Here is a 288,358-nt window from a genome sequence, read left to right as displayed (position 1 = left end):
CATCTTTCCTGATGGTCCTAACAGTTAAAAAAGTGTTAAAAGACAGATATAAGAATGTTTTAAAGGAAGGATATATGCACTTCTCTCACAGCGAAATACCATCGTTTTTCCCCAGTGTTGACAGTCAGTCAGTTTTTTCAATCCCCCAGCATTTCAAGAACAGCATGAGGTGTGTAAAGGCAAGAAAAAACAATATAGAGTGAAAAGTACTGATTAACTTGCAGTGGTTCATTGCATCTGAATGTGGCTACCCACTGTGCTGTCTCTAAAAATCTTAAATCATCTTTCCCTCCCAGAAGCACCAGAACAACTTGATCTGCCAAAGTAATAGAACAAATTCCTTTAATTCAAAGTAAAAAGGTTAAAAAGTTTCTTATGGTTAGATGATCTTGACATATGGGGGTTTTAATGTAAAATGTAATTTAGGAGTCTAGCTCTACATTACTAAATAGTGACAACTATTATTTTCCTTTTAAGAAAAGACAGACACCACTTCAAAAGTATCTCCACAGGTTTACACAAATATAACGATTTCTACCTCCTCCTCCTTTTTAGCACTGATTCTGGCCTTCCTAGCAAAATGGTGGCTGCCTAGTCATTTAACTTCCCTCCATGCACCTTTTTGGTTTCCCTATGCACTTGCTGACCAAATGCTACACACTCAGCGCAGTACTGTGCATAGCTGTGCTATGACAGGGTGCTATGACACATTTCTTACTGCCTGACTTCCTTTCATCAGTCAGGAGAAGCCACTTCCACTGTGTTAACATATGTCAGACGACGGTACCACGCGATCATGGTGCACTTGTGTGGCAGAAGGCTCAAGGCCACAACCATGTAAACTGCTCATTAGGACACGCAATTCACCTGCTTTACCCAAGTCTCCAGGTTCAGCAGCTATTCTCTAGCAGCTGGTTGAGGAGCATGGTCTAGAAATTAAGAACCGGGCATGCTGTTACAGCTTAGCTAACTCCCCTTGCATCCCAGTGACACAGAAGCTACTACAGTCCAGGGCCTTGAAGCATCCCCAGAAAGCCGCAACACTAAAATAAATCACACAGGAGTACCTGTGCTAGAAATAATGCTAATAAACTTGGCCTTAGGTTTTTACTTTTCTCCATCTTCTTCCCCGTAAAGGAAGACATGGAGCCATCTCAACATCTGAGCTCTAAGACACGGCGGATTCGTTCAGCGTGACAGCACTCACCTACCACTGCAGGAAACTAGTTTGGGATCATTCACCTAAGATAAGGAAAACCCATCAAAACCCTGATTTTGGGGACATTATCAATAGGTACACAGTCATCATATACTCACCTATTACCTATTACTCTTGTAACTTCAATGTCCAGTTCTGAAGCTCTTCCTAACACGTCAAGTATCACCTCTTGCAGCACACACAGTCTCAGTGATTTTGATAGCTGTGCTCACACTATAACCCTGCCTTAGCAAAGGTCTGGAAATCAGGCACTAAAATAACACAGCACCAATTAAGCCCGAATGCTAAAGTATAAAAGGATTTTCTGAGGTTAGCTGTCATTAGCTATATCAGGGGGAGAAATGACAAACAGTTTTCTTGGGAATATGACATTAAAGCATAAAAATATTAAATTAAACATTGTTGTGCTTTGGTAAATGTCAACAACTACCTCAGTGGGAGTGGCAGGTCTCTGGCAGAGAGATTCACTATAAAAGAACAGATTTCAAAAGGAATCTGTTTTATTCTTTAAAAGGAACTGTCAACACAAATCACAGAGAATGACAGACAGAAATGAGATCAGGAACAGTCTTTAAGAAACCTGTCATCCTAGGAAATCAATAGGAAATCATTAACTAACAAATGATAGCATCTGCTACCCTGGAGTTTGGTGTTATAATACAGCCTTCCTTCCTGGCATTGTTAGAAACCAATAAAGACACTGAGCACTTTGGAGGGCAGTTCACAGAGCACAACCTTCTATACAAACAATCGCAAAACTAAGTGGTGGCTCAAAAAAATTATACACAGTTATAACTTACAACTTTATAATTACAATACACAACTTATAATTTTAAGTTCTAGCATTACCATTAAATGCTATCAGAGTACCAGTGCAGTCTGTCTGGGTCCTGTTTTGTGTCACATCGCATACAGATAATAATGCATATATGTACACCTCAGGTACCTGGTGTTGACAATGCACATTATCCAATTCAGACACCTAAGGAAGGTACTGTAAAACAAAGTTATACGCTAAAAGTGTCTTACAGCTTTCTGTTTAGTTCTCATAGCACGTTACTTTGTGACTATGATTAAAACAATTCAAAACTGTAAGCGCAAATTCTGAATCTCTATAGAATTTATTCCATTAGTTTGAATTAGAGCTCAAAGCTAATCTGTTTAAATTACTGAAGCCTCACTAGAGTATTAGCTTTCTGGACCTTGTTATCATCTTTTTTAGAATGTAAATCTACAGTGACATCCATAAATCTATAAAATTTACTAAGCTTGACTCTAACAACCTCCATCTACATAATGAATTTCTGGCTCATCGTTTTTGCCCAGAGTCTGAGTCTACCTTTCTGCAATAGTCAGCGAAACCAGCTTGTACAAACCTATTATTAGTTGAAAGAAAAACCAATTACAAAGGCTGCTTAACCAAAAATAAATTCTTAAGAGGTCTATCTTAATGGTGCAATTATTTTCCATATAATAGCACCTATAAGCTAGGCATTTTGGGCTCATACATTTTTATAAGACAGTGCTGTATTCTGATCAAATACACACCAGAACCAGCACAACGGAGAGAAAGTTGGAGTGAGAAAATTAGCGAGTTTATGACTCAAAACAGATATATCTTCTCTTCTTCATTAAAATTGCCAGTTTCTTCATACACAGACATCTGCACCAAAATGCAGTAAAACCAGCTAGAAAATGAACCAAAAGGAGAGAGACTCGCGTGGGTGCATCTGAAAGTTAAATGTTACTGCAATACCAGCATCAATTGGTTGTTTCGATCACCAATAGTTTATTTTCATACCACAGATTCCAGGCTACTTGGGCACTGATCCTGAATTGGGTGTTTAGTTTTCAGCTAGCAGATCTTTCCAATCCGCCAGCAGAACATGGTAACACCCTCAGCATCAGCTTTCACCTACCAGCTAATAGATACCAGCACATAGACCTGACAATGCCAGGCGTTTGCAAGCACTACCTAGCCCACTGCATTTAAAATTAATTGCCATGTGCCTTCAGAAATGGCATAGCTGAATGCAAGGAAGCTTCCCTATACAGTAACAGGGAGCAGCTTGCGGCCCTCTCCCCTGGCAGACCTGTAGGGACCATGTCCAAGAGGAGAAAAGTGCATTAATGCAGGTCCCTTACTTCCAACCCATGCAGCTGTCGGCAAAACAGGCATCCAAACGCCACCTTACACACGTGCAGGCAGAAAATTTTATTCAGCATAGAGGTAACCTTAGATATAGCCATAAATACAGTTACTTTTTATTTCTCTAGGTTATCTGCTCTAGTAGCAAGCACTAAGAATGAGCTGTGACGATGAGACGAAAAGAGCCATTCCCTAGCAATAGTTTGCTGTATTACAAAACCCACAGCCTATACACAGGACCTCTTAAGAGGAATGTCACTATAAATGCAAGATATCTAAATGGCATTGTAATTCCTAATTTGGCAGACATATGGTTTTAATGAAGTTGGAAGAAAAAAACCTTATCTACCGATGTGATGAAGCTATGAGCTTAGAAGCAAGTGATTAATATGAAATGGAATTTGTTATATAGATATCCTTACAAAGTGATAGCTAATGCTTTCCCACTTTACCTTCTATTACTTCTTTTACGTTGGTTTTCCTAGTGATGCCTTGTAATGGCTATATCACAGTATCAGCGAATGGCAATATTGAGTGAAAAGACTTTGAAAACGCTCCGCTTTCTAACACAGCACTGATATCAGATCTATTTTTTTCCGTTGGGTTTCCTTTTTTCAGGAACAATAATCGCTTTGCTGAATGGCACCTTTTCTTGCCTTGCCAAATTTCATGAACTTGCTGCTAATTGCAGCATTCATCACGATGAGAAGGGAACCTGCACTCTCCAAATGATCGTCAGGCGTTTCAAAATGGAAGGATCACAAGTTAGTTCCAGCTCATTACCTGACTAGACGTTCAGCCCCAAACGAGAGAAGAACAGGAAAAGAAAGAAAAAAAAATACATTCCAAGCTCACAGTGCTGGGTTCAGCCAGAAGACACCGGCACTGCTCTGTAAGAAACGCTGTGCAACCAAACTGCAGGCAAAGGGAACTCCCAATGATAATAAAACTGTTAACTCACAGTAAACAAATAAACAAATAAAAACCACCCCCCTCTGCCCAGTTTCTCTCTACTGCAAGACACTTTCATTTCACCATCTCAACCACTTGTTTGTTCAGCCTATTCTAAACGCGCTCCTGGGAAGAGAAGTTTCATTTCGCAGCATGAAATCTTTTCCCAATTTCCCTATGTCTCTAGAGTCAGGAAATCTTTCTTAATAACAGAGTCTATTCAACAGAATTTTCTCCCTACTTACCTTTGGTTGACATAGAAAACAATTGCCTCCATGTCTTCATCCTTTTTTTAATGTCCAATATATATTATTTTCTTTCAATCCCTCCTCAGAGGTCATGTCTGCTACAATTCTTACAATTCCTGCTGCAGCCCAATTCTCCTGGCCTCCTCACAGCGAGGCGTTCAGAAGCTGGTGCAGCTGTCCTGACCAGGCCTCCTTAGTGTAGAGCACAGAGGAAAAACAATTACCTCCCTCTGGGAATTCCTGCTATCGTGTACCTGGAAGGCATCCACCTTTCTTGGCAGCTCTCAGGCTCTCAGCTCGTGCAGTGCTCTGGTGCACCCTTGCAAACGCTGCCTCACCAAGTTTTCACTGTCATCTGTTTGCTTTCCTAAGTGCAGCACTTTGCACCGGTCTTTTCAAAATTTCATCTCAACTTCAGGACGTTTTCCAATCTATTAAGTCTACTTTGAGCTATAATCTAAGAGTTTAATGAAAATAACAAACTGCATTACACTTAGGAGAAACCTCTGATTTCCCGAATTTTACCTTTTTCCCTTCATTTGACGTCAAGCAACCAGTGACTACCACTTTCCAGCTATTTACAAACCCTGAAGAGATTTTTAGTCCCTTTTCCTAGCTTTCTACTTCAGTATGAACAAACAGTATTGTGAACACAGATTAGTAAGAGATTATCAGTCTTAATTAGAATAACTTTTGTTTTCAATATCTGCAGCTGTGCATGATCATGTGTAGAAATGTGTGTTACTTCAAGCTGTTAATGTGACTCTCAGCTAAGTAAGGGCTTCAAACGAGTTACACTCCTGCTTTCTGAATTATAACTTGAGAGATTTGAGGACACTACGGCAAATTACAATCCCACTAGCAACAGGAGCATCACAGTTTAATCCTCTGGATTCAGCAAAACAAATTATGTAACAGAGTGAGACAAATGTCACCCAACATTTTCACTGACGACAGATCAGAGAAGACTGCAAAAATCTGTTAGAACTGGCTGATTCTGTGGCCCAGACTGCTTGGAACAAGAGATACAAGGCAGAAATAAGACAGCCAGGGCTGAGACAGAGAAAAATCAAAATAAAATACCCGTTAAGTACTGCAGGATATTTTCTTCTGTTTCAACTCTAATGCCTTATGGGCTCTTCTGTCTGTCTCTATGTTAAAATATTGTGATAGTTGGGAGCAATAATTGACAAGTACTGTCCATTCTTGTTGTCTGCCCATTAGGCAGGAGATGAAGAATCATTTTCTTTTTCTACTCTTGTACATAAATTCAATACACAAAAGGACCTCTGCCTCAGAAAAGGGTAAGCAGGAGAAGACTCAGTTTTAATTCAGTCATGGACCCCAAAATCTGGCTCGTTACCAAGAGTTTATCTGAACTGGCAGATTTCTCATAAGCCTTTAAAGCCAGATTAAAAATTCTGGTGCAGTTCCAAAACCCACTGAAAGAAGCCCTGCTGATTGCAGCGTGATTTCAACAAAGCCCCCCTGTGTACAAGTAGCTGTCATTCCCTCCAGTAAGGCCAGAAACCAAGTGGTAAAATGCAGAGCTTCTTATGTCTTTTACGTTTACATAAAAGCCCGGGCCCGTACAGCACTCCGGTTACTTGGAGCTGAATTGCGTTTAGCACACTTCACTGTATCCCACGCCGCTCACTCCTCGCTGCTGCTCAGGCACCCCTGGACGGAGGCCGGGCCGAGCTGAGGCCGCGGGTGTTTTGCCTCGCGCCAGGACTGACCCACAGCTCCTGGTCCCACCGCCCGCTCATCACTTGCCCCTTCCAGAGAGCAGCGGGTCCTGGGCGCAGGGAGAGCGGAAAGCTCAGCTCCACTTTGGAAACCTTCTAGATGCCTCAAGGGCTGACCCCGAAACCCTCCATGCTCCTTCCCTGCTGCTGAGCATGGCCACATTTAACCAACACATCTGTCCTAATCCGCTAGCATTTGCTACCTACCTCCGTTTGCCCAGGGTTCTGCTTTATTAAGCCATCAGCAATGGCTTAATATAGACCTTAGCAGGAAAATACAGGGAATAATCTGGGCAGAGATGAAAGAAAAAGAGCACTCTAACATTTGACATTTGAACAATTTCTTATTTCTGTTTCAGTAAATGAAGAGACCATTCATGCAGTATTTCTCTTTTGATGAATAGCAGAAACTATCTATAATCTCTCATTTTTCTATGGATTTTTAGAAAAACTCCACAGAAAAGCCCAGCTAAACTAGACTAAACGGGTCTGTCTAGCCCCTCTCTTCTGTCTGAGAGGCAGCAGTAGTAGATAAGTGGCAAACAAGAATAAGAAATAAAGTCCTCCTCTGGCACATCCACATACCAATCAATAATTTAAAGACTTCCCCAACCAGGGATTTTGTTCAGGAAATAATGTTTAATCATGACGATGCCAACAGACGACATCTGCCCAACATTACTGTGGGCTACTTTCCTGCTTTACTTCAGCCTGCATCACTCTGGTATCATGTATTTCCCAGTTCCAAGGTCCAGACTTTTTACACTTTATTTGTACGGATTTTTCTTTCCATACATGTGACCATATTTATTTCTTCCAGCTTACCTTTCCCAGTTCTTCACACTGCTTTTGAGATGAGGAATCAAAATGGCACACCTTCTTCAAAATGAGGGCAGGCTGGTAGTTTAAACAGAGACATATTGATTTCTTTATTATGTTCTCAATTCCCTTCCCATTAATTCCACATGCCTTATTGCCTTTTGACTACCGCGGAGCTCTGAATAGATGTCTTCAGAGACCCATCCATCAGTCCAGGGTTTCCTTCTAGTGTACCAGTAGCTAGTCTGGAGCTATGGACTCTATGCACAGTCAGCATTACTTTTCTGCACGTGCATCACCCGCCAGGGCTCCTCTCTCACCTGCCACCTCTGACCTTCAGCTCCACGTCCGCAGGCCGCACAGCGCAGCGAGGACCGACCCTCAGCTCAAGCAGGGGCTGTCTGGCCTGCAAGCCTCCAGTTCAGGCTTTTCCTGGGAAACAGCTATGTACCAGCACGGGGAGAGAACTGGACCTCCCCACATGGGGCAAACTGCCCCATGCACAACAGCATTGCAGAGAAAAGGAAGAAAAGTAGACAGAAGGGGAAGCAAAAAGCAGAACCACAGTATTTGCTTTAAGTGCCTTGCAGTTGATCCTTCTGGCCAGTGTATATTGTCTCAGTTTCATGTCAAGGAAACTATTAAAAGTTACATACTTAGAAAAATAAACAGATTGGCAATAAGGCTGTGGAAAAGAATAACTTCATATGCCATGAAAGTGAGTTCACGATGCTACACCACCACAGGTGCTTGCAGCAGATGTACCATACATCTTTAGAACACTTTAAAAGCCCTGCATATTTCTGCTGTTATAAATGCATATGTTATTTTTACTCTTCTATTTGCATAGCTCTAGCTCAGTGCTTTGCTTGGCTTAAGTATTAACAGTTTCCTGTATCTTCCTACCAGTCTATCACAACTTTCCTGGAAACACAGCACTACTGCCCTTGGTCCCAGGAGGGTGCACACCCGTTGTGTTGCATTCAAGCTGCCTTACAGAGCAGCAACTTTTCAAAGGGGCTCTTGAAAAGAATAAAAGTTACTTCATCCATGTATATCTGGCTTTCTTTCTCTACATTTTTTTCCTCCTCTGTGATAAGAAAACTAATAAAAATAGCCAATTTCTTCCAAAGGAACCACTGGAAAGGTCTAGCATATGGCAGAGCTGACTGCAAACCTCGATGCCAAGGGTTGTGAAATGCCTTACAAGGAGCACAATGGCAGATGGCTCCTGGGCCAAGACAAAGCAGTCACATGCAGGCTGCAGAACACCTTGCGTGGTAGCTATTCTGCAGCCTGAGGACAGCTAGTGCGGTCCCCAGCCTGCACAGGACTCCTCACACAACTGACAATGCAAATTTTTGCACTGTTCCAAGAACGAGTTTGGCAATTTAATGAGAGCATTGTGCCAAGCAAGCCCGTGAGGGAATGGTATGGGATCTGCAGAACCTAAACACCTTACAGAAAGTCTGCACAAGTAAGCCGAATCTCTCCCTGATAGCAGTTTTATTTGTTACTATAATCTTCATACACAGAAGCATGCATTCATTTTCTATGCATATTTTAATCACTGCCACTATACCACGGAGCCCTTAATTCCCTTCGTACTTCTGAAGGAAGGAATTCGCTAGAAACTCAGTGTCACCTAGCAGCATTCCAAAGAACGGAAAATTGTAGTCACAAACTGTAGTCAACTGACACTCAAACACTGCTTTACAACTTCTCAAAAGGAATGTTGTCTTCCCGCTCCCCAAAAGGCCGAGCAGTCTGGTTTGCTCTGTGTACAGTCTGCAACACACACAGTTACTAATCGCTGGTTCAAGGTGCCAAACTCGCCCTAATCTTTTTACTAGTATCAAAGAACTGCTGAAGTGAAAAATGAGATTAAACTAAAAATTAAGCTAATCCATCACTCTTTATGAGCCATGAAAGAGTCTACATAGTGAATAAATCTTTGTGTGCAAGACTACTGCTGTTGAAAACTTTTCATGCTTGACATACATGAATCCCTTAAAATGTACAAGCTGTCCTGTTGACACCTGGTTGTTTTGACTAGATTTACTGTGGTGCTGCATAAAATATAAAGTGACTGCATGTGGCTGTGACGCCTCCAAAGCGCATGTGCTATGCAGATCAGCAAGGAGTTTACTTCAAAACTTACCTCCACCTATTATGACTATCCTGAAGCTCTGAGTAACAGGTTTAAAGCAAGTGCATGAGCACGAACACAAAAAAAAAAAAAAAAAAAAAAAACCAGTTAATTGCCAATTGCAACACTCTCTTCAGGAACAAGATGCATTATGAATTTCAAGAAAGATGCTATTTCAGACACAGAAAAAAAAAGGCACTCTATATTTTTTCTGTGTAGTTCAAACAAGCTACCCAACACTCTTATCTTATGAGGCTCTTCCTGTCAGTTATCAGAACAGATGGAGTTTCCTAACACATGTTTAAGTGAAAGGGTTATTACCTGACCTCAGGGGACTCTGGATGAGCTCCTCTGTCCTCAGAAAACCTGCAGCAAGCACAGGGAAGAGGAGGGAAGCCAAGCAAGCAGGAAAACAGAAGGAAGGGGAGTCTCATGCCCCCCAGTTACCCAAAAAATGCTTCACCCAAGACACAGTGAGAAAAATCTCTGCAGACAACCCTAATTCCACAAAAGCAGTTTCACATTATTGAAAATCTATGTTGTGACAAATTGGTCTGCCTGAACAGGTAAAATTCTCAGCCAAGGCACAAGAGGTTGGTTCCCTCCTGCTCCCCACAACGAATAAACAACTTGATTGTTTCACTGAAAATTACTTTTCATTAGGAATGCTTACAGTGGGAGATTTTAAGCTTTTGAATCTATACAGAGAACAGCAATTCCCATTAATTTCTTTCAAATGAAACAACTATTAGTCTTCACTGTTTCATACTGCATTCCATCAAGCACTGCATTTCGTCCTGTCTGGCTATTTCAGCATTTCAGTCAATAGCACTCTGAGCAAAAAAGGCCATGACAGAAAATATTTTTCAACAAAAAATACCAGGCTCAAGCTTTTGTAATCTTTCACCTACAGATTGAGGGAAAAAAAAAAAAAAAAAGGGGGGGTGGCTTTTCTGCACAAGGCAGCCGGGCTGATATAAGCACTATTACTACTACTACAAATACAAGAGCTCGGGCAGCCGGCAACGGGAACACACAGGGAGGCAGGTCACAGGAACAGAAGGAAAAACGCCCGTCTCTCTTGATCAAGATTTAGGGTTTATATCTGTCTGCTCAAGACTGAGGATTCTCCTTAGTGCCTTCAAAACACAATATTAATGCAAAATACCATTATTTTTCTTTGTATAAAAGGAATAATTGAGACTAAGAGTACAATCAGAACCACTAGGGAAAGATCCTGCTCCCGGCTCCGGAGGCCAGGCTCCTCACAAAAGTGGTGGGGTGAGAGATAACAAGAGCGAATTGAAATGACAGAGATTCACGCTGGATACAAGGAAAAGCTTTTTCACCATTTCACGTCAGGGAAGTACTGCAACGGGTTGACCAGAGAGGTTGTGCAATCCCCACAACTGGAGATTTTGGAGAGCAGACTGGATAGAGGTCTGAATACACTGGTATGATCAGAGCTGATCCTGCTTCGAAGGAGCAGCTGGACTCGAGAGCTCCTGAATTCCCTTCTAACTTGTATTACCCTAAGATCCCATGGAATGAAGTAATTCTGTTATTTTTCTGTTGTTTTTAGCTTGTTTGTGATCCACACATTTCTGTGTGTTTTTCTACCACGCAAACAATGCACTGAAGGAGGAGTAACTCATCTCCTTTCAGGTTTTTAATTGATAACCTTGCTATAGCATTAAAATGAATTACACATTTTAATTCATCATTATTTTCCCCTATTGGACACATGGATGCACAAAAAGAGTCAAGTGAAAAGTACTCACATTTGGGAATATTTAAAGCCAGACAGAACTGTGCTGGACACACACCTCTGTTGCAACCACAGGTGTCAGTTCAGAAGGGATGTGGGAGGCTTCAGGGGAAGCATGCAGAAAAGCAAGGCCATGCACTGAGTGGCTAATCATGAAAAACACGGCTTAGGGCATCTGAGAAAAGAGAATAAGTTGAAGAAACTTGGAATTCTCAGTATGGAACTGAGCTGTTATGCAGCCTGAGTTTGAAAGTCTCTGTGCCTACACTTAATATTAAAGGCTAGTTTAGCATCCAATCCTATGCTAGCCTTGGCAACCACCGAGCAAAACCCAACTCATCACAAGCTCCATTTCATCTTGCAAGTGCTCATTTCATTTACCGCGCTTGCAGCTACGTCATTAAGTTTATTGTCCCATAGATGGCAGTTTTCTTCATCATACCTCTTGATTTAAATCTAAAGCATGTTTCTGGTCCTGATTTACCTGCAAAGCATCACACTGGAGTGCAGTTCTGTGGAAACCACAGCACACGCTCAGGTAATTACAGACTGTATCATAATGCATACGTATACGGACAAGGGAGCTAATTTGACACTGAACAAACAACAGGCAAGGAGATGACTGCATAATTTTCTATGTTGCAAAGACTAACAAGAGTTTAATTATATCATGTCATATCTATATCCATGTAGATCATCGACAAGGCTATTCCAGACAGCATTTGGCTTGTTACATTAAATACATACTTTTATTTCATGCAATGGAAGTTGTAAATTGTCATCTTTCTCAATAAAGTTTTCTTTAATGAGTACATGTTTTCATACCCATTTTCCACCACTTCTGTCTCCCTATCCAACACCCTTATTACATGCTACTTCTCTCTTTTGGCTCCTTTTCTTAGGCTCATTTCCCAGTCTCCAGCTCTCACTCTTCTCTTTCCAGCTCCTTTCTCCTTATTCCAAGTTCTAGTAATCCGCTTTCTGGAGGAGTTACCTGCTCACTACCAGTCACATTCTTTAAGTACCTGCCTACTCAGCTAACATCTTTGTCCCCTATTTATTCATTTTTGTATTTCCTAACCCTCCTCTCTATATCCAGCCTATCAAAACTTTCAGTTTTCCCACCAAAAACGGCCATAAATTTGCCTGTCTGTAAACCACACATTTAGTTCTAATGTGGAAATGAGACATCAACAACATGATTTAAGGATCAAAAGTACATAAATGATCAATATTTTAATATTCTAAAGTAATCCTTTGAGCTACAGATCTGAAATCTGTTCTTTTTCTCATAAAGATCGAAGGTTTGTTTCCTAATTACCATAATTTGAAGGTTTTAAAATGACATTTACCTATGAGATTAACTGCATTACCTAAGGTTGCTGTAAGGCATGATTTAAGGGAAAGCAAGAAACATTATGTACCCAGCAAAGTAGAGCCTTTTCTTTAATTAATTCATGATTACAAATTTAAAGGTTCTTTTACATATCTGCAGCCCAGATGGTCTTGTAAATAAGTAAAAGATTTGGATGCCATTTTTAGAGACAAGTTGTGTGAAAGATGCAAAGCAGAAAGTGTACTGAGAAGGGTGAGATAATTTATTTACAATGCTGTAGAGAGAATCTTTTGTGATGCTGCTCACAAGCTAACCTACATTATTTCCAATACAGTTCCTCTGTTATATGTGGTATTTGATGGGAAGCCAGAGAACGATGCATGCCATCCAGGACCAAATACATATGGAATATTAAACATGAATGTATTGGCTTCAATTAAAATTAAAGTTCCCAAATTCCAAATAGCTTTTTAACACAGGGAAACTCCTTTATTTCTTCTCTCACAGAGGCTACTGATTAAACTTAATCAATACGGATGGGTTTCTCTTCCTGGGAGCACTAATAAAAGAAAATATTTCTATTGTTCCTTACATAGCAAAGAAGGATTCACAACTTGATGATACCAGTTACATAATAGAGGCTTAATTCCAAAGGGTTCGCTGCACAGCCAGTGCATTCCCTCCACAATTCCCCCACAAATGCCAAGAAGTTCCCTGAAGCTTCACTAGAAAAGGCAATTAAATGTCAGAAATGACAGTGCATCAGATGAAAAATGGAAAAGAAATCACCCGTCTCCTTCATTTCTGCAATGGGAAGATGTTAGAGAGGAATGCTCAGATGAGCCTAGGAAGAGCAGGCACAGGATCTATGTTCACCATTTTTCCTAACTCACATACACACCTTCTTGGGTGTAATTGTATCCCAAAAATACCAGGGCTTTGTGAAGGGTGTTACCACTTTGGTGGGTACTTCTACAGAGCCTGACACAACTGGACTGAATTTAGTAGCTGGATGTATCCTTGTTACTACAAGATACCAGACCAACCAAATGTGAACTTTGTTGTGCGAACATCTGTAGTTATTTCCAAATGCCCTAAATCTAAAACAGTGCCTTGTAAGTGGACAGTAGTCATGTTTCAGCAGTAGAAACAGAACAGTCATGTTGGCTATGAAAGAACTGAAGGATCCAAAGTATATTCTAAAGTATTTTCTAAAGAAAAAAAAATGTAATTCCCTCACGCTAAGGTTGGCTATTTCTATTTGATAGCACTAGTACCTTGCACTGTCACACCTCATAGCTGTGGCAACAGGCACTATCAAATCTAATGAAACTCAAAGCAAAGCTTTTCTTGTCCAGAACAGCTGGGCGGATTCCTTTCAAGATGCTTCTTAAGCCAATAAACATTCCTACTGGTGTTCCTCTACTCTTGCTTAAGAATCACTCATTTCATATAGTTATGCATGTAAATATATGCAATGCATAACTGAAAGTCATTAAAATCATTAATTTGTGAAAGTAAATACAGAGAAAATTAATAATTTTTCCTCATGTCCTTTTTCCAGTATTTTGTTCTTCTGCAAATACTAATAAACCCACCTTTTTCAGGATAGTACATTAATCTGGTGTGTTTCAGTAATACTGAGGTCCTAATATGAATCAAATAACTGTATCTAAATGTTTTTCTTGAATAGGACGTTAGGCTACATTGGAGGGTGTTGTCAAGTCAAGGTCTTATTGGCTGATCCTGGTCAAGGCGATGAAAATATCATGTTCATGACTTGTTCCCAGCACATGTATTTAATTTTTACCCAGCAGAAGCCTGAGCTTTGGTAACAGTCTAGAATGTGTGAAAAGCAAAGCTGTAAATTTCTCTTGCTGGAGCAGCGGAAAGATGAATTGGCAATTACAGCTTCGAGGACCTTGAACACGACCCTGTGTGAAGCACTGCTATTGCTGGTGCCAATTTCGAGAGCGAGATTACAGACAACTGGCACTCCTTAGACTTCAGCCTAAGAGATGACTCTTCAACAGCCGTATTGGTATTAGGAATTACATATAAATCCAGACACCACCGGTAAAACTCATTTTGAGAAAGAGCAGACAAAATTGCCAAAACTCCAACTTCTGTTTACTCAGGTACAATGTATGTATGTTCACGAGAAATTAGGTTGCTCAAAAAAAGAAGAGGTAAAATAGATAATTTTAACTATATGTAACATATGAAAAAGACTTTTGATGTAAGTAGGTCCTGTAGTTATGATATTAATTACATTCTATTTTTAATCCTGTGGCCAAAATAAATTCACAAATACATTGAAACCACTACAATTCAGAGGTCACTTCTGCAGGAAAATTACTGTGCAATGAGGCAGGATATTAATTCACAGTACGCTGACTCCATATTACCTTCTTCACGCAGCCTCGTCGCGCGTGCTCAATTCAAAGCAACGTAATCCGTTTTCCAACACATGATGCACAGGCCTGGGGTCAAAAAGGGCCCAGATCCCCAATACCTGCTGCTCAGGACGACACCCCAGCACTGACACCACAGGTCCCACAAGTCCCACGAGGGTCCTGAAGGCACTGGAATCTTAATATGAGTAGTAAGGGATTTCTTTCAGATCCAAAGCAATCAAAATCTTAGCTATTAATACTGTGTCTGATCATAGAGGAGAACAGAAGACACGTCTGAATTAAAACAACAAGGCAGCAGCCCTTCACGAGATAAGGAGAAAGGCCAGGAAGACTTTGGAGGAAGATGCAAGCTTTGAAACAGCTTCAATTATTCCTTGTTAATCTAATTATAACGTGGTTTGCTTTTCCCTCTTACGGGGAGGGGGGAACCACTCTTTAAACAGCAACAACAACACAGCAATTCAACAATTCAGTCTGTATTGACACCCAAAAAACAACTCCATCTGTCATGACATCCACTCTTCTGGATAAAACGGTTCTTGCCACTGGGTGTAAAGCTCTTGAATACATTGCTTAACAGCCAAATATTTAGGAGGAACAGGAAGAGCATCACTTAGCCCTTCTAGGCCCACATTCAGTAAGAGCCTACTTGATCTTTCCATAACCAGAAGCCCTTATAGTGACAACAAGACCACCACAAACCAAGAGACTCACTGGGCCTCAGCGAATGTTTCAGAAGTTTAAAGACATAAGTACAATAAATACATAATACAGAAATACAGAAATGTCCCCATGACTATAATAATTGTATCAAAAACATGATTTCTATAAACATTTTAGGCATCTTAGGGAATTCCACTCATTGTACGTCTACTGAAAAAATCTAAAATAAAAAAAAATCTTTTCTTATCAGATCTTATAAATGTTACAGATAATTTAATCAACACTTTACTAGTTTCAAACCCATTCAGTCCTATTCAGAGAACTAAAACTGCTGGGCAGATTTTCCTCTTTTCCTTTATCATTCTAATTCCCATCAGGATATATATATATATATATATATATTTAATTTCCAACCAAAGAAAAAATCCACCAAAATTATTTTGTCAACTGTGCACATTTTTGAGCATGGTGGTATGTAACGCCATGCCCTGGAGAGCAACGCTGACAAACACAGACGCCTCCTTCCAGGTGAAAGGCCTGCTCACTTGGATGCAATCCCGAGCATTTTTTTCCAGCATGGTTGCTGTGCATTTAACTTTAGCATTGATAAAGTTACAGCATGCTCAACTATTGCAGATACATTCATTCTGGAATAAAAATCCTTCTTTTCTGAAGAGAAAATGAGCTTCAGCGCACACCGTTTGCTTAGCACTGCGTGCTATTGCAGGCCCTGGCAAAGCTCTTAGGCCTCCTTGCTAGTGTATTTTGCCTGTGGAGGAACTAAGCACCATGGAGGAACATAACTGATATTAATGCCTCAAGCAAGCATGCTGCCTCGCACGGCCAATAAACATTGCATGCTAATAGAAAATATTATTTGCAAATATTTGAATATAAATAGTGTTGACAGCAATTTTTTTTATGATGATACAGATCAAAACTGGGGCTTACACATTTAACAATTTTTTTTTAAACAAAACACTTTTTTTAACCTACAACCCTCAAAATTCATACTATCTCATTACAGCATCACCAAATAGAAAGTAGCACGATAGCAAGAAATGGGCACATGGCTACCACAGTCCCAGATAATAATTTAAGATAACAATTTCATTAAAAATTGACCAGATAATTCTATATGTTTAAAGAAAGACTTCTTCCTTTCTCATCTCTATTTTTGTTGCAACGGACATTTTTTAAGTTTCTACAGGTTATCCAATAAATCATCTGCTTAAAGAATGGCACAAAATTGAAGAAAATCCACTTTCTATTCTTCTATAAACATCTATGCAACTACTGCACGTTGTTTTGCATTTCTGTAACCCGTTCATAAATATTGGTTGTAACCTCAATGTCTCTTAAGCAAGTGAAGATGCCACCGCTGCACCCTTTCCCTTCTCACCAAAAGGCAGGGCAGCCATCAGCTACTGGTTGTCCAAGGAATTTGGCATTAACTGCAGGAAATTCAATGTTGAGTATGTGGAGATGCTAAAAGTATGTATTTCTTAAAATATCTAACAAGTTAGGGCAAAAAAACCCATCTCTCTGGCAAGTGGTATCTAACAATGAGTAACATACTGTATGTTCTAGCAAACATATGTTATTTAATGCTCAAATAATTATATTCACGTCTACATAACATGTTTGAATTTCCTTTAGCTGAATAAACAAACTTTTAGAAACAAGGAGATTTGACAGATGACCATCATATGTCCTCAAATGTCCTCAAAGTTATTCTCCGTGTTTGAAACATAGCGCTACATGTAAACAGCTGCAATTCACAAACTCCTACCCAAAAGGAGGTATAGGATGAATTCTTGAGCCTGGCGTTGCTGAATTCACTGCAAACCTACCAGCAGGTGACTGTGCTCTCTGGGACACACTACTTGAATAGGCAATAACAAAGTTCAAAATGTTCTTTGCATGTATTTTTTCTGCTTTCGTGTTTTCTTGCTCAAGTTTATTGTAGAAATACATACATACCTACATACATAGACATACACATTTTGGTTGGACGAGTAGGAAAAAATATTCTAAGGAAGCTAAACTTAAAACAAATGTTCTTCAATGTAGTTCAGTAAGGCAAATAAAGAGTCAGTTTTTAAAAATTAATCTCTTAGGCAGTATTGAAACAAACCGCTATTGATTGCATGGGCTTGGAGCATTTTCTAATGCTTATCATCATCTTTCATGAGGCTGTTCAAAATGCATAAGTTTCAAGACCACATTGAAACCACCACAGAAACCATTTCCTAGCACTTAGCAACTCCTCTTCCCTGGAAGCCTCACACATACAGAACTGCCTTCAGGAATACAGTAAAATGAAAATCCCTACTGAAGAGTTAACCATGCGTGTGAGCACATGCCATTTCACACATTCTTATGTATTTTGAAAACACTTGCAGTTTATGCAGTGTTTACAATAAATGTATGTTCCTTTCCACAAACATAACAGGCACCACATATAGACGTCTTTGGCCTTCTTTCTCTGCTGTTTTAAATAACAAAGAAGCATCACTGACATGCTTTCCTGGTGATTTGTGCCCAAGCATTTTCTCCTGTAGGATAACCTTGTTCTGGGAAGAAGAGTGAGTCAACATACAAGCTGGCATCTGTAATGAACACGCTGCACACAAAACTGAGTGCATTGCAGAGCACCACTGCAGAGGGAATCTGGTACGTAGTTCAGAAAAATACATGGAACAAGAGATCCTGCCTGTTATTCTTTAGAAATAATAAAAAATAACGTTAAATAACTACCGGTTTCTTCCGTAGGTGTAACTGCAGTGGGAAGGCCACAGTCAGCTCCCTGCACCGGACAGTCCCTCCCCTGCCTGGCTCCGCGGGACCCGCGCTGCCAACCCGGAGCTGTTGCTCCGCAGCCTGCGCGCGGCCTTCGCGTCGGAGCCCCTCCAAAGCGGCCTGTCTAATCATTCTGTTAAATTTCCCTCAGGAAACACGCAACGGGAGCTCCAGAAGCTGGGCGGGCTGGCAAAGCAGCGGGGATTCCTCCCTTCTGGGGCAGGATCAGCCCATCTGCCCTCTCTCCAGAGCAGACTGTGAATGGGAGCTGAGAGGAACCATCTGAGCTGGAAGCTCCGCAGCACGACGAGGAGCTGTCAGCGGCGCTTCCACACCCACGCCACTGGGATCCAGGCTTTTTCAATCTCCTTCATACATCAAGAAGTCTGCTTTCCCAGACTTTGGGAAATGCATAACCTGGCTTTTTGGGTTTTTTTTTTAGATCAACATCACATTTCGTGGCAAATGCTAATTTCAGGCCTCAAGAGGCAACAAGCCATCCCCTCTGGTACTGATTACATATGCGCTGCTGTTCAACACAGCCACAGACTGGCGCCTCCACGTTTTCCTACCGAAGAAAAACCCGAGAGCACCATATTTCCCTTTTCCCACAATATCTCTCTTGTCATTGCCTGCACTGTGCTCTGCTACGGACTAGCTGCCACTAGCAGCAATCCCCACACCAATCACACGATACCCATGCAAAGCTTTTTCCTCCAGTCTTCGCATAAGATTGAAAAAAGGATTCAGCAAAATGCATTTACTGGAGTTCTTTAAGCTCTATTTAGAGTTTCAACTGTATCACCCTACAGAAAGCTATGAAGACTTCAATCAAAACAGGATATCAAATTTGTAAGTTATTAATAAGGAGGGGATAGTCCCAATCCCCCTCACATGCCACCGTTTGATGCCTTGCAAAAAAATAAAGAAATTCTGTGTGCCAAGAAAGAAAACAGGGAAATACTTACAAAGGTATACAAAAATATCCGAGTGCAAACCTCAGTAGTATCCCGTTGAGGCTTTAACAGAGGTTATTTTTAAGTATTATCAGTTACAGATTCCATTTTGTTTAAAGTCTTTCAATGCAGAGATACATGAGCAGGACCTGAGGGATCCCGTCCATAGCCCTTTAAACTCAGATGCAGGGCTGCTGCCGCCTGCAACGCGAGCAGCAGCAGCCACCAACGCTGCCTGGGCAGGAAGGGAGGACATCATTTGATTCTGCAGCGACGGCTGCCGATTAGTTCTTCATGGGAAGGTCTTGAGCTATCACTCCCATCCATGGCCTAATTGCCTTTTCTGCTCTTCCTTACTGAATTTAATGACCCGTTTATAATATATGCAGATTACAAAAGTTGCATATAGCAATTTTAGAGAAGGTAATGCAATCTTTCAAATACTGACATGCAAAATCAAGTAATAGAGTTAAATCATACTTATTATAAAGACAAAATGACAAATTTCAGGATACCATGTTTCACTTTGGTTTTATGCATCAGTTTGATTTAAACATATTCAGCATTCACTTCTATGCCTTATTTATTCAGTTGTTGATAATATACAGATTCAGGCTGCTAATGCAGCAAAACCAAACGTATCCACAGAGGACATCAGCATGAGAATTAACCTTGAGTGACAGCAGTTGATCTGTACTTAGCAACCACTAAATAGCTCAATTTTCTCAGGAAATGCAACCAGAATATTCATTCTTCCTTAAAAAAGAAACGCAGCAAGCGCACAGAGAAGGTCACCTTCGTGACAAGGAGAACAGGGAGAGCGGGACTGGGACGACTCGCCGAGCAGGCCGTGACAGCAGGAGCGGCCGCGGTGCCGGGGCTGGCTCAGGTGCTCTCCCACCCTGTTCACCCAGCTGCACTCTACAGTCCATGCACCTGCTCAGGGAAGGAACTCAGTCTTGTTGAAGCAAATAAGCAGTCTCTTTCTATAACCAAAGCAAGGCATGCTAACTCCTTCTCAATTAGGTTAAAGCTCTCAGCAATCGCCAGATACCTTTGTAGTCCTTGAGGTATCTGCCACTTTTCACCAATAAGTTGGCAATGGTAATTAGCAGCCACTTGGTAGCAGCTAATCAGAAATGTGTAAGCCAGAAGTTAATTTGAAATAGGGTCTCTCTGAATTTGTGAGTGTTTTATTTCTCAGAAGCTGCTGCTTTTACAAAGTGATAGCAAGAGGCAAAACAGCTAAGAGCAAGCACTGGTTCAGACTGCATCTTGAACGAGGAGATTAGCAGCTCCCAGCTGCACCTACCTCTCCGCTTCCAGCCTCCTGCAAGGAGCTGTGTGAAGCCCTTAGGAAAGGGCCTCATGGACAGGCTGCCAGGCAAAGCTGTTCATTGTGAGACACAAAGCCCCAGCTGCTGAGCTGCCCCAGCCAGCTGCAGAGCAGACGAGCGATTCTTGGAAGTAGTAAAAGGCACAATCACAAATGTCTCTCAGAATGGAAGCAACACCTGTATGGAAGTTTTACCAGAAACCAGTTTTGCAAAACGAGAGAACGAACAGTTCAACTGATGGGTAAAATAAGGTCCTCTTCTAACTTTCTACTTTATATACTGCTCAGAAACACCCAGTGCTCAAATATAGTATTGAAAAAACATACACAAAAGGTTGGAAAGGTTGCTAGCTATTATAAAATCATATTACCATAGTAGAACAAAAGCAGTCATGCAAGGGGTCTTCACTTCCTATGTGAATAACTGTAGGGAAGATTGCTCTGAAATTCTCAATATGTATCGCTAGTAGAGGCATAATAGGGAAAAAAAACGAACGAGAAGAGCAGAGCAGCAGCAGGCATCACCAGACTGCACCATCAGCACGTGGCACTCCAGGCACCTGCACAGGAGCTAGTTAGAGGGCTAAAAATTAATTGCCAAGCACACACTTTTGTTTTTCCAAATGTTAAGTAGCTTGGAATAATCACAACATTGAAACTTAATCTCATTAAATACTACATAAGCAGACAGGAAAAAGGGTCACAGAAAATAGTTATTGCTTGAAATAAACTCTATTAATGGACATTTCACTTCCTTATTTAGAAAATAAACAAGGCTCTAGACAGTAATAAAACAGTGTTTTTAATCCTGTTAACACAGGAAGCTCCAAATTCCTAAGAGTTTTGAGCCACCCAAGTGCAAATTTCCTCTTACATGTTTCCACAGCTTTTATTTGGCACAACAGCAAAGTACAAGCTATAAAAAGAACTACCAGGATCAGTCTGAGAGACTTTTTTCATGCCAAGATCCATTTTCCTGTATGAAGATCAAAAAAAAAAAGGGAGAAGAAAAACACTGCTGATAACTGATGAAGACAAGTTTTGACTCTGTAGAGCCATCACAGAAGTCATGCTATGAACTGACAGTATCTCCTTTGCACTTGACAGGCTTCATCACCAGGGAAAATAACCTTTTCAGCTTCAGATTAAGATTTTGATCTCATTTATTCTGGTGGGAACTCATGACAACTGTACTGAAGTTTTTAATCCTGCCAGAGCACCTTTGTACAGTAATGTTACAATCTGATTTTATTTTGGTCCAGGAAACTCTATCCACCTGTACATACCTACTTTGTATCTACTGAAGCAATTCTGATCATAAAACCTTAAATACACCAAGGGAAGAACCAAGAGTTTGGAGACATTTCTAAGAGAGGGGAAGAGAAAGAAGGCATCTAGATGGTTAATATAAAATCGATGAGGGAAAAACACCCCAAATTATCAACACCTCTTCCATCTGGCAAACTACCACACCACCTCCTCCAAAGATGACACAACCTGCGTTCAGCTGCCTTCCTTTAAGATGAGCAGCTGGTAAAGATTTTTCAAAATCTTCTCTTTTGCAGATTAATCAAGGAAGATTGGTTCTTAAAATACATGGCTGAGATATTACAGGAAAATGTAAGTAATGTAACAAATTATGACATCTGCTACACTACCTGATGGAAGGAGGAAGATGGAAGAAAATTAAACTATTTTAATCCATTTTTTTTCCATTATTTACAGTAAGAAATTACTAAAATTATTAAAATGCCAATTCTACTGATCCTGCCTTTGTAGTAATTAATATTGCAAGAAAAAAAAAAAAAAAAAAGCTATTGCTTACTTCCATGTAAAACATACCCTATATGGCCGGTTATCCCCTGCAGATGTACGGACCAGAGTCCCAGCGAGAGAGGCCACCGCGGGCTCATTCCCCTGCTGCCCTCAAGCCCTCTCGCTGGCTCAGATCAGGAGCAGACTCTCCTCCCCCTCGTGAAGGAGGGAGGTCAGGCGGGCAGCTAGCGGGAAGTGCCAGCGGCTGGGCACAGCTTAGCTCTGCACTTGCGGCCGTCTCCTGAAGGAGACCTATTTGGTTTTATTGCACGCACCCCTGGTGCTCAGTTGTCCAGACAAAAGCCCCTAGTGCTAGCAGCCTTGTTCAGACTGTTCAGATTTACTCATCTATTAACTTTTCCTCCCCAACTATACAGCAGAAGGTGCGGCAGCTCAATAGTCCTGTCTTACCCTTTCCAGCCCTCTTTTCTCTCCTCCCCTCCCCATCAGCAGAAGCACCTTGGAATCAAACATCCTCTGTAACAGTCAGCACGGCAGCACACTTCTCCAATGTATCTTCAAATTCATTTTCTGGTCAGTAGCGTTCAGGGAAGCTCAGGTTCCTAGAGAAGCAAAAGCCAAAATGCAGCTCCTCGCAGAAACACTGGGCACTAGAGAGGTGCAGAAGTGATGCTTTTCTTGTAGGGCAGAGACCTAGGGAGTCCTCCTGCACCTGCCCTCGCAGGATGCAAAGAACATGCCCTCTGTCTGCCCGCTTTTATTACGCCATAAATAATTACTGAAGTAAAAACAAGTTTCTGATCAAAGCTTCTTCCTGTGGAATTAAAGAAGTAGAATAGAAATTCATAATCAGCAAAATCTTCCGTGATAGAGTCCTTTATAATTTTACAGGGATAGATAGAGGAGGAAGGAATAGAAATACATTAGTGCAGATAGGGAACTACTGCCTTCCCAAACGTAGTCCCCTCTTCTCTCTCTCTCCATCTTCCCCATCTTCAAGTCTTGGTTTCCCTGTTCACTCAGAGTCTGGAGATTCTGCAGCAGGAGTTAAGTGTGGGACTGCTTTTCACCTTTCATATCACGCAGTATAGTCTCCACGTGAGGGGAATTAACAGTGGAGCATCCCACTCACTAGTCAAGGTACCTCTCCTTATTCTTTGCTCTTCTGCTTCATTCTTCTCCCCCAACACATGGCCTGCTCAGCACACAAAGCCTGCTCCCAGCTAGTGCAAAGGCAACTAACAGAGCAAACCCTGCTGGAGCCCCAAGGGCTGCTAAAACCACAGCAATACTGGTGGGTCTCGTTAGACGGAGGTGAGAGAAGGAAGAACCAAGGTTTGAGGGAATCAGCATCTTGAGCACAGCCTACTCTGGTAACCTTCCAAGAGACACAGCTCCTGAACTGAAACCCTTCGGTGAGGCAGCAAGCTCAGACGGATCCGAACGCAGATATAAACTGCTATAAAATAGAGGCCCAGTGGCCAAGGCATGACAGGCCTTGCAAGGCTTTGTGCCTCCCTTCCACAGGCTGGAATGTCACTGTCAATTCCAACTCATAAAAATGCATGTATTTCTACCAAACACAAATCTTATTACCTTTAGGGGAAACGGTCTTAGAAACCAAGATTCAACATACTTTTAAATGTATCTAAAATGTTGTTCCTTAATATCCTGCTTAGATATTCCATAGGGCATGGCAAATGCAGTCCGATTAAATAAGGGGGCATGAAAATATGATGCAAAGATTCAGATAAGACTGCTTTGGGTTTTGGTTGAATGTGCGTACTTAATTTGAATTAGTTCATTTTAGGAAAAAGAGGAAAATCATTTTTAACAGTATTCAATTACTGTTTCAAATTGTATGGAATGCTTCAATAAAAGGTCAGTGTATGCACAGACTTATCGTACAGTACATGAAGTGTTAAGACACACTTAATTCTCTAACAAACCATTGAATCTTGTTTCCAGGGATGTGTTGCTATCAGATTAAGAACTGTGAAAAAGAAAAAAATATTAATATTAGGGCTTCCCCAGTAGCACGGAATGTTCTGTAACAGAAAGTAAGCATGCTAATTACCAATGCTTCTCCTTTGAGATGAGTTTGCAGCAAAAAGCTTGAAGATACCTGAAGGACTGTACTTTTCTAGCAAAACATTTCATTAGTCCATTTACTTTAATTGCAATTTAGATTTTCCTCTCATTAGACGCCTTGGAACTACTCAATAAAACTCACACTTGTTTAACACCATAAACCGTGCTTATTCATTTCCAAATCACAGAAACCAGACAGAACTTGAGGTATATGTGTGCTGTGTTTAGAAGCCAAAAAAGATCATTTCAAAACAGGGTAAGATTGTATGTTCAGACTAAAGCTTCTCCTAAGACATTCTGTGCTCTGAGACTTTCTGAACTTCTCCAGGAGCCTATTATTATGGTGGAGAAGCCGCCCGTGGTGCATTTGCTCTTTCCTGAGCGCAGCCACGCGCGCGCCCCGCCACAGGCTCCCAGGGGCAGCCCTGCTGCTCTCCTTATCTGGGAGAAATTGTTCACGCGCAGGAAGAAGGAAAAACAGGTAAGAGAGCACGCCAAGGGAGGAAAGGCAACCTCGAGAGGCAGCCGAGCCTGCCAAAACCCCACCTAGTCTAAGCTTTCTAGCAGGTATAATCCTGATATTCTTGGCTCTAATGTATAGGATAAATTATTTACCTGTGCTTTTAAATTATGAATACACAAGTAAATTAAACCATAAAAAAGACATGATTCTTAACCTTTATCTTAACTTGCTTCTAAGCAAAAGTAGATAAAAGCTTAGAAAACTGAAGAGAAAAATAATGATTTTCAAAAAAATGAGACACTAACAGGAAGCAGGTACCCAAAAAGTTGTTTGCAGATGTGAATGTATCTATCTATAGACACACACACAGTTAGTGGCAAACTGCAGAGCACACAGAAATTGAACTAACTTAATTTCAACATTTTAATAAGATGTTGGAAGCCCCCAATGTTTCCCAAATACTATTTTTGATACCCAGCTAACATTTTTTCCATTTTCTAACATTTTTTTCCGTTCTCTCACCTCTTGCCTCTCTTTTTCAATTGCAGCACTAGGCAGGAACAAAAAGCTAAGGACAGCCTCGGCAGAAGAGTAGCAATGGGGAAATAAAAATTCAGTGAAAAACACCAAAATGTTGCATTCTATGTTTGTGCAATTACACTTGGAATTTCCAACGGTATTTTCTTGCACTTAATTTCCCTTTTTAATTTCACACAAGGAAGATATTATTCGGCACTTCAGTGGGCCCCCTGCAGTCCACACACTGGAAAGCTGAGCAGATAAACTCTCCTCTCTCCTGCTCGTAATGCTTGGCTGGGAACACTTCCCAATAGGAGGCTAGAAGGCAACAACACATCAGTCCCTAACGTAACAATTATATTCTAAATAAAAAACAAAACAAAAATTTTCCTTCTTCCTTGTCATCAGCAATACGTTTGGAGGTGGACTTAAAAATCTCCAGTGCAGAAATGATCTGGAAGACGGCATACTAAGAACTTGACGCAAATCCCATATGTGAGTAACTGATTGAGTGGATATGGGCTTTTGGTTTTTGGATGTACTTAAAAATTTGGACACATGCAATTGGGACATAATACCAAAATGCTTACAACCTTTTCAACAAGCATGGCAAAAGCCCTCTCCCTTGTGTCTGCGCTCACCGTGGCTGTGACTCATAGACGGGCTGGAAGACGATGCAGGTTCAGACGCAACCTTTGCCTACCACAGCCAGGATGAACCTCCTCCTGCCTCACCCGAAGGACGCCCTGCCACACTGCAGCGCATCTCTCGGACCACGTCCTCTCCAAGCTGCTCTATTTTATTACAAAAAAATGAAATATTCATTGGGGCAGACTGCATGAGAACAAATCCACACTTCAGGGTTAGAGCACCCAGTTGGCAGAGGCAATCCCTGAGCACAAACACCTTTTAAAATGAGTATTTAATCATTTATGCAAAACTGAACAGCTGCAATGAGAGAGGGAAAGCTCTCCCGCCAAATGGGCTCGAGCACATCCCAGAGATGGTGTAGGATAAATGATCAGGAAAAGCACCAGACAGACCCATTCAGCCAAATCCTACAGCTCTGGATGTTTTCTGAGGTGAGTAAATGTAGTAAAGTGAACTCTGGAAGAGTTGACTAGAAGAAGGTTGACTAGAGCAGCCTGCAATGGCCTTCACAGTTACAGATCAGACATTCACATTGGTGTGTGTGTTACACTCTGCAGTTTTGCCCTTACTCAAACTGTGCATAAGCAGTTTTTTACTGTAAATCTAAGTTTTTATCTGTGTGTTGTTTCAGGTTATCATAAAAATAAAAGTAAACTTTTTCTCTTCAAAATCAATGAGGGGGTAAGGTTACGCAGGAGGAGGATTGCTCAAACCAAACGAAGTCATGCTGAGCTCCTGGTGCAAAAGGGAATATGCTGACAAACAAAGGTCAGGTATGTCAGGTACAAAATCAAGTCAGCTAAGCTAATCTGCAGCTGCTGACGAGAGCAGCTATCTGTATTTGTGCAGCTCCAAGCCAAATCTACCACATTTTTAATATGAGCTTGTAGTTTCTCCAGCTGCACAACTGATCCGTGACAAAAGTGGCAACGGAATCTGTTTTGCAGAGCTCGAAACACTTTAAGAATCTGATTCCTCCAATGAAAGCACTTGTTCACCCTAGGGATTTTTTAACAATTTCTATCTTAAATGAAAATCTGCCTTGACAAAGTGTCCATAACTTCTGTAAGTTCTTTTATTAGTTCTATGCACTTTTCTTATTCTCACTTCTTGGGACTGTGTTGCATCTGAACAGCTCTGAGATTTGATGGTCAAAAATCAGAACTACAGCCAAAATTTTTCTCCCTCAGTACCAAATCAAAAAGTAGGGATATGTGAATGAACCTGGGAAGCCCTTCCTCACCTTCAGTTCAATTCTCTCTTCAGTGAGAAAAAAAAGAAAAAAAAAATTTAAAGCACTGACTTCTCTAGATTAAACACCTCCAGTCCCTACTGAAAGAAGAAAACCTCAAGAGACACTCAGTCTCCAAATTACAAAGCACATTTTGCAACTGCCAACTTCTCCTTGTGGCATAAATGTAAAGCTGTAGTGAATCATTCTTAAATGCATTTCTTTAGGGCAATATCAGCTTTCTGAGCACTGCTTCAGGGCTGCTTCTATTCCCAAGCCCCCAGGTGCAGATTCTCACAAGCAAAGTACTGCTAGTCTTCTGCTCTATTTTTAATTCTCTCTCTTCAACATTTTCTTGTATTTTCAATCATATTTTTGCACTCTTATCTTCTTAATGTCTCCTGTGAAAAAATGCTAAACCCACTATCACCACATTTGACATGAAAACTCAGATACCATACTGATTCAAAACTCAAACAAGCCATCTTTATCCCTTCCAGCTTCTACTGGCAGAACATCAAATGCTGAACAGAAAAGTGTTCACCTGCACCACCGCAGCCGCATCCTCTTCCACTCAGGGGGCAGCCTTTACCACAGGTGGGCAGCGGGCCTCTCCTCAGCAGCACAGGGAGATGCACAGCCCAAGGTCACTGAGAGAACTGAAGGGAGCTGTGAGCGAGCAGGCAGTGACAAGGCCAGCGACCTCGCTCCGCTGGGGCCCTCCTGCTCCCACACAGACAGAGCATTCACTCTGCTGGCGTCAGTGAAACTTTCCACCGGAAAGAGCACTTCTCTTTTCCACTGGTCTAAGGACTGTGTAAGATCCAGCCAACACTGATCATCAGGGTATGGAGTATTACTCCCTGTGCAGTTAATACCAGAGCTGTGGGAAGCCCAGAGAAGCGTAGATTCAGGATCAAGTCCTGCATGGAGCACAAACTCAAGCTCCAAAGTCTGAGAGCGTCAGGTGTGACCAAGCACACCTAACATCTCTGGGTATCGCTCCTCATGGACTTGCTGATGGACAGGACTTCAGAGCAACATGCGCAGAGCGGACGAGACGCCGCAGCGCTACAGGAACGAGCGGCAGCTCTGCGCAGAGCGCGGGCAGGCCCGCGCACCGCACGGATCACCTGCATGGAAGGCACTGCGGCAAGCAGTAAAGCACAAACCAGGCACTAAGGCCTGGCTTCACTCACCAGGCTCACACAGACCAACCTCTGTATGCAAGGTAAGTTGCTTTAAAAAGAAAATCTTTGTATAATTTAGCTTCAGCGATTTTGGAATTATATTTAATAATAAAAGTCAATATTAACTCATTTACAAAGAGTAAGATTAATGAATCCTTTAAAAAATCCTTCAACTGCCACAAATACCTAAGAGAAATAATTGAAAGACTAAAACTAGTTGAAACATACTTGAGAAAACAAAAGACAAGTGAAGGTACAGCCTTAAACTAATTAGGGCAATGCACACATTTATAGCCTACATAATGGATGGCAGCCTATTCTTTACAGTTTACTGAGCCCTATCGATAAAGCCATCAACATATTTCACCCAGATGAGGTTTCATGTTCCTGTTAAAGAGTGAGCTAAACACACTCCATCTTCCTCTCTAGGAAACAATCAGGGCTTTGAAGCCACATCCTTCCCAAAATGCCAGCTGAGCACAATAGGGAACCTGTCCACTTGTTTGTTTTTCCATTTGGAGGCAGGAACAAGTATCCCGTGTCCTAGCAGCAAATGCCCAAGGAACAGTGTCACCTTTTACAGCTCAATATTACAGATCCTCTCCATGTCCTTTGTGAAATGGCACATTCTCGTGAATCCACCAGCATCCAAGGTGTCTCCATATGTTGAAAAGCTGCACTTAGATCAGACAAGGCTAGTTTTCTTCCAGATTAATCCCAAGCTTTATTCTCCCTGCGTATCTAAACTGAAGATAGAAGTATAGACATTATATAATTTCTAACTCTTTCATTCCTGCCCTCCACACAGCAAACTCAAACATACACACTCCATTTCAGTCCCTCCTTACCCCAAGGAGTTCCACGAGGAATGACAGAAGCGACGAAACCTGCTGTTACAAACAACCTGAAGGAAACAAAACACAAGCCTGAATCCAAATCAACTGACTACAAATTCGTTTTAATTTTCAGCATGTCTGTTTTTCCCCACTTCACTAACATCTCTGCTTTCTGTTTGCTAGTTTCCACTTTCGCTCCTTCCTAATTCATTTATTGTGTGTGTCAAGCTTCCCACATTAATGGAGCTACGGGGCGTCTTTGCAACGGCCTTGAACCGCTCCTCTCTCGTTCCCCTCCTTTGGGGAAATGCTGCAGCCCCTGCAGGAGCCCTCCACGTGTCCCGCACCAAGAGGGAACGCAGCGCAGCCCTCACAAACGGTGACGGACCAGGGCAGGATGCTGCCCTTCTCTTTGCTCAACGGGTGCTACAGAGGCCTACACTTAGAGGCAATTTTGTGTATGTACGGGATCTCCATTCTCCCTATGAGCTCTCCCTGCAAACTGTCCCACTGACCCACTCATTTCTGTCTAATGAACTTAAGTCTACTCATGGGAACACGCAAGTAAGAGAGCATCCATCTTCCCTTTCACATTCAAGTTAAAGTTGCCATGCTGTTTACTTAGGAAGACAATATTTTAAAGTACAATTTTCAGGATCAATTCCCTCAATTTGTAACGACTTTCAACTGTTTTTCTGTCCCAGAGATATGGAACATCGAGGCTATCCTTCATTTCCCAAGGAAATGACTATTCTCACCTCATGCTGTTTACCTCCTCCAGCAGCTCTGGAACACATGGCCAATCTTCAAATTTGACAGAGGGATGTGGCTTCAAAGATCCCATATTCCCACAAGGTTTATGACAATAAACAAATGGCCAGAAGGGATCTTTTTTGTAATCGTATTATAAATCCCACTGAGAGAAAGGCTTCAGAGCATGCACGTGCATTCCTAAGCGATAACTAAAGCAAAAAGGGCTATTTTTAAGTGCCTGCGTAAGGAATAATGTGTGATTTTCCTTGTAGACAAAATTAAAAGGGAATATCACCTAGAAAACAGACAAATAACACAAAATGCTTTGGAAAAACCTGGCAGATGTGTTGCTGTAGGCTAACTTCAGTGTGTACTAGTGATTTTCATACTGTATACATTGAGATTGGTCTTGAACTTCTAAGCATCTTCCTATCTCTGAAAGTTAAGGCCTTCCTCAATTTCCAATTCTATCTTGTGCCCCAAAAGCTTTCAGAAAAAAATGCCACTGTTTTTCAAATCCAGTTTCCCTCTCTCTTACATATTGCATTATTTCACCCTTGATGAATTATCCTTGATGAATTAAGGAAAGCTTAGGCTATACTTTCATTCTTTACCTTCCAGACAAACAGCAATTTCAAAAGACTCACTGAAGACACAAGGATGATGAAACAGATGTCTGATGGCATAAAGTTAAAAAACTGTGGAAGCTAGATATACAGGAGCTAGAAAACTGTGAATAACAAAGAATACTTTTAATCCTTAATAAAATCCGTATTTCTTATCAAATTCCCTCAAACAGGGCACTTAGAAAAGCCATAAAACAGTAAACAAGTATGACTCATATCCTAACTCTGAAAAGCATTTTTCTAAGCACTTAATATGCAGAAAGACTTAACAGTGAATGGAACAACCAGACTTACTTCATTTTAGGCTCAACACCTAATCTTCTTTTACCTCCGTCCATGAATCTTAACTCCAGCGAAATTCAGGTTTTTGAACATTCACATTCCCTTGTATGTCAGCCCATCTGTGCTCATCTTGGGGTTTTGCATACGAAAGGGTGTGTAGGTCTCAGTCCACAACCTCTCACATACAAGCATGTCTTTGAAAGACATTTTTCACAAATGCTCCCTGTCACGTAGTCTCTGCTCAGGATTAATGCTGTTTCAAAAGCTAGCGCACACCGATGTCAGCAAAAGACAAATTTGCTCTCTATTTTGAGCTCCGGATAAATCTTAAGCACAGCTGAAGAGGAAAGAGTCTGTACAGCACTTGCATAGTACCTATCAACATATGCCTAGCAGCTACCTGAATTTGCAGCACCTGGTCCTAGTTCGCCAGAAGCAACTGATAAGCACAGCTGTAGATTATCTTTGTAATCAGGTTTCTCTTATTGCCCCCTAGATTTTATGAGACTTTTTCTTTACATGGTGTACTACAGGATTTGCCATATTGTAGGATGGATAATTCATTTCTCTATCTTTTCCTGGAGCAGCAAGTATAAAAACAAGCTTATTTGCCTTGCTACACACTATGTATATTCCTAGGTATTTCCAAAAGACACATTAGCACACCTTTTCCCCATCTTGAATCTGAATTCAGCCTACAGCTGACCAAGCAAAACAACTCCTAAAAGTAACACTGGACCCGGCAGATCTTAATTGTTTTCACAGCCCACTTTGTACAAGAGCCTGCTACAGATTTAGGAGGAAGGAATGTAATGACTGCTTTCTCCTGTAGAAATATATTTCTTGGTGAAATTCTATTTGGAGGCAGAAAAAGATAAAAATGCTGTGAACTTTCCCTTACACATCAGTACTAAGTTCGTGGGTGCTACTTAGTTATTATTTTGAATTCTATTGCCTCTTTTGAGTAACAGGCTGTATTCAGGGTGTAGACAACAATTTCCAAAGGCTGACGGGAGATGGCCCTGGCCAGGGAGTAGAAGACTGCAAGGAACATGAGGGGCTGTAATGACTTCAGGGAATCCTATAGGAGAATTCCCTGAAGAATTTTATGGGAGAGTCCTGCATCTTCCTTAAGGGCTTTGAACCTTCAGCACTCTCCAGAACTGACGACTATAACACATTAAGAAGCAGGACACAATACTGGATAATTTGTGTGTAGGGGAGACAGACAAAAAGATTATGGCAATGCTATTATTTGAAAGTATGCCAGCCATCCAATTCAAAAATTGAGAACAGGACTATTTTAATATCTAGAATATAAAAGCATATCCTCCAAACCACTGACATGAGCAAGTCCCATGCAAATGAGTTATGTCCCTAAGTCCTTCCAGCAGTTTCCAAGCTCTCCGTCAAAATATTTTCCTAACTATTGTTTTCTCAACGTCCCTTGTTGCCTCAGAAACAGCACACATTTTTGATAGAGACAGGACACAGTGCATCCAGCTGGAAATACAAGAAACAGGTATTGGAGGAAACTTGGAGGAAGGCAAGAAGACAGGCAGCTCCTGAAATCCTGCCTAAGGAAAGTCTAGGGTTCTCTCGGGAAGCTGCAGTCCTGCTGCCTGGACTGTTCCATGGCTCAAGACATCTCACATTGGTGGGAATATTCTTAGGTATTTTTGTGGTTCAAATCACTGTCCTGGTTACCAAGCGCATTGCAAGTTAAAATCTTGCAAGGTGGCTGTAGCACTGCTCTCAGGGGATACAGTTCCGGCACCTAATTGCTTTCACTAAAACAATCAAAAAAATGTTTTTTTTTCCTTGAAAAAGTAGCATTTCTTAGAGCATAACAGACTAAACCAAAAAATTCTATGTGCATCTATCCTATTAAAAGCTCTTGCCCCATAAATACTTCAAGTAACTCCAGCTTACTGTACAAGCTTCTCTTCTAATGGATACTGATATTTCCTAAAAAATTACCTTTCTAAATGTGCACTCTACAAGGTAATGCAATACAGACTTCCAAAGTAGCTGAAAACACAGAGCATGGCTGGGAAAAAAAAAAAGTCACCAACCCAAGCAGACCTACAGGCTTATGGAGCTAAACTTGTCTCAGTACTTGAGCTGAGGTAAAGATTTATACGTTAGCTGATACACCCTCAGCTACATAGGGAACTAAAAGCATTCCTCTCCCCTATCTCATCTAATGTGCCATTCCTATTGCCTAATCTTAAAGGATCAAACCTAAGTTTAATAAAACTCTGATTATGTTTTATCATAAATTAAAATATATTTCTTATATATCACAGTAAAACAAAATCCTTCAATGCTTTGTCACACAGGTAGCTCATTTCAAACACTTACGCAAGAAAACGCCAGCAACTTGGTTCAAAGGAATTTTAATATATCAAAAACCTTTTCCTGAAATACAACCTCAAACTTATGGTTTATTTAACTCATGTGACTTGTGAGCCCAGGATGGACTGGATAGCTAATGGAGAATGAATAAAAGGACCCTAAACTAGGTTATCATGAAAACGCAAGATTGTATGACAAGACCAAATTCCATTTCCATTAAGGGAGAAATTTGTCTTTAGCTGCAGTGGAAGAAGCAGCAGCTTCCAAATGGTGCCAGAGCAGGACAGTGGGGACACGGCCGAAGTTAGGAGGTGGCACACAGTGGAAGTGTAAAACACACGTTCGATGGGCTTCTCCTTCTTAACAGGCCACCCTTGAGCCAAACCTAAAAAAGATCCCTCAAAACTTATGAACCTAAAGAATCAAAAAACAAATTAATATTTTAAAAGTTCCATTGTTTTAAAATAAACTTTGATAATATTTAAACTTATGCAGAATGAAAAATATCAGTCGCAGCTGACCTCTGCTGCTGCCGACAGCCAGCACAGCAACATGGCTCCTTTTATGAACTGATTTAAGAGTTAAGATATGGCAGCCCTATGCATATTTATTCTATATGGATGTACGTTTATCCTAAACCTTATTCTTTTTGTTTGTAGCCTAACTTCTTGTGTGCTGTATTAATAACTAGAGTTTATTCCCCCATTCTCAGTTCTTCTTAACTGCAAAACCTAAATATTTATTGGTATTTTTTAAAAAGTGCAACAAAAGACTTAGAAACAAATATGTAGATGAAAGACAGTATAAGGTTTTTTGTTTGTGTGTTTGTTTTTTAATATATAACAGGCTCCTTTTCTTCCGCTGACCCTGTGGACAACTCGCAGTTGGAGCTTTTGACATGCACAGATCACGCGTCCCTAACTGAATGAGGACTGCAGGACAGTTATGCTAAGTTATGTATCATGGCTTGAAGTTTCTAACGACTTCATAGTTCTTAGGGAAGATAAAAATACTGTCGAAATGGCAAACAGATGTAACTGAGGTTTCCAGAACGGTCACAGTGAACACGCTCAGAGAATCCACCTTAATACCCCGGCAGAGCCGACACAGAACACGGTTTAACTGGCGAGGCTGACGGGCCAGGAGGCAACTCTCGGTACGGCAGATTCCTTCCCACCCCTGCCAAGGAAGCTCTCGCCAGCGCGGAGCACTCCTACCCCTTGGCGGCACGGCGGTTTGGAGGGAGGCTGCCCAAGCAGAGGGGCTCCAGGGCTAGCCTACGCAGCCGCGGCAGGAATCGGCAGCACAGGCTCCAGAACTGAAACCCTTCTGGGGAGGTTGGGGTAGTCAAATAACTCGGGCTTCATCCTGCCTTCTCTCCCACGTCATTTCAGAAGAACCTGAGTCAGACAAAGAAGAGAATATCACACACCAGGGCCCCAAACCCAGAACGCAAGGAGACTATTTCCATGGGATTACATTCCCCTGCAGCGGGAGAGGAGAAAATAAGAGAAGTGTTCACACAGGCATGTGTCAACACAGGGGCTGTGTTAGGTGCCATAAATGTACTATTAAGACTGGGAAGTCAGAGAGATGTAAACGGTTCTGCATCTCTGAATCAGGCCCTACATTCATGCAGTTGGCTCTCTGTTAACAAGCTATTTAAGTATGCAATTATATAACATTCATTGCGTAGTGTTTATTGTGTTTATATAACATATATTACATAGCCATTATTCTTAAAATATTTACACTCTTCCAAAGATTTTGTGAGGGTTCCGGAAGAGGAAATAAGAACAAATCCACTGTTTAGCTGGATGTTTAAAACACACAGTCTGTGTCTTGCTCGTAGCCCCTATGAAAGCAGGACCTGCAAGCCAAAAGCTCTCCAGCTCCTCCACAGCTCAGGACCCCCTTCCTCCCCCGATGCCTTTCCTTTCCCAACACTTACTACCCGCACGTGTTTTACAAAGCTCTTGGACTGTGCCTACTTCTAGGACATTCATATGGTTGCAAGCCCCATAGTTTCAACACATGCCTGCCTGAACGACACCAAAATTCAGATATAGGAGAAATTCATTCATATGCAGTATCAATAAAATTCTTAAAATAAAATGCAAATTATGAACTAATGGTAATAGATTAAATCAGAAGCTCCAAAGCCACAACATTTCTGAAAGGTAGGACAGACAGTTTGCGAGGACTTTGCAGGGATAACACAGCACAGTGTAGCTGACAAAGGACTTAAAAAGGCAGCAAGATGATATTTATGCTTGTGATATGAAATCTGGCTACATGTAGCCTTCTGTACCCTCTCTTCCCATTAGTTTTTCAGATGTATCAGGAGGTCAGCGCACTTTAACCAGAGAAATTTATAAGAAGCATTAAAGAATTGTCCTAGGGCACTAATAGAGATATAATCCCAGGATGTAGGAGAGGAAAAGTGAGCAGCAGTTCTTAACTGCCAAGCATCTGGCCCAGATTTCTCAAACATCATTTCTTTGCCTATCCTCATTATTTTCTCATGCTTATCGAAGGTCAGGTAAGGGATATTTTTAGATGGCTTCTATTTTTCTATAGCTTTTATTCCATACATTTAAGATGTTTATGGCAACATTTTAATGGGAACTTTAATATGGACTACTCTAATAGCTTGTTGGCTTGGAATTTCCCATTATGTGACCATTGTGAGGAAAAAAAAAAAAAACACACACACACACACACACACATTTTATCTTCCTGATTTTCCAGCTTTATCTGTAAAGCTGCAGCTGTGTGGGAAATAGTTCTGCAAGAACAAAGCATCTATTAAATCACGGAACATAGCACTGTAGGGGCCCGAGAAAACTGCCCTTCTGATAGACGGTTGCTACAGATAAGGGTTTTGTTTGGTTGGCTGGTTTTTCACCCTGACTCCTACTCTCTGTGCATCCTTCTCCTCTTCCTCCCCGTCTCATGCTAATGCCAGGACCGCGGCTATTACCCTCACTGCTTCCTTCCACCCCTCACCCGCCGGGCAGAGGCTCCCTGGCCTCTCTGCCCTCCCCACAGCAGTTACTGATCTGCAGGGCCCTTGGCAGAGGCCAGGGCCTCCTTCAGCCTCAGGCCGAGCCCAGCAGCGCGGCAGGAAGAGCTCAGCACTAACGCAGCCGTGCCAGCGCTCCCCCAGGCCCAGGGAGCCCCCGTCAGAGCCCGCAGCTCTCGCTCTGCTCTCAGCACAGCAGACGCCCACCGTGCAGCACGCGTCTTGTTACTGTGCTCGCCTGCATGCCCTGGCATCACGGGGGGACAAGACTTCCTCTCATACGGGAAAGAAGGCTGTCCTAGTCTTCCCAAATAGGGCACTGGAAAAATTCCAGGATACAGGCAAGATGCTTCTGGAAGTCACAGCTGTCCACACAGATATTAGTTCCTCATTTTACAGCCCCTTAAGCACTGACATATCAGGTTTGCCTTCTATTACATGTATCAGTGAGCTACGCTCTCTCCTTCCTGAAAAATATCATCAACCTCTCCCTCTTCAAAATGCGTGCAGAGATCCTTTCTATGGAATACTGAGATACTGTGAGATACTGAACCTTAATAAAGCACAGTTTGGTAGAAACGATCCATTTCTGAGTCATCTGCATAAATAAAAACATCACAGTGTTACTAATATAACAGCTACCTTAATTTAGCCTCAGTTGAATTGTACTGAATGTAATCACATTCGTTATCTTTCTATTACCTTATTGTGCCAGTGGCTGAAACGGGAGTGTGTGTTAGAGCGTACCTCATTAAAAAAATAGCTTCCAGCTACACAAGTTTACATTTGTGTTACTCCCCAAATAGCCTTCCATCATCCTGACATTTGAAGTGATTGCAGAAAGAATTGCTACTACCTCCTCTGATACAGCGCAGATCACCACAAGCATAATTAATATGAAAGTATGTCGAACAGTATTCCTAGTACTTACTTGTAGTATTAATGAGATTTACTGTAGATTAAATTGGTAAAATTGGGAATAGCAGGCTCACAAAGTTTTGCTTTCTTGTGTTCCAGGAGACTTCGATAGAATGAACAACAAAAAAAATCTCCAGAATACAATTACACAAAAACTTGATTGTTTTCACCTAGTTTAATTCTGTATTAGGTCCAAGAAGATGAATGTGAAACAAAAGTTTGTTTTGATATTAATATTTTCTCATGATATTAGTATTTTTTCTTTGCTTAAGAATAAACAATGGAATATTAGACACTGGAAAATCAGTAGTCCTGTGACATCCTTCCTAGATTTCTTACCTTTTCGGTTGCTTATTCCTTACAGCTCTCCACAGGTTCGCTTTTTTCCTTGTTATAAACTAATACATAACTATGGCCTTATTAACACTATAAAGAGGCATTATTTTATGAATCTCTAAGCTATAGTCATTTTCAAATGCAATCCACCATTACCTCTGTCCTTCTTGCAATAAATTAAAATGGTAGAGTTGCGTTCAATTTACAAATCGGTATAATATCCAAATCCTTTTCCAAAGATCTGTTACATTACTATTTATTTTTCCATCCTTTGTCCTGTTGGGTGTTGCACAAACTTAGTCTTCATTTTAAGATAACTATTTACTTTGTAAGGGCTATTTTTATATTTGTGTTCTCCTGCATATCTGTACACCCTCTCAACATCTGTAATGAAAATGTATTTTAAACAAGAATTCCATAGTACTGCAAGCAAACTAAAACACATGAAATGGAGTAGTTTTGGACTTACAGAGGAACAGGTTAAGAGAAATGGGCCTGGACTTCTGTATCAGATTTCAGTTCTTTCCTCCAGCTCTGTTGGTCATTCAGCAATCAATAACCGATATTCATTTCATAAATGCTTAGTGCCATCTGTAAAAACAGAGATAAATAATACATGTCTATTTTCAGATGCCTTTCTGATATAAGTGCAAAACTGTATATAAACATTTATGAATTATATGCCACACAATTTTTATATTTAAATAATAAAACAAAATAAAACTATTTTAGAACCATCTGAATTGAGCAAAACCAACTAAACAACAGCAACAACTGGAGGGAAGTAGACAGATTTTAAACTGATTCCAACGAGTACAGCCTAGAGCTTCTGATGCAGGATTTGGGTCACAGACCTCACTGCTGCCAGCCATCCTCACGGCACATTTCCAAAGTTTTTTTTTTTTCGGCTGTGCTTTGAAGTTCAGACCAACACTGCAATAGATGCTTAAATCCATCTCTGTATAGCCGAGTATACAATGCCAGCGTGACTACCCCACTTAAATCCTTTTCTGAGTATGATTTAATGTGGTTTCCTTAGCAGGGATCTTCATATAAATAAAGCAGAAAAGGAATCAAGAATCAATCATTCTCCTGATGCCTTAAGAATCAGGCAATTACAAAATGATTATCTGTCAAATGCTGAACATATGAAGACACCTCAGTTAAGTTTTCCTTCACAGTAAGACATGACTTAATGATACTCTGGTGCTTTTTGTTCATGCTATTCTTTTTCCACTGAATAAAGGGAATTTGTTTCTAAATTTTCACTTATGACAATTCAGTTGGAATGGTGTGCTGGTGTTCCACCTCTGGTTCCCCTATGGCGATGTGCTGGAATATCTTTATCTGAAAGACTCAAAACTCAGCAGCTACAGAGAAGATCTGCTACATAGAGTGTATTATCATGTAAGCTAAACTTAGGAGTAGACTATGGTGTTCCTGTTTAGAACACTGAGAATATACAAAAGAAGCTTAACTGAGATAGAAATTTACACATAAAAGAAAAAAAAAGAGAGAGAATTTTTACAATAACATTAATTACAAGTGTTCTTTCTAGCAGTAGACTTGATAAAGACAACTCTAAGAACTTAATTTGACCAGAGATCATCGTTTCTCCCCAGATCTCCACAAACTTCTTCACATTGTCTACAATTACAATACTGAGCTTAGAGAAAGTAAACTAGATCCTGAAAATGTCAGGTAAAAGAGAAAAAGGGAGAGCTGCCAGCAACTACTAAACGAATCCTGGCTCATCAGGTTTTCTCTTGTGCAATGCAGATTAGTTATTACGCTAGAAGAAAAGGCTCCAGATGGAAATGTGAACTTTCAAAGCTGGAATTAACAAAATATTCGGGGGAAGGGTAATACTATTTTTATTAAAACAATAACACTTGAATATTAAAACTTAAGACATTCTAATGATAAGCTTTCAGAAATCAACCCCAAAAGAGAACATATACAACCTTGTAAAATTAATATCTAGGGACATATTACTGATTGGACAAAAGACCCAGTCTTTAGACAGGGATGTATGTAGCTATGCAGGAACAGTATTTGCTTTCTGCTCCCCTCTGCCTCCCACAAGGACAAACAAACAAAAGAAAGATAATATCATTTTGGCAGGAAATCCCTCCATCTTTTCTCTTTTGGACCATATTTATGTAGCCTTTTCCTAGCAAATAATATTTTCCCTTACTCAAAGATCTATTTTCTCACATATATTCCATATGTATGAAAAAGTAGAACAATTTCATATTTATCATCCAGATTTTTAACTGAATACAAACCAATATGAACAGATCATTTTCTGTTGATGTCAGTCCACTGGGAGTAAAAAATTTAATTTAGCACACTGCAGAAAAGCAAATTTTCTGTCTTAAGGTCTTATCATGCCCATAGGGTATATGCTTACACTGAGGCAAAGCAAAGTTGCACTATCTAAGTAGCAGTGTTGGGCTAATCTTCTAGCTATTTCTTGGGTCTGTTTTGACCTGGGGTGGGATGGAAAGAATCAACTAATGAGAAATACTCAGGATAACTCAGGAGAAACTGTGCCAGGGTCTTGTACCACAAGAAATGCCATGGTGAGAAATTATGGTATTTGGGTGACAAACTGATTATAACATACTAATAGTAAGAAGTTCTAGTAACTTTTGGATCCAGTAAAATGTAACAGAGGAGAGTGAGCCCTGCTCTTGCACACAGAGTAAGACAGTAACTTAGCAGTATCTCACAGTGGGCAGACCTTGGAACAGATCTGAACGGGACAGCTTTAGCAGTTTGGCTCTCTATCCTAGCTAGTGCTTGCTTAAACCCCTTCCGATGTAATGAAAAATTTCAATGCTTTGTATACACCTCAAAGCTCAAAACTTTAAAACAAGCTGGAAAAACACACCCCCTTACCATGGTGTGTTCCCCAGCATGACTACCGAACCGCCTCCAGAACCTGAAAAGATTAAGAGAGTAAAAAGTTTCAAGTCCTTAAATAACAGATAGACAAGAGAACTGCTGGATAAACGTATTTTCCCTGTTAATTTGGAAAACTAAGAAGTCACACAAATCCTATGATTTTTATCTTGGGCTCTTTTAAAGAAATACAACCTCTGTAGTAGGCAGCAACATGTCTTGCCCAGAAGCTGAACTGTAGGCTGAAAGGCATAAAACTCAGCACTAATAAAAGAGCAAACCGACTAGGAAGTGGAAGAGGGTCTGCTCCAGAAGCAAACACAAATGAGCATATACCTACTTACATTTATAGATAGCGAACACATGTGATACTAGAGGCAATGGAATTTCTGTGGGAGCTTCTAGCAATGATTTTTATTTTGTATATAATATTAAAAGTTCCTGAAAAATACAAAGTACATTTTAAATTCCATTCTCTTTCCAGCAGCTCTTAAGTGTCCAGTTCTCCAACGACAAGGGTTAACTAGGCAAATCTCAGCCCATCAGCAGTTTATTTTGCACTTTTTCTTGCCTTAGCAGGACAGCTGAAATGGCAGAGCAGGACACTCCTGCAAGAAAGCGTGGCTTGAATACACAGAGCTTGATAATCAAAAAAATAACCTGCTGACTTCTGCAGCTTTGCAAACAGCAAAGCCCAGGGAACTTTTCAAACCACAGTTTCCCATCAATCCCCATGAGCTCCTTCATCGATTACACCTTTTGTATCTCAACCCACCTGGGACCGTCCTCAATCCCACCAAGAGATACAAGGCCAGGACAAACCTCAACCACCCAGATGCAACCGCAAGCTCCATGTACTTGCCTCAAAGCTTTGAAAACCCAAGGAACCTCTTGCCTTTAAAAGGACCCTTAACCATCAGATATAGTTCTGCTTGGCTTTTATTAGTGAATTATTTTGTTAAGCAATTGATTTTGGACACTCTCAGTTCAAAGGAGTTTCTCTCTTTCAGAGGCTGAGCTGGAGAACCAATTCCTCTACGCTCTAAGGAGGAGAGGAGGCGCAGGAGGAGGGGGATTCAGCCCAGTCTTTTCAGACCTGCTGTGACCGCTGCAGCCGGGCTCTTACAGTGCATTTCGCCTCAGTGCTATTCCCTGCTTAATGCACTTGTCATCTTTTCCCAACAGCAGCCATTTGTAAGGGACGGCTACCCAGGGCTGTGCACACACGCACACAAACGGACCACCAGCAGCTTTCCCTGGAGCCTCCTCTTTGGCACCAGCCGCTGTTATTCCAGACCAGTTGGTACGTTTTCTGCCTATTAACTTTGGCTATTCTGATTTTGTTCACACACCAGGGATGTTGCCATTAATATTAATAAAGGCACCGGGGCAGCTCAAGTTCAAGTTTTATTCAGGGAAGAGTGACAAGGGGGCACTGTCAGTCACACAAAGTGCTACTAAATTTAAATACGCAATAAAAGGTATTGCTTAAGCAATCTTCAGCGCACAAAATCCAGACTTCTACAACAGAATGCACTAAAAATGCACAATCTAATCTCTCCCTCGCACCTCATAAAAAGGAGCAATCTTTCGGTGCCGTAACACAGCATCATCTCTGCTGCTCTCCTTCAAAGTCCTTTACCATCAAGTGCATGTGTGCTGCTTTCACTGAGCCTAAATTCTGAGTAACTCTCTGGACCTGGGCAGCAAGGCCACTGCTTGCACCTGTACAAGACTAAACTTTAAAACGCTTTCCCACAACACCGCTCTCGGTAATTGATTTGATTTACTTTGCGCAGACTCCTTCTGAACACGACGACGGCAGAAAGTGCTCAGGTAACTGAGCAGGCACTTCATTTCCTCCGAGCTTCATGAAATAGAAAAGCAGAAACTCCTTCCCACCATCGCTTTTCCTGACAGCCCGTCTTCTCGCCGTGTTGGCTCTTCACGTGTTTTATGAGAAAGGCTTTGGGGAAAGATGTGTTTCAGTTAAAGGTCTGCTGCCACAGCAGGGCTGTCTAGAAGAAAAGCATCACCTGGAACCAGGAGAGACTAGAAATATTACTGTAACAACTTTTTTTTTTTGTATCAATATGTGAAAAAACATTTTATATCCAGACTTTTCCTTCCTACCTAATTCAATCTAGCCTGATAAATCTATTTTCGTCCTGACTATTATACCGAACGAACACCCGTAACTGTAGCAAGCAGGCCTGTTTTGCAACAACTGCTTTATTTAATAGACTTCTGATAGACTTGGTGTGTGTTTCTTTCTCCCTTATTTGAGATAAAACATTTAGCTGTGAGTCTCCATTACTCTGAAACTTTGTGCTGTGCAAAACACGGCCACGGGGCAGCCGGGCCTCTGCTCTCACAGCCAAAGGGACTCCAGGCACTTACAAAACTGCCCGAGGCCAAGCTGACATTTTGGCACACAACCGACTAGAGCAGAGCGAGCAGGAACAGTCACTGCACCCTGTAAGGGCCTTCCACATGATCAGAATTTGTGATGTAAGGCAATGGTTTGGGGATGTTGTTTTCATACTCGCTAGCCCTGGAAACCAAAGCAAAGGCAAGAACACATGGTTTTCTGTCTTGGTCATTGTTGATCCATGTGGGCAGGGTTGGGGATTTTTTTTAACTACTTGTGCTAGGACACTTTTAAGAAACAAGCCTATTTCTTAATACTTCACTCCTCCTTCTACCACCCCATCTGCAGAAGTAGTTCAATGTATGCCCAAAGTCATTTGTGGAGGAGCAGAAAACCGGAGCCAGATTAACAAAGATTTCTGTTTTCTTACTGCTTCTCATGTGAATTTAATACCAGTAAAACCCATGCAATTATTATTTGAAATGATGATTAAAAACATTCTGACTCAATTTGATTTAAATGACAAGATTTCACCGATTTGTTAATGACCTCATTTCTTTTGACAGCAACGGCTTCCACAAAAAACTGGGAAGGCAGGACCTGCATTTCCAACATATATTATCAATAGCAAACCCTTCAGTTTTACAGCCCTTTGGCATATCAGAAAGGAACAAAAAGCACTACTTAATGAATCATAAAGCAAAGACAGAAAAGCACATTTCCTTCTTCCTATGTGGATTTTTTAAAGAGACTGTAATTAAGGTCCCAGTGAGCTGCCAACAGACGCTCTCATGTTCAGCAGGGACCCACAGATCCTTAAAATGAGCACTGGACTCCTCAGTATTTCCTTAGGCCTCTAAGGCAAGTTCAGAGAGCTGCTGGCTGAAGCAACATTGCGCAGTCTCCTCCTCCTCCAACAGCCGGTTGCAGTGACACAACCTGCTGAGATACGGCCTCCGTTCCACAAGAACTACGCACATTTGGAAGTTTATACCCATGTAACAGCTATTGAGCACAGAACAGCTATTTGGGGGGTAATTTTATCACATCTTACACACTGGAACTTCTTGTCAAAGAGCAATACTTAGAAATGGAAAAATATTGATTTTGTAAAAGCACTAACTCTCTAAAAACTGAAAGCTATCTTATGAAAATTGATTTGACCTGAGCTATTTAGTTAAACAGCGGCTTTGTTTGCACTGGTTTTATCAAAAGTAGTACTCCTATAACAGAAATATATTAGATATAATTCTGGATTTTTTTTTCCAAATTAGGATACAAGAGGGTTGCTACTACATTCCGCTAACCTGCTGCTATTTTGATTAAGTTATGTGCTTTTATATTCTTTTCCCAACAATAATTCAGAACAAAAATTGAACCTCCCTTGAGAATCTATTGAGAATCAATGTGTTTCTCAGTCAGCCAAGATCTTCTTAATATATTATTGCGACAATATTTATGCAGTTTTTACGTAAGCAAAATACTAATGGATAGATGGACTGGAAGAATCACTTCAAGTAGTAATTTTGGAATTACATTTTAAAACCTTCACTTTGCAATTTCTGCATTTCCCTTAGCTCTGCTTCAGCAACAAATACTGTCGCACCCAAGATAACTGCTAGACAACAGTAAGAAGATTCAGATTCAGCTATTGAACTTGTGTTGCCACTTTAGGTCAAACCAGTTGATCTCCGTGGCCAAGAACTTCAAGAGACACTGGTGGAAGCTGCTTATGAACTCCTTCAGCTAATGAAAGTGCATGAGCTGAGTGCTAAAAAACCTCTGCCCCCAAGGCTTGAGCTCTTGCTGTTCTTCTCTCCGCCCTCTTTGTGCCAGAGCTCCTAGAAATGGAAGGAGGACTTCCAGTAAGGTTATGAGAACCGCATGGCACAAGGGACATGGCTGAAGGAGAGGCCAGAAACTTCTGAGCTCTTGAACCTGGTTCTCCTAGGTGCAAAGACACCATTGCCATTGCTTGTACCCCGCACACAGCACCTGCACAAGGACATCTCGGTCTGCACGTGGTTCATAAACCTCCACCTCGTGCGAAGGCAGAACGTGGCTTTACCCCATGGAAAGGGAAAGAGATGTGTGAGGAACTGTGTAGGAACCAAGAGACATTTACTGATTTAAATGAGTGAATTTCCATACAAGACGCCACATGCTCAGAAACCCTGGTACCAGCAATCATGCACGACTGAAACAAAAAAATGAGCATTTCAAAGTAGAAATTGCTACTGCGGTGTTCAACGGCGGTTAGTAAAGGTCTCCTCCCTGTATGCACCCATATTAATAGTTTCACTTTGGGTCATCATTACAGATCTCACTTCTACCAGTACAAATTCTCCAAGATTATTACTAGAGAAGAGCTACAAATCTTAAAAGATAGTTTTATTAAATTTAAAGGTTTTTTTTTTTAATGATGTTTCAGAGGCATCTAGAAAACTATCTTTTATTTTCCAAAATATTACAAGTTATTTTCTCATGAATGCAAGTTCTAACTTTTGTTCTTTCCAACAACACAGACCGATCCAAAGATAGAGTTACACTGTCTGCATGATAGAATATTGTTTAAGAAACAACTTAGTATACCCTGAAATGGCTTATACTTTAAGACAAATATTTCAGGTTAAAGCATTTCATCCCAAGACACTTTGACGTACAAGTTGAGGAAAAAAAGAAGTTGCAAATGCTGACAAAAAGGAAGGTAGTTCCTAGCTCTGCAGTTATAGAGCTTCAAGCCACCACCTCACACTGCCAGAATACCATCTTCACACCTTGGTGCCTTTTGACTAAAAAAATAAATAAAATAAGAAGTGTTTCTGATCATTCTCAGATCAGCACTTCAGTACATCCGTATTTTGACAGAAGGGTCAGTATCTCTTACACAATGTGGGAATGAGTCAGAAAACTGTGGTGATAGAGTACTCATCAACTATGCCCACAGTAACTGAAGGTTTTCACCAAAATCACAGGAACAACAGAGTCGCAAGACACTGATAAAACAGAGGCAAATAAATGCAGAATAACTCATAAGCATCTAGATAAACAAATCTTCCCAAACTGTTCTTTTCTGCATGCTTCTATGGCCATCTATACAATATGAGGTGAACAATTTCACGGAAATGTATACACTACAGCACTGTATCTTTGTTACCAGCATGAGAATTTATAAGCAGGCTGTCTTGCTTACATTAGAAATCTAGCTTACACTCACCAATAAAGAAAATCCATAACCGAAACCCACTGCAATATTCATCTTCTTAAGTGGACTCTCTAAATAAAGCTGCTTTTCTTTTAATTGAAAAAATGAGACTCTGGAATAGGAAATAACAGTTGTACCATCACTGTAACACACGCACTTGTTATGAATGCAGTATTTGTAACAAATCATAAGCTTATGACACAGAAGTGGCATTTGAAACAAAAAAAAAGCAATTGGGCCAATTTACTTAAAATAATACTTTATTATACAGAAAAATAGGGAATTTAGAAAGGAAATAATTGTATTAAAATATAAATGAGTATCTTTAAAATAAAAGAATGGAGTTTTAAAAAAAAGTTTGCTTAGCAAAAGCCGCATCACATTAAACAAACAGCTCAGTAGGTAAAAGCAGAAGCATTAACAAGGTCTCCACTGACACCATTCTTTATCTCTAAAAATAGTATTACCCCAAGAAGATATTCCACAAAAAAAGGAAACCGAGGACAAAATGTAATTAATTACATTCCCTGAATTTCATCCGCATGATCAATATTATTTACATAGTAGGAAGATCATGGCAAGATCACTGTCATCTTTCTGCAGGCTGATTTACACTCCACACTTAGATCTTCTCCCATCCATCCCTACTTCTGTCACATTAAACATTTAGACTGCAATTAAGAGAAACTGTTCCATGTTACAGACAGCGCAGGAAATAATATATTGTAGCTTGAAGGCACTGATATAAGTGTGGTGATACGGGGCATTCCCTCACAATTACAGTATAAAACTTTCATAAGAAAGATGTCAGAATATAACGGCACACAGATCTAGAGAGATAAATATTAAAGAGCATAGATTTCAGTAGAATGTGTTTATAGCTATTTTGGGGCATTTAAAGACACCATATATTTTAATGGATAGTGAACAAGAATCATAGAGTGTAGAGCCCTTAAAGAGAGGCAGTTTGATTGAATATGAATTTTTCATGGGAACGTTGCCAACCTTTGAACTGATTCAGTATGCTCTGCTATCTATTTTATGGACGGGCTGAACTCCAGCAGCCTAAGCAGGATGAATGTAGTCATGACTACACTTCCCTTGAAACATCCTATGCTAGAAAAATTAGGGTGTGTTTTTTTTTTTTTTTTTTTTTGAATATGCTGGTCAAGATCTTTTAATTGCCATCACATGCCTAAAAATACTTGGGTTTACGAAAAATACTAGTAAGTCAAGACTAGTGCAGGAGTTGTCCTTTTAGGTTCTAGAAGCACTGAAAGGAAGGACGTGCTTCAAACCCGCTTATATACATGAGCTTACTCAAGGGAATCATATTTAAAACACATAAGCATATCTCCAAAGCTACGTAAGAACTGGCCCTTGTACAAAATCACATTTTGATAGATACTAAAACTTCACCCCAAAACAAAGCTAGAAGAGTATCAGTGTGGCAAAGTCAACCACGCAACAGCCAGCAAGTCGTAGCTCAACCCCTGCCTGTGGTTACGCACTCAAATACCTCTATGATTACTCTTCCCACTGATTCACTCATTCCATTCGCAGATTAACTATTCTCATTAAGCAAGCAGCCATTAAGTACTTATTCTTTTTTTTTCCTAATAAACAATTCTATAACATAAAACACACTGTTCAAACTTGGATGATAAAATTATTCATTTCCTCCTGGGATTCCTCCTGACACTTGTCACAAACACTAATGCAGTTTCCAAGAGCTGCAATGCACTAAGGAGACAGGTAGAGCCATTTTGCAAACGGGGAGCTGACACATGCAAAGCTCATGGTCAAAATGTCTTTTAATTTGTGGACCCAACTGATTTGCCTCCCTTTGCACTGAGTAACTGTCAATATATAAAACACTGTATTCAGGTCGTAGCATGCACTGCTTCTCCTGAGGCTTGCAATGCCTAATGATTTGCAGATTACACCTCTAGACACCAGAAACCAACACTGGCAATCCCCAGTAATATGAAGTTGTAATTTCTTTTATCAATAGTATTTTGTGAGCTACCAATAATAAATATACTCCAGGATGGATTGGGGAGGTGGTGGTGTTAATAAAATTTTGTCCATTTTTTTCTCAGTGTTATGCTGAAAAAAATACTTGAGTCATTTTACTTGACAATTTCTATGATATTCCTAAGACATCATTTTAGGAAAGGGAAAAAAAGGAAAAAAACCTGCCAAAACATTACAGTCTGGCAAAGCTCCGTGACCACGGGCATCACCCAGCACTTCTACCTATACCATATAAATGAAGAGCATAGAGAAAGGCATGATAAGGATCTTCAACGGGTGACCCAAACAAACAAGGACATAGCGCTGTGTGGTTAAAGATCACTGCTGCAGAGCTGCTATGGGCTGCTCATCTGTTTCCAATTTGTTTTGATGAAGCTAATTGGATAGCTTTTTTGGTCCAGTTCCCTCTTTTTCAGGCCAGCTAATTTCATATAAAAGAATTCCAGTTTTATGACATGACCTAAGTGGTTCATTAGTTTTTATATTTTGACAGTATATCTTCCAACACGTCACTATTCCAAAGGTGATCAGAAACACTGGGACTGGTTTCCAAGTTCACCTCTGCTTGTATCAGAGGAAGTTTAAGAGAATCTTGCCAACTAAATAAGAAGATATGCCTTGCAAAAAAACCAATTTCATCTGCATGGACTAATATTAAATATTTTATTATTGACATTATAGCTAAGTAACTTTGCCTAACACAGCATAGAGATGCTTAAAGTATTCATTGTAATTGCTTGTTTCATGTTTTGATGAGCACAGAAATAAGAGGTGTTTTGACTGAGCCACAGCGCAGTGATGCTCACGAGGCCAGCAGAGCTTTTATGGCTTAAAGTGACCAAACTCGGGAACACAGCTAAGAGAGCCCAACCTCACTTCTCTCCTGTTCCTAAATATGCCTTAAGAACTGCAAACACAGGGCTTTCTCTTGTCTAAAATTCACTAGTATTATGTCTGTGGAGAAAAGCAGATCATTCAGAAAGTTGTTACTCCTAAACTACCTGAGAAAGATATGTATTAGAAGCAAGTCAAAAAAATAAGCAGAAATGTAGTTGTAACACATAGTTTAAGCATTGCTAGCCATAGCTACAGATAGAAGAAATTACACTGCCATGACAAAATGCACACCTACTGCACCTGGATAAGATTGCAAGAGATTTTCCACAGCTAACTGAGATTTTTGCTTGTTTTTATCCCCAGTGGGTTAATGGAGCAGCTCCAGTAGAGCAGCCAGCTGCAGGCTCTGGAGAAGCCATCTGCATGCTCATTCTTTCAAATGTCACTTTAAGGGCTCGCTGCATGTGGTAGTTGACCAACAAACCCACCACTCCCTGCAAACATGACAATCCTGAGGCTGGAATATACTGCTCGGAGTGATTGAGAAATGCTTTTTATTGGACGATACTGCCAAAATTACATGATACAAGCAAAAATGTTCCTGTTCTAACAAGCACTACCACGAACAGAACAAGTAGAAAAGAGAGCATCTCAAAGCTCACTGCTGTCTGACCTTGAAACTAACGGCTCTGCTACCCCGGCTCTGCTGAACACAATCCCCTCCTCCAGTGCCTAGGGCCATGCTCCATTTGTGAGGGGAGTATTTATGAGTGGCTTGACCAGAAGGAGAGCTTGGGGAGCTCCTGCCAGCAGCACGACCTGCCTCCCCAGCACTGCAGAGCCACAAGGCAGCAGCACTCACGTCCCCAAGCTCAGCTGGACGCGGGCACCCGTACTGAGGCAAGTGTCAGGCCCGAATCACGCTGACCACAGCAAGCCTCTTCCTCCCAACAGCATCAGCAAGCGGAGGAGGATCCCAAATTACAACAAACTACCCCTGAGGATAACGAAGGACAGCAAAGACATATGTTTAAGTATGCAGTAAGAAGTCAGAAATGAGAAAAAAGCTGTAAAAATAGAAAATCTGATGCCCATCAAGTTGTCTGTAGAATAACAATCACTTGAAATATTAGCTTTAAGGCCTCTAAGGACTCACTGTTTGATGCTTTAACTTCCTCTGAGCAGCAATCCTGAGAATGCTTTTAAACAACAGGGTCACTGATAGAAGATGCAATTTGGCAAGCTGTTTCACTAAACTATATGGCAAACGCAGTTCTGCCCTTATTAGCAACAAAGGAACTCACTATAACAATGCTCAACCTTTCAGTATTTCAGTCTAATTTGCCTACATGTGACTTTTCTGTTAACACACACACACAGTGCACTCCAGCCTGCACTAGCCCCGTTTTTTTTTTTTTTTCAATTCTGTACTAATTTACATAACATTAATTCTAACAGGCAAGTTGTATTTTTAAACCAAGCAGAGTACAGATTTGCTGGATGCTTAAAAAAATCTCCACACACCAAATACAAATTATATCCAGCACTTAAACGGTTTCTTACAGTAAAATGTTACTATATTTAAAAAGTCAAATACAAATAAATTAGTCTTCTGAACAGCATTCTCAGGGCCTAGAATTTCAGCCCATTTCATCGTTTAATTGATGCTATATTTTATAAGTAAGGAATGTCTAGGGTACACTTCCATAGATCAAAAATATAGCCAATAGACATTATTTTTGATATTGAGAATGAAGTAAAACAGTAAACTGAGACTTAACCAAAAAAATAAAAGTCATGGGGAATTCTGAAGCAGAATTCCATGCAAAACATAATTTTACATTTTCCAGTTTGGAGCCACATATATAACCGTCTTCCCTATCCATCCCCTGAAAAATTAGGAAACAGGAGCTATTTTAGAAACTCTAAAATACATGACTGCTAGTCATACTTGCAGTGCTCTTGCAAATTGAAACAAATACACAATGCAGCATCCTACAGAGCCAATAACCCCAAAAGCACTTCTCCAGAGCCCATGCAATTTAATTTTGAAAATTATCTTATATGGATCTAACAATAACGGGTCTGAATTGGTTGGATGATGCTACAGAATACTGCATTTTCCAACACTGCTTCCGATGACTGCCATGGCACCTGCGCATCGACACCTGCCCTGTCACACAGTGCTGGGATGCTACTAAACATCACGTCTTCTGCACTGTTTGCTCAAACTGGTTGTATCTTATAACTTCCTGCTGTGGAATATTTGATTTGGCATTAAAAAAAAAAAAAAAAGGTATTGGAAACTGAGTTGGAAGTTGGGTATTATTTTAATTGCAGCCTGATGTTCCCTTTCCTCAGGAGAGGAGTTGAACTCAGAAGAAATGCACAGTTTTCACCAGAGAAGCAGATCATGCAGCAATGCTGAAGAATCACTCTATTATTGAGCAGAGTTGTATGAGAATTAGAAAATAAGTATATTATTTCCTGGAGTTGTTCTGCATTTTACTTCTTCTCTTGTCATTTAAATTGCGATAAAAATATCTTTTCTGTTGCAAATCTAACTGAAGTCTCCTCTGAGAGAGGAGACTTCTCTGCCAGTTCCTACCTTTAGCCTGCTGTTAAGAGCACCCCGAAATTTCCCTGGCTTTGCGCTGCTTGAATTTCTCAGTGTCTCAGTCTACCCTGCACTACCTCTCAGCAGAACAGAACTTTGCTCTAGCGCAGAGCTATAAACCTACAAATCAAGTTACCTTTGCTTTCCCTTCTCACAGCATCCCAGCTCCTGCAGAACTTTGAGGTGAGTCTGCCTAGACCTTTTCCACATACTCATACACTAGGCAAAGATACAAACTCAGAAGAAGCCAGTTCTGTTAAAATAAAAAGAAACACAAACCCAAGGGTGAGTAGGGAATGCAGAGCAGAAATGAAAAAGGGTTAGTTTTAACAGCATGGCATCCCTGCTCCAGCTTCTTGCATCCAGCCGCCACAAGCACCATCAGAGCAACACAAGCACTCTGTTTCCTAGGAATGTGTTTCTTCTCCCTGGCCCTCACCGCCGCTCCCAAGGCCCCGCATCACCTGCACCACAGGTCGTGCCCTTCCCCAGCTGCGTCCCACTGCCTGCAGCGCTGGCTCCCGCAGCGCTGGCTCCCGCAGCGCGTTCAGCTGCTGCCCAGCAGAAGCAATTCCCGGTTGCCTCCCGAGGGACCTGCCTCAGTCAGGAACACAGCTCTTCTGGGAAAGATGCTGCTTTGTGGGCTACAGTTCACATCAGCAGCTGTCAGGATACAGGCGCTCAAACAGCACTTGACCAGAATGTGGTAAACCTGTTCATCCTCGTTTTTCCAGATTTTTTTTTTAAGTTTATATTTACATGCACTAGCTGCAATACTAATTCAGAAAAAAAAAAAAAAAAAAAAAAAAGATGAAAAAAGCCTCTTCCTACAGCAGCTCTGGCAACACGTACACCAATTTTCAAAACTACACTGCTGGCATTTAAAATTCCACTGAAATAATGAAGATATTCCAATGGTGTATAGATGTATACAGCAAACCTACAAGGAGAGGAAAGTGGCAGCAACTACTTTGGGAATTATAATTTTTATGAAAAGGTACCATCGTAATTATTTTGCCTGGCTATCTAAAGGATTTAAGCACTAGAATACAGCACAGCCACCTACATACTGGAAGGATTTTCACAAGTTTTACAACAGTGAGTACTGCCAAACATCACTATTTGTGCTGAACTACAATGTCTCTTTTAGAAGGTTCCAAACTCGTCTTGAAAACTTCTAAATAATAATGACAAATTCATGACTTCCTCTTTTATAAAACCTTACCCTCGTGTTACATCTAGGTGGAAGCTTTTGTTTCACTTTTGAACCACTCTAAGAACGCCTTTTTCAATCCAAACTACAGGCTTGCACTTCGGATGGCCATGCACAATGAATATATGGATTAAACATTACTCAAGGTATTTAGTCAAGTTATGGCCATCCCAGAAACACAAAGTAAGTGAAAGGCAGCGATTTGGAAAGAAATCATTATCGAGATGGAAAATCTCGTTTCTAGAATCAATGAAACACAGGGATATTCAAGGTGACAGATCCACATTTCAACCCAAAGAGTCCTCAAGAGTCAGAAGAAAATGCTGAACCTGTTGCTACAGAGGCTGTTACACGTCTATCCAGTCTGAATTTATCAGAATAGGAATCCCAGAGGACAAAAGGTGGGAAGAAGAGCCGTTCTAAATGGCTGCCTCTCTTACCCTGAGCATTTCCTGCATAGTGAAGCACAACAGCAAGCAAGAGAAACTGCCTGTAAGGCACAATCCCACAGCGAGAGAAAATGAAGGCCTGGAACCAACGAACTACAGCTCAAGCTCCTCTGGGAAATGAAAGGCACCACTACAAAAACACATGCTTTCTCCTTTTATGAATATTCTGTATTTATATGACTATTTCTATATCCACATGGGCTGTTCAGAAAATTGTGTGGAAAAATAAAATTTTCATTCACATATATGACTAAGAATAGTAGAGCTAAGTTATAGCCATCTATGACATTCTAAGAAAGTGCTTCAAAAATTCAAAAGCGACAGACATGATAAATTATCACTTTGGGAAGACATAACATTCCAACTTTGTTATAAATGAGTCTGAAAGAAAATAGAGCACTCTTTCCACAATTTTACTTCAAAGAAATGTTTTACATCTTTAACATACACTGAGTGTGAAACCCTCTGGGTACAGAAATGCTCTCCCCATCTGCATTGCGCTGTCATCCCTTGTGCTCCAGCATTTTTACAATTCATATATGCAGCTTGCCCCTTGGCTAACACGGCATGGAAAGCTCCTACAGTTGCATTTTCTTATCCATAGTATTAAAGATGACTGTTAAGGTCATTCAAGGCCTCTTCTCTGAGTAACTTGTCCTTAGAATGTATATAATTAATCACATTCTCCAGTTGTCATCAAATTGCATTTCAATTTGTGCTTGTTGTTTAGAAAAAAAACCAAATTCAACTCATATCAGACTTAGCTTGCAAACTACCCAATCAGAATAGCCTTGCTAGCACTTCAAAAAAAGTTTCCAAGGAATTGACCCCCACGTTTATTTTTAAAAAGCATACCACAGAATCACAGAAGGGTTGAGGGTGGAAGGGACCCCTAGAGATCCTCTAGTCCAACCCCCTGCTCCAGCAGGGACACCCAGAGCACATGGCACAGGGTGGCATCCAAGCACATTTGGAAGACTCCGCAACCTCCCCAGGCAGCCTGTTCCAGGGCTCTGTCACTCTCACAATAAAGAAGTTCTTCCTCACATGGAGATGGAACCTCCTGTGTTGTCTCAGCAGAAGACCTTCCAAAGTTGCCTTCCAATGGACATTCCTTATTATAAATATGCACCACATTATTTGGCTCAGAGTTGTGCATCACACATACTAAAAAAAACAGTTTCTGATCAGGCAGATTGTCTGCTCTCTGTGGCAGGAAAAGAACCAGTGAAGTCAGAAAACAGAGTCAGATACCCCATTCCAGAATTCATGTGGGCAAAGTGGACAGGATCTCCTCCTTGTCCAAATCTTTTTAAAAAACTGTTACGGTACATAATCAAAATATTATATTGGGTAGGTCTGGCAGCGGATTCCTTCTTACGAGCTTCCATGACTGATCTAAGCGGATCTCCAAAACACTCTCCAAAACTGAAAAGCTGTGTGTGAATGTGAATCTTGCATCCTTTTCCTCTTTAAGATGAAAACAAAACAAAAAGCTGAAAAAATAGATGCCGTCATCTAAGATTGAAATGTTTTGCAACCAATACAAGTGAATTCTGTCCAACTACAGAGAAGCAGTTTCTTCCACGCTCCTATACTTGACACACTTCAGGGCATCTGCAAATCAAGCTCCTCGTCACAGCAATGCCAAGCTGTGTCTCAGTAAAGCTCTTATGCTGTTTATACCTAAGACATACACAGAATATATGCCCAGGAGTCATCTGAACTGTCAGATAAAACAACAGGATAGGTACTATTTCCAAGGCTTTGTCCTGTCGCTTTCACAATCTCTCTCACTTTCTCTCTATTTACTGCAGCAGTGTAAGAGGCATCCACAGTTACTTGGAAAAACCTTCCCATCCTTGCACACAAAAGCAGAGTAGGATCAGCCACTTCTTCCTATGCAATGGCTCAGTTTGAACTACATTTTTTCTTCACGATTTAACTGTTTTTCTCCAACAGTCTATTAGTGTTGATAGCAAAAAGGAAAGAACTACTGTTTCCCTTACGTTCATTTGTTCTACTTACTTCAATGTATAAGTAGCACAAACAAACCAGCTGAGAAAAGCACTTCATATATTTTCTTGAATAAAAAAATATCACTTCTGCCTTACCTCTAAGCAGTTGAAAAACACTTGGGGAAGTAATGAAACTGAATGATTTTTAAATCTGCTTTTTTTTCCCCTCCATTTTTCAAGTCTGCTATTTAATTTCTATCCCACTTTAACTCCTAATTTAATAGCAGTTTAGCTATTTTTATTACGAGTTTGAGTTAAACATGTTCTTGGCACTGAAGTGAAAAGGGACAGCATCCTATCCATGAATGAATGTATGCCCGTCCAATCATCCTGTATCACATTTACACTCTTCTTGCATCTTGATCTTGCATCAGTTTAGCTGCAGGTACCCAGCTAACTAGGCCCCTGCATTCCAATTAATTAGGAACCAGCTGAACTGGGGACAAGACTTGAGCGAACACAAAAATCTCCAGGCACCTCAGCACAGGTACTTCTGTTTAAAACATTCACTGCTTTAAAAGTTGTTCATGAAGACAAGATAATTCAATATCTGCTGTCCAAAATGCTTTCACCCAGGAACTGAAGAAAATGACCATTCATGGAAAGATTAAAATAAGACATGATATAACGTGCATGTTTTATGCCGACTTAATACTGTGAGATACAGTTAAACTGATTCAGTTTGACAACAGTTCCATAGAACTCAGCTTAAACTGGGAGGTTAAGTGTTCCTGGAAGCTCCTAATCAAATGGCTGTGCAGAAACAGCTCTCCTATCAGGCAAGATTCTTAGACAGCAGATAGAATGGTACTACATTCTTGCAAATTTGACCCAGGATATATCTTTCAAATAACTCTTTTTTCACTTGAAACTGGTTCATTTTTTCTTTTTCTTTTTTTTCAATATTCATTGCAAATTGCAAATTTGTTGGTGACCTACATTTCTGATGGGTATCTGGTTTGCCAGGATGTTGTTATTTTGTTGTCCAACTTTGTAATTATGCTGATTCCAAGCTTCTAAAAACCAGCTGTCTGGAACATATCAGAAGTGCTGTCCTGAAGCAGCAGTTTCATCAGTAACAGGTAAGTACTCGTACTTCCCAGGGGCAGGTGAATTGCCTTAAAGAGAACCAATGTAGCTCAGAAGAACAAAAAAGAAAAAAAAAAAAAAAAAAAAAGGAAAGAAAAGAAAAGAAAAAAAAATCAAGGGAAGAGGATAGAATCAGTATCTGTGTCTGCCTGTACAAATATTTCTCCATGAAATGATTCTGCATTTCCTTGTGGCACACTCACACTGCAGCCAGTCCCTAAAGCACCACGGAAATGCTGCTTCCTTAGTATTTCCCATTAATGGGTAATTAATTAATTAATTCCTCCAGGCACTAAAAATGCCAGTGGAAAACAAAAGGAAAAATAAAAACAGACAGACTCAAATATTTGAAACACCAGTACCCGACACTGCTGTGCGCCCTGTAGTGCGAATAAACTGTATGTGAATGGAAAAGGGCAGGAGTTGACCATGTCGCGGCAGTGACATAACCTGCAAATCTGGAACCCTACTTCTAGTCACCCTTGACACCAGCCTGACACCTCATCTTTCCCGAGACGCATGCAGAGCACCAACCTGAACGCCAGCTCACCAGGACGTACGTTTGTAGCTGAGCAAATCTGGCACTCATGCACAACCCGAGTAAACTGAGTTACGCAGGGCCTGTGCATTACTTAATTATTCTGATTCCAAATACTTTAGACACACACGATAGAAACAATGAAAACAATGTCTTCAAATACAGACACACAAGGCAGTACAGCAAATGGTATGTGCTTGTTGCTCTAACTGTTCTTGAGACTAAATGTTGTCATTTCCCTCCAATGGCCAGAGTCCAACCTGTACCCTATGCAACAACTCTTAGTTATACACTGCCTGTGCATTATTTCAATAATACAGTGTTGTCATTCCCAAACATCTCTACAGGGATAAAGAAAGAAAACTGAAAATGAAGAGGGTTTCCCTTTCTATTTGGCTACTTCCACTGTAGCTGAACTCAACAAATGATCTGGCTTCTCAAGCAGCAGGTTCTTACTGCTGATTTTGGATACCTAGTGCTCATTTCTGCAGAGGTAGCACTGAGGGGAGCTGTTCATATTTGCACTGCAACGCCTGGGCCTCTGCAGCTTTTGCAGAAAATGCCATGCAATTCAAATCCTTTTCTTGGAATTTGATTTCCAGGGTAGTTTTTCTGCAGGATAGAAAAGCCCTAAGAAAATCTGTCTTTATCCAGGAGATTTCTTAGCTTTTGATACTATTTGCAAATTATCATCCATTTTACAGCCACACTACTAATTATTACTTGCGGAAAGATTAGTGTTCTATGCCAGCAGTTGCTTTAGTTACTATATGAATATTCATTAGGATTTCATACATAGTACTCTCCTTATTTACAGCTTAATTTCTTTACTTTGTGGCTTTGTTTTCCTGTTTCATCCATCTGCACAAACCATGATCTTGCAACTATTTTTATTTTAACCAGAAAGTGTTTGTCCTTACACATACACAATTTTCTACAGACACCAGTATAAATTATTTTCTTCACAGCTTCTCTTAAGTTTTATCCAAAGGCAGGTCACAAAAGTACTTCTAGTGATCTCAGTGATGCATAAGCAACTTCACAACAGTGGAAAAAACCAAGTGTTTCCACGTAGTTTTAATGTAACTACCAAGAGTACTCCCACTAGTATAATACACCGGGCACTCTGAGGCAAGGGCATCAAAAATGCCAATTCCAGGTAGCACAAGGCAGCCAGCCGTGTCAATGTGAACAGCACCTCTACCAGGAGCAAAGTTGTGCTCAGCAGGATCATAAGACATCAAATTACACTTACAGATAAAAATGTTTCCAGTATCAGTCTAAAACAGCAGAAATATATTTATCTATTTATATATTTAAGTATTACTGTCAACAAACACACCTTGACAGCAAAGGAAACCCAATCTAGATTTGGTATCATTACTTAATGATACTGTGATCCTTGATTTACGGAATTTATCATTAATAGACTTCTCAAATTATATATATATAATTTTATCTCAATACACTCAAATACTTTTCAGATCCTGTTTCTCAGAACTATTCTTAATCTTCTATAAATAGCTTATTTTCTATAATATACACTTATCACCAATAAACACCAAACAAAGCTCCCAGGTACACCCAATAAAAGTGTATCATGATATCAAAGACGTGGTATTTGCAGAAATTACTGACAAATTTGTAGCATATGATGCTATACATTGATGAAGTCAACTATTCAAGTAATACTTTAAATGCGAATATGCATCCAGTTTTTCTACTCCTTTGACTACAAAATCAAGCTCTTTGTGCATGCTACAACAGTCACCAAAATGCAAGTAGGAAGTGACATAAGCTGCTCGCTCAGGTCTAGTTTCCTCCATACATTCTGCTACGGGATACTGCTAAGCACAACCGCTTTAAGCACATACAGAGTACTACGTATGCAGAGTGGCAGAGAGCAATAGGCAATATGAATACATGGGAGTCCAGAGGAGCTGCAGCCTGTTTTAATGACAGTCTCACTGGTTTTGTGAGAGTTTCTGTGTCAAATCTGCCATGCTGTACTGTAACAACACCTGAATGAATTACATTACAAGGCAACCTGCATCATCTAACCACCCAGTGAACTTTTAAAAACACTGCCACGGCCTCACTCCTGAGCACACACCTACCTTGGCTTGCCTGTAAGCAGCCCAAAGGATCACCCGGAGAAGATGGGAATCACAGCAGAGCATCCTGGGAGCTATAAAACCAGAACTTAGAGCAATCCAGCACAATTAAGCACCATAAACAAGTTTTGATGCTTCTATTGATGTGGCAAAAACTCTGTATTTTTTCCTTCTGTTTGGTAATGTATCATGTAACCAGCAACGTCTGCCTTGAAGACCTGGATACCTGTCACCGGCCTACGCACACCACGAACTCGCGCTCTTTTCATCTTCAGCTGCAGCTGTTGGTGGGTTTGAGCAGCTATGATGAAATGCAAGGCTAGTAAAACTAATTCCTATGGTCCCTTCTACAACTTACAGAGGATAAAATGAACCTGCTTGAAAGTTGTGCAGTTACTTTCAAAGCTATATGAGCAATACTGCTGACATCTCGACTCTTACACTACCCAAAAGACCAGGTGTTGGTGTGTTGTTTCCTAAGCGTTTGAAGGCGGACACAACTACAACCCCACGTCTCTTTTCCCTTCTCCAGCTGGCGGCCCAGAGCTTCTGCAGGGGAAGCTGGCAGCAGGAAGAGCATTTACCCCACTATGCTCTCTTTTGCTTTTAAAAATGAAGCTGCAGAAAAAGCATAAAATACCTGAGAAAATTGTAATATATAACACAAACTGCTTTAGAACTTCATAAGAAATTTTCCCTGCAAATACAAGAGTTTCTTCTTAGCACAACAAATATGTCACCTGGGTAGTAATGCATATAAAAACAAGCTTCATTTTTTCCCCTCTACAATGATTTTGTGTGCAAAAAACGAAGATAGAATTTTAATGAACACCTACTTCTACTTGCCATAATATAGCATTTCATCTTATGACACAGGTTAAATAGTTTATTTCGGTTTACCATTAATTCATAAATCACCTTGTAAGAAGACAATATATATATTTAAAGGAGTTATATAAGGATGGAAAGATCTGATTTTTCAGCCCCTCTCCTCCCCACCACTTCCTTATTTTATTTTGGCTATTCGTTCAATTTTGGTGCCAGAGAAAACTGTCACTGCAAACGACAAATCAGAGAGGTCACTTAGAGGAAGGGAAGTGAGTAAACAAGGGAAAGCGAGTCCATTTCACGGGAGAGGGTGCACATCAGGCACAGGACACGCCGCAGTGCAGAGCTCCCTCAAACGCTGCTGGCACCCTGTTCGGGCAGCCGTTTCCTCTGCCTTACCATGCAGCGTGGTGGTGTTGAGAAACAGCCTCACTGGAACGCATGGGCAAAGAGCGGGAGGCGTTTGAGAAGAGGCTGCAGATGAAAGCCTGGCAAGGAAGTTTTGTGGACTGAGAGGGCAAAGCGACTGGAAGGGCTGACCACAATGGTGTCTCCTGCTTGATTCTTTTTGTTCTCAGTAAAAGAATTTGTCAAAGAGGTCCACACACACACAAAAAAAACAAATCAACAACCCCCAAACATAAACAAACAAACAAAAAAAACAAACGAAAGGTAGAAACCTGCTTAAATATCAAAGAAAAAAAGATTTGGTCTCTGCGTCTTTCTTTAGGAATCTTCTGAGTCATATTTTCAACATTTCTCTGTAATCAATTAAGCATGAAAGGGTAATTCTTTTAAAAAATGAACACTGGGTTTTACACAGTCAAATGCCTCCAGCAAGTGGAAAAATATTGCAAGACTCAGAAAAAGTCCTAAAAAGTCATTTTATACGGAACCAGAAGGGATGTCAGACTTCTGTAAATTCCATTCACAGAATCAATTGTATTTCTACTCTGTCAAAAGCCACAACTTTCTAGAGGGGAATTATTTGGGAGGACAAAATGCAGCAGCCTCACTGCTACTTTCCAAGCAGTGTTCATTTCATTACCAGATAGTACTCATTTTATGCACCTAGTAGCAGAGCAAGGAGAAAGCTATTTTATCTACTGTCTTCACTGATGTTAGCATCTGAAACAATCTTTTAGCAATACTGAAGGAAAGAATAAAGTGACAGAGAGTAATTTATTCATCTGTGTTGTATCAAGATATCATAAAAAACAAAAAGGACAAAATCTGTCAAGTAGATGTTTTTTGCTTGTTTATATATTTCCTGGATTTCATAGCAAGAAAAAAAATCAGAAATAGAGAAAGGAAGGAAGACTTCAAAGAGCGGTGCGAGACGTCTCAGCAGTCCCGTTCTGTAATGCGCTCTGAGTCTGCTGCAACCAGAGACAAGCTACTGAGCTCAGCAGCTATTAAAAACCTAGCATAGACAAATAAGGAGAGAAACAAGAGGGCAAGAAAAGATCTAACACACAAAGAATAAGGCAACTAAGTATTAACGCATCAAGAAATGTTAGGACTGGATGCTAATGAGGTAACAACCAAAGCAAGAGTGGATGTAACTGTCTGGAAATACTGGACAAGCTGACCACTTAGGAAGAAGGCGAATTCTTCAGTGTGATACCTACGGCTATAACAGCAAACAATGGCTTGAAATTAGGAGGGAAGATTTAGGTCTGTTATCAGGAAAACATCTTAGCAGAGTTATTGTACTGCCAAATAACCTCCCAGGGGATGTAGCTGAAACCCCAGTGTATGAGAAATCGAAAACTAGCTCCAATTAGAGCTAAAAACTTCAATGCAGCAAACAACACTGCCTCAGTGCAATGGTGGTCTGGACTGACTTAATAGTTTTTTTCCAATTTCTATTATATTTCTTGGATAATGCACAATGCAGCTCCAGAGGAACAATATCTCTCTCAGCAAAAGATACTGTTTTACCTCAGTATGCTTAACAATTGAGACATCTACCACCCCAACACGTCATTACAATAGCACCTCTATATGCTGCATGGGCAAGGGTATTTTTAAGTGACTCTGGCCTTCACAGCGTTGTTTAGTCTCCCATTGTAATGACCGAATCAGGTCGGGTTGAAAAGGCAGGCTGAAGAGATGATTAGGAACATTCATAAAATAGCAGCACATCAAATACAGAGCAATATTTTTATTTATATAATAGCTCCTCACACAAACCCAAAGAAAGGTTTGGATTACAAAAGTTGGTAAACAATTTTTAGTCATCCTATAGAAAATACATTTTTCAAATCCGCACATGCACATGCACATGCACATTTTGTACACAACATCCTGCATTTTCCTTGTATTTTCTCATCATGTACCTAAAATTTCTGCAAGGCCTCGCTTTGTGCCTGTGTGGAGCTCTTCGTGTGACCTGGCAAGCGATAAAGACACACAGAAAACATTCAAAAGAGCCCTGTCCTTCAGCAGGACATCCACAAGTCACTGCTGTGAGTGTTGCAAACAATACGATGTTTTTTTTTCCTCAACAAGCTAAAATATTTCACTAAACATGAAATGAGAAGCAACAAGAGCATGTGGTACTGTCCGAACTACTTCCTACACACACATATAATAGTAGAATTTTCTACTTCTGTTTACATTTTTTCTTCTCTTAATTCAGTATTTTCTGCACTGCCTCTGGTCAGACCTTGATGTCACAGAAACATACAGGCAAATTTCAAGAATGACTTTCCTTACCGTATACAATCAATTGACAGAAAACACAGAAAATCCCCTGTGATTTTGATGCAATTGCTGTATCACTTGCGGATCAGCATTAACTATATCATTTCCTTTTATTTATGGATAAAACAACTTTCATTTGATCTGCTTACTCTGAGTATGCTTACAGCTGTAAACCTAAGGAACTACATCACATCTCCCTGAGAGAAGAAAACAGTCTAATATCTTGACAGCTGGTCGTATTAAATAACTAGTGTGCTTATAAGATGCATCACAGGAGAGCTGAATTGGACTAAGAATCTGAATTAAGCTAGAGAAACATCCTCTCAGCTGACAATACAGGAGAGAGTTAGTTTGCACATTTCAAACTAAAATCAAGTGCTAAAAAAAAGCTTGAATAATTTCCTCATGTTTTATTGATTTCTCACCTACTTACAGCACACACGCATGGTATGCCAAACAACAGTGATAATCAAGATGAATCCATGTGGGGTTTTTCACTCCTGTTCAGGCAATGGCTGCAGCAAGCCATTGAGTTGTTCCACCAAAACAACACAGTTACTGACCTGAGTGAATTCAGAAGCTGAATTAACAGCTTCTGACACATATTTTCCACATCTCAACATCTTTCAGGAGAGCCAATTCCCAAATTTTACATTTGAGGCAAGATTGACTAGCCCTCAGCCTGCAGGGCTGGCCACAGGCAGGACCTGCCCTGTCGGCAGGGATGCACTTCCCAGCGCATTCCTCGCACGGGGCAGCTGTCCAGCCTGGCACGGCGCTGGCCAGCGTTATCCCAGCGCCGAGGCTCCGCTCCGCTCCCCCCGGAGCGGCGGCTGCGGATGCATGAGGCGGCACCTCAGTCTCCCAGGTAACTTTTCTGCGTCACCCCGGCTGCTCCAAGGCACCCTCGAGCTATGCAGCCGCACAAAGCCCTTTGGAGCTGTCAATCTCCCGGGACTCCTCCTGGTGTGTGTGTAAACAGTAGTGATTCCACAGGGCTTGTTCATGATGCTCATCCCAAGTAGTTACTGCAAGGACTATGAAAGCACTATTTAAATTGTCTATGGCAAATTTCTGACATAAATGGTTGGTTGAAATGCTAATTAACACTCATTTCTTGAAATAAATCCCTTAGGAAAATTGTACAGTTCTTCCTGGCTAAAAGTGAGTTTTGACTTTCTGTAAAAGTTACAGTTTTAGCATCCACAGAGACCTGGCAGCAGCTTTGTAATATAGGAAGATCATTACATTCTGCTTGGTTTCAGAAAGCGAATCCCATCACCTGCTCTGAAAGAGAGAGGTTAACTCCACAGAACAGCTGACGTTCAGAGGGTTTTGCAGAAGCTGTTGGTTTTCTGTTTTAAGCAGAAAAACACAGAAATTTTGAATCCAACAGGAAAACAATCATCTTTCAGAATAATGATGCTTTCGCATTTACTTATAGCTTTCATGCAGAGAAGGTCCAAATTAACAGTGAGACTCAAGAGGAAAAAGGATGTCTACTCATCAAGCACTGTTTCCTGTCAACTGAGTGACAGTTACCATGCAGCCCTATATAATAAAGATGTACAATAATTCAGGACAGGCAAATAACTTCATATGGAACAACAGGCAACATATGTTATGCCCATATCTGATCAAAAGGCTAAGACTTACAAAGCCACTAGAAGTAGGCTTCTATTTGTATAAAGAAAAATTCCCCAAAATAGTAACGGATACAACAAGCATAAAGAATTTGAGTTTCACAGGACATCCCAAACTCGGCAACTTTTACATCAAGGTACTCTAACAGCACATCCAAAGGCCACAGATGCTTTTACAGATACTCATTTACTCAAGATTCTTTTAAAGGCAGGAGTTTTCAACTATTATTTCCAACTAACCCTCCTTAATGAGATTTGCAAAGAAAAACAGGATTATTCATTTTAAGTAAGGATTATGTAGCTTAATAGGATTTGAAGCAGCAGTAACCCAGTCTACTTTGGACATCCAAAGTTAAATCACCTTCATAGCCTTTCACTGGACTCACCCCAGTAGGACCCTGTCTCCTTGTGCTGAGGGCCCATCACTGGTCTCACCAGTGCTGAGCAGAGGGGCAGGATCACCTCCCTCGAGCTGCTGCCAGGGCTCTAAAAAGTGCAGCCAGGAGGCTGCTGGCACCTTGGCCACCAGGGCACACAGCCAGCTCACAGCCACCTCGTGCATGAGGGCACCCAGGTTGTTCCCTGCAGCCTGACCTCGTGCCCGGGTTGTCCTTAGCAGGCGCAGGGCTCCACACCTGCCTTTCCCGGAGCGGGTGAGGTTCCTCCTTGCCCATCTCCCCAGGGTGCTCGGAGCAGGGCCCGCTGCATCGGTCGCTCTTCCCGCTTTTGATCACCTGCTGAGCAGAAGCTGTGGCCTCGTGCCTCAGCGGCAGGCATGCTCCCTCAGAAGGAACAGTCAGATCCAGATTTCATCTTTCATCTGCCACTGAGCGGTGGGAGCACATTAGAAGGACGTGGTATTAAAGGGAATCATTTATTCCTGCATTTGTGGAAACAGTGCTTGGCGAGTGATGATATTACAGGTCAAAAGGCCCAAGAAACAAAGCTGGCAGAGCTCTCTCATACTGCCAGCAGCAGCGTACTCCAGAGTCAGATCTTGAAGCTGACAGCCTATTTGCTGAAGAGTCTGCTGCTTCTGTGCCGAGCATAGCCCAAAGGCTCGTTATTCAAAGAGCTGACTACAAACAGCCCCCCACTATGCATATTTTTCAGGTCGACTTACTAGCCATGTAGCATATTTCCTAGAAGTTGCCTATTTTTCAGGCGCACATTCAGACACCAAACAGCCACTACTGTGGAGTGGTTTCAGAGTCACCAACATACAAATAATTGGTTCACTGTCCTGAAATTAGCACATGGCACTTGAGAGATCCACTACCCCATTTTAGCCTGTGCCCATTCTCAAGCTAACAAGACAGAGAGTTTAACAGGGTCCTAGCCTGGATTAAACCTGCATTTAACTATTCTGCCTCATGCTTCCTACGCAGTTGTGGATGGGCCCCAGGTAGTACAAATGTAATCTGGGGGCGGGGGGAGTCTATGGCCTTCAGCGTAAGGAAAGCAAGAGCTACAAAATACAGAGGCAGCTAAATTTGACCAAAACTCTATCATAACAGCCTTGATCTAAGAATGCAATATAAGAAATCTGTCTTGAACTGTACAAATGCACAAAAGTCAATAGTTCTGCTCAGCAAGAGCTTGAGGGCTCTTCTGCTATCTTTTTGCAGAGGCAACACCACCTTGCGCACAGCAATTTAAGGCCATCACATCAAGTGTGCACACATTAGGTCTCTCAAAAGCTTGACCTACTAGCTAATGCGTAGAAAGCGACTGCACAGTAGCAAAGCTTAACAGAAAAGGTCATGAACATAACATCTCTAAAAACTCCCTTCTAACTTAGTATTTAAAACAGAGTTCATAAGCTTGAACCCTTCAGATCTCCAGTCTTCCACTTCTTGCCAATTGCTACAGCCACTTCAAAAATATAATACACTGGACATCGGTACTTCCTTCAGAAACTTGTTGTATCCGTGGTTTCAGAGAAAAGCGTCAGATATAACCCCTGCCCATTAAATGGGCGAGGGACCCATTCTAGAAGACAATGTCACGGCCTGCCCCCAATTGCAAATATAACCTCAATCAGGGCTACAGGAAGGCATCTAAGAACGGGAGGATTACACGTGTCCCACTTGGCAATTTCTAGTGCCGCTCAGGCCGTTTCTCCAGGCAGCCTGCTCTCCATTTGGAGGCTCATTCCCAGCTAACAAATTCTCTTTGCTGTGTTTCGCAGGAACCCTTAACTCGGATGTGTGGCGCTGACTCCCACGAACACAAAAGCTAGGTGTGCCAGAGTGAATGCCACGCTGATCAAGTTCTTTGAACAGTCTGAGCTTCAAAGGCTACCGCATCCCCAGAAAATCCCACAGTTCCCATTTTCGTATGTGACAATTATTTTTTTTTTCTGTGTTATTGACCTTCTCAGTAACTTTCAGTAGAGCTGTGCAAATAACTGTTTTTTCATAATTTGGTTCCTCAGCATTCAATTGCATGAGGTTAAACTAAAGGAACAAACTGGGAGAAGGCATGAAAGCTGACAAAAAAAATCCTGTATCAAATGAAATATTCAATCCAGAACAAGTATTTTTGCTTCAGGTTGGAGCAGTTTAACCTTAAAAAACAAAAACAAACAAACAAAAACCACACACTAGAAATGTTCACTTTTAGAACAAAAAGGCACATTCAAAGAGACTCTGGTGGTGGTAACAAAACGGTAATAGGACTTTTCCAAACAAGTATACAATGAAAAGAGTTAGGTGTTCACAACCTAACATAATAAAGAACAAACAGCCTTAAGAAAAGAGTGTGGTTTGCACTCATTTATCCAATCTAAACTTCTCAAAATGCAGCAGTAAGAATATTGCTCTATAAATATTTAAATATATCTCTATAAATACGAATCTGCATTTCAATCTGTAATCCCAGAGTGTTAATTATGCAAGCACGTCTACTCCTAGCACCAAAACATGTGTTAGTTCCCTCAGACATACCCAGCATCAGAGAGATTTGCTATGAGAAACAAGAAGGCAGCTTGTCGGACAGGAGCGTCGCAAAGTGATTGAGGGGAAGTGTTATCCAAATGTTTGCTGTAACTACTGTATTTCTACCCCAATTAAACTTCTTGGGATACGCAGGGGAATTTCAGATCGCTTTGCAGAGGCAGCACTGTGCAGCTCTGACATTTCTGGGAGTCATGTTGATAAATGCACTGCTCCGAGCACTCCTCGCCACGCTGGAGGCACACGTCAAAGTCACCACAGCTCTCCTAATGAGCCCTGCTCTCTCTGATGTTTCCACTACTGCAGCATTTCTGCCACCAAATGAATACTTCAGAGGGCGCATCCAAAATAATAATAATAAAGTAAAACGTTTTTCACCTTGGATAATCATACATCTTATTTTAAAGTCTTTATACTATGGATGAATGGTGATACTTCAATGTCTTTTTTGCTATTAAGAAGTAATGCTTTTGTTATAAAAAAAATAGTAAAGTTTCACATTTTATAAGCATGATCCTGAGCTTGGAAATCCAAAGTTAAGTAGTGATAACTTAGTGCATAACTAATTTCTCAATTAAAAGCGCTTTGAAATTGAGCACATTCATGTAGTAATTTGCAAAAGTCCCTGGAGAATATACATGGAATTTTTAAGAGATTCACCTGAGATTTTTCTCAGGTAAACTTCTCAATCTTTAATTCAATTAGCACATCTGATTTTAGTATCCCTAAGTACACTGTTTGCAGTTTATACTGCATGGCAAGACTTGTAAAGAGATAATATGATAATATTAACATGTTATCTCTTTGATAACCTAATCAGCTTCATCAGGATGTACTTCCTAAGATCAGAGCAGAAAAATATTTTGCCTCGTCTGGGCAATTAGAAGGGCATCAGAAATTTGTAGCAAGGGGAAAAGGTTGCATATACGCAAATGTAAATGGTCTAAAGAGCAGAAAAACATATATCTTAATATCGTTATCCAGGCTGCACTTTGACAAGGACAAGAAATCCCAGAATCCCAGGATCTGCATCACCTGACATGCAAAGATGCAAAGCGCAAAATTTACAGCACTGCAGCACCAGTGCAGCAAGTTACAGGCTACGACCTCACGCACAGTGTTCTTGCAATTAGTACATCTGTTCTGCAAGAACACACACTGGTAACAGCAATAGCTAAACAGAGCAGGGAAGAGACATTCCCTGTAAGATAGCAGGGTTATAGCCGTGCATTCTACCATATTTCAAAGCATTAGGAATCAACAAAAAGAAATAATCTCCTTTTGCTAGACCTCATCTAGAGCTAATTCCTTGATGACAGAATTAGAGAAAGGTGGCTATGAATTAAAGCAAGGGGATTGCTTTGGATAAGTTTGCACCACAGTATCTGTACCCGGAAAGTCTTCTTACCACTAAGGACCTTTCAGAAGTCTATCCGGAGTTTTGGCTTTTCTAAAATGCTTTATGGATAACACACACAAAAACCTGAAAAGAACATAATGTTGGCACAGCTTTGAAATTAAAAATAGTCATGAAATAAAAAAATATGATTGCTAATGTACATTTTGCTACTCCTTCCGTACTTCTAACCATTCATTCTGACACAGTCTATAAATACTTGGTATTTTCCCCAAGATTTTGATTCATTCAATACATTCGCACCTGTCGAAGAAAAAATCTGCCTCAGCTCTTAACATTTGGCAGCATTTTACACAACTGACAATGGAGTTAAGCTCAAAATAGCAGCAGCAGTTCAATCTAAAATCCTTTTTATTATTATAATTAATATTAAAGAAGAAATTAAGCTTTGAAAAACAGCCTAAGCCAAATCTGCATATGCAGCAGGTAATCTACATGATGAGGTGCTGTTTATCATAAGAAAGAAGATACCTTTTCTATTAAAACCAACACCATTTATTGAGGTGAACAGTATCACAAAAATGAGAAGTTCCAATCAAAGAACCTACAATAAACTTATTTGCAATCTCTAATCACGCCAGCCTAGGAAAATACAACTTAGGGAAAGTTAAAACACTTCTCCTTACAGTTTCAACAGCTTCTTTAGTCAGTCTTTACCTTGCTATATTGATAGGACATAAATGATTTTATTTACCCTTATCCTTTGCCCGAGTTGTATCTCTAAACAACGTGGTGAAATTTCGCTTCCTGCATTTGCCACTTGGGGGAAAAAGGAATCCTATGGAGCAAATATTTAAGAAGGTCCAGGTCTCCCTTTTTATTGTCTTGTTTGGTTTACATACAATCTTGTGACTCCTCTCGAGGTTTAGGACTATTCAGACAATAATCCGCTTTTTAGCAACCCTAACCCAATGTTACAAAACAGCCCCAAACCGCTCTGCTGTCACAGCAATGCCCTCTTCCGAAGAGGGCAGGGCCTTGGCCTCCACCCATCTCCCAGGGTCAGCCTGGCAGGCTCCCTCCAAGGCCTCCATACGGCCCCAAGAGGCTCCGTTCTGAACCGCCTGGTACCACTCAAATGCTCCCGACTCCAAAATTCCTGAGAACTTCTCATGCACAAGCTCTGGGACAAGCTTCTAAAAACAGATGAGGAAACCTCAGCTCAACCTTTTTCGCGCTCCCTTCTTTACACTCACTCTGTAGCCAGACATTTACTAGAACAGCTTTATTAGAAAAGGCTAAATGAACCCTTAAAAATGTGGTTCAGTTATAAAACTATTTGTTTCTCTTTAGAGGTATAAAGCACTTTTGGGAGCAGTGTTACCGAGCATATTTTGGAAATGAAATGATATGGTTAATAACTAAAGTTACATTTTTTCAAATATCAAGACTTGTTAATTATTATTAATATTTTCCAGAGGTGTTTTGCTTTGTTAAAATGTGGAGGTACAAATTAAACTGACAAGACCTTAACTAATTAAAAAAAAAAATGTATGGATACTTAATTAAATGCTGAATACTAAAAAAAACAATTTCTATAACTACTACAAACGTATCTACTGAATTAAAAAAAAAAAAAAAAAAAAACTTCAACGACCCATGTCCCTACAACATCCATGTCTTACTAGCTTTGCTGATGCTCAGGACCTTGGATAGAAAAGCTTTGAATATTAATACCAGATATAGCACTACTGTCTCTTAATGATGCCAACGCAATAACAGAAGAATGTAATACTAAACACTTGACTGTTGTTATTAGTGTGTGTCCAGCTGAGGTATCTCAAAAAGGTCATCTTCAATAGCAACAAAGAATGTCCCAGAATATTTTTGCTGCGGGAAAGCAAAATCAATTCTTTTCCTCAGTCAGTCTGGCACTCAGTGAAGAACTGGAGAATTTCCCCCATGACAAAGAAACAAGTGAGAATTAAAACAATCCCTCAAACAAGCCAAGTGAAACTTCGTTGTATGATTCTCTAACATAGCTTGGTCTCGATATTCTCAGAGAAAGCTCACCTAGGCTGCTTGAAATGAAGAGCACGCTCTGTTCTTTGACTTACCCGAAGAACGGATCTAAGGATAAGGCAGGAATCTGCAAGGCACTACCCACTGCTCACTCTTCATGTTTCTGACAGTTCTGTGTCACTGATAGCTAGAACTCCTTGGAAAGCTAAAGAGGGGATGCAACCATCACTTTTACTGGATCTCACATCTTCCATTACTTTCCAAGCATTGCTGCATTTTGGGAGGACATTCCAAGGAGGAAGCTCTAGTGCATGGCATCCTGACGACAGCAGCTTCAGTCCTGCATGGTGGTAACGCGATTGATGACCCCCTGCACCTATTCCGATCGCACGCAAAGGCCTCCGCAGCATGCACAGCTAACGCTGTAGGACAGGAGCCACAGAGTCCAGTTTCTCCGCTGCTATGGTAGAGGCAGGACACAAGTGTGTCAGCGTAATATAAAACAGGCTATTAGCTGTTATTTTTAACACCACTACTGTTTTTCATGCTGTGAAAAGCATGAACTTGCACAGAATGTAAAAAAAATCTGTTCTAAACCTGATTGAAAAACATATCTTACAACTCCTGTAGCGACAGATCATTGAGCCTTTAACAGATTGTGTAATGATTAAAGTTGAAATGAAAAAGCAGCTTTCTTCTAAGAGACTTCCTGAAGTATCACAACTTCTCCTATCATCATTCAGATGAAAGCACACAAAAAACCCTCATCCTTTTACCAGTAAAAAGGACATTTGCATGTGAATGTGAGGAACCTTTTTCAAGTCCTCACTGTGCCATTTTCCTACATCACAGGTAAAATGCCTTAGGTGTCAGAATGTGTGTTATTTTAGAAAGCACCTTTTTCTTCTATTTTGCCTGTTTGATCTTTGACCTCAAAATCTGATCCAGAAATACCTTCTTTTGAGTTTTTCTTTTTTTTTTCCTCAAAGCTGGCACAATCCCAAGAAAAGGTCTAGTTTCAATAATTCTTGTGACAAAAGAGCTGCCACAGAAAATAACGATTTCCGAGTAGTCTCAGTAATGTGTGATGTAGAAAGAAATACTTAAAGAAACCGAAAATTAATTATGGAATTTCATCACGATGGGCATGACTATGATACACATGTGAGTGCTAATAGAACTTCGGCTATGATGGACGGGGAGTTTCCAGGCACACAGGACACCAAGGGTATATATTTAAAACAATCAGAATGTGAGAAGGGAAAAAAAGTTACTGATTTTTAAAAGATTCTATTTCTTTCTAAAAATGGACAAAAACATGCAAAAACATGAGGATTTCTAAAGTCCCTAGATAAAGAACATTGATTCACATCAGCCTGTGATATAAAGAATATATCAAAATAAGCCAAAAATTGTACCTAACACCAGTAAAGGTAATCACTAAAATACACAAAATCCTGTCTTCCAGTAATTCATTTTAAATGCTCCCTCGGGGTCTCTTTGGAATCTGGCATTCTCCCCAGGAGCTCATTACATTGTTAGAGAGTCACCTGACTAGCACAGGAAGACACATCTTCCAGAAAAAACACCTGGAAACACAAAGTTCCCAAAATCATTCCAGTTACTCTATGGCTACATTTGTCCTAGTAAATTAAAAGTACTCTGAGCTGGTCTCTGGCACTGGGGCCAACTCGCATGGGACAGACTGTATCCAAATCAGTAAGGCTCCAGCATGGAGTTGTCCAGACTAATGTGCCTGTTGGGAACGCGAGCTCATGTCAGCTTTCCATCTATGCCAAGGATCCAAGAATTTGTCTGGGAGAGAGAACCCAAGGCTGTATTGGGGATCAATCGGCCTCTTTAGCAGCACAGACAATTAAGTTCCCGTACATATGCCTGCAACTTGCCACTTTAAAAAATTAGGTAGTATATGGGCAGCTTTTTAACACTCTTAAGCTATCTAGGTGCTACAAGAATGTTTCTGAGCCACAGTTTCACAGATCACACATACACATGAATGCAATGTTTTCCCATTTTACAGCTCTCCCTGGTTCAGCCTTATTGCTAGATTAAAACTTAATACATTTCTTCAAAAACCCAGACCTGCAAAAATAGTATAAAATTTCAGTTGAAGCAACGCATTATCAAAATCGCATTTTATATCAGATTGTCTCAACTCTTTCAACATCTCAAATAGCTCCTAAAGATATAAAATATCTTCCACACCCTGCATATTCTGGGAGTTAAATCCTGCCTAATCCTATTGCTAAAGGCCTCTGGAATGACCTACAATATCCTTACGCAATGAAATACTGAGACCAGCCTGTGGGTACTAGGTATGAGCAAAAGTCCCCCATGGACAGCACCTCTTCTCCCTCAAGGCGAGGAGATAAAGTCAACAGAGATGATGGGAAGAAACTTTTCATTCTTTTACATATGATCTACTTACCCATGATAGCCATACAGAATTAGGAAACTTCTAACTTCTCATGTTGATGCTATACCAATTACAATTGCAAGCCTGAACTTCTCTTATATCACTTTTTGTGAAACTTCTACCCATACCTTTCCACTTCTTATCTCGGATCATTTTCATATAAGCTCTGAGGTGCAGGAAAGCTAAATTCTTTCTCCCAGGTGTATCATAAGCACTTGCAGAGGTATCATTTATTTTGCAGAATTTGATAGTTGTTTGTTTAGTCTAGGCGGAGGAAGATTTTTCTGTAACTTTTCAGTTTAAAAAAAGTTCTAGGAGCATGATTCTTCATTATGATAGTGCCTGTATCATAATTTATTACATTTCTTATCATCTCCTTTGATGAAAGAAAACAGCTTATTTCAGAACAAACTTTCTGTATCTTAAAGAGAATGGCATAATCCCTGCATCAGGGTTTGCACAAGTTCTAAAGATAACAGGGAATATTATTCATAGCCACAGGCCAATATTGATGCAGCCTTTTAGTTGAGAATTGCAAAGTCCAAAAGACGAGACCCTCCACCGCTCCTTGTGGAGGGGATGGTGATCTACCGGAGTTTCACAGATTACAGTGCTGTTTTGCCAGACACATCCACAACAAAAATGTCAAAGCTTTTGCTCGGAGTTGTACTTTGTGCTGTGAGAGAAACAAATTGCCACAGTGCCAGGTCCTGCTCCATCCAAAACCCTGGCTCATCTCTTGCCCTGCCTCCCTTTAGCGTTCACAACTTTGGAAGAACCTACCTGGTGTCTTCCAACTACTGGAGAACTGCTCTTTGAGGAGAATTTACTGAGCCCGGGTACAACAGCAGAGCCCAGTGTCAGGAAAAGAAATGGAGAAAAACAGGTTCTCTGCAGGGAAGAAATTCACATCTGCGAGGATTACTGCACCCCTGCTGCTTTAATAACAGCTAGAGCTGACTTCACTACTTTTCCCAGCCTATAAAAGGAGAATTCTCATTACCTGTGTTACTGAGGCACACTCTTACACAAACCAATTACTCGGGATGTACACTGCGATAGTAGGATTTCTTCTAGGAGAAGACAGTATATTTAAATGTCACAAAAACATATATTCTACCCATCTGCCTCGTTGTAATCACTAACGAAAACAGATGAGAATAATCACCAATGCCATCATCTCCAATGTCACCCAGCAATAGGCTTTTCTGAGTTGAGGAAAGGTTTTATGTAAGAAAGAAGACCACCACCAGTAGTTACATTTAAAAAAAAAATCAAAACAAAAAATAACTTGCAAAATCCTCAGTCACAAATTCAATTCTCATTTTTTTTCAAGAATTTTACCCTATATCTGCTTAAATTAAAGATAGCATATCAGAAATAAACGTACAACTGCATTGCCTGAAAGCTACAATATAAGTAAACAACAGTATGCCAGAATCACAGTGAGCAAAGCCTAACACGTAAAAAAACAACAAAAAAAAGATCAGTGCTTTTTCTTGAATGCCAAAATCACTTTTATTCATTTTTATTTTAAATCACATCAGAAACATCTTAGACTAACTTTGAAAGCAAGAAGGCTTTGCTTACTTGAGGGAAAAATCTATTTAAGGGCTGCCTTTTTCCTCAGGAGAAAATGGAAACAAATAATATTGGTTCAAACCAATTTAGAATGCACAACAGATGTGAATATTGGAATTCCTTGTATCACCCCTTGGGAGTTGCAGGGACTTTAGTAAATTACATCGTGTTCAGCACAACATCAGATTAGGAATTATAAGCAACACACCAAAACCTCCTGCTACTAGACTTACAATAGAGAGCATATAGTAGATTCCATTTTTTAAAATAATATTATTTTTAGCAAAAGAATCTGTGAAAATCCTTTTTCATTTTCCTTACTTCATGAAGTATGGCAAAAGTCAAATAAATGCTTCACTGAGCCAATGAAGGGTAGATGAAAGGGTACCAGGCAACCAGCTGCAGCAGTATATTCAAAAAATACTTCATTTGCTAGTTTTGACATTTCCTGCTATCTACAAAATGTCTCCACATTGCACAGTTAAACGTCAGCCACAGCCATTGCCCAGCTACTTGGCAGTCAGCTTCCTGAAAGGATAATTGTTCTTTTTTCTTAGGGACTGCCAGACTCAAAGAATGTTTACAGTTTCTGACACTCAGTTTACAAAACAAAACATTTTATATGAAATAGGGAGTGCAGTTTTTTTTTAAAGACTGAGAAGTCCAGCTCTATATTTGAGCTTCAAAATCAGGAAGCAGTCACTCAAGAAATGTAACCGTTTTCACATCACACTTTAAGCACTAGAGACTGGAAACTGCTCAAAATATTTACTTCCATGTTTAGAAATAAATATTAAAAAAGAAAGTGTTTACTAGGGAAAAGAATGATAGTGACAGCACTTTTAATATCCAAAGAAAGTTATTATTTTCAGTCCCAAAAAGTATTTTCCACAAAGCTCACTGCTTCTTTTATACACATATGTAATGAATACCAAAAGAAAGAGGGAAAAAAAAAAACATAATAGCAGAGTTTACAGTTTAGGACTACTATTCTCACCTAGACTGCTATAACATTGGAAATGGGCAGGGGACATCTTCAGCACCTGTTATGGGGTGTGAATGACAAGTTTAATTTATTTGATGCGCTCCTTAGTTATTAGGATAGCAGTAGCGCGCAGGAGGAAGCAGGAGTGACACTGTAGGGCAGAGTTGCCTTGGCAACAAAACAGGCCAAGTTGAGGCATGAAATGTTAAAGGACTGGATAAAGAGGTGAATTCTCTCGTGGTACAGGAGAATGAAAGGTTAACAACAAAAGCCAAATTGTGGCAGTGTAATATACCGTCTACAAGACTGCACATAGCATCTATGCTATATGATTTTAAATACCTAGATATCTTGTAGTATGAATTTATCAGCATTGAAAGATAATCTGTAAATCATTGCATTCATTAAAAGAAAAAAGATATATGTATTTGTCTTTTCTGTCTTCTTAGGACTGTAATACTAAAATCTAATTTAAAAAAACTTTTTTATTATACTGCTTGCACCAGTCTACAGGCTCTGAAAAAGATGAAGTTAATAAACTGCCCCTTTGCTGACAGATTGCAGTATATTTGACTATGTTCAAGACAGACCAATACATTTCTTGATGCTTTCTTTCCAATGTAATATTCCTGAGACAGAAGAAAAAAATCCATTTTCATTACTTAATTAAAGCAAATTGCCAGGAAAAAAAACCCACTGTACTTAAGCAAATATATTTTCATGAGAATATTTTTAGGGTTCAGTAGAAGTATTTTCTTGTAGAAGCATTTTCTTTGTTCCTGGGAAACAAGTGATGACCAGAGACACTGAGCTTTGCATACTAATGAGTGAGAACTAATTGAGATAAAGCACAGCTGCAATAATCTGGGGGCTCAGGCAGCCTCAGGAGAGCGCTGAAGCCCGCCCAGGTTCTGCTAGCTCCATGATGCTACACTGCTTCCCAGCGGACAGCCACCGCTCCCAGGCCGCGGAGCACAGTCGGGCTGCCAGCAGACACACACGCTGACACTGAGCAGAGGCGGGAAAAGACGCAATCCCAGGGGGAAAGAAAGAAAACACAAGGAACCCACTGACCTTTTCTAGTCCCTGGTGCTACTCCACGGCAGGCATGGATGTCAGCAGAGGATGAGACGGGAAGTCATGTCAGGTGGTAGCCACCTCTGTTGATCTTTGTGGGCCAGATAAGGCAGCCTCTTTTTTGAGTTTCATTATTTCTCACTACACCTGCAAGGAAGAAACTTATGATGTGAACATTTGCAACAGAACTCCTGCTTGCTTTGACTGACTGTTTCTTTTTAGATTTGAAATCCATAGCTCATACCCAGTATAGAGGAAACAACTAAAACTGTAAGTCACATAATCATTTGTACTGTAAAATTTGGGTAAAACTTCTGCACTGTGCTTGGGACTATAGAGTTTTATTTAATAATAGAATGTAACAGATCTTTTCTTCACTTTGCACAGAATGTTAGCATGAGCAATAACACCACATTCTCAATCACGTTTTGTTAACTATCTTAACAGAATTTCTTTATAAAGTCTACCTTAAATTCAACTACTTTGGATGACCACTCATCAAAAAGTGCTTTAACGAAAATAAAAAGTATTAAACTAAAATGGAACTAAACTGAACTGAAACTAAAAAGTTCAGGAGCCCATCGCACTCCCGTCTCTGTGACATTATCTCGTTATCACCATACTTTGCTGTAGTTATGCAGGAAGAAGGTTACTCCTTTGAAAACCCTTCATTCTTTCCTCAAAAGAAAAGGAGTAGCACGGAGGGAGGAGATAGACAGACCTCATGTGAGGCCTTGGAAAATCTTATTTTATAGAAAGCTTCCCTGGTAGCCAAACTGAGACTGAAAGCATCCCCTTCCCATTCGCACTCTTGGGAAAGTGGGTTCCCTCCCCGAAGCGAGCACTGAAGCCCAACGGGAAGCGAAGTGGATTCTGCCAGCACAGCCGCTTGGCACCTTGTTTGCACGGCATGGGCCCAGCCTCCCCGCATGAGCTTCTCAAGTCGAGCAGAGCTCCAGGCACCGCAGTGCCAGGCAGAGCTCTGGGCACGTGGGCATCGCAGCAGCAAGCAGAGCTCTGGGCACCGCAGCGCCACGCAGAACTGCCAGGCAGGCAGGCAACTGCAGCGGCGAGCAGAGCTCCGGGCGCCGCAGCGCCACGCAGATTTGCCAGGCACGCGGGCACCGCCGCGGCGAGCAGAGCTCCGGGCGCCGCAGTGCCACGCAGAGCTGCCAGGCACACAGGCACCGCCGCGGCGAGCAGCGCCCCGGGCGCTGCAGTGCCATGCAGAGCTGCCAGGCACGCGGGCACTGCAGCGGTGAGCAGAGCTCCGGGTACCGTAGCGCTGCGGCAGCCCCACTGTGCCCGCAGCCAGAGGCACAGTCAGCACTGGCGCTGAAGTGCACGCCATGGCCTTCAGTGCCAGCCACCCAGCTTAAGAACCAACCACGGTCACTGAAAGCAGTCTGTGTGCACCTGGGCAACACAAGGGTTTAGAGTTTGTTAAACACAACCTTGGAATTTAAAAAGCACGATTGCGAAAGCACATAAAAGGCCATCGAGTGCTTCTCGCTGACACCAAGGTTCTGTTTATAAGCTTTCCAACAAAATTTGTGTTTCAAGAATCACTTTCAAAGTACCTAGGAGATTCATGTTTGCTGCAACTTCTGGACGCAGATCTCTGCTTGTGACAGTTAGTCCAAATACTACATGTAAACCTAACTCCTCCTCATTTCCACAGCAGAGAGAACGCTGCTCTGAGAAAAACTGCATGCACTTAGACTAACAAAGCTTGTATTCGTACACTGGATTTTATTTTTCTTTCCTAATAATGTTTTTGTGCCAATAAAAGCCTCTCGTACATGTTTTTCTCCACAGAAGGTTCCTACCAAAGGCTAGATACACATTCCCATCTCGCTGGCACTCTGAAACCCTATTATCTTGGAAAGGAGGTTTCCTTTCTTCAGCTGTGGTTTGGAAACATTTCTTGTCCGCTTCTCTCATCTTTTCAGCTATAAAGCAATGCAAGCAACTTACAGAGAGAAACGGGGATACTCAGGGCAAAGATGAAGGAGTAGCCAAAAGGCTCAAAAATCATCCTGGAGATTGACAAGTGACAGAAGAGTTGGAGGAAAAAAAAAAAAAAGGCAGACCAAAACCAGAAGGGAAAAGAGACACGAACACACAACATCACACACAACTCAGGTAAAAACAAGATTCACAGCATTTTGTGCTAAGGTGTAACATGACAAGGCCCGTTCATCAGAACAAATGCACTGTTAATCCTCAAAACCTTCAACATCTGAAAGAGACAGTATGTTTCTGCAGTGCTACAAGAGTAGAACATTGTCTTTTTAATTTTGTGTTGCACACAGTGTGAGTAAACTCAAATAAATTCTCTCCCTCACAAACTACCTCATGCTCTTTATTGTGTTTAAATCATCTCATTCTCAGATAGCAAATTAAGGCTGAAAAGATTTCTCACATTTGACTAAAATTCATTTCACTTTCCTGCTCAGTTCACAAAAGCCAGAGGGAGATCAGACACTTCACCTACCACCTTTTACTTCTTTTTAAATGACAAATGAAACAGGCAAAATCCAGTCAGAGTTACAGCTCCGAAGAGAATGCTTCTGCCATCAGCTGAATCAAGAAAGAAAACATAACAGCAAATATATTCTTATATGGGCTTTGATATTATCTAGATGGTACCACCAGTCCGTAATTAATTTCAATAAAATAAACTCTATTTTTCCACAACCCTGAGGCAGAAAAAAATATCAGAGGGTAGAGAAGACTTTGCGGATTCCTCTGTGGATACTCTTACAGTGAACAGTCACCATGTACTTTGCTTCATATAAGAAAAGATTTTACTGATCCATACTCTCTGCCTTCATTTTAAACTTTCCTCACGAAGTGGCTCCCTTACCTACTGTGATTGCAATTGGGGCCATAAAACAGCACACCAAAGAATTTATATGAGGGAATTTTTTTCGCCAAGGGCAACAACAATAGATACTCACCAATATCACACAGGAAAACTAGTCGCATGAATCCCTATAATTACGATTGGCATCGAGTACAGCTGTGAGCCAAATTGATCACACAGGGGTGCACACAGTGGCACTGTCACAACTGGCCACATGTGGAGTTCCGGAAGCCAGGGAGATCGTAGTGAGGAAGTTGCTTTGAACCCAAGTTGGAAGACAAGTAACATTTGCATAAATTGAAAGAAAAGTAAATCCTCAACCATTATTACTTTTCAAGGGTTGTGCTATACAGTTATTGTTATTGACTTTTACAGATTTTCATTTAAATACACTCAAAAGTACTTATTAAAATCACAGGCAATAATATTGGAAAAGAAGCCACACTCATAGACAAGGTCCTTGTCAAGCCATTATTCCGAGAAATTTTGTTTCATTTTGGGACTTCTTCTATTGAAAGTGCCCAGGTGGGCAGAAGCATGAGCAATGAAGGTATCAATTCCACAGAATTATCATCTTCTTACACTTTTGGAACAGCATGTAATAATAATAATTTAAGCACATTATGATATATAACCTTGTTAGATATTTAAAATGCTCATTTACTGAGACAAGCTGTTAACTTTTTAGATGAAATTTTGTAGAAATCCTGATTTTATCAAGAAGTGGGAATAAAGAATTCATAAAAAGAGGACTGGTAAGTGCTAACTACCAGTCCTCCAGTTACCAGCAACCAGTTACCAGTTAGGTACCAGTACTACTAGTTACAGTTCTATTGTGTCCTTGCCATAATGTATTTACAAAGATGATGATTTTCAGTTTTCCAAGTCATTCCAACGGGAAGCAGCTGGGACTGGACACACAGACCTTTCGTCTTTTGATAGACAGTGGAAAGAATGAAACCAAAAAAATATTGTTGGAACAGAGGCAGATTAGCAGCAGGAAGCTAGAGAGGCAAAGAGGACACTCAGGCAGTGAGAGAGAGGTGAAATATAGCACGAGACACTTTGAACAAGAATGGAAGAATGTGAACACACTTTTCCATGCCAAAAAGGGTCTATTTTCAGATTTGCTTTTGCCATATTGAAAGTTTCCATGATACAGAAGAAAACAGCACTGTAGCAGAAAGTGGTCGCAACGTCCTCTGAGGAGGCAACGTTCACCAGAGAACGTGCCAGCGTGATGAGGCAAATGAAGCCTCTCCGAGCCGCAAGAGGACACCCTATCACCCGGGGCTCCTCCCAGGAGATCCGTAAACCAGAAAGGAGCATTCACTGTGTGTCAGAACTGAGTCTGAAGCCATTTGTTCATCTCCAAAAGCAAAACCAAGAGTGCTCAGAAATCGAAATAATCTTTTTGTACACTTCTCTTTTCTCACATTTACTTTATACCCTTCAAAGAGTTAAACTACGTATACATATCCTCACAGCTCTGGGGAAAAGCGCCTGAGGAGCATGTGTGATACACACAGGATTATCCTTTTCTCCCCAAAACAGGTCTCATCCCTCCTACCTGCTAGGAATTGCTGTCATCATTCACACAACACCCCAAGACATGTGCAGGCGCAAACATGGGTTGCATGCTCTGCCAAAGAGCATAAATCCATCTCTAGTATGAGAGGAAGCACACGCAAGTTCTCAAATCTGCTCTCTAGCCCTGTTTAATTTATTTATATAGATATAGCCATAGGAGACATACATCACACACTCTGCTCAGGAAAAAAAAAAAAATCAACAAAAGAGTCCCATGTGGACAGATTATTCCACACATGGTCTGAAGGTGAATACAGGCAGACACGACTACCAACATCACCAGCCATTTCTCTTTTACCTTTGTTCCTCTTGCCATATCTCTCTCACTAGCAATGAAGCAAATCTAAAAATAAAGCCCCTTTGTTCATAGCTCTTTTTAATCTTTCCATTGTTCCAATTCAGCTATTTTTCCAGCAACCTGAATTTGTCAGAAGATAGCAAATGATGGAAGTTTTTTTTTTTTTTTTTGAAAGCATCGCCCACAGAAAAGTTCTAAGAATATCAGATTTCAATTCTTTCCTTGATTGACTTTTTACCCCCAGCTGCAAGCTGGAGATGGTCATCCTGAGTGACTGCTCCTTTTTAAATTCCTGAGGTTTTTTTTGGGAGGAGGGGTTGATTAGAGAGATTTTTCATGCAACTTCCACTTTGGCAAAGCAACCAATTCCCACTTTTTCTTCCCAAGCCCCACAGTTCCTAGCTTATGCATTCAAGTCTCCTTTGTGAGCATTTTCTAATTTATGATCCTTTCCCTCATCCCTCATTCTTCTATGAAAGAAAACAATCATCAAAAAAATTCCCCAATCACATGGTTTAAACTGAGAACTAGACTTCAGCACAAAGGATGGCAGTGCAGAATCACTGAATGATGAGCCTGTTCCCGCTAGATCACTCTGCCTGCTTTTGTCTGAGCTTAGAAAAGGAGGATTCCCTTTCTGACTCCCTTTCTGCATGCACAGCAAAGGAAAGGAAAGGAAGTAAAGGAAAGGAGCTGGGAAAAACAAGACTCTAAAGTCTCCTGGAACAAAAGCAAAAGCTGGTCTAACACATCCTGCAATTTAGGAATAATAAACCAGCAGGAGAGCGCTTTATTTCGACCATTACTCCATTTCTCTGCTCTTCCCCAGCTCTACTGCTCGAGCAGCACTTCTCCCATGCCATAAATATTCTAGAGGAGAACCTAGTATGAAAACTTGCATAGTTCTGCAGCATTTCAAAATGCAAAAGAACTGAGAACAAGAAAAAAAAGCTATCATTAAGTACAGAATATAGCATACAGACTTGGCCTTGATCTCTGTCATACCAGAAAGAGGCACTTTCACAGCGCAAGTCACTGCTGCTACAAATCACTGCAGGCACAAATCAGACTCATCTGGATTCCTTTCCAAATTGTATGGAGGTTAAGGAAGTGCCAGAAGCCAACAGAAAAGGGGAATGAGAACGCAGCTCCTGCTAAACTACCACTTACAGCTTCATTAGCGGCACAAGGAACAATTCAAGCTTTTTTTATTTCACATTTGAACTTCTTTATGCAGCGCTGCAAAGTCAGTGGTAGGTCCTCCCATGAGATAATACTTTGACTTCAAGAAATGACAGTTAATTAAATCAAGTATGATATTTTGCCCTTTTACAAAATCAGATCTCACTCTAACAGCGTATATGGTACTCAAAGAATATACTCATTTCATTCAAAAGCATATATCTCGACTTAAACTAGACATGAAAGTAACCTTAGAAGTTTTAAGGACGGGCTTTTAGTGGCCATCTGCATTAGCAATATAATGTGCAAAAGGTTTATTTTTGGAGCAAATTTTCACCCACCTACATTTGGAAATTCGCAGTATATTGTCCAGCGAGTTCTGAGTGGTTTCCCTCTTGGGGGAACGCAAGTGGAACCAACAACAGGCAACACAAACACACTTAAAAGAGTGTTTAAGTTTTAGTGAAGAATAACAGTCATAGAGAACTTTGGTGCGGAAAATTCAGGACCTTAAAATATATTCAAGATGACTAAATAGTTTACAATTTTTACTCTTCTTAGCTCTACAGAGAAACAGACAATTCTGGGAAACAGTGGTGGAGTTTTCTAGCTCATCAACAGATCTGCTGCTCACGTTCCAATTACAGGGCCTGCCCAAAAATTTACCTGCTTGCCTGTAGCTGCCATCACATTAAATCTGATGGTAACTGGGTTAAAGAGATGTGCAAATGGGAGCAGAATCTGGACTGCATAGTCTCTGTTATTAGTGATGTCAGTCACAGCAGGAAACTCAACTGACCTTCACATTCTAGACAACATCTGCATTTCTGCCCATTAAAAAAAATAAAATCTTTCTACCTCACACTGAACAAAATTTGAATCGGAATAAATAAGGAATAGCCACATAAGCCCTAAATTCTTTTTCTGTGCCATTAAGTGCAACCATAATACAGTAAATCTAGGAAAGGAAAAAAAAAAAAAAAAAAAAAAAAAAAAAAAAAAAAACCCTAAAACCTAAGCACACAATATCAAAATGTTGTGAAAACAGAGTTTCAGTAGTCTTTATGTCAGTTGTTATTCAAAAATTGCATTAGGACACAAGAAGGAGAAGTGACTATTTTGTATATCCTGGTTTCATTCACCATTAATGATATTTTCTTATCTAGACAGCATACTAAAATGCATTTACTGTTCTTCCTAAAATTAGCAATTTTAGGAATAATTGCCAGAAGCTCAGAAACGTTCATCAGTCTGTTTATCATACAATGCATATGCCTCTCAAGTCATCTGTTCCACTCAGCACTCGTGTAACAACTCCTGATAAACAGGCAGCAAGGGTCTGGGGGCACGTCTGCTCCGGCTGCTACTCTCTTTCTTGCTGAGGCAGTTCAGTAGGACTGGTACCTCAGGGACAGAAAGCGAAGAGGAAAACATCTCTCTCTTTTCCCCTCTTTCCCTCCTCCACAGATAAAATTTGCAGAGTTCCTATTTATAGGAAAGGTAAGTTGTTTATTTTCAAGCAGCTACCTTAGAATTCCATTACCTCTTCAGAGGGAAACCCAGAATGGGGAACAGCACTACCAAGCCTTTCCTGTATTTCATAAATTTGTTCCCATGTTCCACAACTTCTTGCTACCTTCATCTCCTACACATCAGATAATCAGCTGTACCAAAAAAAAAAAAAATGTAGACACTGCAAGTCATCCCCATATTCCCTGAATTCAAATAATTCCAGGCAAAAGGGATTTACCTCCATTTTTTTTGCTGAAGATGCAGGACATCTGTGCCTGAGCTTAACAGTGTCCTAAGAAACATGCTGTTCCTTCGTTTTCAGTTTCCCAAGTACAAGTTTCAACACACTACTCCGCCGGGTAGCGCAGAGAAACTGGAACAGGATGTGAACAGGAGAGCATTTCCTACCTGGGGTGACCTCCTCCAACAAACAGCATCTCCTGCAGAGCCACGTGGTGACACTGCCTGGGCAGCTCCACATCCAGCAGCGCGGCAGGGAGGACACCTCAGGCTCTGGCTTCAGCTCAGCAGCAGGGGGATCAGCACAAAGACTTTTCCTTTGCCCCTCCAGTGACATGTCCACAATGTCTCAGCCTTCATTCCCTCCTTTCGCCACTCCAGAGGCGAACAGTACGTGCAGTCAGCAGATCGGCTCACACGGGTATCTCCGAGGGTGCTGCAACAGGACACAAGAATCACCAGCAGTCTACACAACCATCCTGTAGCACAACTGTTGTTAGTGTCACTCCCACCTGGGGCAGTTATTTGCGTTACTGAAATGACATCAGTGACCAAAACCATGACCCAGCTCTCCCACATTTAATAACACACACCAAATTCTCACAGGGGATCAAGAGCACAAAATCTGAAGACCAAGAAAGCATTTGGTGAAAAACTGCAAACCACAAAATTTGAAGGAAATCTGTTCATGGGAAATTTGCGAATATTAAATATACCTCATCTGTTGAGATTCCACAAGTACAGATTTTGATGATTGAACAAAATCAAAATCTTTAGCTCCAGAAAGCAAGTCTTCCATACAGAAGTATGTGCTCTGGCAAACGAGTGAATTTCATCTGAAAAGCACTAGCATAAAATATTTTCCTGTGATTATCTGTAGCAATACCTATAAACTGCTACCAACGTAGAATGTCTAACAACAAAGCATGCAAATCACAGCTTACAAGATAAAGGACTCAGTCACGAAGTCCTTTACATCAGTTCTATGCGAGTTACTGTCCCAGGTTAGTTACAACGTAACTGAACTTTTTTAGCATCTTTTTCTTGTTTACTCTTTCCTTCCTTTAAATGTTTATTTACTGTATGAAATAGGAAAGACAGAAACCATCTCAAAGTCCAAAATCAATTTCAGCTGAATTCATCCATTTGATGCAGTGCTCTAACAAATTAAACTAATCACAATAGAACTATGGAGTCAGGGACATCTGAGTTAAAATAAGATCTACTAAACTATTTAATATAGCTCCAATCCTTAACTCCCAAGAAGCTGTAATACAATTTACCTCTTCACACTACCCTTGTCTTATTTTTCACACACTGCAGATATTACTTATATGCATAAAAGACTATTTTGTGAAGTACATATTTTCTTGCAGACCCTCCAATGTGGGATTTTCTAGCGCGGAAGATGCACAGCAAGAGCTGGGGTCTGCATTTCACTTTCACCACCCCAGCAGCTATTACAGCAGCCAAGGCAACTAGGTATGAGTGGAAAATTGGTTCTTCAATCATCTGCAAAGGAATTAACAATGCTTTGTTTAGCCACAGTGGTATTTCTGGATTTGCTTATCGTTCTGAGATTGCCTGGCTAACATTTCCTTATATTTTGTTTTTGTTTTAATGATTTATGTATTCCTAAGAACACTGACAATATCAGGGCCTGTGACCAAGTCAAACCATGTCAAGCTCAGTATGATTCAGAATTCTTGCCAATTCCCGACATATCTTTAATCTTTAATTTTCAATTTAAGATTAACATCCAATGAAAAGAGGGTAGTGAAACGCAGTGCTACTAAGAAGGGTATCAATCCCCTAAGAGAGAGATTTATTAATGCAACATAATTATTTCAAAACAAATTTTCAAATAAAATGATGTACAGAAATGTAGGTTTTTGAAAGAGAAAAACCACTTCTAAACAATGCAGGGCTAGACAGGTATTGCTATAATGCACACATCTGCCTATGAAACAGCAGCGGATTAAATATATTGAAAATGAATAAATACATTTTTATTATTGGAATTTTCACAGAATCATAGAATGCTTAGGGTTGGAAGGGACCTCTAGAGATCATCTAGTTCAACCCCCCTGCATACGCAGGGTCACCTAGAGCACGTGGCACAGGACTGCATCCAAGCGGATTTTAGAAGACGATTTTCTACTATAGCTGATGAAACCAACTGTCATAACATAGTAGCATATTATTGTATAGAATTTTCTCAAAAGGATATTTAAATGTGGACAGTCAGTGCTTTTTGTGATAGCACAAATACTTAGAATATTGTAAAAAGGCTCTTTTGTGCTTTATTTAAAGTGAGAAATATAAGGTAAAACAAATAGTTCTTTCTTGAGAACACTATCCTGCTACAACCTATATCCTATACCTATATCAATTACATAAATACAATTAGATTTCTCTCTAGAAGGGAGATAAAGATTTTTTGAAGCATCAAACTTCAGAAGTCACAGAAAGTCATACCACTTATTCACATATTATGGCAGTGCATTATTTCATTTCTTTCTAGATCTGCAGTAGGGATTTGCTGTTAGATAGCAGAGTTAGGCCATTTCTTATTTTGAAAACACTCCCAAACAGTGAATGACCCCGTTCACATCAGATAAAACCTTGTTCAGTTAGCAATTCGTTGTTAATTAGAAACACATCTAGTTAACACAGTGCAACTACGGATGAATAAAGATGTAGTAAGTGAAATTAAACAGAGCAAGCCCCTCAAAGACCCTCCATCCTGTTAAACTGCAAAAAAAATCATACACAAAGATTATTTCATGACAAATATGCTCATTTCTGTTTGCTAGATGCATTATTTTTAGGAAATCTTCTTTCCTGTATTCTTTCAAGAACAAAGAAAATTTTTTAAAAAGTGGAAGGAGTTGACTAAGCAGTTCAGAACACAGAAAAGCATGAGACTGGTTTATTCCAGACTGTATAATATTAGACACCTACTTTCAGGCTAGTGCACATATCCACACTTTTGGCCCAAGGCTACCCAAAACAAGCAGGCGTATCTTGACATTCTTCTCTGAGAGCCCTTAGCTCGTGCTGTCAGTTCAAGCCAAAGGATATAAATTCTGCACAGAGCTTCCAGGTTCAGCAGACAGCTGTATGTGGAAAAAAGTTGCAACTACCTAGAAATTCCAGGATCCCTTATCTGGCATCTATACTACCTACCTTAATGCAGCCACGTTTTCTAAGCCCTAAAGAGCCAAAGCAGAAAATGACCCCAGCATGCGCTACCTCAGAGCACACAGCTGTGAATGAATGAAGATTCTTATAACCAACCTCCTTCCCTGAAGATAATTACAAACTTGAATTAGAGCTTCTCTAATTAGCATCGAAGTTATTTTTCCTTAATAGCACGGAAAAAATTACTTGCTGACCCCAAATCATGAAGCAACTCCAACACAGCATACACACAAAATATTGACACCTCATGTAAATCACTATGCCAGTTCTACAATTGCTGCCAGAACAGACAAGTAGCTGCAAAAATAATTTCCTGTCCAGAAGAAACAGGAACGATTCCCTTGTCTTGGACAAGGTGGGAGAGTAGTGCTAATCAGCTTGCTGGCAGGCAGTAGATATTGTGTAGATCATTCGAAAAGAAAAAGAAATCGTGTAAACAATTAACGTGTCTGTGGCAAAGTCTCAAGTAAATGGGTTGGTCTGCATCCTGGTACTTAATTAGTACACTCTGTTCAGTACAGAGCGTGTCCACACTAAGCAATGCCTCCAAAACAAATTAAATGAGGAATAATAAATCTTGCTTTCTCACCAAACATACAAATGTCTCTCTCTTTGCCCCCGCTCTAATAGATGACAAAAATAAGGCTGCAGGAGGAAAACAGATCAGCAGCCATCAGGCTCACTTCTTATCTCTGAGAAATTAGCTCTGTAGCACTGTAGAACTGATGACAGCCTGTACAAGGACAGTGTGTGGGGAATAATTCAGACCAGTAATTTTTAGATACATCTCAATTTAATCATTTTGCAGATCAGCTAAATGTATTTTTACTTCTGAGAAAAAAAAAAAGGCAACGAAGTCTAAATCAACTGATGTAAAAGTTTGAACACATTTATGAATATAAGGTATGCAATTCTTTCTCATACTGATAATTTACTAATAATTATGACACATTGAACAACTAAAGCTGAATCTTTTATCTCCCAGCGTTTTTCCCCTTCAGTTGGACTGCAGCTGGAGCAGGCTTTATCCCCCTCTCACAAGCCACCAGTGAAATACCGCGAGGTTGGGGATCCTCAGCCGGAGTATCCTGCTTCTCAAAATGGCTGCTTTGCAAAACACTGCTCTCGTTCACGGGGAAAAATGCTACTGTGTTAAGGCAGAAGAGTTTAGAAAAGCAGTGAGAGACTAAAATAGATACACAGCTTGTGTTTATAAAAATTCATAAGCATTTCATGGGCACTCCTAAAGGAATTATGTAGATGCTACAACAAATTATTATATAACATAATTAAACCCAAAATCTGCACTAGTAAAACAGCATTAAGGGACAGATTATCATTGATGCAGGAGCAGCAGATTGCAAGCAAAGATCCCATTAGATGTAATGGGAGCTGAAGTTCTAATCCTCTGTGCACACTGTTGAAAATAATATCCCTGTGGCTTTGACTTAAAGCAGCAGAGTTAGGGCAGCAATCTCATTTCTCATTCCCTCCAGTGCGCACAGCCAGCAACGCTCTCGTGATGCCTTCAGCCCCCTCCTCCCTATTACACGTATTTTCAAGAAATCCGCCACACCTGAGCAACAGAGGGAGGCAGGAACAGGTATGATGCATAACTGCATTTCCTCTGCTTTTATGTGCCTTGGCTCAAGCTGTTAATTTCACTTTGTATAGTTAGAGCAAAGGACTGGAACACAAGCGCTGCTGTTTCTCACTCTGTCACCATGGGCACTGCCTTTGGCCTGGAGCCGCCAGTGAAGTCAGCCGTTCTCCCCATGCAAAACCACCTTTCACCCAGGGCAGGAACAAACTGCACCAGTCTGGGGTAACACAAACCTGATGGGACTCCCGAGTGCTGCACTTGTCCTACTCTCCCTGCTTGCTGCTAAAGCACTATTTCTCAGCCGAATGGGTCGTTCATACTTTCCGAACTATTGCTTCATGTTATAATATGGTTAGCTTAGTTAAGCTCTTGCAGAGGATGATCAACCTTAACAGACTGGATGCACAGATGCAAATTTTGGAACACTGCTCCTTCCCAAACCAGCAGGCTGGTGCTATCTCCCATCCCTAAATTAGGCTTGCCAACTCCAAAATGCTGGAATTAAAACATTGTACATAAGCATTTTGCAAAAATACGCAGAAGACATTATCGATTTCCTACCCTTTAAGTGCTTCGGGCTATGCCAGTGTTTACACTGCTTGTGGAAAAGAATCATGCTGAGACAGAAGGGCTTTCACATTCACACACAGTTGGTGGCCTTCGTACCTTGCCAAACTTGCAGGTGACACCAGACCAGGGGGAGCTGCAGGGCAGGGAACCTCAACAAGCTGTTGGGGGCGAGACCATCGAAAACCTCACCAAGTCCACAACAGACAGATGCAAAGTCCTGGATGTGGAACAGACCAACCCTCCCTATCCCTACAGGGTGGGGATGGACTAGCCAGGAAGCCGCTGTGCGGGAAACAAGGCGGGGGTCCCGCTGAACAGCGGTGTGAACAGCGCCCAGCTAAAGCTGCAGGGCCTGCAGCGAAGCAGCGGCGTGGCGAGCAGGCTGCAGGGAGCACTGCCCGCCGTGCTCGCCAGGCCAAACCTGGAACACGAGTTCTGTGAGCCAGGGCAGCTCCAGACCCTTCCTGCAAGCACGCAGAGAAAGGACAGGAGGTGGCAACGGGCACAAGCTGCAGGAAGGAGAATTCCAGCTGGGCATTATGAATTCTCCCAAGCGAGTGGTTAAGCACAGAAGCAGGCTGCCTAAAGAGGTTGTAGAAATTGTGTACTCAAGGATTTTCAACACTGCTCCTAAGGCCCTAAACAACCTGATTAACTCTGAATTTAGCATGGCTTGGAGCAAGAGGGGAATCTTGCTCTGCTTTGGAATGATGATCTCTGCTTTGGAACCTCCCCACTTTTGTATCATTCTGTGGTCCAACAGCTGCCAACGAACTTATCTTACACCTGCACTATCACTCATCCTTCTTCCCCACCCAAACATGGCTGGGAATTACTCTCATCTTACACCAAGGAAAATGAACCCATACAGACATATTAATGAACCTCTGGACACACACATCTGACTCAGCAGCAGCTCAATTTGCACTAAACATCCAGTCAATCTGTGGTTAAAAAAAAAAAAAGGGCAGAAATTACTGGCTCCCAGTTCTATATGCAGTGCAGTCAACTATAATGATTTCAGACATAAATGTGTTTTTGCCAAGGGCTGCTTTGTTGATACAATTTAACAATGCTGAGCACAATAGGTTCTGGTCCACAATGGTAATTCTTGGAGCTAGCCAAGAATTAGCCAATCAGCCAATCTTGGCTGCTTATGGAAATTATTAATAGCGTGGTGGTGCCTGAATAAACTACATGGAATATATAAAAATTATTCTGGTACAGATCATTGAGCGCTAACAGAACAGAAATCCTCAGGGAAGAGCATATGTAATACTGTAATAATTATCACAAAAGTGCGAAATATTGGGCGGAAAAGCTTTGGGGAAAGGACTGGCATTTTTATGCACATTTACAAGGCAGTCAGCATTGATCCCTTTTTCTCCAAGGGGAGAGCCAAAAGGCAAAGAGGATTCACAAAAAGGGAAAAAGGTTGCTCCACCTACAGCTCTTCCTTCTTCCTTCAGTTGCAAAATTTAATGACCGGATTATCACCATGCAAATTTTTGACCAGTATTCAAAATAACCTCAGTTTTCAATAAAAAGCATTTTTTGGATTTGTCACATTGCATTCACGCCACTTTTAGACACTGAAATTCTTTATGAACTACCATTAATCCCCTGAATCGCAACATTTATCATCTGTCATTTAGGACATCTAATTAGAATGGGTTCCATTCTCTAGATTCAAATGTAGCTTTCACTACACGAGAGAGAAGTGCACGCCCAGAAAGAGTCTTAACCTCTCAGGATCTTTGAAAGAAAGGGTGCTTGTCTAACAAGGACTTTGAATAACCAAAGTCATGGAAACATACTGACCGCTGGTTTAAGAATCAGTTTTAACATTGAATAAATTTACTGCTTCACCTTTCTGTGAATTCAGTGGAGACCTGTTTCAAAACTAACATAATAACCATATTACTCAGAAACAGTAAACAGTACAGTTGGATAAAGTCATAACAATTATACACCTAGAGTACATCAGTACTGCAATAGCCCACTATCAACTTTATGCTTTATCAAGCACCCATTTCAATAACTTTTAAATAATTAACTTATTTTAGACAAATCTAGAGCCAGTAAGTAGTTGATAAGAATTCTGTGCCTTGGAATTTTTAATGACACATATTACTAAGTGCCTTAAAACATAGACACATCTGAAAGCTAGTAACAGACAATCTTTAAATAGAAGCTATTGCGTATTTGATTATCACACATGACACTTCAGAATACAGTATTAGAACAAGTAATAGTAAATGCTCTAGGCCTACTCTGATATCAGAGCCAAGTTGTGCTAAATACTGCAGAAATACAGACTTCAAGAGCTGCCAATCTGAGCAAATAAATCAGATAGCAAACAGCAAATGCTAAAGGAAATATATTAAGTGATTAGTCTCATGTGTCATTAGCAAAGGCTGAACCAGACCTCTTGATCTGTAGACAAGTACTCCATTCAATAGACTATATTGCTTTTCAAAGAGGACTGAGCACCATTACATGCTGGACTTTTACCGCCGTAATGTAATTAAGCTGTGACATTGGCACTGGTTCATAAAACAAAGTACATGAGCAGTTCTATTCCCTAAAATGGCAACCACTTGAATGGAATCAATATCTTTGTAATAGCAGCTACTGCAAATACAGCAAGGAAAAAAAAAAAGCCTTGTTTGGTAAACCTCCATGCAGAAAGGTTCACACTTTCAGTGCTTTGTTAGCATTTTCACTATTATAGAAGAAAGAAACCCCGAAGGTATGTGCCCTGCTTCACAAGAGCTCAGGCCAGTAAAAATAAACCTGATTGTAACAACCAATGCACCTCTCATACAGCACAGTAGCCACCCTCCATATTTTGTTCTTTTAAAAGTATCAAGAGGCAGGGATGGGAGTATCAGTAAAGCTCATTGTTCTTTGTGTCACCAAAGAAAAGGGGGACAGGGAGCCACACAGTAAATATTAAATCAAACAGCAGAGATTCATTCTCCACACCCAGAAGAGCTCCTTCTAAAAATGACACTGTCAGCACTGACTATAAATGTTTATTATTGATCTTTTGGGACCTGCAGTTCTTATAAAGTACAAGAGATGGTAAATTATGCTTTGAAAATCAGGCATTGAGCATTCTCATAGCATAACACCAGGGAAATAATCCACCTTAAACATATGCATATATAAAAGGATATCTTTTATATATCTATATACTTTTTTTAATCCTTTATAATCTCCCTATAGATAGAATACTCTTTTATATATATATATATATATATATATATTTATATATATATATTTATATATATATTTATATATATATATATATATATATATATATAAAAGATATCCCTATTTTATAACTGCCCTTTCATAACAGCTTCATTTGAAGTTTTTAGCCTCACTTGTACTTATAAGAGGCCTGATTCTCCAGGAAACACTCCCAGTGCGAGATATCTTATAAATTAATACATAAGATTGAAGACACCTTTTACAGTGTAAGAGTATAATCTAGAAATTATTTATAGAAAACCCGATTAAAGCACGTCAGGGAGAAACCATAAATTCTCAGAACTGAATACTGAGCTAAACATCAGAACAAGAAATAAAAAGCGTGTAATCATGTACCACTGATTAGAGCCTCAAACCCATACAGAAGGTAACCAGGTTGGCTTGCAAACCTTTCATGCATCTAGAAAGAGTAACTTGTTTAAAGTTAACAGTAATACTTTCTAAAATGGAGTTCCAAGATTTTTTAACATTTCATCTAATCCCATTCATATCCCTGACTCACCAGATGAAACCTTCTAGCTATGCCTTGTCAGTTGCGAAGGGAAACAAACATCCGAGGGCCTTGTTATTGATGCTGGGCATCCCGGGCAGTTTACCTACTACGCTGTGCAGTTACTTGCTGCAAAACAGAAGCTGAACTTCTGGAAACCAGGGACACATTACACAGACTTTACTGTCGTATATGACACACGGAAAGTTGGAGTGGAAAGCTGCATGCACGCACAACTAACAAACCTTACTGAGCTGAAATGAAGTAAAATTTTCAGGTTTCTTAGCACCTCAAAGCTCTCCAGAGGAGATGAACTTTGGTAGAGAGCGCTGTGTTAAACTGAAATTAAACAGTAGGAAGATTAGAGGAGATTACTCTCCATGTTTATCACAGTCTTGCATGGAGAATCTGAGACACTTCCTGTGCAAGGGAAGAATCCTAATATAAAGCCTAAAAGCTGACAATTCGAAACTGATCTTATACCACAACAACACACTAGCAGCCCCATTCTGAAAACAAGCTGGTAAATAAAGATATGCAGTCTCCTTAAACCCTCATCCTCAAAGAAAGCACAAGGAGCAGCCTCTGATCCCAGTGAGTCTGTGGAAGTGTTTATAAGCAGGAAGTCCTGTGAAGAAGAGCTGCAATTTCTCCATCCTCGGGCAGTTTTAACCCTGCTCACTATACACAGACTGTGAGGACCCTGCGACCCCCTGGTCCTGGCCCAGGCAGACACACAAAAGGCCCCTGTGGCCCACATGGCAGGGGACATAGAACCCCTGAGGGTGTCAATTAGAGCTCGCTCTGTGCAGGGGGAAATGACCAGGCTTGAAGGAAAGGAGTTTCCAACATGAGAATGGCCGTATTCTGTATTTTCACTTGTATTATTTCCACGCAGCTGAAACAACAGTTTGTACATAGGCTGTAGTGGAGGGAATGAGTGAGAATATTTAGCATCCAGAAAAAAAAAAAAAAAAAAGAAAAGAAATGCTTACGTCTTGTTCAGACTTTTCAGTATTTCGCAGCAGATTTATACAGAGTGTTTTTGAGTCAGGAAGTGGTAGATGATGCTGTCCTATTCTTTACTTTTGATTCTTGTAAACTAGCATTAGGTTAAACTCCGATTTAGTAAATTGATGTACTGTGAAATGACTATAGATTCCAACTTAGCCAGGCAATAAGTTAATTGTATCATGAAAAGTATGGATCTTGACTTTGCTCTCAAAAATTTAATAAATTCTAACAGCTGGTTTTCACACAGAATACATCTACATCAGATCAAAACAGCAATTTTAGGCTTCCACCATATTTTGTGCTGCTGAATGTAATTGCCTCAGTTGACCCTAATTGCAGTAAAACAAGACAAATGGCTCCTCACATTAATAATACTCAAAGCAAAGCAACAGCTTTAAATTGCATCTAGCAACATCTTGGGAGTCAGCACAATTACTTCAAATTGACTGCAATATATATTGAGCAACACAGAAATAGATACACACACTGGTTCTAGCTGAAGATTTCAGGTCATCTTCAAGTATAGCATTCCCAGGCGTGAGAGAAGTAGAATCCTGGTCTCGCAAAGAAAAACTGTGGAAAATTGCAGTAAGAAATCTAAAATAAGCAAACAGCAAAAAGCATATGAGAAAACAGGCAGAGGTTTACAAGCATCTTACAATAAGATTGAGTAACAAGCTCCAAATCTGAATGCCAATTCAGGCCTGCATTTGAAGGGTACTTCCATCACGTCTTCCTGCCCTTTGACCAAGTAAGCTGCCCTCCTTGCACCCACAGCAGCTCCCTGCACGCGACTGGCGTGCGCCCGCAGGAGCGGGGCACGGGGAGCCGCCAGCTCCCCAGAATGAGCAGCGCTGCCGCTGCGCGCGACTCGCACACCCTGCGCTCGAGGAAAGACCGAGAAGCAAACACCAAAGCCACACATTCAGCTATGGACTGGGTGCTTCTGGAAAGAAAAACACAGCAGGAACTACATGGATTTGTTTTCTTCTGAAAAGGCTTTAGCATTAAAACCGCTATGTTTTTTTCATGCACACCAAGTTTAAGAAAGAACATACATTTCTCTGTATAAGGTCTAGTTGTAACAACAAAAATAACCATCCAGTGTGCTTCGGTCTTCATAATAGCTATAAAAATTAATTATTAAAGAAATTGTATATTTAGGCACCAATATCTACTGCATTATTTCTATGATTATTCAAATATCAATTCAGCTTTCATTGCTACCTTAAAAAGATGTTTCTGGTAATTGTAACCTACAAATGACAATGAAAGCTTGGATGAATAATTGTGACTGCAGCAAATATTTATTAAGTTTGGCAGAATTGAGGCAATGGTTACTGGAATACACTAAAATTCATGTCCACTGACAAAAAATATATGGAAATAATGTAGTAACAAAGAAATGCGCGGAGAGGAAGGTCAAAGAAAAAGTTGTTTGATCGATCTCCATGCAAGTGGATCCTTGAACAACTCTTTGCTTGCAATTTCTTGCCTTTTGTTTTTTTAATCATACTTCTATTACACTATCGAATAATTTAAATGCAAATTTTAGATATTAGAGAATAGACTTGACAGAAGATTAAAATCTCTATCTTTTCGATTGCATCATTCATGTAAAACTATTTCATTAAAAAGCTTATTAATATACATAGTATGAATATATATAAGCTTTTTTAAAATGCTTCTAAGTTTATTTTAACTTGGTATTTTTCCATGAATTTAAACCAAAATATGTAATGTGGCATTGCAAAATAATCAAATAGAAAGTGTCTATAAAAAGAGAAACAGTTTTGAAGATAAATGAAATAAAAAACAGTTTCTCATATGGTGAAAAACATGCTGGTTCCTGAAGTCAATCAGTATTAAACTGACTTATTAACTGAATAAACCCATGAGCTTAAACTACGTTAAGTATTTTAACATTGATTATATCAGGCATTTCACCTTAAATGAGGTTTTTATACTATTTTCTAGCAGTTATTTACCTAGAAAAAAAAGTAGCTGGAGAACAAGATTTATTTTAAGAGAGTGCAGTTACATAAAAAAGAAGATAATTTTAACGCATTTATCTTTCTGTAGCTCTTTCCAAAATCTTGTCAGTAAAGTATGGCTATGCAGTAAATTAATGTTAATGGTGTGATCAGTAGTTGAACATCAATTCCTCAAGAGCAATTACTTATCCTTTCCTCTCAGCAGAATGCCCCTGGCAGTGCTGAGTGCCACCTTGGGAGCTGCAGCAAGGTCTGGCTAGCTGTGCACAACAGCCAACTGTGCTAAGCCACGGAGAGCTGCTGCCTTGTTTCCACAAGGCTGTGGGGCAGCAGGAAGGGGCAGAGCAGCCCCTTCCGCCTCACATGGCCTCAAAAGGTTGGACTCCTAAGGGTAGCTCTAGAGCTGACATGTGCAAAGCCATCTGCAAAGCAATCACAAAGCCAGCATTTCCCATCATTTTTAATTTGCTATCCAAGTATTTCTGTTCCTTCTACGTATTTAGAATTCTAAACTCATAAAGGGACTTGGAAATAGGACTCTCTTTCCTTTGTTACAAACTTATCAAGGGCCTCTTTGTTCTTACATTGGATGGTTCATTACAAAGGAGAACTTCAGTTTTCCCAATAATGGAAGCTGCGTCCTCAGAAACTATACAATACATACCCTTGAAACAACCCTATGTGCAATCTGTTGTTATCAGATACGTATTTCCCACAGAAACACTCTCGCAGTGAAAGAGAAATAACTTTTCATAAAGAAAAATAAAAGAAGTTGGAAAGTAATACAAACCATAATGAAAGAATTTATTCCTAGCAGTGGCATTTCCGAAGTATCCTTTTGGAGATATGCCACAGTTTCCTAAAGGATCTGGATTAAGAAAAGACTTTAAAAATTGCATAGCATGTTTCTTTGGGGATTCTGTGAGAATTCATTTTGAAATGATTCACTGCAAGTGCGTATTTTAGCAGGAAAATCTCTCCATGCTGAACATCAACGGCAGGTAGCAGACTAGACCTTCCACACTAGCACTCTACTTGTGGTGCAGCTGAAGAGCATCCAGTGGGGCAAAGGGCTTGGCTCAGCTGGTAGACAAGTTAATCTGTTCCCACAGCCTCTACTCACCTCTGTCATTACTTGAATGAGCTGTGTGGAAAATGTGTTTGCATTTCAATGCATATGCCTAAGGTGCTAACACTGCATATGCCTGCTTGGACACAGCACCTCTATTTACATTCAGTATGTCAAAACTGGAATCTTTCCATTTTCCCATTTTTACTACTGAGTAACCATGTCCACTCCTGAAGCTTCTTATCCTTTTTGGAAAGCCTCACCTAAGAAACAGGCTGATGGACCAAGCTATGCTCATAGGGAGAGGGCTCCCAGTAAATCCATGTCTATTTTGTTCCTCATCATCACATCACTGTAGCATTCTTTTCCAACATTCAGTAACTAATTCATTTCCTCATTTATGTGTCAAATTTTATTCCATAGCTAGTTAGTCCCCACAGTAACATCGCTCTTTCTCTCTCTGGATTTCTACTATATACCCACACCTTTTCAGTGTGCCAGATTCTGCCATCAGCACTTCAGCAGCATTTCACCTCTTCTGTTAGCAATTACATGACAAGTTAAGCTCCTCAGCCCTACTTCCAAGCTTGTGAACATCTTCGCTACATACCATACAGTTTCCTGCCGCCAAATTCCACAGCTTTGATCTAATAACCAGTTTGTTCCCTACTCCAGCAATCCCCCATAATGTCTCCACAATACTGTACACTAAACTTACCCAAATCCAGTCCCATCCTTACTCCATCCTGCTCAAGCCACACCTCTAAGTCCACATTACCACTGCAAATCACCACAAGTGCATATTTTAACAGAAAAATCTCTCCATGCCGAACATTAATGACAGGTAGCAGACTAGATCTTCTGGTTACTACTGGTTACTTCAAAACCAGTAAGAGTAAAATGTAGAACATATTACCCATTTGCCACCCTTACTTAGATTACTTTTTTATTCCAGTTCAGAATACGAACTATAAAATGGGATCTAAAATGGCAGATGGTTATGCCAAACAAAGCTTCACCTAAGTTATTGATAAGATTTTTTTTTTTGCTCATTATTCAAGCCTTGTTGCAGTTCTCACAATTTGTAAAAGTATATTCTTCACCAGTAAAATCAAATTAGGAACTTCTCAGATTGTCTTTCCTGCAGTGTCTCATTCTATTATTTTTTTAAGCTTGGAGCTGATGCACGTTTTGATGACATCTATACATATTCATTCTTGGATATCATTAACTCAATATATTTCCAGTCTATGTGCAAAGCCGCATTGCTGCACAATGCAGAACAGAGTTTCAGTTAATTGGGAACCAGCTCCAATGAGGTACTTAGCAGCTGTATGACCTACACAGGGACCTTAAATCACAGTTAAGAGCATTAGTTGTGATGCTATGCAATATTCAAGAGAGACATCTGCTGGCAATAAAAGGAAAGAACAACTATCATAAACAGGCACGAAAGCACTACACAGTTAGGCAGACGTACTTATCCATTAAAATGAACTATTTGAGGCTAATTAGAAATGCCCAATCTGCTGAAATCATACGTTTGTTTTCATTACACCATTTTCCAGATGCATCCTATTTCATTTATGATGCATATCATCTGTTTATGTTGGATATGACTTGTTACATTACACTGCTTTATGAACATTTTCAGTGAGCTGTAGCATAATACAAGAGGCAAGCATTTACCAAAAGGACTGCACAGCTGCTCTGAAGTTTGAACATGGCATCTAAGTGCAAAGTATTTTTACACATCCAAGTCCTCTGACTCCACGAGATCGATGGTAGAATGTCATCAAATAACTAATATGTATCAATGAATCATAAATGGACAAGTTTTGATATTATCTTAACTAGCATCATTCCGAGGTATTGCGCTGAAGCAGGAAGAAGTATGTTCACTTGCACAGCACCAGAGCGAGGAGAATCTGGCTGAAATCCAGCCAGCATTCTAGTGCGGAAACTGTTTCACTGTAACTCGTTCAAAAATTCTTTTAAAATGACTTTCATGTGGGCTGTAAAGAAAATAAACTCTTTAAGCCATTACCCTAAAATAATACTGAGTCACCGGCTTGTTAGGTTGATTTATTTTAGGATGCTTTTTAGCACTCCTAATTTGAACTTCATCAGAAACAAAGGAGGGAAATATGCCTCAGGTGTCATAAGTTTATGACCATCCAGTAAAGGACGTTTCAAAGAAACAGTGAAGCACAAAATTAGCTATTGCTAATGCAGTATTGCTGATGCAGGTGCCTCATATTGTATTCCACCCACATTTGCATTTTCCAGCTTTCTTTTTGCTGCTGTGAGGCAATTTCTTCCAGACCTGCACAGGAAACAGCCCACTATTACACTACTCCACTGTAAGACCAGGGAAGATACCCTTATGTGACAGCCATAGCATTCCCTCTCTAGATCCTGCTCATTTACTGCTGGGAGGTAGGAGAGCACTCCTTCATATGTTTCTTCTTCTTGTCCTCTTTGTTCATATAGGTCATTTTCATAGACAAGTGCATTTTTTAATATACTTGGGAGCAGGTGATGTCATCAGCACATCTTCACTGTATCTGCACCCCTCCATCTTAAAAACATGCCTAATATAGGTACCCCTTTGCATTCCTGCAACAATTCAGGCCTGAGAGTAAGAAGACATCAGAGGTGCCTCAGAATTAATAGAAAGCTCTTCCCGTTGATTCTGTCATAGCATACAGGGACTTGAATAATAGAGTCATTTGAGGATGAAGAAAAGGCCAAACAAGTGCTTTTCCAACAGGCAGCAGAAGACACACAGAAAAGGAGCTGAATGAGTACTGAAAAGCCTTAGAAATAATGCTTACACTTCATGAAAACACTTTTTACCCAAAGATAAAAGCAGGGAAAGAAAATCCCACATCAAGCCCCTTTAGGAGTTTTGAACTCTTTTCAGATTAAGTGTTAAAATTTTCAGCTAGATAACAAAAAAAAAAATTATTTCCATGCAACAAACTGTGGGATTCCTTCTAGGCTTCCTTTCTAATTCAGTTGTCTTATTCTAACAAGACTCTTCCTACCTCTCTTCAGCTCTGGTCCAGTTTCAGCAATGGATTAGCTCCTTCCAGCTGACCCTGTGGATTTTCTATCACTGAATTTCCAGATCTGCCGGAGCTGTGCTTTATCCCAGCTCTCTGCACAGCACCGTAACAGCTACAGATCCCAAGCTGTCTCAGCTGTTTGTCAGAAGTGATCATTGCACATGACAACAGGAAAGCCATTTCACTGGCATTAGTGCTTCTGAGAGGGATACTTATCACTTCATGTGACCTGCATTTTTGAATATGATGATGCCTTTACTGGAAATACAAGTAGTGTCTGAACCACACTAAATAAACAGATTATACCTGCCCAGTTATCTCCTGATGGATGTAAAGAGGTCACCACAGCTGAAGCGGCAACCGCAGAGAACCCATTTAAAGCGCGATACATCACCAGAGTCCACAAGTCTTTCAAATACTTAAATGCATGCATCTTAGAGAGAAAAAAGAAAGAAATTCCAAGACAGACCACGGTATTCTCAAAAAACTAATGACATAGCTAAAACGTACAGTCATGGTTTTTCTCAAAGGTAAACAATCGCCCAATTGTTGCTAAGATTCATCTAGTTTAAGCTATTTAAAGTAAGACAAGAAAGTTAAATAATCAGTCAATATATGCCAGCTGCTATTCCTGTTCATAAAATATGGCTCTTGTTTATACACTTAAAGAATCAGCCTCACGCAGCGTCAGAGGAAACACTACCTTCAGCAGAGCGTCCATTGGGCAGCGCGCGGTGCTCGCAGCGATGAGCAGAGGCACGTTGCGCGGGAACCGCTGAAAGGCCTCTCTGCTCTGAATCAGCCAGGCTGCGCGAGCAAAATGCTTTTTAATGAAACTCAATGTACCATCATACCACAGCTTCACTGCAATCAGCGCGCTTTTATGTTTGGCATGAACCGGTCCCCATTACTCTAAGCAGTTAATGTAAGTAGAGCAGATTGTACTCGCCGATCTGGTTTCACAATTCTTGATAGGAGGGGCTGCAGCTCTGAAGAAAATTATTAGCAACTCAGCGACATTCGCATCTCAAGGCTGCTATAATTAGAAACCATCTACATCTCCAAACTGCTGCAATCCTGATCCTGAGGATGAGTGAAGCCCGTCTTTTACTCTAAAACAAACTATGGGTAAGAACGGATAAAAGCTCATTTCATATGCCAACAATACTTACATGTTTCTGAAGTTATATCTCATGCAGCTCTGACCCTTAACAACAAAACAAGCTTTTAGTACACTGCATAGGCCCTAAGCATAGTAAAAGTTGCTAAAAAAAAAAAAAAGCAAATGTTATGGACATATACAAAGGCTTTTCCTGCTAATGCATATTTGAAATGAGTTCAGAGCATACACACATTCACAGTAAAATGCATCTGAATTTGGGAGGCTTCACATAGATGCCGTCTAGTAAATTCTGAGCTCTACAGATTGCATCATCATCTCAATGCAGAGAGGGAATAATAAAAATAGAGACAAAATACGTAAGGGTGCAGCAAAGGCAACAGCAACAAGAGTGGTACAGGTAAAAAGAAGGGCTAAAAAAGGAGATGACTTAGCACAAGGCATAGATGCATATCCCAAAGGGATGTGACTGTGTATATTCATATGGCCACCCTGTATGATCCTTCATTTAGGGTTTCAAGGCTTCTTTGGAGCTCTCCGTGAACTCTGGAGGCCTCTATGTACTATGCACTTACTATGTGCAGGAGGATTTCATTGTGCCCTAGTCTGTTTTGTTCGTTCAGACCCTGTCTTTATAGTTAGGGTCTGAAGGACATTCGGTGTACACTGGAGTTTGTCTTCCAGTTTAATCTCCCCTGAAAGGAACCTATTTTGCATGGACAGAAATATTTTGTATTCCAAACCAACACACACAAAAACTTTATATCCTGGGATTTGCTTTAAAAAACAAAACAAACAAACAAACCCAAACTACTGCTCTGAACAAAATACTTAGGCAAGCTCACACTCTATGCACTTCCACTGAATATGACCTTGAAAGTGTGCTCCGGGTCACAGCAGGTGTAAACAGATAGGAGGAAAAAAAAAAAAAAAGTGTCATTTTATTGAACCAATCTAATTAACTATGCTGTACCACAAACAACTTCCTTTGCAAAGCTTTTCACATGAGCTGCTAACACATAGGAATTTCACCACGGACTGCACCCAATAAACCCAATTTTCAAACAGAAACAAACAATGACAAAGTTTATCAAGTACCATATTTACGTGACACAGCAACCAGGGAAAAGCTAGCCTTTGGCTTTCACAAAGCATACATCTGCCAAATATATATTCATGTACCAATTTGTGTTCACAATGCATAAATGCATGGACCTCACTAAGACAAAACGCTCCTTTTATCCAGAACACTTTCCCAGTTTTCTCCTTTAATGTCAACTTGACATTTCTTTGGAAGATAAAGCAAACAAAAGAGTTCACGCCAAACAAAAACTTATCAAAAGTTGTACAAAATATGCTTCCAACTGAGTCATCTATGAAAATATTTAAACATTCGTGTTTAAATGCTGCTTAAATTTTATCCAACTTAAATAGCTACTATAATTATTCTAAGCAATTCTCATCTGTATGCACACAATTGTATAATCTGTTTATATTTGCACATTAGACTAATATATTTTGCAGCAATACTACTAAATAATACTTATTAATGTTGTTTTTTGAGCCCAGATGGAGTGGTTCTGCAGCTGGAATCTAAAACGGAGTTGGGAGGACAGGACAAGAGCCAGGAGCAAGGTGTGAGGCTGCTTTACGGTTATTCATGAGCTCCATTCCTGCCCCCCCGGGATGGAAGGGGCTCACTTGGATTTTCTACATGGTGAACTCTGCCCTCAGCACAACCTTGTCCCCTGTGAGACTTTTTCACATATGCGTAAACTAGCACCGAACCCAGATCTCTGTCTTAATGCTCAGCAGAACTGAGCTTTGCCAGACACAAGGCACAGAAATAACGAGTTACCTGACTTACCTAAAGAGAAAATGAAAAACTTATGTCTTGTGCAACCAGTCTTTTTTGCATTCCTAGCTTGGGCAGTAAGTCTCTGGCTAATGTTTTCCTCCAATTGAAAACTCACCTCTTAAAAATGTTTTAATTAGCACTTCTTTCAAGTCATGTAATTGTTCATTAGTTCCTCACCGCTGATTTTAAATTTGTTGCCATAGTGCTCTGAAACTTTATAAAAAGTCCCCTGCATATTGACTGGTATTGCAGACACACAATAAATCTAGTGCAGAAGACACTCAGCAGGAAAGAGAGAGGACTATTTCTGAGTTCAGTATCACTAATAAACTCCTGAGATTATAAACTGCAACCAATATACACTCAGTAAAACAGGCTAGCTGATAGCTAATAACATAGGAATTGTTATAGCCTGAATGAGTTAGCCTATCCAAATACTGTGGTAGTATTCCTGTGTCTAACCGTTGGCTCTATCACACCACCAAGGGCATCTCCCTCTATAGAGTTATTATCTGTACTGCAACCACTGACCTATCAAGTACATGTATGCTGTTTCTGTCTCAAAACTCTGAGAAAAGAAAGAGGGGAAGAGGAAGCTGGGGAGGGAGAAAAAAAGGGGGGGGAGGGGAAAAAAAACAACAAAACAAAAACAGCGTAGATGGAAGAACAGTGTAAAACACTAAATATTTACCGATGTAGGCACATTGCATATATTGTTTCGACTCTTCTGTTGAGATTGGTCGTACGCTCTCAACAGGGCACATGAAAATGAAACCCTGAACTATTACTGCTATCTCCTACCGCTTTTTAAAGCGCCGTCAGTCATGGGGTAATTAATGCCTGTAGACCTGCTTAAAAATAAAACAAGCAATAAAAATAAAGGGGCATTCACCTCCACAGGGACTCAAAGCGCAAAGCTCGCGGCAGGACGGGCAGCAGGGCCGCGAGGCAGAGCACCCGTCTCCTCACAGGAACCTTCCAGAAGCCCGGGCTGGCCGCGCGCCGCGTGCATGCCCGCCGCTTGTTCACACGAGGCACGCGGGCGCCTGCGGCTCCTTCGGAAGAGAAAATGAGGAGAGAAAAAGAAAAAAAAAAAAAAAAAAAAGGCCGCTCGCTCGATTTCTCGATTTTCTGGGGGGGTTTTGCGCGTCTTTCTTCGCCGCGCGGGAGGGCGGTCGGCGCGGCGGCTCCCCGGGCGGGCGCCCGCGGCCGCCTCGCCTCACGCCCCGCCGCGAGGAAATGGCGGCCGCGCCCGCCGCCGGCACGAGGGGCGCGCGCCGAACCCGCCGCGCCGTCGCCGCGACAACCGCCGTTGGCGCCGGGCCCGGGCGCCGCCATGAGCGAGCAGCGCCCCCCGCCGCCCACCTACTTCCCCCGCTTCGAGGAGCAGCCCGGGCGCGCCGGCGCCGTCCTGGCCGCCCGCGGCCGCCCGCCCAAGCTGCGCGCGCCCGCGGGCGCGGCGCCGCCGCCCGGCCCCGAGGCCGCCGAGGCGCCGCGCTGGCCCGCGGGGCTGGCGCCCGCCGCCTACGAGCCGCTGCGCTTCTTCAGCGCCGCGGCGGCGGCCGTGGGGCCGCCCGAGGAGGGCGGCGGGGGCGGCGCGGCGCGGCCGCCCGAGGAGCAGCTCGAGGAGGAGATCTGCGAGCTCAACAGCTGCCTCAAGGAGCTCGAGCTGCTGGCGCTCATCGGCAACAGCTTCAAGCCGCAGCAGCGTGCGTGGCACCCGCCCCGCCGCGAGGCGCCGACTAACGGCGGGAAGGCTCCGCTCCTCGAGCTCCTCTCGTTAACGGCGACGTTAACGACGGGCTCTGTTTCGCCCCCGTTTAGATAACCTCTTGAAGGCGCTGGTAGAAGAAAAGATAGAGGAGCTCAGAACACGGCAGAGGCTAAAGAAGCAGCAAGCAACCTGAGGAGGAGCAGCCGTCGGGCTGGCTGCTGTGGCAGCGTAGCCATGCAGACTATTTTAACGGATCTTCCATGGTATTTTCCTACCCACCACGTGCCGTTCTGTAATACAGTATGTTTTCTTGTTGGCCGTGTGGAGTATTCTTTCTCTGGCACCAGCTGTTTCCCATATCCCACACTCTGACCCCCGAAGCGGGCGGGCAGCGCATCCATGGGGATGGCTGGGCTGCACGGCCGTGCCGGGGCTCCCCGCAGCCCCAGCAGAGCACGGCCGTCATTCCAATGGAATTCCATACAGCCTTGAGTACCCTTTAGTTCCACAGGCAGTACGTGTGAGTGCAGCTAAGCCAACAGTGTTGATAAAGCTACTGTGCCTCAGAAATATAAATAAGTTTTAGTAAACTACTTGCGTATTAGCACAAAACCATGTTAGAAGCTACCAAGCTCCACATTACAGCCACTCTTAACAACGCCGTTGTAAAGCAGAGGCTAAAAGCTGTGGCAGTTGTTGGAGACACAGTATCTATGTTTGTAAGGAATCTCCTTTGACTAAAAAAAAATATGGACACTCTTAATGACAGGTTAAAGAGCTGGAGAAAACTGCCACAAAAAAAAAAAAGTCTTTTATGGCATCCAACATATAATGAGAAGAAGTAATCAGGAGCATCTGCTTACCATAAAATTTTGAGTAGAAAAGACAGAATTGCTTTTTCTTTTTTGAATTCATGAACAGTAGGTGGCAGTAAGATATCGTGGCATAAAGCAACCCTGACGCTCGTTTTTGCAAACAACTGCTCAGAAATAGTAGCAATTTAACCTGTTTTATATTGTATTAAAGTTGCTCAACTGTGAAGCATTTTAGCACAATATAATATCAAAATCTAATTTCCTCACACTGCTTATTACAGCGTTCACTCTTACTGTATTATTCTTTCCAGACAGATTTAAATCGATCCTACAGAGGATTTATATTTTAAAAATATCATTTTATAACTCCCATTTTTTCAACTGCCAACTGTAATAATTGCTTTTTATCAGAACAGCAAGGAAATCTTAAGTAGAATCTTGCCATCTAGCACTGCCATTGTGATTGTGGTGTTCCTGCTGAAACAACAGTTCACATCTTAATCTGCTAATGATTATGCTTTTTCGTAAAACAAACCGATAAATACTAGACCAGTCTTTATGTATGCAGGGACTGCATCAAATGCAAGCTCTCTTTCTGAGAAGTGTTGGCAGCCCGTGCCAGGGAACAGGGACACAGTGAGGGTGAACAGTACTGGTGGCATAAAATTAAAATAGGAACTTCATTCTCTGAGATTTCCAGATTAATTTCACTAATCCAGTCATTTCCTATGACTGTAGCAAAGACATAAAAGAAAGATTTTCACTCCATATTTATCATTGATCCCAATTACTTCAACTTTTCAATTTCTCTATTTTCAGGTTGAAATATTTATGCATTTGTATGATGCTGGGAACAAAGTAATTACCTTCTATTCATAACTTGGCCAAACAACCCATTAAACATAAACACGACAGCTGTCATTTGGCTATGGAATTTTCTATACCTAAACCCTAAAAATAATATTTAATAAAATGTGTTCCTTTTTTCCTTTTCTTCATGGTATTTCTATTAAATATACATCAAATAATACAGTTTAAAGAGGACCCTTATACCAATATGAAGAAAACCCTCCCAGGCTCCCTATCATAGAAGGGAATATAAAAAGTAACTCTGTGGCAAGTGGTTTCGTTTGTTTCCTGCTCACAGACTTGAGTGCAGATAAAGGCAAGGACAAAGAATAAACCTCAAGCTTACATGCACTCAAATCTCCCAAGCTCATAACCCGGAAAGAGAACAAGACATTAATGTGACTATTTTTATACTGTTTTAACAAATAAGAAAATCCAAATACCTTGATTCCAAGACATTCAGTTTGGTCAAACTCTTAGCCCTCCCATAGTGGTAAGTCCAGGATTTCTTGGTGTCCACCCACGGCCAGAACAGCAGGTTTGCCACTTACTCTTCTACAACAATCACTTGGCTTTTTAGATGCTGGCAGATCTCTGGCATAGACTGCTGGATTTGGCTGCTTTACATGACAAAATAGTTATTGTTTTTAACATGCAAGCTGGCTGGTAATGCAGGACGTAGAAGCCTTACTGGATTTTTGTCTGAGAAAGTATTACTTGATTTTTGTCTATGTCAACAGTTTTAAAAATCTGTGCCTAAACCACATTACTGCCACACCACCTTGGGTGGCTGCAGTTCCTGCATCCACTCGTGCCAAGGGCCAACCAAAGGGCAGGCGTGTTGCATGGTGCAGCCTTGTCCACTTTGGGGCCCTGCTGAAACCCCTGTCCCATCTCCCAGCACAAATTTTCCTGGACAACAGGAATCTCCAGGCACACGGTTTTTTGATAGCTTTTCTCACTTGGGACACTGCAGACTGTTTTTGGCTGGGCACTGAGGATAGGAGCCACACTTTCGATAAAATGACAGTGTTACTTTGTAAGTGTCAGCCCCTACTCACAGGCTGCCAAGTGAGCAGCCCTCCCGAGCTCAGTAGAGCAAACTCTGCCTGGCCTTGCTTTTTCCACTGTGTTTTACACAGCAGCTAGTGGTATTAATAAACTAGCATTCTGTATGATGCCTTTTTTTTTTTTTTTCCTTTGGTACGCTAAAGTATATATAAGATGATATACAACTTGTTGTTTTATTAAAAGAGATTCTCTCTTCCTTAGATGAGACACCATGCGCCCCTCTCCAAGCACCCTCGAGATGCTGGCAGCCCCACCGAGGCCCTGGCAGCGGGTTCACCGTGCCGCTCTCTCCAGCAGAGCTCCACAGAGACAAGGCTTGGCTTAGGAAAAGGCACGGAAGCATTAAGTGTTACACTTCGTGTGACAGCACTGACTGTTACTGTACACACACGGTGCTCACCAGCATCCAGAAGAACATACCTTTCCAGGCAAATCTGCTCTAACACAGCCATTTCCTAGTAGGTACGAGTTACCACCTGACAGAAGATCTACGGCTTCCAGACTGTTAAGATACTCCTGATCCATTAATATTCTTCATGCTTTGCTTGATCTTTGCCCAACCAATTTCATGTCAATGAGATATGTGAAGCTGCCGAGAACTGCTGCGTACGAGGAACGCAAGGTCAAGACTGTAACTGACTTGCAGTGTCCCCAGAACTACTCAGGTGTGCCCAGGAAGTACAAGGTTACTCAAGTGAAATGAATTCTTGTGCTAGCTCAAAATATTATTGCCACTTCCAAACTCCCTTACACTTTAGAAGCAGGCATTTAGACCTTACACATTTACTATAAAAAATACATTAAAATCTAACTAATTCTTTATAGTTAGACACCTTAAAATCTAATGTAAAACTGTAGATTAAGATAATTTTGCATGCATCTTCCCTTAAACAAGACAGAGGCCTCATCTGAGTTTTACCATTGAATCCAATGCTACTTTTTCTATGCACTTTTTGTTTTTATCTTGCATTTTCTTCCATGTCTCACCTTTTTCAAGTTAGTCTGAAAAAGAAAAGATCATTACATGAGATAATTTCTTCATTTCTATATAGGATTTACATGCGCTTCTATCAGGTCCTATCCATAATATTTTTAGCTATGAATATTATGCATATTTCCACAATGAGCATTAGGGCTCCTCACATACCAAGATAATAAGCTTTTCTAAAAACATGAGAGTCAGAGAGTGCCCCCTCTTAACCAAGTTATTGTCCTACTAATGTCAATACAACATTGCACACAGCATACCCACCGAAAGCGGTTGTTACACATATACTGAGAAGTGATTCCACGTGGGCTTCACTTGCAGGTGTTTCTACAAATGATTTACAGATCTGAAGACAAACATTGATCAGAACATCGTCACTTTTTGTACACAGAAAAGAGGATTTTCCCATCAGCATTTTACAACATTTCAAAGAAAATAAGAGGAATTCATTAGAAACCCTTTTATGACCAGGTCATTGTCAGTTAGAATAGCAAAAATATATTGTGCTGAGGCCAAAATTTTAACCAGGTGTATTTTCTTCTTTGAAATAAATATTGGAAAACTATATTGTAATTGTAGCCATACAAAATTTTATTATATTACAAATTATTTGTACACTATATTATCACTTTATCATTGCTTTGTGCTCAGATAGTATAAATAATACAGCATGATTTCTTTCCCAGGAACGTCCTTACCATATTGATATAAAGTTGCTTTGTACTTCAAATGAAACTCTAGAAACATATTACAAACAAGATAAAAAGCCATTATGAATGAAGAATGTAAAACATCTTTGTGAATAAAGTGCACCACAATGGTTTCAGAGTGATGTGTCAAGGAATATCCAATAGACTGCACATATTCAATACAAGACCAAACAAAAATAATTTTGAAAGCCTAACAGGTCTTACTCAGTTGTATGCAGAGTACTTTGTTTAACTATACTGAAATGCTTTGTCTTTCTAAAAAGTTGTTTAATTTTTTTTGTCTTGAATCATTTTGTTTGTACGTAGGTATTCGACATCTGTACATATACCTGAATTCCAGATTTTTTCATTTGCAGTATGCCAAGATCTATGCTTGGCTTTGTCTCCATGTTTCTCAGCAGTACTACTAATTCACTTAAATTTAAGAGGGGTACAGAAATGCAGGCAGATCTACGTGTCCCGGCGATGCAACTGAAGCCTGGCAGCCATCCCTCCGTCCCTCTGGGGAACACATCCTAACTGCACCATTCCCAGCCATAGTGCTTCAGCTCTCCCAGCCACGGCTGCTGCTTCCACGCTGGCAGCTTTAGGGCAATTCTGCAAAACTCCAGTCTAAGATTCAGAAATTTCTTTCACAAGATATTTTATTCCCACTGCATAGAAGGGCATATCTACATGCAAAATTTCACTGGATTAACTACATGAATCATTCAAAAACTGAGGTAATAAAGCAGATGCAAAATATGGCTGGCACAAATTAACATAAATTTCATGTACCAAGTTAGCTTTAATTGGGTATGAAGCAGATTAGGCTAAATAAAAATAAGCCACTCTTAAATTATATCTGCACTGGCATTATCGTAATTCAAAGAAACTGATTGAAAAATAAGTACACTAATGTTCAAGTGATTCTAGTGAAACTTGCATACATAGACTAAAGCTAACGGAGAAACTCAGCCTTGTTTTCAGGGAGTTAAGTTCCCGCTGAAGCCAAACAGAATTCTTCTATTTAGGGAAAGCAGAGTTTGGCTCAATATTTTTAAGTCAATCTATTCTAACTGCGATATTTTTAGGCAGCTTTTAATTTAACAAAAGACATTTGGATGTATTGCGTTACACTGATAAGAGTAGTATTAATTAGATGACAGGTAACTGAGACAGCAATCTGTCTTTAAGTAGACTTGTATTCATATGAAAGATTGAGTTTCTTTGGTGGGTTGGTATCCAAGTCATCCAAATGTGTATTTGTGTACTCTAGGCATGTTAATATTAATCCATAAAATCACTAGCATTTTTTTTTCTTTTTTTTTTTTTGCTCTTGCTTTTTGGAAATTTTCTGACTATTCAGACTAGTCACTTATATAAATATACAGCATATATATATACATAGAGATTACAAAAATACATTTTATTTATATCTGATTTTTAAATAATAAAAATGAAATTTCACATTTGTTTAAAGATCAACTAGAATTCAAAAAGCTTTTGTAATATTTAAAGTCTTGGAGCAGAAATATTGGTATATTTTAGGATATTTTAGGATATTTAGGATGCATCACAATTTCAAACAGGATTTGTAATATATTGGGGGAAAAAATAGCTTTGTTTTAGAAGTTTGTGCTTCATCAATTTCTTCTTCTCTCCCCTATTCTAGTCCTTTCTATCCTTCTCCTCTCATTTTTTCTGATGACCAACAAGCTAAACCAAGTTCCCTTTCTCACCTCAGTAAAGACCAAACAAACTCAGGAAAATGAAAAGATTAGTCAAAATAGCATAAGCAATTGATGCTAATTAAATAATTACTATGATGAAGGACATTACCTTTAACTCCAGCTGACATCAAACATGCCCAACACAAAGTATTTGATACCAATTTCAGTTCACAAAGCTAATTGCTGAAGGAACTGAAAACAAGTTTTCATGATCTCTGACTACTTTAACTGCAAAAGATAAATTATTGTCCCATTCAATTGCTGAGATTTTCTTTTGGGGATGGATTCATACAACAGTGCAGTTTAATAGTTTCTGACCTTTATCTTGCTTAGTGTAAAGTCAACATAATTTCAGGAAATACTCTCTTTCTCATAGAACATTAGTAATTTTGTTAATCCATGTAACTATTCACTTATTTACACGTTAGTATAACAGTGACGTCCCCTACATTCAGAACTTGCACAAACTGCATCATCTAGAGGTGCCTTTTTCCACAGTCCAGTATAATCAAAACCAACTGCAGCTTCACGTAACACTTTCTGGCATCACTTTGCTAGATATTGTTGTTTAAGAAAGAGAAAAAAAAGCACTGTTTTAAACAGAGGATTTCTTGTATGAGCAGGTGTATTCATTATCCCACATTGGAAGGACTTGCTCAAAGGTTTCAAGTTTACCAGCTTTGCATGCATTCAGAATGAAAAGCCTGAATAAAGGGCAAGCACAAGTAACCATTTTTCTTTTCTCCTAGAAGCCTTTAGCATCAGTTTTCTTTGTTACTTCTTCGTGCATTGTGTTCTCTCACTCTGAAAATATCTCCTCCGTAACTCATCAGTGGCATTTCTGGACAAAGCAGCCATCAATTATTAAAACATCATGAACCCTCTGCACAGTCTTCTCTTCTTTCACTTCTTTGTACTTTAAATATGATGAGCAGAACTGGGGATATTTACAAGACATTTATTAATATTACTTACTCATCTCAAATTCTGTCAGTTTGAATCTGGCCTCTGGAATGGAAAGGCTGAATGAGTCTTGCATTGCTGAAAGCAGCATTCCTCGTGTCCTGCAGCAAACACTTAATATGAGCATTACCACACCTACCATGGCCCTTGGCTTCCCTGATACTCATGTTTGCTCTTCTTTAATGAAAGAAACGGAGTATTGACATGCAGAAGCTGTTTTCAGCAGTCCTCCTTTTGGGCCTGCAAATGAAACATTATGTGGCGCAGACATACTCAGCAGCATCTCAAGTGACGATAGGTCTTGGCACAAGAGCTTGGTGACAACCAGTTGCATGTGATCAATTGTATCAGAATTAAACAGTTACCTGGCAGCATTTCCTTAGCTGGCAAGCACAACACTTATTTTCAGAGTCCCATTGCTCTACTTAATTTCATAGTATTGATTTTTCAGAAGGAGAAAAATGCCATCACTTTGGCACAAGTCGGAGTAAGTTTGTAACTGAAGATTGAAGGACTTACTTTCCTGGTTACTAGGAGTCACAAAAGATATTAGACCTGGAACTCAAACATATCTGTTTGCTTCTTGGCCAGCTTAGCAACCTCCTCTCTTATTGCCTTCACCAGCGCAGCTGTCGAAATGTTGGTGAGAGGAGCCTCGGCAGGGTCGTGCTCCGCCAAGCTCTGCTGGGAGGCGGCGGCGGAGGGCAGCGGCGCGTGCTCCAGGCTGGGGTGCAGGGCTGCCGAGGGGCTGTACTGGCGCGGCAGCCGCGCCGGAGAGCCGTGCTGGTAGCGGGGCCGCGGGTAGGCCTCGATGTAGCCGGGCAGGGGAACCTGTAGGGCAGGGCAAGCACACAGAGCACGTGACGCTTCGGGCCTCCTGCCAGCCGGCGCGCACCTCCGCGCACCGCGGGAAGATGCAGTTCAACAGACAGGGCCGGATGAAGGGAAAGGAAGCTCCGGTTTTCTAAGGCACATTTCTGTAGGTGCCACTTACGCACGGATGTCCCCCTCACCTACCCCAATGGTGGCAGCAAAAATAGCTTGCACGGAAAATATTGCCTGTCCTAATTTAGCACTGCAAACAGTCAAAGGCATGAGACTATTCAGAAAGTCTGGCCTTTCCTACCAAAACAGCATTTCTCCAATTTTTAACACATCAAATAAAAACAATTATATTCATGTTTTACAAATGCACATCTAGAGCTCTTCATTCAAACCATGCTTTACATTGTTACTGTAGACAAGCTATAGCATATTACTATGACAAGATAATTTCTCCTTGCAAAAGGGTTTACTAAGATCAATTACTTGCTCTAATCCATTCAAAGTAAAAGTAAGTTCAATGTTATTTTTTTATGAATTGGCTTACTTAGAGTACTACACTTACATGAGCCAACAGATAAGCTACCACTATGCTGAAACACTAAAGCATTAACTGCATAATCCATTTTACTTGAAACGGGGAAAACCTACATTTAGCCCTTATTTCAGCATGTAACCCAGGTGACCAGGCAGACGTTTCACCTAAGTTTTGGATTTCAGCCTGAGATTTCAGACATCTTGATCCACCAAGGGTGAGGCTTTGTTGGTTACGCCCTTAGCAGAATTTTGGGATTTGAGGTGTCTTCAAACAGACTTAAATTTCAATGTGAGACATCTGCAAATTTAAATACCCTCAGGAGAACATGGGACCTCAGCATGGATTTCGGAACAAGTTTGGAATGGGATACCTACAGTTTGCTTAAATCCTATGTTGGCTCTGGCCCTATGAAAGCTCAACAATCCCTCACGTGCTTTTGAACATCTTGCCACTTCAGGCTTTAAGAGCCTATAAAAATCTGATCACTACAGATCACTAGGCACTACCTGTGTGATACTGCATATCTACCCAGTGATGCACTGAATGCCAAATAGATTTAATACAGTATGATGATGCATGCACAGGATATAACCATGCTAGGCCAGTGCCAACTAAACACAGTCACCCTTGTGTAGTTTATAATTGATTATTCAAAAAAAAATTTAGTAGTGCCAACATTGAACAAACCACTAGAGGCCACCATGATATTACTTTTACTAAGCCAAAGCAAGTGGCTTTGACTGACACACTTCCCTTCCTCCACACAACACAATGTTCCAACATTCACCTTTTGATTGAGGAAATACTAAATTCTAGTATATTTAGCTTACAGGATAACTCTTTGTTGCCAGATCTCCTGTTTCATATGTTTATCTCACGTTTTACTTGCAGTCCAGTTAATGGATACATATGAAATCCCAGTTTTCATCTTCTAGAAATTAGATTTCTATTTCTATTAATTCATTAATTTTCCAGCTATAATCTAAAGGTTCAGAAACCAGAAAGCAAACAAAAACTCCAACTCACTAACTCACAGCAGGGCTGAGAGCCTGGGTAACAATAAGTTAATGATGCAAATCAGCGAAGATAAATGAAGCTAAAAGGAATCTTTTTTTGCCTTTTGATTTCTGCATTGTCACATTTATCTTTCAGAAATCTTTTTTTTTAACCCCCCTCATCCCTGCAGCTGCAGAACACAAAGGACTGGGCTACTGGTACTCCCTGCTCTTCCCAGTATTTTCCTGGAGATTTCCTGGAGAAGGGGTTACATTCTCCCTGTTCTTAAGGAAGGAATGAACTAGAGGCCAGAGACCTGCTTTCCAGCTTTATTCATTGCGAGCTTCCAGTTTTGAAAAGTGATATCTGGCTCTTACTTCATGGAATTGCAGACAGGGAGCACAGATACAAAAGGGAAAAGGAATAAAGGCAAACAAAGTACTTCCCTATTTTTTTTAAAATGTCTCCTCCTTAATAAAAGAGTGCAATATGATATAATGGGCCTTCTGGATTTAAAATGTTTGTAGGGTTGAAAATAAAACAAGTTTATCATGTTTTAAAGGGCAGTTCTGTTCTGGGAAGGGAATCAGTAAAACACGACCACAAATCTAAAGATATCAGGGGCATTAGCAAGTGCCAAATATGAACATCTTCTTCTTCTTCTTCTTCTTCTTATTATTATTATTATTATTTATTTTTTAAACTGCCAGTTCATTCTGCAAATTCAGACTTACATCTGAGCGTCAGACTGAATTCTTTATGCCTAAGACATTAGGACTAGTTAAAAGACTGGAAAACAAAAAGCTGTCCTCAGGAATGTTTACATGACCTATTTATTTCTCACTGAGCTGCTCAAAGCCAACTGTAACACTCAAACAGCAATTCACTACCATATTCTCTTGGTGATATACATAAAGAAATAGAATCCATTTCCCAATTTACACAAAAATAGAATCCATCTCCCCATTTGCTTAGCTAAATTGGTTCTGCACAAATACCAGAAGTGAGCTTAAGCTGCAAAACTGATTTGTTTTTTTCTTAACAGCATTAAAGCTAAATGGGAGAACAAGTCCTAAATTTTAGAAATTGTTTCAAACACAATAAGCTATTGCAAGTGATGTTAAGGTCTTAGATTTATTTCTTTGAAATGTAGGTGTATTCCAGATGAAAAATGAGAATTGTTATTGCCTACGATTGTACAATTAATTACTTAATCTATGATCTGTCACCAGCTTGCAAGAAGACTTGACACACAGTGCAATAGGGCTGCATCAGAGCCAGGAGTCCGGCCACCTTGAGAAAAGCCTCCCTAAGGGAAAGCTACTCCCCAGCTCCTGCAAAGTATCTGTCTAAATATTTAGCTTTTGATTTGGGAAAGAAAAATGGTATCTGACCCAGCAGAGGTGAATGGCTGCCAACTCCTGCTCTAGTGAATGGCTGAACTCTGCAATAGTTTGCTTACAGCTCAGGGGACAGACAGACAGAGTAGCTGTCGCTCTCTCGTAGCTTTTACTAGAGAGGACGCCTATTCCTCAAAGGATTACCCTGCCCAGATCCTTTGCCGATTACTTAGCACTCTTCAGAGCGCTAAATAAACGTAGCTAGAAAGGCAGAGGTACTCACCGAGTCTGCCCACTGCCCCGGCAATTCGTTCTCTCCAGCGTAGGGCACCCAGGCTTGGTTCCTGTACGCTGCGGGAGGTGTGGGGATAAAATAGCCTGTAAAGCCAGGTCGATTTGCTGCCGGGATGGCAAACACTGCTGGCACTGTGTTTCCTAGGAAGAAATAGAGGAGATACTAATAACTAATATTTCTAGCTGTAAATTAAACAATTTGCTTTTGTTAAGAGTGATCACCATCAATTGCATGCAAGACTCCTACCATCTGCCTAAAACACTTCTATATAGACATGAAATACTGGAGAAGGTAAGATCTACAGTTGTTTATAGAACCAAACACAAGCCTTAGACAAAGGTATGATGAGTTAGTTATTAGTACTCTGTCCTTTTGATAACTATCTCCATCAAGTTTGAATCACTAAGTTTTTTTTCTTTTATATTTGCTTCCTTGAATGCAAGTTCATCTGTTATTACCACATGTTTCAGAGTACTGCACCATTCATTTCAACTGCAGGTTACTACAGATTCAGTTTACCCAGTAACACTAACTTAGGAACAAATTAAGCACAAAACTACCGAAATGAAGACTGATATACCTAACATGCTGTAATCTCAACCACCCCATCAAAAACCTTCAATATTTCCAAAAAAACTATCAACACTCTACCATTCAATTCCTTTCTCAGGAACAGTCTATGACTTCAGTAAATTATGTAGCTATGACTTAAAAGAAAATCTACCATGGAAAGTTGACACCAGATCTACTTTACCATGGCTTTATCAAGATGTTGGCTACAGGGATCTGCAGGAAATCTTCTACTAAAATTTCCCTATCATACCCAAAGAAGAGTGGGAGAAACCATTTGAAGTGCGTTAGCAAGGCTGGAGATGTGCATTCCTCAGACACGTACAGAGGAGAAACGGTTGCTCCTGTGATGGCTGAGGTACATGGCTTCTACACCAAAATATGCATGTAACATCATCACAGCAAAATGAGCTACTTGTCAAAATGGACAATTAGCTGATGTAGTACCTTAATCCAATTCTTATTAACTATGACATAATATTAAAGATGGTGCTTCTGCAGGAGCAGTTACGCAGCAGCTAATGCTGCATTTAAGAACAGATTAATTATTTGTACATCCTCTTCGGTTTCCCCATAAAGAAACACATAATACAGTCTTCTCCAAATAATCATCTGTATTTACTCCAGCCTATTCATTTATTCACAGGCACTACAAATTTGTGAGCTTCCCAAAGCTGCAAGTTGGCTCTGAGCTATTATTTTCACCTGAGTGAAAGGCTGACTGATCAAGTGGACCAACAGACACTGGAGCTCTTGAACCAGGGGCAAAAGATGCCTGATCATGATGCTGGGCCTGATCTACCCCACTGGACTCAGGTATTCTCACTTTGCTGCCAATATCCGATGTAGACCTGTAGAAAAAAAATAAACAAGCTTTTTTCATTCTGACTGACAGATGAGATTTGTAGCCACATACGTGGCTATTGGCTACAGTACTACGAGCCTGCTAGGAAGGAACTAGCTGGTCTGCTCTGGTAGGACAGAATTTTTGAAAATGTCAGCAAACAAATTCTTCAGCTTTGCCACTACTTTGTCAAAGTCATTACTATTTCACAGAGCCTTTGCTTAAGGCAAACAAATGCCTAGGACACGGAACAGAAAAATCAGAGCTTTATGATAGTCCATCAAGAGAAGACAGCAGGGGATACCATATTATTACATTACACTAGTACATGGCATCACAAAGGAGAAGACTACTATGATGAGCAACGTTAACTGCATTTGCTAAGTAGTCCTCTTTAAAGGGTGGGTCCCAGCTGCCTTCAAGCTCACATGTAATAGGTAAAGGAGAGTGCACCAACAGTGCCCATACCCTGAAGACACACGGAGTTATGGTGTCACCGGCTGCCACCCGGATTGGAAGTGTCATTTAGTTTCAGTACTCCAGAGCAACTCTCAGCAGGCCTGCAGTGTCTTAGGGCTATAAATAGCACCAGGCAGGACAAAATTGCACAATACGGAAGGCTAAATGAGTTCACCCACCAGAGAAGGGTGAAAATTGCACTTTATAGATTGCCTGACTGTGCGAAGGAGCAAAATGCACACACTGATGCAAGGCAATCTGTCTTACACACGCATTTGGCTTCAGAAATATAAGCAAGAAATATCTGAAAGCTAGGCAGAAATCCCTGTGCACACAGCTCTGAAAAACACCCTATATCTGAAGAACATCTATATCACATTGTGAGTCCTTTGACTACAGAGAAACAGGGGCATTGAAAGTGTGATTTATCTGCCACATAGCTGCAATATGATATGCCGTCACGTATTGTCAGAGTTGAGGCAAAGGATGATTTAAAAAACACAGAGCTTTGATTTTCTGATTTTATTAACACTGACCAGTTAACAGGAGAAACAATTTGTTTTATTTCTTTCCTCTTCATACTAAAATAAAGACATTTCTGATTTCATGAATGTCTCCTTATCATGGAGATGACCAGTAGGTGCCACTTCAGATCTTGCCACAGGTATGGAGATTCTAGAACAGTAGAACAGTAGTTTTTACAGTTCAAACCTACAATAAAACAACAGATAAATACCTCCTGAGAGAGGCAACAGCCACAGGACCTGTTCTGGGAGGGACAGGGGGTGGAGGAGAACCCATCACCATCTCAGGAAGCTGAGAAAACCTGTAAGCCTGCAAAGGCAAACAAATGAGAATTTTTTGAAACATGCGGAGATTCAATTCAAATTAAAACCCAAAAGAATCTCAGAAATACAATACCTGCTTTGTGCGCTGCCTAACAAGAATTTAACTTTTGGTGGCTTCAATAGTAACAACATTTTATTTGAGAATTACACCACTTCAGTGATTTCAGAATGTGGAAGAAAGCATGAACAGATGAGTTAACAGAGTTAACAGAGTTAACAGAGACAAAGTTCAATCAAATAAAACACTTTAAACTAGCTGGCAAAGTGGATCTTTTATAGCTACGTGAGATAACAGTTGCTTTGGATCCACAGGATCCAACCCGTGTTTTTACTACCTCCTAAAGCAAAATGTTTTAAAGATTCAGTACATGTGAAGCATCCTCAGAACAGTACCTAGTGATACTAGACGATACTGCCTGTGTGCAATTTGTATTTCAACTTCCTTAACCTTGAAGATATGAACTAAAAATTGAGAAAAACACCAAACTTTTAAACTTTCTAAAGCAATAAGAAAGATCTCAAGTAATTCTGAAAAATGCAATGGTTCACTTCCCAGCCAGGGTTAGAAAATAAACTTTCAATGAAAGAACTGCAGAGAAAAAAAGTAAATGCTGTTCAAATCAAAGAAACCTCGGTTTGATTCCTCCTAATAGCCCTGACCTGAAGCTTGATCAGAGTGGAAAAGCTGAAATCTAAAGAAGAAACTTTGCAGTTGGCCTTAAGGCCACCTTTCACTGGTCTCTCTATCAAAATACCACACCATCTCTAAGCCACAGATACATTTTCTTGGCTGAAATTCTTCCACATTGCTTTCTAATTAAAGACACACCCATCCCTCCACATATTAACATAGGAATTAAAAGGACAGTGCCCTTGTTTGCTGATGGAATGATTTCACTAATTGAATTATTAAATCCCAGCTCAGCAACAATGCTGGCTGCATCTGGTTTTGTTCTTGTTAGCTGCCTATGGTTTTGGAGTTAATAGAGTAACTGTTACTAAGAGTAGCTGGACTTTGGCGATATCCTCACTTTCGTTAAATGAAGGGAAGCTTTGAGGATTGGATTCAGTACCACTCTCTCAAGGCCTAAGCCTGCCCAATCAGTGCCTATGGTGTCATTTCACTTCTCACCTAAGAATCTAGAATTCTCTTATTTTTGTTTCTCTTTCCAGGGCCCTTTTGAGGAGAGATGGGACCTGGTCCAGCCTTATAACAAAGAGGTGTTTTTTCCTGGACTCAGCTTGATACAGCCACATGTGAGAATTTCTAAAGCAGCAATGTGATCTGTCTAGGTACGACTCATGTAGTCTGCCTTGTCTTATAAAATATGTTTTCCACCAGATTATTATATATGGGTATGAAGATCAGGAGAAAAACTTCAGAGTGCCAGAAATAACCTCTGCACAAGGTGTAAATATGGCTTTCAAATATGTTCAGAACACTTTAGAAGCAGCATCTCTTACTTCATTTTCTCATTGAAGTCATATGAAGAAGTCATAGCAATAGCTATTTTGAACGAAAAGAGATTTTTCTGCATTCTCTTACTCTAGCTAGAGTTATAACAACTCAGTTTGAAATGCATTGTTTCAGATATATACATATATATATACACGTATATATTTCTGACAAAAAGTAGCCTGAAATTGAACAACAACAAAATTTTCAAGGCCAGTTTTTCATACTGATATTGTCAGGTTGGTTATTTGTCTTCTGGCAGAAATGCTTTAGATCTGCATCTTCTGGCAGATGCCTTAGACCTGCATCTGATACATGTGAATAAAATACTCTGGTGAGTATTACTGCACAGTAACTGGGAATTCAGGGGTAGTTTAACACAGCAGGGGCACATATACTACAACTGTTATTGCAGTCCATCCATGGACTTCAGTTTTAGTATGGTGATTATTTTTGTGAAATAATGAAATGGTAGATTCAGTTTGAGCCTGGACAGTGAGGCATAAAGAGTGACTTGCATAAGGTCAGCTAAGAAACTGGCGGAACTAAACTCTCTTTTGAGCCTTGAGCCAGTGGCTGCAGGTCTGGCATTATCAGACCACGTACTTCAGGACATTCTGATTATTACAGTTGTCCCCCCCTCTCTCAATGATGGCCTTCATCCACAAATGCTGACGGATTCATAGCCAGATGTACATGTATCTGTTTTACAAAACAGATTGTTTCATTGCATGCGTTTCAGGAACAGGAGGAGACAATTACACGAGTTCTCATCTGTTTGGTGTGTAGCTTTGCACAACCTTTCCCCTTCCAAGGAAAACGCCCAGCGAGTTGTCACTTACCGGGCGGGGCAGGCTGTACTGGTACATCTCGGGCCTGTACGTGGGCACCCACTGCACGCCTGCCCTGGGCCGGGTCATGGTGCCAGGCGCGCTCGTCACGACCTCGGAGTAGGGCAGGTGCGGCGCGGAGCCGTACGCGTCCTGCCGGCTCTGCCCGCCGTGGCCCGCGGACGCCAGGCTGAAAGCCTCTTCCAAGAGCATGTGCATCTGCTGCCGGACCTCGTCTATGGACGGCTGGGAGCTTAGAGTGGAGGTCTCCGAGTGGCCCTTGGCCTGGCGGGCCCTGCCGTAGCCCCGCGACTCGCTGACGCGGTCCACGTTGGTTTCTTCTATGATTTCAGGCTCGGTCTGTTGAGCACAACAAAAGCACACGGAGACACGCACAGGAGCTTAACCAGGCAGGCAGCACCGGTGCAGCTTCGCAGAAAGTGTATTCTCAAACCCAGACAAACCAGCTGCAACATCTTTTTGATTCAGAGTACACAGCACATGGAGACAAGGGAACTGAGAACAGCAGTGGGCTGGGGACTAAGGCTGAATTAAAAGATATGTTGGACACAGATACCAATATGACTGACAGAACTCCATCATCAACCCCGAATCATTTAGGACAACAACACAGACGTCATGAACGTAACTGTTTTATCCCATAGTATCTATTCTTCAATAGCATTTAAAATAGTCATAAATAAAAGAATACAGCAGGATAACCTTACAAAAAAAATCCAGTACTGCCCTGATAATTTGCTCGAGTGCTCTGTAACTCTTGGCATGGCATTTTTTTCTCAAGTAATAGTGCAATAACTTTCTTCTTCCCCAGCTCAATCAGCCATGGTGCCACAACCTTCTGTAACATGTGTACGGTTAATCATACACAGTAAAGAGCAATCCCAGTACTTCACCTGCAGAGGAAAATACCTACCCAACTTTCATTTTCCATTTTCAACTGTTCAGATAAGAATTATATGATCTGCCTGAGAACTGGCAATCAACTCTAAATAAAAGATCATAATTTGTTTGCTCTCTTAGCTGTTAAAATACAACTACTTTTGTACTTAATGAAAAATACAGCAGTAAAAAACAATAATTAACCAGGCTTAAATGTGCCTTAGTGATTTGTGGGCTATGCAGTGAATAATTAGCACAAGCGAGAGCTCCTGCAGTGCCTCAGTGGCAAGGAGAAATTGCGTGACGGAAGACTGCTTCGTAAATGCTCTGCAATCAGTCATGAGGAAACAGGCCAAGGAAAATGAACTGAGAAAATACTGGATTTGACGGATGTCAGTGAAACGGTGGTTCTGCACATTGCCGGAGGAACTGGATTCAGCTCCTTAGGCGTGGGGAAAGCCTGCTCAGGGTACCACACAGGTGATCCTGCCAGTTCTCTTCTTACCTCAGGGAAAGCATTCCGTTTAGTCCACGGAGCTACCTACAGAGACCAGCTTTCTACAAATAATTACTTCTTTTTAATATTAATAGTAATATCCCAACAGTCTTTTTAAGATACTTCATGTTGATCTTACATGTTTCATCCACATCGTCCTTTCACCATAATATCATCTAGTTTTAGATGGTGATTAAATCTAATTTGAAGGTTTCGTCTCCATGTGAGGAAGAACTTCTTTCCTGTGAGGGTGACAGAGCCCTGGCACAGGCTGCCCAGAGAGGCTGTGGAGTCTCCTTCTCTGGAGATCTTCAAACCTGCCTGGATGCCACCCTGTGCCACGTGCTCTAGGTGTCCCTGCTGGAGCAGGGGGGTTGGACTGGATGATCTCTAGAGGTCCCTTCCAACCTTAACCATTCTGTGATTCTGTGAAGTAACACACCTGGCATTTATTTCTCTTTTAAGATTAGCAGGTTATTCATGTGTATGAAAAAGAACCTTGGGCCACATATTTTAAACTGCATCTCCGCTTCTCCAGAGATTAGGAGGCAGATTTTAAAAGCAGCTCAGTTCCTTATGTACACTGAGATCTGTATCCACCATTGAAAACTGATTTTTTAAAATCTCATTACTTCAGTTGCCTACTAAACTGAAGTCTGACCTCTTTTTCTGCCTGTGTCTAGATATGAAGCTGCCTCTCACTAAACTAGAAAAAAAATGTTCAAAGTACTCAAACTGCAAGCCACATAAAGCTTTTGGAATTTGGAATCAGAGAAAATAGGAACAAACAATTGAAATGGCAGGACCTATCTGTCTTAGAGCAATCCAAACTTCCTCTTTGTTTTCTCATAACTATGCTCTCAAAAAAAAGAAAAAAAACCAGCAGTGTTCATTGCATTTAAAAGCTACAAAAAATTCTAAAACTCCAAAAGCAAACAAAATATGATTCTGTTTTAATTATTTAAAGTTACTGGCATTATAATAGAAATTACTGGACATTCTATATAAATAAAAATCATGTAAATTTTAGGACCATGACGATAAAGTACTAAGTGATTTTTATGTATATGTGCAATTAAGAGCCTCAGAAATCACACTATCCCAATCTAAAGACTAATAATCATAGCTCTTCTATTTTACTATGACTGTAAAAATGTCAGTGAATTGAATCCCACAAGAGACCTATTAATAACTGAAGAAGTAAATCAGGTTTTCTACCACAGTCCCTTACTGAAGTCCTTGTATATCTTTTGATCCTCTCCTATAAAATAAAAAGATGTCTAAAATATATCATATGAATAAATGATTTTTAATAGCAGTCTAAATTAAGTCAGCTTTGATTTATCAATATCAACGTTAGCATGAAGATTTTGGAGACTAGTGGCAGAAATACAGATACTCAATTTTAAAAATTTATTTCATCTTGCCACCTGGATGTGCTATTTGCTTGTATAGATGCCAGTACACATTAATGTTGCCATGATAAAAATTCAGATCTTGTTCATACATAGCTACTGTCTAACACAAGAAATTGGAACTACAGAAGAAAAAAAAAAAAAAGGTATGTACCAGAGACATAGAGGTTATATTTTTGGCTTGTCATATATTGGCAACATTCTGCTGCTGTAATTATAACAGAAAAATTCTTCATGAGAACATTATATCCAGAAGTTCTGGGGGAGTTACATCATTGTAACTACATCAATAAAATGATACCAGTAAATTCTTTCATATATTGATCTGTAGACAAATAAGGTCACTTGCATAGGAAACTGCTATCAGTTTTTTTCTTAATTTTAGGAATAAATGCTGAACAAATCTCACTGAATTTATCTGATAAACTTACATCATATCCGCTGTTACGGATTCCACGTCTAGGTCTCTCTCGGGTGACTAGAAGATCCATCTCAGTTTCTCCTGGGCTAGGGCTGTTCAAAGACTGCCTGCTTCTGTATACAGAGTTCTTCATCTGTTGCCTATAAAACATCAAACAGCAAAATACTGGAATGAAAAAAAAAAAAAAAAAAACACACACACAGGCAATAGCTTCCAGTATCAAATGTTATTCTAAAATGCTGAGTTTCCTAAAAATACCACTTTGTAATCTGATATCCTGGCTTTGCACACAGAACTGCTAGAAATCAGTAACATTATGGAAGAGATGATAGATTTTGTTTACTGTTAATGAAGACACCTACATGAAGACATGGCTATCACTTATAGGGGCTTATCGGATGAGATAGGTTCCAAGAAGGTATCAGAATCCTTTTAGCATTAACTTGTGATTTGTATTAATAAAAACTACTATTAAGTTATCAATTCAATGGATGTTACAGATTATAAGACCTCTATTTAGGTGCCGAAGTATGGATATTATCAGGCAAGGCTTCCAGGCTACACAGCATATCAGAATCAAAACTAGAACCAAAACTCAATATAACAAAGTTATTAGTTAAAGATGCTCTAACAAACACAGTTTGGGATTTTCATGGGCAATACAAATCTCCATACAGAATTAAACTAGTACAGCTACTTCTATGGCCTGAGATTCAGATCTCGTATCTCTTCTAGTTGTCCAGGTGGGGAGTTTTACCATTCAGCAAGGAAAGATTTGGCATCATTACCCATGAGAGAGACCCCCTGATGGAGGAGCTGCCACCAAACCATACCACAGGTTTTGAAAGGAGGGCCTAAGAGCACCAGAAGGGAAGCAGAGCAAGAGAGAGGGAGAGCTGCCCTCCCACACTTCGACGGCGGATACAGCAAAGCAGCAGCCCTGGCGCTGCTCCGGCTGCAGTCGCCCTTTCGGGTGCCCATTCGCGCAGTATTTACACTGGCTTCCCCAAGCCGCCAGCCTAAGGTGGGTTACGCGGAGGCGCTTGCACTCTGCTACCACATGGGAGTGCCCAGCAGGACACGGGCCCCGCCGGATTGGCCCTGGTGCCCACTCGGAGCCGGTAACAAGGCTGCAATAGCAGAGGATTACAAGGGCAGGGAACATAACAGCTTTCCCGTCATCACTGGTAAATTTGTGCAAACCGGAGAAGAGTTGAAAGCAGGGATTTGAAAGGGAGCTATTCAAGGAAGATGCTTAACAGACTTTCACGACCTTCTCCTCTGCTTGCAGGTATAATGAGAGAAAATGCAAGCTTGTGCTAAGATTTGATTGAAGGACAAAAAAGGCTTATATCAAAGTAAAGTACAGCTGTGCCCGAGAGATTTACTTGACATGGTAAGTGGGGTGAAAAGAAAACCCCAGAATTTGAAATGTTTTGGACTGAACAAACTGATTGCAAAAGGGCCTACCGCAATATTTGAGATTCTAAGGAGCCCAGGGCTCTTTCTGCAAGTGATGCAAGAGAAAATAACACCAAAGACTCTCTGTGATATTTCGTAATCACAGAGACCTCATGGTTTGATCTCTCTTTCCAATGAAATGGAAAGACAACACAATTCAGATTAATTCACCAATAAAAAGAACGAATTCTTCACATATTACAGATTTGGTTAACAGAATTTGCTGTCTTGCTAGATAAGAGTAGCAGAAACTGGTTTGCAGAATTCCAAAAATGCAAGGACAGAACAGAAAGAAAAATGATAGGGGAAGAACCACCAGCACTGACCCGTTTAATCTTTCGAATTAACAAATTACTCAAGCACGTATTTAACTATTAGGGGCTTTTCGAGAACCTTCCCTCACAAATTCCCATGCGCGTGTTCCAAAGTCCCAAAGGCGCTGCCAAATCAGAACACAAGGAGAGGGGCTAGGATCAATTTCTCCTATAAATATGATAGTAAATAACTGAAGTGCCTTATTTGAAAGCTATTTGAGTGCATGAAGGACACAGTGGATTTGTAACCATAAGAACAAAGTGGTAGGGAGATGGGAAAAAGCATGAGGGGATCCCAAAGCTTCTTCCTAAGACTTTAGCACTGACACTATCAGAAACGACAGGGAACCTGGCGAATACTAAGCCTAGCCAGATCTGACTATACGTATGTTCCTACATTAAAGGTCTTCAGAATTTCATGTATGTTTTACAGTATGTCTATGAATACTTAGCTGATGTAGTTGTGATATATTTTCAAAAGGAGTCACTTATGCAGCTCTTTAATACATGCAGGCTCTTGACCTGATTACAAACTATTAAGGAAACACCCAGAATAGTGTCTATCATCAGCAGGCTTTTTAAAATTGCTTTGAGGTTGCCAATTAGCTCATTTAAAGAAGTTCTGCTAATGAGAAAGGAGATATGAACACTAACAACTGGCATCCAAATGGGTTAGCAAGTCTCCACTGGGAACACAACTGGAGTATTCTAAAAGATGAATTTTATTGCACGGGAGACTCAAAGGAACTAAGAGCACATAACTGTTGGTTCTTGAACAAACCAAATTATTTACTGTTGATATTGTGGAAATAATTTTTAAAATACCACTTAAACAAAAAGGAATATAAAAGAATATAAAAAGGTAAATGTGAATACTGTAGCTAATTGTATATTTATTTACTGATGTGTTTGGGAAATGTTATAATAGTGTGATTTAAATTGGCAAAATATATAGACAGAATAGAATGAAAAAGCCTTTTACCTAGAAATTTTTAAATCTTTTACTTATTCCTAAATGTTATTATTAAAAAAATAGAAAGTATTTTAAAGTACAAGTTTTTAATTACCATAATTATAATGATATAAATGATGATACAAAACAGAAAATGTTATAGAGCAAATCTCTTCAACTTCATGCCATCAAGAAACCATGCTATGGCTGCTTTAAAACCAATATTATTTTATTATGGAAATAAAATTATATTAATTCATTTACCCATAACTAAGAATTGCAATTCTTTGCAGTATTATTCCAGATCTTCCTTCAACAGTTTGTCATTTTACCCATCTTACTTTTACTTACTAAATGGAGGCAACAAGTGAACGCCAGCCGTGACGCAGCAGATCAGGTTGGGCTGGAGGAGCCAGTATGGAGATTACAGCATGGACTACACGCCTGGCTTGTCTGCAAAAAGTCCTGAAAATGCTCTGCACCTTTACAGAAGGCGTAAGAGAAAGGGGTTTTCTCCCTTCCTATTCACGGTTATGTTGTACTGTACTGTAAGCGTGCCAGCACTTGGCCTCTTGCGGTTCAGCCACCAGACAGGATCATTGCCCTAGAGCAATGAGCTGGCCTTGAAGCACTTTATATAGTGACACTGATCATTGTCCTAAAAAGACTATCACAGGTTTACACAGCACATCAAAAAGCACATAGGAAAAATGTATCCCTGGATCTTTCAGCATACAGGCACACGAACAAACATTAGTATGGTTAACAAAAGGCAGATGGCTAGTTTTAAAGCTTCATGTGTGAAGTTTTAAGCATTTCCTATGTGACATATGATGCCTAATAAACATTCAAAGCAAGGCTTCAGCCCTTCACTGTCAGATCCAAGTGTCTACCTGTTTTATTTATATTTCCAGTGCATTTACATTTCCGGCACATATAAATGTGCAGATAGAATAAGAGTACTGTGCACTAAGGTTCAGTATCTTAACTTTTCCGTGCATTTGGACAATTTAATCCTCCCTCACCAGATGCCTGCACAAGGAAATGATGCCGCAGAGCCCGCAGTATTACAGAGAAATCGGTCAGAATTTTTTTCTTCCTTAACCAGTGCGACTCTGACCAGCACGCGACACAGCTTCACCATTCCCATTACAGCCCTTTGCATCTGTTTGCACTGGGACTGAAGCACTGTGCACAAACACTGTGTCATCACTGATGCTTTCATGGCAGTCACCATTTAAGCTCACAGGAAAACTTTGGCCTGAACTTTCCAGAAGAGAAGAGCCATCATCTCAATGCTTGGGGAATTTGCAGGGGGAATGTACTTCAGGATTCCTTTTCCCTGCTGGATCAGCCGCAGTCCCTGTCAGCTGCAAACACCAGAGCCCTCGTGGTGGGAGGTGTTCTGGCAAAGACTCTCCCGCTTCGCACCTCCTTAGGCCGCCCCTATGAAAGAGGGATGTGCATATTGCACCACCCCTCTTGTGGACTGCTGTCATCTCCCCTTTTTATCACCTCAGTTGGTGTTTCCGAGAGCAGCACAGGCCCACCTATCTACAGCAGGCTCAGAGAGAAGCCGCAGGCATCTGGTACTCCCCCCTTTTTTCTGAAAGAGGGATGAGCACTGTCGATATGCACCTAACAAGGCGCCAGTCCAGCATCAGTGTGGCCACACAATACGCCCACTGCACACCAGGGATGAGCAAATTACCACTCTGTCAGAGACCCTGAAAATCATCATTAAAAGACACACACACATACTGACAGAAAACACTGCAGGATTTACCAAAATGTAAGGACAATGTGCTGGTTGTGTTATCTTATGCCTACTGCAACAGTTATACCGGAGTCAAAATAATGACAGATAAAAATAAAACAATAGACTGCAACCCCAGTGAACTTGGAAAAGGATGAAATCAGCTGCTAACTTCCTGTTCACTTTTATTTCCAAAAAAATTACCAGGACATTTTCTATAGAGATTTTTTGGAAAATAACCCACAAGAACTTGCAGGAGTCCCTTCATTTTTTTTTTATCCTTTCCATTTATCCTTTTTAATTGCATTGCAGTTTTATTGAATGCCATACTTTCATAAATAATCACAGGCTATATCTATGTTCTTCATACAGTGGGAGAGACCAGCTGATCCAAACCAACATATATTTTCCGATTAAAAATAGATCTTTTCATTCCCTTGATGAATAACTGTGTATATAAAAAGTCTCACCTGTTTTTAGGTTCAGCAAATGAAGATATATCTGTATCTGGATCCAAAATGTGGTCAATTTCTTTGGGGTTTTTTTCATACATCCTTTTTCTGTCTGTCAGCCCCTTATTGTTATCAGCCTGGGGGAAATCATAGTATCCCTTCCTCTTGGCTTTCAGGCGCAGCTTGTTGCGGTAATGTTCTATATCAGACTTCTGCTTCAAAGCTTTGTTCACCTAAAAGGCAAAAAAAAAAAAAAAAAAAAAGGATTTAAATGATGGTGCCGGGCCGATTACTTCAAAACAGTATTGTTAAAGTGTTCCATGCGCTGCGTGTGTCATTTTACAGCGTGGTTTTGTACCACACCATGCCATCTGTAAGCAGTGAGGAACTGCAAGTGAACAGAGTTGCTGTATTTTTATGTCTTGGCAGATGGTTAAATAATTTTAGCCTAAAAACTATGTACTATCACAGCAGTGACTCAGTTCACACCCACTGAAAGAATCACTGGTGAAATTAGCCAAATACCATGACCCAATGCCATGCCCATTTGTGGGCCCAATGGGGAGAAGTGCCCAATGGAAAATCCAGTAGGATCCAGGAGGTTCAGGCATCACCTCCGACTGCATAAAGCCTTGAACAAGCAGTCACGGGTGGCTAGGAAAGTATTTCGGTCAAACGGCATCATATGTTCCTCTCATTCACAGTCTTCCTTGAAAATCTATTATAGGCCACTGTCAAAGACAAGATCCTGAAATAAATGGGTGTTTGGTGTCACCTGCTACAGGTTAGGATTCTTTGGATGCTCCTGAGGGATGGGAACCTACATCAAAATTTCACTTCAAATTGTGAGTTGAGTGAAAAAGAGTAATTTACTTGGAGTCTCTGCTTCAAGAGTCAAATTCTACAGTCTTTTCACAACTTCCAAGATATGTATGTTCAGTAGAAAAGAGCATTAGGAATGTTTTCCTGATAACTTACTCTTAACAGAAACTGGGTGCTGATTTCTAAATAAGCCTTCCCTCTGTGTTTGGAAAGTCTGTGGCACAGCAGAGCTTAAAATACACAGACAAAATGAAACATGACAGACTGCTCTAATCAAGGCCCAAATGGGAAGCCTGACAACATCGTCTTTACTTAGTTTCTAATGGCAACTCTCAGTGTTGGTTTTAAACAGTAAAACAGGATGATTCTGCCTGATTTTTACATGACTGTTGCAGTGCAAGTTTGTAAATGAGAAACCCCTTTGGCCTGTTGGCATCATGTTTAACAACTATATAAATTCCCCAGTCTTTGCATAATAAACCATTCTTGATCAAATGTACATAAAAAATAGGAATAATCATGTAAGACCTCACACCAAAGCACAGATTCAAGTCAGCACTTGAACCCAGCACACTTTCTTCTCAGTAAAGAACAGTACCCACTGTGCACAGGCTGGAGGGCAGACTGAGCAAGGCCATGGTCCTGCTCTGTCTTGCTCTTTGGAGTGAGAGAGAAGAAACAAGAGTTTGAGACTCACATGATTTACATATATGTCCAAGCTCAGCCACAGAATTCACAAATTCTGTTCTCTGCCTTTCTTACCATTTGCCTAAGGTGAACGTGCCAGAAGAGGATACTGAGAGAGCAGGAACACCACACAGAGCCTAACGGGCACGCACTCACAGGCGCACAGCGGCAGAGCAGGCCGCGGAGCCCACAGCAGCGCAGTGAAGTGACCCAGCCCTTCCTCAGCGATCTCCAGCCTGACCCTGCTACACTGCAACATGGCCAAGCAAAGAGCTGAGACGTCACCCGGCCATCCTTACCTCTCCGTTAATGATGGCAGACTCCTGGCTTCTCTCTGATGCAGCATGAACTGCAGGCAGCGGCACAGGTTTGATAGCTATCAGCTGTACAGATCCAGAAGAGGTGTCGAAGGGATCAATAGTGGATTTGGCAATGTTATCAAAGAGAATGCCTCCTTCCTTGTCATCGCTTACGGCCACTAAAGCACAGCACACTTATTCAGTATAAAGACACAAATATTTTTACTGCATGTTCGAGAGGAAATTCAACAAGCACATCCTTGCGCTCAGTACACTCAAGGAGCAGACCTCTAGACCTTTACACCGGAAAAATCACTTAGATTACAGATGATGTTATATGTTCAAAGATGAAAAGGAGTAAGACACAAAAAAGCAGAAAAATGACAATGAAAGGCACAGTACATCTTTCCCTATGCTTTGCACGGAAAAGACATCATATGCGCACACGTATATGGAACTTTCTAGCAGTTGCATCTGATTGATTGCCACAATGCTCCTTTTTCATTTTTATACACTAAGAGCTTGGAATTTCTCAAAATTGAAAATAAATCTACTGATTTTAGCATAAGTTACTATTACTAAAATGCCATCTGTTAAAATAATTGCTGTTATGTGTTAAAGCATACTCAAGAAACTTATGGCTTCCAAGTTTATGCTATTTTTTGCTTTATAACGCAATACCTCAAGTGATTGTAAAGTTACATTTTTAGACATTGTTAAGAAAAGAGAAAGTTTTTGAAAGTCTTTAAAATTAAATAGCATGGTTAAGCATCTTTAGATTTCTAAATAAATGGATATTTCAAATCCGACTGGGCTTTTTTCTTCTCCAAATTTTGCTTACAAACCTATACCACTTTGTCAGTGCTGAATCTTAAACCTAACTTTATCCTCATTTTAGAATAAAGAATGACTTGAAAGCATGAACACAAATTCCACAAAGAGATTCCTGCAAATGCTGTTCTGTTAAACAGAGGAATGTTTGTTCTATCTCCAAATGGACAGAAGCAGAGATCCTCTCCTAAAGGCTGGCGTGCTCTGAACTTATTTCCTCTGAAAAATATATTCTATTTTAATATTTAATCTTCATGCAAATTACAACAGATTATATAAACTCTTAGACCAGCATGACTTTGTTAGGAAAATATTTGAGTCGTAACATGAAATATGAACTCACTAGGCTTATTATCTTTCTGTCTATATTCTTTCCAACCTGGAGTTGACATAACTTGAGCTTTTGAGAAACACACAGGTTAAATCATTCTATCATTAAATATTGCTCCTCTGGATTTGTGGACCTGTCCAAATATGACAGAGAGTCCGGGACACTCTGGTCTTACTGGGATTGTGCAAGCACTGTGAACTTTGTAGGCTTGCAGTTACACCAGAAGCTTAGCCCACTGCAATGATCACTGAACTCCCCCGACTGACTGAAGTGCTGGAGCCAGGACTTTGCACAAGCAAGATCAGATGAGTGATGAGACACCTACGCACCCCAGATTGCCCCTGGGCACAGAAGCATTTACATCACAGCGATTATAAAGGAAGACATGTATAGTCTTCCTCAGTTTAATTGTTATGAAAGTTACCACATGCAGTTTTGGAATATGGCTCTTGTAATTCAGACACAACTTCAACATCATATAAAACTTGTACACTGAATCAGCACAATAAAGGCTACTGAAGTGCTAATTTCTTCTGTGCCACCCGAAGAAGGTGCCTCATTTGTGACAGGACTATCACCAAAAAAGATTATGTCATAATGAAATTTATTCCACATTAGGTAAGCATTTGCTCATTAAACAGCATTTGCAGTTTATACTTTTCCATTGCCCTTTGTTCACTGATGATTGTTAAAGGGAGACTTGCATGGCACTTGTTCTTTGGAGACCAGGACCACCACTGAAGGTTTCCCTCCACATCACTGCAGCTATCAGCATAAAGGTAAGACAGGCTAAAGATAATGCTTAAGGCATAATACAACCTCCACTTTCTGTGCAGTCCTACACGACTTTTGTAACATGATGCCAGCAGGTGGTGCTAAGTACTCAGGTCACGAGCTCTCCAGCCGACCAAAACCATGCTAAGAATCACAGAATGGTTAAGGTTGGAAGGGACCTCTAGAGATTATCTAAGTCCAACCCCCCTGATCCAGCAGGGACACCCAGAGCATGTGGCACAGCGTGGCATCCTGGCAGGTTTTGAAGATCTCCAGAGAAGGAGACTCCACAACCTCTCTGGGCAGCCTGTGCCAGGGCTCTGTCACCCTCACAGGAAAGAATTCCTCACAAGGAGATGGAACTTCCTTGTGTTTCAACTTACACTCGTTACCCCTCGTCCTGTCACGGGCCACCATGGAGAAGAGCCTGGTCCCATCCTCCCTACAATCATCCCTCAGGTACTTGGACATGTTGATTAAATCTCCTCTCAGCCTTCTCTTCTCCAGACTAAACAGGCCCAGTTTGCATAGTCTTTCCTCATATAATAGATGCCTCAGTCCCTTAATCATCTTCTGCTGCACCCTCTCTAGAAGCTCCATGTCCTTCTCGTACTGAGGAGGCCAGAATTGCACCCAATGCTCCAGGTGCAGCCTCACCAGAGCTGAGCAGAGAGGCAGGATCCCCTCCCTCCTCCTGCTGGCCACGCTCCTCCTGATGCAGCCAGGATCCCATTGGCCTTCTTGGCCACGAGGGCACATTGCTGACTCATGGGTAACCTGTTGTCAACCAGGACTCCCAAATCCCTCTCTGCAGAGCTGCTTTCCAGCAGGTCAAGCCCTAATCTGTCCTGGTGCCTGGGGTTACTCCTCCCCAGCTGCAGGACCCTGCACTTGCCCTTGTTGAACCTCATGAGGTTCCTCTCTGCCCAACTCTCCATCCTGTCCAGGTCTCTCTGAATGGCAGTGCAGCCCTCGGGAGTGTCAGCCACTCCTCCCAGTTTGGTGTCACCTGCAAACTTGCCGAGGGTGCCCTCTGGGCCCTCGCCAAGTCACTGATGAACAAGTTGAACAGTACCAGGCCCAGTACTGACCCCTGCGGGGCACCACTGGCCACAGGCCTCCAACCGGACTCAGCCCCATTTATCATCACCCTCTTGGCTCTGCCATCCAGCCAGTCCTCAATCCACCTCACCGTCCACTCATCCAGTTCACACTTCCTGAGCTTTCCTCTGAGAATGTTATGGGAGACGGTCTTGGAAGCCTTGCTAAAGTCAAGGTAGACAACATCCACAGCTCTCCCATCGTCCATCCAGTCGGTCACCTCATCATAGAAGGCTTGGAAGCCTTGCTAAAGTCAAGGTAGACAACATCCACAGCTCTCCCATCGTCCATCCAGTCGGTCACCTCATCATAGAAGGCTATCAGGTTCATCAGACACGACTTTCCCTTGGTGATTCCATGCTGACTACTCCTGATCACCTTCTTTTCCTTGACATACCTAGAGATGGTCTCTAGGATGAGCTGCGCTATCGCTTTTCCAGGTATGGAGGTGAGGCTGACCGGCCTGTAGTTTCCCAGGTGAACCTGTACTTCTGAACATGTAGTAAAAACCGGTCATGTGGAATACTTTGCTGTTATGTGCTTACCTGTTATGCTGTTATGTGTTTTGTGCATACAAAAAAAAAAAAAAAACCCAAACTACACTTTTGTCAGGCTAAGATCCCAAAATGAAGGTTACACAGGATTTCTCTCATCTTTTCACTCTCCTCATCTCTCTGTAAATTATAGTATGTTGGAAAGGAGAAAAGAAAGATTGAAATACTTACCTGCAGAAAAGAACAAGGAATTTTAAAACATTAAAGAAACTGCTCTTATGCTATTCAAGTTGTTCTACTGTGCTTGTGAATGTAGCAACTGAATATGACCCAAGTCACTCAGTGTGGACAACTCAGACATGTTGTTGGCTCTTTCATTCTCTCTCCTGGGAGAGGCGGGTGCAGTGCTTGCTTTCATAAGAGTGTGAAGAAGTGTTCACAGGAGTTCGCAGAACAGATTATAACACCTGGTTGCCTCTTGCAAACTAAAAGCAGGTGCAGAAAGCAGTGGAAAATGGCACTGGTTATATCTGTCATGAGCAGGATGCTAGCAGGGTCACAGCACTTGATATCCCACAAAGCCAGGGGAAGGAACAGAAAAGGTTGGGGTGAAATGTTAGCTGGTGTCACACAAGCTGAAAATCTATGGGTAGAAGAGAATCAAAATATAAAATCGTCCAGGAGGCCCAAAGAGAAGAGGAATTTCGGAATTTCTTTTTTGTATGGTTGTATGTCAGGAAAGGCCCCTGGAAAAGCCTAAGAGTTTAAGAAGAGAGGATAAAGAGTAAAAAGATGATCCCGAAACACGCTAACACCCTTTCTAAGGCAAGTTAAGCAACGATACTTCATGATGAGGGAATGAAGAATGGTAAGAACAGACTACTCCCTACCATAAACCCTTCTTTCATTTGCCAGCCTTTTGGAGACACAGACATAACAAAAGGGCATCATCTTAAAACTCATGGGCTCTGATGTAGCTATCCAGGCTCTTTCCATACTGAAAACAGGACGGTGAGTACCTCTGATACATTTATCCCCCTCAGCTATCTCCCTCTGGAGTAACTAGAGAGCCCACCTGGTTAGATTAAGATTAAACATCCAACTTCAAGAGACCAAAATCTGGCAAGAAGAAACTCATTCTAATCTAACCTGTAGTTTACCTTAACTAAGATAGAAAAGGCAAATGAAGAACCCTAGATGTTTTCTAGAATAGGGCAGATTCTCAAGGTAATGCTCTGTAAAAGCAGGTTGCTACAGTGCTGCTCCTGGATTCAGTAACTGTTGCCAAGTTGCATTTTCATTTGGAGCACTGAGTCACTACAGACCCTTCAGAAATTGTAAAAAGCTCACTCTGTTGCTGAACTGCCCCATCGGTTTAAAAACTGGCGGGCCACTCTTCCGCATCACAATCTAGTTGTATTACAGACAGAAGTTAATTGTTTTCGTAAGCGTCCAAAATAAATACAAGCACAACTACTCAACTTTGAAAAGGCAACTTCCTACTAAAGCTTGAACAGATGCTTTGCAAAGAAAAGCAAAAGGAAAAAAATGCAATTACCTTCCAGACTACCAATATTGTAATACAAAGGGATTTTAGCTTTGTTTCCTTCAGAAATCAGGCTCAGCTAAAGAACCTTCCTGATCCGGCAGACCATAAGGTCTTCAGCCAAGTGTGTCAGTCTGCGAGGTTTCGCGCTGTTCGCTTTCAGGGCTGACACACTCCGTGCGGAGTCCATTTTGCTAAAAGCCACACAGAGTTTATCTATGGAGTTAACATCCAGTGCTATCATTTTTCTGTGGAACTAAATGTCAGCGCGGAGCAGAATCTAAAATTGGTTGGTAACTATGGCAACTAATGAGCCGTTCGAACTTGGAGTCCCCAAATCGAGCACGTGACCAGCAAGGGACTCATTCCAGTTTTAAGATGCTGCTTTTCAGAGAAGAAAATTTGCTATTTCTTTTGCTGACACACGTATTTGAGATGTCAGCCCACAATCATGCTGGAGGGCTAGAGCAGATTTAGATGAGCAGCTAAGAGAAAAACAGCATCTTTCTTAAACTGGAAGGACAAATGGCCAAAACAGGCAACTGATGTTAACCACCCGGATAAAGACAAAGCCCTGCAAAAAGCCCAGAATACCAGGGATGACAATGTCTTGTTTGAAACCATAGCACTGGGACAAGACATAAGCTCAGTGATAAAATTTATGTGTAATTTTACTTTCATCTTTTAATTTCAACTTTATATGCTCTTAGGTACACATAGCTCCAAAGAATCATTTCAGGGTACAAAAAGGAGAAGAGAACTCTACTAAGATTCTCTGTTTATCTGAATCTTTCCTTCCAAACTACAATATTTTTAGGACAGAATAGTTAAAGACTAAGAGAACTAAAGTTCATGATAGAATTTGATGAGGCCACACACAGCTTAATTGCCTTCAAACAGAAATAATCTCTGGTTCAACCAGTAGGAAACTATTCATGAGCAAAATCTGGCCTTTGAAGCAAAGCTCTAATTCAGGAGGAATTGAGAGAAGCAGAGGGAAAGAAAACAGAAAAGCAAGGAAGAAGGGGAAGAGAATCACTCTCTTATCAGACGTTCTTGATAAATCCCAAGTCAGAAGGTGATCATCAACAAAGGATTTGTAAGCAACATCCTCTGTGCAGTAGGAAAAGCTCTCACTAAAAGTGTTAGTAATAAAATGCATGAAAAGGAGGACAAAAAAGTCAAGTCTCTAGAAATCTCACACCTTTTCAAATCAGTTTTTACCTAATTAATTCATCTTCATCAGATCTGGGCCAGCTTAGCAACAGCAGTAATGGAAATGAACATCCTACGGCTGTAACAGAAAAAAAATGTAAACCCACTCTGCCTACTAAGCAGCATGTCTTCATTACTGCTAAAAATATAATTAAAAAAAAAAAGGAAAAAAATGGGAAAACTTGCAAAGGCCCACACACAAAGAGTAAGCATCACACTGTGAGTTTGATGAATTGTTATAGCAATAGAGAAATAAACAAACAAAAAAAAAGCTGTGAACAAGAAATGCCTGAAAGACTGTTAAAGGCCTGGGAAGATGGTTTCAACACAGCAGGTGCCCGTGTGGGTACTGCTACAGGAGCCGCTGCCAGCAGCTCCCATGAGGAAAAGCTTCTCACCATTTCTTTTCCTGCCTTCGTCTTTGGTGGCTTTTTGCTGGGCCGCTACTTTCTGCGGGGAGCTGCGGCCGGAGCTGGGCTTTCCCGACGCGCTGGTGTCCACGGAGCCGTCCTGGCTCGGCGACCGGCTGCAAGTAACCATGGCAACAAGGAGACTGTAAGTTCTTCTGCAAAAACCTCATTTCAAGGTTATTTCATTTGTACCATTTGCATCACTGAGTTTTCAAGTCTGATTCTGTACCAAAAGGAGAGAGAAAATAAACTGCATAATGGAAAGAGAGTAAAAGCAGGAGCAGAGCGCCAGGATGCAAATAGTACTTTCCAACTGGTTCAGGGCTGATGGGCGTCATTTGCTTCTCTTACACAATACCCACAATAGCAGAAGCATTGCAAAGGGCAAAATAATATTAGTTCAGCATCGTTTATACAGATAAAATAAAGCACACAGTTTATAAAGACGGCTATACTATTTTCCTAGCGTTTTCTTCAATTATCTAGCTTGCATTTGCACTCAACTACTTTGTCAGTCACAATGCAAAATTTACCTACTTTATATATACACACAGTCACTGTGATAAGAAAATTTTCCTTTTTCCTCTGCATATAACACCTGAAAGGACTTACTGAAAGGTCCTGTTTTCCTTGGCCACTGACTGTCCAGTTTGTGGCACAGAAACGGATCTGTGCCACAGAGGAGGGAGGTCGGAACAGAAACGCTGCGAGGGCTCCAGCGCCACGAGGGCGGGAAGGGCAAGCGGAGGCTGCTCCGGGAGCCCCCGTTCCTTCCTTTGCAGTAGCTTATTCTATCCTACTGCACCAGCTGGGAAGAGCAGGCCAAAGCAGAAACAGGTTAAATTTGGTGCCACTGCACCTCATGGTGTGGTACACCACATTGCTCCTAGAAAGGACACTGGCCACAACAGAACTGGAAAAAAATCTAAAGAATCCATATACTTATGCATGCATCTATCTGAAATCAATTATTCTGAACTGTCATGGTCAAATAAAGGACAACACAAGGAGGCTGCATCTGAGAAAAACACATGCGGTCTTCTCTGGGCATTTACTGAGGTCAGAACAGGCAGGGAGAGCTGAGGGAGAGCAATTCTCAAAGACCCTCTTTTGAAGACAGCCTGTGTGTATGTAAGTAAATACATACATACATATAAGTGATTTGACACAAGCTCTTTTAAACTATAGGCCCTTAGAAGAACTCCATATGCAACCAGCCTTTGTTCAGCTTGGTGATTTCCTGTCAAATTCTCTTTAATATTAACTTGCTTGAGAACAGGGAAAACAAACAAGTATGGACAGTTCACAGAATGACTTCTGTAGCCTCTAGTCTAAATACTCATCTTTTTAAAGTGACCACCGCATCTATTAACTGTGAAGTTTCCTTCAGGGATAATATCAGAGGAGATATCTGATCAGATACCAGCTGCTTCATGGCAGTATGATTTAAATTGACCTTTTGAGGCTGCAAAATAGCCTGGATGAAATAGCAAATACAAAAAGGTCATGAAATGTTTTGTCATCTTCTGAAACCATCGCTTTCCATCTCCTGGCCACACCTCGTGGGAATGCCAAAAGAACAAAATTCTGCTTATTCACACTTGCTCAAGCAGTCACCCTGCAGAAGGCACAACCATTGCCATAGAAAGGACCTGTTTAGATACCTTTTGCTTAGAAGGTGCCACAAAAGTGCCACAGGTTCAACACATTTATTCTCATTATAAACTTTCCTGTTGATTCCTTTCCTGAATAAAGTTTGTTAATCAAAACTTGTTTTTGAATGTTCAGGTTAAGTACAGGGGAATTCATGCCCTCATTCAGGGCATAACCTGGATGAAGTGCTTACTCACTTTTATTAGAGAATCAACAGGCTGATGTACATTTTTGTGTGCATCCATTTTAAAGGCTAGCTCCCTCAAAGACTTACCATGTAGTAGCACAGCACCAGCACCTTCAGCTGGTGTTAACGTTAATCTTCCACTGAAAGACTCTGATGGGGACAAGAAGTTTAGTGTATATGGACTGCCATACTTCTCCTTCCTGCTCTGAGGACATGACGGATCCTTGAGTGAGGCATGCTGTCACTGCAGCTATGTCAGCTACACGGGCTGAACTCCTGTCTTTCGGTTCATCTGAGAAATGGTCTATGCTCATGCTTGACACCCAGTGTTTAGTTCAGAGTCATTGCTTGTACAAAGGCCATGTGCATATGAGAGCCCCTTCCCATCTCTCTCCTTTATACATATGAACTGCAAAGCCTTCCTCCATTTTATTCTATATTTTTCAGCAATTTTACACATCCAGTGCGGATCAACATTATGCCAAGAATATCTGAGGAGAAGCCATCTGCCACATACACAGTCTGGGTGCCAAACCCTGTACTTTTCTTTGTAGGAACCAGAAGCACGCGCCCCATCCCATCCCTCTGCTGAGATGCCTCTCTCCATACCTTTTCCTTGTTTCGTTGGACTGGGCAGTTTTAATGGTGCTCCCATCTTGAGTGATTTCTCTCTCCTGGGAGGCAGGAGCATCTCTAACTGGAAGTGGAAGTACGACAGTTTCTTGAGTTACAGGTAAAACCTCATCTTCAGCTCCCTGCTGACCTAAATGTTGCTTGGCATAGTCAAAGCCTTGCACTGGCTGCAAAATAAAAAGTGAGAAACAAAATCCAACATGCATCTCACAGTAGTATAGAATTTCCATTATTCCCTCTTAACTTTTTACTTACATAACCCACAGCCAAAACACTGTAGACTGTAATAAGAATAGTCAGCAACAAAGCAATGCTCTGATGAAATTTCCATTCTACATATTTTAAACTTGATTAATTAGTATAAAATTGATCTTGACTAACCTTTCTTCCTTGACTTAAAACACTCAGAAATTCCTTTCACAGACAATTCAATATTTCACATAAAGAAAAGTTAATGAGGAGAAAGATACAACCATACAGAAACTATGAAAAAATCATTTGCTTCCAAAAAGGGCAGTGCTGATTTATTCCAAATCAAGACAAAGTAAAACAGGCAAGAACAGAAGTTGCATGGAAAGAATTCTGCAGAAAAGGGTCACTTTCAGAGGAGTGAAATGACCTAACTCTGCTTAGTCATCTCCCCTCTGGGAAGGTTCCCCTCCATTTCCCACACTTCCCTCGGGAAGGGGCGTTAGGCAGAGCCCCGGGCATCGCCTGCCCCACAGCCCAGCTCTCCCACCCGGTGCTTTCCAGGCACCGCAGCCCCGCAGCGATGGAGCCTCCTTACGGAATAATTCCATCATTTAAGCAAAGCTTGCCTTTACAAACTGCATTTTCGGTCCAAATAATTAAATAAATCCTGGCCACCTTTAGAAAAAACATGTAACATAAAACTGCAGGAGTTTTTGCTTCACTAAAACCCATTAATTTACCAAAGCAGAGAAGGGTGTCCTTCCTGAAGTGCAGGCTGTTGAAAGAATGCTAAAAAAACACAGTAGAAGGTGAGCAAGGGTGCCAGAAACACATTTCAGGAAACACATCCAAATTAGACCCCTAAAAACCGAATACTGTCTTTCAGATTCCTGTCATGTTATTCAGTATTTTAGCTCTATAAAATAAATAGCCAGATCAAAATTTTGCTCTATCCACAGGAGAAAAAAAAAAAAGAACAAAAAAGGAGGGTTCTAAAAAAAAAAAAAACACACTTCCTCCTGTTCTGTCCTTTACTAAATAAATCTGATCTATAGCTATTAATATAGTTACATTTCATAGGCAATCTCAGTCTGAAAAATGTGGATCTTTTATTTTCTTTTAAAGTGCACTCTACAGATTCCCTACATCACATTCCCAGGCTCCTGCTCAGACCAGCCTGATGGCTTCTCCTGTGCTGAAGCTCCTCAGCTCTCCCCGGCTAAGCCGCTCCAATGCACTGAGGAGCTGCAGACTGGACAGAGCTGCTCTGGAGGAGCAGACGTCGCCAGGCACTACAAGGACTGCAAGGATGGGAGTTTTCCCCATCACAGAAATGCCCGTGCGGCACCCGCAGCCCTGGCAAACCCCGCTGCCATCTCCCCACAGCAGCGAGGAAGAGCTCTCCTGCCTGCTACCCTCGACGCTAAGATTTCTAATGGAATCACGTTCTTAAACATCATTAACTACATCAAACACTAGTCAAGCCACCTCAAGGTGAGCCATTGAGCCATTACTCAAGGAGACAGAAGAGAAAAGCAGATTTAAGGCAGGTATTCCTCAGTCCTTTCAAAAATGGAAAACCAAGTTGCAACATATACTTCCCATCTTATTTAAAAGAATAAAAGAAAACAGAAGCAAAATTCCACAAGCATGAGAACACGACAAACTTTGCTGAGTTGCAGCTCTCACATGCCAAAAAGCAAAACGACGCATTTTTTTAATCTGAGTTTTTACTTACCACCACGTCTAGGAATCGACTGCATTAAAGGAAGAGCTGCAAAAGCCATCTCGCCAGCAGGCACACTGTGTTAAATAAACTTTGATCTCGGAGCTCTGCTCAGGACCATCTGGTGGCTTTACCCCCTAAGGGCAGCTGGCAAGGCCAAGGCGTGAGCAGGCACCGCGGCGGCAGGGGCCGCGAGGCCGCAGCGCCCGAGCAGCCAGCGCTGCGGGTTTAACGCTGCTTCCCAAATTCTGACTGACCCCTACTGCACACTGCCAGGAAAAGGGCAGAATGAATACAGGCAGTGCTTCCTGGCACTATGGAAAAGACACCAATATCTCAAAAAAAAAGAAAGAAAAAAAAGCTGATCAGTCCCTTTCTCTATATTTATCCATATACACACAGTTTCTCTGCTCTTTTTTTCCTCTCATGTCTTTCATCAAATTGATAGTGTATTTTTCTCACCGCACGCAGTATTTGCTTTTGCTTAAGGGACTCAGACTGCAGCTCACACTGCTGTTTACCTGCAAGCTTATTTGCTCTTGTTCTAGAAGAAAGGGAAGGTGACCAGAGCGTAAAACCTTTAAAAAAGCACGCTGTGAATTAGGAACCATCTACCCACTGCCACCAAGGAAAGCAGTATCTCACAGCAAAAACACTGTTGAGAGAATATTAAAGCAAACTCCCACCAGCACGTCACTGCTTTCAGAAACAGAGCGCCAGCTGAAAAAAACCAGCAAGGCTGCCCGTGCCCTTGGAGGCGGCGGCGCCGCTGCCGGCTGCAGAGGAGGGCGGCAGCGCCGGGGCTGCGCGCGCAGGCAGCTCCGCTCCGCTCTCCATGGGCAACACAAGCGGCTCACGGCCACCTCACGGCCACCGGCGGGGAAGGTCTCCCCGGCGTCTCCTTCCCTGTGTATACCCCCCGGGAGGCATTCAAAGGGAGGCACGGAACTACTCCGATAACTCAACAACAAGTTCTGTTACTAAACTAAAAATCACTCTGCTGCAACTCCATTTACAGAGAGATTCAGCATTAATCGGTCTCAGGCACTTTTCTAAGCCATGAAATACAATATGTTCATTTTAAATGTGTTGGAGGTATGTCCTCATCAGCTATTTGTACTGACAAATTGCATGAAATGTTGCAACCACAGCTCAAGTGCTATTGCTCTTCCTAATGCCACTCATTTTGGAACTAAAAACAAAACAGTTCAAGATGACTTTATTTCATTACCTTCCCAAAATACATTTCTTATCATTATTTTAAGGCAAGAACCTAAAATCAGGAATGACTAAACCAGTCCATTCCCATCCTGCTGCAGAATTTATTTTCCACAGTCCACAAATAAGTATATACCTTAAAATAGAGTTGGTTGAACCTTTTGCTGGAACCATCCCTGTGAAACTAAACCATAATCAAATTTGCTTTCATTTGGAAATGCATTACATTCTACATAAAAAATTAAATTAGATTTTATGAATTCTAAAAATATATCAAAAAGATCTGAAGGTGCATCTATTTTAGCATTTCAGTCTGGATCAGGAGTGCATTTTTGAAACGAATCTCCAGATTAACTCCACTGCCTGTGCTTTGGGTCACCCAGTAGAGTGACCTCAGAGCTCATGGCTTTCCTTCCAGATGAAGTTAAAATGGAAAATGCGCTTCTGAAGTGCCCCTGCAGCATTACAGTGCTACAGGGCAATGGCCCCTGAAAGCAGAGCGGAGCCAGTCTGCAGTAAAATATCTCGAAATGAGTACGGCGGGTACTGGATATACTGGGGTATGGAGGGTAGGAACTCACCCCAGTTGCTTCTATTTGACACATCCAGCTTCTACTTGACTACACTATTTGCTCACACAAATATAGTCTGACTGAACAGGTTTCAGTCTGACCACATACATTATAGACAGATTATTATTATAGACTCATTAAATCTGATTTCTAAGGAAAAGTCAAAATTTGACTTTCTCTGTTTTTTTTTTTTTTTTTTTTTTTCTGAATGAACAGAACTCTGCCCTGCTGTAGAAAGAACCCTACTGGCTGCGATGTCTTCAGCCAGTAGCCTTAAATTGCATTGTTTTTTTCAGGTAAAAAGCAGTTAGTAATGCTTGACAGCTCAAAGCAATGTAAAAGATTAGTCCCACTTTGTCCTTTAGCCAGGACTAAGATGGCATACATGAAGAATTAAGTGGTGCATGGTATTTGTGACGGTTCCTACTACAGGATGATTCACATTTTAGAGGCTTCAGAGAGACAGTGTATGGTATCACTGCAGTGGTATTAATTTTTGTTTGTGATATTGCCTGTTTTGCTTTTTCCAATCGAGTTTTAATACTGTTTTAATTACACAGGGGAAATGGATCCACATACTAGAGCTGACATGGAACCATCTTTTCTGTATTATTTTTGATCAGTTGATACAAATGTATGCTTTCAACTGCCACTAGCTACACCCACCCATCTGCTACTAACTTAAGATGAGGGGGAAAGAGCTGTCATATGAATTTTGACTTCTCTCAACTCTCCCCCCCAGCCTCATTTTTTGGTTCAAGCAGAGCTGAAATCACAAAAATCCTGCTGTCTATAGCAATAAGAAGCCAAAGAAAAATTTTACCATTCGAATCCCATGACAACAGAAAAGAGTAAAGACAACCAGAAGGAGGACGGATCAGTAGATTTACACATCTCTTTCGCAGGCAAACCCTTCTCCCTTCCATTTGCCCAGCAGCCCCAGGCTGCCCTCCCTCTGTAGCTCCCTGCCTCTGCTGCTGGGGAGCCCAGCACTGGACACAGCTCTCCAGAGGTGGCCGGCCTAAGCAGCGCTGAACAGAGCGGGAAGATCCGCTCACTATTCCCTAGTGAGTCAGAAAATTCAAAACATCGAAAGGAGAAATAGTGGTGGAAGAAAAAATGAAAAATGCATGGCTTTCCTGAATTACCACCCAGATGGGTATTAAGACTAGAACTCCACTTGTCGCATGGAGCTCAGGAGAAGCACACTCAGCTTTAGTGGCTAAGCACCTTACACCACTGCTTAACAACTGTTCTGCGCAGTAAGTAACAAGTTCTGAAGGAATTTGAAGAGCCTGAGTAAAAAAGAAGACTCAGTACTGAGGCAGCACAGAGAAGTACAGAGTACAGAAGTATAAGATACAACCTGTGAGCAATGACAATCTGAAATCCAGATGTTCTCTCTTCAAGTATATTTAGCAAGGAATCTGTGGAGTTAGAGCTTCAGAAAAAAGGAGTGCCTTGATCAGCAGACTAGTCACTCACCTTAGCTCTCTGAGGCAGGTTCATCATGGTATCAGGTTTGAAGTCATTCTTGTTTTTTCGGCACAGAACTGCCGTAATGATAATGATGATAACTGTAACCACAGCAATGGGAGCAAGCACTGCAGCAATGATCCACAGGTTGTTGGGTGGGTTTTTCACAACAGCTACAGAAAATTGCAGAACAACATTAGCATTTCTCTCTCTAAGTAGTAAGCAGGAGGCATTCCAATTGCTTCCAACACAGTCTTCAATTGCCACCATCTAACAATTAGTATAAAAATATTGCTGTTAACTTAGCAGTATCTTTGGATTTCTTAAGTAAAAAGACCAGCTTGCATTGCTCAATTCACATATCCTTGAGCTCTCTTTTCTCAATTAGTTATAGTCAGCTGCAAAAGCAGCTATAATCTTCCAAACCTAGACATTAGATACCACTTAAATGGCTCTTTACAGAGAAAACAAAACAAAAAAAAAGGTGCAAGTAACATGTCCTTACTTTTCAAAAGTAAAAAAAGCTCACAGTAAGGTAGCACATGAGTTAAAAGTACAGAGCCCATAGCTGGTGTCACAGAATTACTAGCTTAGCTAGGGTCAATCAGCCCAACTCTTTAAAAGACAATGAAGCCAAACACACCAGCAGCTGCTATTGGCATCAGTGAGAGGACAGGAAAACGCTCCTCTCGTCCTCTAGGAATATTCTCTTGCATCTAAGGTCAAAATTCTATCATTTCAGGGAAAACTACAAAACTGGAAAGAGCAATTTGCAGATATATTAATAATTACATGAGGAAAAAAAGGTACTTTTCAGAAATGAGATGGTGCAAAAACATTTTGAATTCTATTTTATCAGAATTAAGTCTCTTAATGTGCATCTTGTACACACCTAAGAACTTTCCATAACAAAAATATAGCTCTCTCACTTCATTTCTTCCAAAAAAAAGCAACAGATAATAAAATTTTGAGTCTGAATTTTGTTTAAATGAAATAAGTTTGTTGAGTTCACCACACTTTCTTTCTTTATTTTCATATGCTACTGGTCACTGGCATGGAGAGGCGATTGCATTTCCATCATTACCTAGGGGACTACTGCTTCCAAATGTCATTGAGCTTATTAACTGTCAAAGGCACTTAGCATCTTTTAGAGTCAGACTTCAAATAAATATTATCTTGTTCAGCTGCAGGTAGGAAAGCTAGTGGGAAATCTGTTTAAAGCTTGAGTTTCTTTAAAGCTTTCTTTGTATATCCGCAACTTTTTGCAAAGCCAGTGCAATTTGTTGGTTTATTTAGGAAAGGTACCACTAGGTACAAATTCGGCACACAGTGTTACAGTAACTGTATGCTTTGTAAAACTCCAAAAAGCCAAGCCAATGTCTAGGTTTAAGTAACTGCTCAAGCTTCACTTTTTAATGAACTTGTATAATTTTAAATTATTGACTTTGAATAAATAGTTTGGGAATTAAAGGGCTGTATTTTCTTGGGAGAAGGAGAGAGGAACTAATTTTATCAGTCAATGTTAATTCTAATTACAGACTGCTGTTGTGTTAACAGCAACCAATTGCTGAAAATTTATTTTTATTTCCGGAGAATGGAGAGGACCTTATGGCTAATGCCTGAAGCTTAGGAATCCTAGTTTAAAATTTTAACTTAGGCACCAATTTCCAGTGTGACCCTGAATAACTCAAACCCATGCCTCATTTAGAGCAACAGGACTTGAACAGATTTTGAAGCCATCTTTCATTTTGCTCAGTCCCTCACCTATGAAAGAGAAAGATAAATATTTTTTATTTGTCTGTCTAACCCAGCTATAAGCTCCTGAGGGTAGATATCTGTGCTTGGTGCTGAACTTTTCATTCCGCTGTAACAGAAATTATAGCAAGCAAAACAGAGTGTACATAAAATACATTCCTGGGAGAATACAAAGAAAGAATACAAATACTGCGCCCCAAATTAAGCAAGTTGGTATTTTTCCATAAGAAAGTATAAAGGTAACTGTGCATCCTGCATTTCAAATATTACAGTCTGAGAATCTCAGTTAACTGATGTCATAATTTCTTCTTGTGTGAGCAACAGAGACTCCCGCAACTATATTTCTTCTTTTTCAGAGTGGAAAAAAAAGACTAAAACAGAAATATTTTAAAAGGATTCTTACGATCGGCTTGAACTTGAATGACATAACCTAGTGTCAAGGCCATTCGCTGTGAGTCAACAGTACTCAATATTTTGGCAGCTGCGGTACCCAGCAAAGGCTTCCCGTTGTACAGAGTATAGTATGTCAGTTCAGCTGGCTCTTTGGGTCCTGGAATACGCTGGATTTTTACCATCTTTTAGAAAAAAAAAAAAATAAATAAATGAGAGAAAGAGAAGTAAACAGTCTTTGTATTATGCCACTGCCATTGATCAAAACTGCAGGACACACACAGAGCCCCTGTAAGATCCCCTATAAGCATAAGCTCCATGCAGATATTTTCATAGGACTGGGGCTTCTCCCCTTTACAGCCTAGTCTATTAAGGCTCTCCAGCATTGACTGCTTTCATAAAAATCTTTAAACATAATCGCAGTGCAAAGCCCCGTCCTAGGAAAAGTATGCAGTACACAAAGGATCAAGTGTGGACATTTCAGTCCTCTGTAAAGGGAGGATTTTTTGAAATCTGTCCTTATGTGGGAATTTACACTTTATTGGTGTATTCCAATCGAGAAATCCCCCTCACATTTTATATCTATACCCATTACTTCTGATGTTAGATTTTTATTAATAAAAAGAACTATGATCTTTTGTTTTTGTTCTGCAGAGCATCAGCAGAATTTCTGAAGTACAACTCTACCTTTTTTGAGGATAGAGGAAGTGTCAAACTTCTAAGGATGAGAGGGAAATGGGGGGTTGTCATTTTTCTCCATGATGCTACGGACTAAAATATGTCCTGTTTTCATGGAAAATCTTACAAAGATTAATATTTTCAGCAAATAAAATTCTTTCAGGTTGAGAATGCACACTATTAGGGGCATATTAGAAGAAGAATAATTTGTTTTTATATCTCACAATAAACAACTCTTGAAAAAATGAAGGAAAACAGCTGTCACCTGACATGCAGTTTTCGAAAACAGACCCAGTTTGAACCTACACTGCTAGAAACAGCTGACTAAATTAGCATAAAAAAAAATCCTTTCAAAAGTCTTTGAGATGATGCTGAATAGAAGAAAGAGAAAGGCACTTAAATAAACCACTCAGGGCTCAGAACTCTATTTCAGAATGTGATGTGTGACCACGTGATCGGAAGATTAACATTGTATAAAGACTGCTTCATATGGCATTTCAACAAAAAGGAAAAAAAAATAGAGTTCTAGCTTTTATAGAATCACCTCTACAGTGGAAGAGTTAAGAATTTTTTTCTTCTATCTTTAACAAAAAACAGAACTCTCAGTTATGCTGAGTATAAAACTGTTTACACTAAAGTACTTTGATTGTATCAATCTTCATAGCAAACCAAGAGAAAATATTTATTAACACTGATTAACTAATGTCAAAAGATGAGGCACATATAAATATGTCTGATTTTAGAATAGAACTCATTAGTAATGCCATGCATATTGCACTCACTGCTTTGGCATTCATGAAAAGGGAGAAGAAATCTCAGCCCAGTTAAACATTTTCACACATATTCAGGCACTGCATATGCAAAACAAAGCCTTTTTCAGAATGTGACGGGATGCAATTTCTGTCCTATTGACCACCTGCACAGTGTAGCTGCCCACAGTAGTGGCGCGTCTAAAGCGCCTTCCTTGTTGATGGGACATCATGAACAGCGGGGCCAGGCGCTGCTCCATTAATCTTGCAAAGCTCTGGTTGTTCAGTCCCAGCAGCGAAATATCCACCCCTTGTATAACTGTGGGAATGGAAACACAACGCATCAGCACATCTCACACAGACAGATTAAACAACACACGGTTTTCAGGGCTACTTCTGACAGCGACACACTAACTAGCTTAGAAAATCAGCTGGAAAAATAACTGGATACCATTTCACCCCTCAGTAATTTCCTATGGGGGTATAATGTGCTTGTGTATCAGTCACTGCACTGCTCTTCTCAGATGATCTCTGAAGGAGGTTTCAACACCCAAAGAATAAAATACTCCAATATTCTTGGTTTACCAAAAAGGCTTTGGGAAGCACCCAATCTATAATGCTCAATGTAAAATATAACTGCTTAAGTGGAAACCTGTTTGAGAGCTGCCTGCTTTAATGCTTCTCAAAAGAACAGTTTGATGCCTCTGTTAAGTAGAAGTTTTCATCCAACAGTTTGGAAATCTGAAGTTAGAATTTTGTAGAGATCAGTTTAAAACAAGGTACTCTGTGTTTGAAAGCATTAAACACTGATAAAAACTATTTGTGAATAGACATTTCCCAAGAGTGAAGGAATGGAAAAATCAAAGACACTGAATTTAAATAAAGTAAGAATAAGTGAGATGGCATGCTAATTTAATTCATACAAATGTGTGATTTTTTCAATATTGCTTTAAAATTCTTTTGTGAGCACATTGATTTTTTTTTTAAAAAAAGTGTCCATCATAATATCAACAATATTCCATTACAGTGAGTGTACACAGGCAATAAATGGAATATCAGGGTGGTGGGATGCAAATGGGAAGGAACCTTACCATTTCCTTCAGAGGATGATAATCTCCACATAAATTTATTTTTAATCTCAAAAATATAAATAGATATAACAGATATCAAATCACACTGGATACTGGAAATACACTAAAAAAAATCATTTTTTAATGAAAAGAGCTTGACGTAGGCTCCTGGGCATTTAACTATTCCAGCTGTAGACAAATTGATTAGAGAGATTTTGATCTCTACTGACACAAAGAAAAGAGTCTTGTTTTTGCCCACTTACAACTTCTCAAGCCAAAAAGATTGTGAATGCAAACACAATGCTGGCAAGATGATTTTGCCAAAGCAAGTATTCTGAAATCTAATAGCATTCTCTCTGTCTTCTTTTCCATGATATTATGTGCTTAATACTTCAGGTGCAGAAAGATGCAGAAATTCCTGAACCCAGACACAGTCAGTGAATTGTACTAAACTTTCTGGGTTCAGCAGATCACCTGTCTTCCTAAGCTATATCTGCAGTCCTCTCTGGATTTCAGTTTTAAATTTAAGTCCCAGAAAGAAGCTAGAAGGAACTCATTTTTGCTTCAAAACTCTGCAAGCATAATGTTGCTCTCCTAAGTGCTTAAACCCAGAGTGGCGTGAATTCCGAGGTAAGTGCTGGTCTGAGGAGACTTCTCTGTTAGGCCAGCGAATGACAGTTATGTCCAAGTGTAACTTCAAATAATTTGTCCAGTTGAATGCAATAAAAATGTTCAGTGGGCAGCCACTTATTTGCTTGTAAAATTACTGTGCAAGCAAGTTTATTGAATTGAGCACTAAAAATTATTCTCTCAAGTGCACGGAAGAGGGATACAGATTAAAAGGTACCTGTGATCACCCAGTAGTCTCTAGTTGACTCAGAGACATCAAGATTTGGATACTCCAGAGCTTTAAAATAAAAGTTGAAGTTATTTCATAATATTTCAACATTCTACACATTATATGACCCCAAAATATTTAGTGAAGCAAACACTGATAAATAAAATTGAACTGTGACTTTCTATGAGCACCATACAGGGGATAATACATTATTGCTCAGGAGAAAATACAGAGGCATAATACGATTTCAGGACCACAATGTTTCTTTTGCCTGAGAAAGCTGTAAACAGTAGGAATGCTGTACCAAGTAGATCTGCTGTTGCAAAAGATACCAGTTAGTACATTGGGGCAAAGCCAAGCATTGCCCATAACTAAAGTTCATGTGTAATATACCTGTATACGTGTCTTATATATGCAGCTTTCTCTCTTTGGGTAAAGCTTTATGGAAAAGATGACATTCTACAACCTAATTCTTACTTAAGGCAGGCCACAATTTGTTGCTAAGACTCCACCACTCAGAGGGCATTACCAAACTCTAGTTAGTCCCTGATCTACCAGGAAGTGCCATGTTAGGTTTCTAAGCACAAGAACTTCCCATCCACCTCTAAGTGATCAACAACAGCGAGAATAGAAACATCTTCTGCTGGCTTCTGAAAGAACTAACACAGAAATGCACATATAATAAGGTTTATCATGGAATCCCAACAGAACTAATTATTTCAATAGGACACCTTATAAGAGGAACTGCTGCACAGTTTGAAGAAGTCTGCTTGAAGGAGATTTTAAGTAAACAGTCTAAAGAATTCAAGTATATGCACTAACACACATGTACACATACATACACACACATGTATTAAAAATACATGTATATATACATATATGTAGTGCATGTATGCTTTTCAAAATAGATTTATTATATGAATTATAAGCAAGATTAACAGTCTTAATCTGCCTTAAAGTGTAGTATGTATATATGACTGCACCATTTAAGGTACCATTACCATATGTGCTGACATCTGTGAGAAACTTATGTTTGCCTTTTTTTTTTTTTTTGTTAACTTCTTCAACTCAAAAGTGCATTAGGCTGTAAAATTCAATATGGTGTTAGTTTATTATACAGATCAGCACTTTTTGTTCAAAAGAATTATGCAAGATGGAAAGCATTAATATTTGGAATTTCATTAAGAAAATATCCATGTATTTCATGTTGATGCACTGATATTTAGTTACCTTATGCTTTTAAAACTCCGAAATAGTAATCAATGTAAGAACACTAGATTATGCAGAATAAATGCTTTTGAGGAGGAGTTTCATTGTATGCCTTTAGCTTTGCATTTCTAAGACAGACTATAAAGACTCCTATAGAGGAGTTGCAGGAGTCTGTTGGGAAATCACATATTTTGCAAATAACATCATTACCCATTTGATAAACTAAAGCCACTGCACTGCCACATGAATAAGCATCAAGCACTTTTCTAAGTAAACACTTTCACTACACAAACTATCATAAATACTACGTGCACATTAAGCTTGCCGTACTCCTGCTGTGCTGGGAATACAACCAAGGGCTTCAACATGAAATATAGGCCATTACTTGTTAAAGGAGCACCAGCTAAAGACTCTATCAGGTCAATTAATCATGTGCTGAGATCAGCAGAGAACTGCAAGACCACAGGAGACCGCCTGTGTGACAAATGACTTGCACCACTCCTGACTAACAAGTACACTCGTGTGCTACCTTTGGGAAGGGCACCACAACCCGCTTCGGTGCAACAGGCCAAAAGACTGAACAGAGCAGAGCCATCATCCTCAGACCCCACAGCATTTTGCTTGGCTCCTAGAAAGGCCGTGAAGACAAGGGCTGTCCACATAGCAGTCTTCTCACAGGCTCGTGCAAGCTGTCCCAGAGACAGTTCACTAAATCTGGCTCGGGAGTGCACTAATGCAGGGTAATAATTCATCACTTGATGTTTCACCCACAGGCATTTGGCTGCAAACGCTCCAGACAGGTAAGGTCTCAGGAATAATATATGCTTCTGGTTTTACAAGGATTTGCACCATCACCAGAGTTCACTGTGATGCCTGACTTACACTGGAAAGGGGTCACTTACCTAACAGACAGAGTATTCATAATAAAACTGACTGATCAAATGTTGCACAAGATCATTATTCTGCTGCTGATCTCTTTGTAAGACAGAATAGCAAAAAAGGCAACATATTTTCCCTAGCACTCACTTTTCAACAGTCTCTTAGGACCAGAAAACAAGAAGCACTTTAATGATTTTACTTAGAGCTACAAATCCATTTCATTTAGTATTCTGATCAAAAAGGCATGCTTAGCTTTATGCTCATAGGCTTAATATTTTACTACTTGTGACATTAAAAACTTAAACTCCTTTGTCACTGTTTGAGCCTTATCAGGGAGCTTGGAGCCTACTAGAAGCTTAACGAGATGTATTTGAGCACGGTATTTAAAATTTAAGGAGTATCTCATGAGGATTTACACACATGGAAATCAGCTGAAACCTGCCCATTGGATGGACTCAAGTCCATTATCAGGCACTAATGTCTCCATTATGGCTTTTTGTCTCCTTTCAGTGAACACAGATCTCTTCCTATCCGGAGCTTAATTTCACATGCTGAATTTAACAGCTTAAACAGAAAACTCCATAATCAAATGCCCTGCCTCTTTATTCATTTTAGAGAAACTAGCATACAAAAAGAGTCAAAGAGCACTTGTGCCATACAGGCTGTCCAGGTGCACGACTTCCTCTAGCTCACAGGAGCCAGTCTGAACCTCCACAGCAATTGAAATGCAGGCGAATTACTGGCACTCGTGTGCAGACCACAGTGAAGTTCAGCAAACTCTTCATCACCAACTTTTCCACAGGAGGTAGGTAAGCAGAGCTCACCACTATCCAGATATGCTGGCATCCAAAGCATGCCACCAAGTCCTCCTACTGAAACAAGTAGAAGTAATTCTTTCCCATAGCTAAAGGCTGCTCTGAACCTTATGATGTGATGCAGTAAGTTTTTCTGAAATGAACAATTGAAGTGATTCCATGTTTTTGTTTTAAATTAAACTACAATTTTAGGGTTTTTTTTGGAACCTGACACAGTTGTTTATTATTGAGAGCATATACATGCTGTTTCTGAATTACCAGCCAGGTTTTAGATCCTGAAGCAGACTCTGAACAAAAAAGTAATTAAAAAAAAGAGTCAAGTCAACCAAAAAGTACTGTCTGTGAGTTTCACAAGAAGGCTGATTGTGCTTGCAAATCAAATGCATGGGGATGGCTACTCTTACAGAGCTCTGTGTTGAGCAGGGATACTTACATTCTGCAATGGTGAGGGGCGGGTAGGTTAAATAGAATCCCACCAGTTCAGCCGACAGCTGGTTAAGAAGGTTGCTGGAAATGGTACCATTTAGAGTCGTACTTTGATTGCTGACTACATAAAACAGAGTGACAGCTTGGGAGACATTGGAAGCATTCAAAATCTGAAGCAGAAGCAAAATAATGCATGAGGCGTCTTTTCAGGTCAGTTAAAAAAACTTAACTAGACTACTTGACTATATAGAGTTCACACAACATTCTCGTGAAAACAGTCTGTGATACTTCAATTCCTTGCTTAGTACGTGAAGAGCTTTTGGATAACATCATAAAAGGGCAGTTTGACTGAAGACATTTTTTCTCTGTCTCCTGAACAAGAACTATAAGAGAGAGGAGAATTATCTGAAAAAATATTGTACTGTTTTTGGTGCAGAGGAGTTAGGCCTGTATGTCTCTCTCTGCCTCCTTTCCAGTGTGATTATCTAGGTTTTCTCTTTCTCCATAAGAAGTGAAGGCCTCTCCTTTTTCTTTCCTAACGTCATTTTGCTACCGGCTCTCCTCCCCACATCAGACTCTTCCAATGGCCAAATCTAATGGCACCATATTTAATGACCAATTACGTGCAATACATAAAACTTTCCTCTTTCAGATGACAGTATAAATCCATTTCCAAAGTGGCTATCAAAGATACTATGTTGAAACACAAGCATATGCACAGCAAAGAATAATCCAGAGCATTTGAAAACAAGCACTGGCAAGGCAATCAGCATTATACCTGAACCGTTAAGTTGTTGCTGGTATTTAAGACCTTTCTTTCAGCATCCTGAAATGCTCTCTGTAATCGCTGCTCCATGGTCTGAACAAATTTGCATGACTGAATATTGTCTGTTTGTCCTACAAACTGCAGCTCTAGAAGAAGAAAAATGTACTTGTGTTTACACAAAATATTCTTAGCCATATAACTCTTAATAATATCTGAGAGGAAAACGATCAATTTACAAATTGATCAGGTGAAAATACTGCCATGGTAGATGACATTTAAGTACCAGTGTAAATTACCCCTAATTAAAATAAAATACAAATATTGGATTGCATTATTAGACCTGGCACAGACTAACAGAGATTGTTTCTATAGTGATATATAAGACCAGTCCACTGTACACATACTTACTCAAAGATAGGCAGTAAGTGAAAGCTATTTTAAAACAGTAGTCATACTCTTAAATCTTGCAAGTCACTGGTTCTTACAAGACATAATCATAATATTGATTCTAAGTCTGCACTAGAAAAAATACGCTTAACTGGGTAATTGCAGTATTTATGTCTATATAAATATATGAGAGCACATATAACAAATCTCTTTGGATATGCTGTTTTACAGGGCTGAGGTGATCATTTGGAATTTTAACTTTCCCCGCGCACAAAACAGAGACTTAGGCACAGCCGATGCCACTTACACTGGGATCAGGCTGCGACATTAAACTGTAGCAGACCTTGTCTTGCTGCTTCCTGCTGTTACCCAGGGTGCAAGAGGATGAGAAAATATGATCAACAGGAGGAGTCTCCTCACATTTATGGCCTGAAATGTTAACAAAATACGCAACCGTTCTCACCAATGGCAGGCTGCTGCTTACCTGTTTTCAGCTGGAAGTGGTATGCAGGTAGGGGATTCCATGGCAAGGCCAGGACAGCAACAGACTGAAGACTTGGGACGTGCTGCTTTATGTCTGCTGTGGCATTGCTAATACCATAAGCAACAAGCCTTTCAATTACTGCAGCTGGCATGAAAACCAGCTTCTCCCGTGTAACATAGTAACCAACTGTTACATTATTTGATTGTTCCAGGATTTCAAGCTAAAACACACAAGGGAAAAATATTTGGTTTGCAATGTAATTATTATTCAGAGTTCTCATTGTGAATGTGCATCCCCTGTAGGACTTTTTTTGTGTAACCTCCTGTAAACCTTATGGCGAATAGCATTATCGGGCATGGTATTAACAGACCAACTAGGGACCACTAGTTCTAACCCAGGCAACGTGTGTTCCTATTTAGGGCACTGCAGCATTGTTATCACTGCTCGTGCAACTCTAATTCCCACTGGGGCCTCATTCACATAAAGGGCTATTTACTTTTGAACCTAAAACTACAGGGAATTCAGAGAACATCTATCACCCATTTCATAACTGAAGTCCACTGATTTTGAACAAGTGTCTGTACAGCTTTGATATTATGATATTTTCATAAGGGTAAAAATTTCCAGTATTTCCTTCTCCAACCTCAGAGTGTTCCACCCTACTTATCCTACACTCTCTCTACAAGATAAGCCATTGCCTAGATGACAGATCACAAGTATGAACACATCGCAAGCCAAAACAGAAAGTTCATTGTTTGCCTCAAAAATCTGCAGTTTCTAGGAAATGCAAGCCTTGTAACTTGTCCTCCAACTACGTCTGAGCTGGGATGCTCCTTCAGGTTTACATCCTGAGGGGAATAAACTTGACAGTTTCTACTGAGGTTTTTGAGACCCTCAGCAACCTGCACCTCCTGAACTGGTTTACATCATCTGAAACTGCAGCTATAGGCACAGGGGCAAATGGGAGTCTCGTGCCCTCCATGTTGAGCAAAGCTACTTTCCCCATTTCCCCTTACTTCACGAGTACTCCTCCTGTGACAGTCGTGTGTTCTGTATCTATTCTGCCCAACATCACCAGAAGCTCCTTTTACACAAAATATTGTGCTAGACATCTATTTTGGTCCAGTCTTACATTCAGCAACACATAGTTTCATGCAGTTTAGGTGGGAAGTGATGAACATATCTTTCAATTATTTTCAACAACACATTTTCTCCCTCGGGATTTTCATCCCTGTGGAATTGAATTTATCAGGTACTGTGTCTTCAAACCAAGGAATGGATTGACAGCAGTGACATCCCATTTACCAGGCCTGCTCTTGCAAGTGATCTAGGCTAAGAGCAGAAGCTGTTTAACTACACTCACTCCTGCACTGCAGGAGCAGTCAGCATAACTGCTGTCAGCAGGTATTTCCCACAAAACAGCAAGAAGAAAGTAGGACTTTTTACCTTCTACTTTTTCAAATAAAATGCGAAACACCTTAGAGCCACCTCAGAGTGGCAGAGTGGGTGCCACCTGTGCTTGCCCTCCAAAGAAAAGCCCTGTACTCTTCCCTGCAAGACGGCATTCTGAATTCAGTGAGACACAAAATTACGACAGACCGAGGGCAACCTACAGCGTTAAAGAGTGGCAAACTCTGCAGTGGCCAAATAAACGCTGCAGTGCTGCACACTCCCTGACACATGGGTATGTAGCACTTGAGCGCAGACCTGTCCAGCTGCGAGGTGTGAATGACCTGCTGCTCTTTGCCACTGGGGGCCACTGTGTCATCTACTAACATTCAGACTCCGCCTCGCACCTCACCTCCCTCTCCTTCAGCAACTCCCATGCTCTCCTGGTTGTGCTCTCTGTTTCAGCTGAGTTCTATTTCTGAATTCCAAAATGAAGAACAAACAACTCCCTGTGTTTCAGGCCTCTGGCCCACATGCAACTGCAACAGTCCTAGCTTGGAAGTGCTGCTGCACTATGCACAAACGGAGCAGCCAAGAGGGATGCCCAGAGACCCATCACCATCACCGGAATATGTGACAGTAGCTAGTCAGCTACGGTCTCTACCTCTTTCCAGAGAGACCCGGTACTCAGCTTTGACAAAGCTAAATTGCTCGGTTTCATAGGGTCCATAAACAACATGTATTTTCATTTGTTTATGTTTCGGGACAGTGAGATGGAATAAGGTGCAAACACAGACAGGAGGGACACTGAAACCAGGGGCCACCTGCCTAAAGGAGGAAGGGCAGCCCATGTGGAAATAAGTAAATCTAAGCCTGCAGCTCGCCATGATGCTGCTGCCACCCACACAAAGGACACCGATGCTTAATATAAAAGTTTAGCAATTACTCTTGGTGCAAGAGCCGTTTCAGCGTGATCTCACAGGCAAACCAAGCATGCTTACCTGAGCGCTGACGTTTTGGTTGAAGGCTTGTCTCAACATTTGGTTCAGTCCTTTCCTCACACTTTCCCTGAAGGAACTGCTCATCAGTAACCTCCTCGTGTTCAGAAGCAGCACTGTGTAACAACAGTTGCAAGAAGTTGCATGCTAGCTTAAGGCATTACCATACTCTTTGTTTTGTTTCTATTGTTTTATTTTGACTGTGCTAATTCAGAGGAGATCAGGGAGCAGCTACGATTTGCAGCAGCTGCAATGAGAGCAAGAACCACAGGGGCTCAGCAGCACCCCAGGGTTCACTGTCTTTCTGGTGACAATAGCTGGTTGTTTCCAGAGCGAAGTCTAACAATTGCAGTTGCTCTTATAATAGGAGTAAGTCTGTGCCATGCTGCCTGAGTGAGGTACAATGTCATTTGATTGCAGATAGACTAGTACAGCATTCCCCCATGATTGAGCTGATGCTACATGGGCAGGCCTGCATAAAAATATGCTTTGTACGTTCACAAACAGAATTAAGTGAACAAGGAAATGTTAGTCCCTCACTAAAATTATCTTCGATTTGGAAGTATCTATATACTTTGTTAATATTGCTGTTCTAAGGAAAAACTATAGTGTCATGGAGAGCTTTTTCCCTTTCTCTTACAATTTAGAGTGAGATTTGCATCTACACTGAAGTATTTCCAGTCACATGTTATGTGACTGGAAGCTAAACTTAATTAAGCTTAGCTTGATGCTTAGCTTTTAAACTCACCTTTTATCTTTCGAAAGAGTTGTGTTCATTATACTCCTGCTAACAATACTTCCAGCCACTAAAAGCACATGAGGCCCCAAAGCTGCTTATTTCATTATCCCCAATCTCATCCATGTCTGGGCAGGTTCAAAACCCCTTTAATTTAAGCTCTATCCTTTGCCAAGAGCTCCAACATTCACCTGTCTCTGGTTGTGCACTCTGCTACCATAAGGACTCCTTAGACATCAGGGATAAGGAAACCTCTCAAGATTCCTCAAATTGAGAGTTCCTACAGTTAAGGAAATCTGCCTGTGAAAGGGCAGGGTTACAAGCCACAGCAAGCAGCACTGCTCAGCTGAAAAGCCCCAAATCTGCCCCTGGACTAACGGTCTACGTTACTTGCCGCTTCAGCGCGGTCCCAGCTCCTCACCAGCTGCCCTGCCAACAGATGCCAGGCCCGGTCAGCACCCTCACGGAGGAGTCCTACCTGTCTTGAGCATCTGGTTCCTGGAGAGGTGGCATTCCAGAGACGGAGCCGCCGTCACGCTCGCCGGAGGTGCTGCTGCTGTTTCAGGAAGAGCGGAAGTGTTTTCCACGGGAGTAGGGGGAAGCCTAGTTGCTTTCGCGGGTGCTGTAATAGATGTCAAAGCTGCTGTAATTGTCAGCGGATAGGGGGTTGACGTTTTGGTGATTTCTGAGCTCGGGAATTTTTGGGTGTCAATTACTGCTGTTCTTATCTGCCTTGGTGCATGTACTGTGGATGTAAATGTGGAAGCTGTGATTGTGCTACTTTCAGGGGGTATAAGCTTAGCTGTCATCTCCATGGGTGATGAAGTTGTGTTTCTTGTTGCAAAAGGAAAATCTGTAGGCATGCCTACCGAGCTTAGAATTGAGGTCAATTTTGTGGCAGTGTTATTTTTTGTTAGCGTCAGTATTGGAGTGCTTAAAGCCATCACAGATGGCAAAGGTATGTTCTCAGTGCCTACAGAAAAGGAAGAAGTTGGCACTAGTGAAGCTGGAGATGATTTTCTTGTTAATTGTTTAGCTTCTGAAGTTCCTACTGTAGGATTTGCACCAGAAGACACTCCAGAAAACACTGTAATGACAGAATGGGTAAAGTTGGTTGTTGACAAGGAAGGAGAAATTAGATGTGGTGGTGATGTATGGACAGAAGTTATGATGACTGACTGCAGAGTATTGGTGACAGGTGTTTGCAATGGGATGCCCTGCGTAGCTTTGTTAGACATATTAATGGGAACTAGACTATGTCTTGTAACAGTTGTGTACCGGTACTCCTTACTTTAGGTAGCTGGATTTTTATCAACTGGAATCAAAGAGCCAGATAACTCTAAGTGGCTATCTGCAAATTCTGGCAAACTTCCAGAGCTGCTTTCATCTTCGGTAATAAAACCATGTATGTGAGTTGAGCTAGAAGAGAATCTAGTAACTGGAATGGAAGACTTTGTTCACAGTAAGTTCTCATCCAAGCTAACTGGGTTAGAGACTCTTCCGGCATTTGTTTGTGATTCCAAAGCACTAGGCAAAACACCTGTATCATTAACATGTAGATGGAGTGGTGTTTTATATGCTGTAGTGACATTCGTATTCCCAAGAGTGAAGAAATGAGTGAAGTTTTCAGTTGCATTTCCATGCTTTTCTGTAGGGCAGTGGGTATCATCGTAGTAGGAGCAAGGGATGAATACTGAACAGATGTTTGCAATGCATATGCACGTATACCAAATTCTGGGAAACTATTAGACGAAAGCTAAATTTGAAATACCTTCACTGGACGTTGCAGAGGTATAGTTTGTTGAAGTACCAGAGAAAAATGGTCGCTTATTTATATTTTGTAGATTTACATTTTTTTGAATACGATGCATGGTACTCAGTTTCTAACAGAGAAATACTTGGAGGAACTTCCCTTGTTAACATTTTGACTAAAGGGACATTCACACTAGTTGCAGAGAGCAGTGCCTTACTGCTCCGTTTAGACACTGAAGCTGAAACTTCAGGAGAGTTTCTGGGTTTTAAACTGCTTTCAGAGGCAGCACTTGAAATACGAAAGAACCCTGAGTGCTGGCTATCAGTCATCTCTGTCACGGAAACAGATGGCAGCAACATGTGCCATTCTGCAGGCACAACAGAGGTGAAGTGCTTTGTATCACCTGAGTGTGAAGTATGACCGGAGGTAAAATCAGGCTGATTTAAAGCTGACAGAGGTGAACACTCTGGCTGTGGAGTTACAGCAGCACGCACTCTTACACTGCTTCCTTCATTTCTGGTTGCGTCTGCCTGGACTTCCTGAATTAGTAGGTGTAAGACGTGCTGTCACAGAGCTATCAGAGGTATTTGCAACACCAGGTGCAGGTTTTGAAAGACTTTCAGTGGAAGTTATTAACAACATTGCAGCCAGATCAAGCCTAGTCATTTCTGCTTCCAAAACACTGCCTCTTATCCTTGAGCCTTTTGTGATTTTACTGGCTTGGACATCTGGAGAAACTTTGGAAAGAGATTCGTAAGGCAGAACACTATTAGCATTAATCTTAGTGGATATTTTTGCTGTGATCTCTTTCATGAAAGACTGTTGAGCTGCCCTTACCACTGGAGAGCCAGCAGAAGCTGGGAGAACACACGCCAAAGCAGCTGGCAATAGCATGCCCTTTGCTTCAGAAGCCCCATCCGTCAGGTCTCCAGAGAAAGCCCGATTCCTGGTGAATCCCAAGTGCTGCAAGGAAATGCTGACGGGTGAAGCATCCCCACGGGCTGCCGCTGCGCCGCTCGTGTGCGTTGCCCTTGTAAGATCTGGGTCTGCCTTGCTTGCCAGGCAGACGCAGCGCTTGTTGCACAGGAGGCTGTTTTATTTCTAAGAAGAAAATCTGCTTCACCTCTAAGTGCTAGCACTCGCAGTACTGAGTTACCTGTGTCTGGAAAAACTGGTATTGGCAACACGAGGGCAAGCGTGTTCTCCGTTGAGCTGGCCCTTAACTGGGCTCTCAGAAGCTGATGACATGAATGCTGCTCTGGTAGCACTTGTAGTGCAATTCACCAGCACTGTGGAAGGCTGAGGATAACCCATCTTGGGTATTTTATACACAGTACTCCCAGGATGAAAAAATGATATAAGAGTATTTGCTTTATTTTGAAAAACTGGTGATGAAGGAGGCGTTGTATCCCTTGTTCTGTCAGTTGGCAGTGCCTTAAACGGCCAGTTGTTGAGTTTTCCTCCAGTAAAAGACACATTTTACATACTTTCATCAGGAAATGATGATGCACTTCTGAAAGTTACTGGCGTGGAAGACAGATACAGTTGTAATGGCACAGGAATTCCTGAGGATACAGCTACAGAGGTCCTTTCTGAAGGAGACTCTTTTTCCATAATTTCTGTAAAACGCATTGTTGTTGATCCAGAGAGATTAAAAGACATGATAGCCATTAAAAAACTGGGGCCCTTTCTAGGTAACACACGATTCATCATACTTGAATTTACTACAGTGACCAGACTCAGAGGATTATTTCTGCTTTCACTAACCTGAGAAGTGGTTGAATCTGTGCTGAAGGAACTTTCAGGATCTGTGAACACAGGCACTTTGATGGGCAGCAGAGTAGATTTAGGAAAGTTAATGGTATGAGGTGACTGGATGACTCAATGAAGAGAATGATGGTGATGGAACAGCTGCAAGAATGTCTGATCCTGAAGTGCCTTCTTTTGAAATGGAAGGTGTTTCTAATGGTATTAGCTGAAATGTCATAGCTGTGCTTGAATGTGTAGTGGACAATGTGGCAAACATACCAAGCTGAGGCAAACCTGACACAGCAGCCGGTTCATCTGCATCTTGAGATGATGACCTCAGAGGTGAATCAGCCGAAACTTCGGCAGGTTCCTGCGATGCACTGTTTCCACTGCCTTGATAAAGAGTGGGTGAAAGATTAGTCTGATCCATAGTTCTGGCACGCGTGCCTGTCAGTGTTGTTCTTATCATCTGAAGCAAGTTTGCGTTCTCTAAAGTCTGTCCCATAGAAATGTCAGCTACTGAGGCAGTCTTAGTTTCTGCAAAAGGCCGTGTTGGTGACAGTATAGATCTCCAGTTTGGAAAAGATTCTGTAGAAGCAGCAATGCTGATATGCTGTTGCTTGGTACCTGTAAATCAAAAAATAAAGTCAGTATTCTCTTCCCCAGAAGGAAAAGGAGAGATATTGTTGCAGTAAAACACAGCATCAAATACATTATCTTTAGTGAAAGTAGTGACTTTTTTTCATTCAAAAGAGATAAACATTCAGAGAAAGTTAAAGAACAGTGAAAATTACAATGTGATAGATTAGAACCTCTTGAGTTGTCTCATCTGACAGAAAAACATAAGATGAGCTTTACAGACAGTACAAATACTATTTTTAACTAGAATGGCTTAACATACTAAAAGATACCTTAAGCCTGGGACAATTCTTGAGGTCATCATAAGTGATCTTGTGTCAAAATATTAAGGAAGAAGCTGGGTTTAGAAGCGCTGTAGAAAGGGAACGTTTTTTGACAACCAGACCGCACTGCCTTGGCAAGCAGTCTGATACGGGAATAGAGTCAGTATTGGCTGGGTTCCTGCAGGATGCATCTGGAGGTGCTCATCGTGCCAGTTCTAACAATGTATGCAGTTGTAGGCACAAAAGGGAGAAAATGCAACGGGGAGGAATATGGGATGGCGGGGAGAGAGGGGGTAAAATCCAAAACAAATTAGGAAATTAAGCTCCTTATTTGCTATGCCCAGATGCACACACTTCAAATACCAGTTTATTCTACATTCAACACCATTTGTTGCCAGGCTTTGTTTTCTTAAAATGATTACAGTTCTTCTAAAAATCACAGCTTGGGAAACCTTACATTCTTACTAATTTAAAGATTATAATTAAATCCAAAGTACCATTTACATTTCTTTTCCTCCTCTTCTCCTCCCCTAGATCAAAACCGAGTGCTGGCACTTGCTCCCGTGCCAAGCTGTCCTCCCTTGCACAGCAGAGCAGACCGGGGTATCAACACAAACCCAGGGATCAATGCAGCCAACAGCCCTCAAGATGATCATCTTGCACAACCAGGAGCCAGCAGCAGAACATTCTAGAGCCCAAGAGAGGAAAATGGGTCATACAGCACCTATTCAAAACTAAGTTTCTTTGCTACACCAGCGTTGTGCTACAACGCCCATCATCCATATGCACAAGGCAAAGCAGAGGTATTTGACCAAGTCCTCCTGGCTCCTGTGTTCATTCAACACGAACCTGCTGCAGTTGAGTTACTTAATACATTCAGTGTGCACCTTCACACCAAAAGTTACAGATCTTCTCTTTTATCCCTTTATTTAATATCTCTATTTGACCATGGACGGCTGTTTATTTTTCTTTCACCAAGATGCAAGAACAAATGAATCTAGAAACAAGTATCTTCGGAAGCAGTTCCAGGCTGAAACCCAGAACAGAATTAAGTTTCAAATAGCTAAAAATAACCCCAGGACCTTGCACCTAATAGGAGCTTGTTTGGACCCTCTCCTTTTGGATAAAAGAAGACAAAGGAAGGCAGACACAGGACTACCTACAGCAAAAACGTATGCAGACTGCAGACCAAACAGGGATCATCCTATCTAGCTGCACCAGGTGACTTTACAGTGGGACCACCTCTAGATGATCTCAAGGCCTAGCAGGTGAGATGGAGAAACCCAGGAGAAGCAGCAGGAAGGACGAGAGGCAGCCGAGGACTCGGATCTAAGGAGAGCCTTGGGAGTTAACTGGAATGCCAGACAGTGAACACTGGGCTGTGCAGCTCGCAAAATCAGGCATTGAACTTCTGTAATGCCAACGCAACCAGCAAAGTCACCAATACCCAATCTGCTACATCTCTAAGAAATGGCCATTTCACCTTTGAAGTGATAGGCTATGCTGAAAACTGAATGCAAAGCCTTTGCATGAGATTCATCTAGCATGGGCGCAAATGCAAGTCCTGAAGGGGAATTAATCAAGTCAATGCTTTTTGCTTTCTAAAATAGCAAGATCTGTCAACATCAATCCATACACAATCTGTAACAATCTTTACATATTTCTTCACACTTCGGTTTAATGAGAATAATAACCAACAGAGAGTCAATGCAAACCTGAAAAAGTGAGGAATTATGTTACCACATTTTGACAAGGACTAAAGAAAAGCTCACAAAATGCAAAGAAGCTAAAATACAAAACAAAAGTGTCCTCTAACCACCATTTAATCCTTCAGCTCTTGTTTCTTCCACTTGATATCAAACCTGCAATTTTTCCTTTTATGTCCATTATTGAACTAAAGCTCTTGATTAATTTGAGATTTAAAAAAAAAAAAAAGCTAAAAAGCTAAAAAAACTATTCAATATTCTGCAACTAGACTGTGAGTTGCTGTCATTCTACTGCAGCAAGTTCTCTTTTGTTTCTAGCTCTACAGAAAGGTACTACCTCTCTTTTCCCTACCAGTATCTTTTTCAATCTTCCACCATAAGTACCAACACCAGCCAAATAACCCAATCAAAAAGCAAAATTACCTTTCCCATACATCAGATTTCAGCTGAAATACTTAGTCTTATTTAAACTGATAGGATGATAACAACTATAGATGCTAATTAAATACTGTGCAAACCAAGGCTGTGTCACTGGAACACCTTTATATCAACCTTCACCTCTACCACAACTAAAAATACTTGACAAAAGGAGAAAACCAAGTCAAACCAATAGGAAGCTTGCCATGAGAAATACGGCCTATATGAACTGCAGGGAAAATCCAAACCCTGTCGTTACACAGGCAATGTGGATTTAATTCCAGGCTCGTCAGTCAGTCAGTCTTTAGGAAAAATAATTCTAAAAGCAGCTTTAAGAAATAATTACACAGCTTGCTACATAGCAATTATAAACATCCACACATATGTAACCGAAGAGCCTATTTAAAGGAAAAGGACAACTGAGCAAGGCCATTTGCCACCTCTTGCAGTCCACCCAAGCACAGAGAGCACTTTGCTAGGGCTGCATCACCACCTCAGGACAAAGCAACCGCTGCATCCAGAAATGCTTGTTTCTTCTCTTCTCGCAGGGAGGAAGGAGTTCTTGAGTTAGGACAGATGGCTGCTGAAAGGTCAGGTGCGATCAGTATTGGATGGCACAGGCCAATAAACAAAAAAAATGAATCTCTGCTTCAGCAGTGGGAGAAGGTAACCCCTTTTCCGAAGGGCTGCATGATTTTCTTCTACTCTTGCAATGTCCAGGAATATCAGGCCTATACATAGTAACCCTACATCAGGGTTTACTAGAATAGATCTTTATTACTTAAGAGCTCTACAGTTGGAAAATATGGCACAAGAAATGGAGATTTCAGACATCAGAGGGTATAAAACATGCCACCAATTAAATGCAAATACTTGGTAAAGAGTGTCTAAAGCACCTATGTAGACAGCAAAATCTTACTGGTGGAACTGGTAAAACTTAATTATGGCTGATGCCTACATTTGTTTGGACTGTAGCACTTCCAAAACCCCAACTCTGACTCACAGCTTTAAAATACAGCAACTGGCTGCCTCTTAGTGCCCATTCACCTGGAGCAGTCACCAGCCACCAGAATCGGACATGAAAAAGTAAAAATCTCCCTCTCTCTCTCTCTCAAAAAAAAATAGGCCTTTTCTCCAAGGCCCTAAAAAACACCACATGGCACACAGCTATTATTATTTCTTTTTACAAAACCAGAAAAAAATATTTTGTTCTTAAACTACCAGCTACTAGAGTGGTCTGTTTAAACATATTTTCAATGGGGAAAAAAAAAATCTTCCTGGAGAGGTACCATACTCCACAAAATTTTCTCTTATACCAAATAAATAAATATAAAAAGTACAAAGTTAGGACTTCACAATAGAAAAATGTTTAAGTTAAAAAATGTGAATTACAAAAAAAAAAAGTGATTTTCATTATCTCTTCAGCAACACTTTCAGGATCAAAGCTTTTGAGAGACAGACATCTGGCTTTAGCATACTGCCTGCCTAATGATTTAAAAGCACATTCATACACATAGGAACGATGAGTACTCAAAGAACTTGATATATGATTTCATGCACAATGTAGAAAGAAAATGTAATATCAGGAACGTGCTACATCAAAGTTGCCAGTTCTCAGGATTTCACCCTGAGACCTGCAGGACTGAGTTTTCTACAAAAATCCATCCCTCAAATGAAACTGATGCTACTAATATTTCAGCTTTCATTTTTAAGCAATATTTGAATTATTGTGGCTGTAAGATACAATAACATTAAGGCATTTAAAAATCCATGATATTTAAGCAAATCATATTTGTCATTTGTAGAGGAATAACTAATGGTTTGCCTCACAGACTAAGGGTGGTACCAAAATCTGAATCTCAGGGAAAGTTTTGGGGCTTGCACCTTGCCTATTTGGACCCTTCTGGAGTTTGACAGCGAAGCAGAAAAAAAAAAAAAACACAGACTCCACTCACTTTTTCACCAAGAGCTCCACGTAAACATGTATTAAAAGCCCTGCTCATGCAACAGGGTATTATATGGTTGCAGCTAGATAATAGGAACACAGCTTCTTTCCAAAACTCCGCCATTGTAAAAGCCATTTTTTATTTGAAGTTCTATTTTCACTCACATACTTCAGTGGAGAACGTTTAAGTTCTCAATGGTTTATATTTCTTAATACCATACCTGCAATTCCAAAAATGAGACCACGAGGTTTTGCATTATCAAGAAAAGCCCATTTCAAGTTTCAAATTGTGTGCCACCCAAGTGCCCACTACCATATCTGTACAAGCCCCAAACTGCTTCAATGCGATCACTGTGCCAGTTTATACTCTTTTACCTTATAATAACTCAGCAAAACACAGGCAAGCGGCAAGGGCAGAGGAGCTCTCCCCTTCGTGGTGCCTGTTTCGAGGGGAGGCCCGGCCGGGCAGCGCGGCAGCCCGCAGGCCCACGTGCCTCTCCGGCCATCCCTGGCACAGCGAAACCGCGGCCGAGCTGGCACCCGGGCCGGGCCAGGCTGCCCTCTTACCGCGGCCTCAGAGGTGCCCTATACGCATGATCAACACAAGGAGAGGGCATTTCTGCAGGGCCTTTTGCTAGTCTCAACTTCTTCCTACTTCACGTGGATTCCACTGTAATCAAGGATAAAAAGGTGAAGACAGAGAAAGAAATGTAGGTCACGCAGAGAAAATACACTGTTTTTTTCTTGGGAGATGCTCCCCGCTGCGTATTTCATTATTGCCCAACTGCCAATGCTTTGAAAATATGAAAAGTTATGGTTTTAAAGAACAAAATAAATAAGCTACATCGATTTTAAGCTTAATATAATTGTAGTCACTCTAGGCAAATGTCAGTAAAGGCTACAGGATTTGCCTGGTTCCATCTTTGGGGCACATGGAGCAACGAGAGCCTTTTTAAAAGCGGGCGACGGAAGTGCAGGCAGCACTTGCGGCATTTGCTGCGCAACCACTGCGCCTTCCTGAAGAGAATCCCAAGGCTAAACCAGGAAACCCCTACGAGCTGCCACCGTGAATGAGCCAATAGCCAAACGCTGGGCTGAAGTACAACACACGCTTCTTTAGAAGGGAATTTTCTCCTTGGGAATGAATGAGAGTATGGACATACGCTCTCACTGAGAAAAAGTCCGTGCAAGGAGAATGTTTTCCTTAGATTTCTTCTTCTGAGCAGGTTTGACAGCAATGAAAGGCAGTTACAGAAGAGAGCTGCTTTTCAATGCTTTGTTTTATCTTCTTTTCATTAAAAAAGAAAAAAGGTAAAACCTGAAAAGAAAATCTTGTATACAGCTTCTTGATTTGTGCTATCTTAGGCATTCCTATCAAGAGGAGAGGAAACAATTCCAGTTGCAATGAAGTTTTCAGAAAGTTTCCTGAGGTCAATCTAGAAAGTCAGAGCAGTGACTGATTTTTTCTCCTAAGCAAGAAATCAAACTGCAGTTTTGGTACAACCTGCAAAGGCAGGCGTAATGTGCAAGATATACTGCAGCCAAAAATTACATCTTAATGAACTATGCACATCAGCTGTTAATTACAAAGCTTCTTGCCTGCTCTAAAACGCATGATGATTTGACTTAAGCTAGAAAGTACTGTGCAGATGTTTAAAAAAAGGGTTTTTTTTTCATTTTCTACGACTTCCACTGTGCTTTGCACAGCTCATTAACCTTTATTTTCAGAAGCTCCTTTTCTTGCTGCATAAAAGAGACAACAGCTCACATTTATAGTAATATGTCGGGTCCTTCACCTTTTCACCTCTTGGAAATCATTGCAAACACTATTTGACATGACACCGTTACTGTCAGTAATAAAATCAGCCATCCCGTTTGACGGAGCAGAAGAGGCTAAAAATAGAAGGGAAAATCAGTCCCTGGCAGTAAAAAGGTTAAATTACTGCCCAGTTAAATCCAGCTCTTCTGGAGTCACTAATTAAAAGCTAGGAAAGATATCTGGCATCCCTTTCTAATTCTGAAAAATATGGGAAATACCAGTAGACTGTGAGGTACCTGAGAGCACTGCAAAAACATCTTAGATCACAGCCTAGGCTCAAGCTCAGTTATTAGCAATGAGTTTCCAGTGAAGATTTGCAGGACTTCTTGAATAACACACACAGCGCTAAAGAATAAGTGAAGAATAAAGACAATAACCCAGGGAGAAGTTTCAAGACAGAAGGCAAGAACTGCCTGAACAAACTGGCAGTCACGCACTGGCCAAATTTTGCCATTTCACAGAGGTGAATGCAGAGATGATACAATCTTCTTGCAGATTTTAAGATGGAGTTTTGAGAAAATTCCTCTTAGTAAAAATACTCTTAAGCTTAGAGATAAGTGATGCTAAAAAACATCTTGTGTGTATCTCATACGAGGTTTATATTAATTAGATTGACCACTTGACAATAACGCATGTTCTGTACAGGGTGCCGAGGATAAACACACGCAGCACAGTTACCTTAGCTTTTTGCATTTCTTTGGCACTAAGGATATGTCTTACACACATTGACATTGCAAATGAGAGCGGAAGTGGTGAAGAACCACCCTGGAATGCTAACTGGAATGCAGAGCCACTTCTGCAACGAAGACCCAAACCAGAAGGTTCTCCTTAGCTTTGCCTATAAAGGCTGCGAGGGCACGTGATGGCTCTAAGCACATGGGGAGGAGACGACCAGAGACGGAAAAGAACTAATCAAGCCAAAGAACAATGCCAGAGCAGTAATATAATTAGCCTGGACTGAGGGGCACATTTTAACCCAGCTATTGTTACTAGGCTGCAGGTGTCCGTGCCTCCTCCAGAGCGCGGCCGCTGCAGCGCAGGGCTGGACCGCAGGACTGGAGCTGCCTGCGCCCGCTACCCCGCGTGCCGCAGCATCGTGCACAGGGCTCAGCGCGCGGGGGCAGCCACCAAACGCAGCAACCCCAAAGCTCACAAAGACCGAAACCCACAGGGAAAACAAGCAGATGTTTGTGGGTTCATGATAGAAAATGACTTAAATACTTCTTTTGAGAAGTTAAAAACAACCAATTAAAATGTTGTATCCCTTGCAGCAATTTTATTAGGTTGGCTGCCTTCTGCTGTATTTTGGTTCATGGGAGATATGCCCAAGTACTAACATGTTCTGTCACATCACACCTTACACAATTGTAAAATGGGCCTGCTAAGTAAGTAACTGAAAACTCTTCCACCTTGAATCCTCAGCTGAAAACTGTCTTCCTAATTTCTAATTCAACTTGGAACTAGAATCAGAAAAAGCCTGGCTGTGTGACCTATTTCGGATATAACCATATTTCTTTTCTCTTAAGCGCTGCCCTTTAGTTAAAGCTTCAGATTTTTGTCACTCAAAAAATTCCTGCAAGCTCTTTCCAACAACAGCCTCTAACCAAACCACATCTTAATTCTTTCCAACCACTCAGTTAATCGCTAGAGACACGTATGGTCACTTCTTTAAGAGAGAGCAAGCAGGAGAAAGGATCATGTGCTACTTAACACAGGCTTTTCCTTGCTGCGTGCACTGTGTGAACATTTTGCATTTATGTAACTGAATACCACGATTTTAAAGCTGTCGGGTGAAATAGGATTTTAGGAGCATTAGGCCTATGTTCTGTCAAACACAGGCACTGCAGAACATTTAAAGTTTTTTCCCCTCACTTGGTCTGTACAGCTGGGGCTACTGAGATGACAATACAAATGACTGAGAAATGACAGAAGGATTACTGGGGGAAATCAGTGAATACTGAGTATTTAAACAAACATCATTTCTCACAGTCAAGATTTACTGGCCTGAATGCTAGTAAAATGCAGAAGCATGTCCACAAACATAAGCACAGATGCAACACCTCACCTTTAGGAAAGGTAGTGCCTGTTCAAAGGCACTGCTTCATTTCTTTGCAAGTCAGGGAATTGTCACAGGAAACCACTGATTTGATGGATGAATCACCATTAAAAAGAACTAAAACTATGAGTAACAGAAAACCATACAATAAAAAGCTACGGTTTGAAAGTGTGGATGTGGAATATCTGCAGAGAATTCAAAGAGGCAGGCAGAGAATTCCAACAGAAAAAGGGTTGTTGATTATTATTTCCACTAGCCCTCCAGCTCAGATACATCTACATTGCCATTTTCAGGATGCCAGGGGAGTTTCAGGACTCTAGAATATTACTGCAGAAATAAAAACACCTGTATAGTTACAGATAAAACTGACCCCAAATTGTTAAGGAAAAAAAAAAAAAAAAAAAAGACCCTAAAAAGTTACTCAAGGGGAAAACCTCTCTTCCACCAAGCCAAACTTTTCCAAGTCTCCCTTGCAAGAAAAGTGGAGGGGGCAGGTGGGAAACTCACACTCACAAGACAAGGCCCAGCTTGATGGTTATCAGCACCCGCCACTAAAGCAGCTCCCACCCGAGCTGCAGCAGATCCCCAAGGAACATCCAGAAAAGTCACCCTGTGAAAATACAGCAACATGAAAAATCTGCTGAATGGGCTTGCTTGAAAAAAATACTCTGGCCTTGAACAGACAGTAACATCTGCAAGAGATCCAGCTTAGTACCTGAGCGCACCCTAACTTAGCACCTGAGCTAAAAGGCTCATTTAAATCATTTAAAATGAGAACATTATAAACTCATTTAAAATGAGAACAAATTTTTTATTTGCAGGAGAGGGCAGTAGGGGGACTGTAAGTTTTGATTATAGTCTATAAGCTTCCTTGCTGCCTTCCACATTAATCTTTTTCATGTTTTTAATAAAGCTGATTTGAAGCCTAAATAAAAATTAATAACTCATTTCATTCTTCTTTGACGAGTGCTTTATTCATTACCAAACGGTCCTTCAGGCAGACCATGAGATATATCCAGAATTCTCATTTTAAAAATCTAAATGATAAGTTTTCTGCACGCATCAAAGATTTGAATTTAAAAATTGTAATTTCAAAATAATAAATATTCTTCAGCCACATTTCCTTTCTGAAAATCACCAAGCATCATGTTCTTCATCCAGAAGCTTCTTCAACTGCAGTAACTATTCAAACATGAAGCATATTAAAGTTTTGAAAATAAAAATAGCTTTTGACAACAGAAGACAGTGTATTATGTGTCTTAATAACACCAGCCGCAGGAACTCAATTTTCGAAGTGTTATATTGAGGCTGCCCTGCTATAAGATAGGATAGTTTGTTGCTGGTACAACATTTAGCTTGCAGCTGAAAGACACTATTTCACATTTATCCCCACAATAAAGAAATGTTATGGAACAGCCATGGATAGGAAAGAGAGCCTATATAGGAAAGGGAGCCTATATTACGAGATAAGCCAGAATTTATTTAATCTCTCTCTCACTCCATGCGAGGAGATGTATTCTACTACAGCAGCATAATTTTCTTGTCATGGGAGTAAGGCTTTGCACAGCAGGAGAGGGAAGACATGAGCTGACCCAAGCTGTCAGTTCAGTGAGTTTGTGAAAATCATTTCAACTGAAATATGGCCTGACTCTTCTCACTAAACTTTTTTAAAAATGAATTACATAACTCATACCAACCTGTTGTAAACATAGCAAACTTAATCCCTGCCTAGTGTGAGCCTAATGAGCTAACTTATAGTTTTATAAATTTACACTCCAATAATTTTATAGCATCCTAGTCACAGGAGAGGACTGAAAGTGCTAGCATAATAACCAGTGTCCTGTTTTCTTTGCCCATCTTTTTTACTACACTTGCATAAGTCTGCCTTAATGCAAATAGGAATAAAGCCACATTATTCTGCTCTGGCTGTTCAAAATACTGTCATCATATGCAAGAAGACAGGTAACAGACAGTAACACTACATATTACAAATACGCAGTCAATCTGCACTGCAAAAAGATCCCCGATTTAAATTGGCACCCCTTAGATGAAAATACAGTACCCAGAGAAGTAGATGAGTAGATGGCAGACAGCAGGAGGCTGCACACCCCTGCTCAAGGCCGTCACAGCACCTTTGACATCTCTTAGCACTACCTTACAAAAGGAACATAATTCTCCTGTCGACGCACCTTGGAGCTGTTGCCAGAGCAGGTCTGGCACTACACAGTGGTACTACACAGATCCAGTTCTGTTTTCCAAGCTAAGTCATCCTGAGCTTACCAGAACCAGCCCCACTTGGGAAGCATCAAACGCCATGCAGTCAGCTCCCTCAGCACAATGAAAGGCCCGAATAAAACGCAGTGTATTCCCCCTCCTGTAAGCATTCAGATGTTCACCAGCCGGTCAGTTCAATCCCTGAGTGTACCCATTCTGAGACCTGCCGTGAAGTTGCCTTTGTTCCAGGGAACCATCACCAAGGATTTAACTACAGCTTGTCCAGCCATGAGCCCTTCCTGGCCTGTGGCTGCCTCAGGGAGACAAAAAAAAAAAAAAAAAGCCATCCCATAAACACAGAGTTACGTTTTGCACCACTCCAGAAAACATTACTCTTTCCTTACAGGATAGAGCAGGGAAGGCATACCACTGAGCAAAGACAAATACCCCAAAGGTAACACTCTCCTCCAGAATCACCCAAGGCCTCTGTGCCCAGTGAACAACGAGGCCGCAGAAATCATCTTTTGCTCAGCGCCCAGATGCCTGAGAATCCAAAGAATAGGCTCACTTACCTAGAAGCAATTTCCACACGGAAGGGAAGGAAGGGAAGGAAGCGAAGGAAGGGAAGGAAGCTCCTGCTGCTTGAACCAAGCTTGCGACATTCAGCATTTTAAAATTCTGAAATTGCACATGAATTCCTCATCTTACTGGGGAGTAACTGTCGCCTCCCCTCCTCCATCCTTCCTTGTTTCTGTTTCTTCAGGATATATTCACCAGGTTACCACGCTGACTCAGTAATTTTTCAGGCTCATTTTCACATAGATACTCACAGCTGGATCATCATGATAGACGTAACTTTGAACTCACTGGAGGCATGAGCATTAAAAATACACACAGAGAACTGCTTAGGACAGCTGAAATATCAAAACCACTCCAAAATCCCAAGTGAATCAGAAGGCACAATAAAGGAAGTTTCTATCTAAACTAAGATGCATCTACTTTTATCTAAGCTCCAGGTTCTCTCTCTTTTAAAAAAGTAAACATTAATTCAGTTACCCTAATTTTACTTTTCTTTGGAAAAAAAAAGAATTCATCCGCTTTATTTTTTGTTCTGCTTCCCAAATTGTTTCAAATACACTTCTATGGGCCATACATCCTAATCATGCCAAAATCAGTGTTATTACTATTTATTTAGGGCAACTTGTACAAACTTGGTGGACTAAATTCCCAATTTAGTCACCAAAAGGAAAGCGACCTCCTTTCAGAGCCCTTGCAGCTTCCACTGATGACACTGGGAGCTGCGGTTGCTCAGCACTTCCCAGAGACGTTTCTGCATCCCAAAATTCAGATCCCACACGCATGCACACTAGCTACTTGGCCTTAAATGAACTGGCTGCTGAATACAGGCACCTAGATTTCTAAGAAAATAAATTCAAACCAAGTGGTTCAGAACAAAGCATACTGCATTCCTGGGTGATTTCCTCCCTCTAGCCATCAACAATGGGGTCACTAAAAACAGTTTAAATTTTTATGCGTGTACATAAATATTAAAGATTTATTGGGTAACTCGGTCTTTGGCTTGTGGAATACATAAATACATTGTCACAGTAAGAAGGTAACACTCAGCAGAGCATTATCATAGTTTCAAATATTTTCAGGTGTTTTTTTTCCCTCCCCAGCCTTGCAACAACGAGATGAAAAGCTGCGGAATCCAGTTTCTGTCAAGGGGGCTGAAGCGCTCTGCTATTCCAGATACGGAAGCCCAACTCGCAGGGAAAGTCGCACCACGTAATGTTTAAAGGCCAGGTGAGACAATATTGTAACACAGGCTGTGAGAAGAAATGGGGAAAAGAGTTTAGAAGAAGACAGCTGAAATGCAAGAAGGAGCAAGGGGATGATGTAGAAAATGGAGAAATCTGTGGTGAGAGCAAGGGCCAGAGCCCATCAGGTGACACAGCCCTACCCTGTGAAGGAGACATGCCTTTGGGGACGATTCCTCCATGATTTCACATGCTGGAGGACTCTGACACTTACAAGTATTTACACACATTGAAGAGAGTTAGTTTCTCCTTCAAAGTTTAAAGACTATCAAGAGAAAAAAAAAAAAAAGGCAAGTTTTAACTAATTAATTATTTTAGCATATCCCAAGTCACTGAAGTCAGACTCTGTAACTTGCTGATTCTGAAAGCGTAGGAATGGCAGTTATGCACATGTACATTTTGTTTTTTCAGGACGCTACTAAATTTGCACAATACTCATCAGCTGAAGTGCCCGAACAAAGCATCTAGCAAGCAGTTGGCATTCTCGAGCTGCCAGGTACGCTGTGACCAGCATTCTCGTGCAGGGCACGGTCACTCTGCCCTTTGTGATCTTCAGAAGGAACAAGGCCACTTCTAAAATCGATGTATCGTGCTAGTCAAGATTTCAAATGCATTTCTTTTTTTCCTAAAATGGTCACTTTGCTGTTTATCTTCAAGATATAGGAAATTTAATGTTAAAGTAACACACATTTGCGGAAATAAACACAGACAACCTCCAAGCATATGCTGGTCTGACTGATGCTAAAATTAATGCAATGAAAGAAAATTTCAAACAAGCTGAAGATAGTGGGGAAGAGTTTTCTGTTTCAGAAGTAGTACAATTAAAAATGCAGTTTCAAATTATTATCAAAATCTTATTATGAGCATTTCCTTATGTTTTTATACCAAAACACCTTTCAAAATCTCATGGGGAAAAAAAAACAGAATCCTTTACACTTAGAAACTAAACAGGACGTGTCTTCTTCAAAATGCTGAGCATAGACCAGCTCTGCATTGCCCTTGCTCCTAAATTGATTTTTGTGACTACACCAAGTGCTAAGCTGTAGCACTTTCAAATAGTAATGAAAAAGACTGCAGGCTGCACAACAGGGAAAGCATAACAATTTCCCTGCACATTAAACTAGAAAACACAGATTATAAACAACTATAGACAATTACTTTACCCTGAAATACAAGAATAAAGTAATACTTTCTGTACACGCCAAACAAAGTTGCACGCGTGTATGCTGCTTTCTCCAGGCACGTATCCATCTAGCAGTTGGTTCTGTTTGGGCTCTGCACAGATAGAGCTGCTTGCTCTCACTTAAAGTTTAATAAACTCTAGTAGTTCTCTGAAGTCCACAGAATATGAGGCTGCCTGCATATACTTTTAATTGGTAATTCCTGTTGGGCTTCCTCTCTGTGACCGATCACCATTCACATGGGCTCAGGCCTCCAGCAGAGACAGGAATAACTTATCTGACTTTCTGCAACTTTAAGTGGATTCCCACCCCTAGACCTTCATATCCTGGCACATTCTTCATGCCTGTAATTGGCAAAATGTTTTAAATTTACTTATTGCCCCCTAATCCAGTTCTTCCTGCCTTTACCTAGATCTCTCTTATTAACATTTTTCTCTGTAGAGGACATGAAATCTAACAGGTAACCTTCTCTATTCCTGCATTTAACCTTTATAATGATCTTTCTTTTTCAGGTGTGATCTTATCCACCTGCACACATTCTGACTGGTGTTAAAATCAATACTGTGCCATGAGCGAAATCAAGGCCAGACTATTTGCACAGTTTGCAGAGAAACATTTCAGTATTCTTTTCACCCATCCCTAGTTAAGCAACCCAGCCTTCTCACAAAACAAGCAGCTTCCTCCTCACAACATCCACTTCAAACTGCAGAAGACATTTTTCTCCTGCTAGCTCATGCTGCAAAACAAATCACTCCTTTAGGACAGATACTTTTCTAGCCTAGAATGCTATATATGTTCCCAAAGTACCAGTGTGAGTCTTTTAGCGAGCTGTCAAATTGGCCAGTATCTATGCCCAGCGGGCATAAATCAACGTGCCTCCACATTTGTTGCTTAAATCTAGTGTATCTCATTGTTTGCATTTCCCATACTTACTAAAATGCCTCCCATGGCTTCCCGTCTCCCTCATACTACGGAATTACTGATCCTTACTTAAGTGCAATTTAGTTCTTCCATAAATCTCTTTGCTCCCAGTTCTTCTCACTCACTAGAGAGCAACCATGTTCACTTCTTTCCCATGTTTTAGGGGCAGCATAACAATTACTGCCTCCCATGGGCCTGATCACAAGACATTGAGACCTACACAGAAATCTCCCACTGACATGGGCAAGTTTGCAATTATTTTCATCAAATAGTGATGTTCTTTAAACATTCTTCAAAACACTTGTTTTGGGAGATATTTCATCTTCAGTTGTTCCACCTGTTAAGTATTACTTCATATTGCTGTGCCTTTAGATAGTACCACAAAAGAAAACTGTCACACTGTCAAGCACAGCACAATACACATTATAAATAGGCCTCACCTGATTTTGAGTTGAATATTCCTCTTTTATACTAAGTATCTAAGCATCTTTAAAAGGCCTCTGAGAATTATGATTGGTAAACATCCATGCACTTCGATTCTTCCTTGTTTTCATTTTTATCCATGACAGACTCCACTGATAGAGAGATGCAAAACCTCTTTGTAAAATAGTACACAAACATTTGACCCTAGGTTTGTGCTAGGTTTTACTTAAAGAAAAGTAATTCCAAGTGCTTAGCTCCCCTACACCAATTTACTTAAGTACCCCACACGGAAACCTCTGTATCTGAGAAACAGATTGTACTAATACGAGCTACCCAAGTATAATTTGGCATACTCCATCTGAACAGCATGAAGGCAAAATACATGAGAGACAACACAGATCTGTAACAAACTCATTTCCAATCCAGCCTGAAGTGATAGCGCGAGCACAGAGTTCCCTTGTCTCGTCTATGAGGAGATCATAGACAGCCTAATTAGGAGTTGAAAAGGAGGACATAATGAGTGTGGGGTGCTGAAATTTCCCACTAACCAAGAACACCTCATGAGCTGAAGATGCTGGCTTCTCCTCCTCAAATCATATGCTGGCAGGAGCTCGTCAGGTTTTCTGCAAGCACTTCCAAGGCAGCAGCAAAATCGTTATCTCTGTGAAATACTGAGATTCATTATATTCAGTCTCAATGACTCATCTTTGCTTCTCAGCACCTTCTTATACTTTATTCATTAATATGCATCATAGCATTTCACCATTTCTTCTTGTCTTCACTTTAATAAAATGATAGATTTCAGCACTAAAACAATATATATTTAAATACGGAGGATAGTTTAGAGTTTAATGCTGAGAGCAAAAATGATATGGAAGACACTCAAGAATGAGTGGTTACCTCAAAGCATGCAGAAGACATGCACCATAAGATAAAAGGCTAGCTCTTTTCTTATTGTAGATACTTTTGCTGAGCGTGAAGAGATCTTCCTCTCTTCCGCAGAAGCCAAAGTGTTTGAGATGGATAAATAAGAGTCAGAAGGGGTTGGGGGGGGAGGGGGGAACCCTCTGTCCTTTCCCTGCGAGAAGGTGACTTCACATTCTCCTGGAGAAGCCCTGCTCACCAGGAGACAGGCTCCGGCCGTCTGCCTCTCATCCTCACTTGCTGGCACTGCTTTACCTTACAGGCAGCCTTTCACCCTACGTGAACTCATTTCCACTTCGCACAGCCTTAGCACCAGCTAGATCCCTTTCTGACAAAATATGCATGCCAATGTTTAACAAAATGCAACAGGGTTATCAGAAGACATTGCAAAATTTCCCCACCACCAATGTTCTTTGGAGAAGAGTCATTCAGTTTCAGACAGGAGGAACTGAGCAGGGACACCTCATATCATTGCTGCATGCTTTGAATTAATTAAGAAGAAGAATTTAAAAAAAGGAAAAAAAATGAGAGCACTGAACCAGAACGTGCACAAATAATCTATTTGCCAAAAGATCACAGCCAGTTCCAGACTACAGCCACCCTTCCCACTCTCCTCATATTCCACAGGCAGAGCTCAATCGGATTCAAGGACTGCACTTCACACCCATAGCATCAGCAGGAATGAGTCTTGCTTTGTCCCTAAACATGCAGAGTCTGCTAAATCTTGAAGGGAATGAAAATAATAAGAATAATTAAAAACAAGTAGCCATTGCTTTTTTTCTCTACTTATTATATCCACTTAATTTACAGCTGTGAAGTCTTTTAATTAAAAAGCTTTGTAAAATAACTACAATTAAATTCTTCTGCTATATATATATATATATTTTTTTTTACAAAACTGCTACCTGCATTTTTCACAAGTCATGTGGTCTAAGATCTGGATGACAAGAAAAGTGGAAATCTTGTGTTTATAACATAGCTCAATTTTACAAGCAGGAGAGAGATGTGCTTTCTTTTTTGTGATTCTGCCATGAAATGTAATGAAAGTTCCCTTATTTCTAAAGAAAGGGCTGTGATACATCAAGCGGTTGGGCCTGTAAAAGCTGCTTCTTGACTGGCAGATACCCACTGCAGAAAAACTGTGGATGAGACACAGTCTTTCGTAAGCAACAGGTATAAGTGCAGGGAATTACTGAACTGGGGTCTGGAAGCTAAAAGGGAGGAAAATCACAAATTAATAAAAGTGGAGAAACTGTTCTGACGCAGGGCGCCTTGCTAAAGAGGGAGCTCTCTGCACCCCTGCCATCGTCCCAGAGATGCAGTAGCCCCTTGCAGTTCTTCTGTCACCTTGAAATACACATTTGCAGACTAGAGCACCTGCTTCTCTTGATTAATAGCCCTGCCCTCAACTACTCCGTGGCAAACGCTTACAAAAAAGGAGCTAATTATGGGAGTTGTAAGAGAGGAAGAAAAATCATCCTCATGGGGCAACTGACCTTCTTGCTTTGATGAAAGTTCCTAATAGGTTTAGCAGGTTATTATTAAAAAAATTTTCTATGCATGGGATTTTCTTTATAATCCACAATCCTACATTCCATAGTAAATGCACTTTTCAAATAAGTTAAATAGCATCATAGTTTTAACATAAGTGGCCACAGGATCATGAAAGCATGTATTAAATGATTAATTTATGTTCATGCACACATTTATAGAGAACACTGGAGACAGCTGTAGAATCACTATAGCAAATATTATGAAAGATAACTTTAAAAGACAGAAGCCCAATATCGCTTGTATTTAAGTCAAGCTAAATTTACAAGACAGACCTTAGGGACTTACAAGGAAGGTGCATTTATATTTATGAGCTCCTCCTTATTCACTGAGATGCGTGTGCTGCTTTTGCTGCTCCAGCAGCAGCCCTGTCCATGGTCATTTGATGAATGACAAATACGCTGCAGCTCCACCCCACACCTCCTATCTGCTCCTATTCCTTTCGTGTTCTCTATTCTTCAGAGCAGCAACCATGTGCCAGGGAAGTGCCTAATGCAATGGGGCACCAACCTGGCACATCTCTGAGCAGCCCTGAAAATCAGTAAGATGGAGCCATGAAGCATCGCAGTATCTGAATGATGAAATACAGGCCTACCACAATTTTTGCATATATTATTACATATGAGTATGCAGATAGTTGCAGATTGACAAGCCCTAAGCAAAACTACTTCTTATTCCAAAATTTGAAAATACAATGTGGAAAAAGAAAACCACTACAAATGAGTCCCCCCCCCAAAACTAGCACAATTTTTGGTTCTTTCTTTTCAAGTTATTAGGCATGATACATACTGATGCATTATGTAAAAACAGATGACTGCTTTCTCATTACCATTAATATACCTGCATGATTCACTGCCAAATTAAAACTAAATAAGAATTACTTATCACTTTCATATGTAAACCAATATAAAAAATGGCAAATATTTTAGAAATTGTTTTTCTAAAGAGAAATTTTCCGTTTGGATTCCATCCCTGATCATTGCGCATATACAAAGGCCTAACACATTAGGCAATAACAAATACAGGTCATCAATGCCTTACATGGGCTTTCCTTAAAATCTGCAGAAACACAAGGAGAGATTAATTCACAAAACTCTGAGGTGAAGTGGTTATGCAGATTTGAACTGTTAGCATCACAGGGTCATCCCCTCTGTCTTGTGCTACCAGCTATTAACTGGAAAATTCATAAATGCAGCTTCACAGCACAGCACATTTTTTACAACACGAGGTTATTTTTGCCATGAACAATACTACTGATTTGAAGAACTAATGAGAAATGTCATTTTTTCTATTCTTTATCCTTAGAGTAAAGATACAGGAAGACACTCAAATGTCGTCAGTTCAAAGCAGACTAGTATCACTCACGTTTTGATAAGACAACCTGAAGTCTTTAATCATGGTATTAAAGACACTTTGGAGCAGAGACAGCGCATTTAAGGCTTAGTTGACTAAATATACAAATCCATGTTTTATAATTCTAAACATTATGTAGCTATTTACCTTTTAAAATATAAATTAGTAGTTATGTGAGTATACATAAAGGACTCTGGAAATAATATGTGAGGTAGAACAGTGATTTGACTTGCTGGAAGGCTAAGCATTTACTCCTCCCCATTGACTGGTAGTCACACAGAAGGGGGCTTCCCTTTTTCTTGAAGGGGCGAAGATTCAAATTCATAAAATCCCTGTAATGATGAAATCCTGCAGTTTGCCCTGATTATTCCCTTCAGAAGGGAGCTGGCAAGACTTGCACGTCTCACCAGCTCTTTCTTTGCTTCTTCCTCAAGTGACTGGGTCTTTAAGACTAAGAAAGTCATAGTAAGCTAACAGGGCCTAACCGGAAAAAGAAACCCATGCGAGTGCACATATACCACCTGAGTTTTTTCTAGGCCACAAATCTTTAAAATGAGAGAAATATACAGCATGAGGTGTAAATGCTAAAAAGGCATACTATCCAGGAAATGTGATTCATTCCCACTGTTGATCTCCTGCCAAATACTTCCTCTTCCCTCATGTACCTGACTTATTCCCATTAATTCCTTTCAGAGAGCTACTTTTACAGTGCAAAGCCTCAAACATAAAAAAAAGCTGCTGTTTTATCGACTGTGTTACACTATCACCTTACTGAAACTGCAAGGTCACAGCAAAGCAAATCCATTTGCAACTTCAGCATGAAACTAACATAGCTCCATGTAACACTTTATGGGAGGGGGATTTTAAGATTTAAAAAATAAAGATGATTTCATTTGTTCACACTCTCCTGTCCACATATGCACAAGCACTAGGGTACACACATCCAAGTATTCTGCACAGCATTTGAGCTGCAAGACATAAAAACCCTGGCAACTGGGTCAGCACAGAGAAGATGAAGCCTCAGCTCACGTCCAGCACTTACCGCCACGTGCTGCTTCTGGACGGGCTTTTTCAATGAATAAGAAGCTGACACTGAGTTATGATCTTCTGCCTCTCACAGGGGTGGTCTTGGGCTCCAGCCTTGCTCTTTATGTGTCTGCAATCCTCTGTCGAAGCAGATCTCCAATGCTCAGGCTACAGTTGGTCCTTCCCTTCATTCTGGGCATAGGATCTCCCTTGTTTTGTGATCTTGGTGCCCCAAGAGATGTCTGGATCCCTATAAACTGAATCAAGAGCAAACAAACACTTGCCCTTTCTTACATCCATTTTTAATGCTGTTCCTTCTGTTGTTTGCATTCCCAGTTATTTCAAATTTCTAGAAGAGAGTACTATGAAGATGTGTTCTTAGTGTTTTTCAGTGCTAACTGTATCATCCATTACATAATCTGTTATATAATATTCCATAATACATTTTGAATGATACTTTGGCTTGAGGTAACTTAGTACTTTTTCCAACATAAATGCTAAAAGGCAAGGCAATGTCAAACAAATGGAAGCTTTTCAGCATGTAGACGTCTTACAACAGTGGTTTCTATACCTTTATAAATAACTTTATATCTCCCATATGACATGGAAACACATATTATGCAATATTTTATCTTTACTAATACTAAAGCAATGTCCAGTAACTACAGCGGAATCAGCACAAACTAGGACAGATACATGTGTGCATAGCTCAAATAAACAATTTGTTAGAGAAGGATGAAGTGATAATAGTCTTATAAATGGACTGTCAACTACAGCAAAACAAATCAAACTTCACAGTTTTTCCTCAATTATCACTGTTTAATTGCCTGACAGACTTACAGGCTGATACAAGCTTCTGGAGGAAGAGAGCCTCAGAGGATGGGTTAGAATATTCTTGGAGAAAACAACCAGCCTCAGAGGAGACAGCTGCCATTCTGCCATCGGTATCATCATTTGGGAGAGAATTTGCAATTCATCTTTGGAATACACTTAAATGCTCAGAAAAAGAACAGTCCCCATTAGCACTAAATGCTAACAATAATATTTAAGTAACACCACTCGCATGGGCAGTGTGGCTAAGGACCTTTTTCTCTTACAACCTAGAGAAGAGCAGCATCCACAGAAAGACAGAGCCTGCCCAGCCAAAGGGAACTTGCACGGGCTGGAGCCGAGGGGATGTGCATAAAACCAGCAAGACAGAAGGACTCGGGGAGCACGTAGGTGGTGTGTACCAGCAGGAGATGTGAGAGAAAGAACTGGCACGGGGGGGCTGGAAGAGTGAAAATTATGCACCCACATATTTTATTTCTCCTTTTAAGGACAAGTAATGGTTCACATATGCAATGTGACAGATGCCTAAAACAAACTTAAGTCATGGACAACAGTGAAATATGAAGAACATTTAAGCTTAATCAGCAAGATGACAAAGGTCTGTAATGCTATCTGACATCAGGTGACATAGCTGTTAACTGAAAGGATCAAGCAAATGCACCAAGAGCAGTTGACCCAGGCAAGGTGGGAAAAACTGCAGCTGCTGGTTTTGGTGGTGTTCCCCCCCACCAACACACTCCCTTTTTTTCTTTAAAGATTATCCAAGAGAAATGGATATTTTCATAAAGTGTATTTTTAAAATATTGCTCATATAACTGTCAAAAGAGTCATGACAAAAATGCAGCACCAACAACTTACAGCAGTATGCGAAGGGACTCACCCTCTCTAAAACTGAGATTGTGGGATTTTTCAGTGCTGCAAGTCAGGTTGCATTCCAACATGCAGGGCAAGCAAATATTTCACCTGCTAAAGATGATGCAGTCATATTCCACTGAGAAGCTATTTTTTTAAATGGATGCCTAATTTATCTGCTTTAAAGTCACAGAATATTTAAGCATTTCCGTGCTTCCTGCAAATACATAACCTTGCTACACAGTTATATCAGGCTCCGACAAACTCGAGACTCGCAATCAAAACTCTGAAACTCTGATTTGACAATTACAAATGGTCTCTAATTAAGCACCAAGTAGTTAACTTTGACATAACAGTGATCGCATTTTGTGTATCCTGTACATTCAGCACCCAAAGGAATCTCCCGATACTTCTGCAACTCTAAAATTAATTCAGAACTGCAGGCTTCAGGCTTTTGACAATAATTCATCCTGTGATCCTCAGGAAGGCATTTAATTTCCCTGTGCCTTTGTCCCCTACTTGCAATATGTGTAGAAACAATCATTTGAGAGACAGTAGTCACAGAATTAATGTCAATATTTGCAAAGACTCAGTTAGATCCTCAAATACACACATGACATATTAGCACATGAAATGCTGCTTCCATTCATTAAACAACACTCACAAAGTGGTTTTACCCGAAGTACGGTTCCACCAAAGCGTTACCATTCATCCTCTTAGAGGTTCCCTGGCAAACAGCGTAAGATAACATATAGGACACAAAATAAACACATCTTGCAGAAAATCCAGCTGTATCAAATAGATTTAGAGCTGCTGTTACAAGTGTGATCCAAACAATTACGGTTCTTGTGAGCCAAAAATGAATCTGCCAAATAAACTAGAATTTGCAGGAGACTAAGAGGTCTATAGTGCTGGGATGAACAACCTGAGTCTTGTCTTTGGCTTTTTTTTTTCCCCAGAACATCTATATAGTCAATAAACAAGTAAATAAATAAAGGAAACCAAGTCCAGACTGAGAGTTTCAGTATGCCCAGATGGCCCTCAGAGCCACATCTCCTGATCAACCCATGACAGACAAGGTATGCTATCCCAAAAAACCCCACTGCTGCCCGTAATAACCACTCCATGGAGCCTCTCTGCACGGGATGTGCTGAGCAAAGGACCATGCTGCACTTGGATGCGTTCGTAGCATCGTTCTGTCTGTAGGTACCTACAGACAGAGCCATGTCACTGTACTTTCCCTTTTCAGATTATTTGTAGAGTACCATATTTGCAGAAGGATAAGCAGAAATGACCCCAAGTCTATTGATTTTAACTCCCCTGGTTTCAATTATGTGACAAAATTTCAACATTTATAGAAAAGTATCATTCAAAAGAATCCTAAGAAAAAATCCTACTCGAAAATACAATCGTTAGTGAAAGTTTAGACATCTTCAGACTTGAAAATGCTGTCATTACCAAGGAGACCATCTCTGGGAACGGGGAGCAAAAAAGAGCCTTGTTGTGTCAGAAGCAAGATGTTTGCATTTTATTCTTGAACATTCGATTTACAAAACACATTAAGTGAATGGCACAAAATACCCAGAGTCACTTGAGAATTGAGTAGAAGACAAAAACGACTCCAAACAGAGCAGTCAGGAAGGTTCTGCACCAACACCAGTAGACTAAAAAAGACACACAAGCACTGTGGGCTGTAGGAGAGGGACTACTTTTCTAGCTTTAGCTTGGTATTTGCACATCAATTAGTGGAACGGAGCCCTGGCTTATATATGTTTATATAAGAAAAAGTGAAGTAGTTAAAGCAAATACATAAAGTGTGTATGAAACCTCTGGTATGTAATTCCAGAGCATCCTTCCTTGTGTGAAAGTCAGTTATGACGCAAGCACTTAAAAGCCACAGAACTAACGTGGCCTGAGGAGCTTCACAGGGAAGATGCAGCTATTGCTTTGACAGGCAGTATCGGACCTCTTATTCTTTCCACCATGAAAAAAGATATATAAATACTGCACAAAGCTCAACCAACCCTGGCATAACCAACTGCTTTAATATTTAAGTGTTTCAAAAGGCCCCTACACCAGGTCCCTCTGGCACGGCACAAAGCGCCCCACCATGTCCTGTGGGCAGGTTTGTGTTTGGTAACAGGACAGGAGCATTTTAAGCGGCAAGGCGCACAGATAACAGCACAAGACTGCAGGAAGCAGACTCAGCTGCACCGCTCTCCCAAAACACCGCTGCTTATTCCATAAGACGGGGCGCTGCATCCTCAGAGAAATGTGGCAGCCTCCTGAGCTGCGGCACACACAAGGCAAACCAGATGCTCCCAGGGGAGCATTCTAGCACTTCTTTCCAACTTTGCAAAATTTACTATGCAGCAATTTACTAAAATTTTTGCTGGACAGATGTCTACTGTGGTTGCACATAGAGGAAATGAATGGCAGTTTCGAAGGAAATCAAAACCTAGAAAAACAAAGGAACAACCTGTGGTTAAACACAGAAACCCTACAGACAGTTCAGCCTGGCATGAGCAATCACAGTGCTGCCTCCCCTGCCGGCATCCAGTGCCCGCGCAGGCCAGCGCTGCAGGGCCAAAGGGAAAGGCAAAGCGCCCGCACAGTGCAGGAGAGGAGCGCTCCTGCGCGGCCGGCCCTCTGCACGCTCACGCGCAGCAGCACGCTCTGCTGCTCTGCCCGGCTGGCTCTGAAGCCAAATCCAACTCATAAACAACTACAGATGTGGGGATATCAAGAGCTAGTTTCCATTTTGTTCACGTATTCTGAAATCTCCGTGATTTTTAATCCATTAAGATATGTCATGCAAAAAAGCACTCTGTATCGGATCAAATATTCACTAAAAACAACTTTAAGATTATCTCCTCTGGAAAAGCAGCTACTGACCTTACAGAACTAAAAGAAAAAAGGAGTGAAAAAAGAGAAAAACATACACTTACATACCAGCAAATATATGTATTTGCTTAAGATACCAGTCCGTTATAATTGTCAAAACAATCATTTCCACATGTAAAAGCCACAGTTTGCTCACAGGCAGTCCTGAATAACCCAAGCGTATCAAACCAACACAGCTTAACTACCACAAAACGAATGCTGTTTTATATCTACTATTTTTTATTGCTTGGTATTAGCATCATAATAGGCTGGTGATTTTAGGATTTAATATTGAAGGCAGATATGGATACTCTGAGCTGAGCAAATAGTACTGAAAAAAATAACTTGCAAAACAAGACTGCAGGAGTCAGCACCCACACAGACGACAAAGCAAATACTAAACCAATACAGCATTTGAACTCACCACAAGTGCCTCGGGGTCAGATTTACAAATGATGCACTTAAGTGCCTAGTAAGATTTGCAAGAAGTGCCAGCTAGGACAGCTGCCTAACACCTCTGGACTTTGGAAGTCAGCAGCCCTTCCAAGGGTGACAGCCTCTGAGCTGAAATGACTCTGGAGCTGCTGCGGTGCCCGTCTGTACCTGCGGGCATTTCTACAGCCTCCAGGCTCTGCGCCTTGGAGACCATCGCCTGAGCGCTGCTGACCGAAGGACTCGTGTTACGTTTTAAAGTGAGCCTAGGAGATTCTTAGGTAATGATAAAAAACACTGATCTGAAAACCAGACACTGGAATCACTCCTTGCACAGCACCTTTGCAGGGCTAATGCATGAAGTTGATTACAGTTAGCAATTGCCAATGCATCTCTCACAGAGAAACACTTACTCCCAAAAGAATGTAGTGTTTCACAGCACTGCGAGGTATCTTGGAAGACAGAATAGATTCCGTTATCTTCTCCTGAAGCGTGCACTGAGCCTTTTCTTTTTTTTTTTTTTTCTTTTTTAATGGAATGTCAACAGCATTGTAGAAAACTGCTGAAAAGTATCAATTACTGCTACAGTGTTAAATAAAGGAGTACGTGCTGAAGTACAGTTGTAAACACGTACTCAGCAGAACAAGGCGCGTGAAATGAAAGAGAACTATCGCACACATATATGCATTTGTATGAACAGAACCGTGCGCTCACAAAATGTTTGTTTCAAATACAAGAATCCTGGAAGCACAGACCAGACCTTTTGTCAGGGGCTAAGGTATGTTCCTGGGTACACACCAAGCCCAGTTCTATTATGGCAATACTTTCAAAAGCCCAGCTCATTTATCATCTTCTTACCTGACTCTCCAGCATCATCAACTTCCACCACCTACATCCTCCGACCCCCACGAGCTCCCACTTTTACCTAGAAACCTCAGTTTCTTCACAGGTGTCCTCTGTGCCAGTTAACTAGCCGCCCCCAAAGACACAGCCTAAAACACACTCCTGCAGGCTCAGAGCATCAGAGGAAACAGAAGAGAGGGCAGGAAAATAATTGCTATCATGTCTCTTTTTTCTTTGCAATCAGATATTTTTATGAAAGCTGGAAGAATGTAATATGACAGAGATTAATTGGATGAAAACTGGAATTGAATATTGGAAGTTGCATTTAAAATTGCTAAGGAAGGTTGTATGTTTGTCTTTCAAAGGGACAGATATCAGAAAGACAAATAGAATCAACTACATTGGTTTTGTTTTCCTAGGAAACCAAGCAAAATGTTTAAGGATGTTAGCTGCTGTTTTCTAGCAGTGCTTCTTCAAGCTTGCAAAATGCATTGCAAATTGATGTATTTACAAAAATCCCACAGAAGTCAGCAACAGTATTTTTTGTTGAAGATTTCAGCAATCTATCAATTACTATCAATTAGTAAACTGAAGAAGAGAACATAAAAATGCATCAGAGTCCTTTAAGAAGGCTCTGGAATTTATCCCTAGTGGTTTAGACATACCGAACTTCATGGTCACTGCTTCCGCTGATTTTATATGAGTTTTGTGCCAACAATTAAGCACGAAGACCCAAATGTAACTCAGCAACAAAATGCTGCATTTGTTCTTATAACAGTAAAGTCAGAACTAGCTATTAAAAGAAGTTGTAGCAGATGACTCCGTCCTGAAGAATCACAGGCAACAAATTCACAAGGCAGTTTTGTTTCATAACTTAAGTCCTACTTACTCCTTCTTTGTCTATTCTAATTAATCCTTGATACGGAATTAATGTAGAAATCAAATAAAATGCTCAGGAAGCTGCACGAATCAGCTGGCCTGAAAATAAGGATTAAAACCATTAGGTAAATACATTAATTTAGAAATTTTTTGAAATGCATAATGAGCTCCGGTTGAGCAAATGTATAAACAGAAAGTCCAAATGTCCTGACGCCAAAGAAAGGAGCTGCCCCTTTAGGTCTTAAAGTGGTGTTTCACATTAACTTTCCTACAGAAACTTCTCAATAGCAGCAGTCTTCACAGCACATGGCTGATTTCAGTTGGCACTGATGATTACTACATTACAAGTCTATACTTTTTCTTCTCTATTGCATACTGAAAAAATGTGATTACACCAAGTCAGTTAATTGAACATAAACTTGCAGTGGGTATAGAGCACTGAAGAGAAGGAATGAAATTCTTCTAGCATTAGAAAATCTTTAAATGAGAAAGATATTCTGTAATTAATAAATCTAATTTGAAGTGGTACACATTTTGTGCTTAAAAAGCAATGTTATTTCTACAAAGATACACTGGAATGCTCAGACGTACGTATAGAAGAACTTGTTCAGCAGGTGAAATCTGCTCATCAAAGCAAGTTTCCAGGCATACAGCACTAAAACTGAACTGGAACTGGGACCCCGCAACATCACCCTGAGCAATCCGTAAATAAAATACAGATAAACTTAAAATGACTTAATGTGTAAAGAATTACCTGCAAAATCCAGTAGTTTACTAACAGATGATGTAAAGAAAGAAATACGTATTTTCAGAGTTAACTGTCTCCATGTTACTTCCTGTTAATGGCAAAGAAATCAACTAAAATTTTTGTAAGAAGAAAAGCATGAATCAATATACTTGATTCTCTTCACTCTAAACCAAAGCATATCTGTATTAATTACGTACATTATGTATATATATGTATGTAAAATATGAGGGAAAGACCTGCAAGACTTGTCAAATGCAGATATCTCCCTTCTAGAAGGAGAAATCCACAACAAGAACATAATAATTACAATAATAATGATGTGTGACTCTGGACTGAAAAAAGCTCAAAGTATTCTTCAAAATGACATATCTAGACAGAGCAGAAGTGCAGATATCTCAGCATTTTAACAGTTTAACTAACACATATAATCTTTAAACCTGTTCTCTGGCTCACAATCGTTATCTACTGAAATGACCCACCATTTATTAGAGGGGAAAACCTAATTTTAAGAAAGCACAGGTAACTCAAACAATGCATGACAGTTATTTAGCTTCAAGATTATCCTGTCATTTACATTATCTTAGTCACTGAAGGACTCAGCAGACAACTTTAACACTACAACTTGTTAGGTGCCTTAAAACGATAACTTATTTCTGTAGGCATATGCTTCAGGAGAGCACCAGTGTCTTCCTACGTGTCTATTTAGCATCCTCTGTAACAACTGGGTCTTCACAGCAAGCCACACAGGCAAAACTCCCCTTATGAGAACGCACCTCCCAGGTGCATCTTTATAATCTTACTGGGGATTTCACAAGAGAACTAGCCCATACTTCAGATACAACTTGCAGATCAGACTTTATGCACTGGAGGTTCAATCCTTTCCCACTGAGGTCAGCATGATTTCTCCTACTGCTTTCTATCTGAACGGGGTCAAGCGAGATCTGAAAGGTAAAATAATCAAGTACCATGGCTAGGCCTAATTAATATGGAAATACTTTACTAGTTTAGGTAATTCAAATTCTAAACAGTGAATTTAGGCTGGCTACACAGATGTTAAGAAATATTCTGTGTGTATGCATAAATAACAATTTCAGCAAAAGCTGCCTAGAAAGACAATTTTAGAACCAAAATAGCACTACAGAAATTATACAGGGAGATTTCTCTGATTGGATAGTTACAATAATAGCCACAGAAATTTACTCTATATATACTCTGCATAATATGCTGCATTATAGTAGCCTACAGTTAATATTGTTGAAATCAAATTGCATTCCCAGAGTATGCTCATGCAAGATTATCACTTTGTGATTATTTTAATTATCTGCATTATATTGAAAATATTGGATATATTAAAATATCTGATATATTTTGAGCATTCTATACTTTATTATTTCAATTATGTTACCATTATCTTATAATTCTTCACTGATTTTTAAAATAAGTTATTAGCTTTTTAACAGAATATATAGCCAGCTCATCTAACACAGGGATCAGAATTATGCAGTATATTGGAGTACTCTAGTCTAATTTCAGATAAGCATGTATGTGCTTCCCTTAGAGCATTGGAGTGTTTCATTAATTGCAGTGGCTGGCTTGGGGCCTTTTAGAGGACAGAAAAGAGATTAATATTAAAATGTCATCTCCTATTTAGTCTACACGGGACACTGCAAAAAGGAAGTTATCATGAAAGGAAAAGAAACTGGCTGAAATTTTGCTCACTTTGAAATAAGTGTTAGCATTTCTATTGAGGCGAACGGAGTCACAATTTTCACCAGTGCGTTTTCAGCCTTCCAGCCCCCCACTACTGCAAGAAGCATTCAAAAGGTTTTCAAAATCACAAGTAATTAACATTTACGGAAGGTCATCACTCTACACAGTCATCAGAAGCCTTTTTGCCCTATCCGAACGCTCTGTTGAGAATCGATGTGGCGCGTAGAGCTTGCGCTGTGCTGCGCAGGTTTACACGGTCCTTTACCAGGAACACCCCTGATTCGTGTCCGGAAAGGGTGACGAATAGAAAAACAATGTGACACCACTCACTCACAGTCATAAATATCCTGTTAGCTCTTCAGGAATTAAATATGTCCAGTTGCACCTTTGAAATGTTTTGTATAACTGTAAATAACACGCACATAAATTATTTTAAATAAAATAATAATAAGCAATTTGGCAACAATTGGGAAGTGAAGAAAAGGGTCCTGACTCAGAGTTTCAGTACCCCTAGCTTCCTAAGCAGAAAATCCTCGTCCTGCAGCTTCACTGAGCACACTGACTGTGCTGTACCTTTCAGCCACTTCTCTGAGATCCAGTCCTAATACCATCCAGATACCCTAGCTGTGCAGGTGCCTTCAAGAATAAAGTCTTCAACAACAGCCACCTGGAATCCCATTACCTCTACCCTATCTACCTACAAAACAGAGAACACTGCACAGCTTTGCATCTGGAAAGACTATTCGAGTTTCTGTATGCAGGTCTGCAGGAAGGACCACAGGGACTCATTTTGCCTTGGCCCCTCGTGGGCAGCGAGTCCCTTCCACATGGGGCTGCCAAGTTCATTTGGGGAGCTTCTACAACACCCCTATTTTTGTGGCAGTTCTACACCTTAATTACATGTAGTGGGAAGAAGCGCTGAAATAGTTCTGAATCAGCCATTTTTTCATTGCTGACTGTCCCCTTATTCTTGTGCTACGAGACAAAGCAAACAAAGAACAGTATTTATCTTTATTCTATCATACTGCAACATTTGAACAGGGCAAGTGGGAGCTGTCAAACAGACGATTTGATATTGCTACTAGATGATGGACTGGATCAGCCAAAGCAGGGTTTGACTAATAAAGAACAGAAAAAGGACAAAATAATTAATGCATAGCAACATACTTGTACAGAAAATGAATCACTTCAAATTACATTTATATTTCTATCCGACTGCAAGTTTGATATAACACTCTTACATTTCAGTGAGACATTTGACTTTTTACTTCACATTTTGCTTAATAAAATAAAAATGAATACGGTGCATATGCAACAGATTTTAAATGATTGAGTCAAGCAGATAACGGACTCTCACAGGGACTATTTCTCAGCCTTTCGCTATATAACATTTTTACCAGTAACCTGGAAGAAATCAAAATTATCTCTGATAAAAGTTTATGGATGACACAGAAATGGGGCAAGTAATGAATAATAAAGCAGGCAGACAGATGCAGGCAGCTATCAGGTTACAAATCTGGATATGGAGATGAATGTCACTGGACAGGAGTCTACCAAGGGCAGCGATGATGAAAGGTCAGGTCTATGGAGAAGGCTGCAGCTTCCATAGGCAGGAGAAGCAGGGTAGCTGCAGAGGCATGAAAGTTTAAATTATATCACAGTTTGCAGTGTCAGAAAAATAGCATTACAAATAACAAGACTGTATCGGATCTGATACTGATGCTGATGCCAGTTCTTGATAATCAGGAATACCAAACCTGTTCTGGAATCTGCAGTTCCAGAAGAATGCCAAAGTAATCCAAAAGATTTCAAAGAGGACCCACAAGAATAAGGGAAGAGCTAGAAAACACACCTTGGATGGAACCATTGGAGAATGCAGAGTAAAAGGCATGACCTGATCACAATATTTGAGTAGCTATGCATGGAAATGAGATTTGAGAGCCTAAAAGTTAAAATGGCTGGAAAATTAAGTAGGTCAAATTCAGTTTAGAAATAAGGTATACATTTTTCAGCCAATACCCTTCAGCAAGAATTGCAGCAAACTCTTTTCAAAATATTTTCCACCCAAAGATCAGAGAAGCGTATCTAAAATTACAGTATCATTGAAGGCCAGACCAAAATATGCTACAAAACATAACAAAAGTAACAGTTTTAAGGCTTTCTTAAAACTACTACTAAAACTTTGAGCTCCAAGAGCACACACGGAATACATATTACAATGACAGAAAACAGTAAAAATGCATTCCTCTTCCTAAACAGCCATGACCCTTACAAAAATCCGGTCTTTCACCACCAGTATGTTTAGTATGTTTATCTGACAGAGCCACTTATCCGATTAAAGGGAAGCTAAATAAAGGATAAAACCAGCAAGGTTTGTAACGTTTCTTTCAAATCACCTTCTCAAAACATCAGTGGCATACAAAATAACCTAATCTAAGTCATTTTTATTATTTTCAAAACCAAGAATGACTATTTAGCAAAGAATTGTTCCCAAGGATAAACTTAATTTTTCCATCTCTTCTCTTACCATTTTTACATTGCTGCCAACATATTTTAATGGCATCTGTTACTTCATAGATACCATGGAAAACTATGCAACATCTTTGTTTTCCATTTCTTTGGAATGTATTTTTGATGTTTTCATTTATATACATTAAAATGGTTACCCTTTCTTTTGACTTCCTGAATCTGTAAAAAAACTGTTATGGACACATTACAAATACTAAGAAAAACAATCTTACTGTGTTATCTTAGCTAGCGCCTATACAGGGTTTCATTTACAGAATCCATACCTCTCAACTACACATCAAATATTTAGCTAAAGACTTTTTATTTATTTTCAGCTAAATATACCACAGTGAGTTCATTAGCTCTCTCCATGGTAGAGTGATGCAGGATACTTCGGCTGTTTTTTTTTATTAACTGATAGACAGAAGGATTTTAATTTATATTGGCTTGCTTGGAGAATTGTTTTTATCAGCACCCCAACTACACAAGCACTTAGAAAAAACACTGCCCATGATCCGTAGGTACGTCATCTCAGAGATGTTCCTAGAGAGCAACCAAAATCACTACATACAAAACACACAATTTTTAGTTATGACAAACAAAACACATGAATGAAAAGAATACAAGGGGAATTTTAACAGGAGGCTGACTGCTACTTCCACAGCTGATGCATCAAAAGGGACCATAGTGTCTCAAAACTGGAGACCACGCCTTGCAACGACACTCTCCAAGCATTCAATCCAGTTCATTTACACATCAGAACGAAATCTTCCCTGATTGTCACTAAAGCAATTACTGACTGAAAGGCTCTTAGATGTGAAAGCAAAAGGGATAACAAGATGGGACGACTAGACGCTGCAGTTGGATAAATTAAAAATCGGCACCGGTTTCCAGCACGGAGACGGTGATCACTGACACGACGGCCAGGGGAGCGACGCAGGGAGCGGGCAGACCCAGGCCCAGCACAAGCTGCCGATCTCCGTGTGTGTTCACGGAGTCGACCGGTCCAGCCTGCCGAGGTCAGAGCCTTGAACCCTGCCAGCAGGACAGCTCTAAGGTAGCAAGACAGGCCAACAGTCATGCCAAATGGGACGACTGAACATCCTCCAAAAGTAAGTAGCTGAAATCCCTTTCTTTCCACTTTCATAGGGCACGCTTATGCACTGTTGATTTACATTCTGCATTTACCAACTTGGATAGTTTTTCCTCTCCTTCAGCTCCTATATCCTTCATTCAGGGTCTAACCGAAAGTCAGCAGGAAGCACTGTGGTATCTCCCTTACAGGAGTAACAGAGGCATATTGCTAACCAGTGATAAAATGATTGACAGGACATTGCAGATAATTTCATATCTACAGTAAGGTGCACAGAAGAAAATGTGCAAATAGTATTTTCTACTTCCGAGGCTACATTTTTATTTTTACCATCTCCAAATGTTCCTATATTATCCTTTTCTCCCCGCTGCTCCCAGAGTCCAGGAAAGAACCTTCACCAATTTAACCTCAAGATCAAATAAAAGCAATATCTATGTTACATTCAGCTATACCCGTTACAACACCTAATCCCTGGAGAAAGCCATTGTTATTTAAACATTAATAACATGATTGTCTCTTTTTATGTAAAAGGAGCCTGTGGCAAGTAGGTTTTCTGAGATTCCATTTTCTGCAATAGCTCCCCTGCTTAAAAGGAAGTAGTCGAACCGACTGCGGCTGCTGTTAACAGGCCCTTTAAAAGCATCATCTATGTTCAAAGATGCACTTCAGACACCTAGCAGCATAATATCTCCATTTCGGGTTTAAGAACATTACTAGCCTTTCTTCTTATGACAACAATTATGAGATGCAGATGTTCCCTTTATATCCCTCTGCATGTATTTAGAGGTACCACTAAAACGTCAAAGCCTGGACTTCTCCTCTTATTTGCTTCTCTTTCATTTTCAACCTATTTTATTTTTAGCAAAGCATATTTCATTTTTAGCATATTTTTACCTTTCAAATCTAAAACTATCCAAAGTGATGTTTCAAGAGAAAGAATGGAACATCTTGGCTTAAAAAAAAAAAAAAAACTTGTGTGGTTACTCTCTTGATAAATTCTAAGGATTCACTTATGAAATCTAAAAAAAAAAACATGCTGGGTTTTACAGAAAAGTAGGAAGCGAGTAAAAGAGCACATTCCTAAGCAATTTATGGACGTGAGGCTTCACTGACAGTGAAAGAAAGTTCACAGCAGCTGCCCATCTGCTAGGCTGCCCTCGGAGCTGCCAACCCAGCCTCAAACCATGAATGAAGAAGACAGTTCAAAAGTGATGATGGGCAATGGACTTTGGGCAGCTGCTAATTAACTGCAAAAATAGAAGACAAGAAGGTCCCTCTCAGGGAGCAGCGCTCTTGCTCAAAGAGGTATGGTGGGATCAGCCGTTGCCTATCCCTACCCAGTTAAGGTGGACTTTCTTCCAGGAATTTTTTCTTTCGGTAGGAAAACTCTTACACTCCTTCGGGTCAAGTATACAAGCATTTTTCCCCTGACCTTTAAAAAGCTCTTTTTAAAACTTGCTACAAATACTACAACTGCTTCAGCATCAAACAGCTCTCATGTGAGATGTATAATAGCTGGTTTTCCTACATCCTGTATATCCTGCTAATTAAGTAACTCTATTGGGAATGTTTTGCTGTGGGGTGTTTAACTGAGAAATGCCAGATGTCCATAGCCTGGTAATGCCACCGTAGCTTGCGTGAAGGAAGGTAGCCCAGTATCTGTGGCCCATAGCCTTACAAGTAAAATTGTAGATTAGTTCAATCAGTGCAGCAGGTCTTTCCCTAGACTCAGCACAACGGAGATAAAACAGAACTAAACAGCCAAATCCTCATTGTTTTAATAGTGACCTTGAAGCCCAAATTCAAACACAAATATCATCAGTATCTATTCTTTCAGCAGAAGTAACCGCTACCACAGGACCAAGAAAATACCAAACCAGAAAATTACTCATATACCCCCTCTGCTTGTTCATCAACCTCGTGGAGGTCTAAAATATTGCAGAAATAAGTGCAGTGCAAACTAAGAGGATGAACGATATCCTCTATGTTACTGGATGACTGAACCAAACTGAAAAGAAGATTGAAAAGTTCTTCTCTATCCCACAGACCTAAAATAACCAGCAAGCATTCCTCATGAGCAAAACACGGCCATGCTTCAGCCTAATCTAAGATGTAATTTGCTTATATCAATCTACAGAGAATAGCTTCATCAAAGCTGTTTCAGGATGTTTGAACCTAAATTACCTTGCATCTACATGAATACTAAAAAGCAGATTTGTTTATTTATTTATTTAAATCAACTAATGTCAGGAATAATTTGAGTCCCGCAATGTAGTAGTCAAGCAAGGTAACTAAAGGCTGGTGGTGGTACTGTATCAAATGCACATATCCATCAAATCCTTGAATCCACCCAAAGAAATATCTTTTCTCAAATCTTTTCTCCTTGTGGTCAAACTCTTTCAGTCCATGTTTTAGATTCTAGTGTTTCTATTCTGTTTTGAGTAAAATGAGCTAGAACACCTTTTTACCATCTACCTGCCTATTTTTTCATAGAGTAGATGTCTGTATATGCTTTATTCTGTAGAGATAGTCAGACAGAATATTAAAATAATGTGATCAATCTGAGATTACTGATTTCATTGAATGCTGGATTCATTGTTCTAGAGAACAGACATTAAAAAATGTGCAGTCCCTTCCTACAGACCCTCTCCATTTTGTCTCAGTGGACCTAGGGAATGACTTATACCCATCCCGTGCACAGCCCTGGCCTTTGCAGCAACTCTGGTGGCAACATGAGCATCAAAACCACACGGTACAACTGATGTGCCAGTCCTGACCACACTGTCATGGGGCGGCAGGAGTCGTGAGGAGCTGCCACCCATCGAAAGCCACCGTCCGTGGGGGTGGCAGCGGCAGGTTAGCTCTTGGCAGAGCGTTCTGAATTCCCTGAGCCAAATTCCCTCTGAATTCCCTCTCCAGCTGGGATAACAGCCACTGCACTCGAGGTGTCACTGCGGGTTTTAAATTATTACCCATGAAGGCGAGATCTCACTGTGCTAGTGCTCCGCAAACACACAGGAAGGCATGGACTTTCCCTGGCAAGTTTATCATTCAAAAAACAAGGACAAAGGAAGAGGAGGAGGAAATACATAAGAGGTAGATTTTAACGTTTCTTAAAGCTTTCTGTCTCCAAGCACTTCATGCCAGTGCCTCTGAACAGTTGCCCAAGCTAATGAGCAGAGGACAGCTGTAAGCCAATGGCCCATTTCTCTGTCTTACTCAAACTACCTGTAGTGACATCTGTATTTAATGGTTGAGAACCATCCACTGAGAAGAGATCAACTTCCAATAGAGGCCTTTTAAAGCCCCATCATTACAGAAACTGCATTTCTGTTCCCTCAAGAAAAATCGCTGCCCATGGTTCACACCTGTCCCTGACCAAGGAGTTTTACCCAGTTGGGTGATGGCAGGATTTAACACTGAACTGTCCTCTCACTCTTTCATTTCATTTTTTGGTTAGATAATTCTGTTATCACAACTCAGATAGTGTGGAATCTTATCAACTGTCCTCTAAAGAGCTAGCACTACAATAAAATTTCTCTCTTTACCCTCCATGCCCAAAATCCCCTGCTTTTTCTTCACACGGAGCAGTACAACATAACATGCACATGAACACAACAAAAGAACACCGCACGTATCTGGGCATGAGCACAGATGTTCATACAATTTTCCCATAGATACAAATATTCTCCTGCAATACTAGCTGTACATGACAAACGCTCTTCCCACTGTTAATGCATCATGCAAGACGACATGGACTTCATGGCTGTAGACCTGCCACAGTAACCAGAATCCTGGAATAGCAATTATACAAGTCATAAAAGCAAGTTTGCTTAACAGGAATACAGTACTACAAACAGACCAGACTATGTCAATATACAGAAGTTAACCTTCTTGGACAAAACTGATGTTTTGAATTTAATTCTTGCTCTACTGGTGTGTTTTGCCGCTCAGTTCCATGGGACACAGTATTTCAAGTACTATGTCTCACTGGAAGACAGAGCTTTTTAAGTCAACGAGCATTAAATTTTTCCCTCTTACAATTATAATTAATTACAAAACACTGCATATTAATAATAAAGTTTAGCTCGCAATTTCTGCTAAAACCTGAGAAGTATTGACTGCAACATATTAACTACTGCAAAATGCACCTTATTGCATTCTGCCTGAAATTCCCATGTAACGCCTATTGGTGGACATATTTTCCCTTTGCCTGCTTTGTGCACTACAGTCACGTATTTTGACTTAGCATTATGCTAGATTCTCACCTCTGTTTCAAGCCATCAGCTATGTCATACCCACACAGATGTTTAAAAATACACTGGGTTTCCTATAAGGCAATGTTGGTACTTAAAAGCAACCTCGTGAATATGTCACAGACAGAAAGGAAGCAGGACGGAACAAAGAGAATGTAAATACTTTCATTCTGCATTCTCTTGTGACCTTTATCAGGAATACATCAGCTTTTAAAAATCAAGCATTACAGACTGGCTGCCTTGGAGTGAAGATAAATTTCATTTCATAATTAAATTTCATAATTCAGATGTCCAGGGAGTGCATATATGAGATCCAGACAGAGTTGTCAGGTACAGGTGAAAAAAAAATCCCCATTTCTTTGATCACAGAAACAAATCTATCCACAGTATTTACACATTCAGAACAAGTAATGAAGTATGAGTACCAACTCATAACCTGTAAATGAGAAACCTTATTATACTATGGCTATAAAGCTGGCATCAGTGGTACCTGATGACTACCTGATTCATTTTAACAGCTTCCAAACGTGGATCCACACTGCTGCTTCTCTCTTTATTCAACCCCAGCCTCAAGCCTTTCATTGATCAATCTCAGTCTCTTTTATTTATTTATTTACCTATTTATGACTGCCAACGTAGCTTAGAATTATCCCCGGCACCTGCACCTGGCACATGACATAACCGCTACCCAGGGCAGTCCGTCCTGAGCTCGGGTGTCTCTTCGGCTGCGGACACCGGGAGCGCCCCAGCGCGGGGGGCAGGAGGGGGCCGAGGCAGCGCGGCAGCCGCGGGGGCCGCGCGCCTCCCGCCGCCGTCCCCGTGGGCACGGGCTGGATCCGCGGCCACCGCAGTGCCGGGGGCAGCTCTGCTCGCCCCTCCGCACGCCGAGGCGCCGCTGCGGCTATTGTGCTGCAGGGGCACCGGAGCCTCCCGCCGCCGCGTCCCTCCCTCCCTCCCCGGGCACGGCGCGCCGACCCGCGCGGCTCTTACCCTGCTCGGCGCGGGCGCTCGGCAGCAGCGCGGCCATCACCGCCAGCAGCAGTGCGGCCTCGGCCAGGGCCGCCCCGCCGCTCCGCGGCCCGCAGCGGCCCGGGCCCCGCGGCGGCGGCGCGGTGCCGGGCAGCCCGCCAGGCCCCGCGGGGCGCGCCCCGCTCCGCCCGCCGCCCGCTGCCATCTGCGCGCCTCGCCCGGCCGCGCCGCGCCGGCCCCGCGCTTCAGCGCGCAGCGCCGCCCATGGCCCCGCCGGCGCGGGGGCTGCGTGCTCAGAGCAGGGGCTGCGAGGGGAGGCGGCGGCGGCGGCAGCGGCGCGGGAGGAGGAGGAGGAGCGGGGGGGCCCTCATGGTGCCGTGCGGCCGTAGAAGGGGCTCGCGCTGCGATGGCCCCGCTGCCCGCCCCCGGCAGCGCCGAGCGGCCACGCGCGGAGCCCCTCAGCGCTGCGCGGCCGGGGGGCGCCAGGGGGCAGCAGGCGCGAGCGGCCGTTGGGCGGGAATGGCCGTTAGGCGCGAGGGGCCCTTGGGCGGGAATGGCCGTTAGGCGCGAAGGGGCAGCGGGCGCGAGCGGCCGTTGGGCGGGAATGGCCGTTAGGCGCGAGGGGGCAGCGGGCGCGAGCGGCCGTTGGGCAGCCTTGGGGGAGGAGGGGTGGTTGGGGATGAGGGCAGCCCAGGGCAGCGCGTTACTCACAGATATCACAGCCCCCTCAAAGCTTCCTCAGCCCAGCCCGAGAGCATCAGTGAATCTCATCAGGCCAGGGGCTGCCGCAGCCCCTCTGAAGAGCTGCCTCAACAGCAGTCACTGCAACCAGTGCTGGAGTGAGGAGAAAGACTACAGCACCTGCCCTTCAGAGACCTGGACAACTTGTTTTCAAACAGTTGTGCCTCAAGAGCTCTTGGGGTCAACCAAGAGCAATCACGAGTGCAGCCAAGAAGCAGGGAGGGTAGGGGGGAAGCAGCAAGGGTGGCTCCAGGGAGTTGTTTGTGAGGGGGAAAGGGGCAGGTCAGCTCTTGGATAAATTCTTACAGATCAACATTGAGGTAAAGTGACCACTGTTTACCTACAGCTACCCTCGGATGGAGCTTACTACGTTCTGAATGCTACGCCTGCTCCATAGGTCCCTCCGTGGGTGGTTTTACTCCCTTTCTCCTCAAATCATTAATTCTCAACATGCAGAATTAGCTACCAGCTGGTGACTCCTACCACTAACTGGTAACCAAGAGAAGATGGCACTTTTTTACACCAAGAGGTAAGGGAAAGCTTACTGAGCAGGCCACGCTCCTGAGGGCCAGCATTTCAAGCAGGGCCCTCTCGTGGTGCCTTTTATAAACTGCAAAAAGCACTAAAGAATTTGTGGGGGTTTTTTTTCCTCCTAGTTTGTCATAACTAATCTTTATAATAGATGCAATAATAAGTTGTGATTAAGAGCTAGACCAGGGGAAAAACTAGTCTTTATTATACATTATATAATACCAATTAAATCATAAATCTGTAACAGATGTTAGTCCCAAAAATTAAAAAGACCTATAATGCCAGAAAAATGAGTAGATAGTTGATAAAACTAGTCATTTTTCCCTACCTGTAGTTAGCTACTTCCTAAACCAACCTTTCCAGATCTTCATTTATGATAATTTCCAGCTCACGGGAGGACATTTGTGCATCCCTCCTCTGCACTAGTATTTGTTTTCCTAGCAACTGTGCTGGTGGGCTTTGCAAATGCTGCAGGGACTTCTTTGCAAGCAGCACACATGGTGCCCATTACTCCCTTACACAACTGGAGCAGGAAGTGGAGAGCATCTATTTGTAAACCAGCAACCCCTGGCTGTGAAATTCTTCACCCTGGCAAGCAGCCTATATATATATATATATATATACACACACACACATATATGTATACACACATCCCCCTCCCAGAAGGGATCTTGTGCTGAGTAAGAATCAAAGCTGTCTCATGCCAGTAAAAAATCTTGTACTGACTAAGCATCTTTATTTTGTTGATTATTTCACCTATGTGACCAGTATGGCTCTAGTTGAAGAATATTATTCTGTGCAACCTAACAATAAAACACCCACAATGAGACAAAAATTCACATTTTCATGGACTGTGCAGATCAGGAGGTTGCAGACACCTGTGTGATCTTGGTAGAAACAAGGAATAAAACTTGGGTACCAAAAAGGATGTAAAGGAACATAGGGGTCACTTGACATTATTATTAGTGGAAAGCAAGACTGGAAAGGGTTTCACCACACTCCCTAAGGCAACCCCAGGCAGCCTTTTCTTGCTTACTAGTTGCTTCTAAAAACCAAGATTATGAAAATACATCAAGATACTGGCACTATTTTCTACGGGAAGTGCAAGATACAGATATTACTAGCAACATGCATTTAAAAGTCAACACAGATAAGCCTAAATGCAAAGAATGAAAAGTAATAAAGGTGTAAAAGAAAAAAAAAAAGAGGTACATTAGAGATGTCTGGAGAAACCGTTCTCATATATTCCAAGGGGTAATTCTGCAGATGGCATGACCCACTTGCACAGAAGAAAAAACACCTGTAGAAGACGAGTTAATAGTGATGCCTTCCACCTAGCAAAGCTTCCTGAGACCCTTGGTTATCAAAGTATATTACACTAGCAGCTCAATGTCATACATTTCCTTTACAACCATACCTTAGCTGTAGTTTCAATCACAGAAATGATGCTGCTTTGCAAATACTTGGACTCCCTATGCTGCTTCTTGACAGCTTTAAACCCGTGGATTTGGGTAAACTCTGTAGCCCTTGGCAGCAAACACGTCCTCTGCAGGAGCAAAGTCAACCCCAGCCGGGCCATCTGGAGGCAGCGACACATGGGGCCACTCAGCCATCTGCAGCACCAGGAGCCCCGTACCCTGCGCTTGGCACAAGGGGCCACAAGGTCTCTGCTCCTATCTGGGCCAGGTAGTCTTTGCCTGAGGTTGCAAAAGGGAGACATTTAGGACAAGGAAGCTACAGGTTTGGTTATGCTAAAGGCTGATTTGTAATGTTCTGCTATCCAACCCTTGAAGTTAGTGAAACTTCGATTTTCAACATGAAGAGAAGCTTTGTCAATGATTACATCAGATTCTGAGACCCAGAACCCCCCACACAAACTTAATCTAGCCTTGATTTGACATAACAAAAATAAGAGTCACCAAAAAGCCAACTGCTGCAATATATATTTTAATTCAAAGTGAATCTCGACAGTAATACACCATAAATTCTTATTTTGACACTCACCAAAATAGTCACCTGGAAAACCCGCTTTTTGTGACAAAGTACAGAAGGCTTGGTCACATTTAAATCACTGAGAACTAGAAAGAAATACTATCGCAAACTGTAAGAGACATTACATCCATAAAAAATTTTCCCAGTCCTCATATTGTAATATTGCACAGTGCAATTGCTACATGGCAAACTAGTGTAGCATAGAAATCCAAAGCAAAAAAAAAAAAAAAAAAAAAAAAAGAAAAGAAAAAAGCAAAAAGAAAGCCACAAGTCTACAAATTGTTAAACAGTAACAGTTCAAACTTATTAATCAAGTCTATATCACCGGGTATTTCTAGAACAAATCTTCCTACAGCTTGCAGTGTGATTTAACTTTTACTTAACACAAACCAAATTAATAAGCAGTAAAAAGGAGATTTTAAAATTAAAACAAAAAAGTTAATACAGTAGCATATTTGACCAATAAAACACCCTGAAGTAAAATTAAAAATGAACACAAAATTCATATAAAACCTTGCAAATTAAAGTAATATGCATATATGCAATTCTGTAGTCATGCAGTGTTTTATTTAAAAAAGGAATTAAGAGCATGTATAAAGGCTTCTCTGCAGATGACTTTATTCCTCACCTCCCCAGAAAAGGCCTTCTCCCCTAGGGCCTTCTGCTGCAGGCAGCCCTGGGACCTTTGCCATCACTCATGTCCTTTCCCTCAGGACATGTGGCAGGAGTGGGGAAAAAACGTCCATTATTCTGAATTTAAGCTGGGGCAGAATCCCAAATGTTTGCATTGCAATGAATGAAACATTTTTAAAATTACAATACAGGCAGAGCAGCAGATCTAATCGGGGGCACCATTTACAGCAACTTTTTCTGCATGTGATAGGATACTCTTGTGATATACAGATAATTGTGTCAATTTAAGAAGCACATTTAGCTTAATACCTTAAGCACAGTAAAAAGAAAGCACAGTAAATACATTAGATGGATGAAGATCCCCATGGCCCCACAGAAAATGCAGTATTTATGACAATACAAAATTCATTTACTCCATTTGCACTGGTGATTCTTGGCGTGTCCATTGCCTGCAATGGAGTGAGTACCCAAAAATCAATTCCCAACACAAAGGAGTGAACAGAAAACAATCTGTTGGACCATACAGTAGAAGTTTGAAGTGATAAGGTGGATATCCAATTTGAGCATTTTCTTGACTCCATATACTTAGGCTTCATGTATGTTTTGACAGGATTTCAAATTAATCAGGATACTCCTAGTTTTCTAATGTATATTTTATATACACACATTTATACTTGTACAAAATGCATAGAGTTGATTACTAAAAACACTGAAACTTTTGGGAAAAGTTAAGATTTTTTAATTTTCAGTGTGATTAAAAATGTACTGCTGGTACTGTTTATGATCTAATACTGTTATATTTTAGTTGTTACTTAAAAACTAAATCAAATGTAGGCACATTTCTTTCAGACATTCATTAAATAAAACACTGCTTGTGTTAGTGGAGTAAAGAAAAAGTTTACCAGTTATTAGCTGACAGAGTTAAACTCAAATGCTTTGCACTCTTATTCCAGTCAACATTGCAAAGATTATGTTCCAGATTTTTTTTTAAAAAAAAGTTAAGTCAAGGCTGCAAGATGCAGTTTAAGTGTCTACACAATGCCAATATGAAAACATAAAAAAATTAAGTTACATCGATACATCCACTTGTATGCAGTGATGAGCTCAGAGTTAATGGAGATAAAATACTGATGCAAATAACACACCCAAAAAACATATGCAATCATCTTCCATCATTTACAATATAATAGTTACGACACTCCAAACATGAAAACAAAATTAAAAAAATCAAAACCTGATTTCTATTTCATGTATTAGACTTGTACAGAAATTAGAAGGCTAAGAAAGAACTAGTTAATCACCTAATTTCACAGCTATCTGAAGTGGCAATCATTATATAGCAGCTTATCTATGATACATTCAAGATAAATGATACAATTTATTACTTGCCCATAAGCTAACACACAGCCTCAGTTTAACACCTTCTTTAAATCCCATCTCTACACTAGAGTATACTTGAGGTCTATGAAAAAAGTAGCTACCTTTTATAGGAAATGGATGATTAAGTCTTTGGTGCTGCAAAAGCAACTTCATTTCAACAAAAAGACACACTTCCTAAGGAAAAAAAATAACGCAGAAAGCATGTAATTTATGTCCCTGACGGAATGTATTAAATAAGCAAACACCCACAACAGGCTAAAACAAATACTATTATGTAAAAAGACTAAAATCTCTCCCATGCATAAAAGAAAGATTGCACACAAAGAACTCACATCTTTTCAAGCTTCAATAGTAAATATCCTGCTACTATTTATTAAATACTGCATGGTTTGCTCAAGCTAAGATGAAACCACATCATGAATCAACAAGCACTTGGCTTTTCCTTTCGTTAGCTAGTCAAAGTCATGCCTACTGCACCTCTAAACATTTTATTATATCCAATTAGACAAGCACTTTGAAAATAAACTACTTGGATTGTATTGCAGTTCCATTTAAACCATATGAAATACTGTGTTGTGTGTCACTACTCAATAGCTACTGAATCAACTCTTCTTAAGCACTACTGAGGTCTTTTCTTGAAGCTAGATCATTCTGGCAGGGGGAAAAAAGACAGGAAAACTCAGCTAGAGCAAAACATGCTGCCTTCCTGATAAGGAAAAAAACACCCAATACTAAAAATCATATACCACTCAAAACCCAAAATGAGCATTACTCTACCCAAAAAAACAGCAGATCTGAATTTAAGTGCTGCAGTCCTCAACATTTATATATAAGTAATAACGTTAACAACCTCAAATATTTAAGGCACTATGTGTGGAAACAGTTTACAATGCAGCTGAGATTATTAGGACAACAACATTTAAGAGCAATGTTTAGGCTTTTTCTTTCTCTTTTTTTGCCCATGCAAAAGACACATGCAATGTGAAGAACAACAGCTCAACTCTTAGATAAGTGACTCAACATTTAAACACCAAGATACGCAATACAAACAATTTACTTCTACACTGTACTGCTGACAGATGTGCATCTGTTGCTCTAGTTCTGTACACTGAATGGCTTCCCAAATGTAGACGTGTCTTGCACTAGTTAGAAGGCAATTTTATAAAAAATAGTAGGAGCAAATTCAGATTTCTGCTCCCATAAGTCACCTGTCTAAAGTTACTATATAAGAAGATAACATGACCAAAGACAAGTTATACCAAATGTGCAAAACACATTAAAAGTGAGTTTTTTCTTTAAAGCTCAGAGTTGTTTAAATTGCACCCAAGTCTACATGATTCAAAAAAAATAATTCTCCTGTTGTGCCATGGCTAATGTTTAATAAATACCATGTTTCTTCTCAAAGCAACCTTCTGCGTGATTGAGCTTCCTCACCCACTGAACTCGAGTTCTCACAGAAACGGGTACTGGCTGAGCTTGGTGGGACTCAGCGGAAACGCCGTGTAAGCAGGCGATGCTGCGATGTACGAGTGCGGTGGAAAGACCGGTTTGTACTGAGTCTGATGGATGGTGGGGGAAGGCAGGAGACGGGGATTTATGCCAACAGGAACCTGGTGGACTAGAGCGCTGGGGTGGGACATGCTGTAGGCGGGAGGCTGCAGCAAGGGCCTGGAGGCGCACGGCGAGGCGAGGAGGTGGGCGACGGGCGCAGCGGTGCTGAGCGGGGCCGCCGCAGCGTAGGGCAGGAGGGCCGGCTGCGCCGCCAGGCGGGAGCTGGCCGGGAGGTGCGCGGGCAGCGCCGGGGCGCTGGGGCTTCCCTGGGGCAGGGAGAAGGGGTGGCCGCCGCCGCCGCTCGCCGCCAGGTAGGGCTGCTGCTGCTGCTGTCGCCGCCGCCGCCGGGGCGCCAGGTTCCCGTTCCACTCCGGCGGCACCGAGCCCAGGGGCTGAACCTGCGCACACACAGAAAGGGCCGGCCGTTAACGCTGCAACGCGCTGAGGCAGGTGAAAACTGGAGTAACGCACTAAAACTAATCAAAACCAAAGAGAGGAAAAAATAAAGGCTTAAATTAAAAATAAGTAGCTATTTAGGTAGTAGCACAGACAGGAAATCTTGACAATAAAAGAAGGCAAAGAGAACACAAGTTATTTTAATGCTCTTGCAAAAAAAACAAACACAAATAAGAAAAAAGGGATAAAATGCCATGCTGGGCTGTTTTAACAGAAATACCATGTATCACATGAGCAAGGTGCTTATTCCACTCTACTCAGCACTGGCTTGGCATCAATTGGAAGTGCTGCATTCAGTTTGGGCACCATAATGAGGCACAAAGAGGACAAATAGGAGAGAAATTTTAGAGGAGAACAGAAAAAATAAACGGATTGAAAAATATCTGAAACAACTAGGCAAAAAAGTCTAGGGTTATGATCACAGAGAGATGTGATAATCACTAACAGTTTAAAAAGACAGACTAAAAATCAATTACTCCCATTAAACATCAGTTTAAACCACTAGGGCATCTACTGCAGAAAGAAGGATCAGCAAAATTTTTCTAATGAAAATAAGGTTCCACTTTCTGCCAAGAGGATGAGGAGCTGCAGTCCTTGAAGTGATTAAAATTAATGTTATGCTGATCATATGAAGCTTTATAACGAAATTATTAAATCAATCCTTCTAACACAATCAAGCAAAAGGACAAATTGTCACCCACCAAAATGTTTCTTTCAATCTAAATGATTCAAGCTGTTACTGAATAGCCACACTTGCATTTAATATTTAACTTGCAAACAAGATTCACAGTTACTCTGCAAGGGCTACATGTCCAGGTACTATTATTAACTGCAGCCCTGGATACTTAACACAGCCACAGCGCAAAGCTGATTAATTTAAAAGGGACTTTAACCTAACCAATGCCACATGCCAACTTCAGTTCTCAGCCACAGCAGATACATTTGCTACATTTCCTTTTGCTACATTTACATTTTCAATTAGCTTTATGTGCCCTCTCCCAATGGATATAATCACAACCGCTTCCCAACTTCCTTATCCATCAGGAAGGGCAAGACCAAGGTGGGCACATTAAGAGTACATTTCAAGATGCTCTCAGATTAGGACAATTTTTGTGCAGTATTTGTGCAATTTTGACTCCGCGCCACTAGCCAAAAAAGAATGAAATATAGCCCCAACTTCTAAGTAGACACATTATGCATTTTAGCATTTGGGTATAGGGAAAAAACACTAGCATTTATTTTATTTTGCCTTGTACTTCTATTTAGTGTTAATTTTTTTTTCAGGACTTTTTTTTTTCTATTTTTTAAACAAAACAGTCAGCTGCTATAAGGAAATGTCAAAAAACAAAAGATACATATGACTTGCCCAATAAACTGAAGTCCACTTTTGAAGTTTTGAACACGTCTGCAATCAAGTTGTTGAGAACCTGCAGTTGCCATTTACACCAATTAAAATTGTGAGTGTTCAGCACATTTGGAACCAAGACAGTAGTAATATTTCTTAGATATAAATAATTACACATACCTGACTAAAGTTTATGTGTTGCTGATGGAATGCTGATGTCAATTTCTGTTGACGGTTTCCTATGATAGAAGACTGGTTTATCCTTCCCAGGACAGATGGACCTTTTTTCAGTGGCTGGCACATAGTATCTTCCAAAATATAAATGAAAAAAGCCATTCATCGTTTTGGATCATTCATCTCTTCTAGCTATCCAAAGACCAAACTATTTGCTTCACCTACTATCAGATGGAATTTACACAGTGAAAAATAGCCAGATAATGAAATAAGTCTAAAAACTACAACACAAAGTGTTAACTTATAGCTCAGCAGATACACATGTAAATTGAAATCTTCATACCTATTGTTATTGAATACACTATTCAGATTTCTATTTTTGTCTATTGTTACAGAAAGAACCACCCATCTGGACTAGCTTACCTGTATTCACCATCTGTTCGTCAAGGTGTAACCTGTTTTCAAGTGTCATTGGTGGCACCACCACTGTGCAAACGGCAGATTTGGTTTCAGAGTTAACTGATGTTCTTGAGTCTGTATTTTTATTGGTCGCAGCTACAAAGCCATTTTCCACAAATGGGCTGTCATGTCCTGAAGAGTCCGAAGTTGGGGAACCATCTACTGTATCACATCCACTTTCCTGTTCATCATCTGACATGCTATCAAAACACAGAAGTATCACAAAATGCATTTTTGTAAGAGAGGCATTTTTGGTAAAACACCACATAAAACTTAGAGAAGTAAAACAACTCAGGCAATTTTACTTACATAAACATACATAGTCAAGATGGCAGCTAAAACTTCAAACTTATTCTACCCACTAATTATTCAGAGAAAGACAGAAATAATATTGCAGAAAGATTTGGACATGCAGATTGCACTTTTTTTCTCTAATAACATATTTGCAATCTACCTGAAACCTAGATTTTCAGAGTAAAAGGTTGAAGATAGTTTTGTATTTTCCTAAACCAAAACATGATCTTACCTAGTGAAAAATGAGCTTTCTTACATTCCTTGAGAGTACTGCACATACAAAGCTTCTACAGATTCTCTTTAAATAATTTTCCGATAGATTTTAGATTAAGGAAGCAAACGAAGCCCTGCTTCCATACAGTGCCAATTTTGGCATTCGTGGTCTGTGAAGTGCATGCTGCTCAGGGAAGGCAAATTCATTCATTCTGCCACTGCTTTTACCAAAACCACCAAGGTGGAAAAAGGAGGAGAAACCAGCTCTAAATAACAGCGTTTCCCATGGTAAATCACACGGTTACATCAAAAGAAGAAAGGGATAAGAAGGAAGTACAAGCTAAACAGAAAAGAACTGCCAAAAGCAAGACTATCAAATCAGTGGAACCAGAACCAAATAGCAAGTAGCAAAGAACCTGGCTAAGGAAACTAATTTATGATGAAGTTTATTACAAGGAAAAAAATCTTTTAAGTATTATTTAATATAAAATTAAAAGGTATATCACAGATCCTGGAAGTAATAATAATAGTCAGTAATGTAGCTAGTTCTCAACTGAGACTGTGCCATGTACACATCACAAACAGTTCCTTTAGGTGAACAAAGTGGTGTTGCCTAAAATGAACAATATGGGGTAACGACTAAGCAAACAGAGATGCTCACAAGTTTCCTGATTAGACAGGATAGTAACAAGAACTAAGAACTCCCACAGACTAGAAAAACATATCAAAACCCCAATTTACATGTTTAACAACTATATTGTTTAGGGTTTATGAATTCTTTCATATATGTAAGTTTTAAGTGTTCTGGAAAACACTGATTATACAGCTAATGTAACAGGTCCTTACAGCATGGAGATAAACTACAGCAGTGTAAACAGAAACATTTACCAAATTTAGCTTTTTATGAGAAGTTAATTGAAGCTATAAGGGCCAGCACAGAAAAGAGAAGCCTTAGTCAAAACACCAAGGTAATTATGAATAGCTGAACTAGCAAATTGTGATGCCATTACAACCACTAAGTTAATGGATTCAAAAGTTATAACTATAAAATACAAATTAGTAATTACATTACATAATTTAAATTGGACACCAATAAAACCAGGCCCTGAGGCACTCTCCTCCACTCCTGACAAAGTCATATTCTAAAGGGGCTGGAGTGGAGTTCCTCACACTTCAGACCAAACAGGCCTTCATATAAACTTGCCCGCACTTTTTAGACATTCAGATGATATATTGCCTGAACTTCAGACATTTTTGGCAGACTTCAGTGTCCTTTGTCAACTAGGGAAACTGTCTGATACTTCCCAGTTTAGGACCCCATTTCTTGTTACTTAGATGTTTATCAGTATTTAATCATTTGAGCTTAACCTTTTTCAAATGCTTCTGGTTACTTATCTTCCTGTTTCACAGGCAGATAGGACAAACACTTGAAAAGACAACTAGGAAGAAATACCTGTTTTTGTCTACCTACATAATTCTGGTAACTTCTTGTTTGAGCATCTCCAAAGTCCCAGAAATGGCAGAAATTTGGTTAGGATTATCTTCTACACCAAGTCCAACCCCCAGAAATGAGAAATCAATCTAAGTTAGCTAAACTGCAAGATGTGCACACGGCCCACAGCCCTCAGCATCACAAACTGCACAGAAGGTCTGGTCTTGTGTTGCACTTGGTCCTGTTCTCCCTCATGCCCTTTGCCCAACCACTGTTACCTACTTACACTGCTGGATCTAGCAATTGTGGGTCTGCAGAAGGAGTTGGATCAGGCAAGTAAGCAGAGAAAACCCACCCAAACAAATGCAACCAAAAGAAAACCACGCAAGGTGAAGATGCAGCTTTGCACACCAACTTTGCTTGGGCAAAGTTTGAACATGCTCCTGTTCCTGGTTCCCAATCTACCTGCATCACTTCCTTAGAGCAGTCCTTTCCAGTCCTGACCAACACAAGCAGGAACAACCCATAACACCTGGCATTCTGGGGCCAGTATTGCAGAGACTTGTTCACTAGACCCAGAGAAATCAGCCCTAACCGAATATCAAAAGTATGCCAAAAACTCCACAATTTTATTTATATATATGTAATCGTGATATTTAAACACAGAATCCTGTATCTATACATATTAAATGGACCATTAGTCACATTGTCTAAAATTCAGACTAAATAAAACTGCTGAAACAGCCTACCCATTCTACTTCCCTGCCAATATACACTGTGATAGAACCTTAATCCTTTTTTAAAAAAAAAAAAAAAAAAAGCATTTTTTCCCCCTAGGATGCCAGTCATACTCGTTTTCCACAGTGAAACTGCTCCAAGTTTGAATTATTCTTTCCTACCTAGGAAGCTATTCCACAGAAATTAGGAAGTGAACTGCAGAATAAATATAAAAGAACTGGTCAGTTATGACAGCTGCAGAATGCTTGTAAAAAAACAGATTCTATCCTTAGGTCGTATGATTTTTATGTAATACCGGGTAAGTCATATTAAACTAAACTTTCACCAGTGAGAAAAGCTGGTTTCCAAAAGTTTCTGGGCATCCAACCTAGTATCTAGGAATCTGATTCACAGAAGTGCCAAGTACTCACCACTACAAATTGAGTTTCAGCATATTAAATGGGAGCAGGGAATGAAGAGGAAAAAAAATAGCCTGTAGTTGCCTCAACCAGAACATCCCAAATCAGTAGGAGCTTCTAACCCTGCCACAGGTCCATAAGTGTTACTCGGATCAAGACATTAGTGTCAAGCTCAGGTACTGTGGCAAAAATGCCATAAAACAGTTCAGAGTAACACGTAGGTGTTTTTAAGAGCAAATTTTGAATACTGGCCCCCAAATTTAGGCTTAAACCTAAATCAAGTCTTTCATCAAGCAATGAAACTAGAAGCTTCCAAGAGCTGTTCACATGAACACTAATTACTGAACAAGGAAGCTTATATTTGGTAGAGGAAAAACACATCCAAGTCATTAAAGATCAGGATACAAGATAGTGGGAAAACAAAAGGGTGCAAAAGTTAAGGTCATTCTGGTATCTTCCAACCTGTTGCACCCTGCTTTGGGTTATTTAAGTTAGCAGCATTGCTCTGTGTTACGTACAGCATATTTCTATTTTGAGCATAATTACATTTTTAAGGAAGTAGGAAGGCTCTGTTAAGAATAAAGAACTGCACTGGCCTGATTACAGGCCAATAACATTTTTAATACACAATTCAGCCTCTATCACAAAGTATTAACACACCTACTGCTATTGGTGACCAGGCAGGAACATGATAAAGACTTCAAGATTCCTATCACTAGTTGAGTCAACTGTTAATTTGGGGGTGGTGGTATTTAACTGAACCGAGCACAACATTTTACCTGTTGGATCTCTTGCAAGGGGATGGACTAGACTGTCCCGAGGAGCTGGTACTCAGAGTGCTATCAGGACTGCTCAGAGAGCACACGCGGTCAATATTCAGTGTGTTCTGGCAGGCTTCACAGTCCAGGCTTCCTTTGCACCTACCACAAATAAAGAGTGAACATGCATAGTCATTCACTTGCCTTTTCTACACACCAGTGTTATATTTAATTAAGAAATAAAAAAGGGGCAAATATAAGAAAAGGCCCCTTAGATTTAGAAGGCTACCAATTCCTAGGTGTGTTTTTTTTCTTCCCATCTATTTTGTGAAATTTATTAAATGAATAAATTGAATACTGAAATAACAAGTTTTTACCACAAATAAAGTTCCAAACCTTTAAACATTTGACAAAGTTCAGTTTTAAAATGTATTCTATAGTTCAGGATCATTAGGAGGGAAAATTCAAACATTAACTTTTCTATTGAAAAATATTTCTTTGGTAACTTTGTGAAAGAAAACCCTTCTTGGGAACCATCCCCAGCACCTGCTTTTGTACTCGAAAATCTACTTCTTAGTTTAGTTAAAGTAACATTTGTTACCTGTTTACACATAGAATTATCTATTATGTTACTGCTAGACCAATGAAGTTAGTTAAGTGTGTTTTTTTTTTTTTTTTTAAATACTACTCATGTTCAGATATTAATAGGGAATGCCAGTATTAAGGAAAGGTCATGCTGGATCTAAAAGCATTCTGTTTTAATAAAATCTGTTATGAAAGAATACAAAGCATTTGTTTCCTGCTGTAAATACCTAACACACATTCCTGAATGAGGCTGAAGTTCAAAAGAACTTCAAGTAGAACACAGCTACAGAATTAACTTGGAAATGAAACGGGGCGAGAAGCCCTTTGATGAAAGGGAGCAGCGGTGACCAGGAATGCAGCTCCGGAGTTAAAGCAGGCATGAGCCCTTACTCTCTCAGCGCATGTGCTCGTCCCAGGTCATCGTCGTCGGTGTCGCTGCTGATGGTGATGACGCTGACGGCGGGGCTCGGCGAGCCGGCAATGAGGATGGCCTGGCGCGGTTTGCTCGGCAGGGACGGCGCCGCGTCCAGCCTGACGGACGCTTCGCAGTAGTTCCTTTCCCGGCCTTCTGAGTGATGATTGTCCTGTGCTTCTATACAGCTTAGTCTCCTTACAGCCTTCAGGTTAATTATCTTTGGAGATATAAATGCTGCATTTTGGATATTGGTATTCTGCAACACATTGCTTCTGTGGAGAAAAAGGACAGTTTGACATGTAGTGAATCTTGCCCAACAGACCTGGAAACTGTACAAACAGAAAGACAATGTAGGCTAAGTAAACAACTTGCCCAACAAATAAAAAGGAAAAGCACAGAACATAAGCACCATGGCAAATACTCAGCAAATATTTTCTGAGAAATATTTTTATATGAGAATTTCTGAGAAATATTTTCTAGAAATATGCTAAGAAGAATCTACATTGAAACAAATTTGAGTATGATATATTAAAAATACTTTTTCTTTTTAAACACAGGAAAAAAGAAATGAAAATCCTGCTTGATTTCCCCCCATGCCAAAATATGCCCCCACTCCCTGACAGATTTCCCAAAAAGATTCTCCAGTCAACCTCCCTGAATTCAAAAGCTCATAATCTTCGGATGAAATTCTCCCTACAAGTCTATTGAAATCACCACTTGCAACCTGTGCTTTCCCGTCATTTAATACCCTTTATATTTTTGAATAATTTGTATAGCAGGCAAAGCATAATTTCTTTATCAAACAGCAAGAATAGTTTTGGCTACCAGTTATAGAAAGACTTTTTAAGACTATACTAAGGCATATTACAACCTTATTACATCATATCTCCTTATTTTTAGTTCTCTAAACCTGATACAACCTCATGCAAGCAAGGTTACATTATTAGAGCTACTTCTATATATTCTTATGCTTTCCTAAAGGCAAAAAGTTTGCTGTGACCAGAAACACAGATTAATCTAAGAGAATTAGGTGCTCTTGTTATATGGAAACATACTTTCACATCTGTTTTGTTTTGCTGAAATAGCATCGAAAAAAATAGGCTAGGAACAAAAACTTACTTACCAAAAGGCAATTTAAATACAACTGTTGCCAACACATCAATTTTATAAAATATTCCCCTGTCCACTGAACAGCACTTACGGGGTTATCACCTTTGAACATTACAAATTTCAGGAATATTTTACCCACCTGTTCTGACACAGTTTATTTCTCTTGGCAGCTGCAGGCTGAGGCCAGACAACATGTGCAATGCCCACACTAATTGGCTGAGGGGCAGACAAGGTTATTTGATGTGTTACAAGAGGCTGAGGCATCACTGAATTGTAATGGGTGCTCTGGGTAATCATCTTCCTGAGGAGAAATAAAGGAAGTTTTACACAGCAAGTCATTTCAATTGCATCCCTGGAGCTTGCTAAATCAGAGCCATTAAGGAATTACACCCTATGGACTTACCCCCAGTCTCCAAGCCTTTGTGGGCCAGCCACAGCATCAGAGGCCAGAGAAGTAGCAGGAGCTGCCACCGGTGCTACTTGCTGCCAGGCAGGAACCAGGATTTGCTGGGCCTGATTTGACCATGTCTGTCGGGAAGCAGAGCACGTTTCATGATGCAGCAAACGACTGCATTTATATTAGCTGCTTGTAATCCAGCACAATACAGAAGAGCAACTGCACAGAAAACAGCAATAGCAAACAATAATATGCCCTGATTACAGGGCACACTTCTGTAAGATATTTACTAAGTAATTACACTTTTAGTTTAAAAAAGCCAACCTGAGAAAGGATTCCTGCTCGAATCTGTAGTGGCTGAATTGCGTGGGCCTGGGTCACCAATGGAACCGCATTGTCCACCCTCAGTGAGAAACTCGTGGGCTTGCCATGGTTTGCAGGAATTCCTGGCAGGAAGAACAGCATGTGCACAAGCTTTAAGCAAAGCATTACTCGCACACGATTTCTGAGCAAAATGCAAACAGCAGGAATAATTTTATAACATTTAAGTAACATTCCTTGATGCAATTATGGTCTAAATCCCATCAATAATCTAAACCTTTCAAGAAAAATAAGTCAGTGCAACACCTAGAGGATTTTTGTGCTATCAGTTATCTGTACAAGTGTTTGATGCTGTCATCTTCAAAAATAACTTCAAATTGCGACAACTTGAAAGCAAACTAGTAGAAAACAGAATGATTTTTGCAGAAGCTTTTGCAGAGCTAAGCATTTTACTCTTCATTACAAGTTACAAAAAATATCTGCAAGAGAGCAGACAAGAATAAGAAACAGGATTTCAAAGCTTCTCACCACTGACTCCTTATGCATTTCACATTTGTACTTCCAGGTAGCTGAAACCTTTCCTCCTTAGCTCTTAGAGCAGGCAAGACCACAGGCATAGTGCCTGCTATTGCTAGGGATGTCCCTTGTTTGAGAGAAGCAATGCAAAATCCTCCGCATCACCAAGTCTCTTCAGTGGAATCCATAATCCTCCCTTCCTTTATGAAAATAAGGCTAACTGTTGCATAGCTGAAATATAGCAGCAAGAGTATAATAGGAAAAAAACACTTAGTCGAGGACTAGGCAGTGTGTGTTTGAGGATGAGGTCTGGGAAATATTACTATGGATTTCATTTAAATTTGATCTTGGATACTTTCATTTTTTAGTTTAGTCTAACAAACTTCTACTGTGCCCAGCACACCAAGCTCTAACCACCTGGTCAAAGTCTTGGAAGTTTGAAGTACTCCTCACTATTTTTTTCCCCCTCCACACAGGTATCCAGAACAGCAACATCTCAACTCTGCCAGAAGCAGCCAGACTTTGCACTTGGGTGCTGCTCTTCAGGGAAACCAAGGAGGGAAAAGCTGAAGCAGTGTCAGAAACCATTCAAACTCATTTTCCTTCCTTGTGAGCAACTCAATTTCTCAATTACATGATGAAACCTATAAATTTCTTTCAATTCAAGCTGTATCAGAACTTAAAGTAGTAAATTCATCACTCAACTGTTACTCCTTCTATAAATTCTTATTAATCTGTATATAATGCACATAATCAAAACAGTAGGGTTTTTAAGTATGGAATGCCATTGGGCAAAGCATACATACAATTTAAATAGTAAATTACTTACCTGTACAAGATATGCTCAGGGAAATCTAAAGATACACCTTTGGCTCAGAGCCCCTGACACTGCACAGGGAATATTCACGGCTCTCGGGGGTTTCTGAACTCCAGGCAGAAGCAGCAGCCACAAATAACATTAGTGAAGCAGTCTGCTGCATCTGTCTTTATCAAGGGAGATAAAGACTTTGTGGCCATTTTGTTTAGATAAAACATCTTTTTTTGTTCAGACTGTTTGTTGATTTCCATAACTTCAAGTTGATGCTGGAGAACTTGGAGGAAGTTTAAAGATCCTTCCGAGGAATCTCAACTTCCTACGAGCTCCCTCCTTTCAAGGGATGATCAACAGGTCTGGATCTTACCAGAAAAAGAGAAAATAAACCCTCAAAGGGGCAAAACTAACGCAGTAAACAAACAATAAGTTACATCTTTCTCCGCATGCAATGGGTTTCTTAGTGATGGTAAGAAATGCTCCTCTGAGCAGACTATCTGATCAGCCAAGCAGAAGAACAAGAGCTGTGTTGGTCACACTGAGGATGAAGAGCCACCTCAGACATTAAGAGCTGTGGTCACATGATGTAGATGCATTCGATCAGGGGAACAGATGTCAAGTCCATTACCATTTGGACTGCTAAAGACACATCTCCAATGTGGTCATTTTCTACACTAAGAAAATACTTCCCTGCTAACCTTAAAACCTCAGTCTTTCATTTTCTGATCAACCAGTTATTTCTTTTTATAAACATAAGCTTATATACTTAAAATCAGACTTTATCCTCATAATAAGGAAGAGTCAAACCAAGATGCCGCTTCCTCCTCACAGCACAATTCAAAGTTGCCAAAATTCAGTCAAATGTTTTTCAGTCAGAAAGCTGTAGCAGCTCTATCTAGGTATGCTAGTTCATTATAACTGAAGGACAGTAAATGTGATACTTAAGGAAAAAAAAATCAATGTTTACACAGGACAGCTACATCCTTAAATGAAGCCCTAAAAGGCTTTCAGATGTTTTGTCGAACATCCATTAGCAAATAGAATAATAAAACTTTATTATCCAGATAAAGTTATAAAAAGTACTGGATTTCCTTATCCTTAGGTTATCTAAAGGACATAGGTTTTGAAAAAATGCTGCTCTTGCCTTTTTCCCAATTTTTATCATCATGGCCCTCCCATTTTATCTGCACAATATTAAAAACTAATGAAAAAAGAAACTCTAGACTCCTTAATCTTTTTCTGCAGAGGCCAATTCCAGATTTCTTTCAGAAGGACACAACATATCATAATGTTCAGAAGAAAATCAGAAGACTAACATTTTGAAAATAACAAACTTTCACCCTTTTGTTGACAACACCATTACAAACCATATAAGACGGTCATTACTCTCTCCTACTGACTATTTTTGACAACTGAATGGTATATGACTGATTATCACAGGCATCATTAACACACAGCAGCACTCAGTGTTTCAGGGTGGGTAACTTTCAGCTGAACATACCTTGGATAGTGGGAGGACAGATAATCAATGCTTGCTGGAAAACATCATTGCAGCCAAACTGAGCAGTTCCTGCCTGCAGGGGCATCCCTTGGTGCAAAACTGAGTGGGCAGATGCAGTTAAAGCCTAATGGAACAGATGCAACATGGATGATTTGTAACTGTGAATATTCCAAGTTTCCCTCACACATACCATACTGCCTGCTAATACAACAAAAAGCTAAAACAACCTATTAGCATGAAAAGCCCAAGTACACTTCAAATAAAACAACCCATGTGGCCACTGGAGGTCACTATCCTACAGCAGTGCTTTATTATGACAGTTCTGACTTCTAATTTCAAAGCTTAAAGAGCCCACTTTTAAAATTCAGAAAACATGAAGAACAAATAAACAGAGTAAAAGAAGATCTAACTCATCAGATATACTTTTTTCAGATATGAAATTAGCTAGATAAGTTGCATTAACAGAGTTAATAGGTGATATTTTTAGATGATAATTTTTACCTGACTTCTTACTGGGCCAATTTTGGTGAAGCTTGCAGTCAGATTAGCTGCACTGCCTGAGGCAACTGGTCTCATAAGTGATGTTTTATTGCGGTTACTGAAGTCATAGGAATTTGATCTACATTTGCAAACATCCATGATATGGAAACAGGATTTCACTCTATTAAAAATAAGAAATAAAAAGTGGCTTTAATTAGAATTTCCTGTTAAATGGATCTAGCAATTTCACAGAAAAAGAAACAGTTCACAATCCACAGCTTAGTTTAACAGAAAGGCAAAAATAGAATTAGAAAAAGGAACACTGCTATTATGTTACTGTCAAACCTTCTCAATGTATGCACAAAAAATACTGTTTCCTGCTCCTTTCAACTAACTATTTTCTCTAATGACTGTATACAAGGAAATAAGACAGGAAACCAGAGGGATGAAACACTTTCCTTCATAGATCCTGTATTGTACAAAATCGACATTGAAATACTGGTAGGAGCTACTATTGCTAATACTTTCAACAGGCAAGCCCAAGTCTCTGCAGTGCTGAATATTTATAACCTAAGATTACATGTAATCCACTGTAAAAGGCAGTGCTCTAAACGTTACTTCAAGACAGCACATATGTAGCTATCCAGACAATTTTCTTGATCAGACATACTTAATGAGGATATTATACAAACAGCCAAAGATCGTTTCCCGATACAAGTGCAACACAATACTACTACACATGGGAATCACTACAGCAGGGAACTACAACACAGTTTGTGCATAACATACTGGGTGCTATGAGGAAAATCAAGGAGGTGCTTCATGGTAACAAAAGAATGGTTCAGGGTCTCAGCTGGAGTGATTCTTAAATCAGCATCTATCAGCAACATTTTCTTCAACAGACTGACGAATTCTCTCCGATCTGCCTTCTCTGCCAACAGGTCACTTCCTTCCAAATCCATCACCATGTTCACCTGACATGGAACAAAGCAGTCAGAAGGAAGACATAGGTAAGTTATTTCTTCCTATTAGTTTTTCTGCTTTTCTTTTTCTGCTTTTTCTATACTCTCTCCCACTAAAACCCCAACAGGGCTTATTTGCTCAGTCTGGAGCTCAGAAATTAAAAGGAATATTGGGAGTTGAAATCTTTTCATGGTCTTTCTTATATTAGAGATAATTTTCAAAATCATTTTCAAAAACATATGCATGCCAGTTTTAGAAAACAAATTTGATTCTCTCTTCAGGATACAAAAGTAGAAGGATAATTTATTTGCTTTACTGGAGAGCTATAGACCCAAAGAGAGAGAAGATATACAATTAAGAAAAAAGAACTAGAGAAGCTGTCAATAATAATAACGTTAACCTAGCAGGATGGATACAGAGTTCCTGTTCTATCCAGAGTGCTAGATACAAGAGAAAAGAAAGTGTATATTATACACAAAAATAAATATCATCCTATCACTCCATCTTGACCAGTATAGTTAACACACAACAAAAAAATCTCTGTATAAAGACAAACACAGACATAGCTGGATACTTTCCTGAGAATAAGGTATAAAGATATGAATGGATATGATCCATATATTACCAAAAGCATCCAAAAAGAGGTATTTAATTCAATTATACATTTTAAAAAATAATTCACCCTTCATTCTCATCATTCCTTTTTGCAGAGGAAGAATATTTTAATACTCACATGCACTATATCATCCAAACTGTTGAAAATATACTTTCGGGCCTCTTTGGACTTCATACCTGTCTCTGCCTCATGCTCTTCCAAAGTCTCAAAAAAGAAAAGGAAAGCTGAGTTTAAAAGTTGATAACAAAAGACAATTCTAACCATAAAATAATTTTAAATATTTATTGGTTTAAAAAGCCATGTTTTAAAATTTTAAAGTATTTCAACTGCATATTCAGATTCTTCGCATGCTTTTTTGCTGACTGCTTTCATTTTCTAAATCTAAATGCAAAAGCCACAGTTTCACCTCTTGGTTCCCCCTAAATTATTACGATGCTGGATTACAATACATGGTTCGCAAGCCAAGCAGGAAATGTTGAAAGCCTAGCAAAACGTGTGATGAAACTCCTCCAATGCTTGTATTATATATCACAGGTTTCTTTAATGAAACTTGTATATTACACACTTGAACAATTTCAGCCCCTTAATTTTACACAGCAGCAATATATCACACCTCCACAAAAACCAACAAAAAATTGTCTGGTATTCCATCTTTTCCTGTTTCCTTTTTCATTACTGTTATTGTTTTCCTTCACAAACATGACAATTAGTGCAAGCTTTGTAACAGCGAAATATGAAACAAAAGTCCTAAAGAACAAAGATGAAAGTGATAAGTAATTTATGAGCAGACATATCACTTTCCTTCTTCCCAAGATAATCAGTAGGTAGCTTTGTTTTAAAAGTTCATGTTGTGAGATGCAAATTAAGACCACAGGGAAAGGTAATTGACAAAAACTTACAGAAAACTTTCTAACTTTAAGTTGGACAAAGCCTGGAAGTAATGAGTGTATCCAAGCTTCTCTTTCCCAAAAGCAATGTGCAGTCTGATATGAGAGAACTACCCCTTCTGAAGGTCAACGGCCTTTGCAAATCACAAGGGCTGTTAGCATATAATACAATATACAGAACTCATTTAAATTCTGACACCAGAAGGCCAAGTCTAAGTAAAAAACAGCAAAAATCAGCTGCTTAGGAAGTTAGAAAACTATAATAATCACAGCAATGTAATTACAGAATTCTTATATGACCTGAAACCCCAAAGCACCACCCCACGCCTTAACCCTGGTGGGTTACTCAGCCCAGAGTGCCTTGCAGATTTACTAACCAGTGTCACACCATTTGTGCTTTGAGCTTGCCAAGTGTTTCCTATTTCAGAAGCTTTTTCCAGCCCTAACTGTTTAACTCCCCAAGTCTACTGTAAGTATTGTGAAATAACATCAAAAAAAATGCAATTTAAATGAAAACCCTTTACATAGGAAGGAAATTTCAATTCTGGTTATGCCTTGCACATCATAATGTTGCTTAAAATGAGACAAATTGGGTGGACAATAAAAAAATACAGCTTCAGATGTTCTTCCACTGCACTATAACATTCAACCAACAAAGATTATTTTAGTATAGTATTTGAAGGAAATGAGGCACACAGTCACACTGTGATCATGTGAATTCCTTTTCTCTTTGCATCTTTCAAATGAGAAGCCTGTTTCAACCAAATTTGACAGAGCAGTTTGGGTCTCCATGATACCCATTTTCACCTCACTTTAAAAAATGTAGCTAAGTGACTTGAAAGACTTGCTCAGTACCTTACTGACACGCAGGGCTTAATTCAAATTCAATTCTCACTACCTGGCACACACATCCGAGTCAGCAACCAAACAGCTTGGACACCAAGAAACATCCCTTTAAGTCAACTCATAATTAAAGGACATTGGAAGGAGCTCAGAATAGGATTTTTGAGGAAAGGGGTAGGGAATGGAGGAAACGGAAGGGATAGCAAAAAGGGATAGACAATCCACAGAAGATATGGAAGCAGTACTGGAGGGAGGGAAGCTCATTTCTCTGGTTTCTCTATTCATAGTGCTTTTTCTTTTTCTACTATTTCCACTAAATATTATATTGTTTACCTTTAATCTCCAACTTGAATATGGTGTATCTGTTTCTCTACAGAAAAATCTTGCAGTTTTCGTTCCCATGCTTAACAACTGCTCCCCTGGCAAACCTTGAGTCTGTGAAATGTAACGAATCTGAGGAAAAAAACAGCATAGTTTAGGTCTGCTTTTCACAGCATAGTTTAGGTCTGCTTTTCAAAATTTGGTCATTTTATATTCAAAAAGTAACAAAAATTTATCCTCAGAGGACTGAATTAAGCAACTTCATCTTCCATAGGAGAGAAATCTAACACTGAAAGCTTCATACTTCTCAGTTTCTTACAGTAAGCTATGCACAGCAAAGGATCAGAACCATTTGATGTATAGAAAAACCTTTCAATGTTTAGTCACACAGCTGAGGGGCTGACACCCCTCTGCACCAGGACAGGCCAGGCCCGACCAGCTGGAAAGGCACAACAGGCACCAAGTGAAACACAGCAAGTTCTGTCTGAACACTGGGAGAGACTAGGGCAATGGCCTTGGGAGAGGTTATCCACATGAGCTGTGGAGTCTCCATGCCTGGAGTCTCCAGAAGAAGCCTGAAGCCAGTCCTGGGCAAGCTGTTCCAGGTGCCCCTGCTTGAGCAGTGGGTTTGGACTGGACCATCACCAGAGGTCCCCCCCAACCTCAAGCATTTTGTGACTCCACACAGCCTCCTGCTACAGCAATTGCTGCTTTCCACAGCAGCTTCTTCCACAGGGACTTCTCACATATGTATCAGACAGGCTGCCAGCCAAGATATCAACTGATGCCTCTAGGAAACTTAAGCAATACTGCTTTCTTAACTAAGCACCTTTTAAACACAGTATTCATTTTTAAAGAAGGCAAAGATTAGCTCTTAATCTAGTTAAGTGAAATACAGCATCTTGGAAGGTGGTTGCCACTAGTGCTAATACTTTTATATTTATTCAGACTACTCATGAGGGCCTAGGTCAAACTATGCTGGTCCTGGGCCTACAAAGAAGATGAAACAAGTGACTGGAAGCAGCTGTCAAAGAGACCTCAATGCCTAAAGCTGGAAGGAGGACAGCCCAACTGTCTGGGCCGAGGTACTCGGCCAACAAGTACCACAGATGAGTGGTATCCCTGAAAACTCAGGGCAGGCAAGGTGACGATAGATGCGGGACAGAAAGCATTCCCATCAGGAGGCAAGTGCTCTGCTCCCTCTGTTCAGCAGAGAACAAGACGGCTGCCAAGGAGCAGAGGGAATGAAGGGCTAACTTTGGTTTCAAAGCAGCATTCTGTGTTCTCAAAGTTTGCCATAATCAGGTCTTTAGGTTTTGTTGCAGAGCACAGTACACATCTAAGAAATCTACAGCTTGCAGCTATGCACTCTAGTTGCCACACTCTGGGCTGCTTCCAGCAGCAAGAATCTTAAGTTAATTTGAAGGAAGAATCCAGACACTGGCAGGATCTTCCACAGTTCCAACCCCTGCATAAGGGGTCACTGCTAACACGGCCCAGGGCCACAGTTCACATCCAGGGGCCACGATTACCTACCCTGCAGATTGGGGTCCAAAGATAAGGAACTGTTCACAGAAGTACAGGGTAAAAAGTGGAAGTGATTCTGCAAACTACATATTTTAGTCCTTTCTCAATTTCCAGGCCTTTTCCTCTAGTCTGGCCTGAAAGTTTCCAGAATAAATGCCTTCTTCCTTACAAAACAAGGTGAATTACAGTACTGGTGAAGGTAACTTTTCTCTTTTACTCTCCATATTAAGAAGAATTGCATTGCACAAAGGTCTTCTAACTATTAGCCAAGACATCAACATGTATTTTCCTCATAGCTCACTTCCTACCTATTAAACACCAAACTCTGTGCAAATGAAGGAAGCAGAAATACAGCACATGACTGATACCAACACAGCAGCAGTATATTCCGTGAGAGCACTTGTCACAAAAGTCCTCTAAAAATATATGAATTTTACTTTAAGTCTGCTCAAGCACTCAGAACCAGAAGCCCACAAGCTGAAATGGAGATTTGAATAACACGCAGTATGCTGGAGGAAGAGCCTTTACACGGGATGCTGAATCAAATGTGGAAATCAGTAATAGGACAGTGCCATTACGACCACAATTTTCACAAGTCTTCACTACTTTCCAGTACCAAAAGCACAAGGAATGTCATGACACTGATCCTTCCAGATTTCTACACTAGGCTAGAAAATGATAGACTCCTCTCTCTGCACAGCTTCAAGTTTTATCATTGCATATATACAGTATTAATACAGCTGCTGATTCTTACTCCTCACCACAAAGAAAAAGCCCTCAAAGCTCTGAGCTACACTGGATTTCCAGAAAGCAACAGAATTGTTCAGATGACAACTAATCCTGACACACGAACAGGGAACCCAGAGTTAACCCACTACACAGCAGTTCAAAAAGTTGCAATGATGGTAGCCATAGATTTCAGATTCCCCGAGAAAAAGCAGTTTCAATGCCAACATTTATTTCGGAAGATAAAAGAATAACTTCAATTGAAATTTAACTTAAAGCAACACTATACAGTTCTGCTCTAGAAATAAGATTTATATTTCTAGGACAATCATTAAGGGTAAGTTTCAATAGACTGAAAAAACATTCCTTAAAAGAGGATATTAGCAGCATGACACCACCTGAATTTCATGATCTTTAATGAAATGCGTACACTGCAGAAAGTGTGCACACACTTGTGAAATTAATCTTCTACCTGGTCATATTCCAGTGCTCCTGGGTACAGTGGCCATCCGAGAAACAGCTCCGCAATCACACACCCCAACGACCACATGTCTATGGCTTCACAAAACGGCAATCCCAGTATAATCTCCGGTGCTCTGCAAATTAAATGGAGTTACTGATGTTTTTCCCTTAGGAAGAAAAAGTAATTCAACAATCCAGGATGACAAAAACATTGGTTTTAAACACAAGCTATTTACTTCATGAAGAAATGCAACTTCAGGAACAGCATTTTTCTTTATCTAGATTAACATGGTAGGATTTTGTGACTCAGACATTTTGCTACGTATATGAAAGTAAATCATCTGCCTGAATAGTTAGTAGCTCAACTTTTTGCTTTTCCTCTGGTATGACCTCAATCACTCTTTCTGCTCAGTGTCATATGCTTCTAAGAACTACACTCTAAACAGAATAGGATGATTTATTTGCAAAGATATCTGAAAATACCCTTTCACATTTTCAACCTAGACAATTATGTTCAAAATTACTTAAATTACCAAATTACATAACTGCAAACCAGATACATATTCAAATCACCTAACAATCAATTTTTAAATCACTTTTTTAGAAAAATGCAATAGTTTCACTAGAGACTAGGTCTTATTTTTCACAGATTTAATAAATTACGTTTTAATTTCTTCCGAAAGCAAGAAAAAACCCACATATAACACAACTGCTAAAGGGCCTTCTGGCATTTTTGTTCTCAAAGAGCAAAACTGAAGTATTGCATAGATATCATGGAGCTTTATTTTCATTTTTTGTTTTAGAACTTCTCTCCCACTTCAATTATAATGAAAAAAAGGCATGGTAATACAGAAGGAAGACCAAGACACTAAATATTATTTAAAGCATCATATCATAATGTGATTGTTTTAAAACAGACAATCTGTTAGTGGCTTAACAAGTAAAAAAAAACAAAAAGAACAGTACAGTGGAGGCTTAAACTAACATGCTTGGTTTCATCACAGCTGGCAGAACAGTAGCACTCGACTGACCACATAATGTTGCAGTGACAAACAAATACAGCTTATCACCCACCTTAGCACACATTGGTGCATTGTTTTAGCATTCTACACTTAACCTCTAAATAGCAAAGATCTATAAATCAATACCTGCTTTTCTTGTCCCCTGACATTCACCTTTATCAAAATACTATTTAATTTACAGAAACGGCCTGCCATCCTGAACAAATTCTTATTTTCAAGTTACTTTGCAGTAACACATAAGAGCTAAAGCATCTTCTTCACTTTTTACATAGCTACAGACTCAAAAAAGGGCAGTAGTTGGTAGAATCCATGTGTTGACATATCTACCTCCTCTGGCTCTGAAGTTCTTGGTGCAATAGCTTTAGAACTGCTCAACATGACTCCCAGGATATGTTCCCTGCCCAGGGAAAGACTCTGGAAATTCTGCCCCACGTTTGACCACTGGAATTATACTGGCTTTTGTTACAGGGGAAAAAAAACCCTGTCAGACTTTGCTCAGATGGGAGAGTTGGTATTCATTACAATCAACTTTGACACCAAATGTGCATATTTTTGTCATATAGGATAATGGCACTGCAGTAAGTATTAGATAGTTTTGTTATCTGAGAAATGGATTCAGCATATCCACATGCCACAAGACTAGAAATAGCAGTAAATGTCTGTGCTCCCCTACTGGATGGATTCCTCCTCTAGGCTGCGTTGCAAGAGATCTCTGCTGAAATATGCTGCCTTTGTTGTATTATGTTACAACTCTGAATTCTTAACGAATATATACAGAGTTGATGGATATAAGGGCTTTACCAAATGCATCTGCTAAAATAAGCACTTAAAAAAACTCTTGCATTTACTCCACACTTAATATGTGCATTGTACAAAAATAGCCACAGTCACTCAGTCTGCCTCTCGCCTTCAGGAGAGATAACCTTCCTTTATTTGCAATCCTAAGGTTAGAAAAGTAGAGATTAAAAAAATCAAGAAAAAGAAATAAAGTTTTTACTAAAGGGACAAGATACAACAATCTTAGTCTTTCAAGAGTACCAAGTCTTTCAAGAGATACCAATAAAAACGTTAACAAATCTAAAGAATGAGACATAATGAAAAGTGAACATAGTTCTTCGCTTCCCAGCAACTAAACTGCTGCCGATAAGCGCTCAGGAAGTAAAGGCCTTCCCAGAAAGGGCTCTGAAACGTATCACTCGAGCACAAAGAACAAAAGCAAATTCAGACTAGCTTAAAGCAGGGAAGAGAGTGAGAAAGCTCTTACTGCATGGGTATTTAAAAATAGTTGCTTTTCAGATTCAACACCTTCTATTATACTACTGCCCATTGAAATGGCATAGCTGTCCCAGCAAAAGACATAGGAGAGTTTTTACCCATTTTCTTTGTTTTTACCAGCTCAAATACTTTGCAAAGAGAAATGGTTTGTTAATCTTATGCTCAGAAGGCACTTTTAATATGAATTTTATCTTTTGGTTAACATCTAGTTTGGCAAGGGGGAAGAAGAAGTTAGAAGGCAGTGTCATCCTTCAAAATATTTTAGATGATCCACAATTCTTTCTTCATACAAGTCAACATATTTATAAGCATTTTAAGAGCAAAATTCTATCTTTTCTAACTACAATCACAGATTTTAACGGTGTTTGGTATCCTAGTACCAATCAACTTAACATCGGCTCACTCAAGGACCATAAATCAGGAGTTCTCTAAAGACGATGTGCACCGCCACTGGATAGCTGCAGCAAATGACAAGATACCCAATTCATCAGAAGCTACCACAGTCCCCAGCTTAATAAAGAGCATTTGGACCTTCTTATCCTGGGATATCAGTATGATAAGAACTTCCTGTAGTTTTTTATTAAGGGTACCCAATCAAGTACTTAAATGACATTAAATGTAAAATTTTACAGCAAACTAGTATCCATTTTTCTCTTATGGATGCATTTACATAAATAAAAAGCACTGAAGTAACAGGAAACTATCTAGAATTTAAATGCACCACGACTAGGCTGGAAAGATTCACCTTACCTTATTAAGTAACAACTCCTAGATTAACACACCAAAAAAATGTTTTCTCATTTGACATTACAGCTTGATTTGGCTCTGTTGCAGCAGATGTCTGCAACAAGTGGAAATACTTAAAAAGATGAAAGATGCAAATGAACATTAGCTTCGGCCTCTTGCTTAGCCTCATTTCTGCTCATTAGAGCACAAACCATGACCCATGCATTTTCAGTATTTTTGTAAGAGAACTTCCCATGAGAAGCAGTAAGAACTTGTAAGAAAACTGATACTGCAGTTTGTTCTGCTGGCCAGCATAAAGATGAGGAAGCTTCATAACATGACCCTGGCTTCACAAGGTGACAGCAAGGAGTTTTAGTTGTATTTCTCTGCTGACAGTACACCAGGGACCATTTATCTTTTCTCTAAGACCTGCCATTACCAACCCCAGGAAGGGTGCAGAAACAGCCATCCCCACTGGTTCGCGCTCCTCCTGTTGCACCTAGGCCATTCCTTGCGAGACCAAAGCCTGGAACCCCGTCCAGAGCAGCCAGGCTGGGCCCAGGCACCACAGCCATCCTTGCCCCATGGCTACTGCTTCTGGGGAGCTGGCAGGACAGCTCTGAGCTCTCCTTCCTCCCACTGCTTCCGCCCAGGGGTCACCATCAAGCTGCCTTCAGTGCCACAGGCCCTGGGTGGCCATATTGACAAGCCACCCAGCAGCAATTCACTGACTCTTTTTCTAACCCAAGGCTAAAATCAACAAGAGCCAGAAACTTATGGAAAAAACCAAACAAGCAAAAATACCAGAAGCAGAAACCAAAAACAAACAAAAGTCGAGGTATCTTTCATGTAGCAGCAGCTTCACATAGCATACATAGCAGCATAGATTTAGCCACTTCAGTTACTTTATTCCTAATTAAATTCCCTTCAAATTCACAGATAGGGTTGAGCAAGTATTGTAGCTTTCTGCAGACTTAAAACATAAACAACAATATTAATACTAGCTCTACATAATTTTGATTCCTACATATTTATACAGTGGATGAATGCAGACCACCTTTCTTATCTGAGCATCTAATGTGACATTTGTACCCCTCAAACTAAACATCATTACCCCTCTTTACCACTAGTCCATTGCAACAACATGTAAAAATTCATATGCTGGATAAACACCCTGCTAACTACAGTCACTAATAACACACAGAAATTGCCAAGAGGGTATATTTTTCTTTTTTTCATTCTTTAAATGAGCTGTTTAAAGTCTTCCTGAGAGATAAAGAGCACTCGCATAATGAATCCAGCGTGCAAGAGTGACTGGAGTCCACACAGGCCCCAAAACCTGAGAACCAACCCATTCCGCACTACAATTACTAGCACAGCACAAGTGCATACTTTATAGAATTTGGGTATGTAACTCATCTTCTAGAGAAACGGGGACCCTAGAGAAAGATAAGATACAGCCAAGTAGTGAGATAGTGATGGGCACAGAAACATTAAGTCTCCTCAGACAGCTCTGTTTCTTCACCTCCCAGGCTCTGTTAGGAGCATGGAGTGCCAACCCTTGTGAAAGGCTCGCAAGACTTCACACAAGCACCCTTCAATCAACTGAGGGATGCAACGGGAATGAGCCACGCACAGCTTTCAAAATGATGAGATAGCCACAGAACAGTTGCTTCTCTCGAGCATTTGCGGTGGCCTTCAGAAGACTTTTCAAATATTCCATTAGATCAACACAGTGACAGGCAGTAGAGCATGCATCATGTATAGTAAAGCCTCTAAGAGTTAATAGAAATTAGTCATTCATGAAATACCTGTAAGTTAACCAATTTCCCGATGGATAAAAATGGTAGACAACTTTATGGACAGCTCAGGAAAAATATCTTAATATTGGGAGCAAAATAAAGGACAAACAAATCCAAAATTATTATGCCTTATAGAAAACTAGTGATTTTCCCTCACCTTGAATGTGTGTTCCCTTTTGAATTCTGTGTTCAGTTTTGGTCACCCCATCTGAAAAAGGATACATCAAATAGAAAAGACGCAGAGAAGGACAATGTAAATTAAAGGCTTGGAGATACTTAGAAGAAATCCCGATTAAAATTATAAAGTTTTAAGGAAAAAGGAATGACATTACTCAGATCATACACAATAATGAAAAGGAGTAAACAGGTGTTCCTAACAACCTGCCTCACTACAGAAAACAAAAAAATCCCCCATCCTCTTTGAGATTCAAGACAGATGCAAATATAAAAGCTAGGAACTTTTATGAGCCTTAGAATCATGGGCTACTACTGAAATACATTAATATATATTATGTTTATATATTTATTAATGCATTAATAGTACTTAATAGTTTGACAGAAAAACACCCACAACTGCTTTAAATTAAGATATCACTTTTATATCAGTATACAGTTAAACAGCCATTAATTATATAGAGCTGGAAGAAACTTGCTTCAGAAATCACCAAATGGCAACCTTATGCTGTAGGAAATTTTCTCTAGCAACCAGGCAGTAAGTACATAGGCCATGGATCTGATCAGATGTATTTCCCATTTCCTGTTATTGAAATCCATCTTGTTGCAAAAAATTAAGAGTTACTCAAGCACTCCAAATTAAAACACTTTGGCAATCTTCATGGTCAGAATATTTTTTTTTCCTTCTGAATGCCATTTCACTAGATTGAAAAATTTAAAATTTCTAGAAATGCTTAACACGAGTATAGGCAAAATAACTTTTCACCTGAGTGAAAACTATTTTTTTAAATCAAATTTCATAGTTCAGTTGTCTCTTGCTTTTAAGCATATCTGGATGTTAATGTACAGATTAGCAGTGCCATGTATTAATACACATTTATTCTTAGATATAAGCATGATAGGTAATTCCAAACAAATTTATTTTCCTCCCATCATTCTGACAGGATTGTTGCTGTCAACCTATAAAGCAAAATTACCTCTAAACAGTCAGAATTTGAGTTTTCTTGCAGAGTTTTGTAATGCTCTAACTGGGACTGGACATTAGGAAGTACATAGTTAACAGTCTGCTTTTTGTTTGTTGTTAAGTAAAAGGATTTATAATGAAAGCAAAAATGTAAATACTCAGCCACAGACTCCGGGAAAGTAAGTAGGATAGAGGCATCTATGTCTATGACACATGAGAAAAAAAAAAAATCAATCCTTTATAATTTAGAGCTATGTCACCAGGTACCACAAAACAGTGCAAATCAACACATTCAAGAAGAGAGAAGTTACACCCCATTCATCCTTCCAGAGCTCCTTCAAAGGAGGAGGCTAGTGCTCACAGGAGGAACTGAGTCACCACAGCTCTAAGGACACCTAATTGCTATGCTGTTGTCTATGGGCTGCACAAAGGAAATTTTCATTTCCTGACAGAAGCAGCTTCGTTTTAGCATAACAAAGTTTTGTGAAGCTAAATAACACTCGATGGCTAAGGGACCAACACATCACCAGCTGCCACACCACGCACAGCGTACAAGCTGTGACACAGGGCTGCTGTCTAACTGAAGGCTCACCCTGGCCTCACCACAGAGCAGAAACACTTCTCATGTTCAAACCTTATATAGAGGGACACCGATACGTGCTTACTCACACACAGGAACTGCAAGCAAATGGAGCATACGGCGCAAAACTGAGCAGGTAGACACAAGAACACAAATCAAAGCAGAGCAATTCATATATTTCTTCTAACAGAACAGAATTACAGGAAAGTTATCCCAGCAGCCTGTCATGGGACTGAAGGATTATATGTCTAAATAGCCACCGCAATTTTTACCTTAATATTTTCTGCTACTGCTTACCAGATCTACTAAGCATCAGAAATGTTCAGGTTTGTGGGTTGTATTTTTGTTTTTCTCCCTCGCCTCCAGGTAGGAAACAACTAAGATCACACATTTTTTTTCTACTTATTCATCTCTAGTAAAGAGTCTTGATAGATTTGATTGATTTCTGTTAATTAAAATTACAAGCAAGCACAAAAATCTAGGGGAAATTACTATTTTAAAAGAATGAAAGGGCAGTGTCTAGCAAATTCTTAAGTACTGAGGCTACAGGTCCACATGGGAGATTCATGCTTACTTCACCAAATAAGTGGAACAGCCAATCCGTTTCACTTTGCATATTCCCCTATATAAAGTAGTATCCAGTCATTTAATAGTTATGTCAGCTGCTAAATGGAAAAAAACCTAACAGAAGCATGACAAGAAAGCTATGGCAGAGAACCCACAGAGCACCAACTGGGGCAGCTGGGTTAACATTATTGTTACATGAAATTAAACCTCTAAGACTGCAATAAAGCTTAGTGAACAAAAATCTTTTCAAACGCTGCTAGATTCATATCTAGCACATATGTATCTGTTACAGTATTGTCTTGTTGCTTCCATACAGTAACATTTTAAACAAATGAAGCATACAGTATGCACCAAAGCTCTAACTGGACTAATTTCCATGCTACTGCAGTTATCTCTGCTGCACTGCCAAATGAGCAGATGGATGACCGATAAGCTTTTCCAATTCTAATTCCTATGATTACATCTCTGGTGTAAAATATGACACCATCAGAAGAGGTAACATTCTTACTGCCTTTTCAGGGCTTCCATCAGCACAGCTACACAGAAACCCAAGTTTTTGGACACTATCACAAACCATCTGATAATATTTTGACAAAACTAAGAAATGACATTAGAGAATGTAATGTTTTTGTTCCCCACACCCCACTTTCAAACCTATGAACTGCTTACATAAGCATTACACAGGTCTATTTTGGTAGGGTAGACTGTAAGGCTTCAGCCTTCCAGTATGTCACATCACCTGCTTGCTGTTACACTGCAGCCTGCTTAAGGAATCCATAGATGGCAGTTCCCCTTCATGTATTTCCCAGCCTTAAATGCCAGGAGTACCAGCTTTGCATATTTTTCCCCTTTTTCTCCTGCTTTTCCTTCCTCAGTATCACATTTTAACGTATTTGTCCTTTCCTGCTGAAAGGAGAGCCATTCTATTATTAGAGAAGTTTCAGATCCCAAAATAAACTACTTAACTATGTATCTATTACATTGAGATTCATGTTGTATCAGAATCCAACCACATGCTGCAACAGCAGTGCAACTACAGCAAGGAATCTTAGCATTTCTGCGAGTTCAACTTTTTGAACAAAGTAAACTTTTTTAGAATTAATATACCATGAGAACTTAAAAAATGCACCCAAATATTAAAAATCTTTTCATTTTTTCTTTCTACTAAATAAACAGTCAAGTTTTTATTTCTTTAAGCTGTTTTTGCCTCACACCTAACACTAAAACAAACCTCCATCCCTGCACCACAGGAAAAGAAACTGTGGTAACTGGCAATTCTTTTTAATGAAGTAGAACAATGTAATTTTTCTGTCATACAAGCACAAGTTAAAAACAGATGTGTATGTATATATGTTTGCAGTGTATGTATATAACTATATATACAGCTAGTGTATACTATAGTATAGTAGAAAAAGAGATAATGGGACCTCAAGGTTTTCATCTAGGTAAATCCTCTGCATCAAATCCAGGGCAGTAATAATAGATTAGCCTTATACATAAGGAGATGCTTTCAACTTCGAGTATCTACACTCGAGAAATATTTTTCAACCACTGCTATGGTGTTGAAAAGATGAAAGCTAAAGCTAAACTAACCAACTTACCTGTGCATATTAAACCTGGAAGAAAAGCTTTAATGTCTCCTTGAACTAAAAGGGTGCCGCTGCGCAGAGAAGCCCACACAGCGCTGGCACCCGCAGCGCTCTCCTTGTCTGCTGCCTGCAAGTTGGCCAGGCAAGTTTCTCTACTTGAGGGCAATCACAGCAGTTTTCTTCATCTCATGTTTGTGATGTTCCTGTACTTCACTGCGGTTCCCAACATCAGCGAGCATTAACAAAGTTCATCGGCTAAACATTCCTTTGCTACCAATAACCATTTACATATCTGGCTGAAGTCCCTTCCACAGTCATCGCTTCTCCATAACGCTGGGGGAGCAGCTGTGGGACAACTCAGTACTGTCTGCTACAAAGAAATGTCTTTTCCCAGCACTTGAAACCATGAAAGCTTTGGCATGTGCTAAGTTAGAAACTGAAGATGAAGTCAGACAGATCACTATGATCATCTCAAAGGGATTTTCATGTAACTTAATTTCCAAGGTCAGTTTTGCCTGAATGTTTTGCAAAAACTATAGAGCATAAATCATCACAGAGTGATGCACATTAGGGCAGCCACAGTAATCTCACAGCCCCAGGGGATCTGCTGGCCTCATCCTGGCAAAACTGCTGGGAAGCAGTGGGAAAAGCCTCTGTGAGCCCCTGACACACTAGCAATGTCATTGGGACACAAGGAGGGCAAGTTTATACACTACACAACAATTGCTTAAGCCTTGCGATACTTGACATTTTACCCAGAAATAATCTCTTGACAACAAACAGTTAGGAACAAGCATAGTCACCAGGACTAACTCAAAAAAAAACAAAAGAAACTTAAAAGACTAGTAACACAATCTTAAGAGGAGAAGATTCAACTAGAGCATAACTACAAATAAGAATATTTTTATTAGTCAGTTAAGATCTAGATTGAATGACAGTGACGTAGTATTTTGTTTTGGTTTTTTTTTTTCTGTCTCCAACTCTGAAAATGGCCATATGCCTATTAACTTCGTGATCTGAAATTATGGATTTTTTTAAAAAAAACATGAGTAACTAAAAGTAGCCAGCTGGGAAAGACATAAAACCCAGCAGACGCCCAAGAATCCCCAAATCTGACTTGCTCAGAAAGGACAACCTGAAGACAAAAATCACTATTTGCCAAAAGAGCATTTGTGACTTTCCACACATTGGTGTGGTATTGGGAGTACCTAAAACAAGAATAGCCATTTTGGTGAAGTACCAAGGGAAGAGGATTTTCTGTTCAGATATGTCAAGTAACTGCCTTCTATAATAAGACTCCCTATGCTAAAATAGTTTGTTTTCTGCCTACCCTTGTTATGTTCCCCAAGGATGGCCAACATAATATTACAGTGCTCCTTTTAAAGCTTGCAAGTGGTACGTGACCAGGAACACTCACCTCCTCAGCTGGCCTAACAAGTACCTTTGGGCTTCATTTGCCAAGAATTTGAGGTGGTTCAACCTTGGCTGATTAGCTCCGTTAGAGGAAAACATATACATACACACACACACTATATTATAAACACATCTGTAGGTTTAGAGTCATCCACAAGCTAATATTTGTGACATAGTTCGTGCTCTAATGTTTAAGGAACCTGTCACAGGCTTTAAAAAACAACTGGCATGACAATGGTGTTGGTGCAGAATATGGTGTTATGAGCTCTATCATCTTGAAAGAATTCCTGAAAGCAAGTTTTGTGGATCAGAATAGCTACCTACCTGAGTTGTGCAGTTCCTACCTCTCACTGGTATCTGTGTATGCAGTGAAAGGAGACAAAGGGGAAAGAACAGAGCACTGCTGTTTTCCCATCCAGTGCGTGTGTGTCAGGCAAAAATCTATGATAAAACTTTATGAATTCGGAGACTGAATTACAGTACAAGATAACTGAATTAAAGGGATTTAGCCTGGTCATCTTCATTCCAGTTGCTTTAAACCACTGCTTAATTGCCAAACTTCTCTGCTTCTCCCAAGAACAGATGGAGAGCTGAGCTGCAAAGGGGAAAAGGCCACGATGAAAATTGATTTTCAACGATGTCTCAGGCTCACATGTGCACACTGCAGGGAAACCAGCTTTACAGACTTACTGCAGCCACCACTGTCTCAGCACAAGCCTTCTGCAAGGTAAAAAATGTGTATGAACACAAGTAACAGAAATTGTTGGGGGCTTTGGTATGTTGTAAAAAGTGAACAGAAACAGGCAGAACCCAGACAGTTAAATAGACGGACATCAACATAATTTTAGATATGAACGCTGTAAAGCAAGTACCACCAAAAGATACTGCACGCGCAACCACTTCAATGATGAGTTATTGCTGTGTCATAACATTGTTGAATAATCATGAAAAGACACAAAAATACAGAGACAATGTTTACAAGCTCCATCATTACTTTAAAGGTAATTATTTCGCCAGAATACCACCAGTATTTCCCTATGAAAGGTTCTTGCTTAACTGGATTAGTACACTATTGATAGCTAAATTCCACTGCCAGCAGCTACTGTCAAGTCATCATTTCCAGAACAAACCTACAAGCTATTTTCTTTATCCAGTCTGCGATGATTAGGACAAGCTCATCATGATTTTGCTCTGAAAATGCACTAAAAACTGCTGCAAAGAATATTCAAGAGATGTGTGACAGAATTACCTGTTATAATCAAACTAGCAGGTACATTGCTCTCAGTTTAGGAAGTTAAATAATTTGTTAGTTTGCTGCAGAGTGCAACATCTTTAAACTAAGAAATTAAATATTAAAAAAAAAAGAAAAAAACAGAAGACTCAGTTTTGACCCTACCAACATTGACATCTGGATGCTAGTCAATCTCCAGACATTAAGTCCAAGGAAGCTCTCTGAATTTTCATAGAAACAGTTAATAACTGTTTATTTTTTTAATCCCACTCAGGAAGGCCATTCATATGTATGTATAATCACTTCATCCATCCACTTTGTAGTTCACATGGGACACCTAAAAGATTAATACACAAGAAAGCCATCCAGGAAGCACCGTTAAGTGTCAACATCGCAATTCCCTTGCATACATGCTCAGAGTAGTGCAATTGGAAAACATCCCCTCCACCGGGCTACTGAAAATCTCAGGCTTTGCAGTGCCCTCGCCCTTCCACCTGGGCAGGAAGGAAATAGAGGTAGACAAATTGAAAGAAAATTCTGCTCCTTCCATTCCAGCATGGTAACTAAGAGCCCTTTCAATACAAACAAAACTCAGCTGTTGCTTAATTTCTCCCTCATCACAGCTAACTCAGGAGAGAAGCAAACTTACCCTAGAGTCAGAGCAAGTTCCTGTTGTGCTTGAAACAGAAAAACAATTGACTTAAATTCCTCTCTTGTGAGCAAGTTCTCTTTCTGTTACTAAATTGTGAAGGCTACTTCCTTCCCCCCTCCCAACAACCTTATCTGCCTCTTGATTTTAATAGAGCTTAGTAGGAGACAGAGAGGAGACAAATGGCCAAAAATGTTTCAGCACACAAGGCACGCGACCCAAGGAAAGCATGTGTGCTCAAGACAAAGGTGAGCAAGTCCCAGTTCCCCAGCTCTGCTATACCTGAATGGAGCTCCTCAGTGAGTTTTATGATACCATTTTCCACTCAGATTTTACCCAATTTGTCCAGGTTCCCACCCGACTCAGCAAAAATCATTAGGCAGCTATTCCATTTCAAAACCCTGGTCATTCATGCACTAAAATTATCTGTTGCTACACAGCACCACCGTGGCCGGTTTATAGCCATGCACCAGCGGCTTCACGCAATACGCAGCCCCGACGGTGGAACTCGGCCGCGGGGGATGCTACAAGCCAACATCCTCACGAGGACAGGGCACAAGTGCCCTGCTAGGCACCAAAGCTGCAACACAAGGACACTAACAAGCTATGGAGCCCGAGCAGCTCAGCATTTAACACTCTCATAAACCTCATAAATCAGGTTTCAGGGGGCGGGGGGGAAAAGCTTTCAATTTTTTCTTAGGTGTATCATTAGGGAACTCAAAAAATAAGGATAATGAAAAATAGAAGTTCAGGGTAAATTAAGGGTACAAAAATTTTTCCTGAAAATCTTATTTAAATAAAGAAATAGAACATATTTTGACACATCATAAATACCCAGGAAAAGCACTATTACACCAAGTACTTGAACAACATGACAGTATATTCAAAACAAGAAGCAAGGAAATCATAACTACTGAAATATAACAGTTACAGAAATAAAAACATTAAAAGATATTTTGCTTTTCACAAAGAAGATCTTCCAGCATACTAAAGAACATAAGCTTATGTAATCACATATTCCTCTTTCAAATACTTCCATTGCATTCCTACATCTCCTGCATATTTAAAATTTTACAGTGCTGGATATTTTTGAGCCCATGGGGAACATGGGAAGGACCCAATTACATAAAATGTTATTAAGGCAGAAAAGCTGGCTACTTAAGGTACTTAAATTCTCAAAATAATTACATAGATTAGTGAGCGACTGTTAGACAGGAGTTACCTACCTACAAGGAAGCCCAAGTTCAAGCACACCCTCTCCATATGCGTTACCCTTTTGAAAGCCCTGAAAACTGTACAGCTAACAAGGGACACTGGGCCTGCAGTGCTTGCAAGGCACCTGAGCCCACAGCACTGCTCTCTGCACAGCCCGAGTGCCAAGGCAGGGTGGATGCCAGGCTGAATCAAGTTACAGAGCATCCCCAGGTGAATATTGCAGGAGATGAAGCACCAAGCATGCCTCTTTTTCCTCCCTAGGTTCCACCTGCTCAGGCCGGGAAGCCACACACATGCCTAGAAAAGCAGTCATTTCAATGGACCTGCATCAGCCCAAGTCAATAGAAGACTCTGCAAAACATGAGTGAACTCCAAGCTTTCAATAAGGTGTCAAAAGTCCTTCACAAGAAGCAAAATTACCAGGATTTTAGGGCAATCATATTCACTGATCTGGCCTCAGTAAGATTAACGTAAGTTTAGTCTGAAAAATTCCATCGCACAAGTTTAAGCTGTAGGACAAAACAGAATTCCCTGTTTCTCATTCTCACAACTCACCAATGCAAAGTTATAGATGTCGCATATGTGATACATATCCATGTATCCAGTGATACATAGGTAACAAATCCTTACAACATTAAGGAAAAAAGTCTAAAAAATGGAGAGATGGTTAAAACAAATTACACTGGAACAGTCTTGGGCAAGGAAACGAAAGCTATAACAGTGTGTGCATATATATGAGCTAAAGAATGAAAACTTCATATGCCCTCTACTATTAAACTACCCACACTTTTTGCCTTCACACCACAGTTGGTGTCACTGCACACCCTGGGCACTGCTGTCCCAGGGGACAGCATTTTTGTTGCATTCCCCAGAAGTCACTTGCTTGCAGAATGTGAAGTGAGTTCTTACCTCACAGACTCAGAAAAGCTACATATTTGAGGATGTTTTAAAAAAAAAAAAAAAAAGGTTTAATTTAGCCAAAAAAAGAGAAAGGACTGAGGTCCTTGCCCTACAAGTTGGCATTCCTTGTTTATGTAAGACCATCTTCTGCATTAAAGTTAATACAGATTATTTATCTTGGCAAAATATGACTTTCACCCGTTGGTAGATAACTGGCACTATTTGATATAGGCCTGCAGGAGTCAGCCAACGCTCATGAGAGCTGGATTCTCTACACATACACAACTAAAGTGCTGAAGAGTCAAAAATAAAGAAAAAGAAGCTATAAAATAGGAAACTTGCATAAGGGACAGCACCTCTTCAATTCTTAGTTAATTTGCAATCAAGGTTGAACTAAATTTGAGGGCTTCCCTTTCAAATTTGGCACTCTACATTTTTTCCATTACACCAGAGGAGCAGAGTCATCTGATACAGCTCCTACAGAGGCAAGAACACTGACAGACAGAAACACAAACCCAAATAGGCGCTTCTCATTTGTGCTCAACGATCACAGCCAATGCAAGCTCCATAAAAGCAGAGGTAAAATAAAATGGACTAAAATGTGTTTGTTGTGTGTAGGCAACTCTGAAGCTGTTCTGTCAGAGCGCTCCATGCTCCATACAAAATGACTTTCCTCACCTAGCCCGTCCCTGCCTGTCTAGCCGCTGCTGCGGAGCAAGAGTTAGGACGGTGCCACCGAATACCGCAGGCACTCGCATTAGACACCAACTGCTACACATCTGCTATTTAATACACAACAGCATTATAATGTTTTTTCCCTAGTTTAGCATCTCTCAGCTTGCTAACGTCCTTTTGCAGCTCTCTCTCACAGTGATCTAAAACAACCAGTGCCTACATTAAACACCACATTAAACAGGCAGATCGCACAAAGCAAAACAGCACTAGGGACATAAGTGGTTTGGGTAAGGTAAAAATAGGACTGTATGTCAACCCGGTGAGATAGGCAGTCCACAGAGGTCAGCTACTAGTAAGGTCGAGGGACCAATAAAGAAACCACAAGAAATAATTTATAAATATCAGCTGAACACTTGACAGGTGGCATTTGTTAGCCCTCCCCTACGCAGGAAAATTAAGCAGCAGCATCATACCAGTATTAACTGTAACAGCAAAGTTCTCAGCAACATCTTCAGTACAGGAAAGCTTTAATTTAAACATAGTTCCACAGAGGGAAGTTAGTGACATAATTCCAGGCTAGATGACAACCTAACACTGGGAAGTGCAGGGAAAAGTCACCCTACAAAGTCTACAGAGTGGTACCAGCCACAGCAGAAGTTATTGGCCAGATCTAGCAAAGTCCAAGATCCACATTACACCCTCCATATTTACCATAAGAGGGTCCAGAACCAGTTAACTTACAACTTTACTGACCCCAAAAGCATGGCCAAGCCCAAGATGCAGAAAACAATGCATTAAGAGTGCTTCTCAAAACATTCACACGGTGCAGAAGTTACATGGAAAAGCTGTTGAAAACCACACTGTTTTAAAACCTTCTTTAAAACATCCCTAATTAAATACTGTATCTTTCTAAAATTTTTTAGAAAGAGACCTGGATAGCAAAAGGGGAAAATTATCAAAAGTCAGAAGGCTCAAAACTAAAAAAAAAACGCACAAACACACAAACGCACTACCAACCCACACAATATTGAATGCCATCAGCACAAATGCTATCTTTGTCATCAGACTTTATCAGCATATGCTGCACAAGCTTAATGACCTACAGCATACTTAACAGCTCAAACCTATTTTAAAAAATGGCATCTACTAATTGATAAAAGAGTAATATGGTCTGGAAAGAAAATCTTTCCAAGAGTGCTACATTAAAATTATAAATAATTTACATAAGCTACATAGCTACAGGAAAGCTATACAGTGCAGTGTAACACATGAGAAAGCTATCTTGTAAGTTTCATTGAAAGCAATAAATATGTTAACCAAAAAATCTGTTCCAAATCAATGCCTAGAATCAACTTTGACAATTAAAGAACATAATGAATTCACAATAGTTGCGACCTTGCAAAATGAAGAGCAGAATCAGTTATATACAGAAATATCTATTTACATACATACATGCCCTGAATCCTGATATTACTGTAAAGTAACAGCTTTTCTTAAAAATATTACATAGACACAAACAATAATTTGAGGCAAAACAATAAAGCATGTTCTCATGAGGGTTTCCTAATGATCAGCTAAAACAACAAGGACTCATAGTTCTCAAAAATATCCAATAAGGCACTAGAAATATTGTTTAAAAACACAGAATTCTGAGTTGCAGGAACTATGCAAGTAGGTGGTGTTTTGTTTGAGCACACAGTGCTGCACCCAGGAGAGGAGAAAGGCGCCTGGCACTTACAAAGGGAAAACGGCAAAATCTGCAAGAGCCCTTGCACTGGGAAACCGCTTCCACAAGCACTTCATGTTAGCTCCAACACATTAGGTCCAGCTTAGCATACACCAGGAAAATAGGAATTTAAGACTTCTATCTTAAATTAGATAGAACATTTGCCATGAGATGAACAGGGAATGATGAGAACAGGTTTGATTTGCTCTCTCTGAAAACATATTAGGACATTTCTTTTGGTAAAGAACTCAACCTTAATTCTTCTTAAGAGCCAGGTTCCTACCACACTGCAAACCAGGTAACAGTATTTTACACAATATATACTAATTTATTGTATGCAAAAAAATAGATGAAACAAAATAAAACATATTCCCAAATAAGCTATTTCTGGTAATTTACTCTTGAGCTATATATTGTGTGCTTAGAATTACAATGAGAAAATCTTTCCAAATTTACGGCTGATTAGAAAACAAACCAAAAAACAAGCAAACTCAGCTCTCCCTGCAGAAGTTAAGATGCCTGAAAGCCCAAGGAATTTAGATGCACCTTCAAGTACTCCGATTCTATCACTTACACATACCTTCACTAAAAAGGGATGCATTTGCTTCTCTTGTGCTAAATAAGCTAATGGTGAGATTGTGGCACTAGAGCCCAGCAGCTAAAGACCAAGGTTTTTGAGCACAAGAATTGTTTCGACTGCAGCACTCTAGAGACCAAGAAAAGCCATCATTTCAATTCCAGTTTAACCTGTTGCTCCTATCACCACCATTAATCCAAAAACTATGCTGGCATTACTTGAATCCCTAACATTTACACAGTGCCATGTATTGCTTCATGTGTTACTCCTGTCTTAATGTCATTTGGAAATTCTGTAGGTCAAACAAGATAACTCAAAGGCTGGCCAGTATTTCATCCATGCCCACCCTCAACATAATTTTATGGATCTCTGCATGGAGAGGAAAAGGGAGCATACTCATAGTAGCCCTCCTTTTCCATATTAAGGAAAGTGATATGGAATGCTATGTAGCACAAGTTACATAAATTACATCTTAGGCTGATTCTATAAACAGAGAATAAGAGGATATTCAAGACCACATTATTTTGGGTAGAAAATTACAATACAGAATACTAACTTTTTAATCAAATATGTATGAACAGTTATGCCAAACTAAGATTCCCATTCATGAACAATATTTAAAATGGCTTTACTTAGGTCCCGGTAATCATAAAATACAAGTTGAGAATATAAAGTCAACTAAAGAATTAACAAAGTCTGTGCAAAAGCTGCAAACAAAATCTTGCCAAATCAGAAGAGCAATTTGTTCAGCAGACATAAGCCACAGGAGCTTATCTTGACACCAAATTCTGCTTGCTCAGATAAGAAAATAAGCTGTCAACCACAGCACTGCAACTTTAAAGGGGAAAACTTGCAGAGTGTCTCAATTCATTCCTAATGGCACTTCCTTCCATTATCACGCTATCAGGACTCTTTTTCCGTGCGTTCTGGTGACAGTAACCATGCCCACAGCGCAGCAGCTGACTGGGAGCCCCGCTGACCTTGAGCGGGCCAATGCCCTTCGCAGCATGTACTTCTGGCTTATTTCACTGCCGCAGCAAAACTGCCGCACCATCTATAGTAGTACACAGGCTCTGGCCACCACCCCTGACTATTTTAAGATATCCCAATACACTTCAGTGATGCACAGTTCAAAGTGATAGAATAACATCTGCTAGCATGTTCAAGCACAAGTTGTTTACAGAGGAATTTTTAGCTTGTTCTGTGCTTCCCGGACTAGCAAAAAAGAAAACTCAACTTGTTTACGCATCTAAAAAACAGATTTTAGTTGGAACACGAATATTAGATATTGTGAAAGTAGAAAACACCCCACTCTAGATAAAGCTTATTTAGAATATTCAAGTACACGACAAAAGGGCTTGAAAAAACAGTTGCTTTTTCCATTTTATGACTTCTCCCCTTGATTGTCCCTATAAATAAAATCTGGAATAACATATGAACTTGCTATTTGTTATTACACCTATGTTCTTTGAATTCACTGGAGCGGCATGGAACAGAGGCAATGAAGTTGCAAAGCTCAGTGAGAAAGCAAGCCTGCCCCGATCTAACTTTCTCTCATTTCCATGGGCATATATAGAGAAGGAATGACTGATCAAATAAGTTTCATGAATTTGAAAAAATGCCTAAGCACTTTGTGTTTTATTCTGAAATTTAACATGAAGGTTAAATATGTATACACATATACCAACACATATATATGCAAACATGAAAATATAAAAACACTCCTAATGTAACATCCTGAGGGCATGGAGATAACCCTTGCTGCAGTGCAGTGGATGGACAGCAGTTAAGTGACACATCTCAGTTACTCCGGTCTTTATCCAAAGTTCTCAGAGCACAGGGGATTTGCGAGGATCTAATCACTGTGAGCTGCAGCAGAAACAACTGGATGAGCAAGATCTATGATTGTTTCCAAGCAAAGGAAATACTCATCTTAAGGAATGAACACTCTAGGAGATCCCCCTAGGAGATGTCCGGAATCAAAGTAAAGAGCTTACAACTCCTGACATCTGTGTACAGGTGGTGGGAGAGAGGAGGGAGGAATATGTAGCAGAAGTGTCAAGATGACAAAATGCAAGGAATATCATTTTTCCCATCCTCTCAGTCTTCATGGGAAGAGAGGGTAAAAGGACAGTAAGGAAAAGGACTGCTCCCATCCAATAGGCACACATCCAGCAGTGATTTTTCCATCTCTGAGCTCTGCTGCAACACCGGTAATATTTGGCATCCTGTCTGGAAACAGCACTGCTGATTAGCCCTTATCCTTAGCTGGAAGGCAGGAGGAAGGATATCATTGACTGATGCAGGAATGAGTTAACTCCCACTTAGTTCATCTACCCAAGCACTTGCTTTTCCTTGTGGGCACATTGTTGAATAAACCAGCACCGCATGTTATTGCTGTCGTCAACAGAGCAGGAAAACATTTCCAGGCTGTGAGGAACATCTTATAATCAAGAACCTTTCATTCTGAAAGCATCACTTGAGTAATCCAAGAACCTAGCACAGGTTCAGGAGCTCACCCAGGCCTTTTAATACACATCTATGCTTGCCATGTGATGCAAATATCAAAATGTGCTTTATAAACTCAACCAGTGTTACAAGCAACAAGTGGGAGAATCAAAATCATGAAGCAGCAAGATGCTTATGCATTATCAAACCCTAGTACAAAGATTTTGTCATCAGATGGATCTGTGTACCTTTTAGATGAAGTTTTACACAACAGCTCCCTTTGCACAAAGGTTGAACATGATGCCCAACAACAGGGAGCCCCTTTGAAGTTCCTAAGTGGAAAAGATATCTCTGGAGGCTATCTGGTCACTAGATGATTAAAACAGAACTCCCTAATTATTTAGGGTACATGTGACTATTTCAAAAAGGAAAAACCCTTGAATAGGAGTTTGTCTCGAAAAAAAATCTTGGAGAAGACACCAGAAGAAAGCAGAGATGTGCTATGAAAACACATCTAAAAGCTACCTGCTAACACAAAACATAAAAGGCTGCACACAAGCTCTTTTTGTGACAAGAGGAGCTCTGCAGAAGAAACCCAACTAGGCTCTCTGGGGCAGATCAGTACAAAAACCTCCACTGCTTTATACCACTCAGCCCTTTGGTAGGTCACTGCTCCTGGCAGTCTGCCATTCACAGCATTTTTTTTTTAAATATATGCATATATGTGTATACATACATAATATATACACCTGTGATACATATACACACATATATAAAATCCCACCATCAGAAATACGAGCGAAAGGGAAATAAGTGCCAGTGAAGGGAGCACACCCTGCCTGAGGAGGCCTTCCTGACTCCCCGTGCAAGAGCAAGCAGCCAGAGCCTCAGGAATACAAGCCAGTCACTGCCTCCCCTACCTTCCAGCCCATGCTACACACGAAGGAGAAGGGAGCTTTTCATCTTGGATGTAACAACTTTTCTCTTGATTCAGGGCACAGATGCCCAAGAAAAAACTATACACTTTTCATACCATACATGACAATGTGACAAAAGCTTAATCACCTACACTGCATTCAACAGGATCTTTTTCTTTACAAAAATATATATAGAGCCTGCTTGCTTACCTTCTTACATCCCTCAAAAGGTCAATACACATATAACATGTGAGACCATCCACAAAGAAAAAGCTTCATACACAAAATCCCTCTATACAACAAATACTAAAATCCAGACCAGCATAAAAACAGAACGCAAGCACAGACACCATCTTTCTAGGAAAAGAGTACTCAATACTTCAGCTTAAAAAAAAAACACACGAGTTAAGACAATATACTGCAGAAAATATTCAATCATATCTAGTAACTACTCTTCATTTTACCAAGGAAATAATTTGATTTCTAGCAATAGCTAACAGCAAAGTTATCATTTTCAAAGTGGAATGAAATGTCAAAAAGTATTTTTATATTCATTTTAACCGTTCTTTCTTTTTGCTTCAAAAAGCTGAAACAAAAAGAGAGAAACATCAAGACATTGTTCTGTCTCTATTTTTCTTCTCCTCCATATCCTTTCCAAACTAAGTAGGCTCACTCCCCATGGTCTCTCCTCACATTAAAGTATCTTAACATCTTCTGTCATTAGCATCATTTTACTTTTTCTGTTACAGGCTGGGATATAGTGAAATTTAAGTCTCTCCACTGTCCATGAATAGGTATTCACATATATTCATTGCCTTAAGTCAAAGCTTTGTGTTATTGCTTGTTTTCCCAACTCGAACTTCCTCTTACAGATCTAAGACACTGATATTACCATTCAGACACTGCAACAGACTTAAGGGCATTTTCCATTCTTGCAATCATTCTCTATTCACAGTAGTTCCAGAAACAAGTTAAAGAGACAGTGGCATTGAGCTATGAAGAGCTACTTTATTCCCTTATGCAAAACCCTTCCCTGGACTTCTCTGGAGTATTCAGCATGCCCTTCTACACACACAGCAGGGCATATTCTTTCAGTACGGAAACCCTGAACCCTACTTTTGAGAAGGAACATGGCATAAGTGACCTAGGAAGCTAAAACTGCTACCAGGAAGAATAGGCCCTCCCATGTCCTCCTTTCCTGGCAGAAGCATTCAGGTAGTTGCAGCATGAAGAAAAGGTGAGAAGTTCAGGGGGCTGGCAGAACCCCTTGGTAGCAGTAAATAAACAGCAAATAAACAAGTCTAAAACATTTTAGACAGAAATACAACTTCAACCAGGCTAAGCAGGATGTTGAGAACAGGCATTTTTTAAAATGTATTTTCATTTCAAGCACAATAGGATTTAGTTTGAAACTTTAAACAGAAAAACATTAACTAGATTTTTAAATGGACTAAACACATCAACAGCACAACTTAAAAGTGAGTTTTCCATGTCTCACTTGCTGATCATTTTAAAACACTTGTTCCAACACATTATTATGTGTTGGTTATGAAACAAGTCAAACCTGCACCATTGCTCCCACCCTTTACTAACACCAGGCCATTTAGTTATATTTTTGAAGCGGGTCCTTATATGGTTGTCAAGAAGCATGACCTCTGTCAAAGTAAAATGATCTATTCTCCAAAGACCCTTTTCATTCCTTTCTAAGGCTTCTCTACTCAAATTTCCCCCAAAACCTATTTTGAAAAATTTCAGGATCAAATCCCTACTTTGATATATTTATGCCATTCAGGTGCTTCCAAAGGAGTAAAACCAGCATGCTGACCAACAGCATGACAAGCTGCACAGAATTTAAATCACTCAACTAGGAGACTTGTCCTAACCAAGACACAACTTAAATGAAATACTGAAGTTATTTATATACCCTCAACACTAACCAACAGGTGAACTTGCCATACTCTTTTTTTAGTAAAAATGCTGAGTAATTTGCTGCTTCACAAAATGATTCTAAAACTACCAGGAGTAAGAGAATGGGATCTTTTATCGAAGAGAAGAAATATTTGCAAGGCACTTCAATGCAGCTTAGTAACTGGGAATTTTAGATGCATAGATGCATCTGCCATGAGTATAGATGGATGTCATTTAATCTTTGCACAAGTTCAACTCCCTCTCTGTGTAAAGTTCTAGCATTGAGACAAGACAGACAACATATCCAAGTCTTTTTTCTTCTTGAGAAGGAAAAATACAATACATACATAAATATTTTTGAAAGCATATTTGGAAAGCATATAGTCTAGTGTGCACAAGACTAGGGAAGTTTAACACACAGTACGAGGACTTAAGCAAGGAGCTCACTAAGAGACCCATTCTCTAAGCAACTAGGTCAAAACTATTTAGAGTACTTCAAAACCACAGCTTGCTTCATATGCCACCATTTTCTCAGATGAAGACAAAAGTTACGGAAAACATTGTGTATAATTTTACACTACTTTTCATATATCTCCACTCAATATGTATTACAGAACCCATACACAATCAAAGCAATCCTACAGCTAACATTTATAAATAGACCACTCAAACACTAACAGAACCATTCTGCAACTGATGGGCCCTCTGCCATGGAAGGAGGGGAACCAAACTCAAAGTAGCACACAGGAATTATTATAGCAGGAGCCTGTGTGGGCTGGTCAGCAACACTGCCTTTTCTCCTTTCTTGCTGAGGGGAATGGCAATAGCACCAGAATCTGCCATTGTTTAATAAAACAGCTTAAGCAAAGGGGACACTCTTGAACATCTGCAAAAATACAAATCTGTACAGAACAAACTATGTTGCCTGCAATTAAGTAATAAGGCAATGCAGGTGATTAATTAGAATACTTATAGGGCCACTATACATGAAATGCTCTATTTACCACCTACAGTCAAGTAAGAATTAGGTTCTGCTGTCATGAGCACTAACCATCCCAATTCCATCAGGCTTGGATATGAACTGCACACATTTTCAGCTCCAACATGAATAGAAACAAAACCTTTCAAAATTACTTGCTTGCTACCCTTGTTTACTAGTGGTTTTTTTTCTTTTTTTTTAAACTTAACTTGCAAAGACAGACAACCTGCAAAATGTAGTAGTTAATGTGAAGTAGGCCTGAAAAAGGCATTTGAGATATAGCAATTAAGAACAACCCACAAATAAACATTAAAAGCTTTTAAATGACACAAATGGGATATCTACATGAAAAAGACTTTAAAATCAGAAATATTCATTAGTTTGGGGGCCAATATAGAAGGCAACTACATACAAGATGATTTCAAATGTGCAAAGGGCATCTGGTATCACCTACAACACTGATGTATATTATCATTTCATAACTCTTGAAGTTCACAGCTGCTGAAGGCACACAATTAGAATTTTTATTTTTAAGACCTAAGGAAAATAGGCATTGAGAAAAACAAGGTTTCCATAACTTTGGGGAACAGGATATAGAAACACACTTCCAGTGCATTCTCTAGCTACTCAGAGGAGGGAAAAAAAGTTATCTGGATAAGCAGATATTTCATCAATTAGATTATTAAGTGAAAGCTGTGTTTTTTTAAAAGGCTCATCAGACAATTCCTGCTAACAGCAAATGATGACATAGGCTGAACAGCAACACAAAACATACTTCCAGAAAAAAGGCAACACTGAAAATACTCAGAGCAAATATTCACATTATAAACGGTAATCAACTACTTAATTTTAGAATTAACTATATTCTCAAACAGTCCTAACTTTTTCAAATCTAATATTCATGTCTGGAAGGGTAATTATTTCAAGCGATTAACACATAAAACCTTCTTCCATTAAGCATTAACAGAAGCAAAGTGAAAGACCTACCTATAATACCGAGACTGTAAATAGGTTGAACAAATAGTCTTCGACACATGGCTGGCAGACCCAAAATCTATCACTTTAACTCGGTAAGGCTGCCGGACAGGATCCACCAACATAATGTTCTCTGGTTTGAGGTCAGCATGGATTAAACCAAGACTTTTTAGTTTTTTCAGTGCAGTGGCCACCTGTTGCAGAATAGGCCGTATTACTTTCAGTTGCAGAGGGCTGAATTTGTTTTGTTTGAGGAAGTCATACAGGTTCTGTTCCAACATCTCGAAAACCAAGCAAGTATGGTTACGATGCTGAAAGCATTCGTAGGCTCTCACAAAATTAAACTCGTCAGCATTTTCAGTACTTAGTCTTGCTAATATGCTCACTTCTATTTGTCCTTGGCGTGCATAAGACGGATGATTCTTCAAGATTTTGATTGCCACAATCTCACTCGTGCCCCTCTTCCAGCACTTCACTACTTGTCCAAAAGTGCCTCGCCCAAGGAAATCAAGAACTTCATAAGTGTTTTTCACAGAGCACAAGACTTCATGCTGTACTAACTGATAATCTCCATCGCCGCTGGTACCATTTTGCTTTGAAGCTGCAGCAGTTGTCACAACTGCCACCGGGTTTCCTACATTGGTTTGCAACATTGCAGGCAATATGGACAGTTCATCCACAATCTGCATCGTGCTGATCTGGTTATCCAGCTCTTCACTCTTACGCTTCAATCCACATCGCTGGGGTCCATCCAGTGTATCCAACCTGCTCTCCTGGGTCCCAGTCTGAGGTGCCTCTACTTGAGCTTGCTGCGCCCGCACTGCTAACACTTTTGTAGCACCTGCAATATTTTTTAAAGCGACAGCATTTGACTGCAACAAGAAGTTCTGTCCTCGAGGTCTGTCAAATAGGTTTTTAGTCTGAAAGAAAGCACTAACCCTGTGGGGAGAAATTCCAAAGTTTTTACCATTCACATAGATCCGTGGGTAGGTCCTTTCATGGTACACACAACTGCTTGGTTCTACTTTGAGTTTCTTCACACTACAAAAGGCACTTGACTGGGTTTGATAAACATATGGTGGATAGACCAAGACTTGTGAGGCCATACCTACAGAATGAAGGGAAGAAAAAGCAAGTTAGAATTCTACATTTACATTTCCAAAGTTTATAGCACTTTCCTCCTTTAAAATCAGAAGATGAACATATTTTCCACTCTAGCTTAAAAGAGTTTTGCTTTTACTTTATTACAGCAAACAACAAGGTCATCCTGACTCATCAGTGCCCACTTTTCAGCACAGAGACAGAAGCAGTTTTTAGCAGTGAACTCCTTCACTGACTGCACAGAACCAAACTGAGACTGCAGCTGGTTACTACCAATAACTTTTGAAGCAGAAGAAATACCTTTCTGCTATAAAAGTTGAATTTTCATTTTAAAATTCTCCAGCATTTTTATGTACAAAGCTATCTCAGCCTTTACCAGAAAGGAATTAATGCAATTATTTATCAGCAGTGATGCCAAAAAAAAAAATTGAGATTTACAAGCTGATCCTACTTGCTATATAATGTGTCCAATCTATAATCAGGCTTCAAAGAGCACATGGGCTAAAGAAATGATTGACAATGCTTCCTGAATTTCACTGTGGTGAAAGTCAAAGTGATCTAGTTGTGTAGGAGAAGCTGACCTGCCTTCTTTACGTGTAGAACAAAATGGTTGACGTTGGAAGGGACCTCTAGAGATCTAGTCCAACCCTCTGTTCCAGCAGGGACACCCAGAGCACATGGCACACGGTAGCATCCAGGTGGGTTTGGAAGATCTCCAGAGAAGGAGGCTCCACAACCTCTCTGGGCAGCCTATCCAGGGCTGTCACCCTCACATCACAGCTGATTGCATCCTACAAAGCTTTTTGGCCATGTTAAAAACAGCAGCTAAAATGCCCACCCCACCAGTCCTTTCAAAGCTGGCTTCCCAGAATTTCACAGAAAATATAGGGAGCCAGACACCCCCAGGCAGGCATGCTCCCTGCCAGCCCACTGCCCTGGGGCAGCCACTGAACACCCACTTTACAGGAAGGGTTTAACAAGCAGCACATTAGAACCAGGAGCACATCTACAAATTCCCAGGTTCTCTTGAATCAAGACAAAAATTCTACTTGTGCTACGAAGATAAGACAACTTCCTGAGAGCAAAAGGATTGGGCATGTTTTTTTCCCAAATGTCAGTAAGCAAATATACAAAATGGCTGATGAATCAGAAATAAACAGAGGTTGAAGTCACCCTCTGGCTTCACACTTCACTCATAGCCACAAAACCCTGAAGTTCTGAATAATATCTGATGTATGTTGCACTGGCCTATTTAGGCATGTGCAACATCAGAAAAATACCATGTTGCAGAACAAGGGGATACGTTACTAAGCTGATAAACTTTGATTTTGTAACTCTCCTTGCTTAACCTTATCCTGGTAAATCTACAAAAAAAAAATCCAAGCACCCTGAAAAATCTAGTATGCCTTAAATCAAATCCCTGAGACCACAACGTTAACTCAGTGAGGCTCCTCAAAATACTGGGAATAAAAAGATGTAGTTAAGTGTTGGTGAATCAAGACCTAGTTGTAGAAACCTTAGGAAAATAAAATAACAAAATTTTCATTCAAGTATCAAGTGTTTATTTTGCAACCCAACACAAACAAGTTAAGTTCACTTCTAAAAACAACACACTGATATTTGACTTCTATTTGCATTAGTAGCCAAGAATCTCTCCCACTAGTGTAACATTAAAAAAAAAGAGAGGGTCCTTACATTTTACTTAGGTCCAATGTAAGTATATTTTCAACTCAATGATTGATTCTCTGCTGTAATAACTTTAACTTTTCCTCAATTTCTTTATCTTGATCCAATTATTTACAGAGCCAAAAATCAACTCGCCCTCATGAGCAAGCACGTGCATATGCCTGTGCATACCTGGCATTTCTGGAGCTTTCAATAGGGGCTCTACAGTTAAGGCCATACCACAACTACCAGAAGCAGGCTTGAAATTCCTGCATTACATTTGGAAGACTTAAATAGACAGATTGGAAGACAGATTTGTCAGTTACTCCAAAGACACTAACATTTCCAAAGAAGATTTTTTAAATATATTTTTTCAAAGCTCCTGGACAGGGCAGGGCGGGAGGAGGAAGAGAAATCACTACTGGCTTTTTCACCCAAATCCCCACTTGTAGCTCTCCCACGTGTATACAACAGAAGTAAATCACTCAGTCCTCCCCCTCCAGAAATAACCCAATCAGAAGCAAACCCCAAAGTTGCTGTGGGCTTCTGCAGTGTTTATAGCTTGAGCAGCTGAGACTCCCGCAGCTCCCTGCGGATAGTCCCAGCGTCCCATTCCTGTTAACTAAGCATTTCCCCCTGGAATTACTGCTTCTTCCAACTTGGATGATCCCAGCTCTGCTTTCTGTACACCATGTTCTTTCATGCTTTCCTAGTATTCAGCTCTCCTCTGCTTCCCTTCTCAACAACTTACATTCCTATTTTGCTTTACATGAAGGTACATTAGAGAACACACAGGGATCAGGAAAAACAAAACAAAACCAAAACAAACCCAAGCCCCACCAACCACCTCCCTCAAAGCTCTCACACCCACTCACTCACTGCGACCCTCACAGCAATGACACCAAAGCCAGGTTCCAATTTAGATGATGAATCCAAACGTTAAGCAGACACAGCAGCAAGGCCACATTGCTAAGCTCCTGGACAGAAACAGATCCAGGCACCGTAGCCAAAGCAGCTCTGCCCCGACTGGAATGAGCCTCCGTGGGTGACCTCTGTGCAAAGGGCCTGTGGAGCAGCAGCAGCGTTCCTGCCTTGCGAGTTGCTCCCCTGCTGCCCTCACATTACTGCTGCCTAAGCTCTTGGCAGGCATGAGCACACGGCACAGGTTGACAGCAAAATATCTGGGTAACAGCTTGGAAGGAGTAGTGAAAAAACTTACCCTACACTTAAGGAACAAAATTGTCAGGGCACAGAACCACCCCCCCTCAGTCCAGGAAGGGCTGGCAGGAGGCAGGAGGAGACGCCTCTCAGCTAAAGCGCTGCTCCGACACTCCTGCCAGCCAGGCAGGCTGCAGCCAGGCAGCCGCTCACGCAGCCGCAAACTCCAAACTATCAAATCACCAGCTGCCTGGGCCCTCTGGCATGCAGACACCTATCAGTCTTCTGGAGCCCACCCTGCTCAAGCCAGCCAGGGCTCTCAAGTGCGGAATGCAGCGGGGCAGAAAGCAGGCAATCACCTTCTTGGAGCTGTGTTTCTTGCAGCCTGAACTCCCCTGCCCCAAGCCCTGGCCACCATCCCCAGTTAGATCCTCAGGAAGGACACCAAGCTGTCATGAGGACTTTCTTAGTAACTCAGTCAAAAGGACTAAGCACTGCATAAAACTGTACAGTCCTGGACAACCTTTGATGTCGTCATGACGACAAAACTAAATAAATCAAGTTTTACTCAAAAAAAATTATCTGGGCAACTAACCTCTTCCTCTTCCCTGAACACTTCTGCTTCTCCCCTTATTCCCTTTAAGGCTCAGTCTTATCTGGAGAAGAGTCAGTACCTTCATAAAACCAATGAACAACACGCTTTTACAGCACCTTAAGCACAGAGGGAAAACGATGGCAGCCTCTACTACAACAAGTTTTGTTTCAAGAACTTTAGGTGATTGAGCTTACAACCCAACCCTACAGACACTGGGAAGATCCCCAAAGCAGGTGTGGGCAGGGCTCTATCCTGCCTGAGGCACCGGGGGCACCCTGCACTGCTCCATTGCTGTGGCACTCCCAAGTCTGCCTACTCTTAATGGCCCCTTGGCCCTCTGCCCCACGGCTGCTAGCCCTGATGCAGGGTGCCCCCCAGCACCACCACTTACCAGCTGCCTCACAGGTGCTGCAGCCCTGTCACCACCCATGGGGACAGGCTGAGGGACAGCCATGTTTCAAGATACCTCCTCCAGTTAACATTAAGCCTGAGGACAGCCTCTTCAACTAAGAGAAACAGCTGGTCTCAAGTGCAGGGCTTCTTCACTCCCAGTTTGGAGCAAAGAGAACTGGGCAGCCTGGGATCGATTTATTAAGCACTAAAATTGTACAGAACATGTCACTTGTTGAGAGTCCTAATGCTGTGTGATCACATTTCCTTCCGGAGCACAGGGAGACTTCTCTCCACTTTCACTAAACTGGAAATAAACAGGAGGTGCTTCACCCTTTGCAGCTTCCAGTCAGGCTTCTCTCTCCAGAAACTCAATACCGACCTCGCACACGTTATTGTGTGAAATGGGCACTTCTGATAATATCTCACTAATTCCATTTAATTGCACCTTCCTGGATTTTTCAAGCGTATTGCAATTCTTTTGCTAGCAGGCCTAGAAAATTCATAAGCACGGCAGATCTGACAGACTGTAACAACCTTGAAAAGCACAGGCTGTTCCGAGCTTGACCATCATTAATAATTAACTTTTAAATGATATTTCCTGCTCAGAGGCAGGGGGAAGGGAGAAGTAGCTACCTCTACTATGAACACTGCAGCAGAGCCAAAGCAAAACTGCTACACTACTCCTTAAATCTTCTTTAGAATAAAGAGCACCTCTTAACTGGGGTAAAAATGTAATCAATGCAGTTGGTGTTACCATAGTAAAAAACCCTAGCACAAAGCCTAACAGTGGTTACAATACTGAGTTACAATTATACTAAAGCAACCATGCTTTCTAACAGCTCTGGTATGATTGCACAGTTCTTGCAAAGCAATTGGACACCAAGGCACAGCCTTGCAGAACTTCAGCTACTGCCAACAAATGCAGAACTGGAGCAGATGCATTTATGAAGTGTTGCTTTAAAATAGGCTCCATTTTGAAGACACTGTAAGATGCAGTGTTTTTCCAGGTAGCAAGTGGTTCTTTAGGTTCCTCTCTGCTGTTTTAAAGCTACTAAGCAAATACAAAACCAAATTCACAGGCTCTTTTCTGTTATTATTGGTATAGCAGGACCCTAACCACAGGTACCCAGCACAGCAAGCGGCTCATGTGAGCATGGCCACGCCAGGGAGCAGGTCCTGCTGAAGCCTGCGATGGCTCCAGCAGAACAGCTCACAACCAAGTACTGACAGTCAAGGCAGCAGAGAAGCTATGGGGGAATGTGCCCCTGCAGAAAGGGGATCCCATCCCTAGCTATCCCACAACCATTTCTGCATGGGAAAAAGGACAAACTGCTTTTGCATAGTGGTTAGAGCTCTAACATATAAATAAATTAGGGGAAATGATAGGCAGTTCCAGGGATACTCATCTGAGAAAAATATACTAAGTGAGCACACTGGTTAAAACAGATTCCTTAACAACAACATTTTTTAAAGCTTAGGAATTTTGGCCCATCTTAGGTCAAACATGTCAGAAGCTCCGCTCATGGTGCCCTTTGCCTCATACCAAACATCCCTGGGAGCTTTGAGCTCAGCTCTGCACACATCAGCGCTCAGGGTGCAAGCAAGAAGGTCAGACTTTTATCCCAAGCTTCAAAGGAGACTCAGTGCCGAGCAAGGGAGAAAATGATCCTAGTTTCTGCATTTGTAAGGAACACTGTTGCTAACTGCTTCAGAAAAATACTACAAGGCTTACTTTAAGTTGGACAACATGGGGAATGCCTTATAGGACACAACACCAAAACTGTATTGACACTTAGAAATAGCATAAAAATGGCACCATTAAATTCTTAACAAATATTAGATTTGTTTCCTTCATACATTATGGATTTTAATATTAGGTGGCTTGATACTTAAGGCAAGATATAATTACCAGGTTGACTGAACATGTTTTGAGAAGTACCACCATCAAGAGTGATTTAAGACACAACTTCTATCCTTTGAAGCTAAAAGCTTACAAAGCAGCAGTTACAAGTGACCTCAAGCTCAATTCATAAGAAAATCTATATCCAATTTGTTAAAGTGACTGCAAATGTAAGGTCATGTGTGATGCAAACTTGTCACAGTACTGTGGTCTCAATACTTGGAAACAGAACTGACAAATATTTAACTCAAGTATTTCATATAAATTATCAGAGGGAATTCATATGACTCAGGGCTGTCATTTGTACCAGCAGCCATACTGATGAATACAATTGCTACATTCATATTTTCCACAAGCATCAAAAGCTAAATCTTGTGATTCTATCATGACTGTAATCATCACTAAAAAGATAAACTTAAAGCATTAATTTTTCTGCAAGGCAAGAAGGTGTTATGCAACTGAAAAAGTGCTCTCTGCACCAGCTCTGCATTAGAGCACAGTTTCTAAATCAGAATGTGCTATCATCAACACAAACTGCACAGTTCAAACCGGCTAGGCTCCACCAGCCTAATCTGCTCTTTTGAAAGACTAATTCTTTTGGAAGCTGAAAACAGTAGACATGCTGAAATAAAAGCCCCTGGGGTGGCAGTTGTGTTCAGGAGAGCCCACACCCTCAGGATCTGCATGAACGTTCGCTGCTGAAGGACGCACAGTAATCACTGCCACTCTAGCTCTTTTCTGCCGTGAGCAGCACCAAGGTGAACAGAGAAGCAGGACATAAGGCTGCACTGATTTTTTTCCATTGTCAGAAGTATTTCCAAAGGATTTTTAACACCTTATATCTAAGGTGGAATGACTATTTGGCTTAGTTCAAACTGCTTGCTGGTAACAATTTTTTTTTTATTACTAAGCAGATAAAAATGACAGAAGTCAGAAGTATTTCTTGACTCAAACCATTTGATTTTGATTTCATTGCTTCATTTTGCATTCTTCCAGAACTCTGCCAGAATTTTGTTATTACCAGCAATCCAACTAAGAAATCTGCTAAGAAGCTTCATTTTGGAATAGCTCTAAACAATACCAAATGCACTTCCTAGGAGAATATAAAACTAGACTAGATGTCTGTTTTCCTTATGGCTACCTCACCTTTGGTTTGCCACTTCTAAAACTGGAGCACAGGATGCCCCACATGCCAGAACATCTGTACACCCCTAAAAGGAATCTACTTGGAGAAAGTTGATTTTTCCTCGACTCCTCCAAACTATTCCAGCTGGGACAGGTTTATTCAAAATCATTTACGTTCTTCTGTGCCCTCTTACCACGAAAGACCGTCAGCTGAACAGAAGTGCCTGTGAGCAACCACTCTCCCCAGAGGACTCGCACACTAAGTCCACAACAGCACACACTACAGTAACCTACCAAATTCACCCGTTTGACACATGGCACAGGAGTTGATGAATCAGGGACTTACTGCACCAGGAAAGCATAATTCAAGAATCAAACTGATTTCTACACATTTAGCACTGCCTAGCAGTGTCATTTGAGTTAAAAGCTTCCCCAAATACTCAGCAACTTGTAACCACTTTTCCAATAGGACCAAAATGAACCATTAGAAGGCAGCTATTGAATCGTCAAGACAGCATGCCTAGATACCCCTCAGTGTATGGTATTTGTGATTAAAAAAAAAAATCACTCCGCAAATAAAACATGGTATAGTAAATAAATCTTTGTTTTGAACCTGAAAACTGAAGTACAAAAGAATTAAGACGCTTAGTTCAAATTGCTTCTCTTGATTTATCTTTTTCTATTAACTACCTTCAGTCAGTCATTTCAGAATACACCTAGCAGCAACCAAACATAGACTTATTGAGATATATTTATACAGCAAATGAAGTCTATTCACAGTCTTTTTTTGGCCAGAATATGAATACCTTGAATAAAAGCAACATAGCAAAAAATATATTCTTACATAAGAGTCAAATATTTTTCTTTCATTGTAAACAATCTCCGGAAGATAGAACTGGTTGTTTACTGAAACTAGCTGCATAAACTTAACAGGGATGGCATAAGTAGAATGAAGAACAATGAGAGGAAAAACAGATTTTTAGTACTTTTCTTTCACTCTGCTAAAGGCCTGGAGGCAGCATTGTTTCCTGTAGGCCATATTACTATTAAAAATGCATACTCAGACCAAAAAAGGCTTTTGCCTCTTAAAACTAATAATCATGATAACCTGATCATGACAGTCTCAAAAGCCACCCTTGCCAGAAATGTATTTTACCCTCTCGCCTACATAGCAGACCTTACTGAGTTTAGCCATCTTCTCAGCTCAGTTTTAACATCCATTTAATCTGAAAAGGCACCTGACAGCTCCCAATATAATTGCTAGGAAACATGAAAGTCCCCAAAAGCCTCCCACAGAGCCCAGGAAAGTCTGTGCCAAAAGAAGAAAATTAGCCCATAGCAGCACTTCAAAAGTCCTAATGAAAAGGCCTTGAAAAACTTCTTTAGCACATCATCACCAAAGCAATCCATTTCTAGTGGACTAAACACCAAAAAAGTTCTCAAATAAATCAATATTAATAGATAAGAAAAAGACAGCATTTCCTCTCTTAACAAAACCTATCCCTCCCAAAAGGGTTCAGAGCTAAGACTCCAAGCACCAGAAATCCCATATTAAGTTCTTAAACGGATTCAACCAATGGAAAAGAAAGATCTTGTGAGGACTTCCTCTACACCTAGCTAGTTTAAGTCTTCAAGAACAGGCTCTGAAAACAGTCTCAACTAGAAAAGACAAATTTTAAAGCAGCAGTTCTTATGATTTAAGCAAAGGAAAACACAGAATAATTGAAAGGAAAGGTATAATCTAGGTTTATAGGAAACTAGAGGAAGATATATGCAACACAAGGGTTTACATCAGCAGCTTTTCAGTCAAAAAATCCCAAAGATATCTTGCAAGAAGCAAACAACCATTTTAAGACTATCAAGATTCATCCAACTCCATGATATGAAACAAATAAGTACATTATTCAGGCTAGTAGGATAAGTTAAAGGTTAATACTCCACTTTTTGTAAACACTGAAAAAGGACCAAAACAAAGTAGTAACCAAGAGACACTGTACGCACACAGATGAGAAACAAGATGTGGTTTTGCTTCCAGGCAAAAGTAACCTATTAAAGATTGAAATAAAACTGTGTATATAGGTAATCCCTGTGAATTCCAAAACACTGATTCATTGCCTGCACTATAATAGTAAACTTCATATTATTAGCATTAAAGGCATGCTGTTTTGTTTTTGTCCTCTTTGCATTTCTGCAGAGCCTACACTACAGCCTCTTGATCAAGGCCTCAGCCCTAACCCTAGCTCCTTTCTGCAGCAGGCACTCGTTTCATCTATCAGAAGCTTTCAGGAACATTTCAGATGTCTGTGCACATCCAAAGACTTAAGGGAGCTGGCCTCAAATGTTTTGGTCTTGCTAATAACGAAAGCAAACACCTTTGCAATGAAAACGTTTCAGCCCCATGCAAAAGCACAGCTCTATCACTTATCGCAATTCTAGTTCAAACTCTTCTGCTGACAGTCTTTCCTGTCTGGGGTCCAATCTTCCCAATTTACATTACTATATTTTCAGATGAGGTAAGCACAAAGTGAGACCATTTCACACTTCATGGGCTACCCTAGAGTAATTCCAAAATAAAACTCCCGAAATAACCAACAGCATTGTTTTTAAAGGTACCATATTCCGCTTGCCCCAATACAAGGCAACAGAAAATGTTGCATTTTATGACAAAACTCCAAATTGATCCTTCAGAATTTACGACTCCTGGGCTCATAGGATTTACTTACATCTCTAGGTGCTCACGCATAAGCAGCTGTGGGGACCTACTCGGCCACGGGAGAGCAGAGTACAGTAACGTAGCCACGGCCACCGTCTCCCAAGCAGCGAGCAGCAACAAACGCCCGCGTGCAGGAGCTGCACCAAACGGTCCCTGCCAGAGGGGGAACGCTGCTGCGAGCGTTCTACACACCAGCCCCCGGCGCTACCCGCACAAGACACTGCGTGGAGGTCAACAGGGCTCTGCACAGGGGCCATTCCTGTTAGGGATAAGTATTTTAAGACACAATAGAAGTGAGGAAAGGAAAAACGAAACGAAGTGAAAATAGAAGACGAAAGAGTACAAGATGACAACATAGCTCTAGGACTACTAAATATATCAATTTAATAAAAAGAGAGAGCTAAGATAGCACAAAATTTTATAGTAGTATCAAGTTATCGAGTAAGAGAAATTCACAAGTACTTTAATTCAGTAGTTTAAAAAAGTTACAGATATTAGGCTCCTCTTCCTCTTTTTAAGGGAAATTGACCTAGACATTAACTCCACTTTGTCAGTGGAGTTAACTGAAGGAAATCAAGTATATGAAAAAAATGTGACAATGTGAAAGAATGCTAAGAACCTGTACAAAGATTATCCCCAAACAGCATCTGACAGTAACAAAACTAGTGACTTCCCAGCATCCTCCATATTGAAATAAAATAACTAAAAAAGTCAGAGCTTGTTTTTTTTAAAAAAAGTACAAAAATGTCCATATGGGTGGGGTATGTGTATGTACGCATATAATATGAGAACTACGTGGATATCAAAGAAAGCAATGAAGCTACTCAAAGATTGAAAACACACCTTTGCAGTTACATGTTGCTCATTTGTCTCTGGAAAGTTAAGTTAGTGTTTCTGAAGAGAAATATAACTTTACATTCTCTAGAAAGCTGTAGAAAAGATGGAACATTTAAATTAAAATGGTCCAGGGGGAGGGGCAGCCAAGAACAGGTAACAGGATTTTCCAGGCTTTATGCTTCCTTATAGGTTACATCAGGTCACAGATAACCCATTGCTAACCCATTTCACAGCACTAGCTATTGAAAATTCCTTTAAATACCCTTAACACATTTTATGTATCCGAATCCATTCCAGATACATAGAGAACCTCCATACTTCATGCAAAGAATAAGCCCTAGATTAAAAGTAACACAATTTTGCACTCCAAATCCCATTTCTGTCAAGAAATATAAAAAATAAAAATATTACTACTTTAATGACTTCAGAACAGATTATTCAGCATCAAGTTCAACTCTCCTTTTAAAAGGCAATAAAAAGTAACATTTAGAGCAGCTGAAAGTAAGCATTTGAATAGCTGCAAGCTTACAAAACCTATTTAGAGGGCCTAACCCCATCTAGGGTCTTTTCTTCACTAAATTGTAGGGTGAGATTTTTTTCTAATTCTTCTGTAACATTATCAGTAAAAGAAAGCAAACTAGAAAACACAAAGCTGTAGAAGCTGTTTCTGGGGGCAAAAGGTAGATACTACTTCCAAATGCTCAACAGCAAGCATGTATAACCAAGGCACACTGGTATTGTCCCCCAAGACATCATAGGGCACTCCGTTTCATGGGCTGACAAACACGAGGCAGGAAAAGCAGGTGGGATGCTGACAAGCAAGCTGTTTACCTTTGCTGAAAAGCCTCTTGCACATGGAATGACATAGTCATACACTGAGGAAAACACGAGCGTCTGTCTGAAAAAATATAAGATGTTCTCTCCCTTTTCCCCCCCCAGTTATCTATAAAAAGTTACACTGTCTACAGTAACTCGTTTGTGTACACATATAAGCTGTATGCCACAATGTCTTACAAACCTCACACTGGAATAATGAGGCTTAACTTGATTAAAGAAGGCTTTCTTCTATATTTAACTGTAGTCTGAAATACATATTCAGTCACAACTGATGGGATGGTGTCTCTTACCAGTACTTTTCCCACACAGGCACAAGACAGCCAATTATAGAATTTCTGTTTCTAAATATGAGGTCTTGTCAAAAACATCTTTGTTTATATAAACAGCATGCAGACAAAATATAAAGTAAGAGAAAAAGAACACACCCTGGTAGAAAGAAAATCCTGCTGAAAACAGTGAGAAGACAACTCCCAAAAAAAACAGGCAGGTACCTCCTCAAACAGACAAGGTAAGGGACTCAGAAGCCACTGTTGCCGCACATTTGGGTTAGGGCTTTCAGACGCTTGCATAGTCAGTTCTGCTCGACACAGAAATTAAGCTAATGCTGTGCTCCTTAAAAGTACCATTTATGTTCCCATCACCCTTAAAGCAGGCAACCAGTCTCACACTTTCTGCAAATCACCTCCAAAGCATATTTGTTTTGAAGCAACTGCTATAAAAAAGTCCCAGGCAGGAAAAGATAAGCACACTAAGGCCAATATTCCCACCAGTGACATCAGCTCCTACAAGATGACTTGATAACTCTTTCTCCCCACATGTCGCTTTGATTTTGTCTCTGGCATCTTGTTTTGCAGGAATCAGCCTCATTTTTCTGGTTTCATAGGCAGTTATTTCAAATGTACAAGGAAAAAAGACACAAAGACAATCCTCTAACAATCACAAGCAAGGACCTCAAAGCAGGGGGAGCTCCCTGGCCAGTTTATTTTAATCAAACCACCTTTCCAATGATAACAGCCTCACGATGATGAAATGCCTTGAAATGCGCAGACCCACACAGCAGTCCAGCGATCCAGATTAGAGCATCTACCCAAATATACCCATGCAGAAATAGCTTCCAGGCAACACCACACCCCAAGCAAGCAGCAGAACCAGCGCTACAACGGCGGTCACCGGGATCAAGTGAGAAAAGCATATCCAGCACCCAGCCAGCGCGGGCACAAACATCTTCCTACCATACGCTTCGGGAAGCGGTCAGCACCTACAGCAGCGACGCAGGCACTGGCATTACATAAGTATCAATTTTCTCGCAGTTAAGTCCATGTTAACACTCCACTATTTATTTGTGATCTTACCATACTACTTTGTAATACAGTCTTGACCTATTTTCCAGGTGCTTAATTAATCTCCCTGCTGGCTGCCACGCTTACCCAGCACATTTCTGTTATTGTGCTCATTTCAAACTTCACTTGCAGAAACCTTTGGCAAATCATCACTGTTATGGGATTATTGTTACACTAGCAGCTAACTGTGCACAGTGCAGCCAAACCTTTCTACTTTAGTGTGAAATCAATCCCTCTGCACTTTTTTTTGGCAAATAATTTAATGGAAGGTAATAAAATAAATATACAGTTACCAACCACAATAGCTTTAGCTGACATATCCTAGAATTAAAGGAGGCACTAGCTCTAACTAATAAGGAAGAAAACTCAGACAAGTCACTTGAGACCAGAGACATGAACCCAGCAAACAGTGTGGGCGCTGCCAAGCGAGCCTGTCTGCCGAGACACAACTTACCAAGGCAGCAAAAGAGGAAGCCATGTCGGTGCCTGCCACAGACACCGCCAGCACCAAGCACAGTAATAACGGCATAATCTCAGAGAGGCATCCATAGGGGTGTAGCTAGATATGGATATACACACACGTACACGCAGAGGCACGTAAGCCGTTCCGGCGCCCGGGGGCTGCACAGGTAAAGTGGAAGGCTGCTGTTACCACTCGCTACAGAAGCGCGGGCACGCGGCGCAGCCGGGGCGCTGGGGAGGGCGCAGCCCGAGGCGAGGCCGGCGCCGCCAGGGCCGCGGCGCGCCGGCAACGGCCGGTATCGGCGCCCCCGTGGCGGGCGGGGGCCCCGCGGCAGCGGCGCGCTCACCTTCAGCAACGGCGCCGCGCGGTCCGGGCGGGAGGAGCGGGCGCTGCGCCGGGCATGTCCGGAGCGCCGGCTCGGCGCGCGGGGCCGCCGCGCTCAGCCGCTCCGCGCCGCCGCCGCCCCGGCCGCTGCCATCTTGTGCGGGCGGCAGCGAGGGAGGAAGGCGCCGCGGCTCGGCGCGCTCGCCCGCCCGGGCCTCCGCCTCATCTTCCCGGGGAGGGCCCGGCCCGCTCAGGCCGCCGCCTCCGCCGCCCGCCTCCCCTCCGTCCCTCCCCGCCTCCCTCCCGCGGCCCAGCGCCCGCGGGACGCGGCTGCGCTCCGCGCGCCGGGGGGCCGCCCCGCCCCGCCCGCCCGCCGGAGCCGCCCCGGCTGCCGCCTCGCGCCGGCGCGGCCCGCGGGACCCCGGCGCGGCGCTGCCCGCGGCCCGCGCGCGGAGCCGCTGCCCACCTGGGAAGCGGCCAGCCCCAGGGTGCCGGCTCGGCTCCGGCCGCGGCCCGACATCACCTGCCTCGCCACCTGCTTGCGCAAACAGCCCGAGTGTCATTTACCGCCTTACACAGCTGCACCTACTCGTTTTTCTTCTTCCCCTCCGGTTCCCCCCAACACTTGTCTTGCTTTTATCTCCTCCTAGCCCCTGTCTGATTCAAATTCATTGGAAAATACAGTGTTTTCATACAGATGTTCTGAAAATGGAGTGCTACTACAGCCACTGAACACCAACAGTCATTCCTCAAGTAAAACACTGCTTTATGGCAGGGAAAAAAAATAGGTGTGAGCCAGTGTTAGGAATTAACACTGGCTCTCTTAAGAGCTGCTGATCACAGCTTTCACCAACTAATTTTATTATTTAACCCAACTCCTCTTCACATCTCTCCTCAAAAACAGGACTTCCTACGAGATTAGAAACATACATTTCATTAGTATACATTTTAAAACACCATCTACATTTTAAACATTCTTGTTAATTTAGACATACCACCTTTAGAAAGGGCCTAATGAAATAAATCACCAGCCACACACACACACTCATCAGGTGACAATATATTTCATCTCAGGCACATTGGTGTGCCTGTTAGCTCAAATCAAAAGCTGACAGTCTATTAAACATACTCCTCAGCTACTCGCAGGTCTCAGCACATTCAGAACTGTTTTAGATACTACTTCCAGCAATTTGACTGTTTTTCACCATCCATCTTCATAGAAGTTGATAAACAAAACACTGAGTATGTTTGTAAACCTGAATGATACTGAACCTTCAGACAAAGCTATGAACTCAAAGCTCAGCTGAGCTATTTGCAGAGCTTCAGCCAGCAGCTCTCAGGAAGAGACTCAGATTGAGTTTTAGAAACTTAGGGGCAGATTTGAGAATTTAAATCTCTTCTGTTAGGCCTAGTCAGTTAACCTTAGTTAGGCCAAAGGTTGGCCATGGCTTGCTAAATAGCAGAGCTTCCTAAAGCATTTTCTCATTGTTTTTACACTTTTGTCCTTCAGTTCTACTTTTTAAGCAGATGAAGCTAGATTTCCACTCAGCCTGCAACATCAGCATCAACAACACACAATCAGCTTGACAAATCTCTTGGAAACTCCTTCATTGCTTTGGGGAAATCTAGCAACTCTGGAGTCCACTCTTTGTCCCTTATTTGGGAGTTGTTTTGATTAAAGTAGTCCTTGTCCTCTGTGCAAATTGCATCATATTTGACACTGAAGTGGCTGAACTGCATGAGAATTCCAGCTAGTGTCACTGCAAAACTGAAGCTCTGAGTCTCCCTCAGCCATCTCCTCATGCTGCTTATTGTGGCCACAGAGGAAGTTCTGAGCACCTGCATCATGCAGGAAGACTACATGAGTGTTCAGAGTATTTAAAACACACTGATACACTTTATGTCAAAAATTAAATATGACTGAGCCCTCTCACTTTTATTTTAAGTCATTTGATAAATACTAAGGAGCTACTTGTCCTTATTTTTCTCCTGGCAGATATCTTTGTGCTGGTAGGCAACAGAGGGGTTAATCTGGAAACTCTAGCTACACCTGTAAGCAATGTGGACTACTGACACCATTTGGAGGGGAGTGTTTCATTTCAAAGTGTACTTAAGTAACTCAGTACAAGGAGGCCCATGTCATTTAGATTAATTTTTAAATTTTAGTATTGAAACACACACCTCTGTAGGTCTTTGTTCTTCCCTATTCCTGTAACACTACAAAGGATGAGAACTAGTTAGCTATCAGTGCAGAGAGTGGAAAGAAGAAACAGAAGTTACAGAAGATAAATCTAATAGATGTAATTCTATTATGGAGCAAAGCAAAGATCTGAGGTCAAAACTGGACTAGAAGCTTTTGGCAGCATAACTACCAATGAAATTCCATGCTATTTTTGTTACTCAAATCCCATGTGTGGATGCAGGCAAGTACTTTGGCTAGAACAACTTGTTTTACTCAAACTGCTATAAGCTATACCATTCAAAACACTTTTTATTGCCAGTATGAGTTGTTTATATCAGCCAGATTCTTAACTGTTGAGTGAACTTGAACATCAGAATCCTGAACAAGGCTATGCTGCCTAAAGAAGCAAAAGCAGAAACAAGGACTAGCAAAGGTAAGGCAATTCTGTCTATCCCCGTTCATTAGAAGGGCAACAACATAGGGTCCACTGCGTAAAACAGTGAGGCACCCAAAAAATGCATTGCTGCCAGAAGGGAGTTTTTCTTGTCCTTTACCTGACCTCTGCTAAATTCTCCCGATAACTCTGCCACTGACACTGAACCTCTTGTTCAATTGATTCAATCACAGCAAAAAAAGCACATGGTTTTCTTTGGCAGGTTGAATCCGTTCAGGAAAAGGTTCTGTGAATGTCACATGTCACATCTAACAGAGGAAGGCTTTTTTTTTTTTTTTTACTGCTGACAAAAGCAACAAAAGCCATTCAGACTGCAGTCTGCAGACTGCAGTTACCTACCCTTGTTTCTCCCATGAGTTAAGAGCTTTGGGGGTTGTTTGGGGGAATTAATTCATGGTAGAACGTCAAATTACACTCTTACTCCACTCTTACACATCAGCCAAAATATTTTGTTTGCAATACTTATCCTCTCATTAGAGAGATTAAACTTTTATCTGTCAAGTTTCCTAATGTTTAACCTTAACTAAGTACCCAAAGCAAAATGATCTAATGTTATCCAAAAAAGTTATCCAGACACACTCAGATGAACTTACTTCAAAGGTCTCTAGCTCCCCTCTCCATAGATTTGAGACACCTCCAAAACCAAACATGTAATTGCTGGGCATGACCAGAAACCCATTTTCCTGAGATCACGCAAGGGGAGCACTCATTTCACAAAGATGTTTACTTGTGCACCACTTAAAGTACAACGCTTCAAGAGCTGGAAAAAAACTAAAATTCATATGCTATAGTGCTAATTTGTAAAGTCTTGTATGTGTTTTACATTGCGTATTAACTGTACACACCGCACTCAAATATTCCTAGGGCACTGATATTATCAACCATTTTGTTTTTACAATTGAGCAACGGTTTTTTTAGTGACTGATATATTGCCAGATCAAGAGCTAGACAGATGAACACCACCAATGTTCCAGCTGATCTCACTTTCCAAAACACATCATTCCTACAACCAAGCACCACTAAATGCAAGCAAATAATCAAATTATCCAATATCCAGAGCTCTGAAGTCCACCCACAGGCACACACACACAAAAGCGAGCAAGCAAACAAGCTACTCCTGTTGCACTGCTGTCAGGTCCTGTTACTAATCTCTTGCTGAGGCACAAATCTTTCCTGAGAAGCAGACCTACCCGAGTCAACTTACAGCTCCTGCTCATGGCCTCCCTTCAGAGTTCACTACATTAGCAATTTATTGGTATGTTTTTCTGCCTTTCTAAAGCAGTTATCTTTAACTTGTCCCCAGTGAGATATCATTATGAAATACCAATTTTAAAAAAAAAACCTTCTAAAGGTTTAAATCACAACAGAAGAGCCTCTGCCCTCACACAAACAACAGGAAAGGCACTTTTTAATTACACTAGCTCTGAAACTAGATCAAATGCTTAGGAAACATTTCCTTGCTCAGCAAAAAGCCACTCTATTTTTCTCTACACCTTTCTCCTGAGAAAGGAATACTCTAATCAGTCTCTTTTCAAGCATGTTACATAAGCAACTTGCATTTACTTTAGTTATTTTTTCATTGCAAACCAGTAACAGCCCAAACCTGTTCCAAGGGAAGAGGCAGTGCTCAGCAGCAGTGGCAAAGCAAACTGGCCAAGCGAAGCACACCCTGTTCGTGCCTTGCAAGGGGCTGCCAGACCAGGTCTCCACCCCAACACAACAGCAGTCCAGAAATCAGTTTGTTTCTCTAGCTTTATCAACTTCTGATATAATTAGCACTGGATTTGGAGCAGAGTAGCACCTTACACATGTGCTTTGATGTTTGAAGATGACAGAACGGAAGGGGAAGGAAAACAGCAAATCCCCATCTATAAATAGAAACACGATCATAGAAGTGATATCACGTTCAACACCAAAACGAACATCAATCACATGGAACAAGTGAAGTACTGAAGGAACAGGGACTGCAAAGCATCAGATACCATTACTGCAATAGAAAGACTGAGCAGAAAAATCTCACCATGAGATTTTACTAAAAATGCACATGTCCAAATGCTGACATTGTTCATCATTCCACAGCAAACAATAGTCTTGACGGAGCTTCTTTTTAATAGACCAAAAATACTGCAGAAATTATCAGGGCAGAGGAAAAGTCCCACTAAGAGCACTGATATCACATGCTATTTAATACAAGTTGTCAGTCTTGTGAAAAAATAGAAAACTGGGAATCTTTTAAAAAAATTCACAATATTGTACTTGAAAAAGGAAGATATGCAGTTAGGCTATACTCACTAAGTATAAACCAACATCCATTTCCTACTTAAATGACAATAGCCTTAGGCCATTAGAGACTTAATTGTTTTTTATAAGCAGGTAACTGAATAATAATAAATACAAACCTGAGCATGGCCAAAATTGTAATTTAAAAAGATGCTGTGTTATTCCCTGCAATTTCTTAAGTTTTAGTACTATACATATTGTAGTAGAGGCTCTATAGTGCATGTAATATATTCAATAAAAATCAATTCTTATTCTGGAGGATGCTGCAAAATGTCTGCCCCAGCACACATAGTATTAAAGGGGCATATTGTGAGAAAATATCACTTAACACTTGTGTTTCACAAAGTGCATAGAAGCAGGTAAAGTTGATACTTAAAGGGTGAAGGCTACAGCAGAAATGGCAATAGCCAAATACATGGGCACACTATGACTGTGGGGATCACACACACTGTCCTGCCAATGCAGCATACTGAATTCTACCCGGATCCACATACAAAACATGCTACCAGCTCCCCTCCCTTTGCCCCCTTATACCTCCTTTCTAGCTGTTTTCCCCACCTCCTGATAGTTCGTAACCACACAATATGGTTCATTATCAACAGCATTACTAAGCTTTAACTATGCTTATTTAAGAATAAGCTAGGGGATCAGCACCATCCAGTACTGAGTCAGCTTGGGCATAAATTTACAAACATGTAGAGGAAAAAGGGAGGTAACAGACAGCTCTGCACATGCCTAAACACTGCATAAGCACTGCAGGCAAAAGTAATTCTGGGCACAAAACCATTATGGTCGGTGAAATTATTTCTAGGATGAATGTGGCTCTAGGTGCCTATTGATTACTGCAAGACAATCTGCACACTGAATATTTTATTTATCCAGTTTCTCATGTATATAGCTATTAAGATCAATGTTAGAATAATTAAAAGCTTCATTTTCTTATAAATATCTCAAGATGCTTTGTGCATAATAGCCAGTATATAAAACATGCTCAAAGAAAAAAAATCATAACACATGAATTAAATACCTAACTTAACAGAGTTAGTGGAAACGCATAGAACATTAGCATTAATTTCAATAGACTCAGAAGCAGTGATACTATTAGAGTAACTCAAATTATGGATCAGGCTCATGGTCAGGAATCACCTAAAACACAAACAATAGTTTCTGAGCTAAAGCTTACGGTCTACAGATCTGACAAGAGACAGCAGATGGATTTGGATAGAAAGAGAAGAGCATACCAGGAAGAGGGAGAGAGCTGCCCACCACAATAGGCACAGTCACATTGGCACACCAGCTGCCCACCTGCCTCCCGAGCCCTCATTTCCTGCAGGAGCAGAGTTTGCCAGTTCCAGGGTTATTCATTGCTGGAGGACTGCCAACGTCTCCCCTCTCCTGAGGGACCTGGGAATGCGCATACTACATAAACACAGCAAAGAAAATACCAATCTCCCTGAAATCTTCAAAAAAATACATCACCAATACCAATGGGATCAAGATTTTTACTCAGACTTCCCTGTGTTTGCTTAAGCACTCATTACAACCACATGTTTGGAAACATAGCCCAAATTCAGAGGTCAAAATTCACTGTCCAGGACAGCACTGCATAGTTAGTGTGTTTCCACACACCACAACAAAGCCAAAAACATGGGAAACAGCTTCCTAAAGCATGATAACAGCTATTCACTTTGGAATTTAAAAGCACTACAAATATTTTTATCATATAAAAGCCTAACTACAAGTCAGTTTACCAAACATTCCTAATATGTAATTGTATTTAACAGCTGCAAATTCATCTATTATACTAGAAACTAATAACTTTCTCAGCAGGTGCAAGCAGCTCCTCATTCATTTTTTATAAATGGTTGTATCTATTACCTGTGTGAAAGATTGCTTTAGTGGCTTGCACAAGCCTTTTAAACTGGAATTGCATTCTGGGCAGCAGATGACACTCAGAGCCACTAGCTTAATTCACTAATTACTACTTTATAGCCTTCTTGTGTTTCATTTCTAAGCTCAAAAATATTACCTTTATCAAAAATAACAGTAAAGTGCCTAGTTATCTGGTTCCTTAACAGTGTACATTTTAGTAGAAGGTAGTTGAAACCAGCTTAATCACTCTGTAGACTTTTTCTGCACTACTGCTCATAATTGGTGCTGACTGCTACCTAGAAAGGCGCTAGGTAGCACATAATCTAAAGGGTTTGCTTTAAATACCTGAGAAAATTTCTGACAAAGACAGTCGCAGAAGCAACTATGTGCACAGAAGAAATGAAGGGATTTTAAACACGACATTTGGATTGCAATGAAACACATGGACTTATCACAAATGTCAATTAAAAAAATCACTATGTCTTCCAGGAATACTTCTGTTCAGTCTCTCCTGATGAAAACTAAGGTTTAATAATTATTTCCTAGAAAAGTGTGGCAAATATTGCCAACTTCATTGATCTTAGTCTAGGCTTTCATCAAAAGAAAAACCTCAACTGATATTTTACTGTATAAGAGAACCTTCCAAGTGTAATCCCATCCCTAGCATTGGGCATGTGCAAGCATTGCACATTCCCAATGGTGAAATTTCAAATACAACATTTACACTTTGCATTGCTTGTCACTTCCTAATGATGAGAAGTTATAGTGTTTATCTGTCGATAAGTACAAAATGAGAAGTATCATTAGTAGAATTGATTTTCTTTGAATAAGAATGCAACAAGTTTACAGCTCTTTGGCTCTACCAACAATGGAGAGGTTTGACATTTTTTAAATTAAATTCAATCATTTTGTACTTCTCTGGGGTTGCATGAAAAGTTTTCAATTGTTTTTGGGAATTCTCCCAACACTCCCTCATAAGCACCAAGAAGTGAGTATCCTGAGCCTTTCCCGACCGTGCCCCAGCCAAGGTGCACCCCGGGAGTCGCAGCGAGGGCTCTGCGGAGCAGCGCGGTGCCTGCGTTCCCGAGGCGTGCCTGGGCGCGCGCTGCACCGCACAATGGCCACCGCGGGGTTGCCACGCAAGCACATCAGAATGGTTCTCACCTTTCACAGAAATAAATTTGGCTCCTGCATTAGTTTTAGGAGTGACAAAGGCTGTAGAGGTAGTATTTCATCATCCTCATTTCCCACTCTTCTCAAATCTACTGTTCTCTTTTGCCTTTCCTACAGTCTTTAGAAAAAAACAGCTTACAACATTCAGAAAGTTTTCTATTAGAGGTCCTTACATTCTCAGAGTTAAGTTTATATTATAATAGTTTAGCTTTGGAGACATGACAGTGGCTAACTCCATTTGTTCTTCCAGATCATTAACTGAATCATAGGTGAAAATGATAAATTTCATAGGTCATTCAAGGTGAATGAATTTCAGATTTAATGCCTTCTTATAAACACAACAACACTTAAAGGCCTTTTAAACAAATGATTTTTAGTGAATTATAACCAAATACAAATTACATTGTGGAAGGAATACTGAAAATTAGCTGCAAGACAACTCTTCAAGATTCTGTGCTACATTTAATCACAAAACAAGTGAAGCTCTGCACTGCACAGTAGAAAAGCACTGTATAATAGCATGAAACCCCATAGCTGAAGAAACTCTTGATTGCCACCCACTGAAACACTCATTTCCTCTCATGCCTTTTTGCATCTTTTTCCACTCTGTTCCACTGGGCCATAAAGCTACAATCTGAAGGTGCCCATTTGTTAGTTTCTGTGCTTCTTGGGTTTTTTGTTTGTATTGATAACAAGGATACATATTTATTTCCCTTTTATTCCTGAAGACAATGCCATATTCTTTAGAAAAAGAAAAACGAAAGTTGAGATAGCTGAGGTAGGAGATACAAGACATCAATCAAATAACTTCTAAACATGTGCTTTAAAGCTTCCAAGTTCATGCCATGCAATATCCAAACAAAATCTGCAGAAGGTCAATTGTTAAAACTACAGTAGATTATACTACAAAAATCAATTTTAGGTAAAAATAGTTGCTCAGTGTAATGGAAAATAAGGAAAACCAACTCTTGGCTATAAACATCAACAATATATGATCTTCATGAAGATTGTGCTGTAGGAACCATCTCATCTCCATGAATAAGCATTTACACCTCCTTTTCAGCAGCTACATATCTAATATTGAATCACAAATCACAAAGATGCAATTCCACATCTGATGAAATTAAAAACAGTGTTATTAAAGCATTTTGAGAATTTTAAGAATTTGTATTCACTCTGTATTATTCAGCTAAGTATCTGAAAGCTTCTAAGTTTAATTAGTTGTAATCTATTTTGAGGCAAAAAAGCATGATGTAAAATTGAAACAAGAGTAATTAACTTGGACAGAAACAAGACATTTATAGGAGCAGCCAATGATAGAGTAAACTGTAGATCTAAGCAATGGCTAATCAAGCCTAAGAGGATTTACCTAATTAATCCTGTGTTGCACAGCTATCCAGATGGCTTTTCAGTCCAATCTATACTGTAACTACTTATTACTTACTCTTAGCATTCTACAAAGAAGTGACATATCACATAACAAGTTAAATGGCATTACCTATTTCTGAATTGTTTTACTGTACTATTGTGTAAACAATCTACTGTTGGACTACAAAAAACCTCCCAAATTCCTAACCATTTGGAATTGCTACTTTTTAAATATATATATATATATATATAAAATCACAAAACAAAGGGTAGCCATAGAAAATAACAGCTTGTATAGCAATATTTGCCTTTGGAACATTTTTTAAAACATAAATACTGGAAGAAAAAAAACACTCTTGCAGAGTTTATCAAAGGAAAAAACTTGCAGGCAGACAAAAAGTGTATTGTCAAAGAAATCCAAATGTATCAGTTATAGTAGCCCTCACACTTGTAGCCATTTAAACTATCTAACAAAGAAGCTACAGAATGTGGCAGGTGTGTGTCATGTATAGTTTTACAGTCTAAGTAAAGCAAACATATGAAGAGATTAAAAAATAGATTAAGTGTTTTATAAGCTACTGCTAGACTACACTAGCCAGCTGAAGGCTTTAAATAATTTAATCCCTTCAGCAACTGCCAGGCCCAACTGGAACATTGAAACAAGGTCTGAATTCAGTTTGAAATCCAACAGGTGCAGACTAATACTGCCTCCTTAATTCAGCCACTGATCTATGTTTCTGCTTGTAGAGGAGACCATATTCTTAAATTCACCAGGGCATTAATTAAATTAGTCTAAGTGCCTCTTATTTTATCCCATCTTCCACTATCAAGTTTACTTCAGACACTACTCTGTTTCTCTTGCCTCCCTTCTAGGAATGCTCTTCATGCCAGATGGAAGACAGTTTTAAAAAAGCTTTTTAAAAACTTTTCTTTATATATAACTCAAATATAGAATAAGCCATGTAAACTGAACAATATAAAACATACCAACTTTGTTAGCTTCGGTTTTCACATTTGAGTCTAATGAGAAGCAAGGAAATTTCTAATGGCATATCACCACACTCCTGTTTGGACTCTTCTTTCTCTTCTTTGGATAATCCAGGCAACTTAAACTGCATTTGATACAAAAACTATTTCTCATTTTTATATGGCCCTTATTTTTATGAGCATTTGCTAGTAGTACAAACTAATACATAATGATTCCACTGCCAAAAGTAATAATTTATGAGCAAAATAAGTCAAAGTTAAAAGAGCAGTATTATCATGGTAGTTTTACTAACACTAATAAGGAACGCTTTTATTATTATTGTTAAGGTTATGGCCTCTTTTCAGGTTAGGCCCAAGCTAACAGAGCATAGCAAATTTTTTACTTAGTACACCACTTCCCATAGCAGTTCAAAGGCAAAGCTGCATTCTTCAGCTGCATGAGAGAAGAGGAAGACCACTGCTGCCTTGCCTCTCATTCCGGCAGCAGAGTTGGAAGGTACTCGCAGCATGAATTCCCCTTCCCTGCACTTTCCTGCAGCCTGGGGCACACTCATATCTGGGATGCAGGCAGTTTTCCCTCTCACTCAAACATATTGGGCATATACAAAGGAGGGTAGTAAACAGAAGTTGCATCAGAAGGTATTAAACCTTCTGCATTCTAGCACTGTTAGCTACTGGAGTAATGAAGACAACTCAGATAACGGAACATCATAATTCAGTGTCTTTCATTGAATGAAACCTGTAATATATCGTGCAGATAACAGGTTTATGAAAATGAGAACAGATTAAATGAGCACTGAAACAGAATACCTTGTTAAATGCCAAGCAGCTCAAGATATTAATAGCTGGCTAGAAAATGCCAAGATTCTCATGCATTAAAAGAAAATGTCATTTTACATTGACAACAAAAAACATTGAACATTTGTTTCCACCAGCACAGATCTGAGTCTAGTTAACTGCATCAGTACATGGGCAAACAATAGCCTTCAGCAACCTTATTAGAAGTAGTTTTGAAATCAGACAGAACATTATTATTTCCACAGCTTTGTATATATGGAATACGAGTTTTAATAATTAACAATTTTTAATGCCAAGCAGTTTCTGGAGTCATCATTCATTCTCTCTTTTAAAACTAATTATTGAACTGGATTTTTTTCTTATTGTTTCATAATTCACCTCAATGTCAATATTACAGTTTTATTACTATTTATATCATTTTCTCTGCCCTTGCTTATACTTCAAGGTGCTGAATGAGTTGTTGGAGCACAGAATGTAATTTAGATTTAAAGCTAGCAATATATATATATCTGTCAATTAGTTTATGCAAACCTGAAGTTTAAAAAAGGCATACAAAATACTCCAGTGGTAATAGCTGTATCGTATTAACAAAGCTTAAGTAAAACTTCCCTAATTTAGAAATTTACAAGGTTTTTTGTATGAACATTTCCTAGTCACAGGAATAATCATGGTGTAAAAACTCCCACTGTAATCTTCTGGAAGCAAGAGTTCGCTTAATAAAAAAAATAAGCGTAATAGAGATGGCATTCATATGCAGAAAAAGCATGGTATTGCAGAAAAGCAAACTAAGAAGCACTACATAACTCCATGGGCCCAGAGAAAAGGCAGTGCTTTTATGAACATGCTCAGTCCCAGAGGTACCCTGTATGGGAAAGTATGTAAGCCACTGTAATGATATAGACCTAGAAACCAAAACAGTTATCCAAGCACCCAAAAGATCCTTTGGTCTCAAAATAATAATAATGGGTTACTTAGAATACTAGGCTGGTTTTTCCTTCCTTCTCTGAAATTCACTTATTCTCTTTTTTAAGATTAATGCTTAGAAAGAAAGAATAAGGCCATACTCATCAGGGATTTTTAAAGAACAGAAGATTTAGAGAAAAAAGAAAAACACAGCCAACTCACAAAACGTGGGAGTCACTGACCTGCCACTTTTCATTGGAGAGCCTTGTAGCCTATCCTTCCTATGCCTGGTGATTGATTTAGTAAGAGATAAGAGTCATCCCTCTCCTTCACATCACCTTGCTGGCAACATTTACCCTTAGGTACAAGCAGCAGGTAAAATTAATACTCTTCCTCTTGCCTACTTACTGTGTGCAAGGTGCACAGCATTCCTAGTAGCTCTTCTCCAACCTCCCGCATTCATACGGAAGCCAGGCACAGTCTGGCCTCCATCTAAAGCAGCACTCCACGCCCACTTCTCCCTCCCTGTCAGGCTATTTCTTTATTAATCGCCAGTAAGTCTGCAGTAGAGCACTGAAACAATTCAGAATATAGCACTCATTATTAGAGGCAGTCACTAACAGACATGGCAGAACTCTCCCTCAAAGTTCTGCCAAGGGCCTGTATTGCAGACCTGCAATGTTTCTGGTATTCCAGTCCTGGAAAAATTCCAAGCTATCAGGATGCAGTGACACAGATATGCCCCATGCACACCGCTTTGCCACACTGCACCTCTGTTATTGCACCAGGATTGTTCCAGGCAAGCTATTGCCTGGCTATCTAATCTGCGATCTCCTTTAGAGGACCGAAAGCACTTTGCCCTTCCCTGCTCCTTGGCCGACAGCAATGTTCCAAGTTCAGCCTTTGCTAGAGACATCACAGGCCCAGATGGGTCAGAGCAGATAGGACAGCTCCTGCTGAGGGGAACACCCTGCCCACTGCTCTATCTCCTTTGAGGCATCCCTCAGTACTCTCAAGTGTACAGACACCACTGGGACTTGGTGTACAGACACCGAGAGGGACTTCTCTAGAGATGCCTAATTTCATGGAAGATATTTTACCCAAACTAAAGGGCTGCTCTAAACCATCACATAATAATGTCTGCTTTTTTAGTCTCTTTTCTTCCACATTCGCACACTTTTCAAATGCACACCCCTGTATTTTGGTAGGCAAAATTGGTCAAAGATGTGCAGTGTGGAGAGATCCAGCTCTACCCTACTTTTGTCCCTGGAGTTCATCACTAACCCTTCAAAGTTGGTTGTAAAATTTACATGCTTGTAATACGGATTATCAGACGTATTTTACAGATATGGGAAATAAGATTAGTAAATCATTTCCTGCATTGTGCTCTCATCTTATGCTCATTCATCTCAGCATGACTATCTTCTTTTAGGGAAATAAATAATGGAATTAATAATTGTCGAGTGTGGTTTCTTTCACCTCCTTCAGAAGAAAAGGTTAGAAGGCAATTAACTAAAAATACCTCTTGCACTTCACAGAAGTGGTTAGTTGTGTCTGTTATTGTGATAATTAATCCCAATGTCAAGCAGCAGCCTCCCTGGGCTGATATATGACATAGGCAACTGGACTAGCAGTTGACATTCAGAATTGTGTTGTGACAAAAGTTATTACACCAAAGATGAACCTACTCTGGGCAATTTGATGCATTTTGACAGCCCTGATGCCTGTACTACTAGTCATCATTAAGAGATGCCTTATGCAGAACATCTAGGACGTATATTTGCTCATTAGACTTTTAAGGAAGTAGAACTCATTGATTACATGAGCTAACCCCTGCTTTGTAGAAACCTCTCACTGTGACGAAGCACACCAGATGCTTACTACAAATATCATTGTCAGCAGACTAGAATCAAAGCTGCATCCACATTGTACGTACTAGAACACGTGTGATCTCTCCAAATCTCTGCCTTGTGCCCAGGTGGCTTTTGCAAGCTGTCTGCACACAAGCCAGCAAAGCCCAACTGCCATAAGGACAAGCAGCAAAGCCCTGCTAGGAAACAGGCGCACACACAGAATTTTCCCAGAAGCAGCAAGTCTTAAGTCACTTGCAAAGCAGAACAGCAAAAGAAAATCGTCAAGCATTTTAAATTCAACTTCTGTACCATTAGTATTAATAACACTTGAGTATTTCCATTCTTGCCCAGGTTGCTTTCTTCAAGCTAGTTTTTCACTCTCAGCATTCCATACAATCCTATTCCAAATTCTGCAAGTAGGGCCTTAATTAACTCTGACTTTTGGGCATTAAATGATTCTGAATTATCCCACCTTCTGCGAGATTAGTAAATCCTACTATTACCAACAAAAATGACACTGAATGCCTGTCATCCACGTTAATTATGCAATTAAAAATTATATTGGAGTTGTCAGCAGGACATTTCCATTTCATGGTTGCTTAGAAGAATCTTTTAAAATTGTTGTTAAGCTAAATGTATTGTTTTCATAGCCAATCTTTCTCCTGAATCTACACATTAGTAGGTATGAGTGTTAACAGCTCACACAGAAACCATCCAGTAGAGATATGGACACTTGCCTTGGACACCTCAGCTAAGATGAAGCTCTCAAATGTACAATCCGATTTCTACATTGTTTCCCCATGTGTTTGGGATAGGATACATTTAATTTCTACCTAACCTTATGGACACAGGGATGCTCCACATATATCATTGTCCAGACACTTTTTGTTTCGTTGTTTAACCACCACTATGATCATGAAGAGAATTTTTACTCTTAACAAGCAATCAGGCTACCAAGAATTCAAAGTCCTCAGAGATTTTCTCTTTCTAGTCCTTTTGTGCTCCAATCATTATTTCTTATGCATTTAAGTTTACTTTTGCATTCATAGTAACTATGTGCTAGCTCACAGTCTGGCTACAGTCTGAAATGAGTTGCCAGCTAAACAGGCAAGAAAACTTAGTAACAGGTGGGACAATGGCCTAGAAAAGAACCCTTTCCAGCAAACATGAAAAACACAGCCAATAAACTAACTGAAATAGGCTTCCCTCCAGCTCTTTCAGCTCAAGTTCATTTATGCCCTCATACTCCTTTACCGCAGCAAATTAAATAACAAAATGCTAAGAAAATCTGGGTGTGAGAACCCAGAAAAGGCATCAGAAAAGGAACCCTTCATTTTCAGAAGCTATTTGCAACACCTATGGAACTCAATAGGTAAAGAAGGTGCTGGACAGCATCCAAGAGTAGTTTGTCCAAGACCATCTACTCCACAAAGCACCAGGACATACAGGTCTGTTCTAGCTTGACATTTGACCACTACAAATAAAGATACTCTAGAACACAGACTCCAAGTTCCCTCTCCTAGCTTTTATAGGCTACTTGCAAATGGCAGCTGAAGAGCACAGCTTACATGTACACAGTTTTGAGGCAGGAAAGGAGCAAAGAGCTTCCTCCAAGAGCTGAAGACGCACACAGAAAACTGGTCCACTCACAGTGCCTCATAACTCCAGTTACATTTTCTGGATATCTCAATCAAGAGCAACATTTCTGATCAAGTTCAAAACAGACTCTGGAGGACAGCACAGAAACTGTAAGCAGCTATGCAAGATGCAAATGAAATGAATCGGTGATTATTGTTAAAGAGGCCTGCCAAACATGCATGTATCTCCCTCTTGTTTATTTTTTAAAGTGTGAATATAGACATTGTGCTTTCTGTTTACAGGTACAAGCCAGAAAGGCTAGACCATATGCAACTTCGACTTAATATGAAAGAGCTAGTCTGCTGCCTATCTCTAGAGGTAGTTCTTTCATTTGAGGCTAACTGAAAAGGCTTTACTTCCTATCTGTTCCTAGCCACACAAATTTAGCAGACCACCAAAACCATCAGAGCTCCTCCTGGTTGGAACAGCCAGAATTGTACCCTTCATTGGGCCACTCCACACTTTTGTGAGGCTAGCGGTGACGGAGTTCCGTCTCCATCTCAAACATAGAAATTGCTCATTCTGGCCCTGCTACTGCTGGCTGGCTTGTTGAGCAGCACTTCCAACCTGTCTTCTATCCAATGCAGATAAGCAGGGCACAGAATAGTAATGGAAAGACTGGATATATTTTAAACATTAATTTATACACCATTTTTATACACCATTTCTGTCCCTGTTTTCTTCTCCCAGTTGTATAGGATCAAAAAATTTCTGAATGCACAGCCATGCCTTGCATGTCCATATGCAGATGCCTGACACACCCCACTGACTTGTTTTTATGGGAGCTGTAGAGCTGTCCTTGTGTTGTCTCAGTAACAACTCCTACACTAAGATACTTGAAGTAACCAGGGCATAATTTAGCAAGTACCACAGCACACAGGCTGTAGTCTGAAAGCTACTTGAATAGAGTCTGGGAGGAGGCTGTTTACTTATTACCTTGACATTTACAAAGAGCATATAAAGCGGACACTGAAACCTATGATACACATGCAAATTCAAGCGCTGTGCAAAGCAATGTGACAAATTATTCACAAAAATAACAAGAGACCCAAGCATGTGTATTGGGTTTTAGCTTTTTTTCTAAAAATCACATTTTTTTTTCCAGTTATGTCATCCTGCCTGAAACTAAGTTATTAAATCAAACTCATCTGTTAGAAAGACATCAGGAAACTGAACCAAGGTGCAAAATTAGTCTTATGAGTCTTTATGGAGACCAGGGAACATCCTGCAAAAATAATATCCCAGCCCAATATTGCCTAGGCTACTGAAATTCCACATTTACCAAAACAAGTGTTGGATTTTTTTTGCCAAACTGCAAAAGGAACTAGCATATAGCAAAGCCCCACCACTAGCAAGCTGCAAGCATACCAGTACAAGCACACCAAGACAAAAAAAAAAAAAAAAAAGAAAAAACACACACACAAAAAGCAGAGCAGATACTTTATAGAATACCAGAGATGGCTGTGAGGAGATTCTCAAAAGCTAAGTTAAAAAAAAAAAATCAAGTCACAGGCCTATATTTTCTGCTGTTTTAACCCTTTTGCTCTTTGTAATCAGGAATTTGTTTATAAAATCTGTTTATTTTCCCCCGAGTCAAACCGTCTAGAGACGGACTGCCCTCCCACACACTTTTTTTTGGAGATCAGGAAACAGGCAGAGGAGACAGGCCAGACAGCCAGCTCATGCTGACTTTGATTTCTGCTAAAGGGATCATTAAATAGCCAGTTCTCAGAGGGATTTGAAGGACCAATGGGTGTCAAAAATACACTTGCTCTGGAACAACTACAGCACCTCTTCACACTTGCATAATAGCTGTTCAAGACAACATTATTCTTGCCATCAGTGAACAAATGCAACAATCCATAGGACTGAGAGACCTGATGCACAGAAAAGCCTTGCATTCAGTTAGAAGGTCACTACCTTGATTATAAAGTTAGTCCATTTTGCAGTTAAAGCTCTGCAAATTATAACCAGAGATTTTTAAAAACAGTCCACTAGTAAGATCTTTGGGAGTTTACAATTAACTTCTGAGTCAAAAATGTAAGCAGAGGGACAAGAAATAAGGATACAAAAGTCAACAAACTCATTACAAAGGGTGAGTAGAATCATAGAATGCTTAGGGTTGGAAGGGACCTCTAGAGATCGTCTAGTCCAACCCCCCTGCACACGCAGGGTCACCTAGAGCACGTGGCACAGGACTGCATCCAAGCGGGTTTTGAAGATCTCCAGAGAAGGAGACTCCACAACCTCTCTGGGCAGCCTGTTCCAGTGCTCTGTCACCCTCACTGTTAAGAAATTTTTCCTTAAGTTCCTATGGAACTTTTGGTGTTTCAGTTTCTGGCCATTTCCTCTAGTCCTATCAGTGGCCACCACTGAAAAGAGACCAGCACCATCCTCTGCACTCCCTCCCTTGAGGTATTTATAGACACTGATCAGGTCCCCTCTCAGCCTTCTCTTCTCCAGGCTGAACAGGCCCAGCTCCCTCAGCCTCTCCTCATAGGGCAGATGTTCCAGGCCCCTGATCATCCTTGTAGCCCTGTGCTGGACTCTCTCCAGCAGCTCCACATCCCTCTTGTACTGTGGAGCCCAGAACTGGACACAATACTCCAGATGCGGCCTCACCAGGGCTGAGTAGAGGGGCAGGATCACTTCCCTCGACCTGCTGGAGACGCTCGAGTGCTGAACTTTCTCTTCCCTTAACAGCTGTGCCAGACCTGGCTGTTTGTTTCTTTTATCATATGTGTTTCAAAGTAATTTGCAGTTCTAAAAATTTATTCATTCATTAGAATTGGCATTCTTTAATTAGAGCTAGATTTGACTGTAAATTTGAAGGCTGATTCAGGAGTGTCTATGCTCTAAGGATAAGCAGTCAACAAGCTGTTTTTCCTTTAGAGACATACTTTAATATGCTGAATTTAGATTTAGCTTCAGAATCACAGAATGGTTAAGATTGAAAGGGACCTCTAGAGATCGCCTAGTCCAACCCCCCTGACCCAGCAGGGACACCTAGAGCACGTGGCACAGGGTGGCATCCAGGCAGATTTGGAAGATCTCCAGAGAAGGAGACTCCACAGCCTCTCTGGGCAGCCTGTGCCAGGGCTCTGTCACCCTCACAGGAAAGAAGTTCTTCCTCACATGGAGATGGAGCTTCCTGTGTTTCAACTTGTACCCCTTACTCCTTGTCCTGTCAACCATCCACCACAGGGAAGAGCCTGGCCCCATCCTCCCTACATTTCCCCCCTCAGGTACTTGGGCATGTTGATCAAATCTCCTCTGAGCCTTCTCTTCTCCAGACTAAACAGGCCCAGCTCTCTTAACCTTTCCTCATACAATAGATGCCTCAGTCCCTTAATCATCTTCATGGCTCTACACTGGACCCTCTCTAGAAGCTCCATGTCCTTATTGCACTGGGGAGCCCAGAACTGCACCCAATGCTCCAGGTGCAGCCTCACCAGAGCTGAGCAGAGAGGCAGGATCCCCTTCCTCGACCTGCTGGCAACGCTCCTCCTGATGCAGCCAGGATCCCATTGGCCTTCTTGGCCACAAGGACACATTGCTGACCTCATGGCTAACCTGTTGTCAACCAGGACTCCCAAACCCCTCTCCACAGAGCTGCTTTCCAGAGCTGCTTGTCCAAGGATGACCTCCCTCGAGCTGCTGGCAACATTAAATCTTGTAAATTCAAACCTTGTGATTTTTTTCTTAGTATTTATGCAATTTGCTACAGAGCAGGCAAAATAGGGCTATTGCTCTTCCTTACAGTAACAATTTTGTGGAGTTGAGCTTCTCCCTTTATTTCATAAACTTGATATAAGCTTTACCCCACAGCACAGTTCATTCTTACTTATTTTGATACTGCACTCTCAATATTATTTCAGTGTGTGTCCCTTTTTAATAAGAGCAAACTGCACTAACACCTAAAGTGAGAACTACTCAGAAGGCCAACTAATGAAATGGTTCTTTTACTCAGTAAGACATCTGGGCAACTCCTATGAAGGATATTCCATTGTTATTTAAAGCACTGATCACAGAAGGTAACACAAATTTTCCCTGTATTTTATCACTTCATAATTGCCTAAAACACTTCCTCACCTTTTTAATTTCAGAATATAACAAGAAAATGTATTTAATCAAAGTCCTTTGGAAATATGAAAGCAATTGCTTTCCTTGAATCCCATCTTCTTAGGTAATCATTTGTGAATTCAGAAAAAACATTACTCCTAAAGCAAAAGGTAAAAAAACTCAGCCTTGTTGTTCATTCATCTTTCTTGCATTATTGTATTTTCCTCAATCATCTTCACTGCCTTAAACAAGAGGCCAACTTACAGGAGGGCTCAGATAGCTCTGAGACAACATTATCACCCGAGATGTATGTCACTGTCTCACATTTGGTAACAGTTCGGTTTATTTTCTAAAACCACACATCACACAACCCAAGCATGAGAAGAATATATAAACACTACTTTGAGTATCCAGAAACAGTGTCAGCCTAAATAGCTCCTGAAGGCTAACATATTTTTATATTATGAAATATTTTTAACAGGCTTAGATAAATTTCCATCTTCAGGACTGAACTTGTCTCTTCACTCAGATACCTTATATGTGGGTTTCATAGATGCTTTTTTGAATGCTGTTACCACCATACCAGGGCCTCCTTTTTAATGGGTTAAATATAAAAACAAAATGAAAGAAGCGCAGCTAGAAAAGAAAAACCACAGATGTTTCCATGACTTTATACATGTGTGTATGTGTATATATACGCACAGCTAGGTGTTTTAAAAAGCTGTGGAGACATTTAAAAAAAGCTTTTAATTAACCAGTTTATTCTTAGTAGCAGTACTTCTACATGAAGATTAACAATGTTCAAATTTTAAACTCTTAGGAGATGACAAAAATCAGCCTTAGCAGTTCATAATCCACAGCTTTATTCTGAAGACTTGGAAAAGATATGCTTTCAAAGAATATCATAAGGGTCACTCCCCACTATATTGAAAATAGTGGGGCTTTTTCTTTATTACCTCTTGGCACTAGCTTACATTTCTCACCAAGTTCTCACATTGACACATACAGCAGTGTTTTCCCCCATAAACCCTGATATATCTGAAAAAGGAGAGAGATGTAATGACTGATAAATATCTTTCATACTGATATCTAGTTCTGAGGGCTAGATACTCTATGTATCATGTGAGAAAACATGGGAAAGACCACAATTTATGAATGTGTGAATTCTCCAAGCAAGCACAAAAGGGAGTAGTAGCAGAAGAAAGGAAGGGGAATAATTGTGAAAAACAGTAATTGTAAATATAGGGTACTACAGAAGTTAGACATACAGGAAAGGAGGAAAAAAGGGGGAAGATTACCTTAAAAAAACAGATCAAATACCCAATTCATTAAGCCTTTTACCTACCCTGACAAACACAACCAGCCAAACCAGCTGTCTTTCAGCTTTTCTAAGATCACTACATGCTTTGATGAGCAAATAGCTAACCTAGACACTATTACATGTTCCATCCATCAGTCTATCACATGCGCATGTTACCATCGCTTAGCTTCCCATGCTCCCTGAACCCTCCTCTTCCTCAGGCACTACAAAGTAAGTTACCACATGCTTTTCAACATGAATAATGTATCTTTGCATAGTGCCACACCACTTGGTAATTTCCAGGCTGCTGCCATATTCTGGATCTTTCCAGCACATAGACAAATAGAGCTGCCTGGTTCTATATTCTGAGACTTAATGTCACCATATACTATATTATTCCTTGTGCTTGAAAGGAATTGCAAAGTTCTCTATTCACCTATGGGGTCATGGGAAAATAAAGGAGGGCAGCAACATTAGTTTCTCAGTAACAACCTAGTTAGTGTGGTGGCAGGCTGTTGCAAGACAGAAAAATGGATTCTGTACTCTGTGATTCCTATGATTGAGACCCCTTGCTTTTTACAGAAACACACCACCTCTGCTCTGAGATAGCAGGGGGAGTTTCAGAAGCTGCTTTAGAGCTGAACTACATGGAAACATTAGGAGCAGCTTTCTGACATAGAATCAAGGGCTGAACAAGTTCCGTGCTTATGAACCAGTAATTCTTACATATGCTACATTTCATTTGGAGACGTAAGCACCACAGAAAGTGAATTTGGATGGAAACAGATCTAATTAACAGCAAGTCCAGAGCTTTTACTACTCATAGACTTGCAGTAAAGTCCCCAGATGCTTTGAGCATGCAAACAGCAGCCTGAAGGCACATTTCTACCACTTTGTGGAAACAATTACCCCTAAATTTTTTCAAACCTGCTGACAATAGGTTTGGAACCAGGAATGATACAATTGCTTAAGTAGACAGTGGGATTAACAAGGTAATATTGAGACTATTCCCCATATTATTGTGGAATTTGAGTGGACAGAATTCATAAACTGGAACACATATATCCTCCCAGGCTCATCGCTTCTAAAAAGTCATGTAATTAAAAGTGAAATAAAAAGTTGCAGGATATGCACATCTCAAGACAAAACTGCATTGAGATTCTGTTTCTCCAAACAGTGAAAGGGATGAATGCTTCTGGTATATACCAACCATTGCTTTGGTCTTTGAAGTGACCAAGCCTAACAGACTGAAACTGCTGCAGGAAGAGCAGATAGACTGGTGAGAAATACAGACAGACCACTCCATTTGTTTGTGAACTAAACAAATATAACAAAAAACAATGGGACATGTTTTCTGGTCACTGCAGGATCATTCTACTGTGTGATTTTAGCAGCATGTGTGTGCGGATACATATATGCACAAGTCTAATCCAATATACTAACTTTAGAGTAACAAAATATGACAAGAACTGCTTCATGGTATGCCTTGGAGTTCAAGTACATGAGTTGCCCTCAACTTCAAGGCTTGCAATTCCTTACTGCACAGCATAAGAAACTCGCAAACTATGTGAAAATATGTATAATAATGAAGGAAGAAACTTGGTTAAGCATTATGTTATCAAATGAAGAAACGGCAAAGAAATAAGAACAGCCCTTTTCCATGTAATCTTCTTTGCCCAGACATTAGCATTCAGTCTCTGGGAAGTTACTGCTTAGAACAAGAGCCAATACATAAATCTGACTTCTGTAGCACTTTCCTTTCAATATGCTATTAATATGCAATTACTTTTCTAACATAAACACTTGTCCATTTCTTATTAAAAAGCGCCAAAGTGACCCAAAGGTGGTGGTGCTGGGGAAATGGCACAAGTGTGCCATGAAATGAACTATAATACAAAATCTGCTTTAAATACAATCAATACATAGTTAGAGCTGCCTAGAAGAAACAATACTTCAGGTCAACAGTCTGAAAAGGATATCTTTCTTACATTTATGCAGAGACATTTCCTTTAAATAAGATTTCAGAGTGTGATGTTATGCTATTTTAAAAGAAAATGAAAACCAAAGGAAGCTCTACTTTAGCATGCATTGG

At 40.5% G+C, this 288,358-nt stretch overlaps 3 protein-coding genes across 3 annotated transcripts; 1 reads left to right on the top strand and 2 right to left on the bottom strand.

Annotated features, from left to right (window-relative positions):
- Positions 1–104,906: 104,906 nt before the first annotated feature.
- Positions 104,907–105,477, top strand: CUNH11orf91 (chromosome unknown C11orf91 homolog). The gene is made up of 2 exons (XM_088525961.1): positions 104,907–105,279; positions 105,395–105,477. Exons 1-2 carry the CDS (start codon positions 104,907–104,909, stop codon positions 105,475–105,477), a joined length of 456 nt encoding a protein of 151 aa, XP_088382087.1.
- A 7,456-nt stretch (positions 105,478–112,933) lies between these two features.
- Positions 112,934–201,262, bottom strand: KIAA1549L (KIAA1549 like). Its single transcript, XM_088525700.1, has 21 exons — positions 201,079–201,262; positions 163,075–163,422; positions 159,772–160,380; positions 158,561–158,673; positions 156,171–156,390; positions 155,312–155,445; positions 154,541–154,703; positions 151,214–151,273; positions 149,464–149,615; positions 147,883–148,054; positions 145,734–145,897; positions 140,517–140,707; positions 138,056–138,183; positions 131,366–131,544; positions 129,576–129,790; positions 124,633–124,762; positions 121,403–121,750; positions 118,993–119,090; positions 117,659–117,804; positions 116,372–116,523; positions 112,934–113,223 (listed from the first exon to the last, which is right to left on the bottom strand). Exons 1-21 carry the CDS (start codon positions 201,260–201,262, stop codon positions 112,942–112,944), a joined length of 4,188 nt encoding a protein of 1,395 aa, XP_088381826.1. The 3' UTR covers positions 112,934–112,941.
- A 3,886-nt stretch (positions 201,263–205,148) lies between these two features.
- Positions 205,149–265,452, bottom strand: HIPK3 (homeodomain interacting protein kinase 3). The gene is made up of 16 exons (XM_088525902.1): positions 265,419–265,452; positions 250,958–252,053; positions 226,644–226,767; positions 223,931–224,050; positions 221,985–222,071; positions 221,078–221,262; positions 220,310–220,469; positions 219,809–219,932; positions 216,984–217,105; positions 216,666–216,790; positions 216,402–216,563; positions 215,128–215,424; positions 214,174–214,314; positions 210,284–210,519; positions 209,867–209,994; positions 205,149–208,283 (listed from the first exon to the last, which is right to left on the bottom strand). The coding sequence occupies exons 2-16, from the start codon at positions 252,049–252,051 to the stop codon at positions 207,786–207,788; spliced, it is 3,603 nt and encodes a 1,200-aa protein (XP_088382028.1). The 5' UTR covers positions 252,052–252,053; positions 265,419–265,452; the 3' UTR covers positions 205,149–207,785.
- Positions 265,453–288,358: the final 22,906 nt, after the last annotated feature.

Source organism: Tinamus guttatus, unplaced genomic scaffold, assembly GCF_059628265.1.
Source record: "Tinamus guttatus ecotype Peru unplaced genomic scaffold, ASM5962826v1 Tinamus_guttatus_pri_ptg000240l, whole genome shotgun sequence".
In the NCBI taxonomy this organism is placed as follows: Eukaryota; Metazoa; Chordata; class Aves; order Tinamiformes; family Tinamidae; genus Tinamus; species Tinamus guttatus.
Note: the sequence above shows the minus strand (reverse complement) of the source record. Positions and strands in the feature narration are given on the sequence as shown.

Excerpts from the sequence above, each read along its gene's own strand:
- CUNH11orf91 (XM_088525961.1), top strand. The coding sequence starts at position 104,907 with ATGAGCGAGCAGCGCCCCCCGCCGCCCACCTACTTCCCCCGCTTCGAG. Across the intron at positions 105,280-105,394 it reads CAGCTTCAAGCCGCAGCAGC|ATAACCTCTTGAAGGCGCTG; the intron begins GTGCGTGGCACC and ends GCCCCCGTTTAG.
- KIAA1549L (XM_088525700.1), bottom strand. The coding sequence starts at position 201,262 with ATGGCAGCGGGCGGCGGGCGGAGCGGGGCGCGCCCCGCGGGGCCTGGC. Across the intron at positions 155,446-156,170 it reads CCACTTCCAGCTGAAAACAG|AGCTGCAGTTTGTAGGACAA; the intron begins GTAAGCAGCAGC and ends TTCTTCTTCTAG. Across the intron at positions 149,616-151,213 it reads AGACTACTGGGTGATCACAG|TTATACAAGGGGTGGATATT; the intron begins GTACCTTTTAAT and ends CCATTCCCACAG.
- HIPK3 (XM_088525902.1), bottom strand. The coding sequence starts at position 252,051 with ATGGCCTCACAAGTCTTGGTCTATCCACCATATGTTTATCAAACCCAG. Across the intron at positions 221,263-221,984 it reads GTTTGGATGATATAGTGCAT|GTGAACATGGTGATGGATTT; the intron begins GTGAGTATTAAA and ends GTTCCATGTCAG. Across the intron at positions 219,933-220,309 it reads TTGGCCCAGTAAGAAGTCAG|GCTTTAACTGCATCTGCCCA; the intron begins GTAAAAATTATC and ends CTGTTCCATTAG.